A 280,902-nucleotide genomic window follows, 5' to 3' on the forward strand; every position below is an offset into this window, starting at 1 on the left:
TCGAAGGCACCGTGCCCCTTTCCTTAGCACAGGCCGTTCCTTGGCTGGAATACCCTCCCCCACACTCCCAGCCTCTCCCCTAATCATCCTTGGATTTCAGTTCAAGTGTCATTCTTTAGGGAAGCGACCCCCTAACCCCATTTTTTACTGTCTTCTTCCCTCCCTTAACTAGGTCCTCTTGTTATAGTTTCTCATAAAAATGAGTTACTTGTCCCTGAAACACTTATCTGTGTTTGTGCCTATACACTCACTCTGTGATGTGATCACTGGGTCAATATTGGTTGCAGCCCCAGGCTGGACAGTGGGCAAGCAGACCAGCTTCCCACCCTAGGCCGGCCACGTCTGCCTACACACCCGCAGCTCACCACCACCAGCGCCTCACAGGACTCCCCGCAGGGGTCATTTCCTATGTGTTAAGATGTGCTCTTGACTCTCGTGGGCATCTCCCATGAGACTGCATGCTCCATCAGGGAGAGAGCGAGGTCTATTTTCTCAGGCTCCACAATTATTAAGCAACGCAAACGCGGAAACATTACCGCCCCTTTAAGAGGACGTGGCTGAAGGAGACTACATGGCCAGGATCCTAAAGTTCTCCAGGAATCTGCACGATCCCCAAACTGGCCAGTTCCACATTTTCAGCTAAGATCTCCCTCAGGGGGGGCCTCCCCGGGGTCTGAAGGGCAGGCGCTGCGTGCCTTCCTCAGGCCGGTGCCTAGCACGGGCCCCAGGATATTGGATCGAGCCATTTATTGAGGGAGTGGATGACACCAAGGAACACAGAGGTTCGCAAGCATCCTTAGACAAACTGGATCTCCAGTGGAAAGGATGAAAACGCTTAATTTGGAGCTTGCTTAGACAAACTCGATCTCCAGTGAAAGTACGAAAACCCTTAATTTGGAGCTTAAGTCCGATCGCCCTTGGGGGTGGAGGGATGGAGCGAGTCACCCGCAGGAGACCAGTGAGGTCACACGTGTGGGTCTCTCCAGGGATCCAGGATCCAAACTTGCCAGTTACGCCTCGAGCCGCCCCCCCCAGGGAGGACGAGAGGGCAGCGGGCGAGGGGGGTCGCCCGGGGGTCGGCGAGGCGGGGGTGCGGCCCCGCGTCCCCCCAACCCCACGCGCTCCGGAGGGGCGGGGCGGGGCGCGCGGCCCCGCCCCACTCCGCTCCGCGCCGCGCCGCGATCCGGCCCGGGATGCCGCGCCCGCCGCCCGCCGCGCCCCGCCCCGCCCCGCGCCGCGCCGCCGCCGGAGGCCGCCCGGAGCTGCGCGAACATGGCCGAAGTCGGCGAGGACAGCGGCGCCCGCGCCCTGCTGGCCCTGCGCTCGGCGCCCTGCGGCCCCGCGCTGTGCGCCGCCGCCGCCGCCGCCCGGCCGCCCGCCGCGCCCGCGCCGTCCCCGCCGCCGCCCGCGCAGCCCCCGCCGCCGCCGCCGCCGCCGCCCGCCGCCGCCTCCTCCTCCTCCTCCGCCGCCGCCTCCTCCTCCTCCTCGGGGGGCGCCGCGGCGGCGGGGGGCGCGGCGGGCGAGGCCCTGGTGGCCGCGGCGGCCGCGTCGGTGCGCCGGAGCCCCGCGCCCGCGCTGGCGCGCCTGGAGGGCCGCGAGTTCGAGTTCCTGATGCGGCAGCCGAGCGTCACCATCGGCCGCAACTCGTCGCAGGGCTCGGTGGACCTGAGCATGGGCCTGTCGAGCTTCATCTCGCGGCGCCACCTGCAGCTCAGCTTCCAGGAACCGCACTTCTACCTGCGCTGCCTCGGCAAGAACGGCGTCTTCGTGGACGGGGCCTTCCAGCGGCGCGGCGCACCCGCCCTGCAGCTGCCCAAACAGTGAGTGCCCGCGGCCCCGCCCCGCCCGGCCCGGCCCGGCCCGGCCCGGGACCCGGGGGTCGCCCTGGCCCCTCCTCCCGCCCGCGCCCCGGGTCGCCCTGGCGTCCCCACTGGGCGGCCTGGGCCACCCCGAGCGCTGCCCCTGCCTGGCCTGGACCCTGAGTGTCGCCCTTGCCCCCACCCAGACCTGAACCCCAGGGTCGCCTTCCCCCAAACCCCATCCTCCCCGCCAGGCTGGGACCCCGGGGTGGCCCCCGCGAGTCCTCCCGAAAAGAGTTGCATCAGGCGGTGTCGCTCAGGGAGGTGTGGGGTCCCCCGGGGCAGCGCCAGTCCCCTCCCCCAACCCAAGGCCTGAGCCCCCGGCAGGCAGGCAGGCAGGCAGGGCCAAGTCTCAACAGGCAGCGAGATGGGCGGGGAGGGGACATTCCCATCCCGAGGGCAGGGGGACAAGGACAGGAAGTGTCCTCTCCTCGGTGTGTCTTCAGACGCAGGTCAGGAGCCGGCCTGCTCCTGGGATGGGGCAGTGGTACCCAGCACTGGGGGACACTCAGAGCTCAGTTAGGGTCCCTGGGATGGGGCAGTGGCACCCAGCACTGGGGGACACTCAGAACTCAGTTAGGGCCCCTGGGATGGGGCAGTGGCACCCAGCACTGGGGGACACTCAGAACTCAGTTAGGGCCCCTGGGATGGGGCAGTGGCACCCAGCGCTTGGGGGACACTCAGAGCCCAGTTGGGGTTCCTGGGCGGGAAGGGGCCGCTGCAGGGCATGGAGGCCGGGGCAGGGAGAAGGCAGACCCAGGCCGCAGGGCCCCGATGCCCCAACGCGCTGTAGCAACTTCTCGGTATTCCTTCCGGTCGTCGCTCCCTTTCCTGTCTCTTCCGGTGTCCACATACACATTTCTCCCCCATCTGCTCTGCCCTTGGAGATCCTTGCTTCCTCAAGATCTCTTGAGCCGGAGAAAGCCTGTTTAATTACTCATTTCCTCTTTAGACACTTTCTTTTTCTACGTAGTAATTGCTTTTAACTCCTTGCTAGTGGTGGGTTTTCTCCAGTGTGCCTCATGGTCCACAGTTGTCTCCGTGTAGTTACTCTCTCTTTTATAGGTGCCCTGAGTCCAGGGAATTTTTGCTGGGGTAATTCCCAGGGCCCAAAGCCTCTTTCTGTAAACATCTTCCTTTGCTAGGGCCTTGGCATGTTTGCTTGTAAATACTGTATTGAATAATTTTTAAGCGCAACATCAACAGTGACTCAGTCCTGCTTAGGGCGTGAGAGGGAGAGTTTATCTTGATTTTCCAAACAGGAAAGGTACGTGTTTCAGTAAAATCAGGACTTGCTTATTAACAAAGGTGTTATGTCCCTTGGTTGTTATTACTCTGTTCTATCTTTTCCATCACCCATCCGCTCTCTCCATTCTGGGCCATTAAATGCGTTTTGGGGCCAGTCACTCCTCTTGAGAGAAAGCAACAGGTCAACAGCTCCTTCCCCTCCCTGCCCTGCGGCTCTTAGAGGCCTGTCTCTGCTCTTGTGCCTTTGTATTATAGTGCAGATTCTCTGAGTGCCTCCACGAAGCAGTCTTGTTCTCAGAGTTCCTGCCTGGCCTTTAAATGCGTGCATCTCCTAACCAGGACCTAGCTTTCTGAATCTTGAATGCGCTAGTGTCTTCTCTAACTCAGGAGCAGAAGTCTCAGTACTCGGGGTCCTCAGAGCATCTGCTGAATGGGCCAGTACCAAGCCTGTTGTTTATAAAACGTCATTGGTGTTCACTTGACGCTCTGGGGAGCTTGCCTTGTTAGCGGGCGCATCTCGGTGCCCCGTGGTGTAGCTGGCAGTCTCACCTTCCACCGCCCCCTGGCCTGGTGCTCTGCGCCAGGGTGCCTGTCGGACCCACTGACTTCAGCTGCACTTCTGAGCCTGTCCACGTGGGCAACGATGCGAAGTTTACATAGCAGAACAGACGTGCAAAAGGAGAAGCTTTGAGTGCACGTCCGCATCTGCCCTCCTGGGGGAAGGCTCTTTGCTTCTGAAGACTGTCAAAGCCTGTTGACAGATACGTTTAGCAGCCTTAAGAGTGGCTTTACGTTGCTTTTTATTTTAGAAAACTTAAACCTAAGTAGTCACATATATGGAGCGGGCTGTCGAAAACTTCCTTTAAAGAGTTAGGTCGAGGTTCTTTGGCCTATCACGTTGCCAGTAATTGAGAAATTCTAATGAATTCAGAGCAAGGAAGTTGAATGTGTACATTCAAACTTGAATTTCTTCCAAAAGGGAGAAATTCATTGCTTTCAAAGAATGGCAGTAATTATCTTCTATTTCCTCTCCGGCTTGGTACATGGGTTTGCCGTTAATATTTGAAGTTACGAATTTCTTCATGGTAAATTTTAAATTCTTGTGTACTGGAATGTGGTTGACTTGACCGTGCTTGGGTTTAGCGGGTGGCAGTTGCATGAGACTCGGAGCTTCCTCTTTGCCTTGTGGTGGCGTGCACCCCCCCTCCATACAGGTGACATCCACCTTGAGTGACATTTGTATGTGCCTCACGCTCCCTTACAGCTCCACTGTCATTCCTCCTTTTTCCTTCCCACTGCAGAAAGCACGTGCTTAAGGGGATTTACTGGAATTTACCCCCATTTGTTCCTCCAGGTACAGCTTCCCAAAACTGCAATATTTTTAAATTATCGGTAGGAAAACAATTCCTTGGGACCCAACTGAGAGGTGATCTCGCTGTACCAGCATGTGGTCACACTGTGTTCCCGAATCGAGTGGTGGCTCCCGAGGGGAGGGATGTGCACACAGTTCTGAGTCCCCTGGGCAGACGGCGCTTTTCCTGGCGCGCGGCTCCCGGACGGAGGGCCAGCAGGAGACAGCGCAGGAACCGGCTGGCAGTAAGCACGCACACTGAGTTGTGTTTGTTGAGGGAACAAATCAGTGACTAAATGAAATTTGCAGCTTCCGTAGGGGAAAAGCCGTGTCATTGATGTGGCTCGGTTTCCTGAGGCGGACAGTGGGTATGCAGGGGGACGTGTGGACAGCCTTCCTGGGGTGTGTGGGTGACTGTGGTTCTTTACACCGTCCAATTTGGAATTTAAAGTAGATGTTATTTGTGAACTAAAAAGAAAAAGACCCACACACAGCCCCGTACCTGTTCTTCCCTCTTTTTTCCCAGACTTTCTCTCTAACACTTTTATGATAAATATGGGCTACTTGAATAATTGCAGGAAAATCGAGACTTCTGTTTGTTGTAGCTTCTGTGAATGGTAAGGTTTAAGGGATTCTTTTTTCTTTTTACTTTTCTGTTTTTTCCAAATTTTCTGCGTTGAGCATTGCTCCTTTTTTTTGGAAGACTTTTTATTACAGAAAGTTTCAAGCATAAAAATAGGGTAGTGGACTTCCGTGTCCTCATCCCCCAGCTTCAAAATTATCATCTTACGCCAAGCTTGTTTTATCTCCCTGCTGGCTCCTCTTTCCCCTGCTCCCGGTTATTTGGAAGCGAATTACAAATGTCATATTGTTCTGTTTGTAAATCCTTCAGTAAAAGATAAAGATTTAAAAAAAAAAAAAACTTGACCACAATGTCATTATCACACCTTAAAAATTAATAATAATTTCTTCCTGTCATCACATACCTCATCGCTGCTCAGATTTCCCGTATGGTCTTATGAATTTTTTCCTTTCTTACGATGTGTTCATTTGCATCGGGAACCAAATCTGGGTCCAGAATTGTGGTTGGTTGATGCGTCTCTTACATCTCTTTTAATCTAATTTTAATAGGCTGCGTGTCACTCCCTTTTTTTTTCTTGCTGAAGAACCAGGGTCACTTGACCTGAACAGTTTGCCACGATCTGCTTTTACCGCTTGGGTTCCCATGGTGTCCACTGAGTCTGCCCTCTCGCCCCTCATACCTGTAAATTGGTTGTTGGACCTAGAGATCTGATCAGACTCAGGGCTGACGGTGCTGCCCGAGCTGCCTCAGAGGCAGTGGCGCATGCGTCTGTCGGGAAGCAGACGCCGTCCGTCTCCCGTAGCAGCATTTTGGTCATTGCCTAGGTCCGTAAATTTATCATCACCTGGACCACTGCCGTTCATTTTGGCTGCCAGTGTGCGTAGGCCGCCCTGGTGACGCACCCTCCCCTCTGAAAGGGAGGTTGTGAATGGCAGATGTTACGGATCACAGCTTCTGCACATGTACCGTGATACAAAGTAATTAATTGTAACCACCAAAGCATTTTACTACCTAAATAATTGTTTTAGGCCCTATGAAAACATATAGAACGCAGCTTCTTACTGCTCTTCCGCCTGGTCACTTGAAGAATATCGGATTAGTTACTAACCAGCCTATAAGTAGTTATCAGATGGAAATTCCTTTGAAATGAATTGGAAAATGCCCTGGGGTTGGTGAAGACGGCAGCTGTCTGTGAATGCCTTGCTCTGGGGCATTCCTGGAAAACAGCGACTGGTTCCTTTTCTCCCTGACCTCGTCACCACACACTGCGCCCCCCCAACCCTCCAGCCCCATGGGAGCTGTGGGGTCCTTCTGTGACCGATGCCTCGGTCACGGCAGTGGGTCCAGGAGTGGGCGTGTGTGCTGAGCTGGGTTTGTACTTGGGACAAGAGAGGGTGTCAGATCATTCTATTCCTAGTGGCCAAAACTGGAAGATGTGACAGCTGAGGTTGTGCTGGCTCTGTTCCACCTGGGCAGCGGAGCTGTGACTAGAGAGGAGGATGGTCTGTTGGGATGTGTGCGGAGCTGAAGGGCCCAGAGACCGTGGAGGAGACGGTCACGCAGGCCTGACTCCTTCAGACCCCGACTAGGCGGCCTGGGACTGGAGAGGAGCTGGAGCCGACACATGTTCCGAAGGAAGGACTGTTCCCACTTGCTGATTGTTTGGAGAGAAGGGATGGTTTGAATCTGACGCTGGAGGGATGGTAACTGCTACGGAATGAAGCTGGGAGATGGGAAGCAGGAGGCGTTTAGTGGGAGGAAATGAGACTTTAGCTTCGGTCGTGTTGTATCTGGAGGGTGTGGTCAAAATACAGAAGGTGGCATCTTCTCCCGAGAAATGCTTTAGTCTGGCTTTCTTGCTGGCTGGCAGTTACTGTGCATCACATGTATTTGTTCAGAGTTAGACTGTCGTCTTGTTAAAAACTTGGCACCACTCGTCAGGCCATGCAGAAGCGGCGTCTCACATAGCACAAGAAGAGGCGCTCACAACTAGGATACACAACTGTGTCCTGGGGGCTTTGGGGAGGAGAAGAAGAAGGAAGATTGGAAACAGATGTTAGTGCAGGTGCCAATCTTAAAAAAAAAAAAGGTTTTTGGGGGCGTAGCAAATTGGGCACTAGTACCTTGAATCTATGTTAGTAAAAATATGGGCCACTTTCTAGTAGTTAGTTCACATTGAGTTTTTTGGGCTTGTCACCCATATAAGAAAACTTATATGGTATTTTATTTTTTAATTTTTTTAAAGATTTTATTTTTCTTTTTTCTCCCCAAAGCCCCCGAGTACATAGTTGTATATATATTTTAGTTGTGGGTCCTTCTAGTTGCGGTACGTGGGACGCCACCTCAGTGTGGCCTGATGAGCGGTGCCACATCCGCGCCCAGGATCCAAACCGGCGAAACCCTGGGCCGCGGAAGCAGAGCACAGGAACTTAACCACTCGGCCACGGGGCCGGCCCCTTCTATAGTATTTTAAAAGCAGTCTCTGAGAAGGATGTTATTTATCACGTAGTATGTGTTGAACTGAATCTGTAACAAATTTGTAAAAGCCTTTGTCATTGCTGGAGGAGTAAGATGGGTTGGTGCCAAAGTGTGTGACGTCGAGTTTTGATGGTGTTGATAGTACTTTTGAGGAGGACGCAGCCCAGTTTAAAGCGATGTGCTGAAATGAAGGGAAAGCGTTTGCTTTGGGGACGCACTCATTTGCCATTTGCTGTTTCTGCATCTTGGGAATGTCAGGGGACAAACTTGCTAAATTAATGACAGCTGGAATTGCATCAGTGCCTCATTTCCATGATTATCCTCCCTTTAAAGCGCTGCATATTAGAATGAGAGCATCGTAGAAAATGCTTTTACTCTGGTTTCCTGGAAGTGGACTCAGCATTGTGACTTGTTGGGAGGTTTCCTAGTTAGTTTTCCTCGCTTCTATCACTTTTCACGAGTTTGTCGTTTTCTGGTAAGACATTGCCGATTGATTAAAAAGAAAGGAAAATGGGATGTGTGTGTGAACACGTTTTGTGACTGTGTCCAGGGAGCGAGGGCGGCGTGCTGTGTGTCATCCAGGAGTCTGAACAGAGGCCGTGAGAGCAGCGTGACCCGGCTGGTTTACTGGTGACGGTCCCACAGCTGTCCCTGTCAGGCCTCGCTCCACCCAGCCCTAGAATGTGGACCACATGGGCTCTCCTCGGATGGGCTGAGGATGGGGTAGTGCAGTTTCCTTTCCTTAGAATGGTTCCAGCGTTAGATCCTGAGCTGCCTGCAAGTATGTGGCTTTTCTCTCCTAAGAGTAGTTTCCAGTAGACACACAGAATGGAGATGGATGTTTTCTACATGATTTGGTTGCGAGGAAACTGTTTGCCCTTAGTCATCTGTAACATGTTTAACCGTGCCGAGAGAGAGAGAGAGAGAGAGAGAGAGAGAGAAAGAGAAAGGCACACACTTATCTTCTGCCTGTTTCCTCCGAGGGCACTCATTCTTCCCGGTGTGTGTGTGCAGAGCTGAGCTCTGACCACGTTGCACCCTGCTCAAAACCTCAGCGGCTGCCCAGTGCCCACGGGGCCAGGCCCTGTCCCTTAGCAGAGGCCGCAGTGTTTCTTTTTATCCTTTTTTTTTTTTTTTTGATTGGCCCTGAGCTAACATCTGTTGCCAGTCTTTTTTTTTTTTCTTTCTTCTTCTCCCCAAAGCCCCCCAGCAAATAGTTGTACATTCTAGTCGCGTGTCCTTCTGGTTATGCTGTGTGGGACGCCGCCTCAGCATGGCTTGACGAGTGGTGCTATGTGTGCACCTGGCATCTGAACCGGTGAAACCCGGGCCACCGAAGTGGAGCGCGCAAACTTACCCACTTGGCCACAGGGCTGGCCCTGCCCTCGTGTCTCTGAAGGTCCTCTCCGAACATGCTACCCTGTGTTTCAAGGCACAGGGTTCCCTTTGGGCAGAGAGACGTCTGGCCATCCCATACCTTTGTTTCTGACGCCAGTTCTCAGTGTTTAGTCCAAGGGCCCTTTTACCCCTGACGCATTACTGGGGGCCCCAAAGAGCTTTTGTTTACGTGAGATTTGTCTGTTACGATCACCATATTAGAAATTAAAATGTGTAATTAATCTACTCAATAATATACCTAATTCAAAAATAACTTTTTATGAAAAAAATAACTCTCTCTCCCCCTCCCCCCAAAATTAGAGTAAAGGTATTCATTTTTTGTAAAAATCTTTAATGTCTAGCTTAGTAGAGACAGCTGGAATCTCCTGGCTGCTTCTGCCTTTGGTCTGTTGTGATACGTTGTTTCCGTTAAGTGATGCGCATGAAGAACATCCAGCCCTGCGTGGTGTGTGGCTGGAAAGGGCGCGCTGTTTTAGCAGCCTTTCAGAAAATCATGGTGGTGCTTTGCTGCGCACTCGAACTTGACAGGTGGTAGTTTCTCAAAGGTTAATTGTAATATGGAATCTGAAACTCCATCTTTGGACTTTTGTACTCTTACACTAAAATCCATTGCTCTATCTCGCATTTATCAGTGTATGATTTTGTAATCACATGCATTGATCATTGGGAAAAATATTGATTAAATTGTGCAGATCTTGTACTGTCATGGTGTCTTATTATACAAAGCGTATTTTACCTTTTTCTTTTTTGTGAGGAAGATTGGCCCTGAGCTAACATCTGTTGCCAGTTTTGCTTTTGCTTTTGCTTTTTTCCTCCCCAACGCCCCAGTCCATGGTTGTATTTCCTCGTTGTAGGTCCTTCTAGTTCTTCTGTGTGGGACATCACCTCATCAGCATGGCCTGACGAGCATTGTGTAGGTCCACACCCAGGATCGGAACTGGCAAACCCCAGGCTGCTGAAGTGGAGCATACAAACATAACCACTTGGCCATGCTTTACCTTTAAGTTCAATTGATAGTTAAATTTGATCCCCTTGAGACCAACAAATCATATTTTTGAAAATAGAAATCTTCGAAATGATCGGGCTTTTTGATGTAGTTTAATTTTTTAATTGGCTTTAAAAGTTGAATAACAGTATAGTTTTGTAGAAATAAAAAAGTCATATAATTTAGTCATTTACCTTATTAGCGTCTGTGACATAATCTGGGTTAAATTTAGTATTTGGCTGGGGGGGGTGGGTGGGAAGTGGGTGGGGAGGGGCGGCTGGGTGACTTAGTGGTTAATTCACGTGCTTCTACTTTGGTGGCCCAGGATTCTTGGGTTCGGATCCTGGATGCAGACCTACACACCGCTCATCAAGCCTTGCTGTGGTGGCATCCCACATGTAAAGTGGAAGAGGATTGGCACAGATGTTAGCTCAGGGCCAATCTTCCCCACCAAAAAAAGCAGAAATAAATTAGTATTTCTTTGTATGTGCAGTCAGTTCCTGATTATTTCCGCTGGAGCTGTCCATCTTGTCAGTTATTTCTGTTCTTTTCCCATAACCAGATAGGACGTTCTGGGCCTTTCCCTCTTCCCAGTTGGTCCCCAGATGACAGCCCTGCTTTTTTCCTTCAGCCACAGGTGTGGGGCCACCAGGATAAAGGCAGAGTGGGGGGTGGACATGCAGAAGAGCTGGACGTTGAACCGCGGGGGTCCTCAGGAGACATCAGGAACAAAATGTGCCTTATGGAAACGGGCCTCGTTTGGGGTTTTTCATGGACGCTTTCTGAGCACACTTCAGAAAACCTGTGCCACTTTTGGTAAACATGAACGCATCTTCTGACTGTTCCGAAAGAACTTTGCTTTTTGTGACTCAAGTCGCAGAGACAAAAGTACTCACCCTTTTTCCACACAGATGCTTGTACCGTCACACGTGTTCAGAGCCCCCAGCCCCTCCCACAGACTCGCGTTGCCCTGTTTCACAGGTGTTCTGGGATTTTCAGGTAGCGTGTAGGATTCGAAAGTAATTTTGCAGCTTCCAGTTGGAGTTTGTGCCAGGTCTTTATGCAAGATGGGCGGTGTGGCCCCGAAGTGGTGGTTGTGTGGTGATTTGGGGGATCCATGGCCTCAGCTGTGTCCTGAGCTGCAGGGAGGGTGTCAGCTAGAAACGACTCCCGCCTGGCACTCGTGAGCTGCGCGTGATTCAAGCTCAGAGAAACTCGCGCGGCGGGCGGGGCCTGCGGTCCGTAGACGCTGCTCCCAGAAACACGGGCTCCTGTTGTGCGATTTGGACCCGGTTCACTGATGAAATCGGGGAGCCTCCTGTACGCTCCCAGGAAGCCGGGGCTGGAGACAGAGTCAATAAAAAACGGTTTGTGTACTGGGAGCCCTTTGGAGCTGGTTTTGCAAGAGTGTTCCCGTGAAATCTGATGATTCTGATGACGGAGCACGCGGGTTGGGGGCCAAGAAGTGATAGAAAAGGGAGACTGCACAGAAGAAGTTGTGTTCCTCCGCCTCTCCCCTTGGGGACATAAATATCCGGTCTGCTTGGCAGGTATATCCCTGAGGCTGGGAACACTGACTCACCCAGCCTGAGGAAAACAGCCCTCCCCCCCGAGGGTCCCCCTCCCTGGGGTTGGGTTTCATGTTAACTGGGCACGTTTACAGCCCTCGAGAGGAGAGGCGAGCCGTCGCTGCGAATATTCCACTTTCTTAGCAGTTGCATTTTCCTCTGTGACTTAGGGTGTGAACAGATTTCTCGGGAGTCTCAGGGAGAGTCAGGAGCGTTCCCCGCTGGCAGAAACCTTGGCCGCCTGTGCTGTCCCGTATGGGAGCACTGGTGTTGTGTGGCTGTTGAGCACGTGAACTGTGGCTAATGTTTCTGAATTTTTAATTTCGTTTAGTTTAATTTCGTTTAGCCACACGTGTTGCTGCTGCTGGTGTCCTTGAAGAGGCTGCAGATCTGTGCATGCCCAGGCTCCTGGGTGTGGCCACCGCCTCAGCTTACCCCGTTTGCCTCCAAGGCACGTGTTATTTTTTGCATTATGCTTCCAGGTGAAAAAGATCCAGCGGGTCTGGTCTAGGCTGTGGGACTCAGGAGACCCACTCAGTAATGTTGTCTGTGGTCACAAGCGTGCGGTGAGGAACTGCCAGCCTTACCCTTTCGTAAAGGCTCTTCTTGACACGGCTTGTGGCTGAATAGGTTGGTCATTCTCCTCAGTTTCCACCACCCTCGAATGGGTGGCTTCCAGTTTTCCCTTTATTACCCTTGTTCTGAGGGCAGAGCGAAAAAGTCAGGGGATCTGAGAGGCGATTCCTGTGGATAGCAGATAAAGAGGAGAGACGAATTTGCTGATTTAGGGGGAAATTTAAGAAAAACAGCTCTGTGGCCCCTGGTAGCCCAGGGTTTGCTGGTGATTGTGTGTATTGGTTATGGGTGGATTATGTGTGAGTCCAGCTCCTTAACATTAATATTTTGGTTTATATCCTTGCAGAGTTTGTAATTCCTTTATAAATAAATGTGTGTGTGTTGCGTGTGTCTGCAGTCTGCATGGCCACCGTTCGTCCCAGGTGGCGCTCGTCAGTACGGTCTGTCCCACCCCGTGTGGATGTTGATCAGTTCCCCGGGGCGGGTCTGAGTTCTTTGCATGGCCTTCTGTTCCGGGGCCAGCACGGTGCTTGGCTCTTGGGAGACACTAAGCATCTACTGAGTGAATATCTGCTGATGGACAGAATCTCCTGCAGCCTGCTGGCTCTTGTGAGAGGTCAGTTCCACCATCTTGCTCGTGGGAAGTCCACAACAGGTGTTTCTGATCAGTGGTCAGAGAACACCTCCCTCAAAAGGTGAATCAGACACCTGGGCTGGCCCCATCTGTGACCTCACTGTCACGCTCGGCTCTCCAGGCTGCGTTGGTTCTGCCTCAGGCCTGCAGGCGGGTCGTGTGGGGCAGTGTTGATGGGCCAGGCACATCTCACTTCGCTTGTGTGCCAATGACCAGAGCTCAGTCCAGGCCCACTCCAGGGAGGGCGTGTGCCCAGGGAGGGGAGGAAGCGCTTTGGGGACAGTCGGCCAGTTTCGGCCACATTTAGATCCGGGCAGCATGCTGCAGCCTGTGGGCCAAATCCTGCCAGGCTGCTGTTTTTATAAATGAAAGTTTGACTGGAACACAGCCACGCCCCTTCGTTTACACGCTGTTTATGGCGGCTCACTGAGACGGAGACCATGTGGCCTGCAAACCTGAAACATTTACTGTCTGGCCCTTTGCAGAAGCTGTGCACACCGTGCTCTGGAACAGAGACCTTCTTCCATGTCGGTACATTTTGCTGAGATTAATCAACACCTTCACATTGCTGGTTTTCTTTACTAGAGACTCCTTATTTCTTGTTCTGTTTAATCCAGGGTGTTTTATATGTTTGTTTGGGGATGGTTCGTATGAATGGGATCTTTCTTCCCTTGTTATTTTCTGAAGGGGTCAGGACTTACATGTAGGCAAGGGGGGCCGTGCGTGTGTGCGTGTGTGTTTCTTCTTTTGGGGTAGGGGTATGAGCTTTATAATACGACTTTATTTTTAAAACTTTACATTTTGAAAAAACTTCAAGTGTCCAAAAAAGTTGCAAGACTAGTCAAAAAAACTCCCGTACATCCTCTGCCCAGATTCATTGGTTTTTAACATTTGGCCTTGTTTGCTTTAGTATTTTCCCTGTATGTATGTGTTATCTGAGAGTGGGTTAAATGGTTAAATATATTGTGCCCCTTTTTTCCTTCATGCTACGATATGTATTTCCTAAGAATGAGGATACTTTCCATAACCACAGTCATTGTTAAGTTCAGGAAATGTAACATTACTGCGATACTGTTGTTAATCTACAGCCCGTATTCCAGTCTTGTCCATTGTCCCAGTGGCATCCTTTGTGGCATTTCCACCCCTGTTTAGGGTCCCGTCCGGGAGGGGGGCTTGCGTTCGGCTATGCTGTCTCTTGTCCCCTGACTGGAATGGCTTCGCAGCCCTTTGTCTTCATTGACCTTGACATTTTTAAAGAGAACAGGACGGTTACTTTATGGATGTCTCTCGATTTAGATTTGTCTGATTAGACAGAATCCTGATCTGATGCGTCGGGCATCTGGGTTCTGGGCAGGGGCTGCACTGTGTCCTTGGTGGAGTTCATGTGGATCCTGGGTTTCCATGGTGTCGGGCTTCTCCAGCAAATAGTTACTGTTTTTCCTTCTGTAACTCATAAGTAATGTTTGAGATTGAGTGCTGAAATAGGGTGTTAGTTTTGTATCCAGGCACAGTTACATTTCTGGTGACGTGTTTTAATTCACTCTTTGCGTGCTTGTCTAGGTCATAATCTTCATCTGCAAATAGTGATTATTTTCTCTCTTTCTCCCACTAGTTTCTGTCTCATTTCTTCTTGTTATCGTGCTGTATGGGCTGGAGCCTCCAAATAGCACTGAGTAAATGCCATGATAACGGGCTCCATTCTCGTTTCTAGAGTAAAGATAGCTTTGCTGCTGAGAAGCCGCTTTCTTAAGGCGGCCTTCCGGGGGCCTCTCCAGCGCGGTCCCCCGGACAGCCTCACGGCGCCCCAGGGCAGTGCCGCCTCAGTTTCGTGTCTCTGGAGCACTGAGTGTTGTGGGAGCAGCCTGCGCTTTTCGGGTTACTGCTGTAACCCAGCACCTCCCTTGCTTGGCACGTAGTTGGCGCTTCGTAAGTACTTGCTGGCAAAATGGATAAACAAACAGAGATCTGAATGCGGAAGACAGTCTGGCTGGAGAGAGTGATGGGAGGTCCTGGGAGCTCAGCTTTTGAACGGTGTGGCCTGATCACCTCCCGCTGGCATCCCTTGGGCGAGTGAGCTAACCTCGAGTGCACGTTTCTTCATCTGTAAAATGGGCGCACCACCCACTTCCTGGGTGACTGAGAACTAAACATTGTGTGTTAGGAGAGTCACCTCAGCGCCTGGCACGTAGAAACCCTTGCCACGTGCCCGCATCATCGTCAGTGTCACTGCTGTCACTGTGGCCGTGGAGGACAGGGACTGTGTTGGCTCCTCGAGGCATCTGGGTGTCGGAAGTGAGGTCTCTTTCGTTGGTGGGGAAACCGTGGCAGTGCCCTGAGCTGATGGCAGCGGGGCGGAGCCGCCAGCTGGCTCCAGCAGAGGCCCCGGTCCCTGACCGCTTTCCTGCACGGGCTGCAGGATGGGCTTGGCATCACCGAGTGCCCCCCAGTTCCTGAGGTTGTATGTGACCAGAGAGAAAGAGTTTGTTTTCTTGTGCTTCTCTAAAGGGTGGGAGCTCAAAGTACAGGGGATTTGTAAAGATGAACTCAGGTTACCTCGATCAGTTTGAATAACCTCTGTAGGGTGCAGAGACTGGCTCACACTGAGGCCGGACACTGAGATGAGCCGGAGGAGGGGGGGCTTGGAGTGCAGGCCAGCCTCACATTCAGCCAGGTCCATCTCTCCAGCGTTGTGACCACGGCAAGTAGGACGCAGGGCATTTTGCAAAGGAAAAGTTATGAATTGGAGATAGAAGCCCAGGACTGATTAAATAATTCATATGACACTTACAAAATAAAGGAAAGTACAGTGGATGATTTAACTTGTACTTGTGTGCCCACGAAGAATCGACACTTGTGCGTATTTTGTCGTATTTTAACACCACGCTACAGGTGACACTAACGTTGCCTCTGCTCCCTTTCCCACCTCGTTTCTCTCTTGTCTCCAGAAGCAGCGACGTGAGGAACTTAACTCCAGTCCCCTCATACTTTCCTCCGCATAGAGATGTTGAGGAACGACACGTCGTCTAGTTTGTGCGGGGAGGGTTGATTTGCATAAATGGTGTCATTCAGTCTTTTCATTTTACTGTGCGCATTTTCCACTTTGAAAGATTACGTCTTGGCTTGTGCTGTCTGACAAAGAACTGTGGCTGTTTACTTGTAGCTCTAACATTTGGACCTCAGTCCTTCCGGGCTCTGCAGCCTCCTTGCCCACTTGTCCCTTGTTCTCATAGCTCTAACTGAAGTGGCTTCTGGTCACTGTGTGGAGTGGCCTTGCTGACCTCCAGCGTGTCTGGGCGTGCGCCCTGCCATCGGGAACCCCTCTGGTCTCAGCGTGAGCATCACTGCTACTCCACTCCCCCAGGGCCGGGTGGTCCGGGGCTCGGCTCCAGGCTACCTCTCCTGAGCTCCTGGCTGTCTTCGCCCTGGAACTGAAAGGAATCTGAAAGGTCACCCTGGCCCCCCGCCCCCGCTGCCAGCATCATCCAGTTGGTTACCATAGCCTTTGCTTTTACTTTCATTGGCGAGTGAGTGATGCCTGTGCGTTACGTGTGTGGGGCCTGGGAACGCGGAGGGGAGCAGGACACACTACCTCTGTGAGACAGCACGGCCACAAAGAGCTCATGTGCCCTTTGATTTCAGAGGCGTGCAGGGTGCAGCGAGGAAAACCGGCCAGGAGGTGGTGTCACCTCTGGGGAGGTGACACTTTGTGATCTACGTTACAAGCAGGAGCCGGTGAGGGAGAGACGTCCCAGCTGTGGGACCTGCGAGTTCACTGGCTCTGAGGCGGGGGTGGGGGAGGGAAGGAAGCCCGAGATGAGGGGAGGGTGTCAGGGTCTCCTGTGTGGAGGGAGCCCTGGAAGGCTCGAAGGAGAGAAGTGATGTGAGCAGCCCTGGCCGCTCTGTGGGACGGACCATGGGGGCCATGCTCCGGCACAGGGACCAGGGTGCTGCGCCATGGGGAGAGGTCAGTAGGCTTGAAGGTCATTCAGGACGTAAGTCAGTAGGCTGGGTGATGGGCTGGCACCATGGAGGAGAGCCGTGTAAGGATAACTCAGCGAAGCCCCCAAGAGGAGCCGCCTCTCCAGGGAGGGGTTCAGCCCAGGGCGCGGGGCCTGGAGTCCTCGCCTGACAGATTCTTCTGGCATTGCCTGACCTCCTGGTGCAGGAAGGAGGAAAGTGTGCGTGAAATTTAAGGAGCCCACGAGCCTTGGGGGATTTCATGCACCCGGGAGTCAGGGACAGAACGTCGTTAAGAAGAATTGTTTTATTCCATGTGGCAAAACTAAAAGCTTCAATATTAAAAGTACGTGATCTGGCGGGAGCCTGGGCAGGGTACTGTTGCTCCATGAAGTTCATAAGGTAAGAGCCAGACCATGGTGGAATGGACCAGGTGTCACCGAAAAGCCTGGATTAACAGCAACATCGTCCTCAGCTCCAGCCTAGTCTGTGTCGTCTTCTACTTACCAGGCCTGTGGAACGCGAAGAGAAGCAGCCGGGATGATCCCCTAAGACTGATACTGGGGTGGCCCTGGCAGCACACCGTAAGCCCTTTCCACACTGAGTGTCTCCTTGCTGACTCCATGCAAGGGAGGCCTGGAGTCTGGCCCACCATTTCCGGAAAAAAACCAAAGAGTCTGTCTCTAGCTGCCGAGAGGCTCGGCCATGGTCTCTGGGAGACAGACGCACCAGGCCACTGGGACCACGGGAGGATGTGGAAGGGCTGAGGGGAGTCTGAAGGCTGGAGCAGGTGGCCCTGGGGTGCGGGAGAGGAGGGGTGCGTCACAAGCTTCACAGAGGGGGACTGTGGGCAGGGGGAGGACGAAGGAGCAGCAGGTGGCACAGAGGGAGGCCCAGCCATCTCGGGGTGTGGGCAGGATGTGGGAGGTGTGGGCGTCCTCGGGGCTCCCTGGGCTCCTGCAGGCTCTGTCCTGGTGCGGCCCTCTCCTCTCCAGGCCTTGTGCCCTGGCTGCTGCATCCGCCTGGAGGGACACTTGCTCCGGATCCAAGGCGCGGGAAGAGGACCTGAGCGCCCTCCTCTGCCTTGAGCACCCGGAGGCGAAATGGGCTGGGGGGTCTCAGAACTCAGTTAATCGCCCCACTAACAGTCATGGCTGCCCCCACCTCCCTGCCTTCCGGCCCCAGGCTGTCTGTGGACCTGCAGGCCGGCTCTCCCGGGAGGGCCCTCCCCTCGTCCCTGGGCGAGCGTCTGTGCCCCGCATCTCTGCGCTGGCTGGTCCCACAGCTGTGCTTTTCCGTGTATCATCTGCAAGTCCTCGGAACGCTAATGATAGTTTAGCCATGTTTGGGGGTAATTGATTCAAACTTCCGCCTTCTGACCTTTCAGGGGTCGGCTTGGGCATGTGATGCACGTGTTCGTATTTACTTTTTCTAGTCAGTAATTTTATCAATTTTTAAATTATAACTCTGTGTAGCCTTCCCCTTTTACACTTTTGAGAATCGTAATTTTTTGTTCACTGTCATCTAAGAAGCCAGGGAGGTATGACGTGTTTTTAACAAGGTAACTGAAAAACGGGTAAAAATTTTAAAGTCAGTAACTTTTTGGAGGAGAAGATGATTATCTCTTTGGAGAATTCGTCTATCCAAAATGACTTTTTTCCAGAGGTTTTGAGGTTACTAATACGGTAGTTAACAGAAAGTTAAAAGTCTTGAATTCTAAAGCTTATTTGGGAGTTTTTCAGCCTGCATTCTCTAATTTTCTTAAAAGTGAAAACCCTTCAGTGTCATATCTTTTTGGAGGAGGCAATTTTTAAACAAAAGCAAAAAGAACAGTGCGTTTCAGCTTTTATGTAATATATCTCTGTGGCCTTGATCATTTCACGCTTTTTGGTATGGCGTGTGCAGTCTGTGCTCAGGGAAAGCTGGGAGAAGACGGGAGTGTGGATGAGAGGGAAGCCACGGGTCGCGCCCCTGCAGGAGGCCACCCCTGATGCCACTCAGGGCGTTTTCCTTGCGTCTGCTTCTCTTTAAAAAGCCCAGCAAGCACTTTTGTGAACCTGCGTGTTCTTGGGCAGCCAGGGGCTTTACAGAGCCTTTTTTTATGTTAATGCCTGTTTAAACGTGTGGGTTGGGATCGCTTTGCCTCCTGCAGGGCAGGTAGGGGCTCACCTCCGTGGTCCCCCCCACAGCCAAAGTCCTCCACAGAAGGGCGGGGTCAAGGTCGCGGTGGGGGGGGCCCCTGCGTGCAGCGTGTGGTGTCTTGAGTCCCTCTTATCAGCAAGGAGCGTCCCCACCCAGCCTTGTCATGGGCCCGAATTCCTACCGACTGGATCAGATAATGCTCGTGGCAACCGCAAGACAAAATGTGGTTTCTGGTTTTTCCTGAATTGTTTTCACGGTGGACAAGAGTGGAGGAGATGACCCAGCACCTAGTTAGAGACTTAGCCCAGTGAAGCGCAGCGTCTGGAGGGTGAGGGGGCTTCTCTCCTTTGCTGTGGATGCCGGTCAGGCGCCGCGGAGCCCTGGCCGGGCTGACCCTCCCTCACCTGCCCGGATGCCGCCCAGGCTCTCCCTTGCGCCCCCCCTTCTTCTGGGTGCAGCTCCCTCTGGGATCTACAGAGACTTCCCGCTGTTCTTAGCTCTTTTTTTCCCCCCAGGGTTCACAAATAATTTTATTGAAACTGAACAAATAGCAGCTTGTGGAAAAATCTCACGAGGAAATAACTTACTACTTTGCACCTTAATGGAGCTCCGTCGGTTTCTTGGTGAAAATGAAAACTACATCCCAAGCGTTTCCTGCCTTTGTCCATAAGCGGGCAGAGACGCCGCGTTGGCCCGGGCGCAGGCCCGGTGGGCCTTGACCCCGTGGAGCCCAGGGGCAGGTAGGAGGGACACTGTTCCCGTTTCAGGGGAGAGGGTGATGTTGTCCCTTCTCCCGCTTTCCTGTAATACCACGTCCCCGTTTTCTGTCAAGCGCACAGGCACCGACGGGGAGACAGAGTTGTTGGGAATTCCGGACACGGGGGTGGCTCTGCCAGGAGGGTGGACGCCGGGAAAAGAGTGTCTGGCTCCATTTTTATTTCAGAGGAACCGGTTCTGATGAATAGGCCATCAGGGATAAATTGATGGGGCTTCAGGATGCATTTACATAACAATTAAACTAGTTTATGTGCCCACACTGTGGAGACCAGGCTTCCCCCAGCGACCGTTCGGTGTTGTTAATCTGTTTTATGACCCACTTTTCCCAGATGGGTGCTTTCTTCTCCATGGTACTGAAATCCAGGCAGGGAAGACCGTCTGCAGGAGCTGGTGGTGGTCTTCGGAGCGTCCGCGGAGCGATTTCTCCCCCTCCGTCACTGTCTTTCCAGTCTGTGTGTCCCTGACCCACACGTTCGTCGTTCTCTCATTTATGTGCGTGATGGCAGACCTGGCCATCAGCGCTTGGTTTTTCACGTGTTCTCCCAATTCTGAGTGTGTGTGGAGGAGGAGACCCCAGCACAGGCCCCCTTGGGGACTGGGATGCGTGGGGAGGATGGGCGTCTCCTCTCGGTGGCCCGGCGTCTCTGGGTGCTCCAGGAGCTGGCGGAACTCGAGCTTGGAACGGCCCGCGTCCTAAGCCAGTAAACGCCTTTCCTGCTCCGCTGGGGGCCAAGTCTGCCGCCGTGCGTTTAGCTGTGGGCTCCACGGGGACGGACGGCATGGAGGCCTGAGGTGAGTCCCGCGGCTCTGGAACATCATCCGGGTGGCAGCAGCGACCCCAGCCTCCCCAGGAGCCTGGCCGCGCTTCCTGCCGCCCGGTCGCTTCTGTGGCTGGTGGCCGCTGCTGGGGGGGTGGTTAGCCCGAAGGTAGATCGGGGCGGGGGGTGGGGGTCCCGGGAGGAGACCCCTCCCTCGGGAAGGGTTGAAGGGGTCAAACTCTAACCTGACCTTCAAATATCCAAAGTACTTTTCTCGGTTCAGTATGGCATTTTGTGTGACGGAACGAGAACAGAGGTGACAAAAGTATAATAAATTGCTGTGATGAAAATACAGCAGTTGGCCCCAAATGATATAAACTTCAATTTTGTGTCATCTGGGACAGAATTCTCCTTGGCTGTTTCTGTGGGGCAGCCGCAGCAGCTGCATCCGCTGACAGTGGAGGTGGCCTCCCCGGCCCGTGGGCGTGAGTCTGGCTGCACCAGGCGGCCCGTACTCCTCCTGGCTGCTCCCTCTTGGGGAGCTCGAAGGGAGGGGTGACTGCCAAATGCTGCTTCTGGAAGAGGCTCCTGGAAGATGCCGACTCCTGGACTTGACCGAGGGAGCACTTGGTGGCTGCTAACGCTCCAGCCAGGTCCTCGCAACCTGGCATCTTATTAGTGCTCTTCATGGCCTCGAATGCCGTTGCCACTCCCTGTCTCCCAGAGAACCCCCACTCAGCCTTCGGGCTCTGCAGACCTTTTCTCCCCTCATGTTGTTTTACCAGGTTGGGTGAGGCCCTTTGCTGTGGCTCCTTATCATTTGTATTTCTCTTTTGCAGCATCGATCACATTGCTGTGTTTATTTGCCTCTTTGACGAGGTCATCAGCCCTGTCTTCTAGGAGAAATTATCATTTATTTTTATTCTTAGGCCCAGTACAGGGCCAGGCAGTTAACAAGCTCATAATAACTGTTGGTGGATTAAAGGCTGTGCGAGCAAGCAGTGGACTAGGCCGTGTCTGGGCAGGTGGGGGCGGGGGGCACTTGCCACTGCTGGCCCGTGACCTGGTGAGCAAGGGCCGTGTCTGCCAACAAGGGCCTTCTCCCGGAGCCCGGGCCCCGTCCGCCAACGAGGGCCTTACCCCAGACGGAGCCTGGGCCCTGCCCGCCAACGAGGGCCTTACTCCAGACGGAGCCTGGGCCCTGCCCGCCAACGAGGGCCTTACCCCAGACGGAGCCTGGGCCCTGCCCGCCAACGAGGGCCTTACTCCAGACGGAGCCTGGGCCCTGCCCGCCAACGAGGGCCTTACCCCAGACGGAGCCTGGGCCCTGCCCACCAACGAGGGCCTTACCCCAGATGGAGCCTGGGCCCTGTCCACCAGTGGGGACCTTATCTGAAAACTCGGGCTTTTCTCCGTGAGCGCAGCCAGTGTCCTCCGACAGCCTGGCACGGTTGTTGGCTTCATGGCGTGCATGTGTGGTCTGCTAGGCATTGAAAGGATGAAGCTTCAGAATTTGACTTTGGTGAAATTGTGAACTAATTTTGCCACAGTAAAGTTTAATTCACATGATAAGGAACTTGGTTGGCGTGTTATGCCGTGGTTTGAACATTTGCACGGTGTGTTTCTACCATGTGGTCCTAATTCCTCACACTGAGTAACCTGGTGCTGTTTGTGCGTCCTCTCGCTGCCCCGCAGCGGCTCCCTGTCTGTGCGACAGGTGTGATAGGATTCCCGCCCCTCCCAGCGGGAGAGGCTGGGGCAGCTCCTGTAGGACAGTGCTCAGGGTGGTGCTGGTGCACAGTGCTCGAGGCAGTACTGGTGCTCTGGGGGTGCTGGTGCACAGTGCTCTGGATGGGGCAGTTACCAGGCCTGTTCCGAAGCCTGAGGAGAGAGCGACAGGCAAAAGTAGTGACTTCTTACAATTAAATTGTGTGGTAGTAAGTCAATACAGCAGCAACTTTCATGGTCAAAATTTTTGACAAAATTCAGTCTCTGTGTTTTCTCATCCGAGGAGTTAGACGGCCGGAGCGCGAAGAGAAGCTGTCGTTCGCTGTTTGATGACTTGACTTTGGACAAGTACCTTGTGTCCTCCAGGCGTCCGTTTCCCGTCTGTAAAACAGGGCAGACGCCTGCTTCCTCTCTGAGACAGCAGGTGCCTCAGGGACAGTGCTGGGGAACGGGGTGTCCCTCCTCACCGTCTTTACCTGGCCAGCCCAGCGTTCGTTGAAAAGACCCGCCCTCGTGGAATGCGGGTGCAGTGCGTCATCCGGATGCCGCTCGGCGTTTGAGTCGGGGTGGAGTGCTGGGGTCCGCATCGGGGGCTGTTGCGTGCTCGCGGTGACAAAGTCTCCCGGACTCCAGAGAAGTCACGCTTCCGGATCTGTTCCTGCCGGGTCTGCTGCAGTGGCTGCCCTCCTCGCTGTGCCGGCCGGGCCGCTGCTTGGCAGCACGAGAGGCGCCCGCCCCGAGGGTCTGCGCAGGCCGGGCTGCTTCTCATAGAGGCTGTGCTCGGTGCAGCCACTCCCCGCCGTCACCTGGAGTTACAGCAGCTCCACGCGTGAGTTTCTCCGTCCCGTTGTCCTCACTTCGTCTTGGCTCGGTCTCATCACTGTGCTCTTCTCATTTTTCCCCTTCAGTGGAGTCGTCCTTCTTGATAGAGATGCGTATCCGTCCGTACTGCCTGAGGAGCCCTCGGTAGACGCTGTCACCGCCCCTGGGCCGTGCTGTTCACAGACCTGCAGAGTTTCCAAGCCACCTGGCCTCTAGAGGACGCGCGGAGTGGAGGCCCGAGAGCCTGACCGATTGGCCAGTCACAGGGCAGCGCTGGGCTTGCACCCACGTCTCCTGACCCCCGTCAGCTTTTCTTCTCCTGTAACAGGCTGTTTGGCCATGATACCATGCCTCAGAGAGTTTTCTCCAGCTCCATTTGAGAATTGATCGTCCTGTGGGGCTGCCAGAAGCACGAGGGCCGTGCGCTCCCCCCGCAGGAGGCACTGGCTGGTGGCTCTGCCAGGGCAGACGCAGAGGCCGCGTGCGCACGGCTATGTCGTGTGATGTGCCAGTCAGCGAGGCCGGGGCAGTGACAGGGACACTCAGTGGATGTGCCGTGGCTCAAACACAGGAAGTAACCTTCAGTGGGCGTCCTGGTCTGAAGCCAGCACCTCCTGTGGTCATGCAGGGAGGAGAGCTCCCTGCCCGGGGGCCGCAGAGCCAGTCGCGCCCAGCCTGTGGCAGGGGAGGCCGCAGGGCACAGGCACCATCCCTTCTTCAGAGCGTTGGCCTGGAAAAACTTCTATCCCACCACGCACATTCCCCCGTGAGAACCCGTCTCAGGCACACGTGTCTACACAGGATGCTGGGAAGAGCACCCGAACACAAGAGATGGATTTTGGCGAGCAGCTAGCAGACACTGTGGCAAGAGAGAGCTGGGCTGGATATTGAGGAGAGGGGGACCTTGGGTAAAGGAAGATGCACTGCTCTCAGGGGACGTCAGACCTCTTGGCAAGTGAAGAGCGTGGGAAGATGTGCTTAACATGGCCAGTGGGGAGCCCTGGGGGTCTTCAGAGGAGACAGGTGATGCTGTCAGCACCTCCGTTTAGGATGCAAGTCAGCAGCAGCCTGTAGGTGGGTTGTAGTGAGGTGGGTCCTTTGCAAGAGGAGATCTCAACACTCGAATCTGTAGGAGAATAAGGATGACAGGAGCTGTGCGTGTACTGGCCTTATCACGCGCACTGTCTTACTGTCGGGGGTATCGCCATAACCCCCAAGGTAGGGCTGGTGTTCCTAGACTTTACAAAGGAGGGACCTGGCTCCGAGAGATTAAGTACCTTCCCAGGGTCACTCGGCTCTGGATCACCAGGCCAGGCTGGGTTCACACACAGGGGCACAGGAAGTGAACATTCAGACATGCGGATGACGGAGTGCTGTGACCTGGCGGGAGAAGGGATCGATTGGGCTGCAGACTCAGCAAACGAATGAAGTGGAATTTGGTTCAAGATGAACCACAGTTGGGAACAGCGCAGGGACTCCAGGCGGTGGTGGGCTGACCCCCAGTGCCCGGAAACAAGACGTGCCTTTGGAGAGAGGCGCGGGGTGGATGAGCCTGGAGCCAGGGGGCTGTGCGCAGAGGAAGGACGTGGGCGATCGGAGCGCCTCGGGAGTTCTCTTCCAACAAGTCCGAGCTAGGCATTCGCCTTCTTTGGTGTCTGAGGTGGCTTGTCTGTGCTTCCTAGTTGCCATTTCCTCGGTTTATTTGCCTTTAGACATGAGACGGGTGAGGAGAGATGAAACCCACACACGATGTTAGATGGAAGGGCAGGGTGCCGGCCCTTGAGGTCGCTCGCTCCACCACTCGGTTCCTGTCTCGTCGACGCAATTCCTTCAGATGGCCCTGTGACTCGTGCTCAGTTGGTGTCTTGTTTGCGTGCAGTGTTGACTACGGGTGGTTCCAAATAACCCACACTGCGCGGTGACGCCTTCCCTGGAGAGCAGGGTTACTTTCCGCGGTCGTCAGCAGCGTCTTCCTCTGCGCGCGGCAGCCCTTGCAGACGGCGCAGGCGCTGCCTTAGTTCAGTTTAGTCCTTTGCCCTCAAGGAGCTCTGCCAGGAGGTGCCTGGGCCCGTCCGTTCTGCCTGCTCCTGCCTAGGGAGAGTGCTGACCGTGGACACGATCAAACCGCCGCCCTCCGTGAGTACTGGGCTCGGGCCTGTAACCCCGCACACGGTCGTGTCCGTGTCAGGCTTAAACACACCAGCTATCTGGCGTCTCTTTACAAGCCGGGTTTTCTGTCCTCTCACCTGGCTCGTCCGTGACTCTCTCGGGAACGTGCTGTTGGCTCTGTTTACACTCCTGAGTGCTTTCAGATCCATTTATGATTAAACGCTGCTCAAACAGCAGAGTGAGCGCTGTTGACACAGAGCAGGGCTGGTGGAGCGCTGGCCGGGTGGCGGTGAGTCATTCCCCTCCGTTCTGTTGATTCCACCTGACAAGAGACGACACTTATTTTTAAGTTGTGCTCACAGCTCTGTGACTTCTGCAGAACTCCAAACAAGATTTCAGTTCAAAATTGTGGTAACAAAGGGGATAACAGTCAGTATTTCCAAGGGGCAGGCTCCCTCACTCGTCCCCTTCGGTTGATAAACTTCACATCTAGACTCATCGTCAGCTACCTTGTGTCAGGTAATTTATCCAAGTAAATTTGTGGCTTAAAAGAATCTCTTCCTGCCCTGTTAATTTGCTAGTCGCTTACATTTTGGAATAGTCCACAGAGAAAGGTTGCACCTGTTCCTAGGCGGTTGTGTAAGTTTAGAGGGAAAATGCTTCTTTTGTGTGATTCTTTTGGCGCTGTTGTGTGCCAGGCACTGAGCCAGGCCCTGGTGCGATGAGGAAAACAAAGCAGAAGAGTCAGGAGTCACACAGCCCACGGGCCAGCCTCCTGCACAGAGGCTCTGATGGCCGGCGTCCTTTTGATCTCTGACTCATTTGTAGGGTGTTTGTGAAGTCGCCTGTTTTTCAGCAGTGGGAAGCACCTGCTTCAGGACCCCCAGGCCTTGTCGCAGACGGGATGGGGATGGCCGAGGAGAGAAGGAGCATCCCCGTAGTTATAGTTAACCTCGCGCAGCCACGCAGCCGCGCAGCCTCAAGGGGAAGAACTTGCCAGACGGCCCAGGTGTGGAGATAAGAGCCAGTCCTCTTGAAAGTAGGCGTGCTTTTTGCTCGTTTTGTTTTGACGAGGCGCATCGTACAAATTTAGATTTAGCCGTTTTCTGGAAAGATGATGCCTTCCCACAGTTCAGAACTCAGCGGGTTTGCAGTCCACACTGTCTCTTCCTCTCGTCCCGGCTTCCCTCTCAGATAATCCGTTTCTGGTTTCTGGACAGGGAGAGCATCAAGTTGACAGTAAATGTCCTTTCCTCCCTGAGTTCCCTTTCTCCAAAGACCACGATTCACGGAACGTTGCCGCAGGCACCTTCAGAAAGTGCGCGTGCACGAGGCATGCCGGAAGCAGAAGGCCACTCTGCGCCTTCCTTTCCTCGGTGCAGAGCGGGAGCCACACCAGCGGGAGTCAGGCTCTGCGTGGGGGTGGAGGCGCCTTCTGGTCCACCGAGTTTCCTGGCTTTGTCTAGTGCGGAAAATCTTCACGGGGAGCGTACACGGAATCGTGTTGTACTGTAACGTACAGTACTCCCTTTCAAGGGGAGATCGTGAATTACAGCTTCAGTGTGCCAGCAGGCGTGTCTCAGAGTGAAGCTCTTGGTGTCAGGCTGAAGTGTGAGATGGGGCCAGGTGCAGAGGCCGCAGCGCGGTGGCCCAGGTACAGGCTCTGGGGAGATCGTCCGCAGCCGCTCTGCCCAGCCATCCTTTTTCCGGCAGACCGGCTGGGCCTTGGGCCTCCTCCCGCCGGGGGCAGAGGCTGGAATGCCTGACCTATGAAGAGCCTTCTGTTTATCAACAGTCAACTTTTGACTTGAGCAGAGCCAAGTTTGGAATGAATGACTAGGATATCTTGAAATACTCTGGTGTTGTGAAATATGAAGCTTTGCAAGCTCACTCTTTCTCTCTGTAACTGACTGATAGGAACCGGGTCTTGCCAAGTGGCGCTGTCGTGCAGATGTTAAGTTGGGCGTCCTTGGCCACTCACAGCCAGGCATGCCAAGGTTCTCTCGCTATGGTTCCCCCCAAAAGAGTGCTCACGTCCACAGTCAGTTCTTTGAAGATAAAGAAATGTGGGGAAAACAAGCAAACACAGTCCTTCCAGTGGCTAGTCGCAGGATGGAAGTTGCCAGACTTAGACCCTGCCACACGGACGCTGTAATTAAAGGACCAGAAATAAGGACCAGCAAAGTGGGGTGCCTCTTTCAGAGTTGGTGGGAAGAGCCCATAGGGTGGGACGCCGTGCTCTGTGTGTGGGTGGGTTTCTGACATTCGGGTGGAACAGGAGGGCAGCGGCTGAGCGGCTGTCCAAGTTGCAGAATGCACAGGTAAACACCTCCTTGGTCCCTCTGCCTGGTGGCCTTAGTCCAGCCTGGGTGAGAAGGTGGTGTTGCCTGTGACAACCAGGCCTGTTTCCTGGAGGCAGGCAGTGGTTCGAGAAAATGCCCTTAATCCTAATCTTGAGCTGCTGGCAGCCCTTAAGCCAAATCACCTAAGGACTTTCCTTAAACTTTGAGAATGGGGCTAACTCCAGCCAGCCCCTGACCTGAGGGTCCACGGCTGGCAGCTCAGACGCAGTTGACTGGTCTCCGTTTCACCGCGTGTTGATGTGCGTCTCCTGTGTGCCAGGCCCTGGGTGTGACGGTGAACAGGAGAGGCCTGGCCCCTGTCCTGGGGAGATGGCTGCCAGTGGGCAAGGCTTAAGTGAGAAGATGCTCCCGCGATGTGCAATCTTGAGGAGAAGAGTTCAGCGCCAGGAGAGGGAGGAGGTGGGGCCTGTGTGGACTGGGGTCAGAGGTGACCTCTCTGAGTGTGGTCACTGAGGCTGAGTGGGTGGGCCCCCAGCCAGGCAGAGGTGAGTGCGAGGTGGGCACGAGTGTTCCAGCAGAGCAGCCCCAGGGCCGGGAGGAGCTGGGCCGGGCAGGGCGGACGAGGAGGCTGGGGAGGGAGCAGGATGGCGTCGGGGAGGCTGGGGGGCTGGTCACAGGCCTGGGAAGTTTAGGTTTTCTCCCCAGGGGCCGTGGAGGGTCCTCAGCGGAGGAGGGGCCTGATTCCTCGTGGGGTTTCTCAGAGACTGTCCTGCTGGTGTGTAGAAGGTGAACTGGCCTGTCCCCAGGAACCCGGGCGCCGTCCTGTCACCCAGGCAGCAGAGTCAGTGGTGCAGGAGGAGACCCCGAAACTTCCATTTGACCGTATTTATGCTTCTCCCGTAAGAATGCGCTTGTCACGCTTCATCGTGTCTGTATTGGTGGACAGCATCATATACACAATCTATAAATAATAGGCAAATGTCCCTCGTCAGGGAGCGGTGCTGAGCCATCTTACTGGTGGGTGATGAAGGTTGGCAGAGTTTAGTGATGAGAAATCTTGGCCCACGGGCAGACTTGCATGCTCCAGCCCAGCGTCTGATGAATGTGTAGGTTTTTACATGGAACTTAATATCATTTTAATCTTTAATTAAAACCGAAAAAGGTTTCTAAATATTTGAATTTTCCCTAAATTGGCCCCTGAAAAAAACAAAAAACTTGCTCACCGCTAACTCAGACTGTCGTGAAATCGTCACCGGATAACTTTCGTCCTTGACTGGTGTGCCTGTGCCAACCTGGAATAGGTTCTCAGGGTCGTTTGGACTGTTCCCTCGTCCTCTGAGTGGTGACCGAAGCTCGCCGTGACACGGGTGACTGAGTTTAAAAGGCGTGGCGGGGGCAGCTCGTCTTGGGCTGTGCGGAAGAGACGGATCAGGTAATCCCCTAGGTTTTTAGCCAAGGAGTGCAGGAAATGGTGGGGCAGATAAGAAGTAAGGAAAATGAGGCATGTCCATGTAGTTTTCATTCCCAAGATAGACTTCTTACCTTTAGATGCAGCCCTTTTTCCTGCAGGCGCCAGGCTGTGGCGGGGCCCTTCCCAGGGGAGATGAGTGGCTGGGAGCCGTGTGGCCCCGAGTCCTGGGAGAGGCCCTGCCTCCTGGGCCCATGCTGGCCCGCAGGGGTCGCCTCGAGGGGGCCTAGGGTTAGGTTGGGCGTTGTCGTGTCCTGCGCTGACTGAGAAGATGAGGGCGGGAGGGGCGTGTGTCTCAGTGAACGTTTGATGTCTCTTCCATTGCTGCGTGAATATAAGCAGTGAGATGGGGCCTCACTTCCTCTGTCCTTCCCAGGTGTCCCGGCTCCAGGGACCCTCCGAAATCTGTTGTTCTAGGGACCCTCAAAAGTGGTGCCCAGATTCTCAATTTAGCTTCTCGCGTCCGTGGGCAGTTTCCTTAGCTGAAGAAGCGTTCTGTGAATAGCTGTTCCCTGGAATCTTGGCCAGGGGACGTCCGGAGCCCCCGGTGGGGGCCGTGCTGAGTGAGTGGGGAGCCGCCGCCGTGCTGGGCGTGGGCAGATGGTGTCCTGTGGGGCCCGTGGGGACAGCCCCGGGCTTGCCTCTTACACCGCCAGCGCACTTGTGTACTTTGGGAGGTGTCGGGTGGCCTCTGCGAACCATGATTACAGGAATGTTATAGAAACGTGACCGGCCTGTGGACAGTGAGGAGGGGGAGCCCAATTCCCCTGCCCAGCCGGGCTTTCGGGGTCCTGCCCACCCCTCCTGGGCCACAGGCCTCTCCCCCCAACCCTCCGCTGGGTCCCCACTCCCTCTCCTCTGTCCCTTTGGTTTGGGTCCAGCTCCCAGAGAGCCAACAGCTAGTCCAGAAGCCTCGTGCACAGAGTTCTCTTTGGGGGTCTTCTCACAGCAGTCTTTGCGTGAAGAACCCCCTATAGGGCTGGCAGACGAGGCACCCCCAGACCCTGTGATCAGACGAGTCACAGCACTGGGCTCAGTTCCCGGCCCCACCGTTTGTCAGCTTGGTGATCCCGAATAAAAAGCGTGCCCTCTCCGAGCCCCGTTTCCCTCCTCTCTCCCAGGGAAGATGGTAACCGTGGGCTCTGGCTGCTGACGGGGCCGGGGTAAGTCATCGAGCTGCTGCTGCTGCTGGGCGCCCGCTCGGCACCAGGCCCATCGGCCCGATTGCTGCGGGACAGTTGGCAAAGGAGTGTGCTGCCCAGCACTGCCTGACATGCCCGGCCTGAGTTGTCTTCTCAAAGCTATTTTGTTTCTGTTTTTTGGATGTACCAAGGTGACCTCTTTCAAAGCCCATCTTTGAGTAATCTCGCCGAGTTGAAAGCCTCCTAAAAATGAGAGACCAGCCCGTAGCCGTGCCCGGCCCTGCCCGTGTCGCTGCGTCTGCCCTGCCCCGCGGACGGTCTCACGTTGCCTTGGCAGCATCACAGCCGTGTGGCACCAACACGAGTTCTGGGAGGAATTCAGGAGGCTCGCTCTTTCTCCTCTCCTCTTTCAAGCAGATTCTCTTCAGAATAGTACCCATTAATTTCTAAGGAGTTTGGTGACCTCACATTTTCTGCTTCTTAGTTTTTTCGAGGGCCCTTGGCATTTTGGGCCCTTGGTTTGTGTGAGTGAAAGTGGTGGTGGCCTCACACAGGAATCCCCTGCTGCCCTTGTCGGTGCCATGCTGGGCAGACACTGGTGAAGTGGGCCCCCCCTCCAGCCGTGACTCAGTGTACCCTCCATGGCCTGTCTTTTCTTCACTAGAGAAGCTCTGACTGACTTTCCTTCCTAAAGCCAGGCGGTTTTGTTTTGTCCAAAACATGTATCGGATAAGAGATATTGCGCCCTACTGTGTGTGTGTTTAATGCGACTCTGCCACCTTCGCTGCTGACCACAGTCCAGGCCTGGCTCCAGGCCTCGCAAACATCCAGGCTGCTTCTGTTTTCTGTCCCACCATGCTTAGCACAAGGCTTCCATTTTGAAGGTGACCTCCTTGTCCAGGGTGGTTGCTGGTGAACCAGTCATCACATCTCCAGTCGGGGCCTGAAATGGGAGGAAGGGACGATGAGCAGTAATACTCACCTGGTAGCTGTCTGTCCACCTCTTTGAGGACTTTCTTTGTCTTTTTATCGGTCTTTTTTTCTTTTTTTTTTTTCTTGAGGAAGATTAGCCCTGAACTAACATCTGCTGCCAATCCTCCTCTTTTTGGTGAGGAAGACTGGCCCTGAGCTCACATCCATGCCCATCTTCCTCTATTTTATATGTGGGATGCCTACCACAGCATGGCTTGCCAAGTGGTGCCATGTCCGTACCCGGGATCCAGACCGGCAAACGCCGCGCCACCAAAGCGGAACGTGTGCACTTAACTACTGTGCCACCAGGCTGGCCCTGGCCCCTATCGGTCATTTTTGACTGCAGGGGAAGCTGGGACATGGGCACCCAGAAAAATATGGGGGGCTGGAGGGGGGAAGTGGGTTTTGAGTGGGCACCCCATCTTCTGCACTCCTTCCCCAGCAGAAGCTTGCCCAGGCCTGTCCCCAGGTGCCACCCCCCCAGTGCCCCCTTCACCCTGCTCCCTCCACGGAACCCCGTGGGGCAGCTCTGTGAAGGGGCTTCCTCCGTGGGAAGCGGGGTTCCTGGGAGGGTGGGAGCTGCTGCCTTAGGATGCAGTCCTTGGCTCCCTCCGGCAGGAGCGCCCTTCATGTACCCGCTCTTGTTTCCCTCCTGCTTTGGCGCAGACGAGAAGGGAGCTGGGCGACAGAGCCCCTCCATCGCCTGGGTGCTGCTCTGTGAGGACGTCCCAGGGTAGGGGGCAGGAAGCAGGCGATTTTTACTGCTGCACCCCGAGTGAAACGTGGTCCAGATGCTGTTCCAGGAGCCCGGCCCGCCCTGAGGATAAGGCTGGGGAGAACCAGACTGGCTTTCTCTTTCACTCTCACCACACAGCAGGGCAGGTCCCGGCGTGTCCCGGCCACACTGCTCTGGGCTGCACAGCCAGGCAGGCTCGCTCACTCAGGCCCCCTGGCGCCCAGCAATGGCGCCGCCCGCCCCCTCCCTGCAGCGCCCAGCACACCCGCCCGCCTGCCCCCCAGCCAGAGCTGCTGGTTGATGTCCTTTGGAAAGGACCTTGCAGTCTCTGTCAACTGCGGTCACTTCCTGGCTCCGTCACAGGAACCAGGCGGCTGCCAAGTGTGCTCTCAGGTTGGGGCACACGCCCCATGGCGCCCTGCCTGCCCCCCTCCCTCCCTCCCAGCCCTGGGGCTGCGGGGCTGTTGGGGGGCGCGTTCCCTTTGTGCCTGGTTGCGTTTTCCAAATTAGGAAGGTGAATAAAGCAGGTCAGAGCATTCGTGGAAGCTTCCAGATGCTGTGCCTGCCGTGTTTTGACAAATGGAACTTGTTTCTCAGGCTGCTCCTTACGGAGGTGTGGTTGAGGGTTGTGTTGGGAGCTTCGCTGCTGTCTTGGGGACAATGTCAAAGGGAGGTCTGGGAACACGTGACTTCTGACCTGGATGGTAGCGCCCCTGTGAGCAGCACGGAGGTCTCGCAGGTTTGCCTGGAACATTCCTGTTGCTTTTATTTGGGAAGGACCAGACCCTGCTGGGTGGTGGCGGTGCCTGCCTCTCCGCAGCCCTTCCCGGACTCACTTCAGCTTCTGAAAGCCTTTCCTCTGCCAAGTTTAGCAAAGTTGGACTTGGGCCTGTTTGTGTTGCCAGAACCCAGGATGTTTCCAGCCCGTGGAGCTGATTTCTGCTGTGTCTGATTTCTGCTGTGTCTGCTTTCTCTTCGCCTCCCCGTCCATGGTTCGGCAGCCACTTTGTCCACAAGTCTTGTCTTTTTGCCCCTCTATTTTACAGGAGAGAAGATCACACAGGAGCCTTTTCTGTAATATCTTCCAAACACACGTATTTGAATATGACCGAAGTGTCCAGAGAAGCAGGGCGTTTTGGTTGGTTAACATGCCTGCAGTGCTCAGTGCGTGGTTACCCGGTGTGTATGATGACAGCAGATACTAGTCTTTAACTGTCGCTCTTATGTTACTGTTGAATTTCATGTTAATTAAGGTTTAGGCAGTCGACTCTCGATTTTGCAATTTATGCTGAAGTCGAACGTCCCTCCTTCAGTGCTGTGTCCCACTGGCTGACAGTGTCCTGCCTGACCAGTCCACAATTCCTAATGTCACCTCGACATTGTCTCACATGGCATGGGGGTCCATGACCTGAGGACGTGTGTTACCAGTGCTCTCTGGATGGAATTTTTTTAAGGAAGATTAGCCCTGAGCTAACTGCTGCCAATCCTCCTCTTTCTGCTGAGGAAGACTGGCCCTGAGCTCACATCTGTGCCCATCTTCCTCTGCTGTGTATGTGGGACGCCTGACACAGCATGGCTTGTCAAGTGGTGCCATGTCTGCACCCAGGATCCAAAGCGGCGAACCCTGGGCCACTGAAGCAGAACGTGTGAACTTAACCGCTATGCCACCGGGCCGGCCCCTCTGGATAGAATTTTTAAGTGTAAATGCGATCATTACTTATTTTGCGCTGATTTCCCTTGGAGCCACGCCTGGCCCTTTCCTGGGCCTCCCCGTGGTCTTCCTTTTCAGAAATGCTTGCAGACCATGTCGTCTAGGAGGGTGGGGAGAAGCTGCACGTACAGTGGAGGCCATTCTGTGTCTGTCTCGAGTTGAGATCAGTGTTAGGCAAGTAGTGACCCCTGCACAGACTGCTCCAGGCTCCCCCCATCATGGTGACACCTTGACCTCATGGCAGCCTGGCCTGCAGGACACCAGATGGAATGTCTCCAACCCGCTGGACAGCAGCTGGGGCTGGCTCGGAGTTGCCGTCTTCATGCGAGCCTCTCTTTTTAGAGACTGTGGACATGGGTTTGAGTAGTTCAATTGGCAGCTCACAGCCCTCGGTGTGTGTGATAGAGTGAAGACACTCTTGCCCACTGCATGTTCTCACTCTTTGGCTAATTGATGCTCCTAAGCACAGTGAAGGCGTATTGTCGAAATCCTTGCAATGCTAATCCAGGATCGGAAAAGTCTGACGAGTTCTCTGTGGTTTTGGAAGATCCTCTGATGGAAGGTGTTAGCTGTCACCCCTCCGTGTGGCCATGGCTTGTTCCCACACCCCTGTTTAGCATTTATCTTGCTCTGCCCCGTGGACTGTAAGTTCTGGAAAGAGTACATCATGGTGAACTCTGACTCGTGCGCACTATCACGCGTGTGCTGTGTGTGCGCCGTGTCCGTGCGGAGAGAACTGCCCAGGAGCAGAGGTGACACCTGCCCTCAGGGAGCCTACAGGCTGCCTAGGAGGACCAGCCGTCCAGGGCGGGGCCCCTGAGCCCGGCGGAGGGAGCGGGGTACTCCAGGAAGGCCCCGGAGAGGAGCTGGCCTCTGGGAACGCAGTCTTGAAGGGTGTAGGTCTGCTGGGACAAGGCCTGTCTGGCACTTGGTGGCAGGCGCCCGATGAGTGTTGGTCACGTCGAGTTGCCATGGGCTGCATCCTAAGAAGATCTGCTGATTGAGCCATGTGGACTTTTTACAGTAGTTTCTTTCAGTCAGCTTGGAGGGAAAAGATGCGACAGAATGTGAGTTGCTCAGTGCAGGCGAGCTCTGCTCTGTCGCTGTGTCGGTTCCAGAGAGCGACAGCGTTGTTTCTGTGACCTCGGTCCCTAGAGTCTAGCCTCCTGGTCTCTGTGTAAGCCGTGTGGTGCAGGAGGTCCCTCTCGAGGGCTGCTCAGTTCGGCGTTGCACCTCAGGAAGCCCAGACGTTTGAAGGGCTCCTTCTGACCTGGTCGCTCCCCCGTTCACCCAGCTGGTGATGCTGGTGTTTTCCCGGCAAAGCTGGACTGTACTTGCTTTTCCAGATGTATCGGCCTCTCTGCCCCGTTCCGCTTTACAAACTAAAGCGTGGGAGCTCGACTTACACAGTAATGTTTCTGGTACATCCCCACAAAGGGCTAAGAATGTCCCTGGGAAGATGGCCTGGGGTGCTCGCCCCTGGTCCCTGACCCTGCATGGTCTGCGGCTCTGCCGGGACGCTGTGTCTGAGGTCCAGGCCCTGGGCAGGCTTCCCCGATATGGGGAGGCAGAGATGCCGCCTGGAGGTGGACTTCGTTGGTGATGGGGGTGGGTTGTTTCACGATCGGCTTCAAGAGCTGGCAGGCACTGGGCTTTCTCCGGGGGCCGGGGACAGAGCAGGCGTGGCAGGCCCACTACTGGCCCTTCTTACATTTGCCAGGTCTGAGGCAGAGTTGCCCAAATGTGCCTGAGAACACAGCTTTCTGGGGCATAGGATTCTCCTGGGGCACGCCCACAAAGAATGCACACTCCGGAGCATCCCCAGCCCAGAGGACTCGCTGTCACTGGTGAGTCTCAGCCTTGCTGAGTACTACTGTGGACGTCACCTCGAGCCCTCCCAGTGATGCCCTGGGAGTGACCTTGAACCCTCCTGGTGACGCCATGGGAGCCACCCGGATCCTGGCGGGTGACACCGTGGGGGTGACCCCGAGCCATCCCCGTAACGCTATAGAAGTTACCACAAGTCTTCCAAGTAATACTATAGACGTTCCCTCAACTCCTCTGAGTAACACTGTAAAAGTTACCTCGAAACCTCCAAATGGTACGAGAGAGGTCACAAGTCCTTCAGGTAAGATTGTAGAAGTTATTAGGAATCCTCTGAGTAACAACATAGAAACGCCCTGCGTCCCCGAGTGACACTGCAGAAGTCACTGGAATCCTCTGAGCGTGCTGTAGAAATGCCCTGCGTCCCCGAGTGACACTGCAGAAGTCACTGGAATCCTCTGAGCATGCTGTAGAAATGCCCAGTGTCCCCAAGTGACACTGCAGAAGTCACTGGAATCCTCTGAGTGTGCTGTGGAAATGCCATGCCTCCCCCGAGTGACACTGCAGAAGTCACTCGAACCCTCTGAGCGTGCTGTAGAAATGCCCTGCGTCCCTGAGTGACACTGCAGGAGTCACTTGAACCTTCTGAGTGTGCTGTAGAAATGCCCTGCGTCCCCGAGTAACACTGCAGAAGTCACTGGAATCCTCTGAGTGTGCTGTAGAAATGACCATGAATCCTCTGCTGCTGGATTTGGTAAATGTCACCTGGCAGATTGATGCTCCCCTGTAGACAGCTAGGTGGAATGATTGTGCAGGGACCATGACCCTCAGGACTGCTGGGCGCTGTCAGCCCCGCTTGGCAGGCCGTGTGCCTGGAGGCCTCTGGGAGCTTCTGTGCTGGTTGCAGGATCGCTCACTCCTCACCTCAGCACGCTCCTGAGACAGTTGCTGAGACCCCAGTTTTAGGGAGAAGCCCGGTCTTGGCCAGATCTTTGGCCACAGTTTTCACTGTGCTTTAGCCATTCAGCACAGGTACTTGAGTATCCCACTATGCTTTTTCTTTTTTCCCCCTAGAAGTGGTGGTTTTGCCTGAATATAAAAATAAATGCATTCTCTTAGACCACAGGAAAACAGAGAAAGAGGAAAGCTGAATTACTTCTAAACCGGAAAATCACCACCACGTTTATCTTGCACACCCCACACCCGCACACCTATACTGTTGCGAGGCCCAGGACCAGCGCCGAGTGTGCGTGGCTGGTTGGTGGTGACCAGGGTCCGAGCCACGTCTCTGGAACCGCCCTGCTCCCGCCTTAGCGCAGCCAGCCCCGGGTCGCAGCTGCATGGGCCGTCAGCCCAGCAAAGGAGAGCCCAGGGCTGAGGTAGAAGGTGCAGAAACCCAGGGGGTGGGTCGAGGTGGAGCACTGTTCAGGGAGGAGCGGGAGGGATGGTGGACGAGGCTGCGGTGTGAACGATTATTCCTCTGCCTTGCATCTACACCAGCATTTAGTTAGTTTTTTGGACTCCGATGACTTGAATTTCCGTCAGTGGGTCAGGGACCGTGCAGAGCTGGCTCCTGCCTGGAGACGGTGGCCATCCCGCCTGCCCGTAGCCTGGACATTTGCTTCCCTTTGACCCTCCGCCGTCCCCGTCTTGCTGTGTGTCTGTCCGACACGTGCTTCGCCTTCGCCGCTCCGTGCTGCTGCTGAGCGCCGCAGCCAGGTGTGGGCTCCGCGCGGAGCGGGCCCCACCGCTGCAGCCCCTGCTGCTCATGTGTCTGGATGTTCTAGCAAGACGTATTAAAGTTTTAATAGAAATAAGATATTTTAGGTTAAAAAATTTTAAGATGGTCAGAATTCTATGATTTGGCGATTTTCTTTGTAAAAGTGTTTTCAAAACCGTTTCCTGAACAGTCTTATTTTTCTGTGGCGTTCTTGCAAGTCTCAGAGCCTTGGTCTCGTGGCCCTCTCCTTTCAGCCCTTCTGTAAATGCACGCTCAGCAGGCCTCCAGCCTCCCTTCCCTTCCTGACCAGCCTTCCGCCCCTCAGGTTGGGCCTGGGCCCTGAGGGGCTTTCTCCCTGCGGCTGGAGCCGGACCACGCTGCAGAGCTGGGCCAGGCCGGGTCCGTGATGGGGTTCTGAAGGCCGCATCGCCCTGGCAGAGCTCGAAACTGCTGGACCAAGTGTGTAACAGCCGCTTTCTTTCCTGTTCTTGAGCCTTTCATTCTCAAAGGACATGGTGACAGCATTTAGGGAACATGTTGAAAAAGAGCCGTCTCCAGTAACGCCACCCTCCCCTTGGGCTGTTTTCATTGCTCCCCCTGCCCCGTCCTTGTGCCGTAACCAGAACAGCTGGGGCACGTGTCGGCGCACACTCACCGTGTGTCAGTTGTGCTCATCTGCACTCGCTGCACTGGGGCTGCTGTGGCACCGAGGCCTGTTTGTCTCTGGTTGACCAGAGAGGGGCCTTCAAGTCAGTGAAGGCCCACGTCCCACCACCACGTCCCAACAGCCTGCTCTCAAACCCAGTCTCTGATTTCAAACCCCATGCCTCAGCTGTGACCCACGCGTGCCGTTTGGTCTCCGCTGTCTTCATTTATCAGTGTGTTATCAGCATTTCCAGGTTCCTCCGCGGCCCGTCTTTAGTTTGTGCTCATCGTGTGTTAGATGCCCTGTGTGCTTCTGTTACCGTGGTGGGAGTATTTTGTTTAATACCTACAAGAACCCTATGAAGTATGCACTATAATTATACCAATTTTCCTGATGAGGAAAACAGGTCTGATACATTCAGAGATTTGGCCCAAAGGCACACAGTGCTGGAAGCGTCCCCTTAAGTGGCTGCATCGTATTCTTCCCTGAATTTGCACTGTAGCTCACTCCGCCATTCCCCACAGGGAGCTCTTTAGCTGTTTAGAGTTAGGATGTAGGTTTGGTCTTTGTAACCAAGGTCAAAATAACAAGGGTGAAGGTGATGTCTTTTACATGTAACAGTCCTAACGTAAGCTGATATGGCAGCTCCAGACTCTTTCTCTTACGTCGCTCTGTTACCCAGTGTCCGTTTTATGATCCACCACGGCTGCTCCAGCTCCTGCCATTGCAGCTGCATTCTGGCCGTCAGGAAAGGGAGAAGTGAAGAAGGCAGTCTTTCTCCTGAGGCGTCCCACTGACCAGCACAGTCTCGTGGCTGGAAGTGTCGAGGCAGAGCAGTGTCGTCTGTAGTTGGGCGGCGTGTGTCCAGCTGAAACCAGTTCGCTGTGGAAGCAGGAGAGGAGGTGTGTCCAGGGAACCAGTCGTGTGTCACAGTCGGCTGTTTCTGTCACCCTCATCCCCGTTGTCAGAGGAGGCGGCCCAGGTCCCACCCAGTGACACCATGCTGTCTGCGTTCTGGAAGGACCTCTGTCCCCAGTTCCCTGTCCTGCCTGAAGTGGGTCCTGGAGATGATGTGCTTCCTGGCTGCCGCCCCTCGCGGCTGGGGTGAGGGGCAGCACACTTCGCAGCCAGCTTCACCGCCGCTCGGGGCAGAGTCTCCGCAGAGCCCGGGCAGGCGCCCAGGCCGCGGCCTTCTGTCATGTCTGCGTGTGGAACCGCAGCAAGGATCCCTGGTGCAAGCTGTAGTCTTGAGAACCCTGGTCCCTCTGTCTTGGGGCTGGGGCCCCCTCTGCCGGGCTCGCTGCAGTGGGGGCCGCTTTGAGACCCTGGAGCTGGCCTCGGTGGACTCTCTTCCGTGCCCCAGGCTGCTCAGTCATCCAGCCATGTGGCAGCTGTGTGAGGAGGGCCTGGGGCCTTCTTATCCTGCCGTCCATCGCATCGGACTGCTGAAGGCCACACACGTCCCAGCACATACCACCGTGGAACGTCCCCACAGATCCCGGCGCGGTGGCGGGTGCTGTCCACGCAGGTCTGCACTCAGGTGTCACAAGGGACGGTTTGCCCCACCACGCGAAGGGCGGCCAGGTTTCCAGCCTGCAGCGTTCGCGTCCACCCCCCCACCCCCGCCTAACCACAAAGCGGCCAGCGCCCTGCGTCTTAAATTTTGTGACTGCGCCATCTAGCTTCCAGCAAACACGACTCTGCAGGGGTGAGGAAGCCGCGTGGCGGCCTCGTGAGGCCCCGGGTCTGCATGTGGGGTCCGTGCCTTCCTCCCTGTAGCCGCCTGACTTCGAAGGGGCGTCTTCTGTAGACTGGCAGTCATTCCGATGCTAACGCTCCTGGCCGGAGCCTCCCAGGCTTTCTGTTCTGTGTCTTTTCTGGGAGGTGACTCCCGGTCTGTCACCCAGCCTGCCTTCTGAAGTTTCTTTTTTGTGTCACATCAGTTGTCCGGGTTTCCTGTTTTTCCCTGGCGGTGCCTTCTGGGCCCTCAGTCCTTGGTGGCAGATCCCCTCTCTTGTCTCAGGGCCCGAGTGGGCTGCGTTCTCTTCTGCCTTGGACGTCTGTTTCCTCTGCGCCCGCCCCCATTGTTGGCCTCGGTCCTCGGCTTCCTGTTGGAGATGCTCCCGAGCCCAACGGCACTTCTTCCCTGGCTGCGTGTCTGCGTTTCAGAGCAAGGCACTCAAGATGCTCGGCTGCCGCGTGCGCCTGGGTGTCGGCTGGTGGGCTTCACGGGGGCCCACAAATGCCGGGTCTGCAGACGTCCTGGGGCCGTCGTCCACTGGGGCGTGTTGGGAGGGTCGGGGGTGTCGTGGTTGGTGTGCGGAATTTCCGTCGTCATCCACGTTCTGTGGACTGTCGCTCTGTTGTGTCGGTGCCCCAGGTGCAAGCGTCTGTGCTTCACCGTCCGCTGGGACAGAAGGGGACTAGGAACCGAGGCTGGGGTGTCGGGGCAGCGACAGCTCCGGAGATGAATAATCTATTGTGTTAATTCTTTTTAAACTTTGTGGAGGCCTTCACATGTACTTCCTTCTCTCTCTGGTTATTTCTCTCGTCTAAAGTGGAGTGAACTGTGTTTATATCAGCGAGGACTGAACGAGCTATTTCTATTCTCCGACTCCTGGTGGGCGTGACAGGTGGTGGGATTCCTACGAAAGGACGAGATGGAAGTGAGGGTGACGGCCCAAGTTGCTTACGCTCGTTGATGGTCTCTGGGGGCCGGAACCAGCCTGCCGCGCTGTGATCTTGACCTCAGTCTGAGTGGGACAGCCTCACGTGGAACCAGCCTGCCGCGCTGTGATCTTGACCTCAGTCTGAGTGGGACAGCCTCACGTGGAACCAGCCTGCCGCGCTGTGATCTTGACCTCAGTCTGAGTGGGACAGCCTCACGTGGAACCGAGGCATTAGCCATTTTGCTCAACTGCCAGGGGCCCTTGGCTTCCGGATGGACCTGGGCGCTAAGCCTGGAGCAGACCCTGATGGTGGGAGCTTTAGGGCCAGAACTTTCTGGAACAGCTTGATTGAGGTGTAATTCGCATACCATACCACAAACCCATTTAAATTGTTCAAGTCAGTGGTTTTTCGTATATTCATGGAGTTGTGCCACCATCGCCACCCTGGATTTTAGAACATTTGTGTCACTCCAGAAAGAAGCCATCAACAGTCACTCTCCATTCCCCCACCCCACCCCTCGCCCCCAGCCCTAGGCAGCCGCTGATCTGCTCTCTGTCTCTGTAAATTAGGGCAAGGGTTTTGTGGAGATCTGAAGGGTGGATGCCTGTGAGTACAGGAGCCCTCTGCCGGGCTGGGGGGACAGTGACTTCTAGCAGGGACATTCTGACCTTGAGCAGGGACTCCTGGCAGTGAAGACGGGCCCACAGTGTGGTGGCTGGGTGGAGACTGAGTGTGGAGCACCTTCAAGAGAATGGCTTTAATTGCAAAACGTGGTCATTAAAACTCCAGCTAAGGCCCTAAACCAGGTGAAAATATTACAGGGAGAGAAGTAATTGGCGAACTCCACCAGCACCCTGGGGGGACATCTCTTTATAATTAAGTAACTTCCTGGTGGTTTCTCTCCTCCTCCCGGGTAGGAGAGAGTCTGCCTCAGGAGAATTTCTGGAAGAGTGAGTCAGCAGATGCTTTTAAAATCGCTTTCGCAGTAAATAATGTGACAAGTTTATTGTTAAACCTTAATTGGAAAATTACTGTTAAAGTAGGAAACTGTGCAGCTAGTATCAGTACAGTGTTGGGTTTTGCTTGTAAGGATGTCCCCAAGTCCTGGACTTTGTGCTTGTGTCACTAAAGGCTCATTCAGGTGAGGGTGAGTCTCAGCTGGCGGGAGGGACGGGAGGGCAGAAATCAGGCCGAAAACTGCAGGAGGGGTCTGAAGCGGTGTGCTGGCTCGGCCACCTCTCCACCTCCGCCCAGGCCAGACAGGCCTGACCACAACCTGGAGTCCAGACCCCCAGTCCAGGGGGTCAGGCGCCTCTTCTTGTCTTCACCCCAAACCCTGTTTTCTGAGTTCCCGCCTGCCTGGTGACTGCTGTCATGGGCCAGAAGCCACATCCTCTTTCTAGTTGGCCTCGGTGATTGTAGGATGACGTGACCTCACGTTAACATAGGGACTTGCACCACACAGAACGGCAGAACCCTGACCGTGTGCCCCCTTGGCAGATAGTGAAATGTCACCTGTTTTGTTCATTTGCTGGAGGTGAAGAAGAGACAGCTGGTAAAGGGCTGGAGAAACTGTCTTTAAGTTTCTGTTGTCATGCTGCTTTCGTGGCCGACACTGGTGGAACAGCTGTGCGTGCGAGTGAGTGTGCATCTGCACGTGTGTGCACACCCCCACTGTTCTTTGGGTCTTGTCATTCGCAGGTGCAGCTCACCTAGCCTGTCAGCTCCCCTGCCTGCAGCCCTCAGCCGGGGCTCTTTGCTCCCTGCTCTGGTTCGGGGATGCCCGGCCCATCCTGGGATGCAGGATGGTGGCTCTGTGACTTACAGGAGAGACAATAGACCTCAGAAAGCATCTGAGAAAAATGCGTGCTGTAACTTTCTAGCTAGAATACTGATGGAGGAAGTTTTCCTTGGGTTGTGGGGAAACTAAGGAAAATGGAGACGACATCAAATGTTTAACTGTGGGCTACAAGAAGGAAATTGCAGAGGATTTTTAGGTGGCCTTGGGTGGCCCTTTGCACAGAACCATAGGGGTGATGTTGAGTACGCATTACAGACACCCTGCCCCCATCCCTAACATTTTGGTGTTAGGCCGCATCTCCCAGCATCAGAACAGCATCAAACAGGAAAACAGTTTCGGAAAACAGTGTAAAATCCCTTTGTTCTGATTTTAGTTTGGAAATACAGACCCAGTGCCCGGGGTCAGACGGCTCCTGGTGCTTCATGACCGGCGCAGGCTCCACCTTTGTGGCCACTTCCAGCCCCTCTCTGCTCGGCCCCTCTCTGCTTGGGTGTCTCTGGAAGGATCGGTCATGGCCGGCCAGGCCAGTTTAAGTCACTGATTTTCTCTATGAAGTGTGGGCAGCTCGGTCGTCAGAGCAGATGCTCACGTTGCTGAGTCGTTTCGTGAGGGCTGGGGTCTTCCAGCGGAAGGCTCCAGAAGGCACCCTGTCACCCAGCAGGGTGCCCCTTCACGACCTTCCGTGATCCCAGAACCTGTTTTGACCTATTCTTAGGTCTTGTTTTTTAAAAACTCTCTTGCTGAGAGTAAAAGAGAATTTGAATCCAGGGGCCGTTTGCCGTGTCCAGGGCAAGTTGGAGGTAAATGTGCTGTTGAAACATTGCTCCCGTGGAGAGAGCAGAGAGCCTGCCGGCCAGGGCATGGACCCAGGGCCCTGGCAGACCTGAGCACTTCTCCCAGGCTGGTCCCTGGGGCCCCAGCGCCTTTCTGAGACAACCAGCAGTGCAAACGGTGCTCCTCTGGTCGTGTCTGACCCCTCCGTCCTGCACCAGAGCCTTTCTAGGCAGCTGTTCCTGGCAGACTGTGTTGCTGTCTCTCTCTTGGCAGCCTGCTTTCGGGTTTTTGTTTTTGTTTTTAACTGTGTCGCACCATTAGCAATTTGTTGATAGTCTGTCGGTTTAGAGATAAGAAGATGTGCTGGACAATAGGCCCAGGCTTCATAGGTGGAAGTTTCTTAGAGGCGGGTGGACCTTGATCCAGCCACACCTGCTGCATGAGGCTGCCTACCCCTCGGCCAGCGCCGGCTTTGTCTGTGTGTGGTCATCTGCTGGCATCAGAGCCCAGGCTCGAGGGGCCTGAGCACAGCACTGCTTGTGAAGCCAGACCTTCAACCCCGCCCCCAGCGCTCCCCTCGGGGCTCCTACCACACGCCCATGGGTGGTACTGTGCTCTGTCGTGCGGCAGCTGCCTTCTGTCTTCTGGGTGGCGTGAGCGTCTGTCTCTAAAATCGCTGCAGACACGGTGACCGTGGCATTTTGGTTCTCCGTGAGGTGGTGGAGCCCACGTGGGTCTTGCAGCCACGATCCTGGCAGACAGGAAGTAGCTGTCTGTCTGGAACCTCTGTTGGAGATGACGTCGTCAGTGTCTGTCTGGGGATGTGTATGTCTGTTCTGTTCACGTGCGCGGTGAAAGGAAAACTGGTGTCAGGGTTAGTCCGTATCCTAATGAAAGCATAAGAAAGACGATTTGGGCACCTCTGCACCACAGAGTGATCCCGAGAGTAAAGTTACGTGATTACAGTGACTTAGGTGGACTAGAACGTTCCTTGTCTGAATGTTGGCTTTCTGCTCTTGCCTCGGTTGCAGGTGCACTTTCCGGTTCCCCAGCACGGCCATAAAGATCCAGTTCACCTCGCTGTACCACCCGGAGGAGGCCCCGGCCTCCCCACTCCGGCCGCTGTACCCGCACATCTCCCCGCTGAAGATCCACATTCCGGAGCCGGACCTCCGGAGCCTGGTCAGCCCTGTCCCCTCCCCGACCGGCACCATCAGGTGAGCGGCCTGTCCCCGGGCCACCCGAGCGCTTGCCACACGATTTCCTCTGCCACCCGGGGCCCTGTGCTCTGGCAGTTTGCGAAAGAGGAAGACGATAGAGAAGTTCTGCGTTCTTTACAGTATTAGATGTGTTTCTGGAAAATCGCACGTGAATGGAAATTTTGAAACTATTTTAAGTGCATCAGGGGACCTGACTACTTAAATAAAGTCTCTGGAGGGTTCTCTTACAAAGCGAAGAGTCGCTACCTCATGAGTCATTTTTACGGCTTGAAAGTGTATGTATTAGGGCCTTTTAAACCAAGCACAGGGATGATGTTTTTAAGACATTGAAAATATTTTAAAGTAATGTTTGTATGCCGGAATTTAGCGAACTGTGTTTTTCTAAACTTTATTTGTGGAAATTCTTCGTGAAGTTTTAGAAATTAATCAAGACTTTGAAGAAAGGGAAGTCCTCGAACTTTCTCGTCCTTGGCGAGTTACACAGACATGACAAGGCCCTGGGGGAGGCTGCAGGTGGAAATCTTGCTAGAGAGCCGCCTAAAAGTGGCTCGTTGGGCTGTCGGCTCTCAGCGGCACGAGCACTTCTGGCGACAGCCATTCTGCCTCTGTACACAGGAGTCATGTGCCGCCTTCCTGTTTTGTCCTAAAGCATGTTGAAAAGACGTGTATTAGAGAGTCAAGATTTAATGAATTTTAAAATAGTGGACTGCTTCACTAGGGACATTTTTAAACGAAACTCGCTTTTTCTCTTTGCTGCTTGCGTGTGGCCCTGAAGATGCACTGGGGCCACCAGTGGGTTTGGCGCTGGCGCCTTGGTTTCTGCTACGGCACCGGCAGCTTCCACCGTGGCTTGTGTCAGCCCAGTGGCAAAGGCAGATCACGTCTTAATATTGTTAGGATGATAGTTTTGACCTCACCCACCCCTGAAAGATGCCTGGGATTCTCAGGGCTCCGTCTGTGAACCACGCTTGGGGAACCGCTGCTCTGGCCGAGCTGGGGTTCTGCTGTCACTACGGTCTCCTCTGCATGTGAGATACACTCCCTTCTCTTGCCAGCCAGCCATCCTCTGGTAGTCACTGTTTTTGAGCCTTTTAGTGGTTTACATGTGGATGCCACGTTGGTTGCCTTTGCATAGTAATCAGTGTCTCAGGTGCACCTGTCGGTTTCCAGCCGTGACGTGTCGGCTGCGAGCTGGGGGTCCCTCACGCTGAGCTGCTTGGAGTTGGTTTCCTGCTGGGCAGGGACGAGGTGTCCTCCTCTTACAGAGAGAAAGTTCGGGCACAGCACTGAAATGGCATGGCCCCTGATGCAGGCTGGGCTCTGAGTGCTGGTTCTGGACGTATTTCCAGTTAGCGGGAGAACGGGGGGCCGGTGGGCAGCCTCTTGGGCCCTGGCTTCCTCGTCGGTGAGGCCAGCACGCTGGTGTCCTAGTTCTTGGTGGTGACGATGCTGAGTGGTGGCCCCCTGAGAGCCTCGTGGTTCTGGACCCCATGCCTCGTCAGCTCTGTCCTCGCTGTTCCATTCAGTCCTTGCAGCTTCTGAGACACTGTTTCTTCCTGAGCATGTCTCAGACTTCTAACAGTGGCTCTGTTCTCGAGCCCAGGGTTTAGCATGTTCTCAGTGCTTGCTCGGACGTCTCACCTGGATCAAGACGTGAGTGCTTGTGTGAGTTCACAGTCAAGTCAAGCTGTGAAAATGCTCTTACATCCCGTCATGTCTGTATCGTTTATACACAGATGAAAAATTATATGTAGTGAAACAGTGTAGCCACTTTGGACAAGAGTCTGGCAGTTCCTCAGAATGTTAGAGGGCAACCACATGGGTCTCTACTCACGGGGTCCTAAGGTCCAGTGAAAAACTTGTACCTGAGGTGTGATGGCAGCACTGTTGACAACCACCCAAACGTGGAGATGACTCAGATGCCCATCAGCTGACGAGTGCGTAAATAGCACGTGGAGTGTCCTTACAGTGGAATATTATTTGGTCATAAAAAAGAAAGTATGGACACCTGGTACAACGTAGATGACCCTTGAAAACATCATGCAAAGTGAAAGAAACCAGACACAAAAGACACCACATGGTATGAGTCATTGATAGGAAAAGTCCAGAAAGGCAAATCTGTAGAGAAAGAAAGTAGGTGAGTGGTTCCCGGGGCGGTTAAAGGGAGGGGCTGCTCACCGTTATGGGGTTTCTTTCTGGGGTGAGGAAAATGTTCTAGAATTACGTAGCAGTGATGGTTACAAGCTCTGTGAATACCCTAAACCCACTGAACTGTGCACTCTAAATGGGGGAATTCTGTAGTGTGTGCATCGGACGTCAGTGACGCTGGTAGACAGCTGTCCTGTCCGCACACCTTCCTCCAGGAGCTCCTTCGGGCAGCTGCGGGAGCACAGCCAGTGTTCTCCCCGGGGCGTGTCCTGCGCCGTGTGGGGTGGGCAGTGAGGGGCCGTCCAGGCCAGTGGGCCAAAGCAGGCGGTCCCTTTAGACGGCCATGGGATTCTTAGTAATCAGTTTATAATCCAGCCAAATAGACCCTCTTTAAGAAAGCAAAATGTTTTGGTTTGTACCTGGAGAGCTTCATAAAATAATTGTATTTCCCAGGAGTATTCCAATTAAAAATAGGGGCCAACTGGTTAAGCTATTCAAGCAAAGCTTTGCGTGTTGAAGCTGCTCTTGTGTTAGGGGAGAGGCCGTGGCCCGGAAAGCAGGTCAGAAGAGAGTTCTTACTGAGCAGAGCGGAGCAGGTGCTGAGGGCGCGGTTCTCAGAAGTCAGGGCTGGGGTGAGTGTGGTGGAGTCGTGGCCCCGTGGTTTATGTTTAACTCGCTCTTGGCTGGGGTTGGCCAGTTGGGGGGCACTGGTCCCCCTGCGTCCTCTCCTTTGAGGCTGCCCGGGAGGGGCTGGCTTCTTGTTTTCATCTGGGAGAATATTTGCGGAGAAAGTAGTGACTTTGGGACTGGCTCTCGCCTTTTGGCCCTTGATTAAGTGTCGCAGAGAAAGCGTTTCTGTTTACATCCGTTTCTGTGAGCCCTGTGGAATTCAATTGAGTGTCAGAAACCTCAGAGGCCCTTGAGGTTTTGCTTGCGAGATCCTTCTCCTCTGGGCCCCGTGGCGCGGCGAGGTGGAGCCCACGTGTTTACAAACAGCCCCTTGCTCTCCTCCGGAGGGGAGGCGTGGGGTGCAGGGCCCTTTGTGAGGAAGGCGGCCGAGGGCACCCCCTGCTCCTGACTTGGTGGAGGCCTCTCGGCGGCTTGCCCTGGGAGCCCGGTTCCTCCGGCACCCCACCCTGAGCCCCGTCCCCTCCAAGACGCCAGGAGTGGCTGTACCTCCCGCCAGCTGCCTGCTTTCTCTGTTGCCGGTTCCGTTTCCCCTGGTGGCCAGGCCAGGGTGTGTGAGGGGTGTGGTTGGTTTTTTTTAAAGTTGGGTGGTTTTTTTGGCCCTGAAGTACTCCACCCGGAAAATGAATGAACTCTCTTTGAAATGAATTTTGCTACCTAAAGCAACGTTTTGTCCACCTCTTTTTTTTTTTTTTCATTTTGCAAAGAAGTGTTTTTAGGAAAGAAGAAATTGGTTAATCATTTTCTGGATTTTACAAAAACAGAGACCCGTCTAAACAGCTCTCCTTAGAGCTGGAGTTTTAAGAAAACTGCTGAACTGAACCAGAAAAATGGCACGGCACAGAAAGAGAGTAGCTAATTTTAAGCAACAGCAAGGTTTGAGAAGCTGTTTCTTTAAGGAGACTTGTCTTGATTTTGCCAGTGTAGAGATCAGAAACGAAAGTAATTTGTTTTATGACATCTGGCACAGGTTAGCAGAACGTTGTATAAAAGAAAAATTGGGCAACTGACTTCAGAATCGAAGCCCCTTGCCGCCCTGGTCTCGAGGCTCGGCCCTGCCTGGCTGCAGGACAGAGCCAGCCCTGGCGCGTCCGTGTTCCGTCGCGTTACGTGTCTTTTGAGTTTGGAAGTTATTGGATCTGCGTTAGAACTAAGTGCTTCTGTTTTTCTGGCAAACTTTGGATCCTTCCTTAAGCGTGCGCATCCTGCTTCGGCGTCCCAGCCCCGCCCCACAGGAGTGTGACTCCCGGAGGGGCCGTCCTGCAGAGCAGGGCCCTTGGCTGGTGGAGGAGCGTCATCAGTGGTGGGTCACCTGGGGGCTGTCTTCCCTTCCCACACCTGTCCCTGTGACCTCACACCCCCAGCCCCACCCGCACCCACGGGGTCCCTTTCCCCATCTGAAAACTTCAGAGAAACAGAGTTGGTTCATCCTACAGGCAGGTGGGGCCTCCATGTCCTTTCTCCTTTCTGCATGAGTCCGTGCCGGGGTGTTTTTTGGCTCTAAAATGTTGGAAGTTGTCTGAAGCTTGTGCTTAAGTTCTTCTCCAGCCGGGTGGCCGTTTCCGGTTCTCAGACACATCTCAGGGGCGCTGGGAAGGATCATGTTAGTGTTTTCTGGGTGTGCCTTCTGGGCGGCGCCCGGCCGTGTGCAGCCGGCCTGTTGTGCTGCTGTGGTGTGAGCACGTGGCTGCCCCGGAGAGCCCGTCCCAGATCCCACATGGGTTCCGATTCGGATTTGGATTCGGCAGCAGCAGGACCTGATGGGGTGGCTGGAGGGCAGCCTCTGAGGGAGGCGCGGGGGGCAGACGAGTCTGCTGCTTGTTTTTCCAGCAGGAAAATGCTTTTTAGAAACTAGCGAATCTTTTAGAATAGGTTCCCAGGATTTCACAACCTTGCATTTGTCTCACCAGAGCACAGACGTTCTTTAAGATAAAGCTAAGAAGCTGGCCTCTGAATTTCCTTTCCCTGTTCTTTTACTGTCTTCAGATTACAGAAATGCTAAATATGCGTGATACAAAATTCACGTATTTCAGAGAATGAAGTCCCCACAGGGACACCCTGGAGATGAGTCCGCGTGGTGCGTCTTGCCGTGAGCCTTCCTTGTCTAACAGCTGTTGTCACCGGTTACTCCTCCCAGAGGGGCCACAGAGTTCCTGCTGTCCTGCACCTGGCGGTTGTCGCCTTCCACGGTGCCCTAGGCGCCCTTCCGCGTCACTGCGTCTTCAGTGGCTGCGTGGTGGCCTGGCGCGTGGCCGGGTCGCAGTGTTCACTGACTCGCTCCGGGCCGCACGGCCACCCTCCCCACCCCCCCCACCCCCCCCCCCCCACCGTGTGTCACACTCACGAGCAGAGCCCAGACCCTTGCTGCAGGCCAGGGCACGCTGGGGCTGAAGCTGCCTCTCCGAAACGTCTACACGTTTTATGCCGAGGCGATAGGATTCTCAGATTTGGTTGGTTGTTTAAAATATGCTCTTTAGGGTCATGAGCCACAAGATTCTAAGAACAACAGTGAAAATAGACGCCGTTAGTGAGGCGGGCCGGCCTGTGCCGAGGGCTGGAGGGCCATCCGTCCTTCGGTCTCCGCAGCAGCCCTGTGGGGCGGGACACTGCACCCCCTCTCACAGTGAGGAATCTGAGGCTTGGAGAGAGTGATGCTGCCCAGCGGGTCGTGTAAGCGGCCGAGCGATGGTTCAGCGGGTGCCCACGGCGGTGGTGGCAGCGCTGGTTCGTTCCATCTGTGTTGTTAGAAAGTCTGCTTTTATCCTAGGGGGTTGCCGCCGAGACCGGCCTCCAGCCCTGCCCTCTGAGCGCTGTGCGCGGCTTCCTGGGGGCCTGAGCTGGAGCCTTCCCGCCTCGCCCCCTCCTGGGGTTACAGCGGAGCCTCCTTTATTCCCGCTGTGACGCCTGTCCCAGCGCTGGCCGCTTCCTCTGTGGCACCGGCTGTTCTCCCCAGGGGTTCTCACCACCCTTCCCTGCGTTTGGCTCGCTCTCCATGCGCCTGGGCCGCACACCCAGCCCTCTACCCGGTGTGAGTGGCCTGTCCATCGCTTGCACCTTTCCTGGGACGACCTTCCTCTGGAGCCCAGGCCTCCTGCTGCCTGGCCCAGGTCTGGGACGCCTCTGACCTGGCCTCGTCTTCCCCCCGCCCTGGGACTTCCCTCTCTCGACTCCCGTGGCCTCTGTCCTGACCTGCTGCTTTTACTGGAGGACATCCAGCTGCTTCCTGGGAGGAAGGGTCCAGGAGACGGTAGCTTTTAGAAAATTTGTCCATGCCTGAAAATTACCGTTATTCTCCAGTCAGCCAGAATGATGGTTTTCCTGGGCAGGGAATTCCAGGTGGGAAACGTTTTTCCCTCAAAACTGGTGTCGCTTTCTGGCTTCGAGTGTTGCTCTGGAGAAGCTGGATGCCCCCAACTCCTCCTTCTCTTGGGTGTGAGGTCCCCCTCGGGGGGCGCATCCCTCTCGGGCGCCCTCGGCCCATCTCCACACCAGGCTGGGGAGGGGTCCTTTCCGTCCGTTGGGCTGCGTGTTCCACGGGCCCCTTCAGTCTGCAGACCCCTTCCCTACCTTCTGGCGAGTCGTCCCCTTCTTTCCGTGGCCACGTTCCCCTCCCAGCTCCTGCCTCGTCCCACCTCCTCCCTCCGCCGTCCGCCCTCCTCTCATCTGCTTTCTGGGACTTTCTCCAGTCCCTCCTTCCACCCTTCATTGAACTTTTATTTCTCCTCTTTTTGCAAAATTTTAAGAGCGTTTCCTTATCTCTGAATGTGCTTTCAGTATCTACTGTCTTGTAGACGCCCTCTCCTTCCCTCTCGGGGGGAGCACGCTGTGTCGCCGTCTTCGTCCCCTCCCAAGCCCGGGGCGGCTCCTCGGGGCTGCGTGTGGCTGTGTGTCCGGCTGGCTGCTCGTGTTTAAGATGAGGTCCTACGTTCTTCAGTAAAACTGGGGAAAGCTATGAGGTGAGCCCGTAAGTTCACGAAAACGGCCTTTCGAATAAGAAATTCTGTGTACTTTAACTGAAGCATTCATTTTCTAGAATAAAAAGATCTTGATTTTCAAAAGAAATTCAAAAGGCGTTGATGAAAAACAGAAATACTATTTATCTCTGTGTCGTCATCAAGAGTATAATCTTCAGCCTGAAAAGTCTCTCAAAAAGTCAGCTCAACTGCCATCCCATTAAGGAGCTAATTATATTTTTCAACTGAAAATTAATGATCTCATTAAAATCTCCGTAACACCCCCCAAAAAAGCCTTGCTGGGGCCCTGCTGTCCAGCGTGTGGACTTGCCCCTGACCTGCTCCCCCGGCACCTCCCCTTGGTCCCCTGCAGAGGCAGGCCCCACGGCTCTGTGGTGAGACCTGGGAATGGGGCGGGGAGGGGACCAGGCCACGTCTCACAGACGTCAGCCCCCGTGCCTGGGCAGACCCCCATTCCCACTCCATTTCAGGCTGTGAGGTCCGCATTCCGGGCGCCGGCGTGGGAGGGAGGTGACCAGAGGCTCACCCATCTGTTGTCCTGTGACCCCAGGACACCTTCAGGGTCCTGCTCCCATCCCAGGGCAGAGCCAGGTGAGCAGGAGGTCTGAGCGGGCTGTCGAGGGCCCAGCGGGGGCCGGGGGCAATCTGGGGGTCATGGAAAAGGCTCCAGGGACAGACTGGCTGGCCCGGCGGTGGGCTTGGGCCTTTTGTCAGGTTTGTTTTGTCCGCTTGCATTCTTGCCGTTGTAGTAGGACCTGGGAACGCTTTCTCCCGCCAGGCTGTTCCTTCTTTACAGTGTTGTAAACATAGGCTGCAGTCTTACTGCCAGTTGCGTCTTGGACCGTCCCAGAAGTCACGTTCTAGGCCTGGGCTGTCACGGGTTTGTCCTGGCAGGACAACGGCCCAAATCTGGAGCAGCCGCTGGCAGGATGGGCCGACCGCAAGCAGTCGCCACTCATGACCTTAAAGTCTTTCTCGCCTGAAGCGGAAACGACTTAGGAATTGCCTTTCCATAAAAGGGGAGGAATCAGTGACTCCTGGTCTGAAGTGCACGTTCAGCCGCTTTTCCACTTTTAATCTCAGGTCGGGAAGAACGGGCGGTTGTTCCTGCGACATCTGGTGGGCGTGGCTGTTCGGCCTCTGCTGCTCTGCCGCGTCCCCGAATTCTGACCCCCCACCTGGGCAGTGGGGACCCCGACCCCGCAGTGAGCAGAATTCTCCGTTTCCTCACGTGAAGCCTGGCCTCCCAGGAGGGCCCCAGCCTGTCTTCTCTCTCCGTCCCCTCCAGAGATAGACGTGTGTGTGTTTGTACTGTGAGGCTTTTCCCAGTTTTCCTAATTGTCAGGAGTTTTCCCAGGAGAAGGATAAAACTGTGGTGTTGGACACCGAGTGTCCTGGTCCGTTTCCCGGGTGGGGCCTTGCCTTCGAGCCCCGATGCCCCGCCCCTCCGCCCGCCCCCCAGGCCCGGCTGTGCGTTTTCCAACACGAAGACCTTCTGCTTACGAGGCAGGGAGCTCTCCTCCTTCCCCCGAGGGAGGTGCGCCGTCTGGGCGCCAGGGTCCGGGCACAGCCCAGGGGACAGCTGGATGGGGTTATGGGGAAGCTGGCTGCTCTGAGGCTGGAGAGGCCCTGTGTGCAGACGTCGCTCCCCCGGGACAGGCCCGCTGGGCAGGCTCTGGGGGTCACGGGCTGTGACTGTCCTGTCCCTGCCAAGCTTCAGCAGAGACGGATGGTCAGCACGAGGTGCCCACGGTGGAAAGTGGTGCAGAGGCCCCCGCCCCTCTGCGCGTCTGTGAGCCAGCTTTCCGAGCCCATGTGTTATTCCCACGTGACATCAGGCTGGCGGGGGGGCGGCAGCCTGTTCTCTGGATTTTGCCTTCCGAGGCTTGGATGTCAGTTTTCTGTCGTCTTTGACAAAATCTCCACTTGGGACGCACAGCAGGCGCCGGTGCCTGTGCCCGGAAGGGGTCATCTGTCGCCCGCACAGTAGCAGCACCGTCAGTCCCACGCAGGTCACAGCCCGCCGGCACCTGGCTGGACTCGACGGTTTCCCCGACAAGCCCTGCACCCCCGTCTCCACACGCACCGGGGCCTTCCCGCCCCGTCTCCGGCAGGTTGTGTGTTTCTGGGGCTGGTTCTCGGCCCCTGTGGCCCCGAGTCAGGCGTGGTGTTGCAGTTTATTTGTGGTTGAGTCCAGAAGGGCGTTGAGTGTCTGGAAGTTGAGTGGGTGGACAGGGCTGCTGTTGTGCTGGCGCATTCTGCAGCCTGGCGTCCTCGGGACGAGCCCTCGCGGCAGCCTTGGGCACCCCCTGTACCGCAGCCTCGTCCCAGTGCCTGGCGTTTGGTCCCGAGTGGGTGCGTTTGAAAAGCCTTGTTTTGAATGTGTGAACACGTTCCTGCTAAGGTCCTTTCTGGCCCCTCCCACCTGCCTTTAGAAGCTTGGGTTTTGTATATTTGCTTCAGTTAAATTCAGAAAAAGCTGCCTCTGTTCCGTTTCCTGCCCCTGACAGGCTCTTTGATGGCTGTCGATTAAAGTTTCTGTGCTCACAGGCCTCCCTTCCTCCCGCCCTGTGGAAGGAGCCTGGCGGAGGGAGCACAGGCGTCCCCGGGCCGGAGCCCTCCGATGCTCGGCGGCTCACGCGGGCTCACTGCTGAGCAGGGGTGGGGACCCGTAGCTGAGTTTATCGTTAAGACCAACTGCCAGGTTCCTCTCAGTCAGTGTTCTGTTTTCCCGTTCGGCCCTTGCTGCCTTCAGTGACTATTTCTTGAGCGCCTCCTATGTGCCGCAGACGGTCCACCGTCAGAAGGGACCAGCATGTCAACCAGTGGCTGCCATCCTCGGCCTACGAGAGGAGGAAGGGGCCCCGTGCATGTGTCCAGAAAGGGGCACAGGGGGTGACGCTTGAGCATGAGTTGTGGGGACTTGAGAGCGTCTTGCTATTTGGACAGTGTCCAGGCAGGGGACCCGGACAGAGCTGGGAGGAAGCAGGAGTGTGTGAAGCGTGAGAGGACTGTGGCCTTCTGGAGGCTTCCGGCTGGGGGCACTCTCATGGAGGCGGGGCCTCTGTTCCCCCACCCTGTCCCCGACTGTAGGGAGGTGTGACGCAGGCAGGCTGGCCTCGGCACTCTTGCGGAACGTGGCAGGAGGGGGACCCGTGATTCCGCGGGAAGCAAGGGAGCCCGGGCTCCGGTCAGCTCCTGGCAGGGCCTCTGACCTGGCTCTGTGACCCCCTCGAGGGCTTCCGCTGGTTTTCTCTGAGTATTTTGTAGTAGGGTGAATTTTCAGAATCGAGTTTTGATGTGGTTGGAGAAGCTTGCTGACAGAGGAAACGGGCCACCGTGCTGGGGAGCCGAGCCGGGGCAGGGGTAGAGGCAGAGACCCCACGGGCTGAGGCCCGGGACATGGGAGCCCCGAGGAAGGAGCTGTGGATGTCTCCAGCCCACGCCTGTGGGTGCACTTTCTTCTGTGGGTTGTCACTGTGGCCGGGAGAGAGACGAGGGCGCGTGAGCCGTCACAGTGGAAGGGGGCCCCCCCGGGCTGCTTGCCTCCAGCAGGCACAGAGCTGGCTCTGCCCCCGCTGCCCCGCCTGCTGTCACGGCGCCATCGTGTGGCCAAGTGGGCACTCCACAGCAGCCGCGCTCGGGGTGTGCGGCCGGGAGGGGTGGCCGCCCGGCTGCAGTGCGACCTGCCCGGCAGGGCCCCAGCTCCCTGCTGCGAGCAGAGATGGCCCTTGTCCCAGCCTTGGTCGTGGACACTGTAATTCTCGTTATCTGGGTGCACCTGGTCCGTCCTTGTAAAAGGTCGACGCGGTGTCATGATGACGTAGAAGAGAGGAGTGTCATGTGTTGCTCTGGCCCCTGCATTGTGCAGGTAGGTCCTGAGACCTGTCCTCCGTGAAGCTCTCCTCTTCAGGGTCATGAACTGAGGACGTGTCCTTTCTCTCTGCAGTGTTCCCAACTCCTGCCCGGCCAGTCCACGTGGAGCCGGGTCCTCCGGCTACCGCTTTGTGCAGAACGTGACCTCGGACCTGCAGCTGGCAGCAGAGTTCGCCGCGAAGGCCGCCTCGGAGCAGCAGGCAGACACGTCCGGAGGGGACAGCCCCAAGGTCTCAGCCCTCGCAGCACACTGGGTCGAGTGGGGACAGGGTATGGGGCAGAGCCGGGACTCCAGGGAGCGTAGCAGGCGTGGAGATGAGCTGCACCTGGGGGGACCTCCCCCGCCTGGATGGGACAGCCGCCCATCCCGCTCTCCGCCTCCCTCCCATTGCTCCTCTCCGTCTGCTGGGGACAGAACGGTTCAGAGAGTTTTAATTATAGTCTTCGAGAAGAATGACAGGTTTTCCCCTGAAACCTTGTGTCTTAGTTCATGCCCATCTAACTGTTTTTAAATCAGTTTGTCGGGGAGGTAAGAAATTTCAGAATTAAATTACGATGAAAACCTGATTTGTGCTTCCCACGAGGCAGAAGCGGCCATTGCTGGAGTAGTGCAGGCACGTGGCCGTCCCGGGGCCAATTCAAGGAGACGTACGATTAATCTCTCGTCCCCGTGGGAGGGTTTTCTGCATCAGGAGGTGGCCTGTGGGTGGACTGGCCTCGAGCTGACGCCGGTCGTCGGGCGCTCTCTCCCCAGGATGAGTCGAAGCCGCCGTACTCGTACGCGCAGCTCATCGTGCAGGCCATCTCCTCGGCGCAGGACAGGCAGCTGACACTCAGCGGGATCTACGCGCACATCACCAGGCATTACCCTTACTACCGGACGGCCGACAAGGGCTGGCAGGTGAGGCCGCGCCCCGAGACCGGCTCCGAGGGCGGGGAGCAGCAGGCGCGTCCCTTCCTTTAAGAGGACAGAGGGGCATGGGGTGTTTTCCGCGGTGAGCTGCCGGGTAGCTAAAGACAGCTGCAGCCGCCCCACAGCAAGAAGTGGGAAGAGTGATCCGTCTGCAGCTTACTGTGCATTACAGTATTACACCGACGTGGAGACAGTGTCCACGTCATTCACGGGTGGAAGTCCACATGTGGAGACTGTGTATTTCGTCTTTGACAGGATCATGAGACCTCTTTCTGTGTGAGGCTCACTGATATCTATCGTGCCCATTTGTTTTCTCTGTAGTTAGTGTTCCCATTTGCTAGTTGATTCAATACAAGTGTTGAACTCAGCGTGCCGTAGACTGTGCTGAGCTCTGATAGGAAGAATGACCACTGTGCCTTTGCACGTCCCCAGTAAAGCACAGCCACCTCGCCACCCTCGGAGAGCCCTCGCTGCCATGAGCAGCCTCCATGGTCACCTTCAGTCTTGCGTCCGTTGCGTTCAGATTTGGGGCGGGTTCGGGTTTGTTTTCTGATTTGCTAATAATCGGTGCCTCTCTCCGCTTGCCTGCAGAATTCTATCCGACACAACCTCTCTCTGAACCGTTACTTTATTAAAGTCCCGCGCTCCCAGGAGGAGCCCGGGAAGGGGTCGTTCTGGCGAATAGACCCTGCCTCAGAAGCCAAGCTCGTGGAACAGGCCTTCCGGAAGCGCAGGCAGAGGGGCGTCTCCTGCTTCCGCACCCCCTTTGGGCCTCTGTCGTCCAGGTGAGCCCCTGTCTGCTCCTCAGTTGGAGGCCCGGCTCCCCAGCGTCCACGTTCACAGCAGTAGCTTTGGCACTTCGAACCCTTGCCACGTTTTTTGAGCACAGCGAGCTCTGTCCCAGAACGTCTGTGAGAGGCTGTCGACGTGCGTGTGGCGGTGGGAACGGAATCCAAAGTCAGGGAGGAGTCGGATGGGTTATGGTTCACAGCAATGCTCGTGGAAGCACACTCTCTGTCGGAGGGTCCGAGGGACCCCCTGCATAGCCGTCCTCTTCCCTGACGGGGTGTGTGTCTGGGAAGGGACAGGCGGAGGGTGTCCCTTTGTCATGCAGAAAGCTGATGTTGGGGTGTGGCCTCCACCTGCCCCCACGTGGGGCCGAGCAGCCTCCCCGTCACCAGCAGCACCAGCTGCCCGCTGGTCAAGGCCCCTCCTGCTCCCGTCAGTCATGGCCAGCGAGGTCTGGCCGGGACTGGAGAGGCCCGGTGGTCTTGCCAAGGTCCCCGATCTCGGGGAGCAGGTGGGCGAGGAGATGGAAAGAGGCGCAGAAATGCTTCTGCCTGGAGGGAAACAGTGGCACCTGAAGCGTCCACCTTGCAGTTGGATTTCAGACGTGATGACGTGAAAGGCCACTCAAATGGTCGGGAATTAACTTCTGGAGCGGGGTCTGTGGGGTGATCCTCAGTTTCTAATCAAAGCAGAGACCAGAACACAGGTGGAGTGGTCCTGTCGGTAAGATAGGAATCCAGACAGCGTTTTAACATCACTTGGAATCTTTCCGCTGGGCTCAGATTTTCCAGAACACCATGTTACTTCAACAGGAATGTGGAGAGAAGTTTCATTAAACTGTCAGTTTGCTAGGGCTGCAGTGACAAAGTACCACGAATTTGGTGGCTTAAGTGACAGATGTTTCTCTTGCGGTTCTGGAGCCAGAAGTCTGAGTTCGAGGTGGCGGCCAGTTCCCTCTGGAGGCTGCGAGGGCTAGTGTGCTCCTGGCCTCTGTCCTCGCCTCTGGGGCTTGCTGGCAGTCTTTGGAGTCCTGTGGCTTGTCAGGGCATCACCCCAACCTCTGCTCCCTCTTCTCGTGGCGTTCGCCCTGTGCGTGTCTCTTTGTCCAAATCTCCCGTTTTTATGAGGACACCAGTGACTGAATTAGGGCCCACCCTACTGACTTCATCTGACTTGATCACCTCGGTAATGACCCTCTTTCCAAAGAAGGTCCCCTCCTGGGGCACTGGAGCTTGGGGCCCCAACGTGTCTTTGTAGGGACACAGTTCACCCCGTACCAGTGACCAACACCGTTTTTCCCTTGCAGACCAGCCCGTCCGCTACTGGGGAATAGGCCCCGGGGCTCGCTTTGTGTGCGAGGAGTGTCTGTATGGAGTGTCTGTAAGGAGCACAAGGTGGGCCCCTCGTCACAGCCCCTTGGAGCTGGGGGCTCCCATCTGGTGCTTCGTAGAATTTGCAAGGAGGAATGGAGAAGGAAACCTCAGGCCAGCAGAACGTGTCGCCGAAGCTCGGGGGCGGGCTGTGTCCTCGGGGGCACAGGGACTGTCTGGTCTCCAGAGCCTGGATTCATTTGGGTCAAGATGGTGGGGGTGCGTGTGTTGGGAGCAGGAGGTGGGTAAGACACAGGACCAGTTCGGTAGAGCAAAGCCAGGTGAGAGAGGCACTGACAGGCGTTGAAGTCCTGGGGTGAGCATTAGGGCCGTCCCGGAGTCCAGGACTGGGCAGTGAGCTGTTCACTGCTCATTTGAGCATCGGGACAAGCAGACAGGGACTGGAGGCCTGGGTGGAGGCCGACGCGCGAGCGGACAGGTCGGGGGAGCAGTAGGTGAGACCCAGAGCCCAGGAGGGCAGAGGGAGCCGGTCTCTGGTCTCTGCGTGGAGACCAGGGACTCTGCAGCCCCAGGGCCAGCGGAGGGAGACGGCGTGCCCTGCACGGGGGCGCTGGAGCACTGGTCATAAAGCAAAAGGAAGACCCCGTCCCCCACCTGCGTCTGGGCGGCCCCGGCTCCCTGCCTCTGTTGGTCTGTGTTGACCCCATCTCTGTTCGGCGGTGCAGGGTGACTGTGTGTCCCCGTGTCACTCGTGCATCTTTGACAGTGCCCTGAGAGCTGGTTCTGTTTGCGGGACTGTGCGTCTCGACTCTGCGCAGCCGGTGCCGGGCTCATGCTCCCTGTCGGGAGCTGGACGAGGATGCCGTGTTTAGGTCCAGTGGTGACGGAAGCGGCAGGCTTCCGGGTGGTTACTCGGGCAGGATGCGCACCTGTGCTCCCGGAGCGCGCCTTGCTCTCTGAGGGATAGATTTATCCTGGGGGGTTTGTGCTCGTCCTGCAGAAGCTTGTTTTGAACATAGGAGACCGAGCCACTCTCCTGGGAGACCGGCTGGTCCCTTCAGGAGGCGAATGCTCTCAAGTGTGGCTTTGCTGGGAGGCCGCAGGTAACGCAGCCTTCTCCCGTTTATGGGAGTCCGTCTGCTGGGGCGACGCGACGTGTGTCAGCTGTCGCTGTGGGAATGTTAGTGTTGGAAACCCCTCCTGAGGACAGAGAGGAGCCTCAGGAGAAGTCGAGCAAGGGCAGCCCGCGGGATGTGGGGTAAGGGCATCCGAGGGTTGCTGAGCCCTTCCGTTTCCTGGCCTCTGTGCTCACAGCGCGTGCTTTCTCTCCCTTTCTTTAGGAGCGCTCCAGCCTCACCCACTCACCCTGGGCTAATGTCCCCTCGTTCTAGTGGCCTGCAGACCCCAGAGTGCCTGTCTCGGGAGGGCTCGCCCATTCCTCACGACCCTGACTTTGGGTCAAAGCTAGCGTCTGTCCCCGAGTATCGGTATTCCCAGAGCGCACCCGGTAAGCAGGGTTCTGGCCTTTGGCCCCGCGTGGCCGACTCAGACTCGGGCGCTGGATGGGCGCAGGCCGGGTGCTCAGTGGTCGCGCTCCTTCTCTGCAGGCTCCCCCGTCAGCGCCCAGCCCGTGATCATGGCCGTGCCTCCCCGACCACCCAGTTTAGTGGCCAAGCCCGTCGCCTACATGCCAGCTTCCATAGTGACGGCACAGCAGCCCTCTGGCCACGCCATCCACGTCGTGCAGCAGGCCCCCCCTGTGACCATGCTCAGGGTGGTCACCACCTCTGCCAGCTCTGCCAACGGATACATCCTCGCCAGTCAGGCCCCGGCAGGGGGCGCCCACGAGGCGGCGGGCACAGCCGTGTTGGACCTGGGCAGTGAGGCGAGAGGTAACGGAGCCGTGCGGGGCCCAACTGGGACTGTGTGGCCATTGGCCTCCAGAAAGGAGAGCCGTCAGCCTGGGCCACGGGGCTCTGGAGCCCGGGTGTGGGGACACAGGCCGTCTCTGGGGGCTGATGGCCCTCAGCTGCTCCCTCTCCCTCCTGCTGCCTATTTTCCGGGGGGCGTGTCCTTTGAATCGGCGCTGATTATCCTCTGTGCAACAGCAGCTCCAGTGCGCAGAGCCCCGCATCCCGTGGAGTTAGGCTGGGGGCTGCCCCAGTTTGGGGAGGGTGATTCCTCTCGAGCCCCCAGGGAGGAGTCCTTAGAAACCATTTTAAGTAAAAAATAGTTGTAAATTCCTAAGTTAGAAATCTGGATCCCAGGGAATTGATGGAGTAAACACTGAAAACGCACCCAGAACTGTCGAAGACCCTGTGAAGGCAGGAGCTCTTCTGAATTGGGCAGCGTCTCCTGCATCTTACTGCCCACTGTTGGCGATCTTGGCAGTGATTTCCCCTTTTAATGCTGTCCTCGTGACAAGTGTATGTCGCCGAGAGAAAACTGAGCTGTGGCTACACATGCAGATCGTTTCCTTCCAGATAATACGTTTTCTTCCTTAGGGTAAATGTGGGTTGGTTAAAGGTTCAAGGTATTTACGTGGTTCTCTAAAACCGTATTAATCATTTTTCTCTTGTTTCAAACTATATTTTGTCAGTGGGATCTTTCTTTTGAGAGCCAGTGTTTTTCCCAGTGTTGATGCTTAAAAACCAAGGTCCCCTTTCCCCCCAGCGGACATAGCACTGAGGCGTGAGTGGACCTGAACGGTGGCTGAGGCAGAGTGGGGTCTCACACGCTTTCTTCCTCTAGGCTTGGAAGAGAAACCCACCATTGCGTTTGCCACCATCCCTGCTGCCAGCCGAGTGATCCAGACGGTGGCTAGCCAGATGGCCCCCGGGGTCCCCGGACACACGGTTACCATTCTTCAGCCAGCCACACCGGTGACCATCGGGCAGCACCATCTTCCGGTCCGGGCCGTGACTCAGAACGGCAAGCACGCCGTCCCCACGAATAGCTTAGCCGGCAGCACTTACGGTGAGGCCCTGCCCGACCTCAACCCGTGGTTCAGTCCGCAGTCAGTGCAACGTGAGGATGTTTTTCCCGTTAATCCAGTGGGTCAGTCAGTTTGTTGAGCGCCCACCAGGCACTGTGATGCTCTGAGGAGAAAGGCAAGTCCCCAGGCCCAGGGCTGACACCACAGGATGAGACGAGAGGCCACAGGGGAGGTAAAAGAGGCCTCAGAGTCCCGGGAGGGACTGTGGGCATCGGTTCAAGCGGGTGGGTCTCCGTTCCCAGTCGCTGGGCGGGAGGTGAGGCTGGAGCCCTCGGGACGTCTAGAGGGATCCACACACACAAGCAACAGCGGGAGGAGATCAGGGACGGAGGCCCCGTGGGTGGAGAGCAGGCCGGGGTCAGGGAGGGCGTGGCGCACGGGAGGCACAGCCACGGAAGGAGGGCCAGCTGGGGTGGGAGCTGGCGAGGGGCGGGCGCCCAGGGGCTTCTGGCCAGCTTTACGCAGCGGTGCCAGGTGTGCTGGGAGCCGGCTCCCTGTGTCGTGGATTTAGCCCTTGGGGAGCGATTGTGGCCTGTATTCAGAACAAGTCGATGCCGGTCCTATGCGGTTTCCCAACGTAAATCTCTTTTTCCTCCCTTCCTAGCCCTCACGAGCCCCCTGCAGCTCCTCGCGGCCCAAGCCAGTTCGTCCACTCCGGTGGTGGTCACCCGGGTGTGCGAGGTGGGGCCCGAGGAGCCGGCAGTGGCAGCAGCCACCACCACCGCCACCCCAACCACCACAGTCACCGCCACCACCTCTGCCTCTTCCACTGGGGAGCCTGAGGTCAAAAGGTCCCGAGTGGAGGAGCCCCTCGGGACTGTGACCGCACAGGCCGGGGTGATCACGGCTGCCGGCCCGCAGGGGCCCGGAACCGGGGAGTGAAGGCGCCTGCTGTAGGAGGAGTGGGACACACGCCCTAAGGAATTCTGGAGCTGAACCGTGATGCTGCCATCGCTGCCGCTCGGGGACCGTTCCGAGAAAGCTGAAGCACGGTGCCAAACGGCCAGGACGGCCTCCGTCTGCCTGCGCCCGACACACTGATCCTCCTTGTCACTCTCTCTCCTGCCCCTGCTATGGTTCACTGAAAACACATAAACCAGTTCAGACAGCTGATTGTATGATTCTGGGAGTTGTTTGTTTCTGTCTCCTCCGCCCTCAGCACCGCCTTCCTCCAGGCCTGTGTCAAGGGCGTGGGGAGAAGGGCAGCTCAGCGTCTCAAGGAACGTGTCCCCGGCAGACCGGCCACGAGCAGGAGCCAGGCTTCCAAGCAGCCTTCGCCCCGGAGGACCGGACAGAAACGCAGCCGCGGACACACCGGCCCTCCGAGGGCGAGGCCAGGGTGGGGCACATCCTGTCTGTGATGGGTGGGAGTGGGCGACAGAAGAGAAGGGCAAGAACTGCCGACTCCGGACTGTTCTGGGGCCTCTTCTTCCAGCCAGTGACACAAAGTATCTGCATTAATGGGGGGGGAGGGGTGGGCATGGGGTCTGGTTTGGCATCAGACCTCGGGTCTTGCTTGTTTTGTTGAAACGTGGAATTCAGGCTTAATCGTCATCTGAGACAAACACAGATGGGATCACCTGTTTCTGAGGTTTTCTCCTGTAGACGGTTGACAACTGCGGGTGTCTGGGCTGCTCGCTGGCATTAATCCCCCGGGAGAGTAAGTCTGCTGCCTTGTCTGTTAACTTCAAGAAAGATGGATGGCTTCCTGGATCGGGCCTCGAGGCAGAAGTTTGGATGAAAGAGAGTCGAGAGACTGCAGCGCCGCTGGCCGTGCCTGGACCGCGTGGCCTCGGGAAATCGGGCCCCCGGGGCTCGAGGTGGGAGGAGGTTGCCGACCCAATGGGAGGACGTTCACACATGTGTTGCTCTGAAAACAGCAAAGGGCGAAGCCTGTGTTCCCTGTGGTCCTGGTGTCCTGGTGCTGGTGGACACCATGGGACACGCAGCGCTGAGCGCCAGCCGTTCACACCGCTCTTCTCCCCAAGCTTTCTTCACCACCCCAGAGTCACCTCCTGTGTCAGTCGGAACCATCTCTTCTGCCCACAGCCCTGGGGCTCTGGGGTCGTCCGCAGCAGCTGGGGCGGGCCGCCCCTCCGTGAGCCCAGCCCTTGCTGACTCAGTGGGTCTCGCTGTGACATGGTGAGAGTCGAGGGTGGCAACTCCAGGCAAGTGGCAGCAGCCCCCCCAAGAAGGGACCCCTGCACCTGCAGACGCCCTGTGCACTCTGCACCATCACCAGAGCAGGAAGCGAGCCTGAGCTGGCTGGCCTATAGCCCAGTTTGCGGGTCAGAATTAGTCCTTTAGCTTCTCTCGAGAACATTCTCAGGAAATGGTAAGTGCGTCTCTGAAAAGTGACTTTACACTTGGCTGCACACCCCGGCATTGGTTCTCCTGGCGGTGGACACAGCTACAAACAACAGCAGGCTCTGCCCGGAGCTCCGGAAGTCCCAGGGGCAATGGTCGTCTCCTTAGAAATAGCCTGTCCTCAGCATTAGTCTCCTACCAGCAAAGCTGCTTGCTCTTCCCTGAGCCCTGATGGCGGTGCCCCCGAGCGAGCCACTGCTCCCTTGACGCCCCCCAGAGGAAGAGCAGACGGCCTCCCCAGGCCGGGGCCTGGCTGCACAGAGCTGGCTCAGGAGGCGAGGGAACCTTGAACAGGATTTCTAGGCAGTGCAGGCAAGACTGGGCACACGTGCCGAGCGTGACCCGTCTGCAGCTAGAGGTATTCAGAGGCCAGGCGGATGTGAGGAGCTCCGTCATGCTGCCCCGGTTGTCCCCAGGCGCTGCCCCCACCATCAGTCACTCCTCCTGCCTGGACCAGGGAAATACTGTTCTGGTTTTCTTTCAGCCCCGAACCAGTTGTTTCTATGGCACTAAACCCTCAGTGGGAAATAAGCTCTTTTGTGACGCGCGTGCCTGTCGCCCTCGGTGAGGTTGCAGAGAGCTGGGCAGGGGGTGTCACAGTGAGGTGGGCCGTCCTCGGGTGTGGTCACCCTGCTGGTGATGAGAAGTCACGCTCATTCCACGTTGACGTTTTCTGTTACCTTATGTAAACTTTCTTCCTGAGGGTCTGGTGTGTGCGTGGCTGGGAGAGAGAATGAGTGAGTTGGGCCGAGGCAGCCCACGTGCGCCGACAGCCTCCGGGTCCCCGTTGCTTCTTTCCCTGCCTGCTGCGGTCACTCGTTCCCAGGGCTGCACGTGGCTCCTTCAGGGGGTGATTGCGTTTACTCGGGGACCGTCAGGTTTGCCTCCTTGAGACAGCGGCAGCATCTGCAGAGAACAAGCACAGGACACTTGGCCACAGAGTAGTGTCAGCTCTTTGCCTCTCCTTTCTCTCTATGGTCAGTCTGGCTCTGGCCCTCTGCTTTCCTGACTCCCAAGATGCTCTGGGTTCTGTCCGTCTTCAGCGATGCTCCCACTGCACAGGCAGTGGTGCAGGGAGCAGGGAGTAGAGAGGTGGATGCATGGAACCAGGAGGAGAGAATGTCGATGGGTGGCATTCTGCCACGTGGAGAGCTTGTGCCTTGTCAGTTCCCGCTGGGACTGAGAAGGGGCCCCATGGGGCAGCTCAAGGCAAGCAGGGGAGGGCTCAGCCTTGGGGGAACCGCCACTTGGTTCACCAGCACTGAGCGTCTGGATGGGGTTTTGGTCATCTGACCAGACGGCATGCCTGGCTTGTGCCAGAACTTGTCTGGGGACAGGTAGGCAAAGGCACAGGAATAGCCAGTGCCCGAGACAGACGCACATCGCAGCCGGGAAGGTCGCCCGCCACCCTCAGGGCCAGCCAAGTGATAGTCTCCCTCTAAACTCGCCCCCGGAAGCGGGAGTGCCAGACCGGAATTGACCAGTGAACTGCAGCCATCAGAGTCCAGTGGCCTGTGATCTGCCACAGCATCGATTGTAGAGGTTGGGCTGACTCCAGCCGCGGTGGGGAGAAGCAGAAATAACTCAGCCTGGCATGATGCTAGTGTCGCTGCAGCCTCGGGTACGAGACCTCCTCTCTGGTCACCTAGGGCTCAGGTCTGCGTGATGAGATCAGCAAGGCCGAGAGATGCTGGCGGTGGGCCGGGCCTGCCTCTGTTCTGACACAGCGTGCTCAGCCCGTGCTGGCGGCTGCTCCCTCTCCGTCCAGGTTCCCGGTCTGCCTCCTGCTTGACCCGTCAGCACTTTCACCAGCACCAAACGCAGAAAAGCACGCTCTGCATAGAAAGGAAGTCACAAAATAACTATTTTTAGATAGTTGAGCATTTCCCACCAAGACAATTTAGTGTAATGTTGGAAGTGAGAAGCATTGTACCCAAGGGCTCGCTAGCTGCTAGGACTGCCCTTGGCTCCGTGGCACTTTCTGCTGTGCTGACGTCAGACCTCGGCCAGTGTCGCACGGAGCAGCGAACGGAGCAGCGAACAGAGCAGTGCAGGAGACAGAACCCAGGCCAGGGGGGCGGGGTTGGGTCGTGGTGCCCGGTTGTCAACCGTCTGCCTTTCTTTCTCTGCAGAAGCCGTCCAGGGTCACGTTGGCCCCTGTGGAGGGCCGAGGGTCAGTGATGTAGGGCCTGTGAGGGGCTCAAGTGGACTGTCCCTCTGCCCCCTTCCTTTAAAATCACAACTTGAAAACAGGTATGTGCCAGACCGGCCCCTGGTCCTGGGACGCGGTCCTCAGACTCGCTCCGCTGACACTCTGGGGCGCCCGGGCCACTGTGCTGAGAGGCGCCAGGCCGGTGCCGGGGGACCGAGTCCCGCAGGCAGGCACGTGCTCAGGCCACAACCTGTTGGTTTCCCTCTCGGGTCTGGTTGGTTCACATCTGGGATTGCTGTCTGTTTTCTTTTTTCTCCATTTAAGAACCAAGCCAAATAAAAAAGGTGAGAATGGATTTCTGAGTTGCTGAAATGAGTATTCCGTGATTCTCGAGCTGGGAGGGAGTGGCCCTGGTGGAGCTTCACCACGGCCAAGGCTCCGGCCGAGCCTCCTGCTCCCTGGCCTGTGCTCGCGGTCCGGGGGGGAGGTTGGGCTGAGATCCCAGGCGTCGCTCACCTTCCTTCCTTGGACCGGGGATCCGCACGGACCCTCCAGAGGAGTGATCGCCCCGGCCCCCTTGGTGCCCGAGCCTCTGTAGACATCCAGCCCTTCACTGCAGCCCAGAGTCCTCACGGGGAAGCCCGCTTTTGCTTGGAGTCAGTTTCTTACTTTACAGAGACAGACAGCAGACCTCATTTGGAGAAACGAAAGCTGAGTTGACTGTGGGGCAGTGTTAGAGAACGTCCTGGAGAGGGTTCTCCCCGGAGCGTTCGGAGCAAAACCGAGCGCGGCTGGTGCGGGCGAAGGAGCTGCTTTTCTCCAAAGCCTCAGATTCTGCTTTGCCCTCGAGGGCCCTGTCCGGGAGGAGGGACCGTCGCTGTCTCGGGATCCACACCTCCTCCCCCTCCGAGAGACCAGCTCCCCGAGCACGGGCCGCAGGGTGGCCGCCGCGCGTTTCCGTGCTGAGTAAACTGCACTACTTGTTGTAGGTGAGTTACCAAAAAGTGAGCGTGAGACTCTGCCGGCGCAGAGAGCCGCAGCGGCCACATGGAGCTCCGTCCGCGGCGTGGCCACACAGCTGCGCCAGCCCGTGCGACCGGCCACCGCACTCCTAGTTTCGGTTACAGTGAAAGTGAAGGTTACGTGTGCCCACCGCAGCTCGCAAGCTCCCTCTTCATACCTCTGCCTAGAAGCAATATTATTTAATGAGAGCGATTTAAATTATTCAAATGTGCTGCTATGAAGATAGGATTGCCCCTTGGATGGGACCCTCACACGGAGGGAGGCTCTTGGAGGTGAGGGCTGAATGTCACCCAGTTTCTGTCCATTGTTTTCAAACGATTTTTCCGGATTTTATAAGTTCCCTTCATTTTATAAGTTCCTGTCTCGAGGCCTTGTTCTCTGCATTAGAGTTTGTTCGTGTCCAGGACACGGTTCCTTCCATCCGTGCTCGTACTGACCTTGCTGGGGGCGGGGGGGCACGACAGCTACTCCCCGGTTTTCTTTTACTACCAGAAGCTGCTATCTTTGCTGTCAGCCTGGCATCGCTGCTCTGCAGGCTGGCGGGCTGGGCCCGGCTCCGTGGTGGCGCCCTCTGCCTGTGGCCGGTCTGCCCCGTGCCGGCAGCTGGGCGTGTCCCAGCTCGGTTGGTGTGAGGGCTCCTCCTGGAGATGCCCGTGTTGCGTGGATCTGTTGCTTCCTCTGCCCGCCCTCTTGCCCGAGCCCAGGCATCCCAGCTGCTTGGAGCAGTGGGATGTTGCGATACCCCGTGAGCATTGGTTGGAACTGAAATGAAAGAGAGGTCTGTTCACTGACTGTGTACAGGGCAGAAGGAGCGGTCGCTGGCCAAGCTGCCTCTCTACCCTTCAGATGGCCGCAGTCTGCATGGGGCGTCGCTGGCCCAGACTCAGCCCCCCTTTCCCGGGCTCAGGCTGCGGCTCAGCTCTGTTGCTGGAGGACGTTCCTCAACCTGCCTCCGGAGCCACGTCCTGGGAGAAGGTCCCCGTGGAGGGGCCAGGCCAGGCCCCCGGCATAGCCAGCGGTGCTGCCTGTTGAGAGGCTGCGCTGGTTTCCCCGGGGCAATGAGAAGGTTCTCCAGGACACCAGGACACTGACCAGAGGGTGAGGTGGGAGCCGTTTTTGTCTGACGAGCCTCACTGTGCCTCCATCACGTCGGGGCCAATGTCTGCACCAGCTGCCCGCGGGAGGGGATCAGACTCGCGTGTGGACAACCAGCCCGGCTCCTGCCCTGAGAGCCGTCCTCCCTGGTGACAGGAGGCCCTCCTGCTGCTTAACCCGCTGGGGGCGACTGAGCAGTCCCCTGCCCCTCTGCCTGCCCCCTGCCCCTTGCCCCCTGCCCCGGGGACCAGCATTTGCGAGGCATCCTCACGCAGCACTGAAATGAAAGCCCTTCTTTGACTCAGTAGCCTCGGGCCTCTTTAGTTCCTTTTCCTCATCCTCCTGGCTGGTGTGGGCTGCTCGGCATTCCAGAAAGCAGTCAAGGAAGCAGCCACTTTATGTCTGTGCGTCTTTCTTTCTCTCCAGAGAGAAACCCCACTCGAAGGATTCCCATCGTTCTTTGCACCTGCTCGTCCTTCTGGTAGCACTTGGGACAGTGTCCTGAGCAGAAAACTGGGGCCAGGGAGAGGCGGCACACTGGTTCTTTGCTTTGCTTGACCGGCCGAGCGCGTGCTGCGCAGGCCCAGGGCCCGGGGCATCTTCAGGTCACGTCCTCCAGGTTTTCGTCCCCTGCCCGTTCGCTTCCCGAGGTGGCGGAGGAGGTCTTCAAGTTTACTCGCTCACCTTTTGCCCCAACCCAATTACTTTAAGAGTCAAAATAGAATTGGCAGAGTTCTGGCTTTTTATTATTTATTTGGGAATCTTTTTCTGGAATAGTTTGCTCATTTGATTAATCCAAATATTTATTGATGGTTTGCTCTGTGTCAGAAACAGTGAAAAGTGCAGGGGAGGCCAGGCTGCAGAGGGATGTAGCTGTTTGGACCTGCGACATGCCCTGGATTAACGTGTAAATGGCCCGGCGTTGTGAAATGATTGTGTGCTGCTTACGCGAAGAATGTTCTCACCCCAAGTAATAGGACCTGCTCTTCTGAGTTGTCCCCCGGCGTCCCGAGGGGCATCGGGACCTGTGCCCCGACTTCCCGCCGTGTTGGCTGAGCTAGAACGAGGCCCGTGACTCTGAAACGGATTTTTTTTCCCTATATGAAGTTAACTGGCCTAAAGGATGTTAAACTGTGCCTGTGGCCTCGTAAGCTCTTAGCCTCTAAATTTCCGGGTTAACCGGTCCAGGTTTTGGGGTTTCTATAATCAGTAAAAATGGGATTGAAAATCACACATTTTAAGCTTGGCCCTTTCCCTCCTTCCTTTCCAGAAAAGCTTTCTCGATCCTCGTGTACCTTAATTTACACGGTTTGGGTTCTGTTTCAGGCGGGGGGGTCGGGGAGGAGAAAGAGAAGTCTCGTCCCCGATCCTCACTAGCCTCGGCCGCGTTCAGACCCGCGAGCCCCGCGTCTCCCGCCGATTCCCCGTAGCTCGGCGCCCATGAGGGCGTTAAACCCCGTACTGAGATTCCTTCTTTCTTACCCGAGCGATAGATCTTCTGTAAAGATACTTTGGGGGGTGGGTGTCGTTAGGGGGGTGCGTGTGTATGTGCGTGTGTGTATTTTTTTTACAGTGGCTGTCTAAAGTATTTTTCACAATATGTTTAATAATCAGTGCTTTAAAAAGCAGCGGTATCCGATGAAGTGGGAACTGAGGTCCTAGCGCGTTGGGGGTGAAGTTCAGGTCATGTCACCTTGCGGTGTTTCACCTCCCGTGAGTGACATCTGGTCGGCGGGAAACCAGGAAGGACCACGACCAGCCCGGCACGGTGGCGGGAGCCACGCGGAGAAGCTGGCCGGCCTGCGTCTCCACTTCAAGCGGGATACAGTATTTGTTCGTAAGGAGCCATACTTTTTTTTTTTTTTTAAAGTTTGAGATCTGAATGTGATTTCTAATTGTATCAGACGTTAATGTTTCAAAGCTATAACAAAGTTTAAAATTTCTACTTTTTGTTTTTCATTTCTTTTAACTGTTCTTTTATCTATTAAACTGTTGTATGTGGATGGGGAAGTTTTGTTTCTCCTCTTAGCATTTGTTTCTATAACCAGAAATAAAATTATATATTACAGAAATGACCCCGGGGCTCTGTGTGGTCCTTGTGAGTGGCTGCTGAGGGACAGACGGACGGGTGGACAGGCGGACGGCCTGGACACTCTACCCCCTGGAGTGGGGGCGCCTGCCCAGGGGCCGATGTCAGGGGAGATGTGCTCTCTCCCATTTGTCCTCGGTTGCCCACGCCAGGGGACAAGCACCTGACGAAGACTCGAGCCGTGGGGCACGGCCGTTTCCCCGGAGTCCCCTGCATCTGAGTGTTTGCAGCTCCAGGGACGTGCACACAGCTCACGGCGGCCCGGATGCGGTGGTGACGAGTGGCGCCTCCCCTGGCTCCTGTGGGGACGTGCATGGCGGCCTTGCTGATTCTCGGCGCTGAGCGGGACGGGGAGGCAGCTGAGCAGAGGGGGCCGGGCCTGGACCCGGGGGTCAGACAGACCTGGGGTCCAAGTCCAGCCGGGGGCACCCTGACCTGCAGGAAGCTGCGTTTCTGCGTCTGCACAACGGGCAGCCCGCCTCACAGAGCGTCCCATGGATTGAGTGACATGGTGCATGTCAGGTCCTCCTCTTAGGTGCCCGCGGGTTTATAAGCAGGTCACCGTGCGAACGCCTGTGCGTTTCTGCTGCAGACGACCTCTGACTGGGGCTTAATGACAGTGGTGTTTGTCACAAGCACATCTTCCGTCAAGGTCCTGTAGCGTTTGTGCGTGTGACCTGTCACCTCATTCAGCCACGGGACTCACCCGCCATCACGAGGCTGGCACTCGTCCTCACTGCCCTTCACGTCCCTCCCCCTCCGCTGGAAGAGGCCACCTGTGAGCCTGAACACACCATGGATGCCTCGTAGTTTGCGATCTTATAGCCAAATAGCCAGCAAGAGTGAGAATAGCGAGTTTCGGGAGCTACAGTGGCTAGTTAGCATCTTTTTTAAATGTTTAGTTTTGTTTTTGATTAAGACAACCATTTCTCACCAGCAAGACCTGAAAATAACATTTTATACAAATGTAACTTTTGTAAGAAACAGTCAAATGTTACCCTTGGTGACAGCACTAGGGGCGTGAGTGGGGCGGGAGAGAGAGAGAGAGAATGGTCCCTCGCCCACAGTTGGGTTCTCAGGAAAAGTGGAACCGCCCTGTGAAGCTGGGAATGCACCGGAGCGAAGCACACACGTGTCCCCACCAAAAGGCAGACGTGCATCACAGCTGTGTTCATCGTTGCCCAGCCTTGGGAAACAAACCGCATATTCATCCACAGTGGAGCGGGTAAACTGTGGGAACTGCACGCTGGCCTGCACGGCCCCAGACACGGCCATACGAGAACCGCTCCGGCACCACAGCCTGGATGGCACTCACGGGCCTGAGGCCGCGCGAAGAGCCGGCAGAGGCGGCCACACTGGCTTCTATTTGTATGAACTGTAAAGAGGCCAAACCAACCGAGGCTGCTTGAAGCGAGGCTGGCGGTTACCTCCGGCAGGGGAGGGGGCTGCTGACTGGAGGGGGCACAAGGCGCAGGGGAAGCTGCCAACGTCCCCTCTCCAATCCTGGCCGTGGCCGCACGGTTCACAGCAGTGGTGTGCTGGAGCCAGCTCACGAGAGCGGCTTGCGAAATCCTCAGGAATTTTGTGAGCCAGCTGTTAAACAAAGCCATTATTAAAATTTTAATAAATTACATTAAAAACAAAGGTACTAAGTACTCCATTCCTCACTTACTGCCATCTGACCGTTGGTCACCTGTGCTCTCCGGGTGACTCCCGTCCATTTATCTGGTGGGCAGACTGCTGCTGCCGCCAGTCTCCTCCCAGCTCTGTCCAGTGACAGCACGTCGGCCGCCTGAAACCAGCCATTGCTGGAGTGTTGCATCCCTGAAATTGTCAAACGTATAAATCACCCTCCTTCCAGGAGAGCCAGCTACCCGTTGACCAGCACACCCGAGTTAGAGAAGCGTGGAACACGGAGTTCGTTTAAGATTTGTGCACTTGCTGGACCTTTGACCTTAATAAAGACTTCCTTTTCAGCTCTGAAACCCATATTGGAACTCCCTTCCGGGCCTCCCATTTCCTAGGTCTAAATGCAGTCGCTTGGAATTTGATTCGTACTCGGTGGCTCAAGTAAACCAGGAAACTCCCACCAAAAACCGCGTGTCGTCGTTCAGCCGCTGTGGTAGCTTCAGCCCTGACCTCCTCTGCTCTGCAGCGTGACTCTGGGGCTGGCACTCTGTAGACCCATCTCTGCTCTGCCAGCCCCTCCCTGTCAGGCCGGCCCACGCGACACGGGCGCTCCAGGGGACCGGCAGGCAGGAGGATGCTTCCTGCTCCCGGCGACTTCCGTCCGCAGGCGTTCTGGCCACAGTGGTGGACTGCAGTCGAACTTCCGGCCCAGCAGGGCCGGCCACCTTGTGCCTCCTCCAGGGTCGAGTCAGCTCGGTGGGACCCCTCTGCCAGGCTCCACCCTCCTCCCCCTGTCCCCTCACTGTTAGGAGCAGCTGCTCTCCCTGCTCCCTCTCAGTTCTTCGATACTTGGTTGACAGTTCTTTACGTGGAAGCTTCTAATAAAATACCTGAGTGCCTTCCATCTCCTGGCCGGCCGCCGGCTGACTCAGTGCCGACCTCACCCAGCCTCTGCGTCCGGCCTCTGGAACACCACTTGGGTCTGAAGCTAGAAAGCTTCTCCTAGGTTTCTTCCCACTTCTCTGGCCATCCTCAGCAGGCCGTGGACAGAGTGGCCGCAGGCTTTGACCTGGAGTCCACCTGCCGGCTCAGTTCCCTCCTCAGCTTACAGGTGAGTGACTTTGGGCACCTTAACCACTTTTTTAGCTTCAGTCAACTCACCCTTCAAATGGTAGTAATAAAACTCTGCTGAGAGCGTCCCCCAGTTAGAGATCATGGACGTCCAGTGCTTTGCGTGCAGGCTCTCCATGGAGACTGCCGGGAGCCAGCTGCCCTTGTCGGTTCCTTTCCTCTTTACCCTGCGGCTCAAGGGTTGGGTCGGGGGGGGAACCTCATTCCACAAGCTCCCTGGGCAGCAGCACCGTCCCGGCCTCGCTCACCACCGCTGGCCTCCATCTCTTGATCCTCAGCACCAGTCGCCCTCAACATCTCCACTTGGGCACCTGAAGGGCATCTCAGAACCACCGAGTCTGGAATTCCTGCAGACAGGTGCCTGGCCCGTGCTCCCTCTGTTCACCCCCCTGTCCTCCATTCAGGTGTCTTCTCTGTCCCTCCGAGGCCGCCCTGGCCCACCCATCCAAAGAACACCCAGCTCTCCCACTGCACTGCTCCGTTTTCTTCCACAGCATCTACCACGACAGGCTTGTGTGTAAGTTTGTATAGTTGATACCTGTCGTCCTCGTTGACTGTAAATTCCGTGACGGCAGGGGCTTGGCCGTCCCCGTTCACTCTTCCCAGAACCTAAAACACTGCCTCGCACAGCTAGGGACTCGTCACTGCTTGTCCACTAACCGCCTCCCCAGACCTCCCGGTCCTCTTCTGCCCCAGGGCCAAGTGCGTGGCAGCACGGGTGAGGCAGAAACCGAGGCAGAAACTGCTGCTGCCTTGCATTTCCCGTTCCTCCTCCCGCCCCCAAAGCTATCGCTCTCCAGGTCCTACAAACCCTAGCCCGGAGCGGTGGCTGAATCTGCCTGCTTCTCCATCCTCGTGGCCTTGACCTAGCTCGGCAACTGTTCCCGAACCAGGTTCGTTTTTGCCCGCCACCCGGAAAGCCAAACACCGAGACGACGAGACTGCAGCAGAGAGAGGGTTCAATCACAAGGCAGCCATGTGAGGAAGCGAGAGAACGAGTCTCAAATCTGCCTCCTCGAAAATAGGGACTCAGGGATATTTATGGGATGGGGCACAAGGTGGTCTGAAATGTGGAGATGGATGACCAGAGGCAGAAGGAGTGAGGTAATTGATGAGCCGCACAAGCAAGGTCAGACCTCCTGCCTCTACGTAGGACACATGCTCACAAAATGATGGTGTTGGCATGATCTGACAGTGGAGTTTATAGCCTCTTGACAGCAAAACGTCACTTATCAGGCACCTGTGTGGGCCCGGTTGATGGGTTGGTGGTCTCAACCAGCCTGAACTGGACAAGGGGTCCTAATTCCTGGAAAACATCTCAAACACCCATTACTATGGGGACTCAGGTGGCCAGGGAGATGTTGTCTGTAGGAGCCTAGTGGGAGCCAGATAGCATATTGCCTAAGCAGCACAGTTAACAATGAGTGGGTTAAGCAGCTAAAAGCTGTAATTGCAAAAAAGAAAAAACCCAAATCATCCATGGCTAACTGTTTACCAGTTTCACAGCCTCCCCCTCTCCCCTGGACCACTGATGGCCCCAGCCCATCCCTTCTCTATCCCGCCCCAGACACCAGGCTCCCTGGGCGGCAGAAGCCACAGGCAGCAGCCTCCACGCGCTCCCAGTCCGAGGCCCACCCCTCCGCACCCCTGTCCGCCTCCCTCCGGGCTCTCCTGGCTCAGGCCCCGGGAGGCTCCCTCCTAGGACCCCGCTGAGTTAGGCTGGGCCGCGCTGGTCAGCGGGACGGTCACCGCCCGCGTCCCCGCGCAGCCTGCAGGGCGGACGTGCTGCGGCCGGCCAGCTTCTAGAGTTACCGGACGTTCACCGTCCTCCCCGGGCCTGCGGCACCCCGGGCTGTGAAGCAGACCCCGACGGCCTGCGGGCACAGCGCGGGCCGAGCAGGAGCTTTAAAGCAGCGGGTACAGCCTGTGGGAGGGGCTAGAGGCACGTGGGCTGGCACAAGCCCCGCCCAAGTCCATTGGGCGGCGGCCCGCCCACGTGACGCGGCACGTGACGCGACCCGGAAGCCGGCGGCGCTGCGGCCCTGCGCCCTGCGCCCTGCTCCCGGCTCCCGGCTCCCGGCGGCGGCGGCGGGATGTTCTCGGCGGGGGCGGAGAGTCTGCTCCGCCAGGCCAGGTGCGCCGGCCCTTCCTGGGGGCGCCGGGGGCGGCCTGAGCGCGGGGCCGGGGCGCGGCGACTCCCAGGAGGCCGCCTGCTCCCGCTCCGGAGGCGGGGACGGGGAGACCGCGCCCGCCAGGCTCGGGGCGAGGAGGCCCGCGAGGGTCGAGCGGCCCCCGGAGGAGGTGGCGCCGGAGCAGCGCCCCGGTGGATGGGTGGCGATGGAGTGGGGTTGGGACCCGCCGCTTGATTGGCCAAAGGCAGGAAGCAGGGTAGCTGGGAGCTGTCAGCTGCTGCAGGTCGGGAGCGCAAAGCTGCAGAGAGGCTCGGGGGCTTGGACTGAGCCGTGCGAGCTCCGTGCGCCAAGCTCAAGAGTTGGAACCATCCGAGGGCTTCGGGGAGCCGTGGAGGGTTTTGTGATTCAGAGAGATCGCTCTCCTGAGGACGCCCTGAGTGGTCTTCCGGCGGGGAGCTGACTCTGGGCTCCCCTAACTAGTCAGTAGCCCCTTCCTCACCAGCTAACCAGTAGTGGGAGAAAGCAGAATGTAGGCTAGAACCCAAACCCCACAGTCCATCAGACAGCCCAAGACTTGAGGGTACTTGTATAAAAGAGGAAAATGCAGCCAGAACCACAAGCCCCTGGTGAACTTTAAAAAAAAAAAAACCTGAAAAGCAGGCTTCGGAGCTGGACCAGTGGGTGGGAAAGACTGGATGGCCGCGGACGCTGTGATTATAGGGCAGCAAGATCTTGAATGCACATTAGGGTCTAAAGGCTGTGGACAGGGCAAAAGTCTATGGTCAAAACAAGCCTTGAAAGTCTGTTAGGGAAGCATTTCATGGATTTGCAGCACCATCTCCCAATAAGTCCAACGTCGTCTGTCTGTTTTTCCATATTGGAGAAATAGTCCAATATTCAGGTTCCAGTATTCCAATTCAAGTTCACTTAAATTTAGGGGCTGTGTTAAGTGAAAAAATAGGTATCTTTCAATTCTAGCATCTCACTCAACATGCAGCAGGTTCACCCCAAAGTGCTTGCCAAGAGGCAGGTGAGAACTGAGACCCACTCAGAGCCCCATCGGGTTGACCCCTCCCAACTCACCTTCCGCTCAAGGTCACAAATTCAGGGAATGAAAGGCAGAAGGAAGAGCCCTCACTATTCAACTTTGTATTTCTGTCGCTCTGTCTTGGGTGGGTTGAGGGTAGGGCATGGGTAAATATCTGTAAGTAAAACGTATGAGGTATACAGTTTCTCTGTTAGATTTGAGGAGAGTTAAAAACTATCAGTTCTTACCAGTTTCCACTATATATTTTATTTTAATGAAACTTGTGATTTTTGGTGGCACTTTGAATGGCTAAGCTGTGGGAGTTGGGATTTGGAGTGAATTTTAGTTTCTCTCAATTTTTCAGAGATGGAAAGCAGGGGTGGGAAAAAGTCATCAGAAGCATTTCTTGTAAGCTGAAGAATAAGGGAAGAAAGGGGAGTGCACCAGGTCAGGGGAAGTTTCCAGAAGCGCAGGACAACTAATCAGAAGCTCGAGTGAGGCATTACCAGCCAGGGAAGGAGTCAGGAGCATTTCAGGCAGAGGGTCGGTGCGAAGGGTCAGAAGCAGGAGGAACAGGACTCGTCGGCTCCTGAAGAAGTGAGGAGGGCCGGGCCTTGCAAGGCTGGTGGCGTCCGTACGAGTGTGGGTTTGAAAGCAGCGGGGAGCCAAGGGTTTGAGCAGATTGGCCTTTTAGGAAGAATCTTGTGATTTGGAGAGTGTCCTGGACGGGATTAATTTGGGATGAGGGGTCCCACCGTTCTGGGAAAGGTTCTCCGTCATAATTGCGAGACAGTCTGGTAGCTGCTCCCTCCGTCTCATTGTCACAGTCGGAAGCAGACCTGGACCCGGCCTCTCATCTTGCTGTCTCCCTCTCCTCGCCTGCGTGTGCCTTTTCTTTAGTTTGTGGGTGACTGGACCCGACTCTGGATAAATGAACTAAAACAATGCAGACCGTGGGGCGGGGGGTGGGGGTGGCAGTGTTGAGGAGTGGTGGGGAGTCCATGGGGGTTACCTGCCAGCCTTCAAGTCAGAACAGGGAACACAAGAGGCCACCCCAGGCCCCCAGCTCCAGGTGTTCACCGAACCTTCTCATCAGCCCCAGAGGCAGGGGACACCCTTTCTCTTGGTTCAAAACTCCAGATTCCTGAGCTCAAGCTTGGGGGTGGTGGGTGAGGACACAGCTGGGTGAGGGCTTCTCTGAGAGCCCCCAAAGGTCCCTAGAACAGTGACTTGTTGGCAAGTTACCTTTCCTTGCCTTTTGGACTGAAATAGAAACCTACAACCAGGTTTCCTGTTGGAGACGTTGTCAGTATCTTACCTCATCGATGCTCAGTGGCTCCATTTTTTAACTAAACAGGTTAAGTCTTAGAGTCAGAAACCATAAGTGGCTTGTCTTACCATGCATCATAATATTTACCCTTTAATATGTAAGATTTGAGTCTTGTTCCCAGAGGTGAAAGGCTCGCTGAAGGAATCTTATGAAAAGCAACTTGTCTTAGACTAAATTTCCCTTACTTTTGGATGAGACTCCTAAAGTCAATCGATTTACTTCTGCTCCTGAGAGAACACAATCTGAATGCGTGAGGCCTCTGTTAATGAGGTTTGTCGTCGCAAACTGCTGGGGCCATGGTCTCCCCAACAGCCCTGCCTGGCAGGGGTGGGAGTGGCCCCGTACATCCTGGGTCCCAGGGAGCGAGGAGCCGGGTTGGGGAGCCAGCTGGTGGATTGAGTACAGAGGCGTCAAGGGCTGGTGGTCACTCTCCTCTCCCGACACCCAGCTTGCTCTGCTCAGTGGGGATTTTCCCCCAGCCCGAGAGTCATTCTCTTGCAGCTCAAGGCAGCCTTTCTGGGTCCCTCGATGCCAGGTCGCTGACACGGTCTTCTTCGCTTAGGGAGATCCCAGATGAGGAGCTGAAGAAGTTCTGTTCCCGGGTCAGCAAGCTGCTGCAGAAGGAGGACGTGGGGCCCGAGGCCATTGACGCCCTGCAGAGGCTCTTCCTCATCGTCTCGGCCACCAAATACAGCAGGAGGTGAGTGTGAGCATCTCTGGGGTGTGGCAGGCCCCAGGCAGGGGCACCCCGTCCGGGAGCTCTTGCGGTGGTGTGACGTGCCACCCGCCGTGGTCTCGCCGTCCCAGGCTGGAGCAGACGTGTGTGGACCTGCTGCAGACCACGCTCTGCTCGCCCGCATGCCCCGAGCAGCTCCAGCTTCTCTGCGCCGCCATCCTGAGAGAGAGATCGCCCTGCGACAGCCTGCGTCTGTCCTGTGACCACGTGCAGAATGTGCGGCAGCTGAGTCTGGTGGCCTCTGTGCTGTTGGCCCAGGTAACGCAACTGTCACCATCCACTCGGCTGCCTGCCCTTTGGGCCCTGGGGCCTCAGAGAACCCGCAGGCCGGCCTGTGGTCCCCAAAGGGGCGCCGACTTGCCGCGCGGTCGGGCTCGGTCTGGCTTCCCCTTGCCTTTGACCGTTTTTATGGCTGCCTCGGCTGTGCCAGGACACCCGGCGCTCGGATTCATCTGGAATGAGCAGAAACACCTGCCTCCTCACCCTCCCCATCCCAACCTTCCCCCTCGTTTCTAGGGAAGTAGCTGGGACTCTGAAGGCTAATTCAGGCCTCACCATCAGAGGTGGCACTGTGACATCAATGACACTTGATAGAGCGGCAGCCGTCAGAGTTTGGCAGTCCCCTTTCCCGAGATTTCACAGGAAAAGACCTGTCCTTCAAGCTCTCAGGCGAGTCACATTCCACCTGCGTTGGGTTTGCAGGGTGACAAACAGCAGGAGGTCAGAAGCGTGGGCCAGCACGTCTTCCGAGTCCTCGAGAGCCGGCAGCCGGAGGGGCCCAGTCCAAGGCCCCTCCTTCCTGTTGTGACGAAGGTCATTGGCCTCGCCCCTGGCGCCCTCCAGGAAGGTATTCATCCTCCGCGGGCAGGCCTGAGGGCATGGCCTCTGTTGGCAGAGTCTGTGGGATGGAGCTGGTTCCCACGGCGCTGACCCCTCCCCGCCCCCCGCCCCCCCCAGACCAGACCAACCTGCTCAGCAAGCGACTGGTGGACTGGCTCCGCTACGCCAGCCTGCAGCAAGGGCTGGCGCACTCCGCGGGGGGCTTCTTCTCCACGCCCAGGGGCCGGCAGGTGAGCAGGAGACGCTGGAAGAACCTCCCTGTCCCTCGGCCGCTGTTGCCGGCCTTACCCACAGCGTCCTGGCGCCTCCTGCTGCCCTGGTTCCAGAATGATCCCTCCTTTCTGATTCTCCTCAGGCGGGCGAGGGGGCGGTTCTTTGGGTCACACAGGGTCACAGCCCCCCAGCCCATGACGCGGTGCCTGTTGAGGCCCGGAGCCTGTTGGTGGGGCTCACTTATCCGACGGAGGGCCATATTGTTAACTCAGATGCCAGTGTGCACGCGCCTTACAAAGGGTGGGTGCTCCTAGTTTTAGAAGAGCGTGGACGCCCAGTTTGGTGCAAGGACAGGGCCGGGCAGGGGTGCACTCAGCCTCGTCTCGGCCCTCCCAAATACCTGGGAGCCTGCGGCCTTTCCCGGCCACAGCCCTCAGCCCAGGGGTCCTGCGACACCCCCCATCCCTCCTTGCCTCCCGCAGCCGGGCCCTGTCACCGAGGTGGACGGGGCGGTGGCCACAGATTTCTTCACGGTGCTGTCCACGGGCCAGCACTTCACAGAGGACCAGTGGCTGAACGTGCAGGCCTTCTCCATGCTGCGGGCGTGGCTGCTGCACAGCGGCCCCCCGGGTGGCCCCGGCGCGCCCGACACAGGTGGGCTACAGGCTGGGTCGGGGGGACTGGGGTATCCCTGGGTTACGTTGGCCGCTTGGCTGAGCTGCTAGGCTCCCAGATATGTCGGGAGCCAGAGTTATCCTGTAGGGGCAGAGGTCACAACGTTGTTCGGGCAGCTTCACTGAACTCCCCCTCTGCAAGGCGGCCAGTGGTTTAGACCATCTGGACCCCTGGGGGGGAACCCAGTGTCACTGAGGGCGTAGATGAGGGTGACGGCGGCTGAGGCCAGGCAGGGAGCCCAGTGCCATGTCACCTGCAACGGTGGCTCTCTTCCCACCCTCGGGCCGGGCCGGCCGGTCCTCACAGGCTCTCCTGCTGAGCGCCTGTCCTCTCTTCCAGACGACAAGTCGGAGCTGGAGGGCTCCACCCTGTCCGTGCTCTCGGCCGCCTCCACCGCCAGCCGCCTGCTGCCCCCCCAGGAGCGGCTGCGGGAGAAGGCCTTTGAGTACTGCCAGCGCCTCATCGAGCAGAGTAACCGCCGTGAGTCCCGGCGCCCCTCCACGGGGGCTGCCTCGGCTGCTCCAGGGCAGCTGCTGTTTTCTGACATCAAGTCCCGGGAGCTCGGCCTTGGGCAGCACCCGTCCTGGGCTTCTCTGGGCTGCATCCCCGGCCCAGCAGGCATCAGACTCCAGCTCCCCTGGGAGGGGCGGCGCTTTGCCTGCCCTGTCTTGTCCCTCTGCTCCCGGTGGTGGGGTCTCTCCTCCAGCTTCCAGAACACAGTGTGCCTTCTCATTGGCCTGTGATGCTGAAACAGAGACCAGCTGACCTTCTTCCTCCCCCAGGAGCCCTGAGGAAGGGAGATGCTGACCTGCAGAAAGCTGTAGGTGCCCAGAGGGGCGGGGGAAGAATGGGGGGCAGGGGGGCAGAGGGGCTGGCGGACCGGGGGGCAGGGGGCTGGAAAGACCTGGGGGCAGGAGGGCAGGGGGGCAGGGGGCGGGCAGGGGCTCGCACCGGCTCCTCTGAGCAGCCTGGGCGTCCCCGCAGTGCCTGGTGGAGGCGGTGCTGGTGCTGGACGTGCTCTGCAGGCAGGACCCCTCCTTCCTGTACCGCACCCTCTCCTGCCTGAAGGCCCTGCACGCGCGGCTCTGCGGGGACCCGGCGTGCGTGCGGGCGCTGCTGCCCGTCGCCCAGTTCTTCCTGAACCACGGTGAGCCCCCTTGGCCCAGTCCCGGGGCGGCCCTCTCTGCGCGTGGCCCCCCTCCTCCCTTTGTCTGTTGGTCAGCGCTGCTTTGACCCACTGGACCGCCAGCACTGGGCGGCTGGGGCGGGGGGGGGGGGGAGGGGATTGTGAAGTGCATTTACGCAGGGAATTCAAATGCTGTCAACTTCCTGTCGATCTCAAAACTCTCTTTGCCGTGAGAGTTCCTGACAGTTTCCGGAAGGTGCCATGAAACCAGCCCCTTCCTGAGAACGGTCACATCGTGTTGCTAGGCGTGGCTGGGTGACACTCGTGGCCGTGAAGCCTGGCCCGAGACTGCAGGCCACCCCCCCCCCACCCCTGGCAGGAGAGGCATCCACAGGTCGGGCCGGCTGCTCCTCGGGCCTCCCGCCCTGACTCCCTGGCCCCCGTGCCTCTCAGGGGAGGCAGCCGCCGTGGACACCGAAGCCATCTACCAGCACCTGTTCACCAGGATCCCCTCCGAGCTCTTCCACAGCCCCATGCTGGCCTTCGAGTTTGTCCAGTTCTGCAGGGACAACCTCCCCCTGTTCGGCAGAAGCCTCGGCATCCTCAAGTTGAGCTTCCCCAATCTCTTCAAGGCACGTGCCATTGTCCTGGGGCCGGGGCAGGAGCTGGGGGCTGGGGCGGGGGTGCGCTGGGCCCCCCGCTCTCCCCTCTGCCCTCGGGGCCTCCGGGCGGGTCCTGGCTGTGACCACAGGGCCTGGTGGCTCCCAGGCCTCGGGGGAGGTGGCCTGGACCACAGGGCAGAGAGAGGTGTGGGCGGCCCGGGCGTCCACACATGACGTATAGACAGCGTGGCCGTCAGGGGAGCCTCGCGCCTATCCTCCTTAGGCAGGCATCGTAGGGCCCAACTGTGGGTTAGCACCCACAGAATCCGTGCGAATTGAGCATCCTCGGATCTCCACCTGGGAGCCCTGCCTCCTGTGTTCAACCCTCTGGTACTGGTGGCTTTTGATGGCTCTTTGAGGACTGGCACGTCACCACATGACCTTTTCAAAATCAATTGGAGACTTTGTCCTTTAATCAGAGAAAAGCGATGAGAAGTGGAAAGTGACCGATTTAATTGTTGGTCCGAAAGGGAACGCAGAAGCGAAAAGAACAGCGAAGGAAAAAATCGAAGGGGTATTTTCAGACACATGGGTCACAGTGAAACATGGCAAGGTGGAGGGACCAACGCAGACGCCCCCTGCCAGATGGCAGCGCACCCGTGACGGCAGCCGTGAGGTCATGACCGGCTCTCCCCCTCTGCAGCCGGCCCCTAGGCGCCTGCTGCTGGGCTGCACACACCACCCTCGGCCTCCCGGCTCCCACCCGAGCTGCCCTGCTTGTCCCCGCAGTTCCTGGCCTGGAACGGCCCGCCCCTCACCTCTGAGTTTGTGGCGCTGCTCCCGTCGCTGGTCGACGCCGGCACGGCTGTGGAGATGCTGCACGCGCTGCTGGACCTGCCCTGTCTAACCGCGGCCCTGGACCTGCAGCTCAGGTGACCTCTTGGTCCCCACTGCCAGCCCCGCCTGGTTGTGCATGCCCGGCCCCTCCTCACCGGTCCCCCTGCCCGGCCAGCACGGCCCTCCTTCTCTCTCCCCCGGCTCCTCTCTGCTGTGTGGAGTGAGCTGCCTGCCAGGCTGAGCACCTCTCTGTGGCTCCTGGTTGCCCACAGATGCAGCCCCAGAGCCCTGGAGCCCTCAGCCCGTCTCCCACTCAGCGGGCCCCTGCCCCACCCTGTGGGCGCCAGACCCCCAGGCCCTTCCTGGTTACCCGGGGGCTCATCGCTGACTCAGGGCACCATGGAGTTACCGTAACGTCAGCCTGGCCTTGGTGGCTGTCCCCTCACAGGTTGTCACAGGCTGCATCAGAGAGGCCGCTCTGGGACGCCTCCCTCAGGACCCCCGCCTGCCTGGAGGCCTTGCGCGACCCGCGGTTCCAGGGTCTCTTCCAGCACCTGCTGCGTGCCCAGGCCGCAGGAACCACAGAGAGGTGGGGGCTGCTCGGGCAGGGACCCCAGGGTGGGCCTCAATGCTGGGCGCCACAGGCCCCACGGCCCCGCTCAGGGCTCAAGAGCACCCTGAGGGTTCTGCGCAGCCGGAGCCCACTCTTGGGGCAGCCAGGCCCTGGTCGCCACCCTGGGCCTTGTGCCTGCTGACCTGGAGAGACAGCCTTGTCACCCCACCACACAGGCGCTGGCCATGTCGCCAAGTACTCGCTGGGCACCGGGCCTCGTGCTCTGCTCTCTGTTCCCAATTCAGTCCTCATAACCCCGCGAGATAGGCGCTGTGTGGACTCCATTCGACTGGGAGAAACTGAGGCATAGCACAGCTTAGGAGCAGGATGGCCAGGACTGGAACAGGCCTGCTGACCCCAGGCCCGGGCAGCGGCAGCCCTATGCCAGCCCTGCCCATGTCCCGTGGACACAGGCTGCCCGGAGGAGCGAGTGGCTGATGACAGGAGTGAGGCTCGGCAGCGTGGGATGCGCATGGTGACAGGGCCACCTCCTCTGATGGGGTGATGCAGGCACTGTCAGATCGCGGTCCAGGCCACAGCCCACCGGCCGCCTCCCTTCCTGCAGCCCCGGCCTGGGGCTCACCCGGTCCCCCTGTTCAGAGCGAATCTGCGGGCACCGCTGGGCCAGGGACGGTGGGGGTGGCGCTCAGCAGGCCACCTGTGTCCCCAGGTTAGCACCGCTCCACCAGCTGCTGCAGCCCCTGGCCGGCTGTGCCCGTGTGGTCCAGTGCGCCGAGGCGGTGCCCACCCTGCTCCAGGCCTTCTTCTCGGCGGTGACCCAGGTGAGCCCCCCCTAGGCCCCATCCCCCAGCCTCACACCCCCAGGCAGAGGGGCTGCCCAGAGCGAGGGCTGTGGCCTTGCCCTCGCCCTTTGCTGAGCTTCAGCTGCCCCGGTGGCAAGAAAGGCTAATCTGCGGAGGATCGTGGGAGTCCCCGTGCAAGGGCTGCACCGGCCAGCCCCGGCCAGGGTCCTGTCCCTCCCATCTGGCCCGGCCCCGCCCCAGACAGGGGGCACGTGAGCAGCCCCGGGGCGAGCGGAAAGAGCCAGGGCCAGAGTGGCTGCGGCAGAAGATGCTGTTGGCTGGGGTGGCACTGAGCCGGCCTCTTGCTCTGGACCGCAGTTCGCCGACGGGGCCCTGACCACCCAGCTGGCGCTCCTGCTCCTGGAGAGAAGCGACTCACTCTTCCAGGTCCCCCAGTACGAAGCCCGAGTACACAGGTGTGTCCCCGCTGTCGGCCTGTGAGGCTTCACCCCTCCCGCAGCTCGAGGGCCACGGCCCTGGAGCTTTCCCTGACCCCACAACTTGCTCGGCACAGCCCCGACTCCCCGCTTTCTCCCTGGGGTCACTGCAGCACCGCTCTCCCTGGGCGGGGCCTCGGCCCCTCTTCCAGCTGTCCCCAGCAGTTCACATCCTGCCACCCCCAGCACCCCCCCCAGACCCAGCCCGGGTGCTTCCTGGGTCACTGCACAGACTCCCCTGTTCCCAATCCAGAATGTTCCTGTGTCCGTCCCTCCTCTCTCAAGCCTGTTATCTTCAGCACTGGCCTAAGTCCCTCTTCCGTGGAGGTTTTCAGACCATCTGTGACCCTTTCTGAGGGCCTGATACAAGCAGGCATGTCCCCGCTCCCATCTCGGGCCTTGGACCGAGGACAGAGCGGCCCAGCCTCCTCCCAGTGGGCCATAGGTTACTTCAGGGGCTGAAGGAGCCTGTCCTGTCCGCCCCTGTTTCTTGTTCTGGATGAGGGGCCGTGGGTCTGGGGTCTCGAGGGGCCTGCCGCAGCCCACGAGTGTCCTCCCGGCAGGGTGCTGAGCTCCCAGTTCCTGGTCCTGTGCAAGCTGCACCCCTCCCTGGTGGTCGAGCTGACGAAGGAGCTCCTGGAGTTCGTGGGCAGCGGGCGCGGCATCCACGGCACAGGGAGCATGCTGACCTCCGTGGTAAGGCCACCCCGCTGCCGCCCGGCCCTCTCCCGACCCCGGAGGCCCGGCCGGGGGCTGAGGCGCTGTGCCCCCGCAGGTGTGGGCCATCGGCGAGTACCTGTCGGTGTCCTGGGACCGGCGCTGCACTGTGGAGCAGATCAACAAGTTCTTTGAAGGCCTGGAGGCCCTGCTGTTTGAGGTCACCCAGTCCCGCCCCTCTGCCACCCTGCCCAAGTGTCCACCCCAGGTCATCACTGTGCTCATGACGACGCTGACCAAGCTGGCCTCCCGGAGCCAAGACCTGATCCCCAGGTACCGGTCAGGGTCCCCATGGGGAAAGCACAAGGGCTCAGGGGTCTGCCCTGGCCCAGGCGCCCGGACACAGGGTCAGCAGCACAAGGTTCCGGTGGGCGCAGGTGGCGTGGGCTGTGTTGGCACTGTCACCCCACTTCCCCGAGCTAAAGCCACACTAGCTGGGTGTCTCGGGCGGCTGGGCCCCTCCACAAGACCCTTTTGCACGGGAGGGGCATGTCTGCAGCTGACTGGCCTGGGGCCCCCCGTGTCCCCAGGGTCTCTCTGTTCCTGTCAAAGATGAGGACCCTGGCCCAGAGCCCGGCCACGAGCTCCATGCACGGTGAGGAGGACGCGGGCGCCGTCCGCACGCGGGCCACCGAGCTGCTGAACCTGCTGAAGATGCCCAGCGTGGCCCAGTTCGTGCTCACACCCAACGTGGAGGTGTCCCAGCCCCGCTATCACTGCGACACCAACACGGCCCTGCCCCTGGCCCTGTGCACCGTCAGCCGGCTGGCGGAGAAGGAGGCGGGCCTCCTGCCGGGGTGAGAGGACGGCCACCAGGACTGAGAGCCTGAATCAGGGCAGGCTGAGGCTTTGTGATCCGAGAAGAAATGAGGAGGGCGTTAGGCCCAGGGAGGAGGCTGGGGGGTCTTGGTCCTCAGCGCTGGGCGGGGCTGTCCCGTGCACACCCATGGGTGCTTGTGTCTGTAAACCCTTTCTCCTGTGACACGCTGAGCTGCGTGGTGCGACAGCTCTGACTCGTGGCTTTAGCTGGACGGCAGCTGCCTGGTCTGTGTCCTGCTGTTCCTTGTCTGGGGGCAGTTGGGGGCCGGAAGAGGTACAGCAAAAATAAATCCCCTTTAACAAGGATCTGCGTGAACAAGGCAAGGCTGTTCCATTTCCCTGCACCCAGGGGAGAGGGCCGGGTGTGGGTGGTGCTGCTGGGCCCGGAGAGCTGGCTGTGGGCACGTCAGGGGCCCTCGCACGGCCAGGTTGGACGCCCTGGGGCTGTCCCTTCCCACTCAGTGCCGACGCGTAAGGCCACCCTGGTGTCCTCGATGTCCTAGAAACAACAGCTCACTGAGACAGGCTGTCAGGAGGGAAGGAGCGTGAGTCTCCCAGAGGTGCTCGCTAGCCCTGGGGAAATGCGTTCGCTCAGTGTTCTTCAGTCACCTCCTCAAGTTCCTGAATGACCTGAAGATGCAAGGCTGGAGCTCCGAGACCTGCAGGGTGGCCTGGAGGTGCTGTCACCTCTGCAGGCCTTGCAGCCTCCTGCCACTAGGAGGGAGGGCAGGCCAACCAAGGGGGGTGCTCCCGCGGTGGGGCTCACAGAGCCCCTGACACCTGCGGCCGCGAGCCTGGTCCAGAGCCGAGCCGGGTCGCTTTGGTAATATCCAAGCGGGGCAGACCCGCTGGGTGTGGAAGGGCAAGAAACGTGCCCCCGGCCCCGGCCCCACCGCTTCCATCCACTGGGGGTCGAGTCCGCTTCCCGCCTGTGGATCAGAGCCGCCCGGCGCGAGGACGGCCTCGGCCACTAGGTGGTGCTGCTGCACCGCCAGCCTCGCGCCCCGCCCGCCCGGCTCTGGCCCCGCCCCCAGGCTCCGGCCCCGCCCCCAGGCTTCGCCCCGCCCCCCCGCCGCGTGGCTCCTAGGAAGCGCGGGGAAGAGGCGGGGGCGGAGAAGGCGGGTGGGCCGGGCCCGCGGTGACCGCGGAGCTGGCGGGGAGCGCCGCCCCTGCCCTGCCCGGCGTCCCGAGGGGTGAGGCGCGCGGGGCCGAGCAGGCGAGCGCCGGTGCGGCAGCTCCCTAGGACCGCGGACCCTCCCGGGATGCGGCGGCGCCGGCCTGCGAGCCCCCGCGCCGCGTGCCCCGGACGCGCAGACCCCGGCCCGCCCGACCCTGCACGGCCCTCGGGACTGAGGTCTGTTCATCTGGAGAAAACTCTGTCGTTTGTGCCAGATGCCTGGGGAGCTACTTTCAATTAAGCTCGACTTGGGGTGTTTTCAGATTATGATGGTTGTACGTTGGCTCGCAAGCCCGCATCAGAACTCGTTTGTGAAGACAGCCAAGGCCCATCCAGAAACTCTCCCTTCCCATTTCCTTTGAGGGCCGACTTTCGGTCCAGAGTCAAACAGCCCGACTTCAAACCCTGTGGCAGTTCGCTCCTACCAAGAGGAAGATGAATCACGGGTGTCCGTGTTCCCTCCCCTGGGGCGCGGTGCGGTCCACACCCGCGCAGCGGCCCCATGGGGGGAGATGCCTCCCCGCCCACTGGCCGTGGGCTTGGCCATCAGGAGGCAGCAGAAGGGACCGAGGCTTGAAATGTGCTTGGCGGCGGGCTTGCCTTCCTGCCCTCTAGCCCTTGCCACCTGTAGGTCCAAGAGGACAGGCCGCGTGGGGACAGCCCTGGCCTCCCCTCCCCGGCCGGTGCAGCCAGCTCCAGCTGCTGAGGGAGAGGACACGCTGTTTTCAGACACCGAGCTGTGTGGTTTTTCTGGCAGCATTACTGTGAGGATGCTGACTGAGGGAGAAGACCACATTCCCCCTGCTCTGGTGTCCTCGTCTGAAAGATGGGGACAGTCACAGCACCCGCCACCACAGAGAACCGCCGTCCGCCCTGAGTGTGTTCACACCCGTGAAGCGCCGGGCATGCTCTGCACACGTGAGCTCTGCTCAGGTCCCCTTTCTCGGGGCCCAGCCCTTCGGGCACTCGGGAGTTACAGGGTCCCCCACTCGCCCGCAGCTTGGGACAGTTGAGCCCCCGTCACCTCCACCCAGCAGAGGAGTGGAGAATTGTGGCCACGAATTCCACAGGCCTTCGGCCCGCTGCCAGCCTCTCTCGACTTGGGCCATCTTTTCAATTTGGGTTCTAAGGCTTTCTTTTCTTTTGAGTTCAATGATATGTTCAAAATGACTTTAAAAGATGCATTTTATCCAGCATTTTGGGAACTCAGTGGTGGCTGCAATCTTGGTGCCTCAGTGGAACTTCCGCGAAGGCCCAGGGCCCACACGCGGGCGCCTCTCTCCAGCGTGAGCAGGGGCAGCACCAAGCTGCAGGTCCAGGCTTGGAACAGAACTCCGACATGGCTCCTCGCAGCCGGGCTGCTCCAGGAGGCCCTTTCCACGTGAGGGGTGCGTCTGCAGCTGACTGGCCGGGACCCCCTGGTCCCCAGGGTCTCTCTATTCATGTCAAAGGGGAGGACCCTGGTCCAGAGCCCGGCCGCGAGATCTGAGCACTGTGAGGAGAATTCGGGCGCCGTCCACATGTGGGCCACCGAACTGAAGATGCCCAGGGTGGAGGTGTCTGAGCCACGCCATCACCCTGACGCCAACACGGCCCTGCCCCCGGCCATGCGCATGGCTGCCTGCTGGCAGAGGGGGTGGGCCTTCTGCCGGGGTGAAGGGGCGGCCACCAGGTGGACGCCAGCCAGGCAGCAGATTAAGAGCCTGGGGCCGGCCAGCCTGGTATTAGGGCCAAGCTGCAGCTTTAGTGATGAGAGGGAATCGGGAGGGGCGTGAGGCCTGGGGATCCGGGAGGGTCCGAACTCTCACTTATAACCTTCCGGGGGTTTCTGGAACCTCTCAGGACTGTGCTGAGCACGTGATTACCAAGACAAACTACATTCTGCCTGGGGGCTCCAGCCCTTCTCCTGGGGTGTCCCCCAGGCTCCATTACAATGATCCTCGTGTCCTCCTGGGGTCTCTCTTGCCCTGGCCGGCAGGGGAGTGGGTCCCCCGGAGCCCCTCTGGGCCCTGGGGGAGCTGGCAGGCTGCCACACTCTAGGAATATGAAAGATAGTTTATTGAATCTATGCTTCTCCATTAAAATCTCCAAACATAAAGCTCTGTAACAAACAGCACGACTGTCACCCGTCATATAAATAAAATATACACTGAGATGTACATTATCCACAGGGCGAGGAGCGGCCCGTGCTGAAGGTGACGGACGGACCACAGGGACCAGCTGGAGGAGGTGGCGGGCCAGGTCGAACCTCGGGGCGCAGGGGCACCAGGGCCACCTAGGGAGGGGGTGGGCGGAAGCGGATCTTCTTGGCTGTTTCCACGTCCGACTTGGCAACCAGAAACCGCATCTTCTGTCCGCCGTGCCGGATCAGGTCCACAGCCCTGCAACCCAGCGAGGGGCGGAGGGCGGCTAGATGAGCTCACTGGGGCTGGGCCAGCCCCTGGGTGGGCAAGCCTCCGGAGGGGACCCCGCCCTCCACCCCCAGCTGTCACCCTGGGCTGTGTGTGAGGGCCCAGCCATCGCCTGCTTCCCTCCCTCCAGGAGGGGTGTGGTGCTCCTACAGCACAGGCGACATGGTTAGAGTCAGCAGCCCTGGGCCCCCTGAGCTGTGACAGCAGCAGGAATCACAGATCCATGAGGTGCAGCTTGTGCCACCTGGTCCAGAGCCCTCCGGCCCCCGGAACAAGGGCAGGGAAGGGAGAGGCGGCCTCAAGGAGCCAGGCCAGAGGTTCCTCCCTTGTTCCTCTCTAGAATGCTAGGGTAATGGCAGGACCTCTCCCGGGATGGGGAGGAGTAAGCCAGGCTGGGCCGGCGGTGGCCCTGCCCTGGCTGAGCTGTGAGCGGGGAGGTACCTCAGGTAGCTGACGCCCATCAGGCTGCTGCCGTTCACCTCCAGGATGCGGTCCCCCAGCGACAGCCGGCCATCGGCCGCCGCAGGGCTGCCCGGGAGCAGGGTCTGGATGTAGAGCCCGGGGGCCCCCAGGGGCGTGTGCTGGGGAGAAGCACAGGCCTCAGGACATGCTGGTGTTCCAGCTAAGGCCACCTCAGTCCCCTCCTTGGCCGAGAGGCCTGGCCTGGCCAAGGCAGGGCTCACTCATGTGGTCATCAGTGGGTCTGCAAGGACAGCACTGGACGCCATCACTGTCCCCAAAGGCCCAGGACAGACACCCCGAGGTCTGAGGATGGAGGCGGAGATGAAAGGTTGGGGGAAGCGGCTGCTGCCTGGGAACCTTTCCCTTTGCTCAAATTATGCGGAGATTCCCCCCCAAGGACCCCAGTGCCAAGCCCTCGGTGGGCCTGCCCACATTCCTCCCTGGCGACCACGCCACTGTGGGCCTATCTTTGGTAGCAGGAAGAGCCGGGGGCCTGCAGGGAGCGGCGATGCCACTCACCATGCCGTCAATTAGGCCCATCCCCAGCCCTGAGGGGCCTCGCTCCAGCTCCACCATGAAGACGTAGCAGAAGTCATCTGTGCTAGAGCTGCAGCTGGAGGGGACCGGAGGGGGCTCGTCTGCAGGCGCCGCACAGCCTCCTGGGGGCGGGAAACAGTGCAGTGGGTGAGACTGCTGTGGCAGCCGTGCCAGCGCCTGTCCCAGGAGTCAGGACCCAGGGACGTCCTGCTCGGCGGCTGCTCCGGAGGGAACAGTGCTCTCATAGCCCCAGCAAGGTGCCCGTTGGGGCAGAACGTCGGTGACAGGGTTGGGCCCATCTGTGGGTGGCCCCTCCGTCCCCCTGCGGTTGCCCCAGGCCAGGCCGGCTGTTTCCAGGGGGCTGAGAGGTGGGCTCTGCTCAGGGCATCAGGCAGAGCCGGGTGTGGTGTGGAGCCACCTCCCGACAGCCCTGGGGGCTCCAGGCCCAGCACGCCAGCTCTGCTGCTCCCGCCTCTGCAGAAGCACCGAGGACGCAGGGGTCAGCACGCGCTGCCAAGCTCCGTGCCTGGGACCGTGGGCCCAGGGGCTGCTCCGCCCTTCGCTGCCCTTCCAGCCCGTCCAGCTGCACGTGCACACAAGAGACACACACACATGCCCACACACAGCCACACACACTCGCCCTGCCTCCTGGTCCTCCACCCCCAGAGGGCCCGGGCCTGCCTCGCCCTCCTCCTTGGATCCCTGGCCCTTGCATCTTCTCTGAAGCCCAGCACACATCACCTGGGTCCCCTTCCTCTGCCCTGTGCGGAGCGACTCTCTTAGTCCCACGGACGGACGGCTGCGTGTGGCCCAGCCGCCCTGCGCCCTCCTGTGGGCCCTGGAGCCTTTCTGACTGGCGCCCAGGGCTGCCGGCATTCGTGGCAGGTACTGGAAGCCCAGGCTGAGTGTGCACCAGGCCCCTGCGATGGAGTGACCCAGAAGGACCTGCCCAGGAGCCGGGAGGGGCCAGGGGCTGGGCCTCACCTTCCAGAGCGGCACCGCGGGAGCCGCTGGGCCCGTTCCTCCTCCGTTCCAGGGGCGAGTTCCCACGGGTGCCACCGCCGGGCTCTGGCCAGTCGGGGACAGCGGGCTCGAGGCCGAGTGGGGTGCTGGGCGGCGTGAGCAGGCACGAGGAGTCTGTGTGCAGGGGGCCGGCCTGGGGGCCCCCACGGCTCACGCGGCCAGGCTGCCTTCCCGGAGGGCCCTGTGCCCGGGGAGCCACAGCAGAAGGCAGCGGGTGCACCAGGCCAGCGTCCCGGGCTCCCCTCCCGGGGTCCCTGGAAGCCACGGGGCAGCTCTGGCCCTCGGGGTGCCCCTCAGGGGCGGGGTGGTGCGGGCCCTGGTGGGAGAGGAGGACGGCTAAGCAGCAGCCTTCCCACGTTGGGGGAGACCTGAGAGCCCCAGCCTGCGGCAGCCGTACCCAAAGCGCCCAGAACTCCCGGGGCCCTGGAGCCCCGGAGCCCCCCTGAGCTCCGCCCCGGGCGCGGCCGGTACCTCAAGGCCCTCGGGCTGGGAAGGCCCCCCGCCGGGGCCGGGCTTGCTCCGCAGGCTCCAGAGGAAGTGGCGGATGTAGAGAAGGTGCTGGTAGATGCTGTCGTCCGGGCAGTCGGCTTCCAGATCCACCTGGAAGCCCTCGCTCGGCAAAACGATGGGCGGGGGGTTTTCATAGGACTCCAGGACATCCTCTGCGGTGGGGACGGGGACAGCCTGAGGGCCCGGCCCAGGGGTAGCTGCCCACCCCTCGCTTGCCCAGATGCTCCCGCCCCCCCGGACGCCATGGGAACCCAGGGACCAGCAGGTTGACCTACCCAGGAGATGGGTGGGGGGCATCCAGGCCAGGGTGACCCACCCAAACTGTGCTTTCGTCCCTACTGAACCCCAGTGACCACCCCGGAGGAAGCCCAAGGCCCTGCCACCTGGAGCTTGTGCCCCACCCCCAACTCCCCCAGCTCCTGCTGGCCGCGCGGCACCTGAGGTCGCTCAGCCTGAACCTCTGCGCCCCGAGCCGACACTGCGCCTCCTGGGGCTCCCAGAGCCCATGCTGACTACGTCCCCGCTCAGGTCACACGGCCCATGTGCACGGGGATCTCTGGACAAATGTGAGCACCTTCCAGACAGCACAACTGGCACCCACACTGCGTCCTTGGCTCGGCCCAGAGCCGGCCCTGCGTGGGCCTCGGAAATGACCCTGTAAATGGGGAGGGCCCCAAGTGTCCTCCTCAGAGACAGTGTCTGTGTCCCACCCAAGCCCCAGGTGATCCAGGCACGCGAAGAAGGCACTTGAAGCCTGGTCCTGTCTGTATCTTCGACGGCCCTTTAATTTTCCACTGTGCCTGTTATGATGTGTGTAATGCTAACGATAGAGGCGGGTGTCTAACTTATCAAAGTACACCCGTATATACGTCCATCCGGATCCACGTGTCGCGTGTGTCTTATGTGGCAAGCGTGCTCAGCTTGCGCGATGCCACCCAGTGTGGACCCCGTTCTCTTCCTGGTGGGCCGGGCACGGGGTCAGGCCCCAGCCTCAGGCTGGATGAGGGGCGAGGGGGACCTTTGACCTGAGCCTGCAGCTTGGAACCTGGCCATGAACTGTGGGCTCCTTAACCCCCAGCTGTGGAGATCCGCAGGTCCCCAGGTAGGGGACAGGGCAGGGCACCGAGGAGGCAGATGGCCCAGGGCAGAGGTGCCAGATGCTCTGGGGGCACCTCCAGGGAAGTCCCCCCAGAGGCTCCCCTGCCCCCGCCCCGGCCCCAGGGCGCTCTGCTCCTGCCCCGAGGAGGGGGCTCACCTGATTTGAAGGCATCAGCGCTGTCCTGGGCACCCGGCTCCCAGGCACTCATGGGGCCCATGGCTGAGGCCAGCTGGTACTGAGTCAGTAGCCGATGCAGCTGCGCCGGGCTCAGGGCGGGGAACGCAGCCCGCAAGTTTGCCCAGCTCATCTGGGTGACAAGAAGGAGCTCATGGTCAAAGGCCCCGGGGGGCACCGCCCCACCCCAGGGAGGGCCTGCCCTCCGGTGCTCTGGGGCTTTTGGACCACACGCTCCAGGCCAGCACATGGGCCCCTAGTGTCCGCACGGGACAGTGAGGCCAATGAGGGGGCAAGGTCGGTGCAGTGGGGCCGTCCCACAGCGGCGGCTCACCCCCACTGCCTCGTGGGCGTCCAGTGGCCGTTCCCGGGAGAGGCTAGCGGGCACCACCCCGAGTGCCCGGATCACTGAACCCGCCCCTCATCACATCACCTCTCATGGCCGAGAAGTGAGGGAAGAGACTCGGGGAAAGTGGAGATGAAATAGGATCCTGGCCTCGTACCTCGGAAGGGAAACCAAGTAGGTTAGAGCCCTGCGTGGAGGCAAGAACTGAGTCATCGAGGTGACACTCGAGCCTGGCTTTCCGAGCCCAGGATGCGGAAAGCTTTCTTAAATAAGACAGACAGTGCGAGCTGGAGGAGAAGGGTGGACGCGTATCATTAATTATACTGGTGCAGTCACCCTGCGACGTCGCCCCGTCATCCTGGGACCCCTCTCCTGTCTTGTTTTCTGGACCCCCTTTCCCGCTCTCTCAGCCTACCCCCTCATTTCTGAGACAGAGCCTCTAGGAGCTTCCCAAACAGGATGCGCTGGAGGAGCACCAGGAACCTCGTGTGTGGTGAGGCGTCCCCACTCTGTTGTCACGCTCCGTGACAACGTGGCTGGTCCACACCTGCAGACCGGAGGCTGACTCGCTCCAATCCTGGAAGGTGGCTCCTGTCTTCCAGCTTCCCGTGCTGCCCCTGAGCCGTCGGGAACATTCTGACCACCGATCCTTGGGATGGGTCTGGTTCTCTTCTCTGGAGGGGAGCCTCGGGGATGCTCTGCATGCTCTGCCCTGAGTCCCCGAGGCTGGCATGGGTGGCAGTCCCCTTCAGCTCTGCGTGCCCTGCCCTGAGTCCCCGAGGCTGGCCTGGGTGGCAGTCCCCTTCGGCTCTGTGTCCTCTGCCCTGAGTCCCCAAGGCTGGCATGGGTGGCAGTCCCCTTCAGCTCTGCGTGCCCTGCCCTGAGTCCCCGACGCTGGCCTGGGTGGGAGTCTGCTTCGGCCGCTGTGCTTTCCCCCACTGGCTGCTCTTCCCTCTGGCAGCTTGGGCCCTGCGGGTCTGGAATGGTCTGGTTTATCTTCACCCTTCGCCACTGGTTCCTCTGCTCCCTGGGGACTCCTGCTGTTTGGACGTTGGGCCTCACTGATTGGTCCTTTAATTTTCCTGCCTTTCTTCCTCTCTCTCTCATTTCTCCCTCCATTGATTTCACTGCCAACATCAAGAGGCCTGTGCTGTGCTTATCAGCCATCTACACTGAAGGGACAATCACCATCCTAAGGCTGCATGGGGCAGGGGCGAGGACAGCCCCTGGAGCCCCCCCCCCCCCCAATAGTTCAGGAAGCCCTGTTGGCCGGGAGGAGGCTCTGTGATTTCTCCAGGTCCTAGAATCCTCGCTTCCCCCACGTCTCCGGGGCTGGTGTCGGGAGGACGCCACCATCTGAGCGCCTCCCACTTCCATCTCAGCATCTCTCTGCTTTCTGGGAGATTCCTTGCCTTTATCTTCCAACCCTGCTACTGAATGTGTCATCTCTGCTGTCATAGTTTTTTCTTCTTCTTCTCCTCCCCGAAGCTCCCAGTGCATAGTTGTATATTCTAGCTGTGGGTCCTTCTGGCCGTGCTGTGTGGGACGCCCCCTCAGCATGGCTTGATGAGCGGTGCCATGTCCCCGCCCAGGATCCGAACCACCAGAACCCTGGGCCGCCAAAGCAGAGCGCGCGAACTTAACCACTCGGCCACGGGGCTGGCCCCCTGTTGTCATAGTTTTAATTTCCAAGAATTCTTTTTGTTCTCTCATTTATAGAATCCTGTGATTACTTTATGGATATATCTTATCTTTATGAGAACATAAATTTTTTTAAGTTTCTTCTGAATAGTCTGCTTCAGGGGAGGCACACCAGGGCCTGAGGCCTGTTTGTATAGGGCCCTCAGGCTAAGAATGGTTTTCACATTTTTAAAGGGCTTAAAAAAAACAGAGAAGAATCTTGGACGAAGCCCACATGTGGCCCGCAGCCTGACACAGGTAGTACCCGGCCCTGCAGGAGAAGGGTGCCGACTTCCTGCGTCTCCTCCAGCCTTGCTCCCACTTCTGTCTCTCGTGCTGGAGGCAGTTCATGCTGTTTTAGAGGGGGTGCCAAGTCAGCCTGGCAGCGCCCAGCCTGAGCCCCGGCCTGGCCCCCAGGCCCGCTCCTCTCACCCTGGCCGGGCTGGTTCGCTGTGAAGCCCCAGTGTCAGCGTCCTCTGTCCTCCCCTGGGCTGTCCCTGACCGCCAGGCTGGCCGAGTCAGCCGCCTCCTGCTTGGCGGGCACAGGCCTGAGCCACGCGGGGCAAGCGGGTGGCCACTCCAGCACTCGGTGGGCACCTAGCCACTGGGAAGCCCCCTGTTTCAGGACGAGGTCCCGACTTCCGCAGCCAGGAGACCCTTTGTCTTCAAGGCTCTAAAAACCAGCCCCGGTCCTCTGCTGGGGTGAGGCGGGGCCGGCCCCCAGCTGCACAGGAAGGGGCAGCTGAGAGCCCGCTGCGGCTGTCTCTCCCCGGTCCTGTGTGTTGTGTGTGGAAGCGCAACATCCAGTGAACTACACGGCTCCGGGGTGCACAGCTCGCTAAGTGTTCGCAAAGGGCACCGCCTGTGTCCCAAGCCCAGGGCGAGGGCAGAGCCCAGGCAGCAGCCCCGGCGGCCTCTGCGGGACAGGCTCTGTCCTGACCTCCAGCAGCACAGGGGTGCTGGGCCCGGCTCCAGCTCTGGACCACGGGCACCTGGCGCTGTGCCTCTGAGCCCGACTCTGGTTTAACACTGAGCTTCACATGCGCCTGCTGCTGCCTGTGACAGTGGCCGCCACATGCCCGCTCCGGGCAGCACGTCCTGGGAGTGAGCGTCCCACCCTGTACTTATCGATGACGCTGCTGCTGAGCGGGGGCGGCTGGCAGTCGGGGCAGCTGTGACAGTGCCGCTGTGCCGTCCCACTGTGTCAAGTGCAGACAGAAGCAGGCCCACCGGGAGAAGTGCCGGGTGGGGTGTGTGCCTGTGGTCGGCTCCAGCACTGCCCACGGCCCCCCACAGTGCGGTCCATGGGCACCCTCCTCAGGGGGCATGGGACCGGCTTTTCTCATCTTAACCATTCTGATGTCTCTGGTGTGGAAAACACTGTGGTTTTGAGAGACATTTCTCTGATGATGAGCAAAGCTGCTCATCTCTCGTGTGTAATTTCCCTTTCGTATGGTCCCTTCTCAGGTTCTGGTATCAAGGTTGTGCTGGCGTTTTAAAATGAGATGGGATTTCCTCTTTTCCTAGTTTCTGGAAGAATTTGGGTAATAATGGTTTTACTTCTCCCTCTGATATTTAAAGGAATTCAGCAATGAAACCATCTGGACCTCAAATCTTCTTTGTGGGGAGGTTTTTAAATAACAGATTCCGTTTCTTTAAGAGATACGGGACAATTCAGATTTTCTATTTCCTCTTGTAGCAAGTTTAATAAGTGTTCTTTGTCTTATTTGTTTCGTCTAAATTGTCAAATTTATCAGCATAAAGTTGGTCTTAATATCCTCCATTAATCTTTAAAGAGACTTTCCCCATTTTATTGAGATAAAATTATTGCTACTAATTTTTAATGTAGGATCTGAATGATGTCACCGTCTTCATTTCTGATATGGCAGTTAGTGTTTTCCACTTTTATTAAACTTTTCAGAGAACCAACTCCTGGCTCTCTTGGTTTTTTCAAACTTTTATTCAACTGTTTAAATAGCTTTTCAAAGAACCCACTCCTGGCATTTGGCTTTTCTCTGTTGTATGTGTGTTTACCATTTCATTGATTTTGGCTCTTCTCTAGTACTTCCTTCCTCCCACTTTCTTGGGTTTGATTTGCTGTACTTTTTCTTGCTTCACAACCATCATCCTCAGCCTTCTGCTTTTTCTAAGATAGACACTTAAGGCTATAACTTTTCCTCTTGGCACTGCTTTAGCTGCACCTACAGGCTTTGGTGGTGTGCATCTTCCTTGCCACTGACCACCTAGACCCAGTGGGGGCTGCGCTGGGCAGCTTGGTCTCTGCTTGATGCTGCTGCCAGGGTTTCAGCCAAGAGCCTGGTGCTCACTCCCTCAGAGTCCTGAACACTAACACTTGCTCCTCGGCACTGTGAGACTACCACAATTCCACTCTGCTTTTCACAAAGCCCTTCCCATCCCAGGCCCTGGAGCTTCAGAATTTCGGCACATGTCATGAGGGGAAACCACCACACAACTCAGGCCCCTCAAGTACCTCACGTCTGTCTCTCTGGCCCATGAGGTGGCCACGGCTGCGTGGGCTCTCCTCCCCAGCTCCGGCCCCTGCCTGGATGAAGCCTGGATCCTCGGCCTCACACAGATCCTGCCCTGGACAACGCCAGTGCCCCACAGGAAAGGCAGTGTGGGCAAGCTCCTGGGGCCCCTCAGCGGCTCAGTCCCCCTCCGTCCCGCTGCTTCAGGGGCCCTCTGAATAGATGACTTCATGTGTCATCTTCCTCCTTCCTCCCTCAGCACAGGCGCAGCCTCACCCCAAGCGACTGGACCCGCCAGGCACCCGGGGCATTAGAGCTTTCCACAAGGTCCCTGGCGCTCCTCCTCCGCCTCGGCCACCCCCACCGCGGCCTCCAGAGGCACCCGGCACTCGTGCTCCCTGAGCCCGTCAGTGGCTGCGTGGTACACGGGGCTGCCTCTCAGATCCACCGAGGCAGGTGCCAGTCAGCCCTCTGCTTCCAGCCTCCAAACGTCGTTTCCGTGCCCTCTCCGTTTTCTCCATCCTTACCGGCTCTGCCATTACAAAGCTCGGCTGTGCTTTGGTTTAGTGACGGTTGGGGAGAAAGCAAACTGAATTCGTGTTCAATCTGCGATCCCTCCCCAGGCGTCCCCTGTCTCTGCATTTTCTCTAGTGAATCCATGCTTCCCTTTTAGAATTAAAAAAATTAGTAACTTAAAAAAAGACACTTGAGCAAGACATACAGTTCCTGATGTGTGGTGGATTCTGAATGTCTGCTGAAGGGTCAACGGCTCCTGGAACCAGGCTGTGTGACCTCCGCTTGGCCACGAGGAAGCAGAGTCACCAGCAGCCTCCCTCCGAGGTGGCTGTGAGGGTAAAGGAGCGCCATTCGCACCCCGCAGACGCTCACTGGCCGCAGATCTGGCCGCTACCGGTCACAGCAGTGACGAGACACCGATGAGACTTTCTGTTCTACTCCTGGGGCACAGGTGGAGTGCTCCACTTTTTATACCAAACTGGAAGGTCCTCTGTCCCCTCGTGAAGATCACGTGACGCTGGTTACACTGCAGTCGGCTCAGGACTTTGCCTGGAGACGGCAGATGGGCTACGTGACCCGTTTGGTTCAAATGTTCACTCCCAGGTGGCCCAGAGCGCAGGCTTCATCCTGGGCTGCCCTGCAAACCCCGTCACCATCACTCCTGGGGCACCATCCATGTCCATGCCAGGCAGGAAAGGAATACCACTGGTTCGGCTCATTGATTCTCTGGGAGGACTGTGTCGGGCGGCTGGTGAGGGAGGTGACACACTAGCTTCCTGTTGCTCTTGTCACAAATGACGAGCCACACAGACGTCTAATCTTACAGCTCTGGGGGTCAGACGTCCAGCACGGGTCGCACAGGGCTAAAATCCAGGTATGGGCAGGGCTGCGTTCCTTCCGGGGTCTCCAGGGCAGGATGCGTTTCCCGGCTCACGTAGGTGTCAGAATTCAGTTCCTTGCGGCTGTACGACCGAGGTCCAGGTTTCTGTGCTGGCCTTCGCCTGAGGGCCGTCCCCAGCTCGTGGAGGCCGCTGCGCTCCTCGGCCACAGCCCCTTCCTCCAAGAATACAGCCAGCAGCAGCGGCTTGAGCCCTCTTTTTCCTCTGTCCTGTCTCTCTGACCCCCTCTTCCGCCTCCCGCCTCCACTTTTAAGGACTCATGACTACACAGGGCCCACGGGGTCACCAGGGGCAATCTCCTCATCTCAGGGTCCTGAAGCTTAATCACACCTGCAGAGCCCCTGGGCCATGTGGGTCACACAGCCACAGGTCAGGGACTAGACACAGACAACTTAGGGGCCATTGTTCAGGTGGGAACAGCTGGGGAAGGGAAGCAGCTCTGCGAGCTCTCTGAGGCCCAGAAGCCAGGTCCCCGGATCCTGGTCTGGTGTGCAAGCCCGTGACCCAAGAGCGACAACACGTGGCCCGCGACCCTCCGCCCCACCGCACTTGTGGGTCTCCCACGCTCTCTGCGTCCCTCCTACCTGGATGAGCTGGGCACTGGGCGTGGCCAGCAGGTTGAGCGTGCAGGAAAGCTTCCGGAAGAAGTGCTCGCCGGCCTCCCCAAAGCCGGCACTCCGCGTCCACTCCAGGAGCTGCTGCAGGCGGGCGCAGGCCTGGACGCCTCGGGGCCAGTGGAAGCAACTCAGAGAGGGACCTTGGGAGGCAGGGGGGCACTGCCTGGGCCACTCCTCACAGAGCAGCTGCACTGCCCACCCTCCCCCAGAGGGAGCCGGGCCCCAGCTGGCCCCCAGCACCTGCCCTCCCCCTCCCCGCTCCAGGCCTCTGAGGACAGACACAGGAGGCGGGAGGTTAAGGTGGGACGGCAGGGAGGGGCTGTGACAGCCACTGGATCAAGGGGGCATGGTCCAGGCCTTCAGTCAAGACGCCTTGCTCCCACCCCTCCAGCCCTGCAGACCCCAGCCCAGCCTGGGAAGTCCATGCTGGCGACATGCATGTACCGTGGACTCGTCCCCACTCTCTAGCCCCTGGGACCCAGCAGTGCCCCTGGTTGGAATTCTCTGGTGCACTGAGCCCGGGGCAGGGCGATGGAGGAACTTCTGCAAGGAGGGGAGTTGGGCCTTGGCGCAGCGAGGCAGGGTCAAAGGTCACATCACTTCCCTGAGCCTGCCCCTCCCCTCTCACAGGGCCTGTGGGGCTGTGTGGGGATAAAACAGACCAGGAAAGGCCCCAGGGGCCCTGTGCAGACCCCCCAGCCCCACCCCACCCTGGGGCCTCTGGCTCCTGCTCCTGCAGGAGCTCATTCTGCAACACGTCCTCCTCCCCGGGCCTCAGCCAGCCTCCCCGCCATGGCACAGCCCTGACCCCCACTGAGCAAGACACCCTGACCCTGGCGGAGCCGGTGTCGGGAGGGCGCCGAGGGCTCAGCGTGCCCGCCTCCAAGGGGAACATGCAGGTATCTCCTGCAGGAGGATGGGTCCCCGGCCGCCCAGGCCCTCACCCCTGTCCAGGAGCTGGTTGAAGAGCAGAGTGCTGGAGAAGAAGAAGAGGTAGGCCAGCACCTGGGACGCGATCTCGGGGTGCACCCGGAACTGCCGCAGGAGGTCCAGGGCGGCCTGGTACACGGACACGACGCGCCGCAGCTCCTCGGGCAGCTGGGGGGCTGAGCACCAGCTCTCCCGGCGCTCCGACTGGAAAGGGGGGCACTCCAGCAGGGCCGGGAGGCAAACGTACAGAGTCTGGGGGCGAGAGGCAGACGCAGCACCATCAGCCCGGCCCGGGGCCCGAGCTCCTGGCTCGGCCACATCCCACATCTGTTGGACAGGATGCCCCTGGGACGGCACCCCCGGCACCACGAGCACCCCTCACGCAGAGCTGAGCCAGATGCAGCTCCCTGGGGGTTGGGGCGCCTGCCTGAGGGAAGGCCCCTAAGGGGACCACATTCTGTGCAGAACGACAGGTGCTCACACTCTTCTCAGGGGCGACTGGGCATCCACAGCTGGCCCCCAGAAATAAACAGTTGTCACTCGGCCAGTGCCCCACAAAGGGACCCCAGGATGCTGTGTCAAGGGCAGAGCACGCCCCACTCGGGCCCCAGGGCAGATAAGAGCATGTGGGGCAGAGGAGTGGGCTCCTGCCTGGCCAGCCAGGATGCAACCTCAGAATCCTTCTCAACACAGGGCCCCAGCAGCCAGTGTTCATGACCACGTTGCTGGTTTACTCCACCATCTGAACTCCATTTGGAACAAATAGGGGTCATCTTCCTCTCCAGTCACTGTCCCCAAAGTGCCTTATCCAGCCTCTTCCTTCCCACTGGACAATCACCCACACCATCCACCCGAGTTAAACCTCAGTCTCAGTGAGTCCCTCAGGCTCCCCCCGCAGGGGCCGCCTGCCTCGGGGCACCTCCTCTCCCCACTCTCTCTCCTGCCCCGTGCACTGGGTGGGGATAAGCGGCTCCTCCTTGCCTGGCAGCTCTGGTCACCGTGATGGCCACCAGGGCCCACAGGGCACACATACCCATCTCTCAGGGCCCTCAGGCACCCCTTGCTGCCTGGCCCCTGGCCTGGGCTCCTCCAAGCCCCCTGGGCCTTCCTCGCTGGTAGGCAAGGGCTCGGGCATTTCCCGGGGGTCCACAGGGGTCCACAGGGCCTGTGCCCTGGCCGTGCCCACACGAGGGAAGGGGCTGTCCCTCTCCCCACTGGCCAGGCCCGCTCCCCCCGATCAGGTAGGAACAGCACCATCAACGGGGTGGATGCTGGGCTTGCCTTTTTGCCAATCAATCTCCAGAAGTGACCCTCTGGGGTCCCCCTGGGCCAGCTGGTGGGGTGAGGGGTAGGTGAAAGGCCACAGTGCCCTCCAGAGGCCAATGGCTCACGGCCAACAACCCCTCCTCACAGCGCTGGGCCTTGTAGGGTGCGACCGCGAGGGGCACCTCGAGGGGGTCTTCCGTAACTGGGAGCTCTCTTTAGAACGTAGGGTGACTATTACCATCCCATGTGGTCTCTGAATAGACTGGATCAGCAGGCCCCCCGCTAGTGACAGCTGCGTGGATGGACGCCTGTACACCGACCTGCTGACCCTCAACCCGCTCAGCCAAGGATGTTGCAAAACCCAGTGTCCAGAGGGAACCACGGCTCGGAAAGGTGACAGCCAGGCCAGGAGGCTGCAGACAGCGCAGAGCTGCAGGTGTGGCTCGGCCCTGAGTCCAGAGACCCTGACACCGGCTCAGTGACTGACGGGGTCTGGGGGCCACGAGCTGCTGCCCACCCCCTCAGGGCGCTGGGACAGCGTGCCCAGGGCAAAGAGCCTGGCACTGCCGCGGATCCATTCCGCCTCTCAAATCATCTTCCCCGGGGCAGCCGCCCCCCATCTCTCCACACTGCTGGCCCCAGGTGGGGGGACGGCTCATGCGACAAGTAACAGCCAGCGAGCATGGGGAGGAACCAGAGGCCAGGGCTCAGGGGGGCCGAGGCGGCCGGTTCAGAGCTCACAATCCTGGGGTGACGGGTGGGGAAAGCTCCTCGCTCGCCCCCGGGCCCCCACACTCCCAGGAGGGCCGCGAGGACTCAACCAGCCGCGCCCTACCTTGGACACATAGTAGACGCACTGCTGGAAGGCGTACAGGATGACCTCCTCCAGCACCGCCATGGCCTCCTCGCTGGCCGTCAGGGTGCAGGAGAACAGCGACTCCTTCGAGCCTGTGGGGACACAGCAGCACGACGTCACCACGCGAGGTGGCTGGGCCTCAGTGCACGCAGGAACCTTCTGGAACACAGTGACCTCACACACCGGCCCAGTTATCTCCTGAGTGCCCTCGCCTGACGCGCCCATCTTGGCTTTGGAAAACAAGCCAAAGTCACAGAGCAGGCCCGGCCGACCCCCACCCCGCCCGCCAAGCCCTCCCAGGGGTCCCCGGGGTCCCGAGATGCCGGATGGCGCGGCTGAGAAGCCCCAGTACCGCGCTTCCGACAGCTGAATCCACACCAAGCACGTCAGGAGCTCAGTAACCGACAGATTCTGGAGAGCTTTTCTGTGAGAACCAACTGCCCCCACAGTGGCAGATTCCCACCCGATTCCCACGGGTCACTTCCCACTCGGGACACAGGTCAAAGGACACCTGGCTGAAGCTCCTAAGGAGACCGTCGCTCCCTGGAATTGTGACATTTTTCCGAGAAGGGAGAAACCCAACTGTCTGTGCGCCCTGCTCTCCCCCCAGCGCCCAGAGAGGCTGCAGGAAGACGCCGCTGTGTCTTGGGCACAGAGCAGAGACCCCGGACCCTCAACAGCATGGGAGAGGGAACCCCGGCTCTGCGTGGGCAGGGGAACAACAGGCCCGAGGGTGGCCTCCCCAGGCTGGGGCAGCTGCCAGGCAGCTATGGCCGGAGCTAAGACTGGGGGGCTGCCGGGGGCCTGCCCAGCGGGGCTGGGTGTCAGCAGACATCAGGTGGTCCCTTCCCTCTGGGAGGGGTTTCTGTAAAGGCAGGGGTCCAAACTGGTAACAGGGTCCCCAAGACCAGATGCCTACATCAGGGCGGACCCACCGAGGAGGCCTCCCGGAATGTGGGGAGCCACGTGGTGTCAGTGCTGGGGGTCCCCAGCACTCAGGGGAAGAGACTGGACGCTGGATGCCCTCCTTGGTCCTTCGCCCTCCGAAACCCTCAATTCTTCACCACCAGGAGCTGCAGGCCAGTGGCCGCGGCGCCATGTCCAGTGCAGGCAGCCGGGGCCTTCGCGCTGAGCCCCGTCTGAGCCCTCCCAGAGCCTGGCCTGCAGGGTCTTGTCTGGGTTGTGGGTGGGGGTCTCCCTGGGGACCCTGGCGGGGTCTGGCTGCTCCCTGCAGCCTCACTGGGCCTCGTGGGAGGGGCAAATGAGGAGATTTGAGGGGTCCTGGGTCTGCGGGAGCAAGAGGCTGTGCCCTTTCCTCCAGAAGGCTCCAGGCCTAGAGAAACACGCAAGGCTGGCCTACTGCCCCCGGCACATGAGCAGACCGAATATGTGGCAGCCAGTGGGAACCCCAGCTCCCAACCTCTCACCGCAGCAGGGCCTGCGCATGGGCTGGGTGCTGACCGTGGGCCCCCCACACCACTGCCGGGCTGAGAGAGCAGACCCACCCCCTCGCGTGGCCACGAGGGGCTCTGGAGGGAGGAGGGATGGCCGAACGAGGCCGAGGCGGGATTCCGCAGAGCGCCACGCGGGGTGGCTCCCAGCAGGGCCATGCGGATCTCCCTGGTGGCATCTAAAGGCCACCTGAACACTGCTCCCTGTGCTGTGGGCTCTGCGGGAGTTCTGGCTGAGCTTACGCCCTCAGGGACTCCCTCCCTCCGTTACTTGCTCCCCAGGCCCCAGGACGGAGCTGCCCCTCAGGCACCCGAGGAACCCACCCCCCCAAGCCTGCAGGCACAGAGGCAGGGCCTCGAAGACCAACAGGGGAGTTGTGAACGGATAAAACAAACACCCCCCCTTATATGGGCTGATCTCTCATCTGCCCGTGCAGACGAGGCCTCCTGGATCAGAGCTCGGACAAAAAAGGTTGTTTGGGGAATGAAAACGCGATTTTTCCATCTCTGTGTTTAGAATTCTTTCCTGCTGAGGGTCAGGAGGCCGAGACGCCTGCCCTAACCTCCCCTTCGCCCTCCGCTGATGCTTCTTTTCCTCTGCGCTTTCTAGCGCCTGCACGGCACAGGGCATGGTTGCTGGGACGCTCAGGTCCCGTGTGGTGGCCCGGCCGCGTGGTCCCAGGGTGGGCAGTGGCGGGACCGGGCGTCCACGTGCTCACCCTCCCAGCACCGACTGGGCCCCAACGGCATCCCGGCCCGGGCCCAAAAATAACTTCCTCCCAGGAGCAGAGGCAGCAGCTAAGGAAGCAGAGCCCCACCAACCCCAAGCGGCTTTTCCCACGGAAACCAGCCAAACACGGGGTCCCTGTGTAGGACGGATGCCCTAACTCAGTGGGGTCTCGGGACCACAACCTCTCGATGTGCATCCGAAATAAGCCCAGATGAGAAGGGGCGTCAGCAGGACTTGCCCAAAAGTCACGGGGCGGTCGGTTCTCCCAGCTGACTTTCTGCTGGACCCAAAGTAAACGGGCCTCCCCACCCACACCCCTGACCTCCTGACATCCCGCACGGAGGGACAACATGCACTGGGAGACAAGCCAGAGGCCCAGGTGCTCGCTGGCCAATGCCAAGTGCAGAAGTCTCCTCCACTCGGAGCCACTGGGGCGCCCGCAACGTGGGTCCTGGGCGGCTGGGGCCTCCGAGGGGACAAGCGGGCTGGAGAGAGGTGATGAGGGCCTCGCAGGCAGCAGGGCACTGAGCTGCCTGCCTGGACCCCAGAGCGCCCTGCGCAGGGCGGGCCCACGGCTGGAGGGGCCTTGGCTTCGGAGACGAGACGCGTGCACATGCAGGCGTTTACGTGACCTTCGGGGGGAAAAGCCAGACAACAGGTCTGCTTCGGCCCCAGGCCTCCCGGACAGAGAAAGCAGCTGCCCCACCCTGGGAGGTCTCACCAGGCGCCTTTCACAACAAGGGACAGAGGCAACAGGCCAGCGGGCCTGGAATGCCCCCGGACGCTGAGGGATCAAAGCTGCCCTCCACATATCCACGGAAGCCCAGATTCCGGGCCCGGGAGCCCGAGAGTTCCCACCGGCCTCCACTGTGGGGTGGGGGTAAGGAGATGCCAAGAAGCCACAACGACAAGAGGAAAGTAGGGACACCGGCTGGCTCCGCTCCCTCACCCTGCAATCCCCCGGCCCGGCTCGGACCCCACAGGGCCGGCTCAGCTGGGCTCCCCAGGGACCAAGCGGGCACAGGCCTCCTGAAGCACACAGCAGGACAGTCCACACGGTGCAGACCACAGCCCCTCCCACCGGCCGCCAAGAGCCCCCCTCGCAGGAAATCCAGCCCTTCGCCATCGGGGCCCCAGCAGGTCCCAGCCGAGCAGGCGAGGTCCAGGGCCTCCTCCTGACGTCGCTCTCGCGGGCTCTTTCACACGGAGCCCATGGCCACCTCCCAGGAGACACGGCTGAGCACACAGAGACGCTGCACAGTGTCCAGCAGCCCCGCCCCCGCCCTCCTGGCTTCCCTCCCGGCTCCGAGGGCAGCCTCCCGCTGTAGCTGGGGCCTCCAAGCCGGGCCGCCCAGCCCCGCCTGCTCGGGGTCCCCTACGCTTCTGGGGCAGGCCAGGGTCAGGCCGGGGACGGGCCGGGGCCCACAAACGGGAGGGAGGGAAGTGAGCAGCTTTGGTTTTGCCACGGCAGAGCATGGGGATGTGGGACAAAACCAAGCTCAACCATGTGAGGCTGTGGCCCAGCCGCTGGGTGCCTGGCTGTCACACCCTGTCCTACCGCGGGACGGTCCTGCTGCTCCTTCCGTGCTCCGTTCCAGGACCCAGCCCGCCTCTGCAGCCCCCGCACAGCCCTCGTGAGACACACACCAGCTGAATCCCACCGGGGGCCAGATGCCACCTTCTTCATGAAGCCCTCCCAGACTGCCCCCGTCAGACTCACTCTTTCAGCTTAGTGTTTTCAGCATCCACACTGTATTCCATAAATTCTAAGATGCACATTTGCCCTCCTTTTAGTCTCTGATGGCAACAAGCATCACACAATTTTACAACTCTCCTGGGGAGCGTGCTTGCTTTCTGAAACAGTGGTGCATCTTGAATGGTGGTGGCTGAGGGCCGACGCGCCGCCCTCTCAACGGTGCCCAGTGGTGCCCTGTGTGCCCCGGCCTCCCCCAGCAGGACACAGGGCAGCTGCACCAAGTGCACAGAATGACAAGGACAAAGTGGCCAGACTAGCCCAGCCATCGGCGTCTCCTCCCTCTCAGAGGAAGCCCCGACACAAATCCACCTCTGTTCTAGCGTTTGACCCGACCCTGAGACGATGAGGCGACGCCACGCCCAGCCCGCTCACTCCGCCCCCCGGGAGCGCAGCAGCCGTACCCGTGATGTCCAGCTCCTCCTCCAGGCTCTGCATGTAGAGCGGGCACTGCTGCTGTATGAAGAACAGGAGCTCGACGGAGTTGGACATCCAGAAGAGGATGTGCTGCAGGTCTGGCACGAGGCCCGCCATGCTGACGCCGGCCAGCGACAGGGGCTCCTGGCTGCCGAGAGAGAGAGGGGCTGAGGTTACGCTCGGAGGGGCCCCGTCACCGCGGGAGGCCGAATCTGCTGCTCTGCACAGGAAGACGGTAGTTTCAATAACTAACAAAAGCCACTATGATTCGTCAACCTGCCAACGTCAGGCTGGGAAACCAGATACAGACACCCACCCTGCTTGACACCTGACGGCCAGAGGCGCAGCCACATACCTGAGCAGGAAGAGCCACCAGGGGCCACAGAAAGAGCTCCCACTGCCAGGCACTGCCCGTGTCCGTCCCCTGCTGAGGCCTCGTCCCCCCATGTCCATCCCCTGCTGAGGCCTCATCCCCCACCGTGACCATCCCCTGCTGGGCAGCCCGCATGGGCCGAGCGGACCTGAGGCTCCAGTCCTCCTGCTCCTCTTGAGCCTGCAGTGTTGCTCTCTCTGATGTAACTTCACTTTTGTCGACAAACAATGTGCCCTCTCTCTGTCCTGCTCCCGGGGAGGGAAGGAAGTGGTACCCGATTGCAGCTCCCGGTTTTCACTGCTCAGTCAGTCAGCCACTGCAGCGCCTGCCCATCGGCAGGGCTCTGGGCCCTGTTCCCTTCCCGCTCTCCACTCTAGTTTGAATTACACACATGTACGCACACGAGCATAAAGAGTTTTAGGTCATTAAAAAGCATCGATCTGGCCTTCAGAGCCTAATTTCATTTTGTTTTCGACATTCATTGCCCTTCTCAGTTTCACCCAGAACTCGAAGGCACAGACAGGCCTCTACTGGAAAAGAACCCCCAGGCATCACCAACTGGAGTTTTGGTGTCACACCCCAGAGAGGTCAGTGTCAAGTGCACGCGGCCTGGCAGCCCCAGCCACAGCTCTGGGGCCCGTCCCACGCCTTCAGATGAACACCAAGTAGAGAGAGTGATTTCACAGATATGACACCAAAGGCACAGGCAACAGAAGAAAAACCAGACAAGTAGGACTGTGTCAGACTAAAAAGCTTCCACACAGCAAAGGAAACCATCAACGGAGTGAAAAGGCAACTTGGGGATGGAAGAAATATGTGCAAACCATCTATCAGATAAGGGGTTAATACGCAAAATATATGAGGAGCACCTACAACTCAAAAGCAAAAAAACTAATAACCCAATTAAAAATAACTTAGAGACTTAAACAGACATCTCTCCAAAGAAGACACACAGATGGCCAACACGCACATGAAAAGATGCTCAACATCACTCGTCACCAGGGAAACGCAAATCAAATCCACAGTGAGGTATTGCCTCACACTCGGTTGGAATGACTATCATCAAAAAGACAAGAGATAACAAGTGTTGGCGAGGATGTGGAGAAAAGGGGACCCTTGTGCACTGTTGGGGGGAATGTAAATTGGGGCAGCCACTATGGAAAACAGTATGGAGGGTCCTCAAAAAATTAAATATAGAACGACATTATGATCCAGCAATTCACTTCTGGGTATTTCTCCAAAAGGACTGAAATCAGGATCTCCAAGAGACATCAGCACGCACAGTTCACCCATCAGTGATGTCCATCAATGAATGAATGGGTAAAGAAAATGTGGTATACGATACAGTGGAATATTATTCAGCCTTCAAAAAAGAAGGAAATCCTGCATATGCAACAACGTGGATGAACCTCAAAGACATTACACTAAGCGAAATGAGACCATCAAGAAGGACGAATGTTGCATGATGTCACTTATATGAGGTATCTAAAACTGTCAACCTTATGGAATCAGAGGGGAGAATGGTAGCTACCAGGGGCGGGGGTAGGGAGAAATGGGAAATTGCTAATCAATGAGCATAAAGTTTCAATTATGCAGGATGGATAAGTTCTAGAGGTCTGCCGTACACCACCGTGCCCACAGTTAACGATGCTGCATTGTGCCCTTAGAGATCTGTTGAGAGTGGTTCTCACGTGAAGTGTTCTTATCACGATAAAATAAATAAAAATGAAACAAATCAAATCAATGATGCTCTGATGTAAATTGTTTTTTTAGAAAACCCATTGGGGAAGCATATAGCAGAGACATTATTACTGAAGACAAAGTCAAATGCATTTTTGCTAATCAAAATTAAACGAAAATGAAAAATTCAAAAAACTTTCAAAACAATTCATGAATCAAAGAAGAAATTAAAATACGAAATATGCAAGAATAAGGAAATAATAAAGAGCTTAATGGAATAGAAGCCAAAGAAACAGTAAACAGAAACAGCAAAATCGGTTCTTTTAAACAGATAACAACAGACAAACGCCTGGCAAAATAAATCAAAGGAGAAGGAAAAGAGAAAAGATAGCAACACAATAGGTTAAATAGGAGGATATTACTACAACTATATTAGGGACGAAAAAGTCGTAAGAGATTATAACGAACAGTTTTATTCTAATGACTTTGAAAACATATGTAACAGATAATTTTCTAGGAAAGCAAAAATTACCAAAATCAACTTAAGGCGAAAGAGAAAACTAAATCAATAATCCTTAAAGAAATGGAGCCAGGAAATAGTCTCTGAGCCCAATGGGCACAGCCCAGGCCTGTCCCCACTCCTCCAGGCAGAGCTCTGAGCCGCGTCCTCACCACGGACACGCTGATTCAGAGAAATGAACACAGAGAAATCGGCCCATTTGCTTTCTATGAACCTGGTGATTAAAATCAGACAAGGGCAACACAAGAAAGACACTCAGACCAACTTTACTTATGAACGCAGGTGGGAAAATCCTAGTTAAAATGCCAACAAACCGTATACTGCAAGGCTAAAAAAAAAAAAATCGATGGTCATGAAGGGTCAAGAAGGGTCCCAGGAATTCAATCACGGCTCAGAAAACCTCCTAATGTGGGACCCACGTTCACAGATTCAAGGGAGAAAACGCGTGACGATCACAGATGTGGAAAAAGAGTTTGGCAAAATCCAACAGCCACTCACAAAGAGAAGCACACAACCCAACGATGGGAAACAAAGGGGTCACCACGGCAACAGTGTGAAACTCAGGTGTGCGCTCGTGGGTAATGGATCTATTCTGTACTTTTCTGTATTGTGGAAGTGATCCATTATCTTTAAAAAGGGGGGGAAAAGAGCGCTCACTGGGGATGGACACAGGGCTGCCTGTGTGTCTGGAAAACACAGTATGAGCATGAGTCGCAGAAGGGAAGACTCGGTTCCTCCCGTCCAGCAGCGCCCCCGGCAGACGGGCACTGGACAGGAGGTGGAGGGCCGGGTGCGCCTGCAAAACCCCAGCCCCATCGCCTCCACGCCCCACCTCGACCCTGGAACCCCGGCTGTCCCCGAGCCAAGCCGGGGCAGGGAAAGCCCCTCACCTGTCGCTGGGCCCCGAGGCCACTCCCTCCTTAAACGTCCCCTCACTCAGAAAACCCAGAGGTGTAGGACTCCACCGAGCGTGCTCACGCCTCTGCCATTTGCCCCACATGGACAAGCGGCTCATCACCCTCTGAGGCAGCGTCCCCCCGGGGGCCTCTGCTGCGCCCCGCGACCGCCGAGCTGGTGGCAGAGCCTGGTCTCCCCGCACAGCCCCAGCCTCAGAGCCCTGTCACCCGTCAGCGCACAGGTACTCGAGGTCACTCTGGTGTCCTGATGTCAACAGGAGCCAGGGAGCGTACATGGGAGTGATGGAAATTCTGGGCACAGCCTCCAGCCTGGGCTGGGGGGTGGGGCGGGAGCCGGGGGGCGGTGGGGGGTGACTCCACAGCTTCGCTGCCCCTGACCAGCCTTCCATCTCCCTCTCCGCGCCTTTAGCTCCTTTCTGCGAAAGCGGCAGGTGAGGACACCTCCTCCTGACCCCTTACAGGACCTCAGGGGCCGTGTAAGAAGCACACAGGCAGCAGCATGCTTTATGAATGGCCCGCCATCCCACTCGAGGATACACAGGGATGGATGAAAAGCAAAGTTCTGTGCACCGCGGGGGGACTTGAAGCCCCGCGTGTCCTTCCCCGACTATGGGCAGTGGCCACCCCCTTGTCCTCAGCTCAGCCTGGGGTCAGCACCACATTCGTATGTTCTTATACAGAGGGCTTAGCTGGACTTTACACACGTGTCTACACGTATGAAGCATGTGACAGTTCCTTCACTGTCACGGTTGCCACGTCCCCTGCACCCACACACTGCACCTCCCCTGCCATGGACTCGTGGGTGCTCCCAGCCTGTGCGCGTACAAACAAGGCTTGGAGCGCACGTGTCCTGCCCTCTGTGTGAAGGTGTTTCCCTGTGGTGTCCCCTCGGGAGCAGGCCTGTTGGGTCCCAGGACGTGCACGTCCTTATTGTTAACGCCGAATAGTTTTCCCAAGTCCCACCAGGAGTGTGTAAGGGTAGAAATAGTGCTTTTTATAGAAATGGACGTTGGAGACTGAGATGTGCTGCCGTCTCTCAAAATGGGGAGCTGGACATGCCCTGGAGAAGCAGGGAGCCAGGGGCAGTGCAGAGGCTCCCACCCAGGCCACGGGCGCCCTGAGACGTCTCCCAGACCAGAGCTTCCCAGGGGCGGGGGACTAAAGAAGTGGAAACGCCCTCTGAGACGGAAGGAGGGTGTGGCAGAGGCGCAGAGCTGACCCCGGAGGCACCTGGGGGACCCCCTGGGTCTTGGCTCCGCAGGGAAGGGCAGGTCGACAGGGAACCAGCTGCCTAAGGGGCAGGCGGGGGCAGCAGCCGGGCCGTACTCACAGGTGCGCCTGCTTCTCTGCCAGTTCTTTGGTCTTCTCCTACAATTACAAAGAAAAAAAAGCAAGCATGAGAAAAACAGGATACCCCAGGTTATGTGCAAAGAGAACACCACCAAATACACGCTACACCATCCACAGAGACACACGGCCCGTTGAGCCAGCCACCCCGCCCTGTGCTGTTTACTCTAAGCCACGCTGGAAAGAGCGTGCTTCCATCTGGTTCAACATCTTCCAGTTCCATTACTGAATACGACCTACGTATTTCCTACGACAGAAATATTTCACGACCATCCAGCTCACACAACAACTGGCCGTTTCAGAAGGGTGACAACAGGCCACACGCTTTACAGAGAACAGAACGAAGATCCCAGAGACGCTCCATTGGGAAGCTGCATCCATACACCTTTAAGTGTCGGCCACAGTGCTCACGAGGAGACGAATACGAGCTTGAGGATTTACAAACATACTTAAACATCCCCACAGGGATTCAGGTTTAGCCAACACTTTCTGTCACTTGTAATCAAGCAACGATTCTTGTTTCAGTAGCAAGGTGTCATCTGGGAAGCGTGGCCTCACTGCTGACTGTCGCTTCTTCTTCCAAGACGCACACATTGCCCTGCAGTTGATAGAACGCTCCTTCACGAGTCTCCTGCACCCTCGGTGGCCTCAGTTGTGACACAGGATGCAGCCCCACATCATCAGGGTTGTGTGGGAGTTAAATCAAACAGTGCCTGACTTACTAGGAAGCGTCCGGCCCAGAGCAGACTCGGGAAAAGGCCAGATCCACGTGGAAACTCACAGCCCCTAACGTCAGGCCTCGGTCACCTCGGGCCCTGCTGTGGGCAGCTGCCACCCTGCACCGACTCCACCTGCCCGTGCGCACGACTGCACGGAGGGGCAGGGACCACACCGCGGGGACACTAACATCAAGTCCCATGCAGGACACAGGGAGACACGGCTTGGAAACCCACAATGCACACGGATCGCTTGTACAAACCTTTGGAGTGACAGCCCACGTTGGCTTTTGCTTTTAAAAAGTTTCAAACATTTTCAACGTGGGTTTTAATCTGAGGAATCTATCTGGTTTCCACACAGCCAAATGGTTTCCTCTTCCCAGGTCTGCCCCGGGGTAAGCAGGACCAAGATTAACAGGGGTCTCTGAAGGACTGTGTGCAATCAGAAGCCATCCTCTAGGACCCCGGGGAGTCCATCACTGGAGGGGCAGGAGAGGGGCGGGGCTGTGAGTGCAGGGCCCAGGCGGCCTCACTCCCACCCTCGCCCTGTGGGACAGGCTGTCTGTGCCCAGGCGGCTCTGGCCCCCGGGGGAGGTGTGGCAGTGCCCGGAGCCATTTCTGTAAGGGGAGGAGGGGGTCCTCCTGGCACGCAGTGGGTGAGGCCAGGGATGCTGCTCAACATCCTACCGTGCACGCGGCGGCACGACAGGAGGAATTTTGCCCAAAATATGCCGGGTGCCACGGTCTAGAAACCATCCTGGAGAGAAGCTTTACAACATACAAAAGTCCACCCGTCCGGCGCCCTCACCAAGTCGACAATGGGTTGTTGGCAGCGGCTCAGCCTGTTCCCAGAAGAAAGGATGGGGCACGCAGGCTAGATGGGGGCTCAGGGCTACAGGGCACCTCGTTACCGGGCGCGTGGAGGCGCTGGGCCGGGCCGGGCCATGGGGAGGGACACAGGGCCAGAGCTCATGCAGCCACGGCCGACCCCACAAGGCAAAGCACCACAGCAGACCCCTGAGTGGTCCCGCTTCCCCTGCTTGCCCGACGGGCTGGGAGGCATGGACAGGCAGGGAAGGCTGGCCCTCGGTCAGAGGAGGGACTCACAACCTCCACCCTGGCGGCCGCAGCTGCCACCCAGCTCCTCCCATGGCCCAAGGACCCCGGACAGCGGAACTGCCCCACCCCTGCGACTGACCCAGACTGTCTCTCGGATCAACTTCGCTATCTTGAGCAGGAGCTGCCCGAACGAGCCTGGCTCGAGGCGGGTGGCCGAGTGCTGGATGCAGAGGCAGAGGAGGAAGGCGGGGGTCAGCTTGTGGTCATCGCCGCCGGGCTCGATCAGCGTCATGATCCGCTGCAGCAGCGTGTCCTCCACCTCGGGCTCGAATTCCAGGTGCAGCTGCCGCGGCCGGGGGAGGGCGGCCCGCGCAGCCCCCGAGGCGCCCCGGGCCCGCAGCACAGCACCACACAGCCGACAGCTGGGCGGCCCGGCCCGGAGGCGGGCCAGGGCCTGGGCGGGCAGGGGCTGGGCCTGCGCCGGGTCCTTGAACAGCAGCAGGTAGTAGAGGCCCAGGGAGAGCAGGTCCCCGTGGCGCAGCGCCACGGTCTGGCCCCCCAGCTCCGAGAAGTTGACGGAGACGGGCGCCCCCGGGATGGGCTCCAGGACCAGCCGGGCCCCGGCCTGCTCTCGGGCCGCGGGCTGGCGCCTGCGGATGGTGCAGTGCAGGGGCAGGATGTCGGGGGCCGACAGGCTGATGCTGGGCTTGCTGGAGGGGGTCCGCTGGCCTACTGTGTGCCGCTCCCGGTTGAGCACGTACACCAGGCTGTCCTGAAACACAGACACCAGACATCAGGGACAGGACAGCATCCTGGCAGTTCAGTCAGTGAGAAGAACCGGTGTCCCAGTCCTCAGCACCTAGCTGTGTGCTGGGCCCGCTGTCCCTGGCTCCCGGTGTCCTGCTGCTGGCCCCCAGCCTGCCCCACACTGGGCGCCCACCCTGTCCGAGGAGGTTTCCCAGGGCAGCCTCGGCGGCACACCAGAGACCCAGGGCCGACTCCAGCATTCAGAGGCGAGAGGCCAAACGAGGGCATCTCGACACGGGCTGAGCGTGGCCAGCCCCCACCCCGTGACCCACGTCAGGCTGTGTGCAAGCCCCTCCCCCGCTGCTCCAGGGGAGCTAGGAAAGGTGCCCCCAAGACCTGAGCGCCAGGAGGCCTAATGTCGCCAAGTGTGCCCTGAGGGAGCTCTGAGAACAGAGGGGAACGGAGAACGGGGAGGAGCAGGCTTCGATGGGGCGGCCACACGGCCGGCTGCTAAGGGTCAGACCCTTCCAGCCAAGACGTGGGTCTTCGTTCCAACAAAAGCCATAAGAAATGCGGGCTCGGGGAGGGCAAGGCGGCCGCCTTCCGTACCTCCTGAGAAGGTGTCCTGCACCCGCTCGAGGCTGAGCCCACTGAGCCACTCCCTGGGCGGCCGGCCACCTGGAGGAGACTGATGCCTGTGCCCTGGCACCTGCCCAGGTCCCTCCCCAGAGCCCCGGCAGGAAGTGGCCTGAGGCACCGTCTGGGAGGGAGGGACAACTCTTCCAGAAGGGACCTGGGGACAGGCAAACACTGGGCTCCTAAGTCAGGAGCTGGGAGGTCCTCGGCACACGCCTTGCTGCCTCCCACTGAGCCCTGAACACAGGAATGCTCTGGAAGCAGACGGCAGGGGAAGCCCTCACCCTCCCAGAGACTAGGAGGGGCCCAGTGTAGTGGTCCCCAGCCGCCCCGTTTCTACAGCCCCATCATCAGAGCAGGAGCTGGCAGCGGCTGAGCCCAGGACCCCTGCAGGAGGCGGCGGGGGGTGAGGGAGCTCACGTGCTGCTGGCTGTAACCCTGCAGGAGGAGCAGGTGGGGCGACTCATAGAGCGAGTAGCGCATGGCGTCCTGGCCCGGCTCCTCGGAGCCCTGGGCAGCGGCCTGGCTCAGGCTGGTCTCGCTGACCGTGCGGCGCAGCCGGGGTGGAGGGGGGCTCCGTGAGCCCCCCGGGACCAGGGTCGGGGTCCCCTTGGCGCGGCTCCGCTGCAGCCTCCGGGCCTGGGCGTTGATGCCTGAAACAGAAGCCACACAGGGGAGGGTCAGAGCCTGGCTGAGGCCACCTCCAGGCCCTTCTGACTTCAGATCTCAGGAAGCCACTGCTCCCAACAGCAGGCCCCATTCTGTCCCACAGGGCTGGAGGAGGCCACAGGACTGACCACATCCTCACAAGGCCAGGCTCCCCCTGAAGAGCCAGATAGCTGGGCTGTCCACACCCGAGGCCCCTACAGGAGCCCTGTGGCACACCCAGCATCTCGGCCCCCCCCTCAGGTGAGGCAGGGACTCCTGCCGGGTCACCGTGCCGGAGGCTTCCATGTGGCCGCACCACCCCAAAGCCCTGCCCAGCCACCTGTCCCGTCCTGCCAGCCCACCTGTGCATGTATGCGTGCATGCTGTGATCAGGTGAGATGAGAACCAGCCATCCTCCTCCCCTATTTTACGAGGAGGAGGCGGTCAACTTGCCCATGTCACCCGGGCCCACTGAGCCGGCTGGTCTCCGAGCCTGCCTGAGACACGGCCAGGTCAGAGTGTGCACACACACTCAAGCCCATGCACGCACACAAGTGCACACACAAACACACCACGTGAAGGACTTAGTCGCGCACACCAGGAAGCGCTCTTTAAACTAACGCTGCTGGGAAGCTGGGAAGCCACATGGAGCCCGTGAGCGCCAGTCTCCCGTCACTGTCCCCATTCCCCCGCTGACCCCAGGCCTTTCTTTCTGAGCCCTCAGCCGAGTCTCCCCACGCGGCCTCCATCTGCCCCCATCTGCAGCTTCCCTTCCTACAGCCCCTCCAAAGGAAGCCAGACAAAGCCCGAGGACGCGAAGGGCGCGAGGTGCTGGGGCCGGGGCAGGGCTGCCTTACCCGAGGAGACCAGCCCGCCCTCCCGGAGCACGCCCGCTCACTGCAGCCTGCGGGGCCAGGGCTGCGGGAGGTGATGCCGGCCCGCCCGCCGCAGTGCGAGGCTGCTCCCGCAGCCGCCACTGCAGAGCCGGCCAGGGACTGGCAGACAGAGAGCCGGGGGGGGGGGGGGGGGGGGGGGGGGGGGGGGGGGGGGGGAGGGGGGCGGGGAGCAGGGGGTGAGGGAGGCAGAAGCCAGCCCCAGCCGGCCGTGTCCCACCCACTGCCCTACGAATGGCAGAGCCCCAGCTGCTTCTTGGCGCGGCTGCAGGAGATGCGCCTCAGAGCCGCCTTCCCCAAGTCCTGGGCTCCTGGGACACCGGCAGAGCCCCAGAGGGTGCCCTTTCCTCGTGGACTCCCAGGGGCTTCCAGAGACCCCCGATGGGGCTCAAGTGATGGGGGCCAGCGTCCTCGGGGGCTGCAGCCCATGTGGAGCTCACAGCGAACCGGACCCCACTCCTCTAGGTGTGGCCCCACACCACCGGCAGATGACCCCTTCCAGCCCCCAGGGCCGGGTTCTCTGACCCCGCTGTCTAAAACAGTGACCTCACCACACTCAGGACCATCCTCGGCCGGGGCTGCCCACACTGGCCTGGCCGGCAGGGCCAGCATGCAGGCATGATCCCGAGCACCCTGCTGGCGCACAGCCGTGTGGACCCTCACACACACGTGGACACCCATGCAAGGATGGCCACCGACCCCACACAACCCCCCATGGGGACTATTCGTTCATAGGACAAAGATGCTGCGGTGTGTGCCCAGCGGTGGACGGAGAGGCGGAGAGTAAAGTGCAAGGCCACCTGTTTACACGCTTAAAACAGCACGTCGAACACCACTGTGTACTGCTCACGGGTGTATATGTGTGCACGTGAAGCCATTTTCACAGATGGTAGAAAACGCGCACAGCAAATTCAAGAAACGACTGTCTTCCAGGTGGGGAGGAATGACCCTGGGAAGGTACATAATATAATGCATTAATACATCTAATAGAATAAATACATCTAATATAATACATCTAATAGAATATATGCAATACCACGTCCTACATAGAAGAGAATGCATTTTATTTATTTATTTACTTATTTTGAGGAAGATTAGCCCTGAGATTAGCATCTGCTGCCAATCCTCCTCTTTTTGCTAAGGAAGACTGGCCCTGAGCTAACATCTGTGCCCATCTTCCTCTATTTTATACGTGGGACGCCTACCACAGCATGGCGTGCCAAGCGGTGCCACGTCCGCACCCGGGATCCGAACCAGCGAATCCCAGGCTGCCGAAGCAGAAAGTGCGAACTTAACCGCTGCACCACAGGGCTGGCCCCTACATTTTATATATAGTTTTATACAATGTTTTACTCATTTTTTTTTAACTCTAAATAAATATGATAAAAAAAACTTTATGTCAACCCTGGGAGATAGGTCCCCAGGTGTCAGATTATTCTTTATACTTTTCTTTATTTTTAAAACCTTTCTTAAAGTAAAGCCCATAAGCATTCGCAGCCCTCTCACTTGCTGTGACCTCCTGGCTCCCCCCCGGGGGGCGGGAGACTTGCATGTGGAGCTGCGGGGCCGGTCCCCATCCTGTCCTGACGAGCCTGCCGGAGACGAACCGCCAGCCCCGCGTCCCCAGTGAGTCACTCTGAGGAGGTGGTGGCTTCCAGAGAGCCTACAGGGACAGTCATGGTCTCCTTGCTGACATTGTCTTCCAGTGTCACCATCATGAGACCGTGCGTCCTGGCACAGCCCCAAACTGGGCGGATCTGCCCGACCCGGAACAGAACCTCCCATCTGGCTTCCTGGTGGCGGTGACAGGAGGGGGCCGCTTGGGCAGAGCGCAGGTAGAAGCACTCACAGAACCTACCCACGCCCCTCCAAAGACGTCACATGTCCCAGTGGTGCGTGGCATGGCCTCTTCCAGGAGCTTGGCCCACGGTAGCCCTGAGGCGATGTGGGGCTCCCCTCTTCCCCGTTGTATATCTGCTCTCTGGCGAAAAAGCAGAAACACACCCAGCAGGGGAATGAAAGCAGGGGTCTGGAAACGGCAACCCAGAGGGGCTGCTGGGCTCCCCCGAGGACACACACAGGACCGCCCTGCCCCGTTCCCACCTCAGGACACACGTAGGAAGCCGTCTTGTTCCCACGCAAGGACACGCACGTCACCCGCCTTGCCACTCAACATTCGCTAATACACAGGGAGGCCCCAGACTCAGAAGCAAAATCATCACTTTCCACCATCTTAAGAGGATAATGCACTGGGAGAGATCCTGAAACAGCCCCTGCTGCCTCCCGAAGAAACCACAGCTGGGTCCACAGGCTCCGACTCGGGGTGCTCCGGCCACGCTGACCCACCCTGAACCGTTTGTCTCCGACATGGGAATTGGGGGGGGCGGGGCTCGCAACCAGCAGATGGTGTAACTTGACAGAGACGGTGAGAGAGCGTGAACGTGCATTCACAGTGCACCGTTTACAGAAAGGAGCTCGGAGCTTGCCCTTCCCCGGCGGCCGGCTCTAGCCAGCTTCCTGCCCTGCCCAGAAGGAAACCTGCAAGCTCGCGGCTCAGCAGGCAGGAGTCCCCCGTTCCTTGTCCCCAGGATCAGACACTCTGGGTGAGGCAGCCAGCTGGGCAGGAAAGGAAGGGGTCGGGGAATGACACCCTGGGCCACATGGCTCTTCTGTATGCACCTGTCCTTGCCCCTCCACAGGAAGTACAGACGTGCCCTCCGCTGGCAGAGAGGAAAGGACTTTTCGGGTACCGGGGGTGGCAAGATTGGTGTTGAAAACAGCCGGCAGCTGTCATGAGAGCTCTGGGCATGGGCTCTCTGCTGGCTGCAGACCAGCCCTGGAAAGAAAAACACAGCTCCTTTCCTGAACGTCACTAAGTTCAGGACAGTGAAGTCACCTGTAGGCTTTACCTCTGGATCCTGTTGGCTCTTCCCTCCCTGGACGCTGAAGGTTTGAAACGATACACACAACTTGGAAAACTTTCTGTTGCTTACACGCCCTCCCCCGGGGCCAGAGGAGGTCTGGAGATGCGATTACAATAGAGGACTGATGGGAAAATGAGACATTGCTGTGTTAGGAAATTTTACTAAAATTGGGGGAAACGAGAGTATTTTTAAGTGGTCCCTAGTAACAGCTGGGGACAGGCTGCTAAACTAAACTCTGCAGTAGCTGCTGCGAAACACAGGGGTCCGACTTGCCTTAAACAAGTCTTTCCGAACCATAAGAACGTTTTCTAAGTCAATCAAGCAATCCTTGGAGTAGACGTGAAATTTTTTGTATTGGAAATGTACAAAGAAAGACCTAGTTAGGCACAATCTGGTAAGCACCTATCTACTCCATGGCCAGACTTCTTCTGGGCATTTTGCATCTAATTCCATTTCCTTCTTACAACGGACCCTACAAAGGCACCTCAGTGAGACGGGAATATGTTAGCCTCGCTTTTTAGGACCAATCCTACCACTGGCGAAAAAATTTCTAAAGTAAATGTATATTTAACACCCCCTCCCCGATTAGGAACAGGACAAGGATGCCACTTGTGACCACAATGACCACCTCTATTCAACATTGTACTGGAGGTCCTGGCCCGTACAACAAGGCAAGAAAAACAAATGAAAGGTCTAAAGATTGAAAAGAAAGGAAGAAAAATATAATTATTTTGCAGACAATGTGATTGTGTATACAGAAAATGCAAAACAATCCACGGACAAATTATGGGAATTAACAACTGAATTTAGCAAAGTGACTAGATATGGTGAATATGCAAACTTCAATAATATTTTTAAACACTAGAAACAAAGAGAAAAGGATATGTAAAAAAAGTGATACCATTTACGAAAGTGTCAAGAAACATAAAACAACTAAGTAATAAATCTACCAAAAGATGTGCAAGGCCACTACACTGAAAATTATAAAACACTATTGATAGAAATTAAGGCAGACCTAAGGAATAGAAGGATGTACCAAGTTGATGGGCAGTCAAGACGTCAGTTTTCCCCCAACTGGTGTGTAAGTTCAATGCCATGTAATCCCAATTATGGTTTCACTGGGGTGGGGGGGGGGGTGCGGTGCAAATTGATAAAACATATATGGTGATGCAAAGGGCTAAGGTAATCTTGAAGATCAACAACAAAGCTGGAGGATGCTACCAGATAACAGCCTTATTATAAGCTCCGGTAATTAAGAGAGTGTGGCATTGGTATAAGGACCGACAAACAGACCAGCGGAACAGAAACGAGTCATGTATCCAGAAGGGCTGGTCTTTTCAGTAAATGGTACTGGGTCAACTGGATCTCCACGTGGGAAAAAATGAATCATGATCCCTACCTCACGCCACCCACAAAAATTAATTTCAGGTGGATTGCAGATCTAGCTGCAAAAGGTAAAACAATAAAGTGTTGAGAAGAAAGCCCAGGAAAATATCTTCATGACCTCGGGTACACAGAGATTTCTTAAATCAGGGAACAGCGCTAATCACAAAGGGACAACTGATCATGGATGCTGTGAGGGCACTGGAGTGGTTACAGACAGTGACAAGTTCAGCTCTTTAAATGCGAGGCTTAAATCAGTCAGAGAAGCAGCAAGTTTCCAGAGGGGTCCTAAAGGAACCCCTCGTTTCTTGCAGATACAGTGCCAATCTCACCAAAAATCAGATACAACATGTAACTGCGTGGTTTGTAGGACACAGTGTAAACTGGATTCACAGCCTCACCAAGCCCCTTGTGCGAAAGTTAAGGCACTGACCGGGAAGAAGTGGGGCCCTAAGACCTGGCACGGGGAAATCTTGTGGGCTCTCACGAAGCTGAGCAGCTGGAACCCTGGACTCAACCTGAGCCTGCAGGAGGGGGTCCTCGAGAGGACGTGACCGCCAGGTGACCCGAGAGCTGGCCCTGGGCAGTCAGAGGCTGCTCACCCCTCCCCGTCCTTGGAACGTACGCTGTGCCCACCGTTCCCAGCATGGGAGCTGCGCCAAGGAAACAGCCTTGAGAAAAGGCGGGGCTGAGACCATCTGGATGGGGTTCACGACGGAGCCCAGTTAAAGCCTCTGTACAAACTTTGAGATCCTGGCGGGTGGCTCCAGAGATCTGCTCACCTTGCAGGCGCCCAAGACAAGCCTTGAGAGTCCCCTTACTTATCCTGCCTTTTTCTCCAGTCTCTCCTTGCCCGAGTGAGTGCCGGGCCAGTCTGCAAACCAACAGCCTCACTGGCCAGGAGAAGCAGCCTGCCTCCTGCGTCCGGAAGGACTAGCCTTCCCTTGCTTCAAGAACCTACGATAACCTCACGTGGGCAGCCGCGAGAGGATGCCTACCCCCTGAAAACCCACCCCTACCCTTATTATCACAGCGCGGTGGCCACTGAATGCACAGGTGTCATGTTTTAGAGGCAATCAGAGTGACAGAGAGCTCAGCAGCACCTCCGGGCTGCAGGCAGGCTGCCCTGACCCTGGAGGCCCGGTGACACCCGGAGAGTCCACAGCAGATGGGTCTGCAGCACAGGGCCTCAGGCCGACCTCAGGGTTTGGAGCACGTTGTCTTCCTTCCTTTTGAGAAACAACTCCTGACCCGCTCCTGGGTCCTGATGGGAACTGAAGGTCTCATGAAGGGACATTACAGGACCCCACAACCTGGGTCCCCATCACCAACTGGTGTGGTTTCTGCTTTCCTGACTGGACAGTAGGTGAATCGAACTTCTCTTTAAAAGACGGTGATGATGGGGCTGGCCCCGTGGCCGAGTGATTAAGTTTGCGCGCTCCGCTGCAGGCGGCCCAGTGTTTCGTTGATTCGAATCCTGGGCGTGGACATGGCACTGCTCATCAGACCACGCTGAGGCAGCATCCCACATGCCACAACTAGAAGGACCCACAACGAAGAATATATAACTATGTACCGGGGGGCTTTGGGGAGAAAAAGGAAAAAAATAAAATCTTTAAAAAAAAAAAAAGACTGTGATGGCACACTGCAGAGTGGGAGGAGATATTCGTAGACACATCAGAAGAAGGACTCATATCCAAAATCCATATGAAAAAGGCAGACAACCCGATAGAAAAGTAGACAAGAGCTCTGAACACATACCTCAAAAGAATAGCCCAAATGGCCCTTAAACATATGAAAATGTGACTAATCTCACTGAACGTCAGATATGCAAATTAAAACCTCAAAGCAATACCACTACATGACTGCTGGACCAGCTAAAACGAAAAGACAGACAACACCAAGTGTGAGCAACAACACAGAACAATTAGAATTCTCACACACTGCTGGTGGGAGTGTAAACGGGCAGAAGCACTTTGGGATAAACCGTGAGGCAGCATGTCCTAGAGCTGAACAGACGCAGACCCCAGGACCCGTCAATGCCTGTCCCAGGCGGGTGCTCGGCAGAAATGCGTGCACGGCCGTGAGACGAGCACGAGCTCATTCATGGCAGCATCACTCCTGGCAGGCCCAAACTGGAGACAAGCCCGTGTCAATCAGTGACAGAATGACTAAACAAATAGTGGTGCATTCGCACAATGGAATACTGCACAGCAACAACAGTGAAGAGATTCGTCTATGAGCAATAAAGCAGATGTCTTAAAAATACGACATCAAGCAAAACAAGGCCAGACACAAAAAGGTACATATTATATGACTCCATTTATGGGAAATTCAAGAACAGGCAAGACTGAACGACGGTGCTGGAAGTCAGGCTCGTTGTGTCCGTGCTAACGATTAGGAGGGGATATGAGGGAGCCTGCTGACGTCCTGTTTCTCGGTCTGGGTGCTTGTTGAAAATGCCTTGAGCTGCACACTTATAATCTGTGTACTCTTTTGTTTGCATGCTATATTTTAGGGAAATGCTTCCTTTTAAGAAAAGGACATCAGATATTAAGGTTATCATATGCAAATGATAAAACTATGCTTACCCTGTTTAAAGAAATAAAAAAAATCTTGAAATATTGGTAGAGAACAGGAAACTAAAAAATAACACCAGATTTGAAAAATAATTAGAACAGAAACAGAAACTACCATTTCAATGGAGCATATCAGACACAACAGAAAAGCGAATTAGCAAACTAAAAGACAAGTCAAAAGAAATTATCCCGGGGGCTGGCCCCATGGCCTAGTGGTTAAGTTCAGCGTGCTCCACTTCGGCAGCCTGGGTTCAGTTCCTGGGTGCAGACCTACACCACTCCTCGGGGGCCATGCTGTGGCTGCGATCCACATACAAAATAGAGGACGATCAGCACAGATGTTAGCTCAGGGAAAATCTTCCTCAGCAAAAAAAAAAAAAAAAAACAAGAAAATGTCCCAGACGTGCTGCAAGGAGACAAAGAAGAAACAAGATATATGAAGGAGGTTAAGAGATAAGGAAGACAGAGTGAGAAGGTGTCACATGCGTCTAAAGACAGCTCTAGAGGGAGAGGAATAAGAATGGGACAAAGGCAATACTTGAAAAGAACATGGCTGAGAATTCTCCAGAACTGACTGAAGAAACCAATTCACAGATTCACGAAGTCCAATAAAAGGAAGAAGAAAGACATCAGAAGAACACTATGGACTAGCACCCCTCGTGAATACAAATGCGAAAATCTCCAACAGAGACTTGCAAACATGTAACAGGATTAAACAGCAGGACCAACGGGGCTCGCCCCAGGAAGACAAGCTGACTCAACATCCCCAGATGGATCGCTGTGGTAACTATACCGACAGAACAAAAGACCAAAACAACATGATCGTGTACTAAATGCCACTGCATCACATGCTTTAAAAATCGTTAATTTCATATCAGGTAAATTTTATTTCCATTCAAAAGTCAGGCTTTAAACACCCTGGTGTGAAAGGCAAGACTATGAAGCTTTCAGAAGAGAACACAGGGGAACATCTCTATGACCCGGGAGGCAGGGAAAGACTTCTGCCACAAGACCAAAACCAAGACCGACCGAAAGCATTAACCAGAGAGAAAAGAACTGACAACGCCAACTATATTAACAATTTCATTCATCAAAAGACAATACAGGGGCCAGCCCAGTGGCGCAGCGGTTAAGCTTGCACGTTACGATTCTCCGCGCCCTGGGGTTTGCCGGTTTGGATCCCAGGTGTGGACATTGCACTGCTTGGCACACCATGCTGTGGTAGGTGTCCCACATATAAAGTAGAGGAAGATGGGCACAAATGTTAGCTCAGGGCCACTCTTCCTCAGCAAAAAGAGGAGGACTGGCAGTAGTTAGCTCAGGGCTAATCTTCCTCAAAAATAAAATAAAATAAAACAAAATTATTAAAAAAAAGACACTATAAGTAGAGTTTTAAAAATCAACCCACAGACTGGGAGGAGATATCTGCAACACATCTTTCTGGTAAAATGCTAGGATCTAGAATAAAGAACTCCCACAAATCAATAAGAAAAAGACCAAACAACAGAAAATTATGCAAAAGAGCAGACCAGGCACTGACATCACATGTAGGATTGTAAATCAGAAAACTGTTTGGCCCCATGAGGTAAAGCAGAGATCCGCAAACTCAGCGTCCAGCAATTTCCCTACAGGCGCCCGCCCCAGAGGCGTCCCGTGTACCAGGACGTGTGTACACGATGTTCCTAGCAGCACGGTTCACAGCAGCCAGATCCCAGGCCTCTTGCAGAGTGGATCAACAGCACGATATCCATCCAGTGGAATACTATGCAGGGAAAAGGAATGAATAAAGCCCAAGCAACAAGAAGGCGACTCTCACAAACATGCTGAGAGAGAGCAAGACACAAAAGAAACATAAATCCATTCACGTAACGCTCAAAACAGGCGAGACGAAACTCCTGTGTGGGGAGACATACACAGGTGATAACACCATAAAGAAAAGCGAGAGAATCCTCCTTACGAAACCGGGACGGTGGGCACTGCCGAGGGGGCAGGGACGGGCTGAGCTTCGGGCCACTCTGGGTGCTGACGACGTCCCGCTCCTTGCCGATTCCATGCTGACCTGAGCCCTGGGAGCGCTTTACACCCCCTCCCCAGCCACAGTCCCACACCCCAGGCAGCCTCGCTCCATGCCTCCAGCACCTCTCCTCATCGCCCACCCAGGGGGCCGCCAGCGCTTCCCTCCCACAAATGCCCGATCCTGAGGCAAAAGGCGAGTGTCCCCAGCACCCCAAGCCTTCCCTCCACCTACGCCGGAGGAGATCCATGAAAACTTGCACCGCACAACGCCCTCCTGGACTCCACCTACAGCACCTTATTTCTTAAGCTGGGTCCTGTGTACACAAACAGGTCATTCACTATTCTGCATCGACTTCACGCGTGCTTGAAGAATTTCACAGCAAAGACGAGGACGGCAAGGAGAGGCAGCTACAGAATGCAAATATCAGTGGTTCATAAACATTCTAGAAACTGCTCAACCTCACAGATACTAAAGCTAAACACAAACTTCAACAACAGGGTATGTTTTCCTCCTGTCAAATTAGCAGAGTTTTAAACGCTGGAATCATATGACAGCGAGGACGAGGAGAGACGCACATTCTCAGAAACCGCTGGTGGGAATATCAACCGGCACTGACCCGCCCCACATTTTAAAAAAGCTACAGAGACGTTGCCAGCTCCATCAGTGTCAGACACGGGGACGTCGGTACCTACAACGTCTCCGTCCTTCCACAAAGGAGCCCCACTTCAAGTCACCATCGTACAGAAATAATCAGAAAGGAGTCAATTCCGTACTAAGATGTTTATATAAGCACTATTTATAAACAGAGAAAAATAGGAAACATCCTAAAAACCCACTAGGGACGTGGGAGATACACCTGTTCACCGGCATTAAAACTGATGTTCACAATATGAGGAAATAAGTATATTAACTAAAAAACAGAGGATATATATAGCTATGTACAGGTACATAGGTTGATTTAAATTATGTAAGATGATAAATGCACATACGAAGAAAAGACTAGAATGAACGGCACCAAAATACTAAAAGCGATTCTCTCCAGGAGGCAACTTCACAGATGATTTTTACTCTCTTCTTTACACTTTCCCTTATTTTCCAAGTTTTCAACAATGGGTATGTCTTATTTTTTAAAGTGGGGAGAAATTACATTTTCAAGTACTGAAGAGCATTATTTTCATGGTAAAACTTGGAAGTTCTCCCACGACTTAGGGTCTTAATGAGGGAAGAACATCCCCTCCTCTCTAGAAGCAACTAATCACCTAATTAAGATAATGGGTAACTGAGTAGATGAAATGCTTTAGCCATTTGTTAGTCGCAGATGGAAATGGAGCCTTCCAGAACTGTGCCAAAGAAAGAGCAGTACGGCAAAACAAGGAATTGTCTTCAGCTGAAACCAAAGGCCACGCTGATTCCCTGTGACGTCTCTATACCCCATCTTAGCGAGGACCATGGTCAATATTCACGCTAACAGCTGACGCACACGGGATCGCTCCCCACAGGCGCTAACGACCTAGAAGGGACAGTCCGCATCTCTACCAGCACGTCCGTTCTCTGGATCCAGCTGGAGAACTAGCTCTTTCGTCCCTGAGCTTAGCAATCTCTACCTTGTATTAAGTGCCTTGGCTTTTCACGTGAGAGGAGGCTTCTGGGCCCCCAGAGCTGGCCACCCTGCCCCGTGCTGCGTCCGCATCCTGACGAAGCTTCGATCGCAGTCCGCAACATCGTTCTGAAAGATGCTCTCCACGACTGATTCAGGTTGGAAGGGAGAGTTGAGGAAACTGCTTTGAAAGTTGAGCAAAAGGACAAAGAAGAGAAACTAGGAGAGAAAAGATCAGAAAAACCCACACCAGTCCAGGAGACCCAGAACCTGAATAACAGAAGAGCCAGGAGACATCATCAAAGGAATAATACAATTTTGCAGAACTGAAGAACACGAGTTTTTAGAATAAAATGGCCCATGGAAAGTCTACCATACAATAGAGGTAAAAAAATGCATAAAGGGTCAAAATGCGCAAATGGATATATTTTAGTGACCTTAATAAGATGATAAGAGACTTATGGATGATATAAATAAATATGATAGGTAAAAAAAAATAAAAGTCTAACGCAAAGGATGAAAACACACCCCCACCGAGACGCATACTGAGAATTTTCAGGACGAGCCCGGGGCGGCAGGCAGCGTGGAGAAACTATATGTGCTTCCAGATGGAGAAGAAAGAGATTAAGTACAAAGGATCAAGAATCAGGATGTGCTGCAACTGCCTACAGGGGCGCTGAATGTTAGAAGACACGGACCAGAGCCTTCAAAACTCTAGGACAGAAAATTATGTTCATTCTAAAGCTCTGTACGCAGCTAAACTATTAATCAAGCATTAAGGTGGAATAAAGATCTTTCTAGACAAAGGGTGTTTTAAACCATTTTAACTCTCAGGAAGCCACTGGGGGACATACTGAGTCAAAACGAGGGCGTCACCTAGAATGAGGAAGAAGGGAGTGAGGACGAGAAACAGGGGTCTCCCCGGGAGAGACACCCAGGGGATGACAGTCACGTGTGGGCTCCGAGAGGTGCAGCCCCGACCGAGGCAGCGGAAGGCCACAAACGCTGAAGCTGATTCTGCGATCCTGAAGAGAGAGACGATAACTGGCCGGGGGAAGGGAGATACTGAATCAGTGAGAAGTACCAAGAAAAAGAACGAGCAAACAAGCAATAATGACCATAATTAATTTCAAAGACTCTCAAAGTTGGACAAGAAGGAAAAGCAATCTTTGTATTTATCAATCTTCCATCGTGAAAACTACACCCGGTCTAGAAATGTAAGCCCTGCTTACTGATCGAGCCAGAACTGCTGCGGCTGGACCGAGAGGACACGGCGAGGGGGCCAGCTGTTTTGAACGAGGGATGGTGAAAAGAGCCACATCCTCATCTTCGTGGCAGAACGTCACTAGATAACGCCAGAAATTTTCAAAACCAAGCAGTAGCAGGATAAGTTTGTTATTTTAAGATGTGGAATTAAATGCCAAAAACGAAAGAGTTCACAGTTGGAAGTGGTTCCCTCTGGGGGTGCAAAACTGGGAAGAGAGGCCGGCTAGGGAACTGCTGTTTGTAGTTCGTTTTGTTTTGAATTACTGATGAGAAAGTGCTGCTTTCATTGTGCACATACATAACCATAACTTTGGTGAAAATAAGTAAAAGTTTTTAAATGTACATACTTTTCAACCCACTAAATGAATGAATGAATGAATGCACGCTTAAATGGTATATAGTTCATCAATTCCTAGGCACACTTTTTTTACATTTTAGCGTCTTTGAAACTGGAAAGCATCCTATATGCATGTGGAATGCCAGCCAGGCAGCAGCTGTGATAAGAGCTTGGTTGTTAGGCCTGGGAAGGCAAGATTCTGCAATATTTCAGTCATTTATGGGCCATTTGAAGAATGAGTGTTGTGTGCAAACTTGCAGGATTTCATGCCAGCAGCTTGGAAGAAAATCCCAGAGATGACAGTGGGGCACTCTTTCAAGAAATGCCACATCGCCAGTCTTCTTGAGGGCACGGAAAACGCTATTGTGGGGAAAGGTGCACACCGACAGCTCCGAGTTGAAAAGAACTACACTTTGAATTTACTTCACTCATATTTATCTTCTTATGTATGCCCAAAACAAATACAGATTAAAATCCACGTTTAAATAAATCTTTAGGTTTATTAGAGCTCTTTACATAAGTACAAAACTAAGAATCCTAAGTAATAATAAAGTGCTGTGTCCTAGTTTAACTTGCAGTATTTTTTATTCTGGTGATAAGCCAGTACTGATGATCTTACAATTGATAGTGTCTTTTATTTAGTGAAATACAGTATATACAGGATTATCTACTGCAAAGTTGCTCTTAAAGATCCCAATATATATGTATTTTGTGTATTTTGCTCTATCTATTATACTCCACAGAGTATTCTATAATCCCTAAAACGAATTAACTAGAACAGATGATGTGGGGAGATTTCCAAAAGGAGTCTGGTAAGAAAAGACACAGAAAACTAATACGTGATCTCATCTTTAAAAAACGAACTTTGACAGAAAGCATGTGTATGTATAAGTTTGAGTAAATCACACAGGAGTACCCAAGCACAGAAAAACTACAGAAGGTCACTGTGGTAGCAGCCCTCTAAGGTGACCCCCACGACCTCTGCCCCCTGGGATCACCCCGTGACTATGTTCATGGGCGAAAGACTTTGCCGATATAATTAAGGTTACCGATCAGTTGATCTTAAGACACGGAGATTCTCCAGTGGGCCCAACCTCATCACACGAGTGCCATCAAAACAGAGTCTTCTCCAGCTGGTCACAGAAGAGAAGAAGTCAGAGAGACGAGAAGGTTTTGACCCAAGGGGTTTTTTCAGGGCTGAGTTGGGAGGGGCCACAGGGCAGGTAAGGAGCCCAAGACGGGCCCCTGGTCAACGGCAAGCAAGAAAAAGGAGGAAAGGAACAAACACAACAGATGGAGACTTCAGTCCTACAATCTCAAGGAATGGAATTCTGCCAACAATCAGTGAGCGTGACAGAGGCCCCGCCCTCCAGAAAGGACGGCAGGCTGGCCACCGCAACCTTGACGGCAGCCGGGTGAGACCTGCGCGGAGCGTCCAGCTACCCTGGGCCCAGACTCCCGACTCGTGGAAACCGAGACGATAAAAGGGTGTTGTTTTCAGCCACTAAATCTGTGGTTATTCGTTGCAGAGCAACAGAAAACAAGGACAGATTTAGTATGAGGAAGTGAGCTGCTGCTGGAACAAATACCTACAAGGCGGAAGGCACTTTGGCATCAGGCAGTGGGTGCAGCTGGAGGACCTTGGAGGAGCATGACAGAAAGAGTCCAGGTTGCCCTGAAGAGGCTGTTAACAGAAATGCGGCCATTTCTATCACGTAAACATAACAACATGCCTCAGAGAAAGCCAACTGCAGGAATAGCGTGGCAGCAGAAATGCAGACTTTGAGAAAGTGGCAGAGAAGGCTCAGAAGGAAGTGAGGGGCATTTATGGGAAAATGGAGAAGGAGAGGGGATGCTCATGGAAATGCGCCCCGCGGCACGTGCAAGCAGACCTTGCAAGTGAAGCTGAACTGCCACTGTGGAGCTTTCCAGGCAGAGTATTGAAGGCGCGACCTGGTTTCTCCCTGCTGCTTAGAGTGAGAGGCAAGAGGAGAGAGAGAAATTGGAGGAACAGATAACAGAAAGGAACCCAGACTGGACGATTTTGAAAACTCTCAGCCTCTCCAGATGAGAAAAGATGCCGAAAGTCAGAAACGGCGGTGGCGAGTATGGCAGAGCAGAGGCTGCATGTGTCCCGCTCGACCCTTTCCTGAAACCTCAGAAAGATCGACAGATCCAAGTGCTCGGCCGCACAGAAGACCTTCTCAAGAGATTAAGGGTGTTCCTCGTAGGTTTTCTTAATCAAAGCAGAGGCCCTGAGAGGTTTAAGAGCATCCTTCACCATCTCAGCAGAAGCTAGAAAAGACAAGGGTTATCTCAGAGATGTCTGTGCAGGTGGTTTTGTCTAACGGAGCGGAATCCCCTGAAATCCATGTGCGGCCCACAGGCTCTCGAGAAGATCGTATCGACAGACACGGCGCCAGCTTAGCCCGACAGGGCAGAGAGGGCACAGGATGAAAGGGCTCCTGCCAGGAGGCAGGCCGGTGACACCACACAACTGCAGCCACGTGCGACCCTTCATGAGAAAGGAAGAGCGGCGAGAGATTATTCCCAGGCCCTGAACCGACCAAGGAACTCCAGCTGCAGTCTGCCGGGCTGGGTCTCAAAACTGCCTTGGACAGGGAGTCCTTCTCACCGTCCATTTTCCCCTTTTAACACAGAACGCCTATGCCTGTGGTCTATGCCAGTCCCACCACGGGGCTGGGAGCTGGGGCGGGTACCTCACCCCGGCTCCCAGGTCCGCGGGTGGAGACGGCTGTGGCCCTCCACCCGGGGGCTGTACTTAATAGATTATACCCAGGTGCCTCCTCCACGCCTGATTTAGATTATTTAGATGACGTGATTTGGGTCTTGAACTGACACTACAGTGGGATGAGACTTTGGGGCACCTGGAGATGGGTGAAGTAGATGTGGATCCCTGGGGGCCAGAGGGCACACTTTGGTAGCCAGGATTCTAAGATGACCTCCGATGACCTCGCCTTGTATAATCACCTCCCCTGAGTGTGGGTGGGACCTGTGAATGTGGGAGCTGTCACTGTGATTATGTTGTGTGATATGGCAAAACAGGTTTTTGCAGATGTAATTAATTTCACTAATCAGTTCGCTTTGGCTTCATCAAAAGGAGATTATCCAGGTGGGCCTGACCTAAACGCATGGGGCTTTTAAAAGCTGAGCGGAAGTCGATACAACGCTGCTGGCCTGAAGGTACAGGCGGCCACGTGGGAAGGCAGGGAGAGTAGCCCCAAGAGGACAGCCAGCAGGAGACAAGAACCTTGTCCTCTAACCACAAGGAACTGAAAGATGAGCTGGGAAGTGGTCCTGCCCCAGAGCCTCCCGTCAAGCACTTGGCCTGGCTGCCATCTTAGCTTCAGCCGGTGCTACCCTGAGATTCCAGCCACACCAGGCCGGACCCGACCTGCAGAACTGTGCGCCAAGACAGCGGTGGTGTTTAAGCAGCTAGGTTTATGATAAGTTGTTATACAGCAATAGAAAACTAACACAGGCACGTATGAGGTTGTTAACATGATATTAGGAGGACTCGAGCGGGGAGGCACCCACGTGGGAGAGAGCAGAATTCCATGATAAAAAAAGTTTACATCGTACAAACTCATGCATGAAACATTAAATAGAAGTGTGTTAACATTAAGAGGGGTGTTTATTCCCTAAGATACAATGGCCTAAGGGCTAACCAGTTGACTTTGGACAAAGACGACGTCACCACTGAAAACAGCTAATGCTGGAGAGGGTGGGGCACAAATAATAGAGACAGAAGTTGTTAGGCCAAAATCTGAGCCAGAGGAAGAACCAGGAGGTAGGAGTGTATGGAGCCCCTTTTGTCCTGAAACATTTGCCAGCTCCAAGGAAAGAGAACGGTGGTATTGATAGAAATCAAAGCCCGGGGCTCACCCACCATCGAGAGTCTAAAGGAGACCCTCCCTGAATTAAGATGAAAGCACAGAAGAGAAAGTGAGCCAGACATAACTCACTCTACCCCACCCCACCCCGGGGGGCTGTGGGAGGAGTGGCCCCCAGCACTAATCAAAATGGGGGGAAGGGAGAAGGAAAAAGCTATAACCAAACTTATGTGACCTGGGCCAAGAAACCTCAAGCGACAGTTTCGGTTTAAAGGCCTTGACTTTGTCGCGGGCAGTCAGCAGGTGCACCCAGTGAAAGGTAAGCGAGCGCCCCAAGGACACGTGGCGCCCTAAGAACCAGCAGGGATGGACACAGATTATACAACACCTCCACACGCACCCCGAGACTGGACGGGAACGATAACGGCAACGTGATTTGTAACAGCCCAAGACTTGAAATGACCAGAATACCCATCCATAGTGGGATGGATACAGTGGTACATTCACACCACGTGATCCGACCCAGGAATGAAAATGAGCGATGGCTACAGCAACACGAATGAATCTCAGCGACACACCGAGAGACAGAAAGCACACGAGAACACACGCCATCCAAGTGAGTTCACAGAAAGTTCAGATTCAGGCAGAACCACGCTCTGCTGTCAAGGAACGCGTCCACGCAGAGAATGGGGCCAAGCAGAGCATCGCCACTCACCGCCGGGCTCCGCTTCTGTCTAGAAGAAAGATGCAGCGCTCACTGAAGAGGGGTCTGTGGAGGGCTCATGCGCTGCTCCTCGTGATCCAGTTCCTGGCCAAGTGGAGGTTACTCAGGTGTTTGCTTTATAACTATTTGTTAAACTGTTCACATATGTTTTATAACAAATACGTAAAAGGGGAAACAGCTCACGGCGGTCTAAAAGGAACAGGGATTTCAGTGACCCTTTCTCTCTATGTTCCTATGTGTGGTTCAAATTCTTTAAGATGAACACAGCTTATTTGCACGACCGGGAGGGGGACAAAGATATTCTCATGGTGTGGGTGGGCACACCTCTCCGCAGGCAGCTTCCCAGCGCCGTGGACTCTTTCCAGCGGCATCCTCACGCTCCGGCACGCCCAGCCCTGCCGGGTCCCACGTCCATGAGTCACAGACCTCTCCCTCAACTCTCCTTGTCCGCCAAACTTCATGAAGGGGCTGTCTATGCTTCCTGCTCTCTTTTCTCCTGCTCCCCTTTCTGTACAACTATGAAGCATGTCAGGCACAAAGAAAGGTGTGAAGAACAAAATAATGAGCACGAATGTACTCACTACCCAACCTCAAGAAATAAAGAAGAAAATGATAGATGCAGATGAGCATTCTCTCTCGTACCCAGAAATAACAGCTATGCTGATCAGCAGGCATAATTCCTATGTATGTATTTATCCTTTTATCATATATTAAGTATGGCTAAAACATTATATACACACACATTAAGTATCTCTGGAAAAGATATTTCATTTCGCAATTTTTAAAAACTTGGATGAAATGGTACCATATGGTATGTATCCTTATCCAGCTGCTTTTTTTACTCAGCATCACGTTAGCGGAACGCATTCATTTGCTATGTGTATCTCTAGTTCTTGCCTTCTCATTGCTGTGTGGTTTTCCATTGTAATATATTAAAATGTACCCATTTTTCCTGTTGATGGGTGAGGAGGTCAGTCTCCAAGATGGTCCCTAATGATCCCCGCCTCCTGGTATTCAAGCCCTTTTGTAGTCTCCTCCCACAGTGAATGGAGCCTGTTTAAAAACGAGGACACCGAGGAAATAGCGATGTGTGCCTTCCATGATTACATGCCTTGGGGCACAGTGCTCTCAGGTCACGTGCTCTGGGTTAAGCTGGCCGCCATGTTGGGAGGACACTCAACCAGCCCTAAGGAGCACTCCACATGGAGAGGAGCTGAGGCCTCCTGCCTACAGCCAGCTTCAACTGGCCAGCCAACCCCTCAAATGTTACAGCACCCTGGCATTCCAGAGTCTCATCAAACATGGTCAGGACAGTTTTCATAGATTTCTGGTTTTGGTTTGGTTTTCCTATCCATATACATAAGTGAATTTGGCTGATGATTTTTCTGTGTCATACTTCTCTGGTTCTGACATGAAGTTATATTAGTTTCATAAAATGTTTCTTCTTTTTCTGTTTTCTGAGAGTCTGAAGTATAATGTTGGAATAATTTTGTCCTTGAATATTAGGAAAAATTGGCCTGTACAACCTTCTGGTTTTACGTATGTGTTTTGGTTTGGTTTTGGTGGGCACATTTTCAAACTACTCATGCAATTTCCTTCAAGGTTATAAGTCTATTCAGGTTTCCTATTTGTCTTGAGTGAGTTTTTGTAGGTATCTTTTACTAGGATATTGTCTAAGTTTTCAAATTTACTGGCATTAAGCTGTCTATAAGATCCTTCTCTAAAACTCACTACTGCGTTTGTACCTATATCCCCTTTTAAATTCCGAAGATTGCTTATCTTTACCATCTTTATTTTTCCTCATCATCTTGACAGTTTTGACTATTTTGTTAGTCTTTTCAAAGAACCTACTTTTCACCTTATTGATCCTCTCCACTGCGTGTTTGTTTTCTGTTTCTTTAGTTTCTGCTCTATGTTATTTCCTTTCTTCTCATTGGATTTATCATATTCCTTTCTTACCCTAATTACATAAACAGATAGCTCATGATCTTGTCTTTATTATTTTCTAGTATAAGCATTTAATGCTGTGATTTTTTTTTTAAGATTTTTTATTTTTCCTTTTTATCCCCAAAGCCCCCCAGTACATAGTTGTATGGGGTCTTTTTAGTTGTAGGTCCTTCTAGTTGTGGCATGTGGGATGCCACCTCAGCATGGCTTGATGAGCGGTGCCATGTCCGCACCCAGGATTCGAACTGGCGAAACCCTGGGCCACTGAAGTGGAGTGCGAACTTTACCACTCGGCCACAGGGTAGGCTCCCCTTTTTTAAAAAAAAAAAAAAAAAGATTTTTTTTATGTGACCTCCTTCTAAATAACGCATTAGCTGCATCCCACAAGTTGCATTTCCATCCCTGTTCAGTTCTGATTGACACTAGAGGCTCTTTTATGACCCCTGAGTTATTCGGAAGTGTTGGGACTTCTGAGCGCTGTGTCAGAGACTGTGACCATTGCCTTTCGATATCCATTCCCTCCTTCTTCCTAACAGTGTAAAGGTGAGGAACGATGAGGGAACCTACCCGGCTAACAACAATGACATCTTCCAGTCTCCCTTGCAGGTAGGCGTGGCCATGTGACTAAGTTCCAGTCAGTGAAAGGGGAGGGAATGTCACTGTTGTGACTGACTTCTAGGAAAGCCCCGTGGAAGGAGGACACAATCTACAGGGACACCTGCCCTTCCCCCCCTCCCTTCCTTCTGGCAGTGGCCCCACTATCATCCTGCACCTTGAGGTGACCTTGAGGATGGAAGGCATGAACTAGAATGGTGGGGCTGAAAGTGAACACAGCCTGGGTCCTTGGCGGCCAGGAAAGACGCCTGAGCGACCCTGAACTCACTACCTCTGTAACATGAAAGAAAATAAACCTGCATGGTGTGCAGCTATGTTATCTGGCCAAATGCGGTTCTCAACTGATGGAGACGTTTTAAGATATCACTCTGATATCAGTTTTTTAATCATAAAATATTTCAGTCATATGAAAGCATTTATGACTTAGACTAATGATAAAAACGAACACCATTTCATCCACCACCTGACCTGGAAAGAGTGGGGTGCTTCCAGTCTCCCCGCCCTCTCCCGCGGCGCCCCCCTGACATCTCCCCACCTCTGAGCCTGCCAAAGGGAGCCACTACTCTGGAGCCTGTGTTCCGCATGCCCTTGGTTTTCATTTATTGCTATACCGCACATTCTCATAACCCTACATTATACTGCCCTACTTTGCTTGTTTTTAAGCCTTATATAAATTGTATCACACTGTGCATCCTGCAATTTTCTTTTTCCCTCAATATTATGAGATGCATCTACAGTGACGCACTGAGCTACGGTCCATTTAATCTGACGGCTTTATGTTATTCACTGCACGAATACACCACTATCTATCCACGCCCCACTTATGGATATGTGGGTTATCTGGAGCTTCAGGCTATAACAAAACATGGCTACAAACACTCCTGCGCTCGTTTCTGGTGACCCACGGGACAGAGTCTCCAGGAAAGTGCTCCCCGACTTTTCTGGACGTCGTTTTCGTAAACCGTCTATCCGGGAAAACGCCTGTGCATTTCTTTTGCCCGAGTTTAATTAGGCTGTTTGACCTTTCCAAGTAGACTCTGCGTGGTAGGAAGGGGCGCATCCTTAATATATTCTGGAGAGCAATCGTTTGTCTCATTTGTTTATTATGAAATCTTCTCCCCGCTTAGAGCCTGTTTTTCACTTTTTGCTGTTCATTATTTGATACAATTAGATTCTGTTCATCCATCTCTTCCTTTATGGTTTGAGGTCTTTTGTGTCCTTTTTAGGAGATTCTTCTCTACGCTATTTGTTATTGATTTCTAACTCACTGTCCTGTCAGAGAACCTTGTTCTATGAATCAGATCATCTGAAATATGTTGGGTCTTGCTTTCTGACCTATCGTGAGGTTAACACTTATACATGCCCAATGCTTATTTGAGAATGATATGCATTTTCCAATTGTCGGATGGGGGGTTCTATAATAAATGTCCACTGGCTAAGGGATGACAAACACCAGCTGGGTGGATGGGTGACAGATCCAGCCCTGACCGTCTCTTTCCCTGCCCCCCAGGGCTGCTTTCACGCTACAAAGGTAAAGTTACGTAGTTGACACAGAGACCGTGTGGCCTCACGAAGCTGAAAATATCTACCATCTCGCCTTTTATAGAAAAAGTTTGCCAACCACTGTTGCTGTGTTGAAAACGTTTCCATTTTTTCAGTCTGCTTGATATCATTAATGAAAGAGTTGTTTTAAAATCTTCTCTGACAATGACACTTTTGGCAATTTCTGTTAATCTTTGTTACTTTACACAGAGGCTAATTTATTAAGTGCAAACAAGTTTTAAATGGTTCCATTTTCCTGCTGCATTATTTCTTCTCTCACTTACGCAGTGGTCCTTTTGTCCCTAGTAACTACTTTTGCTTTGAAATCTGTTTGGATGATATTGTTACTATGACAGTTTCTTTTCGTTAGCACATCTTTTTTCCATTCTTTTATGTCTTACGTTTTGGGTGTGTCGCTTGTAAATAAAAGAGCATAGAGCTGGACTTAGTTTTTCCATGGAATCTGACAATCCGTCTTTTAGTCAGGAAGGTTGGTCCATTTATTACATACAGTGACATATACTTGGTTTCATTTCCTCCATCCTAGATTGTATGTTTTTACTTTATTTTTTTAGTGAGGAAGATTGGCCCTGAGCTAACATCTGTGCCCATCTTCCTCTACTTTGCACGTGGGACACCACCACAGCACAGCTTGATGAGCAGTGTGTATGTCCACACCCGGGATCTGGACCCATGAACCCTGTGCCATCAAAGCAGAGTGTGCAAACGTAACCATGAGGCCACTAGGCCAGCCCCTATTGTATTTTCTCTGTATGCAGTTTTTTTCTCTGCTTTTCCCCTCCTTTCCTTCCTGCCTTCTTTAGGATTAAGACTTTTTATCTCCATTTTTTTACTTGTATTGATTTGAAATTTTAACCTTCTCATCTTTTCTCCCAAAAGTATAACATGAATTCTAGACTTAACCAAGTTGAAAAGCTCACCAGCGTCTCCACCCTTCTCTGAACAGTGCGGAACATCTTAACTCTTATCGTCATATTTAAACCCCTAAGCTTGCTTCTTTGCTGTTTATTTTTATTGTGTTTTTAACGGAGAAATACATCATCTGTTTCCAAAATAGCGCTTGAAAAATACAAGGAGTACAGATACTATAAAACAAAGCAAACTCCAGCCATCAGACACTATGCACATCATACGAAAAAAACAGTCTAACAGTCAGGTAATGAAAACTAGAATTAAAAAGGCCCAAGTTTCCAGCTTGGTAAAACAAGTACAGTTACATGAAACATTTAATAAGCGAATTTTCCCCAATGTGTAAACAAAATGACAAGACTAAATTTGTGCCTGGCCATTTCAACCCGACACCACAGCTACTTGCAACACACAGGCACTGTGCACACCTCGCCTGCCTTCTCACTGGGGTGGAGGGCAGGGTGACCACACAGGGCGGAAGGGGAAGACGGGCACACCGTGTCCTGGATGTCGGAAGGAATGATGAGAAGAAAGCCTCAGTGACTACAGAGCGTGAAAGGAGAAAGATTTGCTTTGGAAGATTAATCTAGAAGAATAGGGAAAGGGTCTAGGAAGCTACAGTTTAACGTCAACAATGCGCATGTGGTAGAAAGGAACATGGCTGGGGGAGGAGAAGGTCGGAACCAGCCAAGTGGAGAACCTGTCAGATCAAAATTGAGTTTTCATTCATCTCCAGCTGCTGTCACTCATGCTTCCTAAACATGATGTTCCGCTGCTTAATTATGAGCGGTGTTTTTTTTTTTTTTTTGCTTGTTTAAAGAAAGGTATTCCTAATCTTTGGTAGGATAAAACAAAAGTAGAAAGCTGACTAGACAGCTGACTAGACATCAAGCACTTGCTAGAAATTATTTGTTATGTTTCTAGACATAAAATTCACTGATGAATTTTAGTTAAGTCATTTAAAAATAAAAATTCGTTTAAAATTCTTGGAGAAAATGCCTTTTTGCTTACACATTTAAACTGGAAACTAACTTTACTATAAGCAGGTACTCTGTGGAGCACACAAAATTTCTCATATGCAGAGAGCAAATGGCCATCCAAGATTGACAACATGGCTCACAGGCATTACTTTCAGTAAAGTCTTATCAAAATATTAGCCATGGAACCAAAATTTAGTGCTTTATGCCACACGGCCACAGGATTGCTGGTTCCACACTACGGTTAAGAAAATATTAGCATTCTGGGTTTTTTTAAGAAACAACACATAAGCAGACCTTGTGCATAGGAGCCAAGAAGAGCAGGGGGAGGCAAAAAGCCTTTTTGCTTCAGGACAAATGATTAAGGACAAGACTATGGAGGTTTTTGAGCTCCAAGACGATGTGTGCTGTTCGATCGCTGATTGTGGGCACCAGAAGCCAATTCTACAGATAAAACCAAGATCTCATTTCTTGATCATGTCCCATCAAAACCGAGGACTTACTAATCACTGTTTCGTGTCAAACATACACCCTAAGAGCTGACATTTCGTTTTGAAGGGTCACAGCTACCTCACAGGGACTGAGCTTGATGCATTTTCATGCTTGTTCTGAAGTACAGGACACCACGGCACGGGGGTACCCAAGCTGAAGGTTAACAATGAAAAAAACTCTTCAGGAAAAAAAGCTAAAATTCATCAAGCTGAAAAATCTAAAATTAGTTCTATCTTCTAATAAAAATATACATAAAGTGCATCATCACTGCAAGGCATTCTGATACCACTTTGTATTGCAAATTTTCCCCAACAACGCATCAAAGATAAATCCAGTCCAGAGGTCAGCCACGGGTACAAATATAGTGCAGGGTTTCTCTCTTTTTTCTCTTTAAGGGCAGTAGTCCTCTGGAAGAGTTAACAGAACTGTCACGGACACATTAATAATCAGACACGTTGACAGCAGTACTTTCAGCTTCACACACTAACCTGGACTTCTGATCAAGATTAGCCCAGTAAAGGCAGTGACCAAAGAAGCTTAAATCTACTTTGAGTCCTTTCTACTTTGGCCCCCTTCCTTCTCCTCCTTTCACATTTGAAGACAACAGGTTGAGCTGGCAGATACTGTTTATGAACCCTCAAAGTTGTTTTCATCAGTTCACTCTGCTTTATTGAATTCCTGACAACAGGAACAGGATGAGCAGGGCTACTGGAAAGGTCTGCCCTGGACATTTCCCACGAGGCCAACAGAGAAGCTGCTGCATGGAGTTTCTAATTGGGTTGTACTTGTCCCTTTATGAGACTGTTCCTCTTCTGTTTTGGTGTCCTTGGTCCTTTCTCCGTATGAGATGAGAATGTCCCCTAGACTCCTACTATAGGGTTAGCTATGTTTGCGGCTGCACTCCCTGAAGGCCTGGGTGGATGGTTCACCAGACAGGTTGAAGAAACGACTCTGGTGACCGTGGGCTTTGGGGGTGGAGAAACAGCTGGGTGAGAGGCAGTCTGAGCAACGCTTTCACTCGGCGTACCCCCGGAGCTGTCACTGGGATACACCTGTGGCAAGGAAACATCAGTAACCTGTACGCTGCTCACAGGTGCTGCCATTACAGCCAAGGTAGGACTGTTTCTGCCCTGAGAGCTGCCACTCACTGGGCCAGTCTTCACAGTGCTAGGAGGTGAAGGCACAGACAAGCTGTTTTCACTGTCTGCAGTCAAGTCGAGGCTGTCGTCACTCAAAGCTGTCAACCTGACACCTTCTGCCGACTGTGTTTTCTTTTGCTGAAGCTCATGATTAGGGAGCAGCTGATGAAGTTCCTTTCTTTTTAAATGCATCGCAGCAATCTTCATATCCATCTCAAACATCTTGCTATTTATAGCTTGCCTATAAACCGTGTCTGTGAAAGACTGGATGTCATAGGTGAGATCAATACTGAGAACATCAGAGTTTTCTGGTTTCTTTAATACTAACCCAATCACCCACATTGTACGAAATTCTTCCTTGTCAGGATTTTCTTTGGGTGCTGGAAACGACTGAGGATTCACGTGCGCCAGTGTGATAAATTCATTCTTCTCCAAGCTTCCCACCAGGATTCGGATTTTTGATTCCACCAAGCCCACCCACTCCAGATGCTGTTTTTCAGTTGGTGCGCTCGCTAGAAGTACAATGTAGTGCTTGTACTTTTGGAAGAAGCTGGGTGCTTCAAAAAGTTTGGACCACTCGGCCCTACTCAGCAAGATTTCATGTGTGATAGCAAGCCCCTGTTTAAACTCCTCGACCATGACCATCCTTGTGGAAACAGACACGTTGTAGGTGGAGTTCTGCTGTGGGTACGCCGGTGTGATTATAGGCATAAGATGGTACCTGTCACTGGGATTTACCCTTGGGTCCCACACAGGCAAATTAAGATTCCGCTCTTCCGGCTCTTTGAGCAGCACTGGGTTTGGCCACTCCCATTCAGAAAACACCAAGAAAAATTTACGTACAAGGGTGGATGCTATGGCGTTTGGATAAAGCTGGCAAGTCCTCGCCACTAGCATGGCCCAGGAAACCCCTCCTAGGAAACCTAATATATTGGAATAGATGTTGTGGCACTTGGCCCACAATTTGATGGCTCTTAGAGTCAACCTGAAGTTGTCGATGTTGGGGACGAGGTGTAAGATTTCATCAGTGACTCGGCAGCCGTTAAGACTTCTTATGCATCGAATGTCTAAATTTTTAAGCAGACTATCGTCTCTTAGGTCCAAATCTTCTGGAATCGTCTGCAGTGCTAATCTTGCAAACAAAATGTCAATCTCGATCCCATCAAAACACAGTTTGATGACGGGAACAAACGCCTCCTCCACGGCCCGCAAGTCTTTCACCTCCTCGTGGAGCTTCAGCTTGTCGTAGAAGGAGGTGAAGAAGTCGCCGCGGTCCACGTGTCTCGGCGCCACGCACAGGGCGTCTATGTCGGCGCCCTTCGTGTGCACCCCCAGCCGGTAGGAGCCGAACGTGAAGATCTTCCCGCCCACGCTCTCCACCACGGCCTGCGGCAGGCTCTTGCTCTCGCTGATCTCCCGGATCCATTCCTTGACCAGATTATTCAATTTCTCCAAAATCAGAGTCCGGCGCTGCAGTTCCTCTTCCTCTTCGAACACCCCGAAGGGCCTCAGGGTCTCCACCAGCTTCCGGGTGAGCACGCAGTCAGTCTCCTTGGGGGCGGCCAGACTGATGGGCGCGGAGATGCCGGGGTGCTTGGGCGGCGGCGGGGGCGGCGGCGGGGGCGGCGGGGGTCCCGGGCTCGTCACCGGCAACGGCATCATCTCTAGCGCCGACCCCTCCGCGTCGCCCCCGCCGCCGCCGCCGCGACCCCCGCGGCCGCCCGGGTCATGATCCGCTGAGGCCGGAGGGGCGGGGCTCCTACCAGCCCGGGCGCGACCCGCTCCCGCTCCGCTCCCGCCGCTTCAAGTGCCTCTCCGCCGTCCCCTCGGCCCCAACATGGCGCCCGGGCCCTCGGCGCGGCGTTCTAGAACGGCCACGCACGCCACGCGCAGCACGCATGCGCGCTGCGCAGAGTCTCACGGGAGTTGTAGTTTCCAGGGGTGCAACGCGGCCATCAGGCGGGTGGGAGTGGGCAGGGGCGTGCCTTCGTTTTCGGCCTCGTTTTCATTATTTACCCAGGCCCACCCATCTAGCCCTCGCTCACCATTTCCTCTTACGCCTCAGATCTGCTTCCTCTCCAGGGGCAGCTTCAGGTGTTCCTCTCCCGAAGGCACATCCTTTAGCAATCCCTTTACAGCGAGGGTCCGCTGGTGGCGGCAGCTCCCGGCGTGGCCTCCGTGGCCCGCGGCCGGCATGACGTTCAGCCGGGCCTGCCACTCTGGGCTGACGGTTCCGTTCTCGCCACGCCTTCGAGGTCCTAGCTGCTGTCTTCTGGTTGCCGTGGTTGCTGGTGGGGAGTCTGCAGTCAGGCCAAAACTGCTGCTCACCTGTCCCGTCTTTTCGGCAGCTGTGAAAACCTCCTCGGCTCCTGGTTCCTGCGGTACCACCGCTAGGTGTCAAGGGCTAAATTCCTGTTTCTTTGTCTCACACAGGATACCCCATGATTCCTGAATTACATGCTTTTCATTCCGTGACCTCTGAAAGATTCTCAGGCGTGTCCTTGGAAGATGCTCTCCCGGCATTCTCTTGATTCTGGTCATGTGACACATGACAGCCCTTCTCATTGTGTTCTCCGTGTCTCTTCCTCCGTGTTTCCTTCTGGGCGACACCAGATCTACCTCTCACTTCTCCAATTCTCTCTTCAGCTGTATTTAGTCTGCTGTTTAAGCCCTCACTGAATGCTTATGTTTTTATTGCTAGAAGCATTATCTCGTCCTTTCCCAAATCTTCCCTGCCTTTCTGGGTGACATTCTGTTCTTTCCTGTTTCCTTTCTACCTTTTGTTTCTTTACACGTTTTACACATATTAGTCAGTATTCTATAACAGTCCCAGTTCCTAATCGGATTGTATAGCTAGTTCTCTACGGACTGATTTGGAGTGGCACTGCTTCACATGTCTTGTAATTTGAGGCTGTGGGCTCATCTCTGGCGAGGCTCAGCATGGCTGTGTGAAGGATGTGTCCTTCTAAGGGGATTTGCTTTGTCTCTCTCAGATGTCTGCGTGCACTATCAAATTATGTACACTGTAATTTAAATGCTCATCCAGGGGTTATCCAGACCACGTAAGGACTGTGATTTTTGAACCTCAAACACGTGTGAGAGGAAGAGCAGTTTTCAATCCCGAGGAAGAGTCTTTAGCTCTCCCCACCCAGAGCCCAGGTCAAGAAAGGTAACTCTTTGTCATCAGCTTTTACCAGGTAGCAGATTCTTCCTGTTCCATATTGTCACTCAATATGTCACCCCTTGAGGGTTCCAACTATATTTGGGGGTCTCAGTTCCAACTCCCTACCTCTTAAGGTCCTAAGGCTCTGTGCGACTTTCTTGGGCAGCCATTAAACTTAAGTTTCTTAGCTACCAAGACTGGCAGATACCTCCAGGGCGATTATAGCTTCAGAATCAGCTAAGATTCTGAGGTTTGACGGTTCCTCTCTTTTTTTTTTTTTTTTTTTTTCACCCCTAGGGATGTCCTTTCTTTTCTTGAGTACTCAGCTATGCATCTGAAAGGAGATTTGCTATATTTTATCCAGCACTTCTGGGTACTTTATATAGAAAGATTCTTCAGAATAATTAATCCTACGTATTGCCAGAAATCTAAGCACCTGTTTTCCAGCCCATTTCAATATGCTTTGTGTGCTTAACATTCCAGTAGCACGTCTATCAGGAGGGTCTTTGGTGACTTCTCTGTTGCTTTATCAGATGGATCCCATGGTCTACACCTTTTGTGACCCGTAGCAGCCTCATCTTGGCCTCCATGGCACCACATTTTTGTGTTGTCTTGTACATCTCTGGCTTCCTCTCAGTCTAATTTGCTGAGTGTTCCTCCGTTACTTAGCCTTTAAATATCGCCTATTTACAGATTGATTTAATTTTTTATAGCAGACTCTTCTGAGCTCCAGGTCCCTATCATCTGACTTCCTATCTGCCACCTCTATTTGGACGTCTCAAACTTCACATGGTCTAGAGAGAACTCTTACTGTTCCCTCCATAACTTGTTTCTCTCTCCGTAGTCTCCATCTTAGTAAATGGCATCTCCATCTACCCAGATGCTCATACCAGAAACCTGGGGATCATTCTTGACAGCCCCCTCCTTCTCATCCCCAACATCCAGTTCATTTACAAACACTGTGGACTCTACCTCCAGAATATATTTGGGATTCACCCACTTTTCTCCACCTACTTCCCTCATAACTCTAGTCCAAGCCACCATCAACGCTCACCCAGGCTCCTACAGTAACTTAATTACTCTCCTATTACTGACTTTCTCAAAGTATTCTCTACCTCGTAGCCAAAGTGGTCTTTTAACCCCTCCAGTGGCCTCCCATTAAACTTAGTCTAAAATCCAAAATACCTAACAACCCAGGTTTGCCTTTCCCCCCAGCCTCTCTCCAGCCTCACCCCAACAACGTCCCCCCTATGCCCCAGCCACAGTGGCCCTCTTTCAGTGCCCTGCATTTGTGCCATTCTCTCTCATCCTTGGGTCTTTGCATAGTGCTAGTCCCTCTGCCCAGAAATTTCTCCCTGCCCCACCAACTGTCCACTACTCTTCACCTGGTTAGTGTGTCGTCATCTTTGAGATTGGCTTAAATTTCGTCTCAGAGAGAATTTCCCCAACCCTCATGCTAAATTAGCACCTGTACTTTTCTTTCAGGGCATGCGTCACAATTTGTAATTATATGTTTTTTGAGTGATTATTTCTTCATCTTTATTTCCCACTAGTCTCTCGGGTCCCTGAGTACATGATCTACTTGTTTTGTCAACTGCTGCTTATCTAGCACCTAGTCAAGTCCCTAACACATGGCAGCACTCAACAATTACTTGCCAACAAATGAATGAATGAGAAGAAAAGAGAAAATTATTTCTCCTTCAAGTCACTGGCAAATCAATATCCAGAAGACTGATTTCTGATCTCTTGAGGGTTTTTTTTTTGTTTTGGGTTTTTTTTTTGCTGGGGAAGATTATCCTGGAGCTAACATCTATGCCAACCTTCCTCCACTTTATATGTGGGTTGCCACCACAGCCTGGCTGACGAGTGGTGTAGGTCTGTGCCCAGGATCTGAACCCATAAACTGAGGCCACTGCAGCAGAGCACACCGAACTGAGTTAACCAGGCCCCTCCTGAGTTTTGATTAGGTAGAGGGGCAGTTTCAAATTGACACATGGTGACCTTTGGGAAAGCACTGCATGGCTCAGTTCACAGCTGCTCCCACCTGTTGGCTGTAGAGTTTCCACAGCTGCATGACCCTAGCAGCCCATGGGACAGCGGCCGCTTCTGACTGGAAAGTGTTTCCAGGGGGGCCTTTTGTGAGTCGAGGGAGGAGGGCTCGTACTCAGTGCATAAGGACTGGAAGGGCCGCACAAGAAAGCAGGCCACTGTTGTAGCAGCCTTTCTGGGGAGGATGCTGCCCGGCAGTGCTCACTAGGAAACACGGTGAGCTGCCTATAATCCAGCAAGTCTATTCCCGGGAGGACACCCCCAGAGAACTCTGCACAGCCCCTCAAGAGGGTCGTAGTGCCCCTGTTTGAGGGAGGAAGCAGCTGGATGCAGCCGAGTGCCCACGGTGAGAGAACGGGTGATGGGTACCTCCATCGATGGAAAACCACGCCTCAGTCAAAGGCTATGACTGGCCTCACAGCTGGCACCACGGGCAGATCTTAGCTTATCTACGTAGTGTCCTCAGTGGGAGAGAAAGTTTAAACTGTGATATAATCAAACCCAGCTACCCCTTCCCCTTGTGGTCTGTGCCTTTTAGGCCTTCTTTATGAAGTCGTTCTTTTGGCTCTATAGTTTTACCTTTGACACCTGGGTCTTCAATGCATTTGGAGTAAGGATCCAAGTTTATTTTTCTCCATATAGTGGAAGCCAGTTATCCCAACACTGTTTACAAAATCCTCTCCCCACGACCTGTGATTGCCCACAGCACACCCCGTCCCCATGGGGCCAGTCAACACGGGTGCCTCTGCCCTCTCTGTTCTGCTCCTCCACCTGCTTGAACGTTCCTGCCCCAAAACCACAAGGCTTCATGACCACTGATTAGAACACGTCTCAGCGCTGAGGTCAGCCTCCCCTGTACTGCTCGTCTCGTCCCGTCTCCTTCCCCAGAGACGGACTCAGTCTGTGCAAGGACAGCACAGCCAAGGAGGTGGGCTCAGCCTCGTTTACTGTTTCCACTCTGTACGCATCTGAACGTGTGTCCAGGGCCTCTGGAAGCCTCTGGCAATATTTCTGCCACTTTAACCTTCAGAAGGAAAAAGAGAGACTTGACTGGGTCTGCACAAGCATACTGTCCAAACCCATGAGGGACACTCCTCTGTATGATTGAAATACACGCCCCAGAATCTTTCCACCAACATTATAAGTCACTGTCGGGAACCAACAGATATCGACGTGGTTTAAATGTTAATAACAACATAGTTGTTGATATGTTACTACTTCCTGGAAATGCTTCAGGCGGTTGACGGCACAAAGTCAGGTCTCTATTTCCATTTAATCAAATTCAGAATTTTGCTTTTCTGTCTGCCTGTTTCAAGGCAGCATTGAAGAGGTTGACTCAGTCTACTGAAATCGTGCAACACGAACGGCTTCAAGAAACAGACTGGTCTGCTACGCTAGTTGCACAGCAAACGCTGGCTAATGAGGTTTCTTGAACATACTTCTAGAACTTTTAAATCAATTTCAGCCGAACTGTAAACAGGTTTTAGAACGTACGAGTTAAGCAAGTGCCGTTTAGTTTATGAAATCACTAGTCATTCAGGACGACCGTCCACATCCACCCTCATGTTTTGAGTATTCCAATTTGGGGCCAAATGCCAAGGAAGCTGGACAGTTGTGAACTGGGATCACAGAGCTGGAGGGCTGAGAAGTGGCTGGGTTCTGGCTCACCCCCCCCAGCCTGACACCTAACCCCCACTGTGACAGAGCCCCTGTGCCCCAACACCCCGGAGGGCTCTGCCCCCTGCGGGCACGCACTTCCTTTGCTGGCTCCATTCCTTCCCCACAGCGTCCACCCTGGCCATAAGTTCGCCAATTCCTCTTATCATTTATGTCTTTCAAACATTTGACACCAGTTAAGATCTCCTCTGTGTTGTCTGCGTTAAGCGCTGAGCGGCCCCCTTCGGAGGCTCCTTACACAGTGTGGCTGGAAGTCTCCCAGGGGAGCAGGGGGTGTGCCGGCCAGGCCCCAGGTGGGGACCACCCAGCTGGCGAGAACAGGGCCCTTAAGCCCACTGCTGACGCTGCGCTTCTATGTGACTCTGAAAGCTATGAGTTTTTTTTTTAAGTCCAAGCAGTGAATTGAAGGAGGAACCTGGCTGTGAGCAGCTAAACTTATTCAACTTTATGTTCTCTTTGAATTAAAAATCCTCAAACATGTCTTTTAAGTTTAATAACTTTCCTAGTTTTAGACTGGTGAAAAAAGGTGGGGGTGGTTTGCTTTTTACCAAACCACATCAACCAAGCGTTTCCCACAATGACTCTGTCACTGAGAACAGGCTCGGAGGAAGTCCCCCTCACGACTCCAGGCAGCCTCTCCTAAACAAAAGAAGGAGTCTGGATCGCCCCCTTCGTCCTGAGATAAGAGTTATTACAAATCAGATTCAGAGCGGGAGGAAAAAGCGTCAGATGAAAACGACAGCAGAGAGTTGGGGGACGTGTGAGCACAGGACTCACACACAGTGCCCAGTTAGCAGACAGAGATGGCAGAGGTTTCCAGTGGAGCCAGACGTCCCTGTCTGTCACCGGGGGTTCGGGCCCTGTCTGCCCATCCCAGGATGACAAAGGGGGACGGCAAACGCACACCCAAGTCGGGGGCTCAGAGATGACACATCTATCACCACCGGCCACTCCAGCCGGGCCTGGAGCAGAGGGGCTGTCAGGTGCCAGAGCGGCACATTCCTCAACCACAGCTTGTACCGGGGGACAGTCACCCTGCCACCTCCCCCTGCAAGGAAACCAGATTCCAACCCTGGAGTCTTGGATGCACGTGGAAGCCAAGACTTACAGCAGCGCCTGCTCTTCTAAGTCGCTTCAATCCGTAAGCAGGCACTTAGCAAGCACCTACTGTATGCCCGACGCCTGACATCACAAGCCCAGGGACCAACGCAGAGATGTCCCTGGGGCTGCAGAGCTCACCCCAGGCCGCAGTGGCCGCAAACACGCTCTGAGCCTGCCTTGCTCCCAAGGGGCAGCAAAGCAGAGGTGGCCCTGCGCGCCGCGACGGAGCACCGCCAAGCCCTGAGGGCCCAGAAGGCGTCCACAGGCACAAAAAGGCTCCGCACGTCACCCCCCTCAAGACCTTGGGCTTCCAAGGCACCCCAAGTCCCTCAGCACCCCAGGGGAGACGGCGTGGCCTGGTCCACGGCCCCAACCGGGAGGCGCTGCTGTGGCCGACAAGCCGAGCTCCCCCAACTGGGTCCTGGCCACTAGGTATAATCAGTGGTCCCCAGTCAAGGGCGACTTTCCCCCCAGGGACACTTGGCAATGTCCAGGGATGTTTTTGTTGCCACAGCTGGTGGGGATGCTCCAGGCATCTAACAGGTGGAGGCCTGGGTGCTGCTAAACATCCTCCGACGCACAGGCGGCCCCCACAGCAAACGACTGCCGGCCCAAAACGTGAGTGGGGCTGAGGTTGAGAAACCCAGTCCAAACACGCTCTTCCGTTCTGGGAACACAAATAAACCCTCCTCTCGCCCTTCCCTAGCCGCTGACGAAAACCACATGGCCCGGCCGCCCCCCTCCCCAAAGGGAGCGCGAGTGATCACTTCCTTATCTCGGGGAGAGGCCCGGGGGCCCCTCCACGTGGCACGTCCTCCGGGCCAGCCTGGTGGGAAACTGCAGTGGGAGCCGCACCCACACGGCCGCCCCTCCCGGAGCTGACACACGATGTTTGGATACTGGAAATGAGGGGGAAGCTGGCAGCTGTGAAAAGGCAACATTTATGGAAAACAAAGCCCCGGAGAGCCAGGTGCCTCACTGGGGCGCCTAACCAGGCCCACACGGTGGAGGCGCCCCGGGGGCTCTTATTGCAGGCCTCGGGGAAGCAGGGCTGTCACCCCCACTCTCACACCTGATGCTGGGGGGTCCCAGTCAACGTGCAGGAGAAAGGCCTGCAGGTGCCCCCCCGCCCCACACACCCGCTCCCCAGCGCTCCCCGGCTCCACAGCCACCAAGGCGCGCACTGTGGGCTTTGGCTAAAGACCTCCTCTCAAACCAGTATGACCAGTGAGCCCCAACTCGCAACCAGGGCAAGTCTTTTGTGGGACTCTTGTGGGACTTGTGGGAACCATCACTGAAGAACGAAAATTACTGTGGCGGCATTCAGTAACCTGGACCTGAGCCCATAGAAGGCCAGCAGTTATTGATATACGCACATGCCTGTGCACACACAAGCACACACGTGTGCACGCACACAGGGGGTCCCTCCCCTTTTCCACCACTTCTTCCAGATGAGGTCGACTACTGGCTCAATGGGGAGGAGGGACCACCTTACCTGTCCTTTGGGGAAGGAAGGCGGGGAACGAGGTGCCCGGAGCACCGCTCAGCAGTGGCACCCACCACCCCACCGAAACACCCCCCCTCTCGGCATTGGTCCCAGCACAGCAAATGCCACCGCCAGCCTCACAGCGACATGCAGGCCAGCGCAGGCGCCCGCTCTCTCAGCACAGGCCGGCACTGCGGGGCCATCAGCCTCCTGGGGACTCAGCAGGGACAGGCCACGTGGGAGGTCAGCAGCCCCCTCCCTGGGGCACGTAAGGCAAGGGATGCAGCCACAGGCGTGAGGAACTCGGGGGGAAGCCTCCCCTGGCAGGACCGGCAGATGAGCTTGCAATTCTTTCTTATTATCAAACTTAACGGTCACCAACATGCGACACCAAACACCCCCTAGGCGCCTCGCCCGCCTCCACATCACAGCGACTTTGGGTCTCTCTGTTGTGCCCACCGTTGGGGAGGATGGCAGGGGGACACTGGGCCACTTTAGCTGCCACCCAGCAGCTCTCAGGAAGCGGAATGGGGCACGACTCAGCTCCCTGGGGCTCCGTCCTTCCGGGATGCTGGGAGAAGCCGGGAGTGTGCTACAGCCACGGCGCACGGCCGCCTGCAGAGGCCCCGAGGCCACACCAGGCTCTGCACAGAAGAGCAGCTCAGGGCGCGTGTGCCCCCATGTGAGCATGTCAGCTTTGTGTCCACATATCCATGTGTCATCAGAATAACCAAACGAGGACGCTAACTCGAAGGTGTGGACTCCATCCGGGTCAAGCGTGGCGCAGGCCCTGAGCCTGGGCCACCGTGGAGCTCAGACAACCCGCGGCCCCCGAGGGCCTCTCCAAGCCCGCTCCACTGTCACTGGCGAGGGGACGGCACGGCCCACACCCGAGTGGAAGGCCAGGGAGACGGAGGCCTGCTCGGGGCAGGTAACACAACCCACTGCAGCCGGAGAAGTGTGTCAGCGAGCCGGGCCGGCTCAATAGGCTCTTTGTGTGGGAGGCCTGTAAAGCCACCACCGGCTCAACGGGCTGTGGCACTGGCCTTCTCTTGCCTCGAATGATGTAAAAGGGAAAGTCTCAAAGGGGTTGGTGACCGTAAGCCAAAGCCCGGCCTCCTGCGATGGTCCCCATGGCCCCCCCCAGCAATCACCCCGTGACACAGAGCAGGCGCTCCGAGGCCCCCAGGCGCCCGGGGTACAGGGACTTTCAGGACGGGCAGGGCTGGCCTGGCCCGTGGCTCTTTGCACCCCACTCAGCAGAGCACACACAGGGCAGACAACGACACTGGCCACTCCACCCACACCACTGCGGCCCCTTCCAGAAGGAGGAGGGGACCGGCCAGAGTCCCCTGGAGTATGGCAAGGCAGAGTCAGGACAAAAAGCCAACCCCCTGAACCGGAGCCTCAGGAGTGGGGCCTCGTCTGCAGAGACTTCATCAGACGTCAGCCCAACAGTGGCCGGCTTTTTATTACCCCGCGTGCCAGGCACTGTGGACAACGTCAGTGATAGAAGACCCTCCGTGGCGGAGGACCCCCAGCCATCCTCAGCACCCCACGGCCCACAGCACACAGAGCAAAGCGCTTCCCCTGGGCAGGACAGACATCGTCATCATAACACACGACTATGATTTCCCATGGCAGCGCTAAGAACTTTCCGCACGTCACTGGGAGAGTCACGCTCCCATCCTCCAGATCAGGAAACTGAGGCCGAAAGAGGTAAAGCAATTTGCCTAAGGGAACAGAGGGCCACTGCTGCCCAGTGCCAGCCGTGGCACCCAGAGCTGTGCAGGCCAGGCCCAAGGGACCCCACCCCACGGGAGTCCACCGCCATGCACACCCCTTGTCTTCACATACTGATGGTGCAAGGCAGGCTTCTCAATGGCAGCAGAACTGGAGAAAATGAGTGTGCGCCACACCTCAGGGATGCACACAAAATGTCGGCGAGGGCTCCAGGCCCCTTGCAACCTACGAATCAAGTGACAAGTCTCCTGAGGCCATTAAATGTCTTTCCGCTCTGGGCCACAGAAGACCAGTCCACTTACTTGTGTAAAGCCACCGTTTTCTATGGGAAGCTAGGAAACAGTCAAAGATGATCTGAGATACATTTAAGAGTCTTTTGGCATTAAAAAAATTATCGCTTGTGGCGCTTACCTATTAAGACAAACAAATTCTTCCCACCAATTGAATAACAGCCCTGCACAAAGCAGTGGCCCACAGGCCACAGAAGGCTCCCTCCCGCCCTCGGGCAGGGACTCAGAGCCACCCGCGGCTCCTGGCATGCCTCAGAGGGACAATAACCAACCATTCCTAGGCTGGGCCTCCCTCCACATGGCCTCCAACTGCCCTGGCACCCACGACCCCACGCACAGCGAATGCCCCCGTCCCCTCTGGAGGCCTGGCTTCCAGCACATCTTCATCTGATCGCTCGGGGACTCGGGCACTGCAGGATGCTCTGTGACGTGTCTGCCACCTGCACTGGACAAGGTGCTCCCTGCAGCTAATGACAGGCTTGCCAGACAGCTGGGGAGGGGTCTCTAAACAAAAGGAGGTACCCACCCTACAACGCGGCAGGAGCCCAGCAGGAGCCACTGAAGAACAGCGGCAGGCGGGAGTCCCACCACGTGGACAGTGCCGTCTCCAGGACAGGCGCGGTGAGCACCGGGAATGATGGGGGAAGTCCTCAGACGCCGGGACAGAGGCCCTGACTCTCCTCCTCCCCACGGTTTCCCCCGATCAGGCCCCTGCACCTCTGCCTGTCCATCTCCCTGACCAGCCCCCAGCTTTTCCTGAATCTTCCCCCGTCACCTGCTGTCATAGTGTCCACATCCTTGGCTGCCAGCTCCTCCACGTCTGACCTCTTTCTCAGCTCGAACCTCCGGGACAGGCCTTCTCGGGGTTTCCATAATTCCTGGATCAAGAGGGGCTTCTCGTTGTCCCCGAACACCCGAAGGCATTCGGCCTGCCACTGCTGCCCGGAGGCGCCGGCCTGGCCCACCACGTCACACAGCACGTACTGGCTGGCGCACTCGGGGCTCAAGGCATAGCGCTCCAAGGCCTCTTTGACCAGCTCCCGGGCACTGGACGTGCCGGTGGCCAGGACGCTCTTGTAGTGGGTGCCTGTGCAGACGCTGTCCCCGAACACCTTCAGGACGCCGGGGGCCGAGAGCTGGGTGGACAGCTCCGCGGGGTCGTCGCTGGCCCCCAGGCTGGAGAGGGCGGCGTCCAGGTCACGGTCCTTGTAGCTCAGCGTCCGGGACAGCATGCTGGACAGCAGCTGACTCTGACGCTTCAGCTTGCTCTTGGTGGGTGGAGACATGATGAAGTGGGTCCCATAAAACATGGTGGGTCAGTCTTCGTGGATGAGGACCGAGGGCTCCGGCCAGCAGCGGGGAAGAGGCCGGGTCCTGGGAGAGGAACGGAAGCTGGGTTAGCGCTGACCGTCAGGAGCAGCAAGAGCAAAGGAGGCTCAGGGGAATTCTAACAGACCCAGGGGCCATCCGGGGCCCAACAGAACCAGCAGACACGCCACCCTCGGCCAAGTCCCAACAGAGCCCCCAAGTGAGGCTATGGCTGAGCTGGCAGGGGCCACAGGGGACAAAGCAGGTGTGAACGGGCTGAAATGCCCTTCGAGGAAAGCCATTATTAGGAGGCGTGATGAGGTCACCAACAGGTAAGACGTGCTCTGCTGTAAGGTGCTGGCACCATGCACACCACACGCAGGCAGCCAGGGAACCGTGACGGACAGCGTGGGTGCGAGTTGTCCTCGCAGAGCAGACCTTCACCAGGGCTGGCCCGGTCACATGGGACACAACCCAACAACGTGGCAGCCACAGAAAAGTTACACACCACGGAGCGTGTGAAATGCCTTCTCCCCTTAAACTCCCTCTCTCCTTCACCACAGCCTGTATTGTGGAAAATTCATCACAAACACAGGTGACACTAGGAAAACAGGCAGGGTGGCAGCCACATTAGCAGAGTAATAAGCGATCAGACATTCAAAACACAAACCCCCCAAAAGGCGGCTTCTCGAGGCCTGGTCCTGGCTTGGAGGAGCCACTTGCCGGAAATGGCGGCGCTAGAATGTCCGAGGGACCACAGTGGACACAGAAGGGCTCCTCCAGAACCATGGAGGCATGCCTGGAATGTATGCATTCCACCCACCGCATCCAGCCTGGTACGCCAGCCCTGGCCAGGCCGGAGATGCAGAGAGCCGGGGAAATGAGAAAACAGTTCGGGGACCCTTTGGTGTGTCAGAAAACCATAATTCTGGTGCACTTAGTGTTCCCAGGGCCTAGAGCGCTAAAGAGAGCGTTTGTCAGGTTCCCTCAAAGTTCTGGGGGAGCAGGAGGCTGAGGAAAAGGAAGATGTCTCTGCTTCATAAAAGCGAAGGCTTTACAAGTCCGTGGAGACTGGAAAACCGCACACGTCTCCTGACTAACGCACCCCACTGCTAAGCTCGTGTCCTCACCAGTGACAAAAGCAGACAGACCAGAGAAGAAAACTCCACTTTCTAGAAGGTTCTGGAAACAGCGGCCCAGGTCCCAGTGAGGGCAGCACCGGCCACCTCACAGGGCCATGAACGCCAGCACTAGACTTGCCTGAAGTCAGAACCCTCGTCCCGACTCACTCGTGGCTCCCAGGGCGCTGGAAAGGGCTTTTGGAAGTGAAAGTGGCTGCTAGGGCAGGTGACAGTGACGAGGGAGCCGCCCAAAGAAAAGGACTCACACTGACCCCAAACCGCCCAGGCCGCCAACACCGACATGGTGAACGGGGTGTCCTCCTCGCTGTCCACCCAGGCTTCCGTCACGTCCTCTCAGGTCTCCCACCCCCCCTCCCCCGAGGGCTGTCGGGAATTCAGGCGGAAAAGCAGGCCTGCCAGCAACGCCGCCAGAACCAGCCCCCGGACATCCTTGAGGACCCCGAACTCTTCAAAATGCTTTGTGCACCAAAGACTGGGTTCCAAACCCAAACTCAAACGTCTGCCCTCTGGGGTGGGCCGGGGGCGCCCCTCCCGCCCTGCAGCCTGTTGCTTACGCTTTACCTCTGCAAAGCCTGTCACTGTGTCAGGGCTTTCTGAAGACTTGAACTCGCTCAAAGCAGTCAAGTGCCCTAAGCAGAAGGAGCACATGAGGCTCTCTCGCCTCAGCGAGTCACGCTGTCAAGGAGGAAACATGTCAACCGCTTCGTTCTTCCTCCGGAGGAATGTGCGACAAGTTTCCTCGTCAGATGGGAAGGAGCCTGGAGCTGGCTAGGGCCCCCCTCGTGGACCTGTCGGAGGCCTCGAGTGAAGTGACCACAGGAGCCGTTCAGAGAGTGCTCGCCTGACAAGCACATGGCCGTGCGTTTGCACACCATGCATGCCAGCAGCTTCGCACGGCTGCCAACTCCACCCTGAGCCTTCTGAAGGTCACACAGCCCTGCCTCCGAAACGTCCAACCCGGGCCTCTCCGACCCCACTCTCCGCTTCCCTGGCCTCCTTCAAGCATAGCCCCCCGGGTCCCCACCCAAACCGAGAGTGGCCCACAGTGTGGCCTCTGCCACTAGGCAGAAGCCTCTGCCTTTCGAGATGATGTCTGAGTGTAAATTTAAATATGATACTGAAAACTGCGAGACCGGGTCTGGGCAGAAAAGTCAGGGCGCAAACGTAGGAGTTTGAAAGACCCCCAGATACAACGGAGAAGGGAATTGCTGTTATGCACCTGGGGGCCGATCCAGGTTCTGTAAGGTCTGAAGCTTACATAGTTCTGCTCATACAGGAAAGAAACAGAAAACTACAAATGCACGGCTGCCAGGTCCCCTCCCGGGGCCTTGGAAGTGAGGGGCCCTCCCTCCCCTCTGGCAATCTCTCGTGCTGGGTTCGAAGGCAAAGTTAGTGGTGTCAATGAAGCAAGCGGAGGGCACAGAGGAGAGAATCTGATGCCTTCCTTTCCAGACCCTGCTTCCTAAGCCCCAGGAAGTCCCAGTAAACACAGCCCCTGATCTCTCTGATCCAGCTGATCAGGAAGCTTTTATCTTCTCAGGGTCACTCTCTCTGTGGCCATTTTCAGAGAGTAACCAGGGAGGGAGCCACTTGTTTACGTCACCTTCCGCCTATCCACAAGTACTGCCTGTTTGAGAAAAAGTGACGGATCCTTTTTTGGAAAGGGCAAGAGGGCAGGAATATCCTACAGAGCCGTGCGCACCCTGGGTAACCAGATCTGTTCTTTGGGGGAGCCTGACCTGCCTTTTCTTTTTCTGCTTTCTTCTCTCCTCTTTCACACAAATAGTTGGGGGAACACGGGCCCACACGAGGGTGTGGGACGTTTGCTGTTGCTTCTCTTGGAGAATGTTTTTCTCTTGTTCTCAAGGAAGAATCCAGTTTCTGAGGAAAACAAGCTCAAGTCACACCAGTGAGGGCAGGCAGAGAGCGAGGTCAGCGCAGGGCTGACAAAATGGGTGGAGGGACGTGGCTGTTCCAACATGGGAATATGGAATCCATTAGAATTTCCACCCGGACAGGAAAGGAAGAGGATAGATCTGCAGGCTCTGCTTTAGCCCCCACGGTCCATAAATCCTATCTCGACAGCTCCAGCCAGAGAGATGCTTTTAAATACAAAAATAATTGAATCAGATTTAATTCTGACATGCTAGCCTCTTGAGACGGGACTGACTTTTTCCGCCCATGGGATTAAGGACCGGCTCCCCGCTGGAATGCACGAGAGGTGGCCCGAGCTGACTGCAGACACCTGTAATCGCCGGTGACTTGGAAAATTCTTTTTGGCAATTCAGAGTAACCAAACACTTGACACGGCGCTGGGGGCTGAGCGGGCGGGGCTGCGGCTCCACCCAGGGGCCCCAACCAACCGGCTCCCTGGTGGGAAAAAGCCAGTTTCTTCCACGGGGGGCCCCCAGGAGCTCCAGCTCAGCGTATGTTTTCTTAGATGCAGTATTCGCAGAGGGGCTGGAAGTGGGACAGAAATAGCTGGGAGACAATGCTTTCAGCTGGCACACGAGTGGGGAAGGCGCTGCTGTGTGCACAGGAGAATCAAGACGGGCTGTGGGCGGGGGGATGTCACACCGACCCTGGAGGAGGGTGCGGACCCTGCGCCCCGCTCCCCCGCGGCTCCTGTGCTGCCAGACCGCCCCCCCCCCGCAAGGGGACCACCAGGGAGACTGAGGCCCGCGGGACCCTGCAGGTCGGGGCCAGGCTCTGGGACTCGCAGGGGGCGCTGGCCGCACCCACGCCCCCGAAAACCGCAGGCTGGGCCGCCCTCGCCCGCACTCGCCGGCCTTCGGGTCCCGCCCCCCTGGGGCCGCGCCCGGGCCCCGAGAGCCGCCGGTTTCCATGGCAACCGGACAAGCCTGGCCTGGGCGGCCAAGGAGATGCCCCGTGCGGGCCCCGTTGCCCCAGCGCGCGCCCCGCGGCCTCGGCGCCCGGGAGCCCCGGCCGCCGCCGGGAGGCGCCCCCCTCCGCCGCCACTCCTCGCGCAGCCCGCACTCACCTCCAGCACAGCCCGCCGCCGCCGCCGCCGCCGCCGCGTTCCCGCGCGGCTCCCACACCCGCCGTTGGCCCGGGCCCGTGCCCGGGACCCGCGCGTGGCGCGGCGCCTCCTGCCGGCCGCAACGGACGGGGCGGGGCCTGGGGGCGGGGCTTCAGGGGCGGGGCTAGCTACAAGAAGAGGCGGGCCGTGCGCGGTCTCCCCCTGTGCCCACCAATGGACGGGGAGGAGGCCTCGAGGGGCGGGGCCTCAGGGGCGGGGCCGGCTACGAGAAGAGGCGGGCCGTGTGCGAGCTCCTCCTGTGCCCACCAATGGAGAGAGAGGAGGCTTCGAGGGGCGGGGCCTCGAGGGCGGGGCCGGCTACAAGAAGAGGCGGGCCATGCGCGGGCTCCTCCTGTTCCCACCAATGGACGGGGAGGAGGCCTCGAGGGGCGGGGCCTGGGGGGAGTGCAGAGCCGGTGAGGGATTGGGCGGAGCGCCGGCGCCACCTGCCGGCCAATTAACGGGTGTGGGCGTGGCCTCGGAGGCAGAGGTGGAGTCTCTGGGAGAGGGCGGGGCTGCGCACGCCAAGGGGCGGGGCCTCCGCAGGAGGGGCGGGGCCAGGGTAAATTGGGTGCCACGTGCCGGCCTCACGCTCTGGGGCACCGGCGAGCAGTGTTTTGTCCCCACTTTCTAGTCCCACAGTGGACGGAGCTGAGGAAAGGCAAACACTTAACTGAAATGGGGCGGCCCAATATATGAACATCTAAGATGCTGAAAAAGGGTGGCGGGTTCCATCTCCCCTACAGTCTGTGCCCCACTGGGCAGCCAGAGTTGCAAATGACAAATCAGATGACAGCACTCTTCTGCTTAAAACGGAGCCGGGTCAGCTCTGGGGCTCTGGCCCAACAGCCCTCCTTAGGTCACTTGTTTTAAAAGTAGCTCGTGTCCTTAGAGCTCACTTTGGCACCAGCCCTCGTGCTGGGTCCACTTTGGAGAAAGGCTTCTCACAGACAGGGCTGTGAGACTGACGGCGCCTGGGACGTGGAGATGCAGAATTCTGACCCTGGGCGTGGACCTCTTTGTTGACAGCTATAGGGGTATAAAGTTTTACAGTAGTGACCCCAGATTTGTGCAGGGGAAAGTGGGGAGGAGGGAACAGACATTTATGAACTACCTACTGTATATGTCAGACCCTACACTAGGGGCTTCCCCTCGGTCATCTCATTTAAAGCTTGCGTCAGTTCTGGTGAGGGAGATGTTGTTACGAAATCTGGACCAAGTCTGGGCTGCTGTTTTTGTAAATAAAGTTTTATTGGAACCCAGCAATACCTATTTGTTTACTATTATCTATAATCGCTTTCATGCAACAAAGACTTTACCGCCCAAAAGCCTAGAATATTTCCTATCTGGCCCTTGACAGAGACAGTTTGCTGACCCTGCTCTTCGGGATCTAGTAACGCCAACTATTTGGTGTTACTACACCGTTTCACACCTCTGTATCTTTGCTCAAGCCATCCGCTTGGCCTTGAAATACCTTTCCCAACTGTGCTAGGCTGCTCAGGGGCCAGAGCAGATGCCACACACTGGGGGCTTAAACAGCGGAAATTTATTGTCTCACACTTCTGGAGGCTGGAAGTCAGACATCAAGGTGCCAGCAGGATTGGTTCCTTCTGAGGCCCCTCCCCTTGGCTTGTAAATGGCCATCTTCTCCCTGTGTCCTCACGTGGTCATCCCTCCATGCGTGTCTATGTCCTAATCTCCTCTTCTTATAAGGACACAGTCCTATTGGATTAGGGCCCACCCTAATGACCCATTTTAACTTAATCACCTCTTTAAAGGCCCTCTCTCCAAACACAGTCACATCCTGAGGTATTGGGGGTTAGGGCTTCAACACATACATTTTAGGGGAACACAGTTCAGCTCATCACTCCAATCTTCCTGACCTGGCCAATTTCTACCCATCCTTGAAGAGTCAGAGTAAGTGTTACGTGGGAGCCAGCCTCCAAGGTGGTCCCCAGTGATTCACGCCTTCTGGTTTTCAGGCCCCCGTGTAGTCCCGTCCCATGTTGACTAGGGCTGACCTGTGTAACCAATAAGATGCTGCCAAAATGACAGTATGACTTCTGGAGCTAAATCATAAAAGATATGACTTCCACCCTCACTCTCTCTTGGATCCCTCGCTCTGGGAGAAGCCGGCTGCCATGCTGGGAGGACACTCAAACAGCCCCAGAGAGGTCCACATGGTGAGAAACCAGCACCTCTTGCCAACAGCCGGCACCAACTCGCCATCCATGTGAGTGAGCCGTGCTGGATGCGGGACCCAGGAGCCTTCAGATGAATGCAGCCCTGAGCGACATCTTGACTGTATCTGATGAGGAGCCCTGAGCCAGAAGCACCCAGCAAAGCCGCTCCCAAATTCCCAACCCTCGGAAACTGTGTGAGATGACAGATGTTTATTATGGATTTAAGTCACTAAACGTGGGAGTGGCTTGTTAGGCAGCAATGGATAATAAATACACCTTATCCGGGAAGGCCTCTCTGACCCTAGACTTGGCCACATGCCCCTCCTTTGTGTTCTCACAGACTTTTTTTTTTTTTTTTTGCAGGGGAGGATTTGCCCTGACCTAACATCTGCTGCCAATCTTCCTCTTTTTTTTTCTCCCCAAAGCCCCAGTGCATGGTTGTGTTCCTAGTTGTAGGTCCTTCTAGTTCTTCGACGTGAGCCGCCACCACAGCATGGCTACTGACAGACAGGTGGTGTGGTTCTGTGACCGGGAAATGAACCGAGGCTGCTGAGGCGGTGAGAGCACCGAACTTCGACCACTAGGCCATCAGGGCTGGCTCCAGACTTTTATTTCTTATTTTTTTATTGACCAAGTCCACATTATACCCAACTATGCTCCTTCAATGCAAACCAGATGTTGTTACTTCTCAGCCTGTAATCCTCTAATAACTCCCTTTTGCACTTAGAATAAAGTGGGGCTTCCAGAACCCTCCCCCACGGGCTCCTGTTGACCCCCCCCCCCAGATGCTCTCTCCCTCTATCACGGAGCTCCAGCCCCACCCAACTCCTGTTTCAAACACACTAAGCTCACACTCTCCTCAGAAGCCTCTCCCCTTGATGCCCTTCTTCCTACAATGCTCCTCCCACTGCGTTTGCGTGCTGGCACCTTCCTCTCATGAAAACCCGGTTCAACTACTGGGTCCTGACCACTGAGCCACCCTGCACTCACTCTCTATCTATCTCACCCCCCGTTTTGTTTAATCCATAGGCCTTTATCACTATTTATTTGTTGTGTATTTAACACGCACTAGGATTTGTGTTCCGTGAAGGCAGGCGCCTCATCTGTCCTGTCTACCTCCGTCCTTGGCTCCAAGTAGGTGCATGATAAATATTCCTTAAAGGAATAAAGGAATGAACAGATTTCAGCCCATCCCACCTCTCACCCCCTCCATCAGCTGGATGTTTCTCAAGGGCAAGAACTGAGTTCTGTTCATCTTTGTTTTCCAGCACCCAGCCCAGGGGCAGGTGAACCAAACAAGGTTTGGAAGCATAGGGTTGAATAGCTGGAAATTCACGGGACAAAAATGGAGTGTTGCGCCGCCCGCCGTGGCCACCAGAGGGCGGCAGAGTCCCGAGACTTGCTCACGGAAAGGACCAGATGAGCCCAGAGGAAAAGCATCCGGTTAAGAGCCAAGCGCCGGTTCCCAGGGGGCGCCCGGTCCAGAGGCGGGGAGGCTGGGCACTTGGGGACAGAAGAGAGGAAGGGCAGGTGGCGGCAGGCACAGGGACAGCGTCAGAGCCCAGCCCTTCTTTCAGAGACTAAGTCAGCATCACTAGAAGGGGCTGGCGAAACAAGTGATTTAATCCTGGAACTCCGTTCTGGATGAACTCAGCACCACGACCTATAAATAGCAGCCCTTCGGGTTTGCTCATTCCTTGTAGACTCATCAGCCCGAAACGGCAATTGTTATTTTTCGTCCCACGTCATACGCTGAGCGACTTTCAGTCAACAGTTTAGTACCTCTTAGCACTGGTAATGTAGGAGGTACCAGGACTGCAGAGTAACGTATGGGGTGCTGGGACCGCAGAGTAACATATGGGGTACCAGGACGTCAGAGTAACGTACAAGGTGCCAGGACTGCAGAGTAACACATGGGGTACCAGGGTGTCAGAGTAACGTACAAGGTGCCAGGACTGCAGAGTAACACATGGGGTACCAGGACGTCAGAGTAATGTACAAGGTGCCAGGACTGCAGAGTAACACATGGGGTACCAGGACGTCAGAGTAATGTACAAGGTGCCATGACTGCAGAGTAACACATGGGGTACCAGGACGTCAGAGTAACGTACAAGGTGCCAGGACTGCAGAGTAACACATGGGGTACCAGGGCGTCAGAGTAACGTACAAGGTGCCAGGACTGCAGAGTAACACATGGGGTACCAGGACGTCAGAGTAATGTACAAGGTGCCAGGACTGCAGAGTAACACATGGGGTACCAGGACATCAGAGTAACGTACAAGGTGCCAGGACTGCAGAGTAACACATGGAGTACCAGGACAGCAGAGTAACATATGGGGTACCACGACTGCAGAGTAACACATGGAGTACCAGGACAGCAGAGTAACATATGGGGTACCACGACTGCAGAGTGACGTATAGAGTACCAGGACTGCAGAGTAATGTACAGGGTGCCAGGACTGCAGAGTAACATATGAGGCACCAGGACTGGAGAGAAACATATGGAGTACCACAATTACAGAGTAATGTGTAGGGTACCAAGACTACAGAGTGATGTATAGGGTACTAGGACTACAGAGAAATGTATAGGGTACCAGGACTACAGAGTTACATATGGGGTACCAGGACAGCAGAGTAACATATGGGGTACCAGGACAGCAGAGTAACATATGGGGTACCAGGAGTGCAGAGTAACATATGGAGTACCACAACTACAGAGTAATGTATGGGGTTCGAGGATTACAGAGTAATGGTATTTGATGCTCTTCGTTTGAAGTTATGTGTATACTCTGATGTAGACATCCAATAGGCAATTAGCTCTAGAGACCTGTAGCTCAGGTGAGATATTTAACTGGAAGATATTGATTCAGTCATTAGCCTGTCGATGGGAAACGAAGCCGGGGTGGTGGCGTGTTCAGCGGAAACAAAGATGTCAGTACCATAATACAGATAAGCCAAACGGTTCCTGAGTGTTTGCTCTGCTGTGAAGAAGCTTGAACCACATTTACTGAACTGCCAAAGATTCGAGGCTGGGTGGGACTTAAGAAATCATCTACCCCAGTGGTTATCAAACTCTGGAAATCCTTGTTCTCTGGGGACTGGGAACGTGTTGAAAAGCTCGTTTCAGTCCACGTAGGACGGAGGATCTGTTTCATCAGCCAACAATATGACCACGTGACATGGTCACAACATAAAAACACAAACATGGGCACATGTGGCCTCAGGAAAACACGCTGCTGAACCAAATATGCTTGGCAGGACCTGACCTTTCCATTAGCATTAATTTTTTATTTGTTTACTTGATTTGTTACTTGCGAGCGTTTGTTAGAAGGTACCATTTCGTTTATGATGTATGTACGAGAAAAATAATTGACTGAGAAAATATTATGTAGTAATTTTTTTTACTGAGAATTAACGAGGGTGATTTTTCAAATGTGGGGTGCAAGAGCGTGGTCCAGCTGAAGATCTTCTTCCTGGTACCCAAGGAAAGAAATGTGTGAGACCCCCCCGATTTAACCAGTGTCCACACTGCAGTGGACCCACCGCCAAGAGAGGCTAACGGACCTGTCCAAGATCACAAAAGTTCACTAATAACATGACTTCTCCCATGTAAAATCACATTCAAAAAGACATGCAAGCAGGCTAGATACTGAATATTAATGGTAATTATTTCTGGGTGATGGGGTTTGTGGCAGATTGCAATTTCCAGAGATGGCCACATCTGTACGGATTCCGCCCTGCGTGCTCTTACACGGACTCCCCTCCATCAGGTGCTGTAAGGAGGTCTGTGTTCTCTCCGCTGGATCTGGGGACCTTTTCAGCTGTGCGGAAGTGATGAAGCAAGACTTCCGGGGCTGGGCCAGAAAAGACGTTATGTCTCCTGCCCGGCTCTTTCCTTCTCTTGGGACCCAACCACCATGATGCAAGGAAACCCAGACCCCCTTGTGGGTGTGTATGAGGCATGTCTTTAAGATGATACTTTGACTTCTGGGGCCTTACTGACCTGGGAGATGGCCCCTACCAGGGTGAGCCAATCCCTAGAGATAGTAATCGGCTCACCTGTGCAAATCAACCAATCGGGGGCCAGCCCTCCCCCCTCCTCAGCCAGCCTCGCACACTCCAGGCCCCCATCCCCCTGCGGTCATGAGCACAGACCAGGGTACCACGCAACTAGGGGCAGCCCCTCCGTCCCAGAGCCCACTGAAATTATTGGAACCAGCCAATCCCAAGCCGGCTCACCCCGCCTCACCCATTCCTTCCCGTGGAAACCACAATAAAGGCTCTGGCCCACGTTTCCCCTCGCTCCCTCTGCCTCCTGACCGGCCCTGGTGCTTCCCCATGCAGCCCTGCGTGGCGTGGGTGCCCCGTCCTCTCGGGAACTGTAAGGAACAAACTGGCTTTTCAAAGCCAGCCAGCCCCTGATCTGTGGGCCTCACCATACCTGAATAATAATAAAACATACATTTTAAAACAGGTGTTGAGCCAACCTCCCCAGCGAGGGCTCCAGCCGGCTGCCAGCATCAAGCACCAGACACGTGGGTGAGCGTGCCAGCAGGGCATCCTCCAGGTGAGGCCCAGACTCTGGACTCCCGACTGACAGGAACCGTGAGAGACGCTGCTGCCTGCTGTTCCTTTAAGCCACTATATTTTAAGATTATTTGTTAGGCGGCAATAGACAGCCAAGACAGGATTTTAAATTTACTTTCTACTTTTCCAAATAGCCCGAGTTTTCCACCACGAACCGAGATTCTTTTATAAAAAGAATGCACAAGTGTTCTTTTTAGAAAGACAACTGGGCGAGACAGAGTCATCTTGAATTTCTGTTTATTTCAGTTCCTTCTACACTGCTGGAAGCAATAACATCCACCTGCAGGATTATTCTTCTTAATACAAATGTTTATCAAACAAACACTGTGTTAATACAAAATAGCAATTTCACAAACACAGAAAGGGTCCAATGCCAGCAGGACGTTTTTTTAAAAGTCACGCCGCGAATCGTGGACATGAGAGGTCTATAAAAGTGGGCACGAAAGGCGCTCAGAGCTCCCGTTTTCCCCCAAGCACGGCCTTAACGAGCAGCCGGAGCTGACTACACAGAAGTGGATGGGGTCCTGGTGATCCCTGGCAGTGTAAACAGGACCGGCGGGCAGTTCCGCCAGCAAAGTCAGAGCCTGGAATCCGGAATTGCTCGCGGAGGCGGAAGAGCGCTTCTGAAATTGGGTCCTCTTTCCTCGAATGGATTCCCTCTCTCCCTCCTGCCTCCCCACCCCTGCCTGAACTAACGCTGACGCACAGCCAGGCGCACTGCCCGCCCGAGGTCTCTATGACCATCCGGCCCTGGGGCCCCCAGAACGCGAGGCCATCACAGGGACAAGAGACTCAAGACTCCGGGCTCGTATTCCTCTCCGTGGGGTCAGGGTTCTGAGTAGCCAGATTCTCCGAGCTCCTAATCTCCTTCTCTATACCTATCCCCATGTGGCCTTGGGGTACCCAGGCTCCCAAGGGATGGCACCATGCTGACCGCCGCCAATCAAGAGGCATTAAGCACCGAGTACCAATGCCCATGGCTTTCCAGGAGACCACCAAGCGTAGTTTCCAGAACTGAGGGCTCAGACGCACTTATGGGTCATAAGATCAATTTAGGGGGTTGCAGCCAGCAACTTGAAAAAACGACATAGGACAGGACGGACAGGGTTGGGGGACACTGGGTAAGGCAGGAAGCACCACAGGGCATCACACGTTAGATCCTGTTTCCGAGCCTGATGTGTAAACTGGAATCACAGTGTCGAGTGCATTTCTCATGATGGGTACGAATCGGAAGGGTTTGGGAAACTCTGACATCTGGGGTCAACGGAGGAGGGCAGCTGACCCAGGTCACCTGCAGCTGCTCCCACGTGCTGGAGCGGGCAGACCCCGTGGCGCACAGGTCACCCTCCCCGTGGGGGCTGCCGGGGCAGCTGGGACGTGGCACCTCCCATCCCAACACCACAACGAGGGTGACAGTCGTTTGAAAACCCGTCACAAAGCTGTCCAAGAGGTGTGCAAAGAGAAGGCTGTCGGGACACCTGCGAGTGAGGCGTGTGGGCAGAGCTTCTGTGTGGACAGGTGACAACCCGTCACGGCTGGGCCTGGCCAGGCAGGTCCCAAATCCTCACCCCAAAACGGCAGGTGGATACCAAAGGTCACTTCACCCTTATGGACAGACCCATCACCCTTATTAAGGTATTTAAATGCCCCTTTTCCCGGGGGTGCTGGTGAGGAGAGCTGTCTGCACGGATATGAACGCCACAGGACACTGCCTGGTCGACCCCAACAACAAAGGGCATCCCAGAGCTCGGGGCCCCAGGGCTGCCAGGGCTGCTGGGCCTTGCAGGGAGCTTTGGGCACAAGTGTCCTTGCCCCCCGGAGAGAGCGTCCAGCCCCCGCCAGCGCCCTGAGGGGCTCCAACCAAAGGCAGAAGCAAAGAACACCAGCATTTATATCCTGGACCTCTCAAGGCTCGGGCCAAACTGACCGAGTACAGGAAGTCGGCAGCCAAGAGATGTGGTCGCTAAAGTCAGGAGCCACGAGGCCCCGGAAGGAGGTTAAGGAGATGCCGTCACCCAAGGCCCCAGAGCTCAGCTCTCGGGGCAGAGACGACAGCTGGTGCCGTGGAAGGAGGAAGGATGCCACACCCGAGAATCATAACTTGGATCCAGGCCTTGCCCTGCACCGCTGGACGACTTCAGACAAGTCCCTTAGCCTCTCTGAGCTGGCTCAGTTTCCCCATGTAATATGGAAACAGTAACTTTGTCTTGCCAGGTTTTGCGGGAAGAAATATATGAGAACACGGGTGCGAATGTGTACACATTTGTAGCTGTACGCATGTCACCTGTTCTACTGATAGAGAAGGGCTAGAACTCAGAAAAGTGTGTGTGAGCCGACCTCACACGACTTGCCGAGTCCCTGAATGTCTACCAGCTGGTCTCCAGGGGGCCGCGGCATGTAAAACCTCGACACCCTCAACAACGTCTCCTCTCCCACCAGCGGGGGGACAGCGCCAGCCAGGGCGAGGGCCGCGCAGCTGACTCCGGCAGCATCCCCTCCACGAGGCCCACCTCCTTTGTCTACCACCCCCCAGACCACCCCAAAAAACAGGCACCCGGCTCCCTCCCTCCCCCACAGCTCACGCCCCTCGCTATCGCTAGCGTTGACAAATCCTCCAAACGGACCAGCTCTTTGCAGCCCCCAGGCAGTGGGTCTCCGGATGCCCAAACTCCCCAGGGATGGGGACAGTGGCCGACTGTAGAGAATGAGCAGGCCAGCGGCAGCCACGACTGGTGGCACAGACAGCATAAGGCGAGTTCCACCTAACTTCTTCATGGGGCCTAAAGAAAAGGCGTTAAATGTGAGAGAAAAACTTTCTGTCGAAGGATCCTCATCACAGGTGTAGACACAGATAAATACCCCGAATTAAAGAATGGGTAGATAAAGTGTGGTGCATCCGCTCGATGTAGGCTTTTCAAAATAATGTTTACAGAGGGCTTAAAATAAGGAAAAACACTTAAAAAGTTTTGTAAAAATATAGGATATAAAAGTGTATACTGAAATCAAAAACTACACATATTTGGGCCGGCCCCATGGCATAGTGGTTAAGTTCGTGCACTCTGCTTTGGCGGCCTAGGGTCACGGGTTCAGATCCTGGGTGCAGACCCAGCATCCTCGTCAAGCCACACTGTGGCAGCATCCCACATAAAGTAGAGGAAGATTGGCACAGATGTTAGCTCAGTCACCATCTTCCTTAGGCAAAAAGAGGAAGATTAACAACAGATGTTAGCTCAGGGCCAATCTTCCACAGGGAAAAAAAAAAAAAAAAACAACTACACATATTTAAGAAGACAAACCCCCTTGCCAGTCACCTGGCTATGCACGCCCTCAGCCTACAGACAGGCCTTGACAAGTCTCAGGGTCCCTCTACAGAGGCCACCCCGACCCTTCGCACCACACAGACTTTGTCCCTTTGTCCTCAGCCCTGTCTCATTCATCCTCTACTTCCAGGACTGGCCACGGTCCACCACCGAGCATCCACGCTGCGGACCCACTCCAGGCAGAGACAAGGCTCACTACAATCCCGAGTTGGGAAACACGAACCCTGGAGCCTCCCGTTGGCACCCCGCTCCATCTTCCCAGGCTCAGAGCCTCCAAGAGGAAAGGCCGGGGCCGGGGGGTCCAAGCAGCCCACGGTTGTGAACTGGCCTCTTTCTGACCCCGGATGAGAGGGGCCGACACTTACAAGAGGCTCCCATGTGAGCTCTCCCGACCTCGGAGGAGGAGGAGGCGCAGGTGGGGACCACGCCAAGACCACGCCCCTCCTCAGCTCCTTCCACAAATCTGCGTGAGCACCCGCCACGTGCTGGCGACTCTGCTGGGCCCTGGGAGCGACAGGGGTCAACGCAGACACAGTGCCCGCCCTCAACAGCCAGAGGGTCTCCGGGACCTCTGCTCCCGCCCCCCGCCTCCCCGTCCTGCCCAGCTCTCCAGGTTCGGCCGACACAGGGATAGTCCTGGTCGACGGTGACCACCATCAATGGGGGTTACCAGTTATAATAAGGGGAAAACTCGAGATCAGTGGTTCTCAACAGCCTTTGGTCCGGGCCCCAGGGATCCCCAAGGCCCTTTGGAGGGGTCCACGAAGCCAAACTATCTTCCTAACGCTGCTGTGACCTTGCTTGTCTTTTTCCCTCTCGTGCCTCCGTACGTGCACAGCAAAGCTTTCCAGAGCTTGCGCGAGTGACAGGTGACCCCACAACAGGCCAAAGGTGAAAGCAGACAGGCGAACCAGGTCGCCTTCGTGAAGCCAGACACTTGAGAGACTGGCAAAAACACAAAACAAGGTCACTCTTCCCCTTATGTCTTTTTTCGTTTGGAAAAATACCATCATTTTTAGTAGAAAAATACGTGTGGGTTTATCTTGAGATGAATTAAAAGGTATTTTAGAATGCTGTCAGTTTTCGTTTCGAGCGTGATCAGCGTTCACAGACACAGTCCACAAACAAAAGTTCTTTGGTTCCTCAACAATTTTTAAGAGTCCAAAGGGGTTCCAGGACCACAAAGTTTGAGAAGCACCAACCCGCCAGCGTCGTCCAATGGAACTTCAGTGATGACGGCAATGATCCTTATCTGAGCTGTTCAAAGAGGCGGCTGCAGGCCCCACGTGGCCAGTGAGCATTTACAATGTGGCTGGCGTGACTGCGGCACTGAATTTTTACTTTTATTTAATTTTAATTGACTTTGATCTAAAGAGCCACCTGCACCTGACTCCTCCCAGCCACCCTGCCACTGGGAGCCCCCCAGCTACACCATCTCCCAAATGGTTGTCCTGTGAAAGCGGGGATGGGAGCCCCTGCCAGATGGGCGTGGCCCTGCCCAACACTGGCCTGAACACGGGGCTCTTGAAACAGGCCTCACAGCTTTGCTAGAACCCTCAGAGCACAGGAACCGCCAAAGCAGAAATGTGGAGCACCCCCCATCATCTCAGCTGCTCATAGCTGTGGGCTGGGAACCCTCAAATGCATTGCTTTAGGAAACAGACAGTAGAGTCGGGGAGAGCACACGCCTGCCCCTTACCCGCTGTGTGCCCTTGGACAAGTTACTTAACCTCTCTGAGCTTTAATCTCCAAAGCAGTCAAATGGGACCCTCCCTACCTCACAGAGTGATTGGAAAGATTAAGGAATGGCCTTGTGTATAAACACAGGCTGCTCCGGGTGGGGTGGGGGGGCCATGTTGTGTGGGTCTAGGACACCGAGTGGAAAAGAGGAAATGCCAACCAAGAGAAGCGTTAGGTCCCAGCCCTGGACACGCACTCTGTCCTCTGAAGACTGACTCAGGAACCCACCACTCACGTGCAGGGCACACCCTCAAAGTAGACAAGCTCCGGGCTGGGGCTTCCAGAACCAGCATCCGATGCCCCCGGGAGCTTGCCAAAGTCCAGACCCCAAGTGCCCCGTGGCCTGCTGGCTCAGCACTCCCAAGGTGGGCAGGAACTCATTCAACAAACCCCTTTGGGGTTCTCTGGCCAAACCCCAGGGTCAGGAACCCCACTCCCACCTCCTCCAGTGGAGACGGGGCCTCCGCCCTGCAGTTAGCAAGAGACAGGGGTTCCACGCACTGATCACAGTCTCCACGTCACAGGTGGGGAAACTGAGGCACGGAGTGGCTGAAGGACTTGTCTGGGCATCTCGCGGGCTGGCCAGCACAGGGCTGGACTTGGATCAGGTCCGACTGGCTCCAGATTCCAGACTCCCAGATGAAGTTTCCACACCTCTCAGTGACAGGCCTGACCCCGAATGAGGACCCTTCAGCGACGGTTTGTTCTCACTGCAGTTACATGCCTGACGGTCCCAGCCAGGCTCCGCGTGGGGCACAGTCGGGAGGCCGGTGGGGCAGCAATGTCCTCGGTCTGGCTGGCACGGCTTGCGGAGGCCAACGGTGTGTGTCTCTTCCCAAGCCATCTTCAGTGATGTCACTCCGGTGGCCACGGTGGGGGTATTGACGACCTGGCAAATGCTGCACACCAGGCTTTGGGTTTTTTTACCACTAAAATTTTTGAGCTGGCTTTCCTCCCTGGAGGAAAGACCCCAGGGGCAGTGAGTTTCCTTGGAAGCCACAGATGTGGCCAAGGGACGCGACACTTGGGCGCTAGATAGTCCTGGCTTCAAAGTTTTGCTCTGCCGGTTAGAAGCTGGGTGCCCTTGGGAGAGTGGCCAAACCTCTCTGTGCTGTGGCTTCCTGCTTTGCAAGATCAGCTGGTAATCCTCACCCCACGGGGGGCTGTGTCAGTCAATGGCTGGAGCTTTTATAAGGCCAGTCTCGCACAGAGAGGGCCCCCAGGAGGAGCGCCACACAGGTGAGCTTCTGCCTCCCTGGCTTCCTGCTCCTGCCCCTCGAACCTGCCGTGCACCACACCTGGGAGGACACCTGCGAAGGTGTGCTCCTGGGGAAGTGGCTGCTGGGATTTCCTACAGCCCTTTTGGGACCCCACGATGCTGTCCCCAGCATCCGGTTACACAGGACATGGCGGCAAATTTGACAACTGACTTTTGGACCAGCTCTCGGACCCCTCTCCCAGCCCCCTGAGCTCTGCCTGCCCCTCTGAGCAGCTGCAGTGCAGGAAGTCGGCCCGAGCCGTCCCCCGTCCCCCCCCCCCCCCACCACCCAGTGGAGGGCCGAGCCCAGATGCCGGGGCTCATGCAGAGCTGTGGGGAAACACGCGGAGCACGTTGGTTTTGCAGACGGACATGAAAAGAGAGTTTGGAGTTCAAACCCCAGAAAACCCAGGCCTGTGGCTATTATCCTGAGCCTTCAGTCCCCCCTCCAAACCAGTGCCCTGCAGTGACCCCCACCTACGACCAAGGGAGCTTTCGACCAGCAGGGCCAGGCCCACTGGTTCTTCCCATCTCTGCATCCCCCACACCGCCCCCCTCCCAGGGCTTTCCTAGGATGCTCCCCAGCCTGAGCCCGACGGACGCTGCTGGAGAGAAGGATGCTCGCCCTGCCCCCACCCTGCGTGCAATTTCCGATCAAGAGAGAAAGCCAGCTCTGGTCTGTAATACTGATCTAAATCCCTCCCAGGGCTGGGGGCTCCTGGACCCTGGGACGGCCCAGGCCGTCTGCTTGGAGCCTTTCAGGGAAATCCCACCGGGCGACACACAGGACTCAGCCAGCAAGCTCCGGCTTGCCCCGCCAAGGCTGATGGACTAAGGACGAGGCGGTCCACTCCAGGCCTGCCCGCCAGCGCGGCCGTGCATCGGGGGCGCATCACTGTCACCGGCGTGTGAGCCCGCTGACGGACCCCCGCCCCGACCTGCTCCCACCTTCCTCTCTCACCAGCTCCCATCCCTCACCCCACCCTGGCAGCGACCCCCAACTCGGGAGCAGCCGCTGAAGTGTCTGGAATGTCAAACAGGCCAGGCTGCTGCCAACCGCCCCCCGGCTCCTTGGGGCATGACGGCCGCTTTGCTGGGTCATCCTGGCACGTGAAGGCCTCAAGGATGGACAGGAAGAGGGAGCTGGCGTCCAAATTTCCAGGGTCGTGCCCTCTCCACCCCACATGCCCAGCACACAGCCTAGAACGTCCCTGGGGCAGGGCCAGGCCTCGGAAGGGACCGGGCCAAGGAACGCGTTTTCCTTTCCTGCGCTGTTTGTGATGTATGTGGTGGAGGTCCAGGGTCTGGGCTTGGGTGAAATGGAACCCTAGCCAACTGGCTTTGAGAAGGATGCTGGGGAGGAGAGAGGATTCTGGGAGACCTGTCCTGAGCTGGAATGAGGGGAAGGAATGCGATCAAGGCCCTACAGAACATCCTCCAGTATCCTCACCAGCCTGTCCACAGTCAGAAATTCCACCATTAGTGATTCATTCCTTTGGGCGGAGCAGGCTTTCTGACACCCCTGGAAGAGTGTCGTCCTCATTATCAAGGGTTGCTTTCCAAGTGGACAACTAAGGGAGTGAATCAGGAGCCGGCTGGGTGTCCCCCACTCACTGTCGTGCTGCATCTTCGAGCATCCCTTGTGTGGCGTTGCCTCACTGTACCCATCTTACAGCTTGGGACACTGAGGCACAGAGAGGGTAAGAAATCAGCCCAAGCCCTCACAAACGGAGGATGCAGATTTGATCCCAGGTCGAGCAAGACACAGCTCCTCCCTCCAGGAGTTCCTGGCTTGGGGAACGGGCACAAGCACCGAGGTGACGAAAGACAGGGCTCCAAGCTGAGGTGCCAGTGAGCACAGGGGCTGCTGGGAAGCAGTGGGGGGCCCCTAAGTCAGAGGAAGGCCGGAAGTTCCTCAGTGCTGATGCCTGATTGGGGCTTTGAAGGATGTATAGGAGTGGGCTGGGTGGATGAGGGAGTGAACCGGCACTTCAAAAGGTGCAGGGGCACAAAAAGGCAGGCTTTCCAGGAGACAACCTAGCATCCCAACCCTGGCATGGTGCCATGCTTTGGGGGGCCTCCTAAACAGCATCCCAGAACCCACATGGCCCCCTCCCTCTGCCTCAGGCCCCGGCAGAGGTCAACTTGCAGTGTCCCTGCCCGCAACCAGGGGCAAGCCCTTCCCCAGCCTCCCACTGACGGACCCCTGACCTCCAACTCTGACCCCAACTGATGGGAAATACTTGGTGAGCTCCGCAGGGTGGGCAGACCAGAGGCAGCTTCCAGCGGCTGGGAGTGCCAGTGTAGACAGACAGAGAGACACGTGCACACACACGGGCAAGAGGACTACACCTCCCCGAGGCATCTGCCAGCTCAGAACCCGCCTCTCTGAGGAACGTGTCAGATGCTTTCACATCAGCTTGCACACATGGGATTCCAGGCGCTGGAGCCCTGAAATAGCCTGGAATGTACTAGAACTAAGCATAAGGCACCTTGTCTCTGCCCATTCGACTCCGGTTGGGAGTCGCAGAATGACGCCCATCTAACTTGAGATAGATCCTTGATCCGGACACTCTGAGATTCCAGTTCAGATCCCGGAGCCGGGCCTGGTCCCCTCCCCAGTGAATGTCCACGTGCCGGGGACAGAGCAGCTGGCCCGGCCCTGGGAGGGGGCTGTGAGGACAAGCCCCTGGAAGCCTGGTCGTTGGGCTACTGGGGGCTTCAGAGGCTGGCGTACCCCGACGCTGTGCCCAGTATCGAATCAGCCAAGACCTTCCCTCTGGGGTTCAGCTGAGGAGGCCGGAAGGGCCGCTGATTGGCACCAATGAGAATCTGAATGTTGCCATCACAACCCTAAATCTGGGGCAGGCAAGCACCCTCCCGGGATCTGCCTGCCCCTCTAACATACAGCTCTTATAATTTCTCTGGATTTTTCGGCATGAGAAGAAAGGGCCAAGTAACAGCGTCCCCATTGCCATCTCCGTCACTCACTCCACCTCTGCCCTGAGGACCAGCTATGGTGGAGCAGAAGGTCAGGGGTTGCTCGGGGTGTGTGCCTCGGTCTCCCTCTGCTGCCCCCAAACCGCCCACTCCAGGAGCTTCTGCCAAAGGGACAAGGGAGAGGGGGTGGAGGCGTCGTGTCGGGAGATAAGCATGCTCCCCCACGTGGAGACATTTAGCTGGTCTGGCTGGGATCCCTGCAGAGCACGCCAGGCAGCAAAGGCTAAGAAGTTCCATCATGAGTGCCGAGCGATTGGTCATGTCTGCCCAGAGCACGTCTTGAGAAGAATTCTGAGACCACACGGTGCTGCAGTTGATTGGTGATGTCTGCCATGGTCGCGGGTATTCACCCTCCCTGATCTGCAAGCTGGGGACCTTCCCTGAGCGGGGGACAATTCCCCAGCCAGGACTTTGGTAGCAGAGAAGGAGGCCCTGGCCAGTTGGGTATAAACAACCCGCCAGCCTCCCTGATAGATCTCGCAGGACCTTAAGAAACACATATTGCCCCCTCTTTCCCCAGTTTGCCAGAACAGCGTCTGCTCCCTTTTCTGAAGACGTTAATGTCGGCTGTATTAGGAAACACTCGTCTAGAATAGAAACACATTACGGGGTTAATTCCTCCTCTGTAAAAATGACTAAATGCTTTCTTTCTCACCTGGGACCCGAGGGAGGGTCTGGCTGTCACCAGAAATAACCTCGGACCCATCAAAAGCTCTACCCCTGGGCGGGCAGACGGGCTGGGCGCTGTGCTCTGGGCTAAAGTTCGCAGAAACACTTCCCGTGATGCTCTGCTCCAAAAGGCCAAATGTCCCGTGTAGTCTGGGCCACCTCATTTGGACACCTTGGCCTGCAGGGTGCTGGGCAGGTAGAGATACCTCCAAATGGCATAGTAGTGGGTACCAGCACCAAATGCCACAAAGAGATGCCAGATGGCGTGGGCAAAGGGGATCCTCCCGTCACTCTTGAAGAACACCATGCCCAAGCAGTAGAAAGCCCCTCCGGTCACCAGCTCCCAGAGGCCCTCGGTGTTGGGCTGTCAGCAAGGACAAGGGTGGGGCACAGGTCAGAGGGGCAGCCAGCAAGGCCGGGAGCACCCAACCATTCCCCCGCCCCCCGAAACGAAAGGACACGTGGATGGCGAGCCAGCCCGGATTCCCAGGTGGGGCGTCTCCACACTATCGTCAATTCTCCCCAAATTAATTCGCAAATGTAACGCACTTCCATCAAAATCTGAAAGAACATTTGATAGCTTTTTATCTTTTCTAAAAATGAGTACATCTGGTACACCCCAAAGAAGGAAAAGCAAAGACTCGAGCAGATGCTTATACAGCCAGGTTCCAGCAGCATCATTCACAAGAGCCGAAGGTGGAAGCAGCCCCAGGGTCCATCGGCGGATGGATAGATAAACACAGTGTTATTCGTGTTATTTCATACTGTGGAATATTATTCAGCCTTAAAAAGGAAGGAAATCCTGACACACACAACATGGATGAAACTTGAGAATAGCACGCTAAGTGAAAGAAGCCAGTCACAGGAGGACAAATAACGTATGCTTCTGTTTCTATGCGGATCAAATTCATAAGGACAGAAAGTAGAAGGATGGGCACCGGGGGCGGGGGTGTTAGTGTTTAATGGGGACAGGGTTCCAGTTTGGGAAGATGGAAAAGTTCTGGAGATGGCTGCACAACAACGTGGAAGGACTGGACATTTAAAAATGGTTAAAATGGTCAATTTTATGTATATTCTATCACCATAAAAAAGAGTAATGCACGCCCATGGCAAAAAATTTTAGAGAAAACAACAACAAAAATGTTGTAGTCCTGGCCCTCAGAGATGAGCCCTCTTGACACTGGGGGTGCTTTCGGTTAAAGGGACTCAAGGAGAGTGGGAGGGATGGAGGAGTATGAGGAACCGGCCTACCCGGGCCCACTGCCTCCAGGTGACCACCATTAACAGCATCTTGCAGCATCCTTCCAGAAACTGTCTTCACACGTACAACCTACAACATGCACTCACAGACGTGTACGTGTGCACAGGAACCAGAGCTCTCCCCCCGCCTTTTGAACAGCTGCGTAGTATTCCATTGTACAGATGTACAATAATTTATTCACTCAGTTCTCAGGAGTCCTATAATTGAATGAGATTAGTAATACGTCATACTTCCTAGCACTTACCATGTGCCAGGTCTGTAGTGAGGGCCTCACATGACTCATCGGACGCCAGCCTCACAACAGCCTCGAGGCAGGTGTTACCCTATGTGACAGTCACGGAAACACGCCCTCAGCATCCTGCTAAGCGAGAAGAGCATGCTGCAGAACAGGACGCACGGGGTGATCTCGGGTTTGTCAAAGGAAAACAAACAAGCCAATATATGTCTGTGTATCCACCTAGACTGGCACGTCATAAGGAGGAAAACAGTACGGCGATTGCTCGAAAAATTAAAAATAGAAATACCATACGGCCCAGCTATCCCACTACTGGGTATTTATCCAAAGAACATGAAATCAACAATTCAAAGAGATTTATGCACCCCTGTGTTCATCGCAGCATTATCCACAATAGCCAAGATGTGGAAGCAACCCAAGTGCCCATGGACTGAAGATTGGATAAAGAAGATGTGGTATATATATATGTATGCACAGTGGAATACTACTCAGCCGTAAAAAAGACAAAATGGTCCCATTCACAACCACATGGATGGACCTTGAGGGTATGATGTTACGCAAAATAGGCCAGACAGAGAAAGACAAACAGCACATGATTTCACTCATATGTGGAAGATAAACAAACACATGGACAAAGAGAACAGATTAGTGGTTATCAGAGGGGAAGGGGGTTGGGGGGTGGGTGAAAGGGGTAAAGGGGCACGTATATATGGTGACTGACAAATAATAATGTACAACGGAAATTTCACAATGTTATAAACTATTATGACCTCAATAAAATAAAATAAAATAAAAAAGAGGAAAAAATGGAAAAGATGCTCAACAAACTGAATGGTGGCTGCAGCTGGGCTACCGTGTCGGGGAGGAAGTCGGGGGACCCCAGGTCCTCTATACGTTTTCAGACGGGACTTATTTTTTGCAGTAAGTATGTTCTGAAATATACACTTACTATACACATAACTGTATATATGTAATTAAATATATATAATACATAATTTGATGGATATTATATAATTTAATAGATATAACTTAAATACACATTTTTAAATAAAAATAAACTTGGGGGAAATACGTAACCTGTAAAAATGAGTACAAATCATAGAAAAATGTTGAGTGGGAAAAATAACGGGGCAAGACTTCACTGTCGAGTATTAAAATGCAATCAAAGCTACAACAAGTGAAAAGGTTTGGTACTAGTATAAAAACGGAATGGAAATCTCAGAAACAGACCCATGTATATATACGACTTTAACATAGGATTAAAGGAATATTTAAAAATGGGAGCTAAGGGGCCGGCCCCGTGGCGCAGCGGTTAAGTTCGCACATTCCGCTTCGGCGGCCCGGGGTTCACCGGTTCAGATCCCGGGTGCAGACATGGCACTGCTTGGCAAGCCATGCTGTGGTAGGTGTCCCACATATAAGTAGATGTTAGCCCAGGGCCAGTTTTCCTCAGCAAAAAGAGGAGGACTGGCAGCAGATGTTAGCTCAGAGCTAATCTTCCTCAAAAAAAAAAAAAAGGTAGCTAAATGAAATAACTGGCTATCATTTGGGGAAGAAAGAAGAACATACATATGTAAAAGAAACTACAGCGAGAATAAAGTGTTAAAAATTAAAAATTAGGGGCTGGCCCCGTGGCCGAGTGGTTGAGTTCGCGCGCTCCGCTGCAGGCGGCCCAGTGTTTCGTTGGTTCGAATCCTGGGCGCGGACATGGCACTGCTCATCAGACCACGCTGAGGCAGCGTCCCACATGCCACAACTAGAAGGACCCACAACAAAATATACAACTATGTACTGGGGGGCTTTGGGGAGAAAAAGGAGAAAAAAATAAAATCTTTAAAAAAAAAAAATTAAAAATTAAACCATAAAAGAAAGAGGAGAAAATATAGGTAGATATTCATATAACCTTGGGAATGGAAAGGCTTTCCTAATCATAAAACTTAAGGTAAAAGCCATAAAATTAAGAAAAAAAAAAACTTGTTAGATTTGACTACATAAAATTTTAACATCTGCCAATTGTAAAGTAACAAATCGCTATCTGGCCTAGGGAGGTGGGCAGGCTGAGTTTACTGTGCCCACTGGACAGATGGGGCAACTGAGGCTCAGAGAGGAGAGGTGATCCACGCATGGCCATGCTGGCTGCTTCTCTTCCCCCTGTCTGCAGGGCTCTATCATGCACGAGGCGAGGCAGAGCAGCTCAAAGATCCCAATAATCACCGTCAGGGCATGGGGCCGAATCCTGACTGCATGTCCTCGGCCGGCCACTTCCCCTCTCCGAGCCTGAGCATCCTCATTCGTGAAATGGTGGCCACATTCATCTCCAAGGATACAAGACGGGGCAGTCAGAGCCCGGAGTCCGGGTCTGCCTCCATCATCAGTTAATGTCATCAGCCGAGACTAAATTCAGCGACTGGGCTCTTACAGTGTCCCAGACGCTGTGCTGAGCCCTTTCCGTGGGTTTTCTTATTCATAATCCTCAAGCAGACGGGGAAACGGATGGACGTGCAGAGGGCAATGAACTCCCTGAAGGTAGCAGTGAGTGGGAGTTGGAGGGCCTGGTGGCCAAGCCCTCAGGATTAACCTGCCCGATCCACCGTCCCTGTAGGCAAGCCACACTGGCCCTGGGCCTCAGTTTCCCCGTCTGCCAGAGGACACGGTTCGACTTGACGACCTCGAGAGTCGCTCTGGGTCCCCTCAAGCCAGATGTGAGGCCCCACGCTGGGTGAGCAGGACTTACCATGGAAAGGATGACAAGGGCGGGGAAAAAGCCCATAACGATATAGCAGAGCAGCTCCACCAGCTTGTACCTGGCAGGAAGACAAGCCATCGTGGCCTCAGGACGGCCTCCCCGTGAGGACCAGCGTAGGAGGGGACACCCTGACCGGAAGAGTGAGAAGAAGGGACTCCATCCTCTGCCCGGCACTCCTGGCCCCACATTTCACCCAGATACACCCAAAAGGAGCTGGCAGAGTTGGGCGACCTTGGGCAGGTCTCTTTCCCTCTCCGAGACTCGGTTTCCACACCCGTGAAATGACATGCCGGGATGGCAAGGCCGGGTATAGCTTGCATATGGGCACTGCCCACTCCCAACCCCAGGGCAGACATTACTATTCGATCCCAGCACCATTTCCCACGGGCCCCAGGCAGCCACTATCAGTGGATCTGAGTGGCTGTGTCAACTGACACCTGTTTGCCATCCCTGGAGATTCCAGGAGTCTGTCACTCCCTTTCGCTTCTATAGCTCAGTTTCTTTCCCCACTTAATTATTCCCATCTTGTCACTCAGTAAGATGGAGGTGGACGGGGTCTGGATCGCTCAGAGCCTCTCCCCGTTATCTGCTAACACAGCTTTGGGACGACAGTAACCTGTGGCACAGTTCAGTGGGGCTAGGAACCTACCAGGTCTTTCTCAAACTTTTCAGATTGACCCTATGGGCTGTGGACCTGGTGGCCATCCATGGGCCTGAAGACAAGGATCCCAGGTGGAGCTGTGCCCTCACACTTCTGGGGTCATCCTGGGGCCTCATCTCCTCTGGAGCATCAAGGGGCCCCCCGCCCGCCTGAGCCCCCCAGCCCTGGCTTACCGCTCGTGGAAGAAGAAGACGTAGACAGTGCCGACAGAGGCCATGATCCACACCAGCCAGCGCATGTGGGAGGCCCAGGGGCCCAGCTCCCGAAGGTTCAGCCTGGGAGAGAGAGCCGAGGACACAGCCTGAGGGGGCCCACGGGGACCTAGCCCTCGATGGCCGGCCCATCACAGGAAAACTGACCCCAGAGAAGCCCTTCCCCTTGTGGCTTCAAAAATGAGATGGGCTCTCACGGGAAGACGCAGGGAGAGACAGAAAGAAGGGCAGAAATAATAAGCAATTATTAAGGGAAAATTAGCAAAACTGATCATGTCTAAGCGTGAAGCGAAAGGACATCTCAAACTGATAGGAGTGTAAATGGGTAACACCTGTTGGGGGGCCAGCCTGGTGGCACAGTGGTTAAGTTCGTGGGCTCTGCTTCAGCAGCCTGGGTTCATGGGTTCGGATCCCGGGATCGGACCTACACACCACTCATTCAGCCATGCTGTGGCAGCAACCCACATACAAAATAGAGGAAGACTGCCACAGATGTTAGCTCAGGGCCAATCTTCCTCAGCAAAAGAAAAAAAAAAATTGGAGTCTCCTGGGGACTGAGAGTGGCTTTTCTCTCCCCTGCTTGACCCAGGCTGCTTCTCCAGGCGAGGTGCCTGCAGGGCACAGCTTTCTCCAGCATTTGGCCTCAGCATGTTTTCTCTAGCTGTTGACTTCGATAATAGCAGCACAGCCTCGGGCCCCAGCCAGTGCAGCCTAGGCCTCAGCCAGGCTCCTGCACCCTCTCCTCGGCCCCACACACATGCACACTGGGGCTCCCCATGGGGATTCCTGTGCAGCAAGCTGACCCTCCTCCTGTGTAGCTGTCTACACAACTCAGCTGCACAGAAATGCCTAGGGTTCCTGCAGAGGGACCTCTCCAAGCGCTGGTTCCAGGAGCCCCCAGCAACCAGCAGCTCCCCGGCATGCAGAAAGCACCATAGCTCGGCACCTCTCCCGGGGTGGCCTCCTCCAGCATCCCAGAGGGCAAGCCACAGACCCCTCAGCAACTTCTCTGCCATCCAGTGCGCCAAGGCCATGCCCTTTCCGATGAGGCGGGGTCTCCACCCTGGGCGGAGGGGGGTTGGTGGTGCTTGTCTCTTAAATCTGCCACTAACGGATTCCCAGAATCGTCTTTAACTCTCAGTAGTCAGCTCTCCATTACTTCAGTGCCCCCCTAACAATCCTTTCTACTACATTTCCTGCGGTCAAATCATTGTACGGTTTCTGTCTCCTGACTACACCCTGGCTGATGTAGCAACCTGTGGACTATTCATAGCAATTTGGAAAATCTGAGAATGCTCTGTTCGCACCGACACGGAGAGATCTCCGAGACCTTGCTGCTGGGGGCAGGGGAAGCGGGTCGAGAACGACATGACTATAATCTTTGTACATATGAAGAGAGACAGGGAATCGCGCAGAAACAGATCTGAACGCCTTCCAAAGGGGTAATGATGGCTTCCTCTAGAAAAGGACAGTTGGTGGTGGCAGTTGGGGACAGAGGTCCTTGCACTTTTTTTCTGGAATAAATTTCTTGAATGAGAACACCTTACATAAAACTTCTGGCCCTCCCCCCCAAAAAAAAGTGAGGGGCCGGCCCGGTGGTGCAGTGGTTAAGTGTGCACATTCTGCTTTGGTGGCCCGGGGTTCGCCGGTTCAGATCCCGGGTGTGGACAGGGCACCGCTTGGCAAGCCATGCTGTGGCAGGCGTCCCACATATAAAGTAGAGGAAGATGGGCACGGATGTGCGCTCAGTCTTCCTCAGCAAAAAGAGGAGGATTGGCGGCAGATGTTAGCTCAGGGCTAATCTTCCTCAAAAAAAAAATTTTTTTTAAAGTGACCTGCTCAGTGTCCAACTGTCATAAAGAAGTTAGGTAATATTGAAAAGTTTAAAAGGAAAAAATAATAACCTGCCACATTCCCCAAAAGAACCATCAGTGAAGACCATTCCAGAGATCTTTTCAAACAGACACAAAAATAGCAGAAGGATGAGGGTGAAGGGGGATAGACAGGGAGAGGGATGGACAGAAGGACAGGATGGGACGGAGGAAAGGGAAAAAGAGCGAGAATCAAATGATACGTCATTTTTTTATTAAAAGTATTACATTTAATTTTAACCTGACTTTAACAGAAGAAAATGGAAAAAAAATTGCTGAACTTCAAAAGAATATTTCTTCCCCATAAAACTCACTTTTGACTCTGAAGTTGAGATAAATTATGAAAAGCATCAGGCAGTTGCTTTTTCAGCTTACAGGTAGCCATTGTAACAGCGGCGAAGCTCCATCGATGGACTCCCGCCTCAAAAGACAAGAGTGTCAGCATCTCGCGCTCCCTCCACCGACCACCCCGTCTTTCTTAGCGATACTAAGAGACAGCCGCCACCAGGATGTCCCTCTCGAGGTCTGCAACATTCGCGCTCTGATCCATAACCGTAATTCACACAGCTGTTTAATACAGGTCCTTTTTTTTTTTTTTTAAAGATTTTATTATTTCCTTTTTCTCCCCAAAGCCCCCCGGTACATAGTTGTATATTCTTCGTTGTGGGTCCTTCTAGCTGTGGCATGTGGGACGCCGCCTCAGCGTGGTCTGATGAGCAGTGCCATGTCCGCGCCCAGGATTCGAACCAACGAAACACTGGGCCGCCTGCTGCGGAGCGCGCGAACTTAACCACTCGGCCACGGGGCCAGCCCCAATACAGGTCCTTTTTTTAAAAAAACGGAGTCAACGTTCACCACCATTCTCGAGTTCTTTTTTTTGAACCCTTCTCTTAAATGGCTAGATTTTGTTGTCCAAAAAGTTTTTTCTGAGAAGTCTTCACGGGAGCTGTGCTCTCTGACTATTCTCACGGACAAGAATGGTTTTCTTCACGTCCACACGATAACCTCGCTGGATAGTTTATTCCGAAGTCACCTTTGGAAAGTGTAGCAGTGTCCCCCCGTGTTCCGGCATGGAACGGCGCTGCGGCCACATCTGGGGCAGCCCGATCGCTCCCCTCCATAAGTGATTTGTTCTTCCAACCTCGACGCCTGAAGATTTTTGTCTCCATCCTTCGTTTCGATCAGCTTCTCTCTGATGGCTTTAATTTGGGGCTTTTCAAAAAACGTGTGTCCCCCCTCAACCACCTTGTCTTCCATCTATGTCCGCATTCGACTTTCGGTTCCATCGGAATGTGGCTTTGGTCTCGGGCTGGTTCCCTCGGGTGTGCGGTCTCCATTTCCATGCCTGTCAGTTGTTTCATCATCTCGTCTCTGCGCTCCTGTCCGATGATATCCGTTCTCTTGTCACACGGGCTGGAAGTCACCCACAGGTCAGCAGGGCCAGCAGGCGGGAGGAAAGCTGGGACATGAAGTGGGGAAGCCTGAGGACAAACTGGACCTGCACGTGTCTCCCGCTACCGCCAACCTTGAGGACACAGGTGGCCTGCAGAGGAAGCGTGGAGCTGCACACACACTCGTCCCAAGACCCAGAGAAGCTGATGGAGGAGGTCCCAGGCCGTCAAGAGGAGCCAACAGACCGGGGACAGTGGGTGTCAGCAACAGCCCCAGTACCACACACCAGAAGGCGCTGTTTCATTTCCACCTTCCCACCTGGAACCTACGGGGAAGGGAAGCCTGAAAACTGTGGTTCCAGCTTAGTGAGGCGAACACAGACCCAACCCACCAGGCCTGCGCAGCTCAGCCCGTGACCCTGGAGCTGGCTCCCGTGCCCATCCCCTCCTCTCACACTTTCCCCAGGAGCCTTCTCCAGGTCCTGCAGTTGGCAGAGACGAAAGATCAGCATGCCCTCTGCAGGTGTGGGTTATGGGCGGGAATCCTCGGGGTGGCTGCTGACACCCCAATGCTGCTCCACTCTGTTCCAGAACCTTGTGACTCTGAAATCACGGCCTTGAGCTGTGTCCTATTCCTGGTCAAGGGGTGGACAGTGATTTTTCTTTTGCCCTCCTCAATATTTATAACTTTATTTTGCTTGTTTTCTGAAGCGTAGGGGATGGAAGATTCTGTGTCCCACTGGAGGCTACCACTCTTGTCTATCATTGGTGACATGGTCCTGCCTCGTCAGTCACGTGAATGATGTCCGTGTGCTGGTCAATGTGCCCTTAGTTTGTCTCTGTTCACGACAGCTCCCGGGGGTGTGTACCATCATTGTCTCCATTATACAGGGCAGGAAACTGAGGCTCAGAGAGACCCAGGAATTGCCCCGGGGGCACCCTGCTACGAAAAGCCTGGCCCAGGACCAGAACTTTGTGCTGTCTGACCCCACAATCTATTCTCTTTCTGCTATGCCATCTTTTAACCATCTTTTACACCCTTTCTTTAAATAAAGATTGTATGCAGGATACTTATACATAAGTCCACTCTATCAAAAACAAAAATTGAAATTAAAAAAATGGTTTTTTTCTGATTGGAGCAGAAACGGGGGAGCCCAGCCTTCCACGCCTCCAGCCGCTCTGTGCTCCTCGGGGAACCTCCAGGCTGTGCAGCACACAGCTTGAAAACCAGAGCAACACAAGAAAAATACGCGCCACATAATTCTACACCACGTTGTCCCACGTCCCCTCTCCACCAATCACCCAGGGGTCCAGCCAGGAAACTGGTCACCACCAGCTCTGCCTCTCTCTCACCCCCTAATCCAGGGGAGCCCCAAGTTCTGCCAATTCCTCCTCCTAAACGGCTCGCGAACCCGGGCACATCTCGGCACCTGGACCCCTCCCCGTCCTGGCACTTAACACAATTGTAACTCATCTCTTTGTGTCAGTATTGGGACAGTCACTATGTGGGTTCCCTCTGGGACCCCAAGTCCCCTAAGGAGAGAGGGCTCCTGCCTTTGTTTACGGCCACATCCTCAGCTACCACAGGGGGTGGGCACGGAGCCCGTGCTCACTCAGTCACAGCCCCGGATAAAGAATAGAACCCGGCCATCAAGTCAGTACAGGGTTGTTCTAGAATTCTCCGTCAAGGATAGTTACCGCCGTTGAGCACAAAAGTTAGCTCTACTCCACTCGGCAACATCCAAAAAGAAGCCTGAGATGACCTGGCTCCCAGCAACTGAAGGTGGGGCCTGGGGCCGACGGGGCCGACAAGAAGTGTCTGCGTGGATGGGCGTCCATCTGTCTGCTCCCCTCAACCTCCATGGCCACTACGGGGTTCCAGACCACCCCCGTTTCTCTCCGGGCTGCTTGTACCTGCCTCCTCTGCACCTCCCTGCTCCCAAGGCAGCCACACTTCAGTCTGCAAACTAGAACCATGTCAATATCCCGCTTCAAACCCCCATCCACTGCTGAGTGCAGACCCACCTGTGCTCCATTCACCCCCACACCTGCACAGGAGGGTCCAGAGGAGAGGAAACCATGCCAAGGCCTGCCACAGGAGTGCGGACACCTGTGGCGTATTCTCCCAGGATAGGGTCTGCGAGGAGAATGGACGGCCGACTCCTGCACAAGGACTCCACGAGTCACCAGACGCCACGTTGAGTGAAACAGGTAAAGTCCGAAAGGATGAGGATTCCATTAACATGAACTAAGAAATCAGGCGAATTACTGTGGATAATTCAGACTGTGGGTATCTCGGGGGGATGGTGACAGGAGACGGGGACGAAGGGCCGGATGTATCCTGTTTCTCCATCTGGGATCTGGCTGCCATGTGTGAAAGGCTCTGAGATGTACCTTCATGACGGTGCGTGTGCTTCAGGTGTGGGACCTTATAGAACGTTTACAAAGCAATTGCCTTAGCGTAGACACACAAAACGCACTTATTAGCTGAAATACTGAAAGAGAATGCCCCATTTATGACAGCCAAAAACAGAAACCCCCTGGGCAAGATGGAGCAACAAAGCTTTCTGTGGCTCCCCCTCCTCAGACGCCAACGTCCGGAGTCTCAGAGTGACACATCTCCAGGAAGCCCTCCTGAGGCCCCCAGGCCAGGGCAGAGCCTCCTCTGAGCTGCCACAGCAGCGTGTTCACAGGCCCGCCTCACCATCATCGCTGTCCTGTCACCGACCACCTGTACTGAGCAGAACCTCAGCGCCCCGACCCCCTGCACGGCCCGGCCATGGAGAACGCGGTCAACAAATGTGAGCGGGATGGTCCTTTTCCCCTCGCAGGAGCTCGCAGCCTCCCAGGCTTGAACTCCCGATGCTTCTCCCCCAAAGATCAGGCCCGACCACCTGGAGCTGCCGTTTCCGGAGTCGAAAAAGGTCGCCTCTAAGCAAGTGCCTCTGATTCAAGCCACGCACCCACGCACGTGTGCCAAACGCGACCCACACAAGGGTATTCCCTGCGGGGCTGTCGTTAGAGCAACAGAAGGGGCTGTCCCAGCCTTGTAAAGATCCACAAACAGCAGGCCGGCCAGGGAATATTATGCTGCCGTGAGAAAAATAGCAGGGAAATCTTCCAGGCACTGATACGGAGAGACGTCCCCAGCTACGGCACTGCGAGAGCAGGAGCAAATTACAGAGCGGTGGGTACCATCCTCCCGTTTGTATCAAAAGTCAGAGGAAAGCATAAGTATAAATATACACTTACTAATATGTAAGCATGCAGCTATGCATGTGCATGGACACACACGTATCTATACAAGTGTGCACACACATTTACACACGCTCGCTCTTTTGTGCATAAAGTCACTCTGGCAGGATGCACGAGAAACCGGGACTAAGCAGTTGCTTCTAGGAAGGCGGACGGGCGGGGGGCCGACTTTGACCTACACTCTTTTGCGCTGAGTCTCCACACTCACCAGCCAGACACAAAAAGAAAGTCAAACAAAGCAAAGAGAGGAAGCGGCCGCTGCCGGGCGGGCGGCCACGGAGGTACTCACCAGGGCGCGTAGGAGGCGGCGATGAAGAAATAGATGACCATGCGGTCGACCATGTGCAGGCAGTGTTCCACCATCCTGGGGCAGAGAAGGGCGGTTAGGGCCGCGGAGCCGCGCCCGGGCCCGGCCCGACGCGCTTTCCCACACGGGGAGGGCCTGGGCTCGGGCTGACTCGCCTCTGTCCAGCCACGGGCCTCAGTCTCCCCATCTGTGAGGGACCAGAGCAGTGACTTTCAAACCAGGCTCCCCATCACCCTAGGGGTTGAACAGAGACCCCTCGGGGTCGCGCTGAGGACCCTCCTCTCCCGGAAAGGTGAAAGTCTGACAGCATCCTCCCCTTCTTTAATCAGAGCCGCTCTGCATTTCTGTTTCATAGACTGGGCTTCTCAAAAAGTTTCAGGGCCGGTACGGTAGCGTAGTGGTTAAGTTTTTGTGCTCTGCTTCAGCGGCGGCCCAGGGTTTGTGGGTTCGGACCCACACACCGCTCATCAAGCCATGCCGTCATGGTGTCCCACATACAAAATAGAGGACGACTGGCACAGATGTTGGCTCAGGGCCAATCTTCCTCACCACAAAAAAAAAAAAAAAGGATTTCAAATGATGAAAGAATTCTATGGTTAAAGATAAATAAATAAAAGCACAAACAAAGCTGTGTGGCCCCGGAGGACTCTCTGGGTTCTGGTATTCTGGTTCAGGTCCAGGCTCTGGAGCCAGGAGGCCTGGGTTCGAATCCCAACCCTACCATTAAGGGACTATGACCTTGAACAAGTTACTTACCCTCCCCGGGTCTCAGTTCCCTCATCTGTGAAGTGGGGTGGATATCAGCAACCCATCACGGGGTTGCTGTGAGGATTAAGTGAGGTGGTACTTAGCACAGTGCATCCAAGAAGTGCTCAATAAACGTTAGCCGTTTTTGTTATGACCTCACCTTGAACAGCAAACTCTAGCCTTCAATACATTGGACCTGTGTGGTAGCCATCCTCCAAAATGGCGCCCAAGGGGCCCCACCTTCTGGTATTCGCACCCGTGTGTAGCCCCCTCCCACAAAGAATAAGGCAAATGCGTGTAGCCAATAGGAGATGCAGAAATGATGGCGTGTGGTTTTTGAGGCCAGATCACCAAAATATTACAGCCTCTGCCTTGTTCTCTCGGATCCCTAACTTTGGGGGGAACAAGCCATCACGTGGCTGTGGAGAGTTCCACATGGGAAGGACTGAGCACCCCCAAACATCCAGCGCCAACTTGCCAATCACGTAAGGGAGCCAACTTGGAAGTGGCCTCTCCAGCCCCAGTCAAGCCTTCAGATGGCGGTGGCCCCAGGCCAGCGTGTTGACTACATCAGAGACAGTGAACCAGAACCACACAGGTAAGCTCCTGAATTCCTGACTTGCTGAAACTTTGAGAGAGGATGGGGGGGGGGGGGTTTATTGTTATTTTAAACCACTATGATTTAGGGTAATTTGTTACCCAGCAACAGGTAACTCATACAAACTGTGGTTCCATCTAGCCAACCACAGCCCTCCATAAATTTGACCGGTGATACTACGTATGGTTTAACTGCACGTCTTCCTAGAAATAAAAGTAACAGAAACAGCCGACGTGTACCGAGCACGTCCCAGCATCAGGGCACTCTTCTAAGCTCTTTACGAGCGCGAGCTCTTTAATCCCACCTAGGAGGCAGGTACCGATATTTTCATCCACCGTGTCACAGATGAGGATGCCAAAGGGCAGCTCCGTCACACCACTGGTAAGTGGGCCCTAAACCCAATGACTGGTGTGTTTAGGAGAAAAAAGAGAGGGAGATTCAGACGCAGAGACACACAGGCGGGAAGGCCGTGTGAAGACAGAGGCAGAGATAGGAGTGATGCAACCACGAGCCAAGGAAGACTGGGAGCTTCTACAAGCTGGAAGCGTTCTCAAGTAGAGACTTTGGAGGGCGCAAGGCCCACTGACACCTTGACCTTGGACTTCTGGCCTTCTAAACTATTAGAGAATAAATTCCGCTGTTTTACGCCACCCAATTTACAGTAATTTGTTATAGCAGCTCCAGGAAACGCATACAATGGTGCTCAACAGGGACCCACAGAGAGGGGAAGAACAGAGATAGGAGCGGGGTAGCACACAGCACAGTCCTGGGCTTCTGGGGGCGAGGGGGGCACTGGCATGGGGGTGAGTGGCCCCTGCAACTGCTGCAATGGGCTAGGGCATCCCCTCGCTTTGCGGGGCACCCTGGCCTCTTGAAATCAGCACTGGCTTGGACACGACCAGCTCTGCGACCTTAAGCAAGGCCCGCCACCTTCTGAGCTTCAGTGTCATCATCCACAGAACGGGGATTATACCGGCTGCAACGTGGAAGAGCCGGGGGTAGCACACTCAGCGAAAGAAGCCGGTACACAGGGTGGAAGCAGCCCGAGCGTCCATCGACCGATGCGCGGACAAAATGCGTCCAGACACGCAACGGGATGTTACTCAGAGTTCTGACACCTGCTCCAACACGGACAAACCCTGAGGACATGATGCTAAGTGAAACAAGCCAGTGACAAAAGGACAAATACTGTGTGAGTCCACTTCGATGAGGTCCCTGGAATAGCCAGATTCACGGAGAGAGAAAGTAGAAGGGTGGCGGCCAGGACTGGGGGAGGGGTGGGAAGCGAGTGTTTAGTGGGGGCAGAGTTTCAGTTTGGGAAGATGGAAAGTTCTGGAGATGGATGATGGTGATGCCTGCACGACAATGTGAATGTGCTCAAGGCCACTAGACTCCCACACTTAAAATGGTTCAGACCGTCAATTTTAGGTTATGCGTATTTACTGCAATTTTCTTAAAAATTAAAAACAAAACAAATCAAAAGGAGAGTCTGGGATTCCAACACCTGCATTGCAGAGTTCTTGAGAAGGTCGGGAAGGACATCTGCAGAGTGCCCCGAAGCTGGGCGGCGCCTGGAAGGAGCCATTAGGATGATGGTGGTGATGGTCCCTCCCAGCAGCCCTGGGAGCCGGGTTCTCGTTCTTTGCGCCTCTCAGAGGTCAGCAGAGGAGGCCAGTGCGTGTGAGGTGGTCAGCCCAGGTGGGATTCAACCCTGACCGGCCCCCGGCAAAGACAGTGCAAGGAACATCCACCCTGGGCCTGACGCCCATGGCCAACCCTGCGTCCTGCCACAGCCCTTGGCCCGCTGGGGGTCCTGGCCCCCGGTCACCCCGCCCAGCACGTGCCCCCTCCCACGGGTTGGGCAGACGTACCTGAGGTGGCTCTTCTTCCAGGAGATCGTGTGGAACACGGTGGACACCACAAAGAGCCCGCAGAGCCCGAGGCCATAGATCCAGGCAGAAATGGTCTCCCAGTCATCGTCCGACAGGAAGTAGAGGTTGGAGCTGCCGAGGATGCTGGGAATGATCCAGAGCTGGAAGCGGGGAGGGCGGGGGGCAAGTGCTCCAGGGCCAGCCTTCGGGGTGGCGTCCAGGGAAGGACAGAGCCCCCGAGCATCCCTGAGCAAACTCCCCACCATTGTCCCAGAACCAGGCTGTGCAACAGAATTTCGTGTGGCTATTAAAATGTCCTAGACCTGCGCTGTCTGACAGAACTTCCCTCGATGGTGGAAATGTCTAAGACAGGAAGCCAAGACCCCTGCCTTCAAGGAGCATCACTGCTCACTGCCCCCACACTCCGAGTCCACTGTACCCCCTATCCCAGGGTCCCCTGGCACGCCGTGTGCTTCACGTCTCTGCGTTGTTGCACACGTGGCTCCCTCCCCACTATGTCTGCCTGAAAAGCCCCCACTCTTCAAATCTTGGTTTATCCATCGTTTCCTCTGAGGGATCTCAGAACTCTCCAAAACACTGCGGGCAGGGGGTCCCTGCAAGTGTCTGCCCAATTCTGCGCATGCGGAGCACTTTTTCTGGAGGGCGGGGTCTATGCAGCACCGGCCCATAGAAATATAACTCGCCTTGCACAGGAAATTTTAGATTTGAAAGCAGCCGCGTTTAAAAAAGGAAAAATATATAGATGAAATTAACTTTCATCATATTTTTTGTTCAGCCCCATATATCCAGGATATGATCATTTCAACAAGCCATTAATATAAAAAATTATTCAGGAGACTTTTTGCTTTCCTCTTTTCATGCTCAGTCTTCAAAGCTGGCGTGTACTTTACACTCAGAACACATCTCAATTCAGACGAGCCTAGTGACAAGCGCTCAACAGCCACACGGGGCCAGTGGCCACTGAACCAGACAACGGACGTCTAGACCTTTCGTTAGAGGCTCAAAGGGGATCAAAGCCCACCTGGGACATCGCCATGGGAGGGAGATGTTGAATCTCTCCAGTGGGGGACAGGCTACCTCCCCCCAACCTGGAAGTGTCCCCCCGTCAGCTCTCAGCCCCCCAAAGCCGACTCACAGCGTGGGTGGCACAGTTGGCGGCATGTTCGTACTCCGTGGGCTGGTACCTCTTGTGGGCGGGGACTCGGTGGTTCATGAACCTGGAACAAGAGGCACGATTCCTGGCAGCTCGGCCGGGAAGCCGGGAGCAGCTGTGGTAGAAGAATTCCCAGGAGGCCTGAAGACCTCGGCCCCTACCGGCCGGAAGAGAGGGTCCCCTCCTCACCTCCTCCCCACCACCCCCATCCCTGTCTACCTCCCTCCCTCTCCCTCCCTTTCTATTACATGTTTTTTCGACTATCCAATATTTTGTGTCTAACCCCCAATGTGGGGCTTGTTAAAAAAACTTTGCTAAAAACTGGGACGCAGCTTTCTCTGCATTTCCTATTTTTTCCTTTCTTTACGTATAACTGACACACAGTACAGCTCCCCGAGGGTCCAGCTTGCTAAATTTCTCCACGCACGCACGCGCCCACGTACCCACCACCCAGGAGCAGCCAGAGCTCATTTCCTGCCCCCAGAAAATGCCCTGACACCCCTTCCCGGGGGGGATCTTTCCCCCAAGGACACCACCCCTGACACTCTCATCGTCCGCTGGTTTGGCCTGTTCTTGAACTTCTTATCAACGGGGTCACACAGCACAAAACCTTCTGTGTCTGGTTTCCTTGGCTCAACGTGACTTTGGCGCAATCCACTCATGTTGGATGCAGCAACTTGTTGTTTTCATGGCAGTATAGTATTCCCCTGGGCGAACGTACCACCATCTATGCGCTCAATCTACTGGAGGTGGACGTTCCAGTTTGGGCCTACAAACCGGTGAACATCTTCGGTGAACATCTGTACTCGCTTCTGGCGGCATAGAACTGCCAACGTGGAATTGCCAGGTGACTTTATCTTCATAACAAACATTCCTGATGTTCTGGTGTCTTTCCGGAATCTTCCAAGCCTCGCCCCCTCCCGTCTCTCGATTGCTCCACACTGGAGCTCCACAAGCACACGGGGCTCTCACCAGGCCCATTTTACGGGGGAGGAGCCTCGGAGCAGAGAGGTTAGGAAGTGACAGCCCCCAGGACAGGACTGTGCAGGGGTGTTGAGGTCAAGCTGGGAAGGGAAGCTGGGCAGGGCAGGGAAAGTGGCCGCCAAGAGCTTCGAGCGAGATCCGCAGGCACCCGGCTGCAAGCAGGACCAGCTCAGCAGGGGCCACCGCCTCGGCCTACGCAGGCTCAGAATCAGGCAAGCGGACAGGTCACCTGGGACTCTGCCAAGGGACAGCCACCAGATGGGGCGAAATTCCACAGAAACACCGGAAACTTCTCCCCCAAGATCCCAATTATTACTATGAAGACCCACAAAAATGAGACGTGAGCGCGTGATTCAGAACAAAAGGGCTCGATGCAGGATAGTCAACGGAGCAGTTATTAAGCACCTTCTGTATGCTGGGGCCAGGCTTGGTGCAGCTCACTGAGCATTTACTGAGCACCTTCTGTATGCTAATGTCACGCTAGTACAGTGCACCAAGAATTTATTGAGCACTTTCTGTACGCCAACACCACACCAGGACAGAGCACAGAGCATTTATTGAGCACCTTCTGTATGCTGGATCCATGCTAGGTACAATTCACCAAGGATTTATCAGCACCTTCTATATCCTGGATCTATGCCAGTATGGTTCATGTGGCATTTATTAAACACCTTCTGTATGCTGGCTCAACACTCAGACCTGGGGACAGAGGGATGGCATGACCCGGCCTTACCCTCGAGGAGCTCACAGCCCAGAAGACATCGGATGCAAGCAGAAATCCCAAGACAATGTGATAAGTGCCTCTCATCCTCCCAGGGAACACCTGCTGAGCACCCACTTTGTGCCGGCAAGGGTGTGGAGGTGGGTGCTTTCGGAGCTCAGAGGAAGATCAGAGAGCAGAAGGAGGGCTCCCTGGGGGCAAGGCCCACACTGTGTCTGTGGGTTCCTGGGGCACAGGCTGACCACGACACCCGGGGGCCTGGCAGAGCTCCTGGCACCACAGCAGGTACCCAGCAAATGGATGCTGAAGGAGGAAATGAAGAGTTTATCAGGTGAAGGAAAAGGCAGGAGTGGAAAGGGTGCTCGTGGCACAGAGGCCGGCGCGAACAGACAAGGAGAGTCCAGGGCTCTTTGCCAGCAGCCTGGCGCATGCAGGGCAGGAAGGAGCAAAGGCTGGAGCGTGGGGACATCCGCCAGGTGACAGTGCCACGTGCCCCAGGACTCCTGGGCTCTGCTTTTCCTCTACTGGCCCCTCGGCACCTGGACGAGTCTGGGGGTCCAAGTCTGCTCCCCACCATCTGCTTGGAAGCTGCTCTCTGCCTGCAGCCAGCGGTCACTCCACCACGGCAAGGCCAGGGTCATGCTGAGCCCATTAGATAGATGAGAAGACTAAGGGCTTCTGGCAGCAAGTCCCAGGACAGGGCTTCTAAGCCGAGCCAGCCAGACGTCAGCGCTGCATCTCCCACAGGGTCTGGACACCCGGGCAGGGGCAGACGAACCAGCGAGCTTATGGTCCCAGAGAAAGTGGAGGACCCGCCCCTGGGGATGGGGACCCCACAGAAGTACAGCCTCCCCAGGAGCCCCAAACACCTAGCCCATCTGCCCACCTTCGCGAGTGGCCCAGGAGGAAGCTATCGGTGGCCAAGAGCGGCTTATTAAACAGCATGTGATAATAACAAAAATAGTGTTATATGTCCCCCCAACATGCCTGGGTCGAAGTCCTAACCCCAAGCACCTCCAAATGTGACCTTACGTGGTTGTTGCAGATGCAATGAGTGCAGATGAGGTCCTACTGGGGGTGGGGAGCCCCTAACCTAATGCAACTGGTCCTTAGAGAAGGTGGGACACAGAGAGTAGAAGGAGGCAGAGATTGGAGTGATGTGTCCACAAGCCAAGGAGCACCAAGACTCGCCGAAACCACCAGAAGCTGGGAGAGAGACCTGGGGCAGACTCTCCCTCAGAACTTCCAGAAGGACCCACCCCTGCCGACACCTGGATCTTGGACTTCTGGCTGCCAAAACCGTGAGAGAACACATTCCTGTTTTCTCAGCCACATGCTCTGTGGCCACTTGTTCCTGCAGCCCTGGAGACACGAACACAGGTGCACACCGTGTTCATTTTGATAGATTCTGCCCCAAAGCCCCCAGGGAGGCTGCGCCAGTTTACGCTCCCTCCAACTGGGCTGGGGACGCAGCTCGCGCCATTCTCCAAGGTGGCAAACCCAGTCTGCAGCCGAGGGAGCGCTCCTCCAGCCACGACCAGGCGCCGCCTGGCCGCCCTCACTCCTTCTGCTCCCTTAACAAACTCCAACAAGCCACCCATGGTGCCAGCCCCGCCTCCCGACTCCTGGCTTCAAGGGTGATGTCACAGTTGCCATGGCGACCCAGGCCTGGGCAGTTATTTATTTATTTCTGAGCCCCACAAAACTCTCGTTGTCTCCCACTCGAGCCGCTGCTATTGAAAGCCGGTGCGAGAGAAAGGCAGGCGGAGAGAAAGAGAGGCCGGGCCACGGGGCCGGGGCCAGGGCCAGCAGCCCAAGAAAGAGGGTTCCCACAGCCCTCCGGAATCAAGACCTTTTTCTTTAACTCTTTGTGGCCTCGTTCTTTTCTTCATAAACCTCTAAGCAGGCATTTTAAGAGGACAATGAATTTAATTGTTTCATTGGTGTTTTCATTTACCTTTTAATTGACACAGTAAAATTTGCTTTTTTTGCTACACGGTTTTATGGTTTTTGGCAAATGGAGGGAGTCGTGTAACTGCTACACCACGATCAAGATAAATGACACATCTATCACCCCCCAAAACGCCCTCACACCCCTGGGACCCCATCCCTTTCCCCAGGCCAGAAGAACAACTCTGCTCTGTCCCGCTAGCTTTGCCTCGTGCCGAATGTCCCATAACTGGAGTCCTCCAGGAGTCCCCAACAGAACTCACTGTACAAAGTCAAAGCACATTCTTACGGGAAAAGAAATTGTGCTTTGAATGTAAAACAGGGATTTACTGATTTTCCATTCAAAAGGTACTAAGACAAACATCTCTCATACAAGAAAAAACCGGGCCCTCCTAAATGTAACGGTACCAGTCTTGGCAATTGTTCTCAACCTTTCCGTCCTCCTTTTTTTTTTTTTTTTTTTTTCCGTACAGCCTTTTGAGTTTGGCGTACTTCACATCTGAGAATCATTCACGCTGTTGTGTGTATCGATGGCTCTTCCTTTTTATTGTGGAGAACTGGTCCATCGCCTGGATGCAGAATGGTGTGTTTACCCGTTCCCCGGTCCAGGGACAAAGGAGTCATTTTTAACAGATGAAATGCACAGATATATTTTAGAATGTTCTAGAACAGAGCTGGCAGTCAGAAGGGCGGCCTTCGAGATTGTGGGAAATTTCTCTTAGAAGAGTTGACATTTCTAGCAGGTCGTCGCTGGTTTAACTAAACGAGGGAAAGGGGCCTTGTCTCCTGTCTGGAGAACAGAATCCCCATTCTGCGGCCAGCCCTTGCTGCTTGGGTGACCATGTGGCCACAGCATCTGATAGGGGCAGGGAGGGCAACTCCATGTGGGGGGCTCCCAAACTGAGCCAGGATCCGGAGCTCGATGCTGGCAGGGAGACAAAGACAGAAGGTTGAATTTCCATCATGAACTGGAGGAAGCAGGAGCTCTCTCCTGTAGCAAGCAGGAGCTCTCTCCTGTAGCTAGGCACAGTGGGTGGAAAATCTCTACATAGTCACTGGGGTGCTGTGTGACCTAGGGGAAATTACTTAACATCTCTGGGCTGCAGTTTCCTTGTGGGTAAAAGGAGATAACATTGCCTAGCCTACAGGTACCATGAGAGAATATGGAATATGTTTGGGAACTAGAAAGAGGTGGTGTTTGCGCAACACTGTCAACGTACTGAATGCCCTTGAAGTGTTCACTTTTAAATGGTTAATTGCGTGCATGTCAATTTCACCTCATTTTTAAAAAATGCTAAGAAAAGGACTCACCCGGGAAGATTTTACACATGCCTGTGCCCAGGCCGCATCCCAGATCAAAGAAACTGTTATCTCTGGGGCTGGGGCCTGGTCTGAGAAGCACTGAGTCAGGCTCATCAAAGGGCCGAGATGCTAACTGGCCTGGTGACTAAAAGTGACACAGAGCCAACAAAAACAGTAACAGGAATGAACCTGAATGTCAACCACAGATCCATGGTAAACGCACAGGACGAGGCCTGAAAAAAAAAGGAGAGAGGGATGGATTTGGGGGTGCCGGTCACAGAGGACTTTGCCCCCCTATTTTACGATTTTTAAGATTGGGCAGGAGATTTTCAATTCACCTGTTGTTTGAATTTTTATGAGATTATATTCAAGTTTTACTTGTGGAACTAAAAATAAGTTTTTAAATTGTATAACGACGTGGGAAATGTCTGCCGTGTAATATTAAGTGAAAAAGAGAATATACAATTCACCATAAGGTCACAGTATGCGTGTGGATGGAAGAAGACATGTAAATGCACAAAAATGAAATGCAAATTTTTGTGGCGAGGCGGCAGGATTCATTTTAGAAGACATTCTTCTTAAAAACTCTTGTAGGGGCAGCGGGGGAAGACAGAGACTAGATCACAGCATCTCATGGAGTGCAGGGTCCCTGGGAGTGGCGGCGTGTCACGGGGGAACATCTGCAACTTATCCTCGAAAGGTTCAAAGGAAGAGAAACTGATACAGCAAACACCGCAAAATGTTAATACCCAGTGACTCTAAGTAAATGACACTTGGGTGTTCATTGAACTTTTCTTGCAATTTTTCTATGTTAAATTTCAAATTTCTCAAAATAAAAAGTTGGAGGAAATTCTTTTATTGTCATGATGCTAATGCTTTTATCACATAAAGATTTAAACAACAGAAGGCCAGTCCTCTGCCATGATGTGGCTGTTGGCAGGAGAAAAGGCTCTTTTCTCCCGAAGGAAAGCTGGGATCCCAGAGACATGATGGTCAGAGGCACTCAAGACAGGAGAGGCAATTTCTGGAGGCTGGAAGGGCTTCAGGAAAAGCCTGGTGGCAGGAAGGAGGAGGCATGCTCAGGGGCTGGGAGGGAAGCCACAGGCTGGAGAGGAAGCTGGGGAAGGGGTAGGGGGTTATGAGGCAATGCCAGCTTCAGTATCCCACTGTTCCAGCATTCTCTGTGTGGCAAGAGCACAGTCATCACCCAGCACCCATCCTCCCCTCACTCCCTAGGAACCCTGACCTTTAACTCAACACAGGGCTGCCCAGGATAAAGGAAGTAGGTGGAGGGAAAACATATGGACTCAACTATTGTAGGGCCCAAAGAGCTTTCTGGCAGCAGGGGGGCTGTGTGCTGATGCCCACAACTCCCCGAAGACGTCATCGATGCACCTCGGTTTTACAGATGCCACAATCTGAAAATTTAATTGATCATGAAAAGTAGAATTTTCAACTTTTCATGATCAATTAAATTTTTTCATTGGCTCTCCCACTGCCCACAGGACAACGGCCATATTTTCCAATACGTTTTCAATTTATTGACTGTGGAATCAGATGGATGGGTAGGTGAGTAAGTAGGTAGACAGGAAAGGGCTTCATAGATAAATAAGTAGATAGGTAGATAGATGTCTGGATGGATAGATGGATGGCTGTCTGGATGGATGGATGGATGGATTAGGGGTGGAAGGATGGAAGGATGGATGGATGGATGGATAGAGTAGGGATGGATGGATGGGCGGAAGGATGGATGGATGGGTGGATGGATGGATGGATAGATAGAGTAGGGATGGATAGAAGGATGGATGGATGGATGGATGGATGGACGGATTAGGGATGGATGGACAGATCAATGGATGGATGGACAGATCGATGGATGGATTGGGGATGGACGGATGGATTAGGGATGGATGGATGGATGGATAGATAGAGTAGGGATGGATGGAAGGATGGATGGATGGATGGATGGATGGACGGATTAGGGATGAATGGATGGACAGATCAATGGATGGATGGACAGATCGATGGATGGATTAGGGATGGATGGATGGATGAACGGATTGGGGATGGATGGATGGATGGATTAGGGATGATGGGTGGATGGATGGATGGACGGATGGACAGACTAGGGATGGGGCATGTTGGGATGGATAGAGGATGAGGAGTGGAGAGATGAATGGATGGTGTCTTAGTTTGGGCTGCTATAACAAAATACCGTAACTAGGTGACTTAAATAAGAAAATTTATTTCTCATAATTCTGGAGGCTGAGAAATCCAAGATGGAGGTGCTGGCAGATTCAGCGTCTGGTGAGAACCCTCCTCCTGGTTTGCGCATGGCCACCTTGCTGGTGTTTCCTCACATGGCAGGGAGCTCTAGGGTCTCTCCCTCATTTTTTAAGGGCCTTAATCCATCATCAGGATCCCACCCTCATGACCTAATCTAACCCTAATACCTCCCAAAGGCCCCACCTCCAAATACCACCACATTGGGGGTGGGGCCTCTACATATGGATTTAGGGGGACACAAACATTCAGTCCACAGCATTCCACCGCTGGTCCTTCAGATTTACGTCTTTCTCAGGGGCAAAAGACATTCATCCCATCTCAACGGCCGTGAAAGTCTTAACTCATTCCAGCATCAACTCTAAATTCTAAAATTCCAAAGTCTCATCTCAAGACCATCTAAATCAGATACAGGTGAGATCTCATCCTGAGGCAAAATTCCTCTTCAGCTGTTTCCCAACCTGGGAAACCAGACCAATTATGTGCTTCTAAAATACAGTGGTGGGACAGGCCTCAGACAGACATTCCCATCCCGAAAGGGAGAAAGCAGAAAGAAGGAAGGAGTGATGGATCCCAAGCAAGTTCAGAACTTAGCAAGGCAAGTTCCTCGAGATCTTAAGGCTCGAGAATAATCCTCTGGCCCGAGGCTCTGCTCTCCAGCCCCCTGGGGTGACGGCATCACCCCGCCCCCAGCTCAGGAGGTCGCCCCACCCCTGAGGCACTGAGCAGGGGTATCCTGGCCAGCAAAATCAGAGAGGTGACCCCATCCTTTGAAACCGAGGAGGGACCACCCTGTCTGCAGGCCTGTGGGGGGAGCAGCAGTCCTGAGGACATCTAAACTGCCTTCGTCATCGTCCTTCCCCTTTCTTGAGAAACAGCACATGTGCAGCGTTCCTTTATCTGGCCTAGTCTTCTTAGTCCCTGATGGTTTAATCCCCTTTCTGTTCCTGGCTTCAGCTGAGACGGCTGATGACGTCCGTGGTTCCCACCCATACTAATCTCCTGATGAAACGGGGGGCTGGCCTCACCTTGGATGTTCTCTTCTGAACACAAGTCCTCACTTTTCACAGTATAGACAGGCTGAGAATGTTCTAAATCTTTACATTCTGGTTCTTTTCTGCTTAACAATTCCTTCTTCCATTCATTCCTCTCTTCTGGCATTTACCATAAGCCGCCAGAGGAACCAAGCCGCTCCGTCAACACCTTGCTGAGGAATCTCCTTAGCTCAACATCCAATCTCACCACTTGCAAGTTCCACCTGCCACAAAACACTAGGACACAATCAGCCAAGCTCTTTGCCACGTCACGAGAAGGACCACCTTTTCTCCCCCGTCCAATGACATCTTCCTCATCTCCTTCTGAGACCTCATCAGAAGGGGCTCCGCCATGCATATTTCTACCAATGTTCTGTTCGTGATTGTTTATGCATTCTCTTTCTTTCTCGCAGCTCTGGAGGCCAGGAAACCCAGGATGGAGATGCCGGCAGACTCAGTGTCTGGTGACAGTCCTCCTCCTGGTGTGCAGATGGCACCTTCTCACTGGCTCCTCCCATGGAGGAGAGAGAGCTCCGGGGTCTCTTCCTCTCTCCATCAGGGCACTAATCCCATGAGGAGGGCCCCACCCTCATGAGCTAATCCAATCCTAATTACCTCCCAAAGGCCCCACTTCCAAATACCATCACGCTGGGCATTGGGGCTTCAACACATAAATTTCGGGAAGACACAAACAATCAGTCCGTAGCAGATGGGTAGGTGGGTAGGTAAATAGACAGGACAGATAGGCAAATGGCTTGATACACAAATAACTAGATAAGTAGATACACGTCTGGAAGGACGGATGGGTGGATGGATTGGGGATGGATGGATGGACAGATGGGGGGATGGATGGACGGACGGGGGATGAGAGGATGGGGGAACAGATGGGAGGATGGGGGGATGGGGAATGGAGGGAGGGATGGATGAGTGGATGATGGATGGATGGGGAATAAATGGATGGAGGGATGGAAGGATGGAAGGATAGATGGATGGATGGATGGATGGATGGGGAATAAATGGAGGGATGCAAGGATGGAAGGATGGATGGATGGATGGATAGATGGATGGACAGATGGAAGTTTGGATGGATGAATGGGGAATAAATGGAGGGATGGAAGGATGGAAGGATGGATGGATGGAAGTTTGGATGGATGGATGGATGGGGAATAAATGGATGGAGAGATGGACAGGTGAAGACGTAGGTAGATAGGAGAGAGAGGCACATAGCTTGGTAGAAAAATAAGTAGATAGATAGGTAGATAAGCAGATGTCTGAATGGATGGGAGGATGGTTGGCAGAAAGTCTGTTTCTCCTCTCTCCTTCCAACACGAACCCCGGAACACTTTTAAGTGTTTCCTTCTGGTAAATTATGCTTTGCTGAGGCTCAGCTTTGTAGCTAATACGGTGCTGGATTCCCTCAGGGTGCCTGTCCCAGTCCCTTATTAAGGTGGCCCACGCTCGGGCTTCTCAGGTTTGGAACAGGCAGTGGGGCGCAGTGCGGGGGCAGATCTGAGTGAACTCAGCGAACCCTCCAAATGCAGGGGCTGTCACGATCACGTGATGCTAACTACAGTCTCCCAGTTTCTCAGCGACACACCCCATCCTGCCCCCTTCTCTGTTGCACGTGCAGCCATGGGTCCGTCCTGCGGAACCGACCCTATCGGATCTGCCAGCCTCCTGCAGGGCAGCTCAGAGACTTAACTCCATGCTCACAGCACACCAGTGAAGGTGCTTTCAATCTGTAAAGGGCTGTCTGTCTGCTGCCCTCCTCAGACGAGGTGGAGCTAGGCCTGGGGAGCTCCTCTTCCCCAAGGGAAAACCTCAGCTCCCTGAGCCTCTGCTGTGGCTTACACCCGCCTTGCAGCATCTACTGAGCACGCATTAGCGTTTATAATCACGATCGGCCACTCCGGGGGCAGAGAAGCTAGATTCCATCCCGGCTTCACCCCTTGCCGGCTACATGTCCATCTCCAAGTTACTGAAGCTCTCTGGGCCTCGTTTTCTCATCTGAGCCGTGGGGATAACATCTGCACGCACCTCAGAGGACTATAAAAGGATGACATGGGTTAATCCGTGCACGGCTCCCAGCACACTTGACATCTGACCGACGTTAATGATTCTGGGGCTATGACTCCTCATAGCTGATGACAGACATCCTATTCTTAGCTCCATTCGACAGCTGAGGAAACTGAAGCCCATAAAAATCAAATCAACACTCGTGGCACAAGAGCCGGGAAAGGACAGAGCCAGGATTTCAGCCCCGGCCTGTCTGACCTCGAAGCCTGCGCTCCAGGAGGGGACGGACGTCTGCCCCGTGGAGGACGAGACGTGATATGGGAAGCCCCCTGCACACAGTAGGTACTCAACACATGCTGGTCCCAGTACCTCTGGAAGAGGTGTACGATGTGTAGAAGTAAGGGAAAAAGGAAGCTTTGCTTTAGAAATCGGGCTCACCACTTCGCCCCATCAGGGTGGCCATCATCAAAAAGACAAGTGTTGGTGACGCCGTGGAGAAACTGGAACCTTGTGTGCGCCTGGTGGGAGTGCAAAGGGTGCAGCACTGTGAACTGTGCAGCTGGTCCTCAAAAAACTGAACACAGAATGACCATATGATCCAGCAATTCCACTCTCGAGTCTACGCCCCAAAGAACTGAAAGCCGGGACTTGAAGAGATCCTTGCTCCCCGATGTCCACAGCAGCATTATTCACAAGAGCCACAAGGTGGAAGCAACCCCAGCATCCACTGACAGATGAATGGGCAGGCAAAGTGTAGTCTATGCATACAATGGAATATTACACAGCCTTAAAAAGGAAGGAGATCCTGACACGTGCTCCAAATACAATTTTATGTCACGTGTAGTTTACCAAAAAAATTCAGGCCACAGGCAAATCTATGTCCTTACAAAGACCCCCTGTGAACACGTCAGCAAGGAAGTGACAGGTGCTGGGTCTCAGCTGCGTGGTCATCACCCCCACCCCGGAACCCTGGGCTGCTCCAGACACAGCTGCATCACCGCCTCGCAGGGCAGATGCGGCTGCACACAAGAATCACCAGGGTAGACCTGAAAAATCCCGACGCCCAGGCCGCATCTCCGACAATTAAAACGGAACCGCGAGGGGAGGGACCCGGGCATCGGCATTTTTGAAGCTTCCCAAGTGATTCCAGTGTGCTGGCAAGGTTGACAAGCAGTGGGCCCAAGGAGGAGCCCAGCAGGGAGGGGACGGGGGGCCCCACCTGGACAGGTGCCACACATCAGGGATGCCACGGGACCCCAGGACCACCAAACGTGCACCGGGCTCAGCCAGGGCTCACGTGCCGACTTTGACGGGCTGGCACAGGCTGCCTGCAGTGCTGTGTTGCAAAGAAGAGTGACTCTAGGTGTGGCAGGAGAGGGATGCTGTGACCGTGGGCATGGGGCAGGCAGGAGGCAGCCCTCCCTGGTGGGAGAGTTACCCGAAAGCCTTCACAACCCTCCTTCTCTCTGGACCTCATGATGCCATCAACCGAGCAGGGCCCAGATTGTGGTTGTCATTTCACACAGGGATTCAGAGAAGGGAAGCCACAGATAGCAGGAGTGTGGCTAAGACTGGAAGCCAGACCTTCTGACTCCAGGTTCACACCTCTCACCCCACCCACGGCCCCCTCCAGCCCTGTCCGTGGTCCTGATGGGAAGGGTTCTGCCATCACTCTCTACATGATAGTATAACCGATCTGACCATCCTCTGCAGGATGGAGGACTGGCTGTGGATCTGGAGGCAAAGGAAGGGCAGGGACGGAGCCCTTTCCCAGTTCCTGAAATCCCCACCTCATCGGCCAGTGGTCAGAGCACCCCGGCCACAAGTTACCCACGATCCCCAGTCCCCCTGAGCCCTGCCTCTGTCAGTCCCTCCCACCTTGGAAAGTCCACAGCAAGACTCCCAGGTCTGTGGCCCAAGGCAGAGCATGAGTGCCTGTGCCAAGGCCAAGAACAAAAATGCCAGGCAGCTTCTGCATGGGCTAGAAGACCCTGTCTTCCAGGGGGATCTACTTCCTTGGGTCCTATCGCTGACTCAGTCCCTACAATCCTCCTCACCCTAGGAAAGCTCTCTCCAAGGCCCAGAGTCATCATGCCCCTGGGCCTTCCACACATTGTTTCTTCTGCTTGAAAATCCCTTTCTCTCTTCTCTCCAACTGGCAAACTCCTATTCAGCCTTCAGAACCCATGGCAAAAGGCCCCTCTCCTGAAAAGCCCTTCCTTGATCGCTACCCTCACACTCCCATCCAGACTGGGTCATAAACTGCCTTCTCTCCCCTCTAGGCCACCGCACAAGTCATTTGCTTGGACTCTCCTTCCCTCTTTCTCTTCCTGGAGCACTCCTGGGCAGAGAGACGGACTCTTTCCTCTGGACTCCCACAACTGCCCGTGCAACCCCTATCATAGCACATACAATATGTATTTGGGAGTTTCTGGGTCTGCTTCCACGCCTAGACTGCAAACCAGGGGACTGGCCCTGATTTATCTTTGCCTTCCTGGTACCAGTGATACCAGCCTACAGCAAGGTTGACATGAGGGAAGCCGTGTCGTAACTTAGAATAACCTCTGACCAACCCGCCCACATCGTGCATGTTTTAACTTGCACGTAGCCTAAGTGAGTTTTTTAACCACCCTCTGGGAAATACGTACGTTCTGTAGATACCTCCCTGTAGAGATAAATATTAGCTCTGTTCTTTGAGTTTCTCAGGAATACGCCGACCTCCTCGAAGAAACACATCTATGCTGACATCCATCACCGATGACACCTGAAAGGCCTGGGGTGGGGCTCCAGTCCCTGACGCCAGATGGTCAACAATCCCAACCCCTTCCTTTATAGCCCGCTGGCCCTACATAACTGCTGAAACCTTGTGCTTGAGTAAGATGGTCTTCGGGACATGAGTCCACCATCTTCCGATTTTGCTGGCTAATGGAATAAACCCCTTTCTCCACCACCAACTAGTCTTGCAATTGATTTGGCTTCAGGGTTGGGGCGAGCAGAACGAGCCCTCACTCAGTTACACCGATGCAGAGCCGTGCACGCAACGGGTAAGGCCCGGCCAATAACTGAACACTCGATCCTCGGAGCACTGCTTAAGTCGTTCAGACTCAAGATAACAAGTTAGGCACAGTTAGAATTTTTGGAATGGACAGACTCCTGAGACATGGGTTAATCCGGCCAGAACAAGTGGCTTGCCCAAGGCCACACCATCCTAGGGGTGGGGCCAGTTTGCCGACTGGGACAAGCAGAAGGAATGAAAAGAAGCACCAGAGGAGAGACGGGGAGAGAAGGGCGGGAAATAGTATTTTTTTCTTTCTATTTCTGTGTTGTTTGACTGGCTACCATGTCCATTTACTCCTTTAGGAATCTTTTAAAAAAATAATAAAAAGAAAACGTTTTAAATATGGAAATCAATGTTGGAGACCAGACGTTCTCGAACCGGCCACATCCTAGTTGGGAGCGGGGAGCGGCCGGTGCCAAAGAGAGTCCTGGAAACCACCCAAATGCCCATCCGGGGCAGAATGGAAATAAACGGGGGAGATTCACACAACGGGACACCAGACGGCGATAAGAATGAGCAAACGACTGCTTGCAGAAAGACGGACGCATCTCAGATACGACGCCGAATGGCAGTATCCACTCCTGGATCCTATGTATATAAACTTCAAGAACTGGCACCAGGGGCGTTTGAGGATAAAAGCCAGGGTGGTGGTCACCCTTGGCAGTGACTGGAGGGGGCATGAAGGGGTTTCTGGCGACCAACAACGTCGAGCATCTTGATCCGGGTGCCGGTTCCACAGGTTGCTCACCTGGAGTCGTGATGGGGAGGCTTTCCCGTACGTTACACTCCACTGAAGGGTTTAAAGATGGACAGGCTGCTGCTGGGCTAGATCTGAAGAAGGAGCGCTTTCAAAACCACCGCCCTGGGGTCTCTACAGGCAGCCGGGGGCAGCATTTCTGCCCCAGGGCAGGGCTTAAGCTTGCTGACCTGCCTGTCCCTCCCTGACCCCATCACCTGGGCCCCATCCCTGCTGGTCTCCCCTCCTGCGTCCTCCCCAGGCCCAGCCTCAGAGCTGCGATTTCCCCCTCTCCTTCTGGCCCTGGGCCTGCCTGGGGTCTGTCATAGCCCCTGGAGAAAAGCCGGCCTCCCTCCCAAATGAGCCCGGGCCCAGGAGAACGGCTGTGGCCGCCCCCTCCAGGCTGGGCCCGTGCCTGGTGGCGGTGGCCTGAATCCCCAGCGCTGAGGACTAAAGAGATTTGTCCAGGAGACAAAGGGGGTCTGTCCGTCTGTCCCACAGAGGCTCCAAGCTGGCCCCGGGCCCTCAGAGCCTCTCCCCCTCTCCAGCTCAGCCCCGGCTACTCTTTGTGTCCATTCATGAATTCATGGCTCCTCCTGCATGGCAGACAGCATCTTGGCTCAGCCTTTGGGAAACAGAGTGGGGAAAAAACAGTCCTTGGGCTGGCGCCACGTTGGAATGGAATGGCTGTGAGATCAAAATCCCCGGGGGGAGAGAGCCGGGGACAGGAAGGGGAAACTGAGGGAGGGGTGGGAGGGGCTGAGGCTGGACCGGGTGCTAGGTGCAAGGAAATCCCACATGGTCTGTAGGAGAACACAGGTCTCAGCCAGGCTGCACGTGGCATTCCACGTGAACGGCGCCCCCTGGAGGTGTGCAGCTGATGGTACTGACCCCGAGGACCCTCCCCGTGCCTCCCTGGGGAATCTCCTCTCCTCTGGGACAATGAGAGTCCACATCTCTAAAGCAGGGCCACCCCCTCCTCCCGGCCTCACAGGAAGCTCCCGCAAGATAACAGTGAGATGCTGCCATGGAAACCCAGACTCCTGAACCAGTAACCCCTGGGGTGAGGCCCCCACCTCTGCAATTTTTATAACAAGGGGCAGATGCAAGCCCGAGTGGTCGGCCCACAGCCCTCAATGCTGTGGGTGCCCAGCTGCTCCTCGGCATTTGGACCCCACAGCCGCACGCCCCAGGCCTGAGCGCTCTGGCTGCAGAAGCAAGGTGGGGCCTTCGCCCTGCGGCTGCAAGCGCCCGAGAGTTAGTGCCGCAGGACGCAGCCTCAACAGCGACTCACGGAGAGCTGACGAAGACCCCAGCCCACCCCAGCCCTCTGCCCTCAGTGGGAAGAATTCCGAGCCATCTTCCAAGCAGAATTAGGCTCCAGGTGCCCACGGTGCCAACTTGCTTCTTCATAAACCCTTCAGGGGGGCTGCGTGCCCCTCCCTGTTCTCACTCCCCCATTTTCCCGTTGATGAACCTTGGGGTCACCTCTCAAACACGCTGCTTGCCCTTGAATCCTAGTCTCGGGGTCTCCTTCTGGGGAAACCCAAACTAAGGCAGATTCTCAGGAGCCAAGAGCAGGACCTGCTAATACGGGGCAAGCAGGCAATATTGCTTCCGAATTACTCCAGTCCCACGTGAGGATGCTGCCGACTCCAGGGGCTTGTTGGCACGGCACTTCACAGTTTGGAAGCTCCTTCACTCCCCCTGGCTCCACGGGCGGGGCCGGGGCGCGGTAGCCAGCCGAGGGTGGGACCCACATTTGTTTTCTTCCCAATGCCTCTGGAAGGGACAGGCCACGGCCCCGCCTGCCCTCGCTCTCCTAACACAGCGCCCCGTGGCCTCCCTGCCACGTCTCAGTCCCCACATTTCTCCTCTCCCTGAGGACACGATGGGGTTACCATCCAGAACATTTCCCGTGAGCTCACAGAACCACCACCATCCTCCTCACAGCGAAGGCACCGGAACACACCTTCTAAGAGGTGCATCCCAAACGGGAATCCACTGGGAGGAACTTCATGAAGAAATTCAGCAACATCCCCCACCCACCCCCAACGGGACCTTTAGCCCTGGGCTCGCCTGGAGGGAGCATAAGCAGCTCTAACTCCGGAGATGTAGGGACCGCCTTCCACAGCCATCCTCCTGCCGGAACGCTGGGGCATCCTGCAGCAGCTGATCCTTCCACGAGAAATAGTGTTCTCCCCGCTCAGACAGGTCCCTGTGAAAGAAGTGGCCGCTCCGGGACCCGTGGAACATGGCAGGGGCCTTGGAGTGGCCCATTCCCACCAACACAGGGCCACATGCCCTGGCATAGCCTACAGCCACAGACCATAGCCAATGGCCCAGGGTCCAGGGTACCATGTCGGAGCAGGGTGGAGCCGTGGAAATTCCAAAGCAGGGGGCCCTGGGATATGCTGAAGCTGGTTTTCAGCCCAGCTCCATCCCCTGTGATCAGGATTCAGGCATCCATTCCTAAACAAGGCAGCTCCTACTGGGAGAAAGAGATGCTCCCAGAGACCTACGCGTTTCTGAGGCAAAATGCACACACATGCATGCATGCACACAAACACACACATTGTGCACGCAACCCCGGGGGCTCATGGAGCCCAAAACACCATCCACACATCCTAAGAATATTGACACTACAAGCAGACCGATCCGTTCGTTCCCCACGGGGCCTTTCTTTGGAAGCCACGAACCTTCTCTTTTGTCTTGGATAGTAACGCGGATCCACCCACTGGGTGCGCTGTGTGCAGAGAGGTTCAGGAGTGAGAGTCTTCATCAGAGAGGATCCTGGAAACCACACAACTACAGCCGCTAAGGAAGTCATTGATTCAGACAACGATAACCAACGAAGCGAGGACCATCGGCAAGAGGTTGCTAAGCAACGGCATCTTCAACCCAAGGAGCTGAGCTCCCCAAGATTACCCCGGAGGCCCCAAGATCAATCTCAGCATCACCAGAAACGGGACAGCCAGGCGTCTGGTGCCTCCTGGAGAGACACAATGCGAAGCCTCTTGCCTTTCTTCCCAAGGACGTCGTTGATCCCAAATCGAATCGAGGCTCTACAGCTGTGCTAGCTCAGGGGGCAGCCGCTGGCCACATTCGGCTGAGCCAATGTAAATCCACTAATACTTAATAAAATTTGCAGCCCAGTTCCTCAGTGGCACCAGCCACATCTCAAGTGCTCGGGGTCAGGAACGGTTGCCAACGCTGTCAGGTGTGATAGGGAGCTTGCGGTTATGGAAGACCGCTGAGAGATGGGGATTGAATGATATCATCCAAAATTTGCCTTCCCCAGAGAAAAAGCAAGGAGGCGAAGCGAGTACTTACGGCAAAACGTTCGTAACTGTCAAATTTAGGCTATAAGTGTCAGGGGTTCATTATATCGTCCTCTCTACTTTTTGAACGCAAGTTCATAGGATGGAATGGAATATTTACATAATCTCGAAATACCCCCTCCCTGTGCCCCCCCCCAAATGCTATTAATTACCAAAAGAAACAGTCAGGTTATGGAGAGAAACTTGCCAACCAAGGGATCAAGGTTAACGTCACGCTGAAAGGACAGACCGACGCTGTGAACCCCGGGTTACGAGGCACCGAGAAGGACCAGCATCACTTCTGCAAAAAACACAGAGCCTCAGTCTGATCAGGAGAACAGGTCAAGGACCCCAAATGGAGGCAGAGTCCATAGAACCCCCGGGCTGGATGCTGCAGACGCAAAGGTCTCCAAGACAGAGGAAGGCTAGAGGTGAGTTCTGGGTGAGAGGAAGCTACCCAGACGACGCGATCAGGATCCCAAACCAGATCCGGGATCGGAGGGAACCACGGGAAAGCGGGAACTGGGACAGCAATGGGGCGATGGGTAGAATCTACATGTGGATGCTATTGAACAACATTGTGTCAATGCTAAATTTTTTTTTTCTGTTTCTTCTCACATTTAATAAATTACCTCCATATGTTACCATTTTCAGCCAGGTTTTCTTAAAGGAACTTTTTAAATTGTGGTGAAATACTCATAGTGTAAAATTTATCCTTTTCATCATCTTTAAGGGCACAGTTCAGCGCAGTGCGTACATTCCCATTGCTGTGCAACCATCCCCACCATCCATCTCCAGAACTTTCTCCTCTGCCCAAGCTGACACTCTGTCCCCATTAACACGGACTCCTCATCCCCCTCCCAGCCCCTGGTGACCTCCGTTCCACTTTCTGTCTCTATGAACTTGACTCCTCCAGAGACCTCAGATAAGTGGAATCATACGTGACTTGTCCTTTTGTTGATTAGCTTATTAGCACGATGCAGTAATAGCATTTTGTTCATCAGCATAACGTCCTCAAGGTTCATCCATGTCACAGCATGCGTCAGAATGTCATTCTGTTTGAAGGCTAAATTTCCTTTCTTTAATCTCATTCCGTAAGAGCGTCCTGGTTCTGCAGAAACACGCACGGAGGTTTTGGTGCATGCAACCTCCCGCAGTCAGGGAATGAGAGAAGCAGACCTCCCCACGTAGCTCCCGCGCCTCCAGCCTGCTCCCCTGTGCCTCTGCATCCCAGAAAGCCCCCACTTGTTTACTGCTGTGATGGTCTCTGAAGGAGCCCCTCCCATGAGTTCCTCTCCTTCTGGAACCCATGCCACCCTCAGCGGAAGACCTTCAATGGCGTCCCGGGGCCCACAGGAGAAAGGCCAGCTGCTGGGTGCACCCCGGGGTCCTTGGGGGCCAGACCCAGCATCCTCCCCACTGCCCAGTCTGAGCCCCAGCCTTGCCAACTCCTCCCTAGGCATCCCTGCGCTTCCCCCTCCATGCCTCTCTCATGCTCTGCCCTCTTCCAGGAATTCCCCGCCCCCCCTCACCCCCTCCCCACACCTCCCCACACCCGCCAGCCTCCCTGCTGAACTCCTATTCATCCTGAAGGACCCACCCAAATGCCTCAAGCTCTCCGCAGCTTCTCCTGTCCAATGGCGGGTAGTGGTGGGGTTTGTCCATCCAGCATCTGTCCTCTCTCAATCTCATAACAGCAACCACTTTTGGTTTCGGCCACCCCTTCTCTCCTCCCCCTCCATCGAGTTCAAGTGGGGCAGTACCCCACTCCCACCCCAAGCCATGCCTGACTCCCAAACTCCAAGCTCCAAAGGAAGAGCTGTGATCTAGACCTGGTGGAGTCCTTCCCCGACCCTGGTGACAGACTCGAGGATGGACGTGTAATCCAAGCCAGGACAAGGAAGCTCGATTCCAGGAGAGTGGTGATTCTGTGGGGAAAAAGAAACTCTCCATCCACAAGGGCTGTGAGCAGTCCAGAGAATGGAGCCACCTGGGGAAACAGCACACAGATGGAGAGAGATGGCCTGGGTTCTCCTTGAGACCCTGGATCCTGTTGAACCTGAACCCACATACTTTTCATTTCTGAGTACCAACATTTTTCTTTTCCTTTTTTCCCTTCCTTCTCCTCCTCCTCCTCCTTCTTTCTCTCTTTCCTCCTCCCTCCCATTCTTTGCTTCCTTCCCTCTCTCTTTCTTTGTTTTTTGCTTTAAGCCAGTTCAGATTGAAGCTTCTGTTACTTATAACTGGAAGTCCCAAATTCACCCTTAAGACCCCCTCACCTAGGCATTCAAGCATAAAGCATACCTACATTTGCAGCATATTCATTCATATCTCAATTATGCATTTGTTCACAGGGTATGATTAGCAGACTCAGTCCTCCCCCAGACTATGAGCTTCTGGAAAGGAGGAGGCAAGCTCTGCAGAGGATTCACTTTTTTTTTCCAAAGCTTTTTTTTTTTTTTTCATTAAGATTATGATAGTTTACAGCCTTGTGAGATTTCAGTTGTACGTTATTGTTAGTCATGTTGTGGGTACACCACTTCCCCCCTTGTGCCCTCCCCTGACCCACCCTTTTCCCTGGCAACCACCGATCACTTCTCCTTGTCTATATGTTAACTTCCACCTATGCGTGGAGTCATATAGAGCTCGTCTTTCTCTGTCTGGCTTATTTCGCTTAACATAATACCCTCAAGGTCCATCCATGTTGTTGTGAATGGGACGAGTTTGTCCTTTTTTATGGCTGAGTAGTATTCCATTGTGTATATATACCACATCTTCTTTATCCAATCATCAGTTGATGGGCACTTAGGTTGGTTCCACATCTTGGCTATTGTGAATAATACTGCAATAAACATAGGGGTGCATGGGACTCTTGGAATTGCTGATTTCAGGTTCTTAGGATAGATACCCAGTAACGGGATGGCTGGATCATAAGGTATTTCTATTTTTAACTTTTTGAGAAATCTCCATACCGTTTCCATAGTGGCTGCACCAGTTTGCCTTCCCACCAACAGTGTATGAGCGTTCCTTTTTCTCCACAACCTCTCCAACATTTGTCACTCTTGGTTTTGGATATTTTTGCCATTCTAACGGGTGTAAGGTGATATCTTAGTGTAGTTTTGATTTGCATTTCCCTGATGATTAGTGATGATGAGCATCTTTCCATAGGATTCATTTTTGCACCCAGCCCCTGCCTCTCAACAAGGTGTCTGAATGAATCAATGGACCAGCTAACCAACTCTGGGCGCCCAACCAGTGGACAAACATGGAATGCCCACCACATGCCAGACCACGTTACCCCCCAGGGGACGCATGGTTCAAACAGCCCCCAGCCCACCCCTGCTCCAAGCAGCTTGCTGTCTGGCTGGGGAACAGTGGGCAAAGACGGGGGACCTGCCATACCCTCTCCTGCTCAAGTCCTGGGACTTGGGAGAAACGTGAAAGGGTGGGCTGCATCTGGATGAATCTAAAGGTGCGTTTCTGCACTGCCGCGGGAGTGGGGTTTCTGGACCACTCTCACTTCCTGTATCTCCCCGCAAATCTGTCAGCCCAGGTTCTCAGTCGAGGAGGAGAGCACCAAGCTGAGGCCGGCCAGTGCTGAAAGGACAGCTCCTTCGACACCCAGCAGGGCAGCAGGTGCCCCAACCCTGCGCTGCATCAGCCCCTCATTTAGTTGGCACCCACTGTATGCCAGTTTACATGCATCTCCTCACCTCATCCTCCAAACAGTCCTATGGGGAGCCTCTCTACCCCTGTTTCACCCATCCCTGCACCGCACACTCTCACCTGGCCACATCCCCACCAAAATTCTATTATCTCGTTATCTGTCTGTCGTCTGCTTCTCACACTAGAGTGCAAGCTCCAGGAAGGCAGCCCTGTGTCCCCAGCACCTGGGCCAGTGCCTGGCATGTCATAGGCACTGGGCAATTGTGGCCTGAATTAATGAACAAATGGAAGACAGATTTCTATGTGGGGGCAGCCAAGTGTCCACAGTGAGGGTGGTCAGTGTTTTCTCGGTTGTCTTCACTCTGATCAAACGACACACCCGGCACAGCCCCAACTTGCCTCCCCTCCATTTCCCGCCCCACCGCCAACTACGGACTCCGAGAGAAGCAGCAACTATTACAACACGAGCCGAGAGTCCCAGGGCCCCTCATCCCTCCGAGCCCTCTCTTGGTAACTAGTGTTCCCGCCATCGGGTTGGTGGCAGAGTCGTGGGAGATCCAGACAAGCCCAGCCCTGACCCCTCGTGACCTTGGTGTTTCTTCCAGCTGGACATTTTGAGAGGAGGGGAATCCTCACCGTCTGGAGGAAGAAGACAGCTCAGCATCTTAGGTCTGGTGTTCGTGATCTTGCAGCTCAGTTTCCCTGAACAGTGGGACCTGAGGGCCTAAGTGCTTATCCCCAAGACGAGTCTTTCTCCCGGTGAATCCTAAGGACAGTGGGTCCCCAATGACCCTGCTTCATTCAGAGTGATTCACTGTCCATTCTGTGACCACCCAGGCCCCTCCGTGGGCCAAAGGGACACATCCCACACTCTGGCAAGTGCATGTACCTGGTCCATCCCTCATGCAGTGATGGAGGACCTGAGTCCCAGGGAAACTAAGTAACCAGCTCAAGGGCACCAGTAGGTGAGCAATAGGACCGAGATGGACAATGCACTGTTGGAGCGCTTACTCTGCGCCAGGCTCTGGGACAAGCACTTGCCATGCTTGAGCATCTAGTCCTCCAAACAACTCTACAATGAGAGTCTATTATTTTGTCCATTTTACAGATGAGGAAGCTGAGGCTCAGAGACTCAATCCACCCAGTGAGATTAGTAGGTTAGTAATATTATTACTTCCATTTCTTCAGAAGAGGAAACCAAGGCACAGAGAGGTCATACAACATGCCTAAGATCACACAGCCAATAAGTGGGGAAGGAGGGGTCTGAGGCAAACCCAAGTGGTCTGACACCACAAGCCACACATGATGCCATTCTAATTCCAAGTCCCCAAGTATTTACTATGTGCTGTCCACTCTCAGGTCACATGGAGAAGACACACTTGCCCTCTCCACTGCCGCCAGGTGCGTGGGAGGCACAGCCACGGGAGCAATTAGAATAGGATTCAATGAGATGGAGATGCCAAGCAACAGAGAAGAAGGAACTGAAGCCACGAGAAAGCAGAGACTATGAGGCGGCTGCAGGCAGGAGGCAGGGAAAAGCACAGAGATGAGAGTGAAGAAGGCAGACGGTGGAAGCGGAGAATGGGCTCCACGCCGGAGAGTCACATAAACAGGAAGAGCCACCAGCTCTCTAGGTCCCATGGGGCCCTACACGCCCTAAACCCCAGAACGAGTTCACGTGTCCTCCAATTTAAGGAGCGACCTTACCGAGTCATGTGAGCACCGATCCACACTCATACCTCCTGTGAGCTAAGCCGTCACCCTGTGGTCAACTCCGGTGGCCCTCCTGCTCATCCGGCTAAAGATGGCCGGCCCCACAGGGAGGGGGCTGTAGAGGTCTGAGCCTCAGCCTGGGAGCTCTGGCAGCTTGGGGATCGGCCAGATCAGGGACAAGATGGCCGGAGAAGGGCTGGTTCCTTGCAGAGAGGAACTGGCAAGAACTCAGACTTGAGGTCAGAAAGACCTGAGTTTCGAGCTGGGCGTCCCTCTCATCTGCTGGCCGAGCAGCCCCCCATCAGCCTCATCCGTCACATGAGGGGAAGAAGACGAATAATGTCCAGTTCCAGGTTTCAGAGGCACCGGCAAACTGCCTGAGAATTCCCAAAAGAAGCACACGGCAGCCGAGGAACGCCGTGCAATGTTAATAAGTTCCCATTACTCCTGAACTCGAAGCCCCCAAATTCTTCACATGGGCAGCCAGGTGGAGGCGAACTCTAGGCGACAGCGGTTTCATTTTCATAAAATAAGGTTCAATTACAGTTTCAAAAACTCAAATAAAATATTTCAGCTTTACCGAAATACTTTCTGACTTTAAATTTTATACTTATTAATCTTAACTTGCATTTTGCCTTTTGAATTTAATAGAAAATTTTGGATATTTTGGAATAAAAATCACTTAAATTTTTTCAGGTTTTTGCATTTGCTTTAATTTACATGTCTGGAGTTTGTTGTTTTTTTTAAATTACATTTTTCATTTTAATCCTTTAGACCAGTGCTCCCCAAGAGAAATTTCTGCAATGATGGAAATGTTGTCTGTCTGTGTTGTCCCGTTCGGTGGCACTGGCCATCTGTGGCTACTGAGCTCTTGAAATGTGGCTAGTGAGACTGAGGAACTAGCTTTCCAATTTTATTTAATTTTAATGAATTTAGATTTACTTTTAAATAGCCACAGGGGGCTAATGCTACAGCCCCAGACAGCACACTTTTAGTTTATTACTGTTAATAGAACGCAAATTTAGGCAAAAATCTTGAATATGAATAACACAATTCATGATTTTACTGCAATGAAGTCAAGCAAAAAATCAACCATATGACATACACAATAACGAACAAATTACACGTTGCTTTATTTTATTTCTCCTCCCGAAGCATCGCTGGCCCGGTACCAAAGGCCAAGACACCTTGAAGATGTCTAAACTCAGCCGTCTTTGAGACTGGCCAGGCTTCAGTCATACGACGGCCACTGTCTTAGAGAGTGTCCAATTTCGTCACCATACAAGTATATTTGTCGAGAAGGAGGACAGCCCATTTCGTCGAAACACTTGTTAGCTTGATCTTTAACTTTAAACATTCAGACATATGGTATGTGGCCCTCTGCAGGACACTCGCTCCCGCCCTACAAGGGTTTGGGGCGGGCCTGTCAGTGAATGAAGGAGGGAGGCCGAGGCACAGACGGGCCTTCTGAGAGCCCCGCCAGGCCCTGCGAGGGTGTGGGCAGCGGGGAGGACCTGGCATTCGAGTCTCTGTGTCCGGTGATGAGCAGACACTCGCAGGACATCCGGTGCAGGAGGCTCACTCTGCAACTGTTGATAATTAGGATCACAAGGATGATCCCCATGGTTGCTCAGGAGGTGGCAAAGCAAAGAAGAAGGCAGACAAACCCAGGCGTGAGTCCCACCATTTGCTCGATGACCTTGGGCAAACCAAACAGAGATAAAAACCATACTCGCTCACAGGACTGCTACGAATTGGATGAAACGAGCCCTGGCCCACGGGCTCATCTCCCCCTGCTCCATGAAGCCGGGCACTGGCCTGCCCTTTGGCGGCCCAGACAGACAGAAGCACCGGTGCGCCCCTCGCCCCCCAACCCCTTCTCCATCTACGCAGAGACTTCCGAAGGCAGAGGAAGCCTTGCCCAGATGAAAGCATCTCTCTGACAGCCAGTGGGGATTAAGAAACTCACTTTTTACCAACTGCCTCAAATTCTCTCAGGAAAGAGACAGATTAAATGACAGCAATAACCGTGACATAAATAACCACCATGGAGCACCAGCTGTTTACCTAGATGCTTCACATATGTTATCTCAATCACTTAAGAACATTCACGAGGCAGGGGCCGGCCTGGTGGTGCAGTGGTTAAGTGCGTGCGATCTGCTTTGGTGGCCTGGGGGTCGCCGGTTCGGATCCCAGGTGCGGACATGGCACCACTGGGCGAGTCATGCTGTGGTAGGCGTCCCATGTATAAAGTAGAGGAAGATGGGCATGAATGTTAGCTCAGGGCCAGTCTTCCTCAGCAAAAAAAAAAAAAAAAACGAGGAGGATTGGCAGCAGATGTTAGCTCAGGGCTAATCTTCCTCAAAAAAAATAAAAATAAAAAAGGACATTCACGAAACCTGTGACCTTCAGAATTTCAGAGTCCTGGCGAGAGTAGGACTGGTTCTAAGTGGTTTGGAAGGGACCTAAACCCACAGAAGGCCTAGCAGAGCCACCACGTGCTCTACCAACCCCATCCACCAGCCTCATTTACAAGGAGGAAAGCAAGGCTCAGGGAATAAGGTGCTTGCCCCAGAGAAGCCAGCAACGAGGAGGACTCAATCAAAGCATGAGCGCCAAGCTCCTGCCACCTCCCAAGGAGGCCACCGAGGCACAAGCTGGGCCCCGACCTTTGTGTGGCCTTCGGAGCAACTCTAAGCCCCAGGGCAAGAACTGCGCTGTGGGAGCCACTCCCAGTGGGGACCCCTTGACCTGGTCACTGCAAACTGGGCGGTCAGTGAGCATCACATGGACCTTGTGACCCACAGGACTTGGCCAACGCCCAGAACAGACAATGGGTCAGGTAGGTATCGCACAGAGAACTCTCCTGAACACTACTGCAGAGATGTCCCTGAGAGCGTTAGTTACAGAAACGGAATCTGGGAAACAGCCTAAGTGTCCCAAAGTGGGAAATACTAAAATAAAGCAGAGAATGACGATGAGATGGAACGTTAGGCACACGTTAAACGGAGGTTGCAAGTAGTTTTGGAAGACGAAGGAAATAGGATTACAGCAGGTCACATTTTAAAAATCAGGATAAGACGCTAGCTATGGAGTATCCACAGAAAAAAGACTGGAAGGAAACAAACCCACATGTTTAAGAGCGATGATCTCGAGACAGTGGGATGAAGGGCGACTGCTGCTTTCATTTTTATACCCACTTCCCACGATTTAAAAAACAGTCTTAAGGAGTACCTGCTACACTTATGACCGTAACGCTGTTTCACAATGAGCGCTGTTGAAAGTCACCTTGCATGAAGCAAGAGAGGGGACCAATGTCTTCAGAGATTAATTCGCTTGTCCAAAGTCACACAGCCAATATTCATTCAACAGATTTGGGCTGGTACCCACTCAGATGCCAGGTGCCATTCTGGCCCGGAGGAGACAGCAGTGGACACAGACGGAGAGCTGGACTACATTTCCCAGCCTCCCTTGCAGGGAAGTGTGGTCACATGGGTCTCCCCTAGGGAACGTGAGCTCTCTTCTGGGACACTTAGAATTCAGTGTGTTTTTCTTCCCAAGGCAAGAATTAGGACATTGCCAGGACCAGAAGCAGCCTGTGCATCCTTCTTGCCTTCCCTTAAAGGTAACTACTCACCTGATTTTGCAATAACCACTTTCTGGCTTTTTATATACCTTTCTGTGCATTCCTAAATGACACAGTTGGTGTGCCTGGTTTTGAGTGTCCCGTGATGGGATGGGATTCACAGCTTCTTCTGTGCTTTGCTCTACTCCACCTGTCTCTGAGATTTATCCAGACTGTTCCCCGGAACCGGAGTTCATTTTCACGGGGGGGAACTAGTCCCCTGGATGAATACACACCATTCTGCTAATGATGGACGTCACCTTGGCTTGAAGTCTTGCTTACCACGAACAATGCTGCTGAGAAGATTCCTGTCCCCTGGCGCACGTCCCCTGGCACACACATGCACAACTTGAGGGGAGACACCCAAAAGAGAACTGCCCAGTCTTACGACGTGCACATGGCCAAGTTTACATGAAAATTCCTGTCTTCCAAAGCAGTTGCCACAGTACTATCAGACTTCTCATAAGTGAATATAAGAACAGTGTCTCATCATGAATTTATTTTGCATTTCCTAGACCCCCAATGAGAGTGAGCTGTTTGTCTCACGCTTTCTGCTCATTTGTGCTCTTCATCTGCGAAATGACTGTCTTTCTACATATCCTCTTGGGTTATTTGTCTTTTTCTTGTTGTGGCTCTTTATATATTCTGGACATTCATTACTTCTTGGCTAAATGTGTTGCAGATACATCCTTCAAGTTCGGGGCTTATCTTCTGCTTTCTTCCCAGCAATTTTTGATGACTACATATTCTTAATTTTTAATGTAGTCTAGTTTATCCAACTTTTCTTTTATGGTTTGTACTTGTTTATGCCTTCAGAAAATCTTTACCTAACGCAAAGCCCTAAATATATTATTTTATATTTTCTAAAAGTTTTTGATTTTTTTAAATATTTCACTTTTAAACCTTTAATCCAGCTAGAGATGCTTTTTCTGTATGGTGTGAGGTAGGGTTCCAGTTTCACTGTTTCCTTGTGGATAACCAATTGTCTCAGCGCCATTACTCAGTAGACCACCCTTGCTTGGTGGATCAGAAACGTCACTTTTGTCAAAAATCAAATGTCTTTGCGTGAAACTGTTTCTGGCCTCTCTATTCTGTTCCATTGGTCAAGTTGCTTAGCCCTGCACCAACGCTACACTGTCTCTAATTCCTGTACGATAAGTATGTTTCTTGATGAAGACAAACCATTCAAGGACTCTAGTTTAGAATTTAAAGATCAGCTGGTCCAACCATCCAGTGAGAAACAGAGGCTCAGAGAGAGAAAGCGTCTTTTGCAGTGACACACAGCATAAGTAGGAACACCGTTAAGAACTGAATGTTTGCGTTCTCCCCACCAAAAAAATTCATATGTTGAAATGGAATCCCCAGTGCGACGGCATTTGGAGGCAGGGCCTTTGGGACGTGATTAGGTCACGAGGGTGGAGCCCTCATAAACGGGATTGGCGCCCTTCTAAGAAGAGGCCAGAGAGCTAGCTGCTTCTCTTTGTGCCGTGTGAGAATAAACAAGACGTGTGCAGTCTGCAGTCTGGAAGAGGGCCCCCACCAGGACTCGATTGGGCTGCACCCTCATCTCAGACCTCCAGCCTCCAGAACCATGAAAAATAAATTTCTGTCGTTTACAAGACACTCAGTCTACAGTACTTTGATACAGCAACCCGAACGGATTAAGACAAACACCCATCTCTCGCCCTGGAGGATATCCTTATGCCGTTCAGTATGGCGGCCACAGGCCACAGGTGGCTACTGAGCAGCTGAAATACGGCTAGTCCCGACCGTGACTGGCGGTAAGGATAAATATACACCCGATTTCAAAGATCTGCGGTGAAAAGAATAATGTAACGGATCTCATGAATAATTTGTTTATATTGATTACACGTGGGAGTGATAACACTTTGGCTATAAAGGGCTAACAAAAACATATTCAAAATTAATTCCACCTGTTTCTTTTTACCTTTTCATGACGACGAGATGGCATTTTAGCCGCACATTAAACTGAACGGCTGCTAGAAAATTTAAAACGACATCTGAGGCTTGCATGACCTTTTTAGGGAATGGCACTGGTTTATACTATTCAGTTCACTCAATCGAGAAGCCCTTATTAAGAACCTACTTCAGGGACTGCATGGTGGTAAGGGGCGAGCACTGAGGAAGGGAACAGGTATAGCTCTAATCGATGCCCTCTGTTTCCTTAACCGACCCATCACCCATAGAAGCTGTATCAGCCCAAGAATGAAAGCAGCAGCCGACGGTCCAGCCCCCGGCCTAGCTGAGGAGCCCTATTCCAGGTCCAGAGCGGGCAGCACCGGTGTCCAAACCTAGAGATCATTTAGACCAATCCTCCTGTCTTTACAGATCAACCAGCTGAGGTCCAGAGAGGCTGAGACACCTACCCAAGGTCACACAGCAGCGGCAGGACAGGCGAAGACCCACGGCAGAGGCTTCAGAACGCCCTCCCAGCACATCTGCATCTGTAGCCTTGAGCTCTGGGCTTCCCCTCCCCAACAAGCAAACACGCCACCAACTTGCAGCTCACACCAGCGCCCGGGACCCCTGAGAACAAACCTTTGGAAGTCGGAGCGCCGACAGTGGAGAAGATTCCGCAGACTTAACGCTCCCAGCCTCTCCCACCTCCGGCCAAGAGAAAATCCTCAAGAACTCCTCTTCAAGTCCTTCCCCCGCAGCCCCATTCCTGGTGGGCCTCCCCAGCTTTGTGACAATCACAAGGTCCCCAGAAGGAAAGGAGGGTGAGACTGATGGGGAGGGGCCCAGGCCTGCCTCCCCGCCCGCCCTGCCCCCACGTCATGCTCAGCCCTCGCCCGCGTCTGCCGTCAGGCTGTGCTCAGTTTGACCTGAACTTGTAGACACTTCATGGGACCAGGGACCCTCAACAATCCCCCAGTGACACGGAGCCACGGGGCTGAGGATATCAAAAATGATGCCAACCGGGCTCAAACTCACCACCTGCCCACTCCACCCGGGGAGGCGGGAGCCCTGAGGGGGAGGGTAAGAGGGGAGCAGGGCAGGCTGGGTGCCCTCTCCGTGAACCTGGTGCAGGGGCAGGAGGCAGGGGCCCGGGGGGCTGCACTCCCAGAACAGCCGGTGCTCCCCCAAAAAGCCCCCTGGATGCTGATGGGCAACTTCAGGAAAGCATTTTCATGCCAGCTTTCAGGCAACCCACCCCCCAACATCTTAGAGAAATTTAATAATTGTAACCTCCCCCCCGCCCCAGCCCGTAAATTGGGAATCAAAGCGACAGGAGCGTGTCTTCTGTTCAGCAACCCCGTGGGAGTATCTGTCATCACCATTGTAGGACAACAAACAGGCTTGGGGGGACCACGGACCTCATGCTTTGAAAAGGCCAAGATGTAAAGGCAGCCCTTCCTGAGACCTGAGCCTCAGTTTCCCCACCTGAAAAGAGCACTTATCCATTCCTCCTGCTTGCTATGGGGGTGGTCAGGGGTGTTGCAAGGGGGACAGGGGTGGTCAGAGGGGGACAGGATGCTGGGGGTGTGGGGAAGGGGGCAGGAGTGGCACAAGGGCACAGGGGTGGTGGGGGTCTGGGGTCCTGAGGGGGACAGTGGTGGTTGGGGGGACAGGGGTGGCGTCGGGACAGGGGTGGCGCAGGGGGGGACAGAGGTGGTGCGCGCCAACCCCTTCTATCATCAACTAAAGCGCCGGGCAGACCTTGAGCGATTACTCTGCTCCGGGCCCATGCAAAGCGCTTTTCAGAGGCATCTCACTTAATCCTCGCGGGGCCCCGGGCATGGGGCTCTCATCACCCCCAGTTTAGCAGCCCTCGAAACTGTGGTTCAGAGAGGCGGAGCGGCTCCCCTCGGAGGGGCCCCGCTAAGAGAGGTGGCGCTGGGCACCGCGCTGCTCCGGGTCCAGGGCGCAAAGCCGCGCGCGCAGATTCTTGCAGAGACCCCCAAATTCTTCCAACCCCTCCTGGCTTCTTCGGGCCGGGGTTGGGGTCCATTTGTCGCCTGGCATTCTCCAGCTGGTGGGGGCAGCGAGAGAGCCGCGGCCGCGGCCGCCCCCGCCCCCGCCCCGCTCACCTCGCGTACTTGGTCTTCTGGAAATCCAGCAGCCGGGGAGCGAACATCTCGGCCGTTCCATCAGCGTCCGGCCGGCCGGGCCGAGCCGCCGCCGCCAAATCCCGAGCAGATGGGCGGGCGCGCGCCGGGGGGCCTCCGGGCCAATCGCCTTCGGCCCCGAGGCCCCAGCCCCCTCCCGCCTCCCCGTGGGGGCGGCCCCTCCTGCCCCGGCTGGGCTGGTGGCTGGGGGGGCGATGGGGGAGCAATGGGGGGACTAGAGGGGCTTCCGAATGCGGCCCCTTCTTTCTCTCCGCGTGTCCCCGCTGCCCGCAGTTTGGAGAGCGAGAAGATGCCCTGGGCTGGACGGAGCCCCGCTGTCCCCCGGCCCGGGCTGAGCTGCACGGGGAGCCACCACCGCCCGCGCCCCGCCGTGCAGCCCCCCGCGTGGCCAGCCCCACCGCGTACTTGTAGCTCGCGCTCCCCCCCCCCCCCCCCCCACTGCCTCGGTGTGCCTGCGAGACGCGACGGCGCCAGGGAGCCCCTGGGACTCTGAGGACCCTCATGACCCCGAGTCAGGGGCGCACGCATTTGGTCGCCGAATTCCAGCGTACCCAGAGTCTGCCCACTTCCCTTTGCTGCTTCTAGGAAGTCCAGCTTTCTCTTTTAGGAGACCTCGGCCCGGTTATGGGCTCTGGGAAACCCCTACTGGAAGGGGTGACACTCTTGGGGGCGCCTGGAGGCAGGCCAGCCTTCAAAGTGGAAGGACACGCCCCCAAATTGAAGAGCAGGCCCCTTCTTCCCAGCGCACACGTCCTCCCCACCTCTCTGTCACAAGCCCAGCTCCCTGCTCCTTTTTATAACCAGCTTTGTTTGAGATCCTGCTACACTTTAAGAAAATAATCCTACCCACGCCCTCTGCCCCAAAGTAGCTAGAACAAGACAAAGAAGGAAGACAAAGGGACTCCAGTGAACTCATTTCTGCTCTCCAGACGCTGGGACGCTGTGGGCACACACACTTGTTATAGGTTGAGGACCAGAGGGTTGCCGAGTGTGGCTAGGGGGAGGGAGGGCTGGAGGCCAGGACTAGAGAAGGGATCCAGGGACGTTTACAGATGAAACCCGCCAGATGCTGTTGATGGATTAGAAGTGGGGGAACAGAGGAGTCAGGGCGACTGCTGGGTTTCTGGCTGGCCCTGCTGGGTGGGTATCAGTGCCACTTGAGAGGTATGGTAGGGGTTGGGGGGGATGGCCAGAGGGGGACCAGCAGGGTGATGAGAAAAGATCAGAGTTTGGGCCAGGTGACCTTGAGGTCAAGGTTGGCGTGAGTGGAAGGCCCAGGGGATAGTCTGTTGTGGGCCAGAGGGTCTGGCAGGGCAGGAAGCCCACCCAGCGAGGAGGGGTGGGAGGGCTGAGCCGCAAGCTTCCCTTTGAGCCGTGGGTTTCAAATGGCCCATCTGGACTTACTAGAAGTGCGACTTCCAAAATCATAGCCACCAGCCTCACGCGACCATTTACTTCCTCATTACGTAAAATGAAACGAAAGTTAAAACGCAGCTCCTGGGTCACGCGGGCCGCATTCCAAGTGCTCAACAGCCACGTGTGGCCAGTGGCTACCGTATCGGACCATTTCCAGCACCGCAGAAGGTTCTGCGGGACAGCGCCGTCCCAGGAGATGTTGGAGTCCACCAAGGGGTGAGCGGCATTGAAAAAGAAAATGACACAGAGACGACCTGCAGGGCGGCGTACGCAGCAAGTCACATTCAGGAGACTTTTGCTGCCGTGGTTTGTGTATGTTTGTGTCCTGTTTGGGATGGAAGATGTATTTCTTACTGAGAGTCATGGCGAAGAAGGGACGAGGCTCACAGCTGTACTGACGGCGCCTCATGTCGCTCGTTTGGAGGAGGGATAGGGAGGCTGAGAGAGACAGGGGGACCCTCCCAAGGTCACACAGCCTGAGAGGCGGAACCTGCCCTGGAATCCGGCTCTCCAGGCTCTGAGCTCATTGCTCCCATTCCAAGGGTTTCTCAGACCTTCAGGAGCCCGAAGTCAAACCGTCAAACGAAGCGGGTAAGGCCATGCCCTGCATTTCATGCCTTCTTCCCTGACCTTGCCCTCCACCACCATTGCTCTGAATCCCGCCCTGTGCCTCACTGTCTCCAGGTGCCAGCGACACCTTCTCATTGTCCTCTACCTCCCTTCCCAAAAAGGTCCCTGCTGGCTTTGCAGAGGCGAAAGCCCCCAGGGGCCGGAGTCCCCTGTGACCCCGCCTTCCTGGGGAGTCCAGGCCCAGCTCAGGGCGTCCACTGCTGACCACCGCTCCCCAGAGGCTGGGGGAGCCATGGGTTTGGGACTGGACGTCCCCAGGCTCCTGGCCCACTGGTCTTCTCCGGGCCCCACCTGCTGGTGACCTTCAGGCGGGTTTTGGCAGTGGGCTCAGCAGGGCCCCAGAGGAGACCCCAAAAGGAAATATAAGCCTAAAAATGGATTTTCTTTTTCTCCAAGAGCAAAAGAAGTTGAATAAGAAATAAGTTACTATTTTTACCGTCGGGATCGGTTGTTATGGCAACCGGGGACCTGACTCCCGCGCCGGAGTCCGGGTTGGGCTGCTGTGTGTGAGGGAGGAGACGAGGCGGGCACCAGGGGCCGCAGCTGCTGGGGGACAAGCGTCAGGCTCCCGCCCAGGGGTCTTCATGGGCCCTGAGTCTGCCCCCCATTCGGAAGTCCACCTCTGTCACCACTGACCCAGCTCGCTGTGGTGGATGGTCCCTGACAACCTCTCCTTTTGGTGCAAGCCCATCTCCCACCAGCTCAGAGGTCTCTGGCTCGGCCCAGGCTTGTCACCAAAGCCTGTCCTCCACCACTCCTGGGAGTGGAGACTGTGCCCTCGTCTCCAGGTGGAACTGCGGCCCTGCCACAGTGACCGCTCACAGGCAGAGAAGTACATCACCTCCTCACCCCTCTGGGCCAAACCCCACCTCGCCATCTTCCCTCCCTCTCTGCCACTCCTCCTCTGGTCCCCTCCCTTGACGGTGGCACCAGCACCACCCGCTGGGCCAGGCTGGCTGGTGGTTGAAAGCTGTGAAGATGGCCTTCCCGGGACTTGAAGCCTCCCCCACCCGGCCCACCTAGCTCTGTGCCCTAGGCCAGGGACTTAACACTCAAGCCTCAGTTTCCCCACTTGTAAAATAAAGGTGACCGCACGCACCTTACAGGGTCAGCTAAGGAGCAGAGGAGGCCGGGGCCATGACTGCTGATGGTGTAATGACTCCACGTGGCAGGGTTGCCGTCCCCAGTTCACAGACATGAAATACGCTCAGCCCAGCAAAGGGCTCCGTGACACAGAGCTGGCCTGGAACTCGCACCCACAGCGGGCTCAGCCTGGAGCCCGTGCACTATGGAACAGACGTGCATTAAGCTCTTACTGTGTTCCCTGCTGTGCGGAGGACCAAGTGGGATGCAGGGAGGTGGGATAAAGGCCTCCCAACCACCCCGGCTTCTCTCCCCTTCCCTGGGGCCCTGACGGCATCGTCAGCCTCCTCTGTGTGAGGCCAGCCTCTGCCATCTGTCCTGGGCCCCCTGTGACCTGATTCTCCTCCTCTTCCCTCTTGGGGATTTTAATCCCCCATCAGTAGATATGAAATGGGCACCTACTGGGAGCCTAGCAGTGTCTGGGAGCTAGAAGGGACCTAGAGGAAGGCACAGTCCTGGCCACCTGGAACTCAGGGTCTGAGATGACAGAAGCGACACAAGGCCATCGCCAACCATTTGTTCATTCACTCAGTCAGTGAATTTGAGTGTCGCATGCTGACGCCACATACGTCATCTCAGGAGTCCTCTCAACAACCGGACAATGCTTCCCATTCGCCCGACGAGCAAGCTGAGGCTTGGAGAGAGGTGGCCAGTGACGGGGGAGAGGGGTGGAGCTGAGTCTCAAGCCCAGGCCTAACTCGCTGCAAATCCCTGCTCTGGTCTAGAATTTCTCTGTCAGCATCCCAGCCCCCCTGCTCTGGGCGAGCCTTGGGCTGGGCGCTGCCCCTTTTCCTGGGGGCACACAGGTGGACTGGGGAGGCAGACCTGCTAAGGCAATAACCAAGGGGCAGGCGAGGTCGGGGGGGGGGGACAGTGGCCCCAGGAAGGGGAAGCAACTTTGCTTGGCAGGGGCGGGCATGGGAGGAGTTCAGGGAAGAGGCATGGAGCAGCATGGTGTGGTTGGGGTCCTGCTGGCTCGTGAAACCTGAGTGAGGGGTCTGGCCTGTATCATCTAGGCCCTCGAGAAGCCAACAGCTTTTAAGCGGGAGAGTGCGAGCGGGGCACTCTCCATGCTCCAGGAGGATGCGGTGTTGCCCCTCACCGAAGACGGGGCTGGAGCAGGGAGCACCCAGCTGGGCTGTGGGGACAGAGAATAGAGATTCTGGGAGGCAGCATCCCCATGTCTTCAAGAGAAAATGGCGGGAGGGCAGTCACGGCGTTGGTGCCCTGGTTCCTGGCTGAGGCTGTTCCCTCTGCTTGGAATCCCCTTCCTCCTCAGTTTTCCTGGCAGGCCTCTATCTATTCTTCCAGACCCAGCTCGAAGGTCTCCTCCACGAGGGATTCTGGAGGAAGAGCTCCTCCTCCTTTTTGTGCCGTGACATCATCCCGCCAGCGCCCACCAGCCAAAGGCTGCCTGGACCACGTGTACCTGTCACCTGTCACATTGCAACAAGGAAGGATGCTCACCGTGGTGGGGAGCTCCGCGAGGGCGCTTAGGAAGGCCTCGCTACAGGATTGGAACTTGTGTTCGGTGCTTGGGGGGGTTCCAGGAAGTGGGCCTTTGCTTTGCGTTGGATGCTGTCCACGTCCAACATAGGACTAACTCTTTTTTTGCTTTGTTTTGTTTTTTTTTTGAGGAAGATTAGCCCTAAGCTAACATCTGCCGCCAATCCTCCTCTTTTTTGCTGAGGAAGACTGGCCCTGAGCTAACATCCGTGCCCATCTTCCTCTACTTTATATGTGGGACGCCTGCCACAGCATGGCTTGCCAAGTGGTGCCATGTCCGCACCCAGGATCCAAACCGGCGAACCCCGGGCTGCTGAAGCAGAACGGGTGCACTTAACCACTGCACCACCAGGCTGGCCCCTAGGACTAACTCTTGACTGGATATCTCGATAAGTCTTGTCCAGAGAGGGTAAGAGCAAGGTGGAGTCAAGTGTAATTGGCGAAGAAGTGACAGTCATTCCTACTGGCCAGGAGAGTGGGGATATTTGGTACTCTCGCCCTTCACACAAAGACCTTATTTTTGCCTGTGATGAGATGACTTTTCATGCTGGTTTTAGTTTTAGTCTCACTTCACTGGGGTCACAGAGTGGCCTCGTGTGACACTGGTGAACTGCCAGCGTCGGGCCAGTTCCTGGCAGTGAGGGGCTGCTTTTTCGATCTCAGTCTCTGTTGTCAGATCTGTCTTCTTGCTCAGCTCCTCCTAACCAGGGGGGACCGTGATCGTGGGCAAGGCGGGGGTCAAGGTAAATGGACAAGAGGTAATGGACCAGAGGCTTCACCACTCATCATTTTTCTGGCCTGGGCTTGGCCACCAGTCGGCTATGTGACCTTGGTCCTCTACTTTTCCGATCTGCAAAATGAGTAGAAGAATGACGATACCAGGGCCTGGTTTTCCAGCACTTGCTGTGTGCCAGACCCTGTGCGAGGCGCTCTGCGTGCACAGCCTTGCCTTGCCGCTCACAACGACCCCCTGAGGAGGCTGTAGTGGATGGGCGCTGTGGGGACAGTACTTGACCAGCTTCAGACCAGTGGTTCTGACCCGTGGTAGCCCTTTCACTCTTCTTAGGAAGTTTGTAACGATCCCGAGGTGTGGGCCCCCCTCTAGGAGACCCCAGCTCAGTTAGCTGGGGAGGGGCTCCGGTACCTGTGTGGTTTTAAGAGCCCTCCCCAACCCCAGGTGATTCTAAAGTTTGGCCAGGGTTGAGAATATCTTCTTTAGACTCTAACTCTCTCCGGGGGCTCCTCACCCCACAGAGGAGGGTCTTCCATCCTGATGGAACAAGTCTTGTCCCTGTGGCCAGATTCAGCTCTTCCCCCAGAGGAAAGGAGCAGCTCCCAGCAACCAGCTTGTCTCATGCTGCGTTCCCGGGGAGCAGGCTCTAAGATGAGATTAGCATAAGCAGATTTATTAAGGGACTATTCTTGGCGTGGACAGCAGGCGCGGAGGGCGTTCAGAAGCTGGGGAGATCCTTCCAAGGTTTCCCCAGAGGTGAGTGGCTTGGGCCTTTATGTCCCACCCATCAGTTGCTGGTGAAGCTGCAGGGAAGGGCTGTGGGGGGCACGAGGTACCCCCTGAGGGGGCTGACGGCCTGGAGGGGTAACCCCGCGCTCCTGATCAGAGATTCCTCTGATCGGGACCTTACTTCTCTGATCCGCCCCGGCCAGTCGGCTCTTCTTGGGTCCCCTCTCCTCTCTTCCCAGCCTCCACCTCCTCCAGACAGAATGTCCCTCTCACCTCTGCCCTGCTCCTCACTTAGCCGGGAATCCAGATCCAGTCTCGTGAAGCAGCAGAGATGAGAGCAGGAAGCAAGCTGGGGAAGGAGGTGCAGGGGGGCCAGAGGATGGGTCTCGAGGTTTTTGTCCTCTAGGCACCTCTTATCTTGGCAACGCATGCCCAGCAGTTGTGTCCAAATCCCGTAGGGGAGCCACTCCGTATGACATGTGACACCTGCGTTTGCAGAGCGCCCAGGGCACCGTTCCAATGAAAACATTCTCATTTTCAAAGAGGACACTAGGGCTGGAGAGACTTTCTTGGAAGATGGAGCCAAATTCAGACCCAGGCTCTCCACTGACTTGGGAGCTTAGATTAAAAAGAAAAAAAAAACAGGAGGGTGGCCTGGTGGCATAGTGGTTAAGGGCATGCGTTCCACTTCAGCAGCCCAGAGTTCACCAGTTTGGATCCTGGGCACAGACCTACACACGGCTCATCAAGCCATGCTGTGGTGGCGTCCCACATAGAAGAATCAGACAGACTTCCAGCTAGGATAGACTACTATATGCTGGGCTTTGGGGAGGAAAAAAAAAGACTTGTCTTAAAAAAAAAACAGCAATGGGGCTGGCCCCGTGGCCGAGTGGTTAAGTTCACGCGCTCTGCTGCAGGCGGCCCAGTGTTTCGTTAGTTCCAATCCAGGGCGCGGACATGGCACTGCTCATCAGACCACGCTGAGGCAGCGTCCCACATGCCACAACTAGAAGAACCCACAACGAAGAATACACAACTATGTACCGGGGGGCTTTGGGGAGAAAAAGGAAAAAATAAAATCTTTAAAAAAAAAAAAACAGCAAAAGAAAAAAACAGGCAAGTGGTGTCCATCATAATAACCTGAATTGTCACAGGAAGACTGAACCTCTTGCTAGAGGATGAAGCAACTTCTTCACATTGCGTTGTTGTCCTCCAGATTTTTATTGAAAATGTCACCTGGGGCACCAAGACCAAAATATCGTTTTCCAAGTATCCACAAAAACCGGTGTGATGTCGTAAGTGGGTATTAAAACTTTGGGGTTTGTTCCATACGTACAAGAAACACAAAATTTAAACTCTACCTAGAGAGGCACTGATGGTGCTTTTCTCAACATTTACGACTTTGCAACAACTGATCCTGAATTTTTACCGAGCCGAAGAGCATCTGAGCAGGGAAGCAGGAGGCGGGGGGCCTGGGCCTGGTCTAGCCTCAGACAGTTGCATCCCCTCAAACCACTCATGCCCTCTGTCTGGGCCTCAGGATTTTCATCTCTGAAATGAAGGTATTCTAGCTCTGGAATTGTAAGATTAAAATGTAACGACACCAAAAGGACAGCCAAGTTGGAGGAATCGTACCACGTGATTTCAAGATCGACTCTGAAGCACGGTAATCAAGACGTTATGGACCTGGGGGAAGAACGAACCTGGAGATCAATGGGATAAAACAGACAGAGTCCAAGAATAGACTCCGATTTTGACAAAAATGTCAAGGTAAGTTAATGGAGAAAGGACAGTCTCTTCAACAAATGGTGCCGCAAAAATTGGACGTCCGTACATGAAAAAAAATTGTTCCTTCCATATCTCACATCCCATACAGAAACGAACTCCCGGACTTCAGCAGTTTCCAGGGGCTGGGGGCAGGCGGGCAGGAGGCGACACACGGGAATTTTGGGGGTGACCCAATGTTCTGTTTCTTGTTTGTGAGGTGGTTATGTGATGTGACTGTGTAAATCTGTCAAAACTCAAAACCTGTCTACTTGTCAAAAGCAAGACCCGTATCCTTAACAAGAGTGACTTTTACTGTATATAAATTATACTTCGAAAAAACTGAAAAGACCTAAAATATATGTAACAATACAACAAACAAAAGGCCCCATCTTTGTACCTGCTGTGTGTGTGTGTGTGTGTGTGTGTGTGTGTGTAGGAGAGGCAGAAAGCAGGTGTGAGTGCCCGTGGGCCCATTTCCTGCTATGACTGATAATCAGCTTTAACTAGCATGTGGTCTAATCACAGAAATGTTCAGTGCCCCAATTTCCGGGAACTGACCACCAGCTCTGATGTTCAGCCCCTCTCTCGTCGAGGCCTCTCTGACACACCCAGACCCCGTCCCGTCTGCACCACTTACCCACCTCCTGGTTACTGGACACCCCTGGTCCGAGGGCCCCCAAGAGAATCCAAAGCCCAGAATCTAGCCTTGGAGGGTCCCCTTGGGCCCAATGTGCTGGGCCTTGCTGGCCTCTTGTGGCCAGAAGTAGAATTATCACACATTAAAAATGATGACAATCCGGGAGCTGGCACTGATCAGAGCTGGGGGTGGAGAATGGGCATGCTCAACCAGGGTCTGGTGGCAGGGGCGCGGCACGGGGTGCCAATTACAGTAAGCTTCTCAGGAGTACATGTGAAAATTTTAAATGCACAGACCTTTTGACCCGTTGACTCCAGCTCTGGGAATCACAGACGGTATCTTCGTGCCAAAACATATTCCCTCTAGTTCTAAGGAAAAGGGATGAAAGGAACATTCTCACCCACATGTTAAATGAAGCCACAGGAAAGTAATTAGCCAAATCCGGACGAGGGGGCCACCTGGAGGACAACCGATCGGGTCTCTTCAACAAATACCTGGTGTAAAAGCGAGGAGTTAGGAAATTTTTTGATTAAAAACAGACTTCCAGGTTCATCCACCAATACAATGGTGGAGCCACTTATCTGGATCCTGGTTCTAAGGAGTTGACTGTAGAAAGACAGGCAATCAGGGGAAATGGATCCCCAACAGTGTACCAGATATTAAGGAATAATTGTTCATTTTGTGAGGTTAGATAATGGCATTATGGCCCCATTAAAGAAAAAAAGGTTTTTTCTTTTTTTAAAAAAAAAATTGGCACCTGAGCTAACTGTTGCCAATCTTCTTTTTTTTTCCTTCTTTAGCTTTTTCTCCCCAAATCCCCCCAGTACATACTTGTATATTTTAGTTGTGGGTCCTTCTAGTTGTGGCATGTGGGACGCCACCTCAACATGGCCTGATGAGTGCTGCTGTGTCCGTGCCCAGGGTCAGAACCAGCGAAACCCTGGGCCGCCGAAGCGGAGCACATGAACTTAACCACTCGGCCATGGGGCCGGCCCAAGGTTTTTTTCTGAGATGTGTCCTAAAGTACGTATGGGTGAAACGAAATGTTGGAATTTGCTTCTCAAATATTCCCACCAGAAGTCAGGGCATGAAGTTGAAATAAAAAGAGCAAAATACTGACATCGTTGAGGCTGGGTGATGGGTGTACGGAAATTCACATGTTTTTCTCTCTGCTTTGGTATATGTGAAAACACCCCAAATTTTTTTCTTAAAGTTTTAATTAAGTGCTAAAAGGGGAACCGAGAAGACAGCTGGACAGAGAGTTGGCTGACTGAGATGGTCGGAGAGGTTGGTCATCCTTGCTCCCAAGGGGTTCCCTTCAAGTCAAGACCTGACAGATGGGAGGTGGGGGTGGGGCGGACTCTGGGCAAAGGGAAGGTCTCCAAGGTGGGAAAGAGGGAAGAGAGATTGGAAGAAGAGCCATGGGGCTGGAGGATGGCAGAAAGGGAAGGTGGGCCCAGGTGAGATGGAAGAGGTGAGAAGAGATTGGATGGCACTCGTAAACTGTGGTGAGGAATTGGATTTTATTGGGAGGTGAGGTGGGGAGGGTGTCCATGACCCCATTGCCTTCTAGGATTTCTCTGAGCAATGCTTCCAAGAGGTTGAAAGAGGGCAAGGGTGGAAGTATGGGACCCAGATGGGAGCCCTTTTTTATCCCAAGGTTAGAGATGATGGTACCCAGGACACTGGTGCGGGTAGCTAGGATGAAGCGGTTGGTTTCTAACTATATATTGGAAGCGGAGTCTGCACTGTTTCCTGAGGATGTGGGAGACTGATATACAAATGTGCAATGGCCAGTCCACACTTAATGGTACCTCTCTGACCCACAATGTGCAGCAACCAGAAAGAAGCCAGGCTTCTTCTAGGAAGCCAGGATTTAAATGATATCCCAGTCCTCCATGTGTATCTGGAAGACAATGTCCGTGCCCAGGGCTGTGCCCTCTCGGGAGAGATCATAGAGAGAACTCTGAGCAGCTGGTCTCTGATTGAATATGGGGCAAAAACAGGTAAACTCTCTGAACCGTGATGGCAGCTTCCGTGCCACACACGCAACAGTGATGGGCAAAATCGAACTGGCCAAGGGCTCATGCACAACTTTTGACTATAAGTGGCTCATGCTGCCTCAGGGGCTTCCCCAGGTAGCCAGGTCAAAAGGCAAACACAGGGGGAAGATCTGAGCAGGGACATCACAGATCGCACATTGTGGGACCGGGGGATGTGGAGGTGGACGACGTCTCGAAATCAGTGCGGCCAACTCACTGAATAAATTGCCAAGCAGACAACAGCAATAACAACCACCCCTGGGCACGAGGGACCACCATCCAAAGTTGCTACGCTATGTTATCTAAAATGTCCAGTTTTCAAGAAAAAATTATGAGACATGCAAAGAAAAAGGATAGCATGACCCATATGCAGGCTTCACTGGAAAATTTACCAAACATTTGAAGAATTAACACCAGTTCTTCTCAAACTCTTCCAAAAAACAGAAGAGGAAGGGACACTTCCTAACTCATTCTATGAGGCCAGCATTACCCAGATCCCAAAGCCAGAGCGAGACATCAAAAGGAAAACACACACACACACAACTACAGACCATTATTCCTTACCAAGAGAAAATTCTCAAAGAAAACCCAAACAATACTAGCAAACGAACCCAACAGCAAACGAATCTGACCACATTGTATACCGTGACCAAATGGAATTTATTCCAGGAGTGCAACATAAAATACATCAATGTAATATACTATATTAATAGGAAAAAACATTAAAAAACCACATGATCATCCAATAGATCAGAGATGCTTCTGACAAATTCCAACATCCTTTCATGATGAACACTGAGCAAACCAGGAATAAAGGGGGATTTCGTCAATGTGATAAAGGGCATCTACAAAGAACCCACAGCTAACTTCATACTTAATGGTGAAAACGTTAATGCTTTCTTTATAGATGAGGAATCAGACAAAGATGTCAGCTCTTGCCACTTTCCCCCAACATTACACTGAAGGTTTTAGCTGGGATAATTGGGCAAGCAAAAGAAATAAAAGGCATCTAGATTAGAAAAGAAGAAGTAAAACTCTATTTGCAGATAATGTACTCTTGTATCTAGAAAATCTTAAGGAATTCGTTAAAACAAAACTGTTGAAGTAATAAATGAGTTTAGCAAGATTGCACAATACAAGATCAATAGATGAAAAAAATCTATTGTTTTTCTATACACTAGCAATGAATAATCTGAAATGTAACTAAGAAAACAATTCCATTTACAATAACATCAAAAAGAATAAAATACTTAGGAATAAATTTAACAAAAGAACTGTAAGACTCGCATACCGAAAATTACAAAACGCTGTTGAGAGAAGTTCAAGATCTTTGTACCATTATTGTCATACACGTTACGCCTTTATACATTTCAACCCAACAACACAGTTTTATAATTACTTTATGCAATTGTTTTTTAAATCAGATAGATAGAAAAAAAAGTTGCCAAAAAATGCATTTATACCGTCTTTATATTTATCCATGTAGTAGCTTCACCCTTGTCCTTTATTTCTTTGTGTGGGTTCCAGTTACTGTCTTCTGTCATTTTTTTATTATTATTTTTTTTATTATTTTCGGATGTACATCCTATTTTGAATTCTGTGTACATTACATCATGTTCACCACCTGAAAACTAATTATAGCCCATCCCCTCACATGTGAGCCTGATCGCCCCTTTTGCCCTCCCCCCTTCCCCTATGATAACCACCAATCCAATCTCCAATGCTATGTGTTTTTTTGTCGTTGTTTGTATCTTCTACTTATGATTGAGATCATATGGTATCTGACTTTCTCCCTCTGACTTATTTCACTCAGCATAATACCCTCAAGGTCCATCCACGTTGTCACAAATGGCCGGATTTCGTCATTTCTTATGTCTGAGTAGCAGTCCATCGTGTATAAACACCACTTCTTCTTTATCCATTCGTCCCTTGATGGGCACCTAGGTTGCTTCCACGTCTTGGCTATTGCGTATAATGTTGCAAGACACATAGGGGTGCAAGTATCATTATGCCTTTGTGTTTCTGTTAATAATTGCTTTATATTTTTAGGTTCTCCTATGTTGGGTGCATAGATATTTACAAATGTTATATTTTCTTGTTGGATTGTTCCCTTTATCATTATGTAGTGCCCATCTTTGTCTCTTATTACAGTTTTTGTTTTAAAGTCTATTTTGTCTGATATAAGTTTTGCTACCCCTGCTTTCTTTTCTTTGCCATTTGCATGGAACATCTTTTTCCGTCCTTTCACTTTCGGTTTGTGAGTGTCTGTAGGTCTGAAGTGTGTCTCTTGTATGCAGCATATATGTGGGTCTTGTTTTTTCATCCAATTGGCCACCCTATGGAATTTGATTGGAGCATTTAGTCCACTGACATTTAAAGTAGCTATTGATAAATATGTATTTATTGCCATTTTGTCACTTTTTTTTTTCTGGGTGTTTTACTAGTTCTCTGTTCCTTTCTTTTTCTCTTGCTGTCTTCCCTTGTGGTTTGATGGCTATCTTTAGTAATATGTTTGATTTCTTTAGTCTTACTTTTTTCCTGCTTGTTATAGGTTTCTGACTTGTGGTTACCATGAGGATCCTATTTAATACACTATGCATGTAACAGTCTATATTGAGTAGATAGACTCTTTAGCTTGACCTCTTTCTAAAAACTTTACGTCTTCCCTCCTCCCACATTATGTTTTTCTCTTGTTTAGTGTGTGTCCATTCATTACCCTCTTATCATTGAAATAGGTGATTTTAGTACATTTGTTTTTTAACCTTCATATTATCTTCACAGGTAGTTGATCTGCTGACTTTACTATATTTTTACCTTACAAGTGATTTTATTGCCTGGTTTTTTGTTGTTGTTGTTTTGTGGGGTTTTTTGATAATTCTTTTTTTTATTTCTATTTGTGGTTATTGCTTTCCCACTTAAATAAGTCCCTTCCCCATTTCTTGCAGAACTGGTTTCTTGGTGATAAACTCCTTTAATTTTTGCTTGTCTGGGAAGCTCTTTATCTCTCCTTCCATTCTGAATGACAACCTTGAGGGATAGAGTATTCTTGGCTATAGGTTTTTTCCTTTTAGCACTTTAAATATGTTGTGCCATTCTCTTCTCGCCTGTAGGGTCTCAACTGAGAAGTCCGCTGATAGCCTGATGGGCTTCCCTTTATATGTCACTTGTGGCCCTTCTCTTGCTGCTTTTAGGATTCTCTCTTTGTCTTTAATTTTGGACATTTTAATTATAACATGTCTTGGTGTGAGCCTCTTTGGGCTTATCTTGTTTGGAGCTCTCTGTGCTTCCTGAACTTGGATGTCTGCTTCCTTCCTCAGGTTAGGAAAATTTTCTTCTATTATTTCTACAAATAAATTTTCTGCCCCTTTGTCTCTCTCTTCTCCTTCTGGGACCCCTATAATCCGAATGTTAGCCCACGTGATATTGTCCCAGAGTTCCCTTACACTGTTCTCATTCTGTCTAATTCTTTTTTCTCTTTTCTGTTCTGCTTGGGTGACTTCCTCCAGTCTTTCGTCTAGCTCGCTGATCCGTTCTTCTGCCTCCTCTACTCTGCTATTGAGTCCCTCTAGTGAATTTCTCATTTCCAGTATTGTATTCTTCATTTCTGATTGGTTTTTTTTTTTTATATCTTCCAGTTCTTTGCTGATGTGCTCACTGTGTTCATCCATTCTTCTCTGCGTATCTGTGAGCATCCTCATGATATTTTGTTTGGACTCTTTGTCAAGTAGGTCGCTAGTTTCTGCTTCACTTGGTCCTTTTTCTGGGGTTTTGTAGTGTTCCCTTGCTTGGAAAGTATTCCTTTGCCTCCTCATTATGCCTCTTTCTCTGTGCTATTTTCTTTGTACTAGGTGAGTCGGCTATGTCTCCTGATCTTGGAGAAGTGGCCTTATGTATGAGATGCCTTATGAGGCCCAGCAGTGTGCTCCCTCTCGTCACCAGTCCAGAAGATCCAGGAGCGACCCCTTTGTGGGCTACTTGTGTCCTTCTGCTGTGGCAGGGTTGCTCCCACTGCAGGTACCCAGGGAGTCTGATCTTTCCTTCCCTGGCCAGCTGTTTGTAAATCAGGTTTGGGGAGCCTCAGCGCTTTTGGCTACAAAGTCTATCAGCACTCTCTTATTGAAGTCTTCCTCTTAATTGGGTTGGTACCCAGTGTAGCTGGTTGCTAGGCTCAGGGGCATACAGTTGTGATAGGCCTCAGGCCAACAAAGCTGTTGTCAGTTCTCTTAGGAGTGCAGCTGAGTGGGGCTGGCCCTTGGCATGGGAGCACTCAATTGTTTCAGGCTTTGGAAGGTGGGGCTCATCCTTTTTATGACTATTTGTGAAGCACAGGTCTTCTGCCGCTGATAAGCCTCACCCCCCTCTGGACCACATACGCTGTCAACACGGTCCTATTCCATGCACACTTCTCAAACCCCTGGAATGTACCCCAACACCACACTGCAGAGGCCCCCACCTCTCCACCAATGCCCCCCACAGTTTGCCTGGTCCTCACACAGGCCCTGTCCCACAGAGGCAGACACTCTTGCCTGCCTATAGAGGATCAAGGCACCCAGTCAATGCAGGCTGAAAAGTAGCCTGAGGGTTTGCTGTTAGGTGGGGCCGGTCCCTAGGGCAGGTTGTCTGCCCTGGCTGAACTGGATTAAATCTGTACTCTAGTGGGTGTGGCAGACCCCTGGGCTAACAGCCCAAGGGATGAACCTCAGTGGCCCCCACCGGTGTCCGTATCAACAAGCCTGGACCAGCTCAGAACAATGGCCCCCACCAATGTCTCAGTCTCCAGAGAGTCCCTCCTCTCACCAAGCTGCCCCCAGAGCCCACCAGGTGAGTCTCGTTTCACCAAAGGACAGTCAGCCTTCTCTCTGGTGATTTTAGGTTGCTGCAATGAGTGAGTTTGTGCGTGGGCCCTTTAAGACCCGGGTCTGTTCGGCTTTCTGTGGATAGCTTTTCTGGGGGTGTCCCCACAGCAGTCAATAGCCAACAAAGCCAGACAGTAAGACCCCCATCTCAGTTGGGCTGAGTCCGAAGGATGCTTATAGCAATATTGCCCCCAATCCAGACCTCACTCCTCCAGGGAGGGCTGCGTACCTTAGGGTGGCTCCCGCCTGGCCAGCTGAGAAGCTCTGCTGCTCCCAAAGGTGGCTTTTTTCCTCTCCAGCAGTAATTACTGCCTCTTCTGCCTTCGTCAGGACTGTCCTTGTCGTGGGGGTTCTTCTCATTCAGTTTTCAGTTTTCAATCCAGGGTAATTCTTCCAAAAATTGTTGTAACCCGGTTGTGTTCATGGGAGGAGACGAGTTCAACGTCTGCTCACACTGCCATCTTGACGAGATCTCTCCTGTCATTTCATTTCAGCCTGATGGCCTTTAGTATTTGAGGGCAAATCTACTGGTGACAAATTCTCTGAGTTTTTGTTTATCTGGCAGTGTCTTAATTTCTCCTTCTTTTTTTTTTGAAGAATAGTTTTGCTGGATGTAGAATTCTTGATTGATAGTCTTTTCCCCCCGCCAAACACTCTAAATACCTCATCCCACTGCCAACAGTGACCATCCATTCTGATGAGAACTCAGTTGTCAATTTTATTGAAGATCCCTTGTTTGCGATGAGTCCTTTTTTTCTTGCAGCTCTCGTGACTCCCTCTTTATCTTTGACTTTCAATAGTCGACTATGATGCGTCTAGTTGTAGATCTCTTTGAGTTTATCCAATTTCAAGTTCATTGAACTTCTAGGATGTGCAGATTAATGTTTTTCATCAAATTTGGTGAATTTTCACCCTTCTTCAAATATTCTTTCTGCCCCTGTTGCTTTGTCCTATACTTCTGAAACTCCCATTATGTGTGTTTATATGTTTGTATGTTTTGTGCCATCCTACAGATCTCTAGGATCTATTCATTTTTTTTTTCCATTCCTTTCTCTTTCTGCTCCTCAGACTGGATATTCTCAATTGGCCTGTCTTTACGTTTGTTCATTCTTTCTTCTGCCAGCTCAAATCTGCTGTTGAACCCGATTAGTGAATCTTTTATTTTGGTTATTGTACTTTTCAACTCCAGCTTTCTTTTAGGTTCTTTTTATGATTTCTATCTCTTTATTGATATTCTCTATTTGGTAAGACATTGTCATCATACCCTTCCTTTAATTCTGTAAGTATGGTTTCTTTCAGTTCTTTGAACATATTTATAACAGATGCTTTCAAGTCTTTGTCCACTAAATCCACCATCTGGGCCATTTCAAAAGAAGTTGCTTTCTTCCCTGTTTGGGGGCAATATGTTCTTGTTTCTTGGTGTGTCTTATAGTTTTTTTGTTGAAAACTTGACATTTAAAATAATATAATATTGCAACTCTGGAAATCATATCCCCCTTCCCACCCCAGGCTTTGATGTTGCTGTGGTTTGTTCGTTTATTGACTTTTCTGAACTAATTCTGTAAAGTCTGTATTCTTTGTTGTGTGGAACCACTGAAGTCTTTGCTCAGTTATCTTAGCGGTCAGCTGTCTCTCAGCCTTTGCTGAGGGTCTCTGTGGCCACGTTGGAGTATGCCTTCAACAATCCAGCAGGCAGTTCACAACTCTGCCTTAGCCTTCACCTCCTGCTTGCACAGAGCCTCAAGGTCAGCCAGACATGGGATTTTAGGACCTCCTCAGGTCTTTCTTGGGCATGTACACAGTCCTGCACATACACACAGCCCTCTAGAGTCTCAGGAATATGCCAGGAGCTTTTCAAAGCCTCCTATGGACATCTCATTCCCTAGTTATTCTTCTTAAAGCTTTTTTTTTTGGGGGGGGGGGTCAGTCTCTTCTTCGCCTCAACTGGTAATGCTGCCTCAGGCAGTTGCAACATTAAACAATTGCTACTAATTGTTTCAGACAAATGCTTTGGGGATAGGGTTATCCACACACATACGAGCAAACTCTTACATCACATAAAGACAAGCTTTGAGAATGGAGGTTTTCAGCAGACTGCCAGACAGGTCAAATAGTGACAATCCCCTGGGAATGGGGCTTTGGGGAGCTCCAAGTCCATTCTGCCCCTCCCAGAGGCCGCTAGGCTGGCAGCCTCACCGTTTTTACTGAGATTCAGCTGTTTTACTTGAATAAACACTTCTCAGATTATTGCAAGCCATTAGTTAATTTCCAGAGTTCTGAAAAAGTTGAATTTCACTATTTTGTCAGTGTTCCCTTTGCTTTCTTGGAGAAACGGGTTTCCAGAGATTCTTGCTCCACTATTCTGGAAGTGCTTCCTCCCATCCATTCAATCTTCACAGTATTCTCAGGAGGTGAGTTATTTTAGCCCTTGTTATTATTGAGGAAATTGATGCTCAGAGAGGTCACGTGAGTTACCTAAGGACACACACCCTGCAAGGACTGGTCATGATTTGAACCTCATGGTGTCTGTCTGATTTCAGTGTTCCACACAGCCTGACCTCCCTCCCACTGTCTCACCCCATGCAAGGTGCACTCCACCACCCTTTCACTCTAGCCTTTAGCTCCTTCCTCCTTGCCAGCTGTTTACCCCACGAGTTAATTCAGGGAACTGCCTGTGGGAGGATTGCTCATCTCTGAATGTGGCACATAAGAAGAAGAACACTTGAGGAATGTTCTAAGCACTTGTTGATGATGATTCTGCTCTAAGGTTGACAAGAGGAAGGGAACCTCTTCTCCTTGGGGTTGGCATCAGGTCAGTCACCTGGGGGAATCCTGAGGTGGTGACAGAAGCTCCTGAGCATCTTTCCTGCTCTATGTGACATCAGGAATGTCAGCTCATGCTGTGCCCAGGTGAGCTGGGACACGAAGGTGCATTACTGAGTCATACGCAGGTCAAGCTCTCAGCCACAAATCCAGCCTACTCTCCGACAACACTTGTCAGTGCTTCCCAATATCACCCAGATAAGAAAGCAGTGAAACGAAAACTGGGCGAGTGGGCAGCAGCCCTCAGCTCCACTCCAGCCCAGCCTGGTCACCAGGAATGGAGGCCCAGAGTTTAGTTCTTCAGGCACTGTTCCAGGCACTGGGAAGACAGACAAAAATCCTGCCTTCACGGAGCTTATGCTCTAGTTGGGAGGAGGCATTACATGATGTATTGCAAGGCGATAAGTGCCATACAGAAATATAAAGGGAATGTGTGGAAGGATGGAGGTTACCATTTCTAATAGGGTTATCCAGGTGTCTGTATCACATCTCTTCTGACCAAGAAATTTACAGAAGCCGAAGGAAATTTGGCAATGGGCTTATGCCCTTGGAATTCACCATCCTTATCATGTGAACTATTACCCAGATAGAAGGTAGAATGGCCTGCTGAGGGCTTGTTTGTGGCATCAGCCAGGAGACCACACCCTGTGAAGTTGGGATGTCATTCTACAACATGCAGTACATGCCTGCAAACTAGGAGTGGAGGTAGTAGTGTTTCCTTGCATGTTACATCTAACAGTCCACTTAAGAAAGTTTTTGTTTCTATCCACACAACTCAGGGTTCACTGCATTTTGAGATCTCAGTACCCAAAGGATCCCCTATTACTCCAGGGACAGAGTCATGGTTCTGGTAAATTGGAAACTGAGTCTACCCCGTGGCCATTTGGGGATCTTCATTTGCCAAACCAATAGAGAGAGAAGGAAGTTACTCTCCTGGATGGAATAATGGATTCTGATGAACAAGGGAAAGTTGGGCAGCTTTTCAAAATGGAGTCAAGGACTGTGCCTAGAACCCAGGGGATTCACATCTATATATTTATACATTTAGGTATGTATATGCCCATATGGCCAACCACTGAAATCCAGGTCTAGGGCAGCTCCAGCACTTCAGCTGGCTCCTTCGTGCCCATTCCCAACCAATCCCCCGCCAGAGGGAACCAGTACTCTGCCTGTTTCTGACTTCATGTAAATGGACTCATAGAGTATATATTCTTTTGTATCTCACTTTTTTCACTTAATATTATATATGTGAGATTCACCCCAGTATGTATGTCCTTTCCATTGCTGTGCAGTATTCTTTTATATGAATGTATGAATATATGAATATGAATTTATGAATACAATTTACTTATTCATTCTGTTGTAGATGGATGTTTGGGTTATTTCCAATTTTTGGTTATTATGAATAAAGCAGCTATGAATATTCTTATATGTGTCTTTGGAGGAAATATGCACTAATTTCTATTGAGTATATACCTAGAAGTGAAATGGCCGGGTCATAGGGAATATGTATAACTTTGTTATTTCCTTGATGAGTATTAATGACAACCACCTTTTCAGGTGCTCATTAGCCATTCTGATATCCTCCCGAACATAGATGAAGTGCCTGTGTTCAAGTATTTTGCCCATTCAAAAAATGAGTTGACAGTATTTCTCTTGTTGATTTGTAGAAGTTCTTTAAATATTCTGGAAATAAGTCCCTTGTCAAAAATACGTATTGCAACTATACGTACGTATCCCATCCCGAGCTTTACCTTTTCAACCTCTCTTGATGGTCTCTTTTGACGAGCAGATGTCTTTAATTTTGATGAAGACCAATCTTTCATTTTGGGGTTCGTGCTTTTTAAAGAACTTCTTTGGAAGATTTTGTTTACCCCAAAGTCATGAAGGCATTCTCCTATGTTTTCTTCTGGAAGCTTTATTACCTTTCACATTTAGATCATTATCCATCTCAAATTAATTTCGGAGCATGGTGTGAGGGAGGGGAGCCAGCACCTTTCACGGAAAAGACCATTCTTTCCCCAGTGATTTTCAACGCATTCTTGACTCTGTGGCTACACAAACTGTGCACCCACCAATTGGATCATCCCATTCTCCTGCTTAAGAATTTTCAACGGCAGCACATTGCTTTTCAGATAATGATCAATCTCTTGCTTAAGGTATCTTAACAACACCCGGCTTGATCTGGCCACCTATTTCTCAAGTCAAGTCCTGTCTTGTGTCTCCCATCATACTCCAAGCTCAGACTGAGCACAGAGGTCCTTGGACAGGTCACACTCTCAGCCGTGGACCTTTGCCATACAGAAGGCTTCCGCTCCCTTAGGTTAGCTACCTGCTACTCAAACTTCAGGTCTCATCTCCTCCAGGAAGCCTTCTCTGGCTGCACTAGATCAAGAGACCTCATTATGTGCTCTCATCATACCCTGGCTCCGTGTTTAAGTACCTTCCCCAGTGTAACTTTTTTGAGGGAAAAGAGGAAGCCTATTTAGTTCACATGGAAGGCGCTTCCTAAACATTATTGAATGAATGAACAAATTTACGCTGGAAACCTCTCCAAAGGACCCAGAACGCTTGGGCCCTGGAGAAGCAGCTGGGTTTCTGGTCTCAGATCTAGCACTAGGCAAATAAGTTAATATTTCGCAGCCTCAGTTTTCAAATCTGTAAAACGGGAATACAATATTCTCTACACATGGTCGCAATAAACACCAAATAAGATAACGCACAGAAACAGCCGCTGATTGGCACACGACGGGCTCTCCTAAAGGTAATAAAATGATGGGGGGGGAGACCAAGCTCCTACTCTTCCCCGTGCGCATGCTCGGTTCTCGACACGCCCCCAAAGCCCCGCCCAGAGAGCCCAGCGCGTCCCCAAGCGTGCGCGTGTTCGACCGGAACCCGAGCCGGGGCCAGAGGTGAAGGGGCGGGACCTCCGCCGTACGCCTGCGCCGTGAGAGGCCGTGCGCCGAGGGGGCGGGGCCGCGCAAGCGCGCAGGGCTCCCCGGCTCCGGAGCATAAACAAGAGCGGGGCTGGGATGAGGCGGCGGTTGGTTCCCGACCAGCGAGTGGCGGCCACTGGGGCGGCGAGCGGGGCCCGGCGCCGACCCTGAGCGCGCCCGACCCGCCCTCCCGCGCGCTAGCCTCCGGCCGGGCCCAGGGGCCCGCCCGTCCGCCGCGCGCCCACCATGAACCTGGCGAGTCAGAGCGGCGAGGCCGGCGCCGGCCAGCTGCTCTTCGCCAACTTCAACCAGGACAACACGTAAGGCCGCGCGGGGGCCGGGGTCGGGGGTCGGGTCAGGGTCAGGGGCCTGGGGTCGGGCCGGGGTCGGGTCAGGGGCCTGGAGTCGGGGGGCTGGGCCGATGTCTCAGGCCGCCCACGCCGAGCTCTGGGGGTGGGAGGCCCGGCCTGCTGGCGGCCCGAGGCGGGCAGGGGCGTCCCCGGGGCCTGGGAGGAGGGGCGCTCTCCTGGGACGGCGATCCCAGGGCGAGGGAGGTGATGGGGGTGGGTATTTCTCCCGGCGACGGGAAGGCTTTCTCTTGGGACCCTCACTTCTCCCAAAGTTGGGGCAGAACTTCGCGGCTTGACCTGTTGTTTCGGCCGCCTCTGGAGCGGTGGGAGTGGTTTCTTCCTTCCATGCCATCCGCCTTCCCCTTTTTCCTCAGCCCTCTTCCCCCCACCCCGCTCTTTCCCCTCTTCAGGCCCTTCGCCTCGGCTGCTCTTCATCTCAGGGCCCCTTGCCCCGCTCTTACGTCCTTTTCTTCCTGTCTCGCTGTTCTTTTTGGCAGGTGATTTTGATGTCCTCCTCCAGCAGGAATAACTTAGCGATAATCTTGGCCTCCAACTTGGGAAGAAACTGAGCCCGGGGTGGGGGGGATGTGGCAGAGAAGTCATTCCCTAGGAGTCTCGGCGCACAGGGAATGGGCCCCTGATGCCACCCCGTGGATTTGGAACGCTGGCTGTCCAAACCCATCTGGCTTTGAAGCCGATTCTTCCGAGGCTGTCTCAGGTTACCTGTGAGGATAGTTAATAGAGGAGGTTTCCGGAGAAGGAGGGATGAGTTGGGACTGGAAGGGAGGAGAGCCATCTTGGGAAGTGAGTAAGGGGAAGTGATGTAAGAGGAGGAGGAGTGGGTCATTGGCTTCATACTGAGTAGTTGGTCCAGTGGTTACTGGCCGAATGGAATCAGCAAAGTAGAAAATGAGATGTATATATATATTTTTTTAATTAAAAGTTAATTGTAGAATGGCAAGCAGCCCGTCAGTGGTACGCCGTGGCTGCTCGGTCGCACCTTCCCCGAGTTGTGAAAGCAGTGCAGACGGTCCCACAGTGGAGCTGTCCTGAGAGTTGTATGGGAGCAGATCACCTGCTCCAGCCACAGATGAGGCAACCGAAGTTCAGAGCTGTGCCTGCGTCTTACACTTGGTCACCAGTGCAGTGGGGGCAGGACTAGATGCTAGGTTTCCTGAATGCTCCTGTTCTTTCCACTCTGCCATGCTGTTTTTTCTACTTACAGGGTAGGATTCTGAGGACAGTGAGTTTTTACATCATACTATAGCAGTCTTTAAAGATGAAAACTACCGAATACTGTAGTGTTCTATAGGACCAAAAGCCAGTACAGCAAAAACAGTTGGGACAACCTGTTGCAGGTGGTTATAATTGGAATAGACTATATTATATTAATCCAGGTAGGGGATAGGAAATTTTAGACGCACTGTGATTTGGTTTTTGAGCCCTTAGTATTTTGAGACTGGTAAGAAATTGTAGCTTTATGGTTTTTTTATGTCTTGTGTAAATTAGAGAATTTCTAAAACATTTTCCATCATTCATACAGTTTTTCACTAATCATTCCTATTGAAAGGAAATCAGATAGAAGAAAGCATTCTCTTTTGCTGTCATTTCTAATGGGCTACGAGGTTTCCTATATAATAGAAGGGTGTCAGTCTGTCTGGCTTGACATAAGACCTTCTCACACTTGGAAAATTGCTTCTCCATTCCTCTGTGAGTCCTGAAGTTATTAGTTCAAGAGAAGATTTCTGTGTCATGATTTTGACTTGCCAAAGAGACCTTGATATATTATGAACATAAGTTGTAAGGAATAGTAAGTTCGGGTTATACTAAAGGTGTGTTGGTTAAAATGACTTTAACTTGTTTTAAATCTGCACTTGAAAGAAATACAAAAGTTCCCAGGGAAAGGCTTTACAGTTTATGCCTTTCCCTCCCTTGCCCGTCTCCAGAACTTATTTTAGTAGAGGAACACGGTTCTTCACTAGACAAACAGTATTGGTCTAGAATCCACACTCACTGTATTCACTGAGAAAATCTGGAAGCCATTTCACTTAATAGGATACATGTATGTTGTACAGTAATGCATCACAGCGGAATATTCCTTACACACCAAAGTAAATCTGTCCTGCCTTCCTTTTTGTAGTAATATGGTTTCAAATATTGTGGTGTTTTTTATATGGTTCTTACTCTAAAAGTGCAAATAAGTTTTCTTTGTTTTTCACCGTTTTTTTTTCTAGCTAGAGCAGTGAAAGAGGCACCGAATAGCACATCTCTGTCATCTTGCTGTGGACTGGTTAGTCCCAATCCTAGTTTCTGAAAGTAACACTGGAAGGCTTATTTTGGAGGGATTTTTAGGTTTTTGAAATCGAAGTTAACAAATTAATAAGTGGCACATTCCCACTGAATCTGTGGCAGCGTCAGTAGACACTACCGAGCTGGTGGGAGGTCAGTGGTGTGGCAGCGTCTGTTTGAAGCTGCATTTCTGAAAGGGGTAGACCAAAGAAAGGGCCTCAATTTTCCAAGTCCTCTGCTTGCAGAGTGAGTGTTGTCAGCATCCGGGGCCGTGACACTGTAGCGGCAGCGAGGGGCGCCTGTCTGTCTTCAGCGGGGTCTCCCTGGTTGGTTAATGCTCGGGGAAGGTCGCTTGTCTCCCCTTTGTCCTCAGCAGCGCTTTGAGGGCCTTGGGAGTAGAGGTCTTTCAGGATCCTTCAGCCTTGCCCCTCTGGATCATTCTACCTGCCGTGTGGAGGATGTGTTTGAGGAGGGTGGGGCAGGCACTGAGGAGGATGTTGTCCAACTGCCGTGGCCAGTGGAAAGGAGACTGGTCAGCCATCAGGACTTAGTGTGGCCCGTGGACGTGCGTGATGTGTAAGGGAGACGTTCAGCTCGCTCCCAAGTCTCTGGCTTGGGTTCCTGGTGAAGATTGGTAATGTTATGGGAGAGCGGTCAGAGAAGGTTTCGGCTCAGAGAAAGAGGAACTCTGCTTTGGATTCTGTGGAGTCTGAAAGGCCTTAGGGACATCCAGGTGGCAGTCTGGGCTGGAGACGCTGTGAGCTGGAGGGAAGGGGCCTGTCACAGCCAGACACTTACTGAGGGGGCTCCGGAGACAACCCATCATTCGGGGTGCTTCCTTTTGATGGGTGTGGACTGTTCCACGTAACCCTATAATCAAGTATGGCTCTTTCATGAAGAAGATAATGAAAAGGGAAATCTTTATGGCCTTCGATCATTGGTAAGAGGGTAAAAAAAGGAAAATGAGTTAAGAAAAAGATCTGATTCACATTTTCATTTTTTAGTGGAAATTGCTATCTTTTAGATATTGAACCCTCAAGTTTAAGTTCAGCAACAGAGACTTGCAGTTAAAGATGGCAGATCAAACACCAGCATTTATTTTGGCTCCCTCCCAAAACCCTAATAAAATGTCAATCATTGCCATATTTAAAAAGCTACTTTAAAAGGCTTAGACCCATAGGATGGGAAGAATGAAGGAGACACTAGCAACAAAATGTTGCAAGCTAGCAAGTGGTAAAGGAAAGCAGATCCTAAATTGCTAGTGGAGAAAGCAGAGAACCAACCTAGTTTAAATGCAGAATCCCCAGAAGGCTCAGGGTTGGCCGTCTCGGGAAGCTCTCGAAGGGGAGAGGGCGCGTGCGGTAAAAATAGCCACTCAGAGCGTGCTTCAGAAGCAGCCACACTCTCCCACCCTGTGAAGGACTGAGACCTCGCCTCGAGAGCAGACAGGGGGTCTCTGGATTCTGACACCAGGCGCAATTGAAGGCGGGGGACTAGTAGTGAAATGGGGGAGCAAGTAAATAAATCCCTTTTTTCTGTTATGGTTTGCTAGTTTTTCCCTTTGTCAGTAAAAGATCTCATTGTATTACCTCAAAAAAAACCTTACCACGTAAACATTTATTGAAGAATAAGATTTTTCCTTAGGGCCATCACATACGTATCTGTACTGTACCTCTCCCACCAACGTGCCTGCCATTGGAAGGTCAGGCAAACCATGAGAAATTATTAAAAGCAGGATCTCCAAAGAAGGCTGTGTGAACCTGATGGTTGATGTTTGAGATGTAAATATCAAACCCTTTAAAAATGTCTGCCTTCATTGGTAGAGTATATCTCTTACTATACCAAATATACATACCAAAACATAACTGGGATATTTTTTGCTTACATTTCTTACTGATTGGGGTGCACAGTTTTATAAACCATATGATTAAAATTCCAGCCAAGGTATTTGATTTCCTAAATCAGTTCCTGAATATCTGGAAGCACAACCAGGTTCTGATGTTTGCAGCAAAGCCTAGTTTTAATGAGTTCTGCCTGATCGGAGCACAGCTAAGACCCTGGATGCTGGGTTCTCTTTAATTAATTAAAGCTCATTAATTTGGCTGTGGAAGAAGCCCTCTCTAAGCTTATTTTATATATAAGACTAATAAGCTTGGTGATTTGGTTTCAAGTCAACAAGAAAGTAGAAGGGGAGAGGGGCTGTTAATGATGGTAGGATGGTCACAGGAAAAGTGACAACTGTCCGCAAAGCAAAAGGTAGAAACTGTTTTATAAACTCAGGGCTCCAGTGTGCCTGTTTGGTAGCTGCACGGAACTTTCAACTCCTGTTAGGGTCTGAGTGGGTCACCATATTATGACAGTATAATAAGTTGTTGAATAATGTGAGTCCAGGACAGTGTTGAGAATTTCCTGTCCCCTTGTCTTAACACAGGAAAGTGTATAATACAAGAATGATTTTTTTTTTTAAATCAGAAATGGTGGGAAAAAAGGTTTTGGTGCTTAAAATAGCAACACTTAGTTATCTGGAAAACATTTTCCTGTACACCAATTTCCCAAAAGTTGTAGATTGCTGAGATTTTGTTTTATTTTTAGCCTTCCTGGATATTGTAGTTTTGGTGGTTCCTTTATTACTTCTGAAAATATTTACAGGTATCAATATCGCATTACTTCATTGATCCGTTAAGTCAACATAGTGAAGTATTTTTGCAAAGAAAAATTATGTGAGCTGGTAGAGTTTTGTTTCTGTTTATACTGCTAAGATGAACCAGGAGCAATGTAAAAATTTCGTAGTGCTTACAGCAACTCTGTTCTTGGAATATATTTCTTCTACATGTGTGTGAAAGAGAGATTAGAAATCTCAGGTTTTTAATAGATGAAATGGTCATTAAGCTAGCCCTGATTTTTATCACGGTGTACAAATCCTCGTGGTATGAAATGTCTGTCATCCTTGTTACCAGTTTTCTGGTTTACCTTCTTCCTCCACTTGTTGTCACGTTCTCCCAGACGGCAAATACAAAAACGATCCCAGTACCCGATTCTTCGCACGTCCCACCACTTCCTGCATTGTTCTTCTCTCATCCTCTCCATTTCTGAAACTTGTGCTTTCTTCGTGGTTTTTTTTCCTGGGTCAGTCACGTTCTGGAGAGTAGTAATCTTCTAAGAGGAAATACTTCATTTAGTGTCCCAGCTCTCCTGTGCTAGGGGACCTGGAGAGCTCTGGAGTTCCCTCGAAGCCTCTTAGAAAAGCAGGTGTTGGTGTTGGGCGGTGAATCTCACAGACATCCCTAGCAAAATGGAGTCTTCGCTCTTTCCTTTTAGGCCAACCGTGTAGTCTTCGGGCTCCAGAGTCTAGTTAGCTTGTTGGTCTGTGTAGTTTCCATCCCGCTGCTCGGCCTTAGCATCACGTAGTGGCTGAGCTGCGTCTGTTACGGCCTTACTGAAATGCAGCAAGATATCGTCGTCCACCTAAGTTGTAAACATCTTTGTTTAGAATTTAGAGTGTGAGCTAGCTTAGCTATGGACTCTCATCCACTGGGCATGTGTCTCCTGTGAAACCCCCTGAGAAACCCCACTTGGTTTTGAGGGGATCGTTAGTTTAGGGCTGATTACTTTCATTTCTGTGTCGTGTTTATCTTTCAAGTGTTTCAGGTTTTAAATAAAAACATTGTCCATTTTATTGCCCTTCACCTTTTCCTGGCTACGAGGTGTGACATCTTGCTCTGCCGTGTCCCTCCCTTCTGCCCAGCCGCCCCCCGCCTGGCGCACACTGCGCACACTGCCTTGCTGTGCTAACTTGTGGCAGAGGTGACGGTTGCCCTTTGGTAACGTGGAGCTAGTCTGTGCATTGTCGCTGTCTACACGCATCAGCTCTTATTTCTGAATTTGGCTTTTTTGCAGGTCCCTAGCTGTTGGTAGTAAGTCCGGTTATAAATTTTTCTCCCTTTCTTCTGTGGATAAGCTGGAACAGATCTATGAATGCAGTAAGTGTTTGCTTTATTTTTCCCCCTTCTTAAACAAAATAGACAAGTTATCCTTGCATTGGAATGTGGTTAATGTCCAAATGCCCCTTGACCGATGCCCTTCTTTCACCTCGGTCCCACCGAGCGGGGCCGAGAGAGAGCAGTTCCTCTCTGTTCTCCCAGGTGTCTTTCTGTGCCTCTGCATACTTAGAAATGTCCCTAGAGAAATGCTTGTTTTATGGGTTGTCTTTTCAATACGTGACATCATACTGTGTGTATTATTGCGTAATTTCTCCTCTTTGTTAATGCCCTTTAAACCATTTAGGTTTCTGTCATAAAGGGCTTCCAGAAAATTGAAAATTTTACAGCCCCGTGGGAATGATTGGTTTTCTTCCGTTGTCACTGTGTGGCATTTGAGCCCCTGACGTGTCAGAGGCGGGGTGGAGCTGCAGAGGGGTCGTGGACTCAACTTCTGGCACAGTCACTGTTGTGTGACGTCACATAGAGTACCTCATCTCTGGACCTCAGCTTCTGGGTTTTCTCGTGTGCGTGTGCGCATGTGTGTACAGTAGTGCCTGCTGAATAGAGACCTCCCCCAGGGAGTATGTAATGGAAAGCATTTGGGTTCTTCCCGCATACATGTAAAGATATACTTTTGTTTTTGTGTGTATGGCTTCGTTTTGTTTTATATAAATGAGTTTGTAATATGTTTTGTTGTTTATTTTTATATTTAGAAACACAACTGTTTCCTTAATTAAGGTAACTGTAGATTTACATGTGGTCGTGAGAAATGATACAGATCCCTCGTACCCTTCTCCCAGGTTCCCCCACAGGCCACATTTTGCAAATCTGTCATCCAGTATCACCACCAGGGTAGCGGCATTGGTGTCATCCCTGTCTCCATCCCGATGTGCCCTGTTTTACTAGTAGTGTGTGTGTGTGTGTGTGTGTGTAACTTCTCTACAGTCTTAACACCCATGCAGCTTCTTGTTTCCACCACAACCGAGTCCCTGGCCAGTCCCACACTCCAGGGGCGTTCCTGTTGCCCTTTTATAACCACACCTGCCTCTCCCAGCCCCAGCCCGGATCCCTGACAGCCACTAATGGGCCTCCCGTTCCTAAAATGTTGTCATTTCAGCGATGTTACATGAGTGGAAGTATGTAACCTTTGGGATTGCTTTCTTTAGCCAGCATAAAATTCCCTGGAAATTCATGCAAACTGTTGTGTGTCGATAGTTCATTCCTTTTTACTGAGCAGTATTCCACGATACGGATGTACCGAGGTTTGTTTAACCGTTCACCTGGTAAAGGGGGTCTGGGCTGATTCCAGTCTGGGGCTGTTGCCAGTAAAGCTGCCGTGAACATTCATATACAGCGCTTGTGTGGGCTGATTTCGTTTCTCTGGGATGAATGTCACAGAGTGCGATTGTGGGTCACATGGTAGCTGTATGTTTGTTGTTTTAAGAAACTACCGAACTGTTTTCCCGGGTGACTGTGCCATTTTACATTCCCACCAGTACTGTTTGAGTGATCCACTTCCTCTGCAGCCTGGCCAGCATTTGGTGTTATCACAGGTTTCTTAATCCATTCTAATAGATGTGTGCAGTGCTATTTCGTTGTGATTTTAATTTGTATTTCTGTAATGACTAACAATGTTGAACATCTTTCTATGTGCTTATTTGCCATCTGCGTATTCTCTTCGGTGGAATGACTGTTCTTGTGTTTGCCCGCTTTCTAATCGTGATTTGTTTTTTTTAATGTTGAGTTTTGAGCGTTCTGTGTATGTTCGAACATTCGTCCTTTGTCAGATGTGTGGTTGGTGAACGTTTCTCTGTGCGTGATGAGCAGCCCTGAAGCTTGCCCAGGGCCCTGACCTGAGTTAGGAATCCTTGTTATGGAGAATTGAGGAGTTCAGTGTTCACAGTGGATTTGTTGTGATTAGTGACACTGGGGGATGGATTCAGGGGAGATTGGCTACTTATCATTTTCATCATCTTCGTGAGCGTGCAGTTTGGGGGCGTTGGGTTTCCTCCTTATTACCAAGGCCAGGACCTCCTTCCTGGGTGTTCCAGCATTATCAACTTTGCTGTCACTGTGGTTTGGTGTTCCATTTTGGAATTCTGCTTACCCATTAATATCTCCTAAGGATGGGGAGGTTCAGTGAATTAATGTGAATAGACATCTGTTATTCACTCTTAGTTCCAGTCACTCCATAAACATTGATTGAGGACCTGTCGTGTGACAGCCTTGTTCTGGTCGTGGAGATGCTGGAATGACAGAGTTCCTGCTCTCATGACACGCTTAAATGGAGGAAGACAGAGCAAGTAAATATATTGGTGTCGGATGTTAGTCTGGGGACACAATGACAAGCAAGCACAGACATAAGTATCACCTCCCCCCCCATTAACAAAAGATGAAGACACCAGGAGAAAAGTTGTCTCTTTGTGCCAGTGACTTGGAATTGTGGACTTCTTGTGGCCCCCAGGGGTCCCAGGTGTTTGGAGCCCCAGGCCCTGCCTCGGGCGTTGGGTCCTCTGCCTGCTCTCTTTAGGTGCGCCTTCCGGGGCCCCCTCGCCTCCGTCCGGCTGCCTTCCCCGAGGCCCCTGTGTGTCCTTGTAGGGAGTTGTCAGGACCCATGGCTGCTGCCGCCGCTGCCTTAGATTTTACTCCTTTTTATCCTCAGGCTTGCCTCCTGACGCTTACTAACTCTCCCAAAAGCCTTTCTTCTGGTGTGTGGCTGGAAGGTGTGGTCTGGGTGATAAGATGGCTGTCAACTGTTCTGCTTGCTAATCTCAAGTGGGTGTCAGGTTTCTGAGTCTCCACACTGGCTGCCTTCCCTTGATCCCACACAGGAGTCTTCCCTACGGGGAATTCCTTCAAAGAGGGCCAGCTGATCTCTGGAAAAAGGACTCCGTGGGGCCTTTATGAATGACTGAAACCTTTGTTAAATCTCCCTCCAGACGAGGCCCGGAAGTGTGCTGTGAAATTGTTGCTGCAGTGGCTGGAGTCATCTGTTTTGAAATCCACAGGAATTTGCCCCCTATTTGGAGACCCAGTGCTTAGAAAGGGTGTAGGAATACCAAAACCTGGTCTTTATTCTCCCTCAGATCGATCGGTTTAATGACTAGTCTGTTTCCTTGAAGTTTACTGGTTTTTGGTGCCTCATTTTCAATGGTTTTTGATGGAACAAAAGGTGATGTCCTGATAGCGGTGTTAAAACAGGAGGTATTTACTAACCGACATGGTAAGGTGGCACATAGATTGCTTTGTTCTTCTTAATGAACCTTGGCTCTTAAAAATAGGTGATGAAGTGGACAAAGCACTTTTCGAGGATTGAGCCTTTAACCTGGAGCTGTTACAGTCTTGCACCTGGAACGTTATCCACCTTTCCTCTTTCACCTGCTTTCATTGAGTGGATAACAGATTGTGTCTTAGAAAACAGCTGAGCTACCAAGTCAGGCTTGCTTTCTGGCTTTTTCTGCGCACAGACTCAAAGCCGAGAGCAATCCTGACGCCCCGGTCCTTGGCCCAGGCTCAGGATCGGCTGTCCCTCGTACCTCCCAGCCCTCCGCCATAGTCAGATCTGTGCTCGGTCACTGTTGCTCTCGTGACAGAGAGGAGGAGCCAGAGCTGGTCTGGGGAAGAGCAAGGTTGACATTTGCTCGTTCTTCTTTTGTTTATTTAAACAGAAAAAATCCTTTGCCCAGCAGCAGTGGAAGATTTTTTTTTTCTATCGATATTGTTGTAATTTCAAACTTAATGGAAACTTGCAAGAACCCCCAGTGCTTTCCTGTTGTTTGTGTGCCCCGTTTGTTTTATCATTCTCTCCTGTGTGTCCTCTGTTTGAAGATACGTAATGTGCAATTACGCGGTCTCTCTCCCTGAAATAGTACTGCAGCAAAACCCTACCTTGTTAGGGAAAATAAATAAAGGTTATAGATTTATCATTTATAAAATATCACAGAAGTTTAGAAGGAAAAGTTGGCTTTTCAGATTCTACATTGTGTACTTTGTGTTTTAAAAGTTTCTGAGCCAGGAAAACATAGTTCGTGAGGCATTCAGTTGTGAAACTAACCATGAGCAGACCTTCCTTACCTTAGCAAAAGGGGCCAGAGCTGCTTGAAGGACAGAAATGCCCCATAGACACATCGCACCTTTTATCAAGACTTTACAGGCCGTCATCTGCAGCTTAAGGTCTGGGAGATGTCCAGACCGTGCGCTGGTGGGATTGTGAACTTCAGTGAGGTTTATGGGAGTGACTCGTGCCAGGAGAAACTCCAGGAGCCGCTCTCTGCCTGAATCAGGTGTAGTGGGAGATGGGGCGCTCAGCCCGCCTCTCTCTGGAGCTCCAGGCTCCGGCAGACGGCCTTGTTTGGAAGCGTGTCCTCTCGGTTCTCTCATGGCTTTGTTCTTCCCTTGTCCCACTGGAGAAGTACATCGTCTCCAGCTCTCATTAGCGCCAGCTGAAGCAGAACTGCATGCTTCCTTGAATCACATAATTTGTTTCTTGAATTACATTTTGGGTAGGCAATCTCTAGGAAGAAGGTTTGGCAGAAACTGGCAGAGGCCATCTAGAATAGGCCGTGAGAGCGAGGCCTTAGACAGCGAGGGCACTGAAGTTTATGTTCCAGCTTTCCTCCTGGTCAGCCTGAGTGCTCCCTGGCGCTGGTGTCTTGGCGGGAGGCCACCTTGAATAATTACAGACAAGCAGCCTTGTTTCTCATGCTTTGCATTTGATTGCAGCAGCCTTAGTTATCAGCCTCATTCGTCATGTGCCATTATTTCGTGGGAGGGGCAGGCTGTGTGGACTTGAGTTTAGTGGGTAGTGACTACTCTGGGTCTCTGGGTTCCGTGTGTGCTTCTGTGTTTAAAGTTCTCTTGGGAGTGAGGTGTACTCCAACAGTGGTAAAGAGCTTCTTGAAATAACACGGTAGAAAAATAACCAACCCAAACCACTAACAGTGTCTATGATAAGTCTTTATGAAAGGCGTATTCCTAAAAAGCTCTAGGCAAGTTGGCTCCTAGGACTTATGGGAACTCTGAAGTGCATCCTTTTGTGTTGTTATCACTTCTTAAGTAGTGACAAAAATGTGTGGGTGACGGTGTGGTGGTTCATCTGCCTCCTGCCAGGGGCCTGGGCTTTCTTCTGGCTCCTGGCTCCTGTGGAAATCTGATAAGAGTTACAGATGTTTCCCGCAGAAAACCCAGGGTTTAGTATATGATTTCGGCAGTTTGGGAGACCCCATGCAGCTCACGTGTGTGTGCGCTAGCATCCAGGCCACGTGGTCTCTGGAAAGATCTCAGTGTGGTCCCACCCTGACACCTAGTTTCTGCCCCGTCTCTGTCACCTGTTCCTCACAGGTGCACACCTCAGTATTCAAAGTCCCTGCCACCCAGTGCTTCTTACGCCAGATCTGAATATATTGGCCAAAATTCAGATTTCCGCAAGAGTCTACCTGTGTGTGTGTATGTGTTTTTAACAGCTTTTTTTGAGATGTAATTTATATGCCATAAAAATCACCTGTTTTAAGTGTACACTTCAGTGGGTTTTAGTATATTGACTGAGTTGTACAACCTACCATAATCTGATTTGAAAACATTTTTATCATTTCCAAAAGAAGCCGAGTCCATTAGCAGTCACTCCCCACTTTCCTCGACGCGCCTCAGCTCTGGGCAGCCGCTAATCTCCCCTCTGCCTGTGGGGACCTGTCTCTGGGCGGTTCAGATAAACACCGCCGCGTGTGGCCGGCTTTGTTCACTTAGAGTGTTGGAGCACGTATCGGGACTTCCTCTCTGTTTGTTGCTCGGCAATATCACAACATGGATGTCCCAAGTTTTGTCAGTGGACGTTCGGGTCTTTTCCACTTTGGGGCTGTGTGGCTAGTGCTGCTGTGAACATTTGTGTCCAGGTTACTGTGTGGACACCTGTTTTCACTGCCCTTGAGTAGACAGGTACCCCAGGGGTGGGCGTGCTGGCTGGGCATCTTTGTGTTGCCCACTTGTGAGTACACCTGTCAGAGAAATTCCTGGAGTTGGCAAGATACAGTGGACAGATAAACACTGTAAACTTGCCAGATTCTGCCAGGGGGCCCTGAAGGCAGGTAGTGTTCTTTGCCAGTGCCAGTTGTGCGTCCGTGCTGCCTCCGGCACTAGGCGGTAGCAAGCGTTTGAATATTTACACGGGTGAGATAAAAACACGTGCGTTCGCCTTTTTTGCATTTCCTAAATCATAGCTGAAATGGAACTCTTTTTTTCATGTAGTCGTTGGCTTTTTTTTTAACTGCTTCCTTCTTTCCTTTGCCTGCTTTTCTATTAGATCTTTTGTCTCTTTCTGACTTCTAGCAAATTAGCTGTTTGTCGTGGGTTGCAGATATGTCTTCTGGATTGCCGTTCGCCTTGCGACCTTGTTTGTGGTCTGGTTGCTGTCTGAATCCTTGAGTGTTGTGTGTTCAGATGCACCTGTCCGCTCCTGTGGGGCTTCTGAGTGCAGGAGCTGCTTCCTGTGCCGGGTGATAGAATGTTCTGGGGTTTTCCTCTCTTCTTTGTTGTGTCTACAGTAAATGCTTGATCTACCTGGAATGGTTTTGATGTAAGACATCTCCCACTTTTATTCATAAGCTGGAAAAGATATTTTGCTACGTCCTTCTTTCTTTAGATGGACGTACTGAAGTGCTTAGGGGTGAGTGTCAAGATGATGAGCTGCTCTTTTTTAACTTCGGAAAAGAAAAAAACGGTTGAAGCTCAGAGGCAACAAGTTAGTATTTGTTAAACCCAGGTGTTGAGTATGTGGAGGTTCCCTCTACGGTTCTCTTTGATGAATATTTGCAGTAAAAATAGCTATGCTGCGACTACCTTCCCTCTTCCCCGTTTTTGAAATTTTAAAAGAAATCTCATCTGCTCTTTTTTTCATTAAAACTAAAAACAAGGGGCCAGCCCTGTGGCGCAGCGGTTAAGTTCGCACGTTTCACTTCTCGGCGGCCCGGGGTTCGCCGGTTCGGATCCTGGGTGCGGACATGGCACCGCTTGGCACGCCATGCTGTGGTAGGCATCCCACATATAAAATAGAGGAAGATGGGCACGATGTTAGCACAGGGCCAGTCTTCCTCAGCAAAAAGAGGAGTACTGCCAGTAGTTAGCTCAGGGCTAATCTTCCTCCAAAAAAAAAAAACTAAAAACTAAATTTTCAAACTTATAATTAGGTGGAAAAGATAAGCATAACCCATTAGTTTTTCACTTTCTCTACACTTGCATTTAAGCAAATGAATAATATATTATTATATTAATATTATTATATATTATTATATAATAATTATGTTAATAATAATCTCTTTTTCTGCCATTTTATTAAGGGAAATTTTCAAACACACAGGAAAGTGGAAAGTACTTTACAGCTAACAGCCCTGAATCCGCCACTGAGGGTCTGTCCTTAACGTTTCACTGTACTCATCCTCGCACACGTCCGTGCATCAGCCCGTCTTCTTTTGTGTGTCTGCCTTGCACAGTACGTTGCAGACGTCAGCACATGTTCCCTTAGCTGCTTCAGCGTGAATATTACTAACTAGAGTTGAGTGTTTTCATTCTTTTCTCTTCGGGTAATATTTACATACAACGGAATGTACAGTCTTAAGTAAACATTCTGTGTTTGACAAATGCATACATCTGTGTGACCTGAACCCCTATCAAGGTTCACCATCACTCCAGAAAGTTCCTCATACTCTCCCGCCATTGGTCTCCGCTCTCTCACCGCCTCAGAGGCAAGCAGTGTTCTGGGTTTTTCTACTGAAGCTTGTTTTGCCTGTTCTTGACCATCATATAAATGCAGCATGTGCTCTAGATAAGGTTTCTGTCACTCGGGGTAGTGTTTTTGAGATTTACCCCTATTGTCGCATGTCTCAGTTGCCCTGTTTATGAATATGTGACAGTTGGTCCTTTCTCCTGTTGATGGCCATCTGGCTTTTCCCCGTCTTTGGCTATTATGAGTAAATGTGAACATCCTTGTACAGATCTTCTGGTGGACTCCCATTTTCATTTATCTTAGGTCAACATCTAGGAGTGGAGCATGTGCTTTGTTTTATAAGGAACTGTCAGAGTTTCCTAAGTGGCTATCCCAGTGTGTGTTCCCACCAGTGCCGTATGGGACAGGCTGGCTGCTCTGCGTCCTCACCAGCATTTGGTGCGGCCAGTCTTTGTCATGTTGGCCATTCTGATGTGTGTATCCTGATAGCTCACTGTGGCTTTAATCTGAATTGCCCTCATGACTAATGATGTTGGGCACTTCCGTGTCCTTGTTGTCCGTTTGTAGATCTTGTGTGAAATGTCTGTTCAGACCTTTGTCCCTTTTTAAATTTGGTTGTCTTTTTATTATTGACTTGTCAGAGTTCTTTAAATATTCTGGATACCAGCCCTTTGTCAGATAAGTTTTGTGAATATTTTTTTCTTAGTCTGTGACTTGTCTTGGCTTTTGAGCAAACATTTTGAATTTTGATGAAGTCTGATTTATCCATTTTTTCATTTATGATTTCTGCTTTCGGTGTTTTTTCTGAGAAACCTTTGCCTACTGTCAAGCTGTAAAGCTGTTTTCCAATGTTTTCTTTGAAAGCTTTAATTTAAAAATGTCTAGTTTAATAGTACATCTCAAGTTAATTTTGGTGTATGGTGTAAGGTATAAGTCAAGGCTATTTTTTTTTTCTGATGGATTCTTCTTGTTCTACCATCTGTCAAAAAGATTTTTCTTCCCTCATTGGCTTGCTTTGGTGCCTAAAAACAATCCTGGAAGAGTGGGTCTGTTTCTGCTCTTTATTCTTCTCCATTGATCTGTTTGTCAGTCCATACCAGTAAAACACTGTCTGATTTACCGTAGCTTTGTGTACTAAGTTTGAAATAACGTGGTATACGCCCTTCAACTTTGTTCTTTTTCGAGATAGCCTTGGATGTTCTAGACCCTTTGCCTTTCTGCTTGTAAAATCAGTTTGTCATTGTCTACAAGAGACGTCTGCTAGGATTATGCTGGGCATTGCATTGGACCCAGAGATGAATTTGAGGAGAATTGCTGTCTTGACAATATTGAATATTCTAATCCATGAACATGATATGTTTCTCTATTTATATAGATTGTCTTTAATTTCTCCTAGTAATATTGTGTGGCTTTTGGTATGACGATCTTAGATCTTTTCTTACACTTATTACTAATATTTTGGTTTTTGACAGTGTTGTAAATGGAATTTTTTTCATTTCATTTTCCAGTTTGTTGCTAGTCTATAAAAATTTCTGTATTTTAAGCTTATATCCTGTGACTTTGCTAAATCATTAGTTCTAATAGTTGCTTTGTAAATTCCTTAAGATTGCAATAGAGACAGTTTGACATCTTCCTTTCTGGTCCTTGTGCTTTTTATTTTATTTTCTTGTCTTATTGCAATGTGTAAGACCTCCAGTACAGAGTGAAGAGAGTGGGCATCCTTGCCCTGTTTCCAGTCTTAAAGGGAGGACTTCATTATTTTCACTATTAAGTATGATGTTAGCTCTAGATTTCTGATAAATGTCCTTTCAATTGAAGGAGTTTCTTCCTATTTTTAGGTTTCTAAGTTTTCACCAAGGATAAGCATTGAATTTTGTCATGCTTTTTCTGTATCTGTTGTATAGATATGATTTTTCTCCTGACTGGTTGAATTTGAATTTATTACCGCAACGTCATATGGAAACTCACCAGTGCCTACATGTTTCCTACAGTGGTCCTACATGTTTCCAATAACTGTATTTGCTTATCTCCGAGGCGATTGTTTCCTACTGTTTTCACTTTTTAAACCTCCTGCCTCTGGGCCCCTCAAAGCTAATAACCACTCCTCATGCCTCAGAGAGAAACTGATACTTTGAGTGGGGAATCCCTTATCTTTCCTCCTTCAAATGACCAACCCACCTGCATCTGCACCATCTTCTCCTTTCCCTCCCGTTCAAATGGGAAGAAAGAGATTTCATCCTATTGAAGACCAGTCCTACTGGATCTCCTCTTCTTCCAGTTTGTGAAGTGGCTTGTTCCCTCAGCTAGCCTGCGTCTCCTGCGGTGTCAGTCTCGCTGTCAGCACATCTAGGAGCCCGTGTACTTCAAAGCACAAATTTCCCTTGACCCTACAGATCTTACGTTTGACCGTACTCATGAGCACTCATGGCCCCCAGCTCCTCCCCGCATTTCTGCATCTCTCATAACACAACTTCTGCTCAGCGCCCACACTCTTCTTCCCTTGCTCACCTCCCTGTCACATTCATTCTGCCTCCACCTCGCCAGCGGAATTGGTCAGGGTCTCCCAAGCAATGTATGCTTTCCCTCACGGGTGGAAGGTAAACAAACACGTGGACGAGGAAAACAGATCAGTGGTCACCAGAGGAGGAGGGAGAAAGGAGTAAAGGGGCACGTATGTATGGTGACGGACGAAAACTGGGCTGTTAGGGGAGCAGGATGCAGCCTGTACAGAAGCATATATGATGGTGTACACCTGAAATTACACGATGTTATAAACAACATGACCTCAATAAAATGATTTTTAAAATCTGAATTGGTCAAGGTCTCCAGATAGCGTCCATGTTACCAGGTTCAGTGGATGTTCTCGTCTCAGCTGAGCCCCCAGCAGCACTGGACACAGGTGACCACTTGTCTCTTCCTCAGACACTCTCTCCTGCTGGCTTCCAGGTCACGTGGTCCTGGTTTTCCCTCTTACTCAGTCTCCTTTGCTGGCCTTCCTTTGCCCGACCTGGAACTGCGAGTGCCCCCCAGAGCCCTGGGCCCATTTCTCTTCAGCCTCGGCCCCATGGTGGCCGGCCCTTGGTCATCTCCACCACTCAGTGTGTCGTCCTGCCTGGAGCAGACCCTAGTGGGCACGTGATGACGTGTGGAAGGAGTGAAGTGAATAAGTGCAGTTGTATCAAACGACGCAGGGGGCATCTGTCCTTGAAGAACATGCAGTGGCTTCTGCGGCGTGGTAGTTCTGTTCTGTAAAGCTGCCGTGGACGCTGAGTTAGCGAATCCTGACCATTGCTCCTGGGCTTGGGTTCCGGTGAGCCTCTGCTCACGGCGTTTGCATCGAGTCATGAATGTGTGACCTTGTTTTCCGTGTGTTCCTGTTTAAAGGCATCTTATTTAACACACACTGTTGATTCGTCTGGTGAACGCTCAGCGGCAGCGCTGTAACTCATGCTGAAGGAAGCTGATCTGACGCGCACCATCTCTGGCGCACGTCGCAGCCTTCGAGCACTTAGAGCACGAGCTGGCACCTCAGCACTCTGGTTGGGGGCCGTTTTAAACTATGAAGTCACCAACCAAGAGCACAAAAATGCAAAAACTAGACCACGAAAAGGACAGCTGTTTACAGTATGAGAGCAGAAGCAAGAAGGCAGAGTGTCGCCTGGTTCCGCCTCAGCTGGGAGCTGCGTCCGGCAGCTCCGGCCCTTCACCGCTCCCTGTGCATCCGTGGATCACTGTAAACGCACCGCAGCTGTTCGCTTCAGAGATTGCCAGTGAACACCAGCAACCAGGCAGGTTCGCAATAAAGAATCTGTGAATGACGAGGATCGGCTGTATTTGGAAGAAGGTTCTTTTTACCGCTGATTAACTGATGGGGGCAGTGAATTTAAATAAAGTTTACTTGTTTAATGAAAATTCGGTTTTGCATACGCGTGATCCCTTCAGTACATCCCCGTCCTAGAATTAATAAAGCTGGAAGGCCGGCTCTGATTCCACGATTGAGGAAGTCGGTCCCAGGTCTCATAACTAGTCAACAGCGGCGCCAAGGCGAGAGTCTGATTGTCAGGCTGTGGTTTCCCGGTCCCCGGGGCGTCCCCGCTGCTCACCAAGGTGTGTGGCGCCGTGCGCTCACCCGAGGTCGGTGTGAGGAGGAGCACAGTTGAACCTGCCAAGGCCAACTTTGCTACCCGATGTCGCCCCCCGCAGTCATTTCACTTCACCACTGAAACAGAATATCACGATGAGATTAGCCCATTTTTTAGATATGACCCAATTCAAGAGATTATTGGGGGTTTTTTGTTTTTTTACTGGTGTTTTGAAGAGTTTGGGAAATACCCAAAATCGAATCACGAGGTCCATTTTCAGTCACCCAACAAATGTGTAGTTAGCTCCTCTAATGCCAGGCGGTGCCAGATCTGGGGTACAGTGTGAACAGGCAGACACGTGCCTTGTCCTTGGACCCTGGGCCTGGCAGGGACACCACTGTGGAACAGTTGTCCAGATCACCAGAGATAACGTGATAACTGCCACAATGAGCAGGGAATGCGATTGATTAAGGGCACCGCAGACAGTTATTGAATCTTAAAGAAAGAATGAGGTAAGCGGAAGGGGGGAGCCTGAAGAGTGACACGTTGGACAGTGATGGAGAAAGGGCCCTCTTCCCGCCAGACCAGAGCGGCCAGCTGCCTTGGAGAAACAGGGGTGCGGCCTGGGGCACAGCCCTGGAGACCATCCGCCCGGCTCCTGATCCGCCAGGCCCGCTGCTCACCAGGCAGGCTTCCGGTCATAATCTGGTATCCCCGTCGACTTCCTGAGGAAAGGCAGGACTGATCAAAGAACATGAGTGTCTGGTCCTGCAGGAAGTTGTTTTTACTGCAGTAATCAACATTCCAGGGCTACGTATCAGTCTCTTCTGGGTTTGCTTGGCCTGTGTTTGAGCACTGCCGTGGGCTGGGCAGTGTGCCGCGCGAGACACATCACTCAGTCAGAACGGGCCAGGATCCCTCCGTCGTGTGCTCCGGGCTCACTCTGACTGCCCCCTTCCGTTGCGGGTCGGGTCCTGGGAGGGCCTGGCGGCTCTCAGATGCTGCCAGGCTGGGAAACTTTGGGCTTGCACCTGTTATTTTTGGAGAAAGGTTAGTTTGCTGTGCGGGAAAGAGGAGCGGTGATGTCTGTGTCACAGTGGCCATGAATAAACTACTGTGAGAGCTCAGACTCCTGCCCTTGATTTCACTGCCTGACCAGTCTAAGTGACAGTGGAATCTTAGAGTTGTTCTCTGCACGTGTGTGTTCTGTCGCTTTGGATGTGACTCTTTGCCCAGCACCCAGCACATTAGCGCCTGCACTGTGCTGAGCACAGGAGGCTATCAGATCCACCTTGGAGTGACTGACCCGTGCGTTTTCCCGCAGCTGATGTGTGTCTTCATACAGGGGGTTCTTATCACAGTGGAAACTTTGCTAGAACTTCCCAGCCCCCAGGGCTGTAACATCTGGTTGTCTCTGTCCTCTGTGCCCCACTCAGATCCAGGTAGAGAGAGTGTGGCCTCCACAGTTAACGGTGGTGGGATTAGTGAATGGGGGCACGCTTGACACACCTGGCACCACTGACTTCCTGTAGCACGGGTGGAGACAGGCTGCATGTGGAAATCGTCTAGATTCTTGCCTCTTGATTTCCCTACATTCCAGAATCCTCTCTGCTCCTAGATCTGAACTCACCCCAGGGAATTACTCGTAAACCAAAGGGAGGACTCAGGAGAGCGGAGCGTGTGTAGACATCAGTGGAGATGGGGTGAAAGGAAGGAGCAGCTGAGGAGGGTGTGCTGTGTCTGCTCCTTTCTGTGCAAGATGCTGTACACACAGCGTTTCTAATCCGCAGTCTCTGAGGAGGGGTGTCCCCGCTTTCGGTGGGAGCGGGGCTCATGGGCGTAGAGTGCTGACTGTGGGCTGTCCTCCGTAATTCCCTCCTCACAGTACCATGGAGTAGCTGTGATCCCCATTTTACACGCAAGGAAAGCGAGACTAGAACGATCAAGAGACTCAAAGACTGTGCGGGGGCCCGTCCTCTGTCAGCTGCTGTTGTTAGGGCCAGGGATCCAGTTAGGAGCAGAAAGTGAGGCCCCTGTCCCAATGGAGCTCCCGTCCCACTGTATGCACCAGGAGCACCCAGGGAGCACATAACGAAGGGGATTACAGGTGAGGCCGGGGGGCAGTGGAGAGGACGATGCTCGAGAAGAGAGAGGAGGGCCGCCCCTGTTGGACAGAGTGGACCGAGGGCCAGGCCTCTGAGGATGCAGTGCTGGAGCCGAGGGGGCCCTCCACACAGAATGCAGGGAGACCCTGCGCGTGGTGGCTCGTAAGCATTGGGTTTGACCCTGGTCTGCGTGCCCCAGAGCCCCTGTTCATACTTGCCTGTGCTCTGGGAGCGGGCTGCGTCACCAAGCGCCCGCCCTGTAGCCCAGCGGTGCCCTGCTCTCCATAAGTCTACGTTAGACCCTTGTTCGCGTGTGTGAGCGCATGGTGCCTGTTGACGTGGATACATACATATATTTTTTCTCTTCTACTTTCAGCTGATACTGAAGATGTGTGCATCGTAGAAAGACTGTTCTCAAGCAGCTTAGTGGCCATCGTTAGCCTCAAAGCTCCCAGGAAGCTGAAAGTTTGCCACTTTAAGAAAGGAACCGAGATCTGCAACTACAGCTACTCCAACACGATCCTGGCCGTGAAGCTGAACAGGCAGGTGGGTGACGCGCTCGGGGGAGCAGACCTCCAGGTGGGCTGTGTCCCACCCGCGGTGTTTTCAGTCCGGCCGCGACTGTGCCTGCTATCCCAGAGCGTCCTGCGCCTCTAGGACAAAACCAAGGGCCCTTAGCTGGCCGTGTCGCAGCCTTCGGCCCTCTGGCCCCTGTACCTGCTCGCCTTCCCCCGCGTGCCCCGGACTCGCCTCTGTTTCTCTTCTCAGCGGTTTGCGCAGACCGCTCCATTCTGACGAGTGCCCTTAGCCTCTGCCAGACTGTGTCCCGCATCCTTCAAGATACGAGCCTTCTGTCTCTCTATATCCTCATGCTCATCCAAAGAGTCGAATCGCAGTTTATTTACCTGCTTCTCCTTTTATAAACGTTACTTTTAAAAAATCTGTTAGCATCTTCTTTTTCATTTTTTAAACTTTCATTTATTTAACTTTTAATTTAAAATGAAGGACTTACTACTTTTCTGTATGTTCCCCAAAACTCACAAGAATGTATGGACTTGGTGACGAGCCTGTGAGTGTATTTCATGAGGCTGTCACATGGCTTGTGCTTACTCACAAACACGGCGCAGCCCCTGAGGTCCTTCAGCATTTGTGTTTGCAGCGAAGTGTTCTGTGCAGGGAAGGCTCCTCCAGCAGCCGGACGCGGGGCCCACGTGACTCTCTTATGGACTCTGCAGGGCGGTGGCCGGGGAACGTAGTCCCACGGGAGGCCCCCAACATGGTGGAAACTGGGAATTGACCTGTTAACTGAAGAAGTTGGTTAAAATGGGAAATTAGAAGGTATACCATGTTGAACATTTTTTAACTGTAAAACGTTCAGGTATATGTATACCTACCAGCTGAAGGGGAGCCGCGTGCGTGCCCAGTTGTCCTTCCTGCGTGAAGCATCCCCGTGGGGCGTCAGCTACAAGTGCGCCCCTCGTCTTTAAAATGGAGCAAGAGCTGAGGCTCCTGCAGAGGAATCTGAGTGCAGAAGAAATTGTGCACTTTTTAAAAAACCCCTAGTCTTCTACTTTCCTCTTGCCACCCTGAGTGGACAGCAGCGTTTGAAAGCAGCTCAGGTGTCGCGAGAGCGAAACCGAACAAGCCCCGGGTTCTCAGCTGCAGCTGGCCACCTCCCGTGGCATTGGATTCAGTCGCAGCTGGAAGGAAGTCCTAGCACAGCCGGCAGGACTGGTCGCGGGAGCATGCCACCAGCTCTGGGCGCCACTCAGTTGGTGGATGGGGCCAGTGCCCCCGGGGTACAGTGTGTGTGGCGCTGGGAGGCCCGCGGCTGTCTGTCCCGGAGTCCATCTGTGAGGTGGAGAGCGCACATTGTGCCTCGCCCTTCATGTTTGCCCTTCTCTGTTTGCGGTCTCTGTGTTCCAGAGGCTAATAGTGTGCCTGGAGGAGTCCCTCTACATCCACAACATTCGGGACATGAAGGTCCTGCACACCATCAGGGAGACGCCCCCCAACCCTGCAGGTGAGTCGACTGGGAAGGTGTCCTGTCTTTCGGATTCTGCCTCTTCCCGCTGGCCGCGGGCGGGAGGGAGCTGACTCTGCAGGGTCCGCAGATAGAGACGGGTTTTTGAAGTATTGATCTGAAACCAGGCTGCCTGCCTTCTGCTGCTGCTCTCGTGACCACGAGTCATTGGGCTGGGCGGCTTCCAGTTTTGGGGTTGCTCATCAGTTCCAGGCGAAGGCCTTTGATCTCTTCTTACCATCCCGCTGTCACTGAGGTGGCGGCATAGGGGGTGGAGCGTAGAACCCCGCAGTGCCCCGACCCGGGTTGTGGCAGAGCTCTCTGGTTTCTGCGTTCTTGGTGAGGTGAATGCTGGATTATGTCTGACAGCTAAGACGGAGACCCTCCCCACCTAACTCCGCGTTGTTCTCCTGTGTTTCCCGCAGGCTTGTGTGCGCTGTCCATAAACAACGACAACTGCTACCTGGCGTACCCGGGCAGTGCCACCATCGGGGAGGTGCAGGTCTTCGATACCATTAACTTGGTGAGGTTCCTTTTGGACCTGGATTGCTTTTTAAAATGGGCCTTGTTCCAAAAACGAGTGCTGTGGATCCTCTGGCATCCTGCCGTCCTCGGCTCAGCAGTACGGTTTCCCTGCTTCCTCCTAATGGCAAAGCATCTGGGAGAGTCTGCCTCTGGGTGGCTTCCCGTCCCCGCAGTGCTGAGCTCCGCAGTGCGCGTGCCTGGAGGCGTGGCGGAAACAACCCGGCCTTCTGCACACGTTGCTTGCTTCCTTGAAGGTTTTGAGCAGTCTTTCCTTGGACCCCCCACCCCCAGTAAATCAAGTGGGTTTGGTATTGCTGTTAACCGTACTGGTGTCTTCACCACAGCTAGTTGGCATTTTCAGCCTGATGACCGTGGGGGCACGGGGCCTGGTCTCGCTGCCTGGCGCTCACGGTTTGCTGGTTGACCCTTGCAGAGAGCTGCAAACATGATCCCGGCTCACGACAGTCCTTTAGCAGCGCTGGCCTTCGACGCCAGTGGAACCAAGCTCGCCACTGCTTCTGAGAAGGTTAGTCGGCCGTGGCCCGGGGGAAACTAGGCCCAGGTTCCAGCAGACTCTCAGTTCTGTTCACACAGTCAAGTAACCAGACGAGCTTTTGTATCGACCAGCTCACGGGGAAGCCCAGATAGAAGCCCGCTCGTCATGTCGTGAGAGGCGCTGCACGGGGCGGGCTTCCGCGGACAGTCCAGCTAGTGCGGGTTTGTGGTGGGACACGCAGGGGCGGAGAAGAGCTGAAGGTGCGCTCATGCCCACGCGCTCGCCCGTGTGCCTCAGGTCGTGGTGCTCACGCACTGTGCTAGGGAAGCGGGGACGCGAACATGCTTCAGTGAATTGCCTTCCATTCTTTCTCTAGTTATTTAACAAAGTGTGGTCACACTGTGTGTGGAATTGATCATCCTTTGTTCACTCTGCATGATACTGTATTTCTCTAAGGCTGTACAGGATTCAGTTGTGATTTATTTATTTAAACATTGCCCCTGGGGGGTGTCGATATTGTTTCTAATGTTTAGAATATATTAGAGTAATATGTTAATAATATGTTCATGTATATTATATAGATAATAGTGTGCTTGTCTTACATATAAATCTTTTCTGTGCTTCTCTGTTAACTTCAGAGCGTCCAGTGAGCAGAATTTCTGGGTTAAAAGAGTGTGGCCTTTCTCCAGCTCCCCCCGTGGGACAGAGTGGCTTCGGCGTCCCTTCCGTTAACCCACTTCTCTTCGCCTCTCTGACGCTGAGGGCTCCTCAGTCTCTTCCTCACTCGCCTGCTGCATCTTTGTCTTTTGCTGTTCCACTCTTCTCCCTAAAAATCCTACTCTCGGTCTTATTTCTCTTGGAGCTCTCGGTTCTCCTGGCTTCTTGCTCTCTCCTGAGCCCTGGTGCCTGCTCTTCAGTTGCTTGCTGCCCAGTTTCGCTTTAACTTTCCACATGGGTCTTTGTTCTTGCTTCCAGTTTCTATAGTAATGATCACTTTATGGATCACTTAACATCATGAATTCTGCTAGATCCTCTGTATGCATTGCCTCATTTGATCCCCTCAGCAAGGTAAACATTTTTCCATTTTATGTTGAGGGCTCAGAGAGGTTAAGTAGTTTACCCAGGGTCACCCGGCTGGGCAGTAACAGAGGCTTGGACTCTAAGCCTGACTTTGCTTTTAAACACTGTGCTGGGCAATTGCAATATCATCTGTCCTTTTCTTCTCCCTTGGGAGTATTGAAATGGCTTTGAAATTCTATCCCTAGATTAATCAAAGTTTTATCTTTATTTTTTTTATTAAATCTTAGAAAGGCCCTAACACGCTTTATGGAATTTCAAGGCCAGTAAAAGTACAGTGGATTTTTTTCTGGACTGCAAAGAGCAAACTTCTGATTGCTTTTTAACGGAATCCTCTTAGCTGGTGGGATTAGACCCCCAGTGGCCTTGGTCCTACTGTGCTCCTAGGTGCTGGGGCCACTCCAGCGTCTGTGGCTTAATCCTGCTTTCAGGGAGCTGCAGTCAAGCTGTGACCAACAACTTGTCATTTTTGAGCATTACACAGTAGGTGTGCCGCTGAAGATTACAGCTAACTCCACAAGCTCAGGCCTCAGAGAGCAAAACCTTGCCATGGTGGTTTTGTATACGAATGCACCATTTCATCCCCCTAATTGTCAAGAGTTACAAACCCAGTCGGTCTCCTTCCACTCAGAGAGAATCACTGTCCTGAAATCTAACCTTTTCTCAAAGGGACCCATTTTATCCGCAGCCTGATTTCTAACGGCTGTACAGGACCCCACTGTAGGGATTTACTGTCGTTTGTTAAAAAGTTGCTGGTGGTCCACATTCAGGCCGTGTATAAGTGTTGGTTTGGGGTTTTTTTTTTTCCTGTTTATAAATGTGAGTTATTCTTAATGGTTATTATCTTTAACAGTTTGAACCTTGTAAATTTTGTACAGTGTGAGGTTAGGTGTTGAATAATTCTCCCTACCCCCCAGAGTTGACGTGCTGCCTGTGTTAAGGCCTTGCCTTCCCTTTTAGCAGTCTGTTTCTTTTTGTGCTGCTTTATTTCTGAAGCGTACTGGTGTTCTTTTAATAATTAGCTGTTGAAAGGGGCGCTCATTTTCACCTTCGTGGCCATTCTCTTCCTTATCCTCCCAGATGCTCTGGTCCTGCCTCCCTGGTCCCAGATCCCCTGTGGGGTGGTAGGGAAAACGGACGTCTTCAGAGTGCTGCATTTCCAAGCAGGGATGTGCCACCCCTCCCCATCTCTGCATGCTTTGTTTTGTCTGGGTTGCACAAGTTTTCTTAATGCAGGTCTTACCATTTTGTTAGTTTGGGTTTATTCCTTTTTAGGCAATTAAGTAACATTTCCAGCTAATCAGTTCCCTTGATCAGTAATTCAGCTTAACAGTGGTGGGAAAGGACGTCAGCCGGGCCTCAGCCCTGTCAGACGTCCAGGTAGGTGGGCCTTCCCAACACGTGGTGCACGCTTACAGCGTTTGTTTTTAATAGTTTAAACTTTAAATGACTTAAAGAAAACAGAGTTATTATATTCCGCATCTGACTACAATGCTATTTGTGTTTCAAGTCAGTCACATGAGTCGATTTAAAGTAAAGATTAATATTAAGTAAACAGTAGAACAGGGGAATGTTCTGGTGTGCTGTGGCAAGAAGGTGTGAAGGTGTTTGTGTAAAGGGCCTGCTGGGGAACTGGCCAGGAGGGGCCTCAGAAACCCCCGCGCCGCCCAGTGCAAGTGTCGTCGGAGGACGGGCCACGTCTCATTTATATAGTCTGATGTGAAAAAAATAGGAGTCTATTTTTACTCGGCTGAAATTCTTTTTTCTTTCTTTTTCTCCATGCCCCAGGGGACCGTGATTAGGGTATTTTCCATTCCAGAGGGACAGAAACTCTTCGAGTTCCGGAGAGGAGTTAAGAGGTAAAGTGCATAAACCTCCAGCGTTGCTTCTGGAGGTCTGTTTGGGTTTCAGTTTCACGTTCTCTGTGACAGACAAGTGGACAACACTAAGGAAGTGCTGGGATCCTAGGTGAGAGATGGGTGTTCTCAGCCCAGCCGGGTGGGCAGCTGAGGTGTCAGAGCCTTGTCCTGGGAGGTGAAGGGGCGTTTTATAAGCAAGCTGGATTTCACTTGCCTGGGACCCCACCTGAACGTGGAGCGTGGCCACGTAGCTGGCGAGTGTGGAAGAACTCACAGCCAGGCCCTCCAGGGCCGTGTGGGTTCCTCGGCCTCCTCTCAGGCGACAGGCTCAGAGCTTCCTGCCTAGTCCGCACGCTCCTGTCCTTATTCTGCTCTGAAAACCTGTCACCAGCTCTCCCATCCCCCTGCTTCACCCCAGCAAATGGCTTTGGCTCTTTCTTAAAAAAAAAAGCCAGCCCTGATGGCCTAGTGTTAAAGTTCAGCGCTCTCCACGGGCCGGCCCTGTGGCCGAGTGGTTAAGTTCACACGCTCCACTTTGGCGGCCAGAGGTTTGGCAGGTTTGGATCCCGGGCGCAGACATGGCACCACTCGTCAGGCCACGTTGAGGCGTCCCACATGCCACAACTAGAAGGACCCACAACTAGGATATACAACTATGTACCGGGGGGATTTGGGGAGATAAAGCAGGGGGGGGGTAAAAATTCAGCGCACTCCAAACTGCACCACTTGTCTGTCAGTAGCCACGCTGTGGTGGTGGCTCACATAGAAGAACTAGAAGGACCTAAAACTAGAATATACAACTATGTACTGGGGTTTGGGGGAGGGGAAAAAAAAGAGGAAGATTGGCAACAGGTTTTAGCTCAGGGCCAATCTTTCCCAGTACAAAAATGAAAAAAAAAAAAAACCGTTAGTCGCAGTGTGGAGCTCTGTCCACTTCCCCATCTGTCTGCAAACCTTGCTGCCTGCACTTGGCTCTTTCTGTTCAGGAGGAAGGGATGTTGGTCCTGGTTAGTCCTGGACCATCTGCCACAGGACTCAGGACTCAGGCTCTGGGGTCAGATCCCAGGCCCCCCCCCCCCCGTAGCTGTGTGACCTTGCTCAGCGTTACCTCACCTCTGGGGCTCTGGTCCCCTCGCACACGGGCAGCTAACAGAACCCACCTCCCCGAGGTGGGGAGTTGGACCGGGAAGTGCCATACTCAAGAAGTCTTCCAGAGCCTGTAGCTGTCACCCCCCCTTCCCTGAGACCCTCGCTCCATCTGTTGCTCTCCCCTCCTCCAGGGGTCGTTCCCACAGAGGGCGCAGAGGTTTTCGAGGCCGTCGGCAGAGCCGCACGCCCAGCCCCTGTTACCGTCTCCTTGGTTTCCCTCTCCCCTCCCTGGCTTCCTGACACCGCGGCTCTCTGGGTTTCTCTTCTCTTGCGGCTCCCGCTCTGTGTCCTCCTCCTGTGCCTCGTTGCTGCCCTGGAGCCTCTGCTCCCCTCCGTTCAGCCACACGCCCTCCGAAACTGTCTCTTCTGTCTGTGTGCGGGCGACGATGCAGCTGTACGCACAACCCAGCTGCTTTGCTGAGGTTTTCCTGTCTCCCCTGGGAAACAGCCACCACAATGTGCCCGTCCACTCCACGTCCCTGACACACCCATCTCGGTAAATACCTCCCCAAGCACCGCCCCTTGCCCAAGCTGGAGGGCTGGAGGGCCTCGACACTGGCTCCCCCGGGCACGTCACACCCCGAGTCTGGCAGCAGGTGTCGGCTCCCAGGTCACTCCCCTAACCCCCAAGCCCCTGCGCCCCGAGGTTGGGTCCCCGTCTAACTGTGCGCTCCCTTGGTCTCTGCTGTTGGCCCCCTCGCTCTGTCCTTCAGCTTCAGCCGGACTGTCGTTGGAGGACATAAACACAGTTGGAGCCCACGCCAATCTGGAAGCTTCCACTGCCCTCCTCTTGCCTAGAGGGTCAGCTACAAACCCCTCAACTCCTTGCTTTACAAGGCCTCCCGGCGCCTTCCTTTCCAGCTGTCTCTCATTTCCCTTTCCCCATCTCTCCCAGCTCCGCAGAAGAGTGCGCTCTCTCCATTAGGGTGTCGCACAGGCATCTGCTGTGCTTGGAATGTCACGTCTGTGCCCTGGCGGCCTCCTGAACCCTTGGAGTCGAGGAGGGTCTGTGCCTCAGGCGGCCTCTCCCTCATGCAGCGTAGCCCTCTGCTCCCTGCTCGACAGCTCCTTGCCCTGCAGCAGACTCCATGTCTGCACAGCCTCCCCTCCCGGGGCTCCACGGAGGCAGGAGCCGCTCCCCGCGGGCCCCCAAGCGTTACTGCGGGGCTGGGCGCCTTGTAAGCACTCTGTGACTGCGGAGCAAATTGAATAAAACCCCTATGATCGACAGGGCTAAACGTACCTCGTGTTCCTAGGATTCTGAGGAAATGCAGACTGATCCGACGGCTTTGGGGTTTTTAAGGTGAACTGCAGAGCCTCAGCGTGTTGCAAGTTTTGCTCTGTTCAACATTCTGAGGGTTGCTGGTTCACCTTCTTGCGTGTTAGGAACTGCTGTAATTTAAATTGTTGGGTTTTCTTTTAGGAACCTTAGTGCTGTAAATCCAGCCTAATTCAGCTAAAAATGGTTTAGTGAAGCCCTGATTCCCTTTGTCATTTGGAATTGCAAAGAAAATTGGCTGTTTAAGGATATACTAAAAGATGACTCTTACGTGGTATTACCTGTCAAACAGTTTCCTTCCTTAAGAAAAGTTTTTGAGAAGACGACTAGAGAGGAGCAAGAAAGCTATCAGTAGACCAAGTGTGTCTGTCGTGGGAACTTCCTTCTCTGGGACCTTGAAGTCCCTGGAGGAAGGCAGCTGGCAGCCCTCGGTGTCTCGGGTGACAGCGTGGCTCAGACCTCCTCGCCTCCTCCCGCAGGTGCGTGAGCATCTGCTCCTTGGCCTTCAGCATGGACGGCATGTTCCTCTCCGCCTCCAGCAACACGGAGACTGTGCACATCTTCAAACTCGAGGCCGTGAAGGAAAAGTGAGTCGCAGAGATGCACTTGTTTAAAAAATAAAGCACTTTCTCCACTGACTGGATGAAAACGTGGGCGCAGACACTGTTCTGCCTTGAGTCATTTTTGCCACTAGAGACCCTGGAGCTGGCTCTAGAATAAGTGTCACCAACTCTCCGCTCAGCAGTAAAACGAGTTTTTCCCCCGTAAGGTGACGTTCTGGTGTGGGAAGTATGCTAAAAGAATAAGGTGTGAGTGAGGCACGAAGGGTGAAAACGGACGTCTTTTGGTTAGTACGGATGTCCACCTCTTAGCGCTTCCCTGACACGAAAGCATCTGTGAGCGGACTGCCCGTGGGAAGGAGCCTGCGGCTCCCCCTGCCGTAGGTGGCTTTCGGTTTTGAAGCAGCTGATTGAATTGTGTATTACCGCAGTGGTAATGTGTGGTGAAGGGGTGGTCTTTTCTTGACTTTTAGAAAGAACGTCCCACTGGGATCCGTATTGTTAGTTTATGCTTTGTCTCATTCAAGGAGCACTTAAGACCACGTACAAAATATACCCAGGATGGACAGCAGCAACACAAATGGGCCGCGGGGAAATCACTCTTTGAGATTTGTGCTCATACGGTTTTCTGAGACTTCCTGTTAAAAAGATAAGAGTGGAGGGACCGTGAATTTGGCCCCATGCGTCCTCACACCTGCTATAAACGGGGAGCCTGATTGCTTGCTACAATCTCGCCTGGCCGCCTGGGAGGAGCATGGCTCTTCCCGCTTCTGTTCCCTGAGAGCCCACCTCCTCTGGCCCTTCCCAGACGACGTCCCTCGCGTCTCAAGAGGTCATTGTTTTCGGCCCCCCTTTTTCTCCTGAGCATGGGAAATTTCTCTTTCAAGCTTCGGGGCTGACACTTGTCTCTGTGTGAGTGGGATGTGGCCATTCTTGGAGGGATGAATCCAGCGTTACGTGTCTGCTGCTCTCCCCTTCTTGCAGACCTCAGGAGGAGCCCACCACCTGGACTGGCTACTTCGGGAAGGTGCTCATGGCTTCCACCAGCTACCTGCCCTCCCAAGTAACAGAGATGTTCAACCAGGGCCGAGCTTTTGCCACAGTCCGCCTGCCTTTCTGTGGTCACAAAAACATCTGCTCGCTGGCCACGTGAGTAGAGCCGGGCGTTGCCTCCCTGCCATTTGCCCTGTGTGCTTGCAGTCAGGAGTCGAGTCGCAGAGTGCCAGTGACAGTGCCTGGGGCAGCCCGAGAACACCCTGCAAACTTAGGCCCTTGGTTTAGTCAGTTAGGCGGAGCGGAGGGAGTCACGGGGCACACCCTGCCATTAGGAGACTTGAGGGATTTCTCTGCGGTGTTCTGATCCCAAACTCTTCCTCCTTCCATTTCTGTTGGGAACTTGTGGAGTGTTAATGAGAAACATCAGTAAGTCAGAAACCATGTGAGATCTCCAGTATTTAACCTTCAAGGCTGCGGAGCTGGCAGCCTCACCAGCTCGGGGCTCCTGACTCCCGCCTCGGAACACGCAGGAGCCCCCGGAACCACACTGGGACCGTCCGTGCGGGACAGTAGGGCACGTGGGGAAACCATCTTGAAAACGCAGTGATAGCACGTCTTTGTGGGCCCGTAATTTTACATCCTTTTAACTAACTGCCATAGCTAGCTGAAAAGTTTGTGATGATCTCTACCCTTGGCAATCAGAGAAACCGTGCACCTGCTGTGGCTCCCACCTGTCTCCTGTGGGCTGCGTTCATCCACACTGAGCACCCCCTTGGCCTTGCCCTTCCGGCCTCGAGGAGCACAGTGGGCGTGGTCCATATCCTCCTCCACGTGGGTCGCGTGGAGCACACGAAACTAAATTTGTGCTGGCTTTGGGAGGGTGGGGGGCTGTTTCTTCCCCGGCCGTGCCAAAGGTGAGGCTGCTAGTTTAAAAAGAACTTGGTGTGAAAGTCACTCTCCTAGAATTTGGCTGTTTTTCATTCTCGCTAGAATTCAGAAGATTCCCCGATTATTGGTAGGGGCTTCCGACGGGTACCTCTACATGTACAACCTGGACCCCCAGGAGGGGGGCGAGTGCACCCTGATGAAACAGCACAAGTGAGTTGGCCCCAACCCCGCTGTCGCCTCCTCGCTGCGGCTAGGCTGCTGTCAGCCACCTGGCGCAAGCGCGCTCATCTTCTCAGGGCTGGGGACACAGAGGGACACGCTCCAGGATCAGGCTTGTGCTACTAGGGGCTTCACTTTCCCACCAGGCAGGTGATATGGTGCAGGCCCCTCCCACAGCTCCCTGCCCGTGTCCCAGTCAGTCCCTGGGCGCAGAGAGGAGTAGATGTGGCCAGCGCCACACCGTCCCTCCCTGTGGACGGGGGGCATTCTTCAGGAGGGGCTAAGGATGGAACTTAGCACCTTGCAAGACGGGGGTGGCGCCCGTGGGGCTGCCCAGAGTGTAGAGCATGTTCTCGGAGGGTGCCACCTCCCTGTGAGGGACAGGCTTCCTCCTTGGAAGGAAGGAGTGAGCATTTGTGCACTGGGATGCAGTGCAGTCTGGTTTTCTGTTTCTATCATCTGAAGGTTCTGACGAGACTGTAGTACTCGTCTGTTCGGTGGGAGGTGAGTTTTCTCTAGAATTCTGTTTATGACCATTAGTCTTAAATAAACAGTAAGGTTGCCTCCCTAGGTATAACTTTCTCCATCAGACTTACATGTAAAAGTCCAGTGCACAGGCACCCAGGGGGTCGTGTTAAAGTCACCACAGTGTGACAGGCACACATGAGTGTCCGTCTGATGGGGGCCTTTGCCTTTGTCACCGCAGGTCTGGTGCCCAGGCCGTGAGGCGGCATTGGCCTGGCACCCAGGCCGTCCTCACTGTTTCCCTTTCCCTCCGCTTCCCAGGCTGGACGGCAGTATGGAGACGACCAATGAAATCTTAGATTCCGCCTCTCACGACTGCCCCCTCGTGACTCCGACCTACGGCGCGGCCGGGGCTCACGCGCCTTCGTCTCCCACGAGACTGGGTGAGACTGGGTGAGAGCGGGCCCAGGGCAGCCTCCCGCGGCACTCCCGCGCGTGGAGCTTCTCGCCCTGTCTGCGTCGCCCACCTGCCACTTTGCAGCGGGCCCAGAGCAGTGGCGCCCAGACAGAGGCGAGCTCTCGTCAGCTCTGCAGGCTGAGTTCGTTTTCTTTGTCATGAAGAAAAAGTAGTGATTGTGGCTCAGGCTGTCGTGGGCGCAGGTGAACTGTCCCCAGCTCGCCCCCTCTCAGATGAAGCACCGTTACCCTCAGTGACCCTGCCCAGGCTGTGTCCTAGCTCTTCACCGTCAGCAGGCGTGCATGGACACCCCTTGGGACAGGTGCCCTGCGAGGAGGGGATGCTGAGGCAGGAACGGGGCTGCGGGCCTGCGATCGGGGCCTCCCGCTGAGGGAGCTGGGCAGCCCTGCAGCCAGGCCAGGGCAGCCATGCGGGCTGCGGCCTCTCCACTCCTTGTGCGTCGTCTCCTCCCCTCCCCCTGCCACAGTCAGCCTGACCTCAGTGGGTGATGCTGCAGCCCTACTCCCACGCGAGGGGTCTCCTCACGGTGCTCTCTGAGATTCATGGCCCTCCGGTTAGGGGCAGCCCTGGAGTCTGTGTGTGCGAATGTCCCACGTGACCAGTGCAGGCCGGGCTTCCGCTCTTCCTCCTCCCTGGGGACGCAGCAGCCTGCCTACCAGGAAGCCCCTCTTTACTATGCAAGCATCTTTTTGACCTTTATGACTTTTGGAAAATAAATGACTTCATCTCGAGCTGCCTAAAGCTGCAGAAAGCTCGTTAGAAGAGAGATTAAAATTGAGTCTTAGTGTGGGCTGTGTTTTATAAACCCTCCCAATGTCCCCAAGTCCAGCCTCCGCCTGGCTGCTGGACTCTGCCTTGTCCAGCCTTTGAGGGTGACCACGCTGTCTCTTTGCAGCCTACACGGACGAGCTGGGTGCGGCGGGCAGCGCCTGTCTGGAAGATGAAGCCAGTGCCCTGCGGCTGGAGGAGGACAGCGAGCATCCTCCCATGATTCTTCGGACGGACTGAACTTGACCTGTGAACTCTGACCTCTGAAGCAGAGAACACTAGCTTGACAGAGGACTTTGTGATATGCTGCTATGAACTTTGACCCGAGTTGCGGGAGAGGATGGCAGAGACTTAAAAAGAAAAACAGATTGTAGCCGTAGTCTCATTCCATGCTGTTGAGAAATACATTGTTTTCACTTCAGTGGCTTTTAATCCTGCTTATGAATTGTAGCTTTTTGTTTGTTTTCTCTTTTTGCCAAAATTAACTGTTTGGTGAAGCCCTTGGAACCTTGCTTTGCATGCGTTACTGTGCCAAGCCAGCATAGGAGAGCTAGAGGCCACTTGATGAGCAACTCCGGCTGTTGGGTCTTGACAATGTGTATCACGAGGCGCGCGTGAGAAGCTGGTGGCAGCCGAGCGGGCCTGGTGCTCGAGGCTGGCTCTGCTCCAGAGTTCCCCGGGGCCTGCCGGGCGGGCGCGGCGTGGGCCTCGGCCAAGTCCGCCCTCCCTGGGGCCCCTCCTGGACCATTTGCCCTGTTTTATTTTGTTAATTAAATTCTTTCCAAATTGGATTCTTCTGGGGTTTCTTCCAGGGTGGACTTTTGTTTCTGAGCTCGTTTTCCATGTGAGTATTGGAAGAGAGAGGTTCTTGCTGATGCTAAAAGCCTCTCCTTCTGGAAGCAGGTGAACTTGAAAGAGTGCCCGGGAACCGGGAGTGAGGGAGAGGGGGCACGTTTGTCTGATTAAACTGTCTGGTCTCCACTTGAACCTTTCTGTTCGATAACTGTGTGACTCTTTTTTCCTAGGAAAGCCTGTAGCTCTTCCTGCGCCCACCAGGCACAGAATTAATGGGATGGGTACCCGGGTGTCCTCTTCCCTTGAGCCCAGCGTCTGCCGGGCCCTTGTGGCCTGGGTCAGGAGTCGGGACACAGGTAGAAAGAGGCACCAGAGGGAGGAGGTGGGCTGTGAGCGCCTGCTTTCCTGGGTGGCGTGTGCCTTTTCTGTTTGAGTCTGAGAAAGGTGTTCGGCAAAGTCATGAGATTCTGGTCACAAGTTCCAGGAGTTGCCTGGCCTCCCTTGTCGTTTTTACAGAATCTAAGCAACTTCAGATACCTCACACTCTGCGTTCCAAACCAAGACACACCGCTGTCAAGTTCCGAGGGAGTGTAAGTGGACTTAATGGCAGGAAAGATCGTTCTAGATACTTTGGAATGGTGACAGCTAAGGATAGAAGTAAAAAAATAAGAACATTGTGTTTGCCCTCCCATTTCGCTTTTTCTGGCTTTTGGTCAGAGGGGTCCGTGGCAGGTCATGTTTGTATCTCGGTTGTGGCAGTTGAGCGGCTGGTAAAAGGGAGAGGGGAGAGACCACGGGTTTCTCGTAGTCGAAGGCACGTGATTCGTCTTTCTCTGGTCGTCCCAGAAGATGCGGGGGTCCTCTTCCCTCTTTCTGCCTCAGTTGCCTCAACTTTAAGGTGGGCACACAGGAAAGGTGTCTCAAGTGCTGTGACCCCTGCCCCCTCAGGGGGCCCGGGCAGGGCTGGCAGGTGGGATGACAGCGGCCCTGCCAGGGTTTCTCTCCCCAGCCGTGAAAGGCCTTGCCCCAGGTGCCCAGCCCAGCAAGGAGAGCCCGCGATCCCTGGCTGAGAGGCTCGGCGGCTGTGTGTGCTGACTGACCACTGTTGAGGACTAGCCGGCCTCCAGCTCTCCTTGCTTTCATCGCCGGGCACCTCCTCCTCGTGCCAACTGTCCCCAGGTTGAGGCCTGTGCGGAGAGCTGGGGAGAGGAGAGAAATCGAAGCTTCCATGGGCGCAGGAGGCCCTTGCTTCCGTGCTAGGGACTCAAACGGGCCCCACAGGACCGCGCACTGACGGCCGTGCTCCAAACTACATGCCGATGTTAACTTCTTCTTGTGTCATATTTTTCCAAACTTGAGAAAAGCTACGGGGGCAGGGGCCTAGGAAACAAAACCCGGAAACTCGCCTAATGGAGTCGTGCCAGTCGGGGCCAAACCTTTGTATTTTCTGATCCAGTGGAACCGAGAGTGGGATTGAACTTAAAAGGAGTGGATTCAGTCGCCTCACTGGTGGTGGGGCCTGGGGCCGTCACCCGGGAGCCTCGGTTTCCTGGCCTGGACAGTGGGCTGCTCCTGCCTCATGGGGTGGTGTGAAGTGTCGCATGACATGTGTCCTGCGGGCGCCCAGCCCTGGCCTGTGGGGTCCCCCAGTAAACCTTGAAACGGGCCGCTCTTCTAGAATTGAGCCGACCCTTCTTACCGCGTTCTGGTTCCTGAATCCAGAGCTGGTGGGGAAGGTGAAACGGGTATAAGGAGGAGGTGTGTGTGGCTCCGGTCGTCCCTGCCTGTCTGGCCCCAATTCCAGGAACAGGGAGCGGACATGTGAGTGGGGCTTGGGGGCGGGGGAGAGGGGGGCACAGGTTCGTTTGGGGAGGAGAAAAGAGAAAGAATCCTCTTGTCTTCCCCGCGGCCAGCACTGGGCCATGTGTAGACAAGACAACGGGTGCCTAGGTCACGGCTTAGCAAAGCGCAGTGGGACACTCAGTGATGAGAGCGTGTTCCTGGCTGATTCCCACCGTCGTTCAGGGTTTGGTGATGGCATCGGCAAGACGCTACACGTGAGCCGGGCCGCCCCCAGCCTGCGTCTCCCTGGATCCAACATGTGCAGGCAGGGCATGACGGAATCCCTCGTTTCAGCTGTCTGCGTGACACAGCAGCCCGCACAGCTGAAAATCCAGATCCATCGTTTGACAGGTGTGCTGGATCCTTCTGGAACTCCAGATGGACGGGCGGAAGACTTCTGGTTGGTCTGTGGTCAGAGTTGTGAAAAGCAGATACACTCGAGCCCTTGGTTTCTGTTTGGGGAGAGTGCTTTACACAGTTCTCCGTCGGGAGTAACTTATTCTGACGGCAAGCGTAGGAGGATAGGTCAGGTGCAGCAGCCGGGGCCCGCTCAGGGGTTTACCGGGTTGTGATCCTTGGCCCGGGGCCTCCCGCGTCCTTCTGCGGATTTTGTGAAGCACGAAACAAACCAGCTTTGGAGGCGTGGCCAGCCTTTCTTTCCTGCGCCGGTATCTGACCAGGAAGGTCTTTAATTTGGAAAAAGTAGGTTGTTTTAAAGCTCAGGATTTAAAGGGGCTGTTTCGATTCTTAATTCCTGTACTTTCGTTCTTTGCTGAGTTGTAATTTAACTCCTTACATTTCCTTTTTAGGTGAATCTGCTGTGTGTGCTGCCAGTATGTAGGGGGGAGAGAGAGTGTGAGTGTGAGTGTGTGTGTGTGTGTGTGTGTGTAAGCCCCAGGTGGATGTGCTTACTGTTACCCTCCGGACCTAATCAAACCAGAAAGCCCTTTGCTGTCAGCATTTTATAACTGCGTTAGGAAATTAAAACCTGTGTTATTGTTTTTTTTCATCGACTCATTGCCTCTCACAGGCCATCCATCTCCTTTGTACCGTATTTAAACACACTGTAATTCTCCCTAGAATATTATAGCAAAATGTCAGAATCCTGCAGCCTGACGAAACTCTGAGAAAGGTTTTCGTCCAGAATTGGTTTTTGTCCTCCGTGAGATAGATTGCGCGCTTCTCTCCACTAGAATCTTGGCCTCATGTGAGAGATCGAGGCACGGGTAGGACGTGGCCGGTGGCACGCTTGTTTCCCTGAGCAGCCTGGCTTCGCGGGGGGCCAGGGGCGGCCTGCCTGTGACGGGGGCCGCGTGAACTCGCTCCGCTTGCTGTCGTGTTGCGAGTCAAGTGCCACTCGAAAGGCAGCGCTAGCTTGGCGGCGTCTTTGAGAAGCACGTCCTCCTGTAGACTGAGCTGCTTTGTCACAGATTTCCCTCTGGGATGGAGAACTTGTTCCTTCTGTTTCAGAGACAGAGAAGCGTGTGCTGTGTGTGCTCCTGCTACTTAAGGCGTGCAGCGACGGCAGCCGGTGAGTCCCTGACCGGGCGCCAGTCGTGGCGGTCACTCACCTCCCTCCTTGAGATCCGAAGCTGACTGGTGGGGTCTCTGTTTCTCGGAGTCTCCAGCCTGTTTGAGGGGACGCTGGTGCCACATTTCCTTCTGCAGGGAAACGCGTGTGAGGATCCACGAATCTTTCCACGTGCTGGTTTGGGTTCCTGTTGGTTGAAGAGAGCAATTGTGATTTTTCTTTTCTACTCTGTTTTTTTTTTTTTTTTGAGTGGGTGAAGATAAGGAGGTACTTGAGTTCCTTTAGGACAGCCAGGCGTTTTTCCTCAAGGGCACGTGAAGGCGGTTGACAAAGAGGAGTGTGGTTTCCTGCCACCTCTCTCCCTGGAGGGCCCCCCTCGCCACCCCCAGCCCCATGCTTCCTCACCACTGGCCTTGCCCCGTCTAGTCAGTGCCTGGTCTCCCCAGAGCCCGGGCCGCGGGAGGGGTCAGCCTGCAGTCCACGAGGGCGGTGACGCCCAGGTGGGGACTGAGCTCGTTGGCACGTGCTGAGCTGCAGCTGTCAGGGATCCGACCCTGGAGGGATTAAGGAACTGGACGTAATGAGGCAGAATGCTGATCAGGTAGAGGATGTTAGAGACGCCGATCATCTTTTGAAAATCATTTCCAAATGCCTTTGGCATGCCCTGTTCAAACCAGTCTTCCAGAGCGAGCGCCCTACAATGAGGCCTGAGGTAAAATAAGTGAGATGTCACAAAGGAGGCCTTGGAAGGCCCCCTGCCTGCCCTTGCCATCACCATGATGCCCGGGTAACCCGACCCGAGATGTAGGCGGCTGTCAGAGCACTCGCCTCCCCCATGGATGAGTTCCTCGCCGCTGCTGGTCACCCACTCTCCTTGGACTTGTTCTTGCTGCTCGGTGGCCTTACCCAGGAGGAAATGTCAGGGCCTAGTGGCGTCGTCACTAGCAAGGCTCCTGAAGGGGAAGGGGTTTGGAGGTCGTGACCCCTCCAAGGGCAGGCAGTGGGAGGAGTAGAAGGAGCGACTAGTGGGGCAAACCATACGACGGGGCTGTCACGGCCCGTGTGCTTTCCTGGGGCACCTGCCTTCGCTCCCCTTCTGTCGGGAGCTGGGTGGGGCCCCGGGAGGTGCAAAGGTCACCGCTTGCCTGCTGGTTCTGCACTCAGTATGTCCACTTGTGCTTTGAGTTGACTAGACCTCCGACTCTCGAGCTCGCTTCGCTCGTCCTGGACGGCGGGGTGAGAAGTCCTCTTGTACCACAGCTGCAGTGCTCATTTCTAACTAAAATGCGTGAGTCTGTGAAAATAGAAAAGTCTCCTTCTGTTTGCAGTTCTGCTGCGGTTACAGACGCTTCCTCAGAGTTC

At 54.2% G+C, this 280,902-nt stretch overlaps 6 protein-coding genes across 15 annotated transcripts; 3 read left to right on the plus strand and 3 right to left on the minus strand.

The window, feature by feature from the left end:
* Positions 1-1,263: 1,263 nt before the first annotated feature.
* FOXK1 (forkhead box K1) lies at positions 1,264-61,795 on the plus strand. 2 transcript variants are annotated; one of them, XM_014865078.3, is made up of 9 exons: positions 1,264-1,820; positions 43,772-43,957; positions 54,719-54,875; positions 55,400-55,546; positions 56,150-56,343; positions 59,019-59,185; positions 59,286-59,570; positions 60,430-60,654; positions 61,278-61,795. In XM_014865078.3, exons 1-9 carry the CDS (start codon positions 1,273-1,275, stop codon positions 61,553-61,555), a joined length of 2,187 nt encoding a protein of 728 aa, XP_014720564.3. In that variant the 5' UTR covers positions 1,264-1,272; the 3' UTR covers positions 61,556-61,795. The 2 variants fall into 2 exon arrangements, with proteins under 2 accessions (XP_014720564.3, XP_070340239.1); XM_070484138.1 differs by lacking the exon at positions 43,772-43,957.
* Positions 61,796-74,137: 12,342 nt separating this feature from the next.
* AP5Z1 (adaptor related protein complex 5 subunit zeta 1) lies at positions 74,138-85,372 on the plus strand. Its single transcript, XM_044747174.2, has 17 exons — positions 74,138-74,293; positions 77,211-77,348; positions 77,456-77,642; positions 78,087-78,231; positions 78,342-78,454; positions 78,920-79,091; positions 79,452-79,592; positions 79,895-79,932; positions 80,097-80,259; positions 80,692-80,870; positions 81,630-81,772; positions 82,126-82,266; positions 82,961-83,072; positions 83,412-83,509; positions 84,094-84,226; positions 84,306-84,520; positions 84,778-85,372. The coding sequence occupies exons 1-17, from the start codon at positions 74,253-74,255 to the stop codon at positions 85,046-85,048; spliced, it is 2,430 nt and encodes an 809-aa protein (XP_044603109.2). The 5' UTR covers positions 74,138-74,252; the 3' UTR covers positions 85,049-85,372.
* Positions 85,373-88,283: 2,911 nt separating this feature from the next.
* Positions 88,284-185,988, minus strand: RADIL (Rap associating with DIL domain). Of its 2 annotated transcripts, none has more exons than XM_070484140.1 (15): positions 185,946-185,988; positions 152,553-153,151; positions 114,825-115,057; positions 113,161-113,793; positions 111,230-111,267; positions 106,397-106,557; positions 102,038-102,150; positions 99,951-100,188; positions 98,974-99,146; positions 92,442-92,592; positions 91,148-91,338; positions 90,638-90,992; positions 89,636-89,775; positions 89,096-89,235; positions 88,284-88,624 (listed from the first exon to the last, which is right to left on the minus strand). In XM_070484140.1, the coding sequence occupies exons 2-15, from the start codon at positions 153,085-153,087 to the stop codon at positions 88,519-88,521; spliced, it is 3,207 nt and encodes a 1,068-aa protein (XP_070340241.1). In that variant the 5' UTR covers positions 153,088-153,151; positions 185,946-185,988; the 3' UTR covers positions 88,284-88,518. The 2 variants fall into 2 exon arrangements, with proteins under 2 accessions (XP_070340241.1, XP_070340240.1); XM_070484139.1 differs by lacking the exon at positions 185,946-185,988 and adding an exon at positions 157,229-157,355.
* On the minus strand, positions 135,394-142,915 carry PAPOLB (poly(A) polymerase beta). The gene has a single exon (XM_014865077.3). The coding sequence runs from the start codon at positions 141,928-141,930 to the stop codon at positions 139,990-139,992; it is 1,941 nt and encodes a 646-aa protein (XP_014720563.2). The 5' UTR covers positions 141,931-142,915; the 3' UTR covers positions 135,394-139,989.
* Positions 173,906-220,989, minus strand: MMD2 (monocyte to macrophage differentiation associated 2). Of its 6 annotated transcripts, none has more exons than XM_044747427.2 (7): positions 220,814-220,989; positions 190,336-190,417; positions 189,180-189,340; positions 185,946-186,020; positions 179,101-179,202; positions 178,255-178,324; positions 173,906-174,388 (listed from the first exon to the last, which is right to left on the minus strand). In XM_044747427.2, exons 1-7 carry the CDS (start codon positions 220,858-220,860, stop codon positions 174,185-174,187), a joined length of 741 nt encoding a protein of 246 aa, XP_044603362.2. In that variant the 5' UTR covers positions 220,861-220,989; the 3' UTR covers positions 173,906-174,184. The 6 variants fall into 6 exon arrangements, with proteins under 6 accessions (XP_044603362.2, XP_070340243.1, XP_070340245.1 ...); XM_070484142.1 differs by having other exon boundaries at positions 174,289-174,676; XM_070484144.1 differs by lacking the exon at positions 220,814-220,989 and adding an exon at positions 219,321-219,471 and having other exon boundaries at positions 174,289-174,676.
* Positions 220,990-242,078: 21,089 nt separating this feature from the next.
* On the plus strand, positions 242,079-276,359 carry WIPI2 (WD repeat domain, phosphoinositide interacting 2). 3 transcript variants are annotated; one of them, XM_014865070.3, is made up of 12 exons: positions 242,079-242,390; positions 248,607-248,689; positions 262,967-263,136; positions 264,517-264,613; positions 265,039-265,136; positions 265,572-265,664; positions 268,500-268,570; positions 271,478-271,585; positions 272,543-272,707; positions 273,545-273,652; positions 274,448-274,569; positions 275,500-276,359. In XM_014865070.3, exons 1-12 carry the CDS (start codon positions 242,317-242,319, stop codon positions 275,610-275,612), a joined length of 1,302 nt encoding a protein of 433 aa, XP_014720556.3. In that variant the 5' UTR covers positions 242,079-242,316; the 3' UTR covers positions 275,613-276,359. The 3 variants fall into 3 exon arrangements, with proteins under 3 accessions (XP_014720556.3, XP_014720559.3, XP_014720558.3); XM_014865072.3 differs by having other exon boundaries at positions 242,113-242,390; positions 274,448-274,579; XM_014865073.3 differs by lacking the exon at positions 248,607-248,689 and having other exon boundaries at positions 242,109-242,390.
* Positions 276,360-280,902: the final 4,543 nt, after the last annotated feature.

The sequence above is a fragment of the Equus asinus genome, chromosome 14 (assembly GCF_041296235.1).
Source record: "Equus asinus isolate D_3611 breed Donkey chromosome 14, EquAss-T2T_v2, whole genome shotgun sequence".
Classification (NCBI taxonomy): domain Eukaryota; kingdom Metazoa; phylum Chordata; class Mammalia; order Perissodactyla; family Equidae; genus Equus; species Equus asinus.

Coding starts and splice junctions, on each gene's coding strand:
- FOXK1 (XM_014865078.3), top strand. CDS start 1,273: ATGGCCGAAGTCGGCGAGGACAGCGGCGCCCGCGCCCTGCTGGCCCTG. Junction 1,821..43,771: donor GCCCTGCAGCTGCCCAAACA/GTGAGTGCCCGC, acceptor CCTCGGTTGCAG/GTGCACTTTCCGGTTCCCCA. Junction 59,186..59,285: donor GTATTCCCAGAGCGCACCCG/GTAAGCAGGGTT, acceptor CCTTCTCTGCAG/GCTCCCCCGTCAGCGCCCAG.
- AP5Z1 (XM_044747174.2), top strand. CDS start 74,253: ATGTTCTCGGCGGGGGCGGAGAGTCTGCTCCGCCAGGCCAG. Junction 81,773..82,125: donor GCCCTGGACCTGCAGCTCAG/GTGACCTCTTGG, acceptor GTCCCCTCACAG/GTTGTCACAGGCTGCATCAG. Junction 84,227..84,305: donor GGAGCATGCTGACCTCCGTG/GTAAGGCCACCC, acceptor GTGCCCCCGCAG/GTGTGGGCCATCGGCGAGTA.
- PAPOLB (XM_014865077.3), bottom strand. CDS start 141,930: ATGATGCCGTTGCCGGTGACGAGCCCGGGACCCCCGCCGCCCCCGCCG.
- RADIL (XM_070484140.1), bottom strand. CDS start 153,087: ATGTTTTATGGGACCCACTTCATCATGTCTCCACCCACCAAGAGCAAG. Junction 113,794..114,824: donor AGGGTTACAGCCAGCAGCAC/GTGAGCTCCCTC, acceptor TCTGTGTTTCAG/GACAGCCTGGTGTACGTGCT. Junction 92,593..98,973: donor CCAGTGCCCAGCTCATCCAG/GTAGGAGGGACG, acceptor CTTGTCACCCAG/ATGAGCTGGGCAAACTTGCG.
- MMD2 (XM_044747426.2), bottom strand. CDS start 220,860: ATGTTCGCTCCCCGGCTGCTGGATTTCCAGAAGACCAAGTACGCGAG. Junction 190,418..220,813: donor CAGAAGACCAAGTACGCGAG/GTGAGCGGGGCG, acceptor CTCTTGTTCCAG/GTTCATGAACCACCGAGTCC. Junction 178,325..179,100: donor GTCTTCTTCTTCCACGAGCG/GTAAGCCAGGGC, acceptor TCTTCCTGCCAG/GTACAAGCTGGTGGAGCTGC.
- WIPI2 (XM_014865070.3), top strand. CDS start 242,317: ATGAACCTGGCGAGTCAGAGCGGCGAGGCCGGCGCCGGCCAGCTGCTC. Junction 242,391..248,606: donor AACTTCAACCAGGACAACAC/GTAAGGCCGCGC, acceptor GCTTTTTTGCAG/GTCCCTAGCTGTTGGTAGTA. Junction 248,690..262,966: donor GGAACAGATCTATGAATGCA/GTAAGTGTTTGC, acceptor TTCTACTTTCAG/CTGATACTGAAGATGTGTGC.